The following is a 288,358-nucleotide window of genomic DNA, read 5'->3' as shown; positions in this document are numbered from 1 at the left end:
TCTTATAAAGTTCTCTTAAAGTCAACAAATTGACTTCAAAAGACAATTAATTTATAAATAATTTTTTCATGAGTGTACTGGGTGAAGAATATCTGAATATATGGAAAGGAGTATGTATGGAACCCACCTCTCTCAGACCTCAGCCACGGGTGTGTACACTTATTGGTGTACAGATCATCTCAACAGACACATCTCAACAGCTTGGATGCCATCTCTCTTTACTGTATGACAAGCACTGCTGTCATGTCAGAGTGAACAAATGGAAGACATGCAGGGAATAAAGGTGTTAGAGTAGCAGCTTTACTGAAGGAAAAGCTTGAAGAAAGGTTCAAGTCACTTTGTGTTCTCTACCTTCCTACAACCACAATATTCTAGTATGTTTGATCCTTATGTTTTCATTAAACAATGAGATTAAAACTTAACTACATTAAATGTGACCTTAAATGCTTCTGTTAGGAATATCTCTGCCTGCCTAAATAAGCTTTCTTAAAAACTCATCAGGCTGCTGTCAGTTAGCTGCGCCAGGTGATCCACAGCATTCCTTTCTGAGCTCCCTGAACCTGCTTCTGGAGACAGTTGCCAGTCGATTGGATTTCCATTTTTATCTTCTCTTTACCTTTCATCTCTACCAGATCTGAGACTAGACAGAATGATCCTTCCACCATTCTCTATTACTTGTGTGCAAAAAAATCATACTTGCCTGCTTTTGCAAATATGAGTATATAAATTTCTGTAATATTTAATTTGTTTTATGAAAACATAGCTCTTTTCCTTCCATTAAAAAAACTGAAAATTATGTGTATGTGTGAGAGTGTATGGGTTTCACTTACGTGCACATGTGTGTTTAGGTGAATATCCTGCCTGTGGACTCAGAGACCTCAGAAAAAGATTGCCTCTTACCAAGCACTGTGTTCTAAAGCAGCTACTATTGTTTAGTGATCTGTGAGAAGATGATGCAGACATTGAGAGAAGATATCAGATATATCTGCAGCAGTTGCCTATGATTAAAACATCCAAGTTCACTGTATAATACAGACATGTGTGTCCAATGATAATTGGAGAGTTGAAAACAAAGGACTTCTTTCTTTCATTTCCGTCTTTTCTTTTTCCTCTTCTTTATTTGGTTTCTTCCTATATTTGCATTTTCCCTTTAAACATTTATAATGAGAAGCTCTCTCACAATGGGTATTGGGTAGTATAAAAAATCACTATACTGTTGTAATCATTTTCAAAAGTAATTTTTTGAGAAACACACACTTCACTTTTGAGTAAGTGAAGATTTGACCATTTTTTCTTAGTTCATGTACATTCTTGTACACACACACACACACACACACACACACACACACACACACACACACACCCCTTAATGTCAAAGACCCAAATGGATGCATATTAGAACAATAGCTTCTTAATTCTATTAAATAATTGTGATTTATTCTTTTCTTATATAAATTAATACTTTAATACATAGAGTGGTGATGAATTATTCTCAGAAGTAGGACATAATAGTTATCTACAACACATCAAGAGAAGTTTAGAAATAGGACCTAAGATAATGAGAGGCAAGAGGGAATTTGGGAGAGTAGAGAATTTGACATATGGAAGTAATTATTATGGGTTTTAAATTATTTACTAAGTATAGCAATGTTGAGATGCCTTTGTTAGTCAACTTAGAAATTTTTCTTAAAAGAGAATATAAAAATGTAGAACAACTGCAGGTATTTTATATTCTGAAGAAAACCCCTCCAATTGTGTAAAGCTCTTGAGAAAACCCCAGCTTGCCTCTAGGTGGATGCACTGGTGTCTGTTTTCTTGTTTCTTGGTTCACTGGTTGTTGAAGAAAAAACTGTAAACCGTGTAACCTGGATGAAGTGGCATGTTTTGGTGTATAATCCTTTGACCAGTACTTCCCTTGTTTTCCTTAAAAAAGAAAAATATTCCTGTGCACTACTTACCATTTCAGCTCCTAAGACAGACAACCTTGACAATCATAACCTGTTTTTTATTTTTTAATCCCATTTCACCCAGACAAGTAAGCAGTCATCAATTACAGGATCTCACGTGAAACACAAATTTTAGCACCATAGAAATGAGAACTAAAGCAATTTGTACCTTTAGTATTCCAAAGGGAATCATTCTTGGTCTGTTCACTGTGAAATATTCCCTCTACTGTATCCTCTTCTACGTTATGTCAATGTCCTCGACCACATCCTGAATCATAATGAGTAGATGATACCCTCGCATGACTAGAACCATGTCATCATTATTAGATGACTTAGTTAGCATACGTGGTTAAAAATGCTATTGCCTTTTTATTTATTGACTTACTCAGAATGGCATAGGTCATATGATGACTGGGAGACTATTGTGTTCTAAGGAAATGGCATAGTGTTTTATTTTTTAACTCATATCTACTAACTGTACTGAGACATCCATACTTCTTTAAAATATTTCTTTACAAACCATATTTTTCTCTCTATGACTTTTATTATCAATAGCATTGGAAAATATACAAGCATGAGCAAAAAATGTGTGATAGAAATGTTTCCAAAGCATAGGCTGACATTAGGAAGAAGAATCTGAAATCAGAAAGGATGTCAGTGAGAGAAGAAAACCTGCTTCCTTGACCTACTAGAGGTGAAATGGGCACACAGTGTGCCTGCTTGCTTGCTGGCATTGTTGTCTGTGTAAGGTCACCAGGGGAGGGGTGCATAGCTGTGTATTCCCCAAGCAAGATTCCTGATAATCTGACAAGGTCAGAAATCTTGGTACCATTTCACCCTTTGCTTAAACGTCTAATGTATAAAGGAAGAAAGACACATTTGTCTTTAAAATGACGCGAGCGTTTACCCTTTCTCTGACTCTTCCTCTGCTAGCAATTTTGTTTACCATTCAGTCTTCACTTCCTGTCACTGAAGTTTCCCAAGCCCAAGTCTTCCTAGATTATGACTTCCTGCTCTCCAGGAATGACCAAAATACTTATTCTTTCACTTTCGGAGGAATATAGTGTCCTATCTCTGACTTCTCTGGATTTTTTTTTTCTTTTCAAATACTATTAAAATATATACTGTTAGCTAAGTATTCTTTGGAACTTACTGGGTCCAATAATTTTCTAAAGTGGTCTGAATTATTTTCCAGCATTAAAAAATAGAATAGATTTAAAGTTATGTAACATGCCCAAATAAGCAATAAAACATTTTTTTTTATAAAAATTGTCTTTGGATAGACAGCAATTAAATAATTGGATTTTGCAAGGAAACTGAGGCTTTCATTTCTAACAAAATATTTGTGTGTGATGGCCATCTACTGCTAGTCTTGGGTCCTGTCCTTAAGAGTTGTTTGCCCAGTGAGATTCTGTTGAAGAAGACTAATTTTTCATGTGTGAGTGGTTATCTATTGGAGATTGTTTATGGGTTGGGGATGGAGATGAGTCCACTTCTGTTAGCACTGACATTTCATCTGATCAAGATCTGTGTAGTCCCTGTGCATGTTGTGGGTGTGGATTTAGGTAGGCAGGAAGGTTGGGATACTTTGAGAAGAGGTGGGCGAGAGGAAACTGTGATCAGAACGTATTGTATAAAAAGAAAATCTATCTTAAATTAAAAAAATAAAATTTTGTTTTAGATTTAAAAATTATATTTTTACTTCATACATAGATAATTTTTTTTTGGTTTTTCGAGACAGGGTTTCTCTAAATTTTATGTTTATCAAATCCCTCCTCATCTCCCCAACTTCAAATTCTTAGTGCGTCTCTGCCACATCTTCCTCTGACATCACGTCCTTCCTTCCTATCTATAATTTATCTATCTATCTATCTATCTATCTATCTATCTATCTATCTATCTATCTATTATCTATTATCTATATATCTATCATCCATCAATCTATCATCTATCTACCTATCTCTTGTTTATCTAACCTTTCTTTCTTTATATAATCCATCATCTATTTATCTATTATCTCTCTATCATTCATCATGTATGTATGTATGTATATATGTATGTATCTCTCTATCATCCATCTTGTCTATCATCTATTATCTATCTATCTATCTATCATCTATTATCTATCTATCTATCATCCATCTTATGTTTCATCTATCTATTATCTATCAATCTATCTCTATCATCCATCTTTCTATCATCTATCTCTCTATCTCTCTATCTCTTTATCTCTCTATCTCTCTATCTATCTATCTATCATCTATTATCTATCTATCTATCATCCATCTTATGTTTCATCTATCATCTATCAATCTATCTCTATCATCCATCTTTTCTATCTATCTATCTCTCTATCTCTTTATCTATCTATCTATCTATCTATCTATCTATCTATCTATCTATCTATCTATGTACTATTATCTAACCTATCTATCCAGCTGTTGGAAGCTCATGAATCAAATTGTCTGTCATATCTAGAAGACATTGTCCCCCCAACCTCTGGTTCTTAAAACCTTCTATATTTTCTTTCATGATGTTTCTGAGCCTAGGGAAGAAGAATCTGTGATTTAGATATCCCATTTGGGGATCAAAATACCACAGTTACTTATTCTCTGTAGTCTGGTCATTCGTATTACCACATTTGATCATTCTGTGTTAACTCTGTCCACTGAAAAAAGAAACTTCTCTGATGTGAAGTGAGAGCTGGACTACTCTATGGGCATAAGAATAAGTATTTATAAGGCAGTTTAGACATTATATCAATTTAGCAAAATGATACTAGAAGGTTCTTCCATCGGGTCTATGACATTCTAAGCATGGGTTCTTAGTTTACAGTACTAGGCATGAGTTCATTCTTATTGAGTGGAATTTAAACTCAATCAGACAATTGCTGGTTATCTCCCCAAACAATCAAACCACTATTACACCAATAGAAATATGTTGCTGGGCACAGAGTTTACAACTGAATAAGACTGTTGATAATGGTTCCCTCCTTGCAGCTTACTTAACACTTTGTAGCATTATGGAATTTGGATGAAGGAGGATGCTCCTTGTTCAGTACCAGCTTGATTTCTCCAAGTCTTGTGGCCAATGTATGGTGTCCACAGGCAATAGGGTTTTAACCACAAGTTCTGGTGGAAAGTTCAGTATAATAGAAATGCCTGTATTGCTTTGGGCATCTCTCGAATCCTCCTGACCAGCAATTTGATGGGAGGCATCCCACTGTCTAGCACTGGGTTTTTTGTTTGATAGTCTACAGCTTCTGGGAGGGGGTGTTCTTTATGTAATACAAGGTCAGTGATTCTACACATTCATTTTATGACCTACCCAACAATTGTGGCAGATTAGTGCATGATGGTGATATAGTTGGAGACTTACCAGAAAACTTAGGGATAAATTGCTAACTGCTGTTAGTTAAGACATCTTCACACAGTTTGCATTTTCTTTACAGACCTAAACTGTAAGTAATAATAGCAAATGAGAGAATGTAAATATGTAGCATTTCTGAAGGTGAAAAACCAAAGCATCTACTGTAAGTTAAATTAATCCTACTTTTAGTTCCACTCTTCAGTTGAACAGAAATCTTTATCTACTGAACCACCACTTTCACACTGATACTTAATCTCTTAAGTGTTTCATTTAACCATTCATTTGTTCATTTGTTTGTTTGAGATATAGCTTCAATATGCAGGCCAGGTTGGCCTTGAACTCCATGTGTAGCTTAAGCTAACCTCAAAATTTCTGTCCTCCTGCCCCAGCCTCCCAAGTGTGGGAGTTATAGGCATGTGTAATGATGCTTGGCTTACAATTAAGCCTTAATAAAAATGCCAATAATTTATTTTATAATGGAAAACTAAATCTGCATGATATGACTTATGCTTGATCAGCAGTGATCAAGCAATTTTTTATTTCCCCTTCTTTCTAATATTTTCCCAGAATTCTTTGCTGTTGTTGTTAGAAAGAGCAGTAGTATTTGGGTCTGTGTTTGTCTTGCTTTATCCTAAATCAAAGACAAGCTGATTACAAACGTAATGATATAATTTTATTCACTGCTATGTGTTCTAACTACAGTATAATTTACTGTGAAGTTTTTCATGTCTGTTAGTCTTTGTTCTGTATTTCTTGCTGCCATTCTTGAGCACATGGTATAGTGAGTTGTAAAACTCTCCAAAGCAATTTTCATTGTACTATGCAGAAGTACTTGAAAATTTTCTTTTTAAAAAACATTTCATTTTTAAAATTAAAAAATAACTGCCTCACTTCCTCCCTTTACATCTTTGCCTCCAAACCCTCCCATGTCTCCTTTTTCCAATCCCTCTCATGTCTCCTACCTCTCAAATGAATGGCCTCTTTATTTTGTTACATATATATGTAAATACATAAACCTATAAATACAGCCTACTGAGTCTGTTTAGTATGGTTTTTGTGTGTATGATTTCAAGGCTAACTGCTTTTTATTGGATAACCATTTACTGGGCTCATGCCCAGTTGAGGCAAATTATTCCTCTCTCCACAGTCATTAGTTGTTTACAGTTCCTTGTTTAGGTGTGGAACCCTGTGGAATTTTCCTCTATTGTTTTAGTGTCTGTTCATACTGTAATTGTTCAGGTCTTCTTAGGAAGCTGTTTTGTTGCAGTATTGTGGAAGTAGCTTCCATATCATTTCTAGGAGACACAGTCTCACCAAGGACTTCCTGGTTTTCTGACTCTTACAATATTTCCACCCTCTATTCTGTGATTCTTCCTGAACTTTATGTCCAGGAGTTGTGTTGTAGATGTATTCATTGGGGCTAGGCTCCCAACAATCCATTGATCTCTGCATTATGACAGTTTTGGTTTTCTGAAATGGTCTCTATTATAAAGAGATGCTTCTTTGGTGAGAGCAGTGAGAGTTCTACCCATCTATGTACCAGTATAAGGATGTTTTAGAATGTAGTTCCTTAACTAACATTGTGCTGGCCTAGTAGAGTAGTCCTGTCTGGTTGGCTAGGTTTCTAGAACCAAGTATGATTTCTCTCTCATTGAATGAGACTAAAGTTCAATTAGATAGCTATTGGTTACCACCAATTTATGTGCACTACTATTTAACCTTTAGGGATATCATGCCATGCTGATTATTGTTAGGGTTTTTATTTGTCACAGACAGAAAGGACTATTGATTGATTCCTTCCATAGGCAGCTTTCATAATATTTTCTAGACTGTAAGAGGAAGGATTTCTTGTTATATCTAGCTTGAATCTTCTGAGTACTGTATCTGAAGGGTATGGTGTCTCTAGCAACAGGAAATTGTCTTTAATCTCTGAGAGGCATCGAATGGCAAGAGCAACAGCAGATATTATGGGTGAGTCTCTAGAGATACCTTCACCAATAGCCTGAATGGAGGTTTCTTGTGTATGGTACTGGAGATTTTGTTAGATTATCTATAATCTTGGGTGAACATTTTCAGCCCAAGTGGCATATCTTCATTTAAGACATACACATCTGCTGTCCGCATTCTTTAGTTGCCTGTAGTTCTTTGTGTAGGGTTGAGGTCTCTTGGGCTTTGCTATGTCCACTTTGGCATGCTTATTGCTATTGTCCTTCTTTAATTCATATTTTAATGTATTTTAATTCATATGTAAGCAGTCATATTGGTGAGATTTGATGAGTGTAGCTTCTGACATTCTGACCCAATTCACGGTAGAGTCTCTGTTCCTCTGACTCTTACAATTGTTCTTCCCTGTCTTCTACAATCATCCCTGAGTCTTAGGTGTGCGAGTTGTATTGTATATTTTGATTAGCTGTGGTTTCTGTACTGGTCTCTGTCTGTTCGTATAGAGAAGTTTTCTTGATGTTGGGTGGGGACTATATTATCTGGGGTATAAAGACACATATTTGGGATACAGTTAGGGCTTATGCTTGCTGAGTAAAGGGATGGTTATAAATTCTCCTCCAAGATATCCCTTAAATAAAGATTAGGTTTGTTTTTAACATTGTGAAGAATGTATTTGTATTTTAGATAAAATAAAATATATACATATTATAATTTTAGATAAATATGAAACAATGTGATTCCTTGAGGCTTTATCAAATATCCTTGCTGTTATTTGTCCCTCCTCCTTCCCTTTCCTTTTGCATTGACATTCATCTTTCCTCCTCAGTAAATCTCCTCTCCCTTCTTTTTTCCATTTCTCTCTTAATATCATTTGTATCCTGCTATTACTTCTCTAGCCCTCCCCCTTCATCATGGTCCCTTTTAAACTTTCCTTGTAGAAGTTACTCCAGGAAATTTCAAATCTGAAGATTTGGAGCTAGGAATCTCAGGTTAGAGAGAACATCTAATGTTTGTCTTTCTGAGTCTGGGTTATCTTACTCAATAATATTTCCCTGCCAATTCATTTTCCTTTATACCTGAAGAGTCCTCATTATGTAGACATACTACATTTCTATTATTCATTTATCTGTTAATGGACTTTTGGTTGTTTCTATTTCCTAGTTACTGTGAATAGAGCTGCAAGGAATGTTGCTGAGTAAGTATCTGTAGAGTTAGAATTTTGAGCCCTTTGGGCATATGTCAGCAAATGATAGAGCTGGGTGATGTGGTAGATTTAGCTTTATTTTTTTGGAGATTCTCTACATTGATTTCAAAAGTGACTGTACCAATTTACATTCCCAAGTAACAGCTATGACTTATTTTGTTGGTCTTAGCGATTATGACTTGAATGTGATGAAATCTGAAAGTTGTTTTCATTTGCATTTCTCTAAATATTAAGAAAACTTTTTGAGGTATTTTTAACCATTTTTATTTCTTCAATTAAAAGTTTTTTATTCAGATCCTTAGCCCATTTTTAAAGTCTATCATTTGCTTTCTGAATTTTTTGTTTTTTGAGTTTGATGCATATATGTTTAGGATAGTAAAGTCCTTGGTTATTTGCTCCCATTATTAGAATGAAATATCTTCTGATAAGTTTTAGTTCTAAGTCAACTAAGTCAGATATTAGGATAATAACAATGCCTTCTTGATTTCAGGTCCCATTTGATTCGGGTACCTATATTCGTTCTTTCACACTAACTTGCTGTGTATTTTTTTGTTTGTTTGTTGATGTTTTGTTTGCATAATGTAGTTTTCTTTTTAATAATTTTTGCTTTTGTTCACAGCATTTTATTTTATTTTGACAAAATATAATAAGATAAAGCAAAATCCATCGTGTTCAGTTTGGACAGGGAAACCCAACAGAAGGAAAAGGGCACCAAGAGCATGGCACAAAAGTCAGAGATGCACTTGTTCACACACTCAGAATTGCCATAAAAAATATTAAGCTGAAACATATAATACATATGTAGAGGAACTGGTGCAGACCTATGTAGACCCTGTCCTTACTTCTTTAGTCTGTGAGTTCATGTGAACCTTGCTTAGTTGATTCAGAGGGCCTTGTTCTTCTGTTGTCCTCCACCCCCTTTGGCTTCTTACATGCTTTCTGCCTCCTCTTTCCATGGGATTCTCTGATATCCAAGAGGCGGGATTTGATGAGGACATCCTATTTAGTTTTGTTTGTTCCAAGGACTCTCCGTTAGCATGTCTGGCTGTGGGTCTCTGCATCTGTTTTGATCTGCTGCAGGAAGAAAGCTTCTCTGATGATGACTGAATAAGTCTTTGAATATAGCAGAATACCATTAGAAGGCATTTTAGTGATACTTTAAAAAATACAAACTAGTAGTGTTTGGTTTTACCTTAGGTCTCTGGATTATCTAGTCTCTGTTTCTTGGTGACCATAGCAGTGTCAGGTATGGGTTCCATCTCATTAAGTGGACCTTAAGTCAAATCAGACACTGGTTGGCTATTCCCACAAATTCTGTGCCACCATTGTCCTAGCATACCTTGCAGACAAGACAGATTGTACATCAAAGTTTTATACGTGGGTTGGTGTTTATGTTTCCCCTTTTCATAGCCTACAGAGTAGTTCTCCATACCAAAGGCACTAGAAAATAAGGTAAAGACTCCATGTGAATACCAGCTTGACCTCTCTATGTTCAATGAGTTGTGTGGGTGTTTTCCTTGGCAATGGGGCTGTCAATTTGAGGAGAGCAATCTATTAGACTGTAGCCTAGTTTGTTTGCAGATTTCCACAGGACCTCCCTTGGCCAACAACTCAGTTTGAATACAATCCAGTCCTACTAATGGAAGCCTCATTTTGTGACTAGAGATAGCTAGTTGGGGACTCCATCTTTCCCAAATTTATTAGGAGACCTCGTTAAGATCAACTTTTAGGAAGTTTTCACTGTGTTAGGTTTCCTTACCATCCCTCAAATGCCCCTCAACTTCAGCTGTTTCTCTGCATTACCTTCCTCAACCCTATTTCCCCTCCCCCTAAATCCTCTTGTTCCCATCCCCACCCCATACCCCTACTCTACCCATTATACTAATGCTATTTCTCCCTCCTAGGGATATCCATCTGTCTCCCTAGTCCCTTCTTCCACACCTAACCTCTCAAGATGTACAGAGTATAGGTTGTTTATCATTTATTTAATTTCTAATATGTACAGATAAGCAAATACAAACCATACTTATCTTTCTGGGTCTGGTTTACCTCACTCAAGGTGTTTTTTTCTAGATCCATCCATTTTTCTGTAAATTTTATGATGCTATTTTTAATAGTTGAGTAATATTCCATTGTGGAATATTCCATTTCCTTTATCTAATCTTCTGTTGAGGGGCATATAGGTTATTTCAGTTTCTAGCTATTGTGTATAAAGAAGCAATGAATATGGTTGAGCAAGTGTCCTTGTGGTAGGATGAAGTGACATTTGGGTATATGCCCAAAAGTGATATAGTTGAGTCTTGAGGTAGATCAATTCTTGATTTTCTAAGGAACCACCATATTGATTTCATAATGTTTGTGCAAGTTAATACTCCCTCCCAGCAATGAATGAGCATTCCCCCTTGCTCCACAGTATTACTAGCATGAGCTATCACTTGTGTTATTGAACTTAGCCATTCTGACAGGTGTAAGATGATATCTCAAAGTAATTTTGATTTGCATTTCCCTGATGGCTAAGGATATTGAACATTTCTTTAAGTATTTCTCAGTCATTTGGGTTTCCTCTATTGAGAATTCTCTGTTTAGATCTGTACCCCATTTTAAAATTGGATTATTTATTTTCTTTCTTTCTTTTTTTTTTTTTTTTTTTTTTTTGGTTTTTCGAGACAGGGTTTCTCTGTGTAGCTTTGCGCCTTTCCTGGAACTCACTTGGTAGCCCAGGCTGGCCTCGAACTCACAGAGATCCGCCTGGCTCTGCCTCCCGAGTGCTAGGATTAAAAGCGTGCCCCATCACCGCCCGGCTTTTTTTGTTTTTTTGAGACAGGGTTTCTCTGTGTAGTTTTGCACCTTTCCTGTAACTCACTTTGTAGACCAGGCTGGCCTCAAACTCACAGAGATCCGCCTGCCTATGCCTCCTGAGTGCTGGGATTAAAGGTGTGTGCCACCACCTCCCAGCTATTTATTTTCTTGATATCTAGATTCTTAAGTTCTTTATCATGGAATATTTTTTTTCTCCATCTATGGTAGTGGTTCTCAACCTTCCTAATGCTGTGACCATTAATACAGTTCTTTATGTTGTGACCTCCAAACTATAAAATTATTTTATTGTCATTTCATAACTGTAATTTTGATACTGTTATGAATCACAATGTAATTTTTTTTGTAGATAGGGGTTTGCCAAAGGGCTCATGACTCATAGGTTGAGAACTACAGATCTAAGGTAATTATTAGTTTGAATGGACATAGTAGTCTGGGCTGGCATCTCTGGTCTTTTAGAGTCTGCAGCACTTGTGTCCAGGCTATTCTGGGTTTTCGAGTCCCCACTGGAAAAACAGGTATAATTCTAATAGGTCTGCCTTTATATGTTACGTGGTCTTTTTCCCTTGCAGCTTTTAATATCTTTCCTTGTTCTGTACATTTAGTGTTCTGATTATTATGTGTCCAGGGGACTTTCTCTTCTGATTCAATCTATTTGTTAATCTGCATGCTTCTTGTACATTTGTAGGCATCTCATTCTTTAGGTTAGGAGAATTTTCTCTTTTGATTTTGTTGAAAATATTTTCTGGGCCTTTGAGCTGGTATTCTTCTCCTTCCTTTATTCCTATTATTCTTAGGTTTGGTCTTTTCATAGTATCCTAGATTCCCTGGATGTTATGTGTCAGTATTGTTTTAGATTTAACATTTCCTTTGACTGATGTGTTTATTTCTTCTACTGTATCTTCAGTGGCTGAGATAGTGTCTTCCATCTCTTGTATTCTGTCTGTGAAGCATGCCTCTGTAGTTCCTGTTCAAAGGCCTAAATTTTTCATTTCCAGTATTCCCTCAATTTGGGTTTTCTTTATTGTTTCTATTTCCATTTTGGGGTCTTGAACAGTTTTATTTATTTCCTTCCTCTATTTACATTGTCTTGGGTTTCTTTATGGGATTTATTAATTTACTCTTTATGGACCTCTATCACATTCATAAGGTCTGTTTCAAGATCTTATTCTGTGCTTCAGCTGTGCTGGAATATTCAAGGCCTGCTGTAGTTAGGTTGCTGGATACTAGAGAAGACATTTTGTCCTCAATGTTACTGATTTTGTTTTTATGATATCATGTAAGCATCTGGGATTGGGATGACATAGATCTAGGTGCTAATTTCTGTATTTGTCTTTATTATGTGAATGTTTTGTCCATTGTTTTCTGTTTCCTTTCTTGAGTTTTGGAGAGTATGATGGCTATGTGTTGTCTGATAGGACATTTTCTTTGGACCTTATATTTGTGGCTACTGTGGGTTCCAAGAAAAGTGTGTTTCTGGGTATTGAGAATTGACACTTAGGGATGCAGATAGGTTAGGGTTCTGAAGAAGTTCAGAGGATGGAGGAGAGCAGAGTGTTCAACCAGGACTTCTGTATTTTTATCTTCTTGGCATGGAGGGAGATGGTAAAATGGAGTTACCCCAGAGGGTCTGCTATAGTACTGGGGATGAGACTGGTATGTGGGTTGGATCTAGAGGAACAAAAGGAGAGAGGATTGCAGATGGCATACCTACTTCCCTGGAAGGAATGGTCTGAGGCTTAGCAGGGAGTGCCTGCTGGAGTTGGGGGATGGGTATAGTAACAAGTAGGGAGGGAGGTTAGGAGGGGAAGATCTCTAGAAACCGTGGGAGATAGAGCAGAGGGTGAAGGACTGCTGCAGCAGGTGTTCTACTGCATAGATAGGGATGAGACTAGGGCATTGGTTTTACAGGAGAGGAGGGAGTGATGAAGGTTTTCCCTTAGCTTACTCATTTACCTGGCCTGCTCAGCTGGCATGTTCACAGGGAGTGGCTGCTGGTGTTGGACACTGGTATAGAGGTATGAGTTGGGGCAAGGAAGGCTGGGGAAGAAGATCTATGTGATCCATTGGGAATTCGGTCAGAGAGGAAAGGGAGGCCACAGCAGCTTTTCTGCTACAGAGCTGGGGATGGAACTGGGGGATTTGGTCTGGAGGAGCAGGAGAGGTGTGAATCTGCCCGTGGCCTACTTTTTGCCCTGGCAGGAGAGGCCTTTGAGTTAGTGTGATGTGCCTGCTAGGGTTGGGGGACAAGACAAAGAAAAGAGTGGGGGGTAGGCAGTATAGAAGGGACAATCTGTGGGATCCAGAGGAGATGGGAAAACAGGGCCTGGAAGACTGCCACGGGTATTCTGTTGCAGAGCTGGGGCTGGAGATTGGATCTGGAGGAATAGAGGGTGAAGAGATCTACCTATTTTGATCTTATTTATATTCCTCCAGGATCCACTTCACCCTGCCTCCATGTGCTGGCTAGTTTTATGTTAACTTGACACAAAGTAGAGTCATCAGAGAGGAGGGAGCCTCAATTGACCATCTGTAAGTTTGGGGTACAGGCAAGCATGTATAACAGTTTTTTAAATTAGTAATTAATGTGGGAGTGCCAAGCCCACTGTGGTTGGTGCCAATCCTAGGCTGGTCATCCTGGGTTCTATAAGAAAGCAGGCTGAGTAAAGCATGAACTGCAAACCAGTAAACAGCACTCTTCCATGGCCTCCTGCCTCCAGCTTCCTGCCCTGTTCCAGTTACTGTCCTGACTTCCCTCAGTGAAGAATAGTGAAGTGAAAATGTAAACCTAATGAACTCTTTCCTCCGCAAGTTGCTTTAGTTCATAGTATTTTATCTCAAAAATAATAAACTTAACTAGGACACCCTACAGTTTCATAGCCACTTTGTTTTTAAATAATCCATATTAAAGTATGAGCTGCCCCTATACTTCTAGTTGACCTGCTAGAGGTCACATCCCTAAAGAAAATTGACTCTTCTCCCAGAAACCATCAATAGCTAGCTGTGTAGATAGTGACTGCTACACTCCTCCATGCTAGATGTTGACAGGCTTGTAATTATATAGGTCTTGTGCAGGCACCCACAGTCACTACGAATCCTTGAGTACAAAGGTCCTGTCATGTCCAGATGATAGTTTCATTTTGTCCTTTCCTGACCTCTGTCTCTTAGACTCTTTCTGCCCCCTCTTCCACAGTCATCCCTGAGACTTGGGGTGAGTGGATGAGAAAATGTGCAATTTGTGGTTCACAGTTTTTTATGTTAAATATTTTCAAGTCATATATCTTGTCATGAGCCACAACTGATGCCATCTGAATCTTCCTGTCCAGTGACACAGATTTCTGAAATCCACAAGATGAGATAGAAGATTGCTCCTCATATACTCTTACATTAACCCTAGTGTAGATATTATCATTATATACCTTTTGTCAACAATTCTAAGTAAAAAAGTTTAGATAGAGGCATCAAAAGATGGTAAAATCATTATTTTATATGCATGTAAAAATTAGTAGTTCATTATTAAATCATAAGTCACATTCTTCTTTGGAGAGACAGGTTAGACACAATTCTTATCACACACAATGAAGTTTGACTCCTTTCCATAATTTTTTATTGTAGTAGATTATTGTAATAAAGGCCTCTGAAGATGCAGGGCATCTGTCTGTGTCCCTTTGCAATGTGATATTACTCCTTCTAGTTTTGAGGGAGTGAGTTTATCTCTTTGCCCTGTTGAGTCTGGATTGGTCTTGTGATTTACTTTGATCCACAGAGTTTAGCAGATGTGACAGGTGTATGGGTTTCAGCACTCCAAGATACTTTGAAGGTTCTTTCTTCACATTCTTGCCATTCTGTGGAAATCCTGGAATCATATGGTTGGAAGGTTTAGGTGTATCAGCTAAGAGCTTATACTATCTTCAAAAGAGGACACTAAGGCTTTTTTGTAATTTCCAACCCAGAGTAGTGACCACTTTGTTTCAGCTATCCAAATAAGTCCAGTCAAGACAGCAGAAAAGCCATACCAAAAGCCCATATATTGAAGAATATGACTCATGACAATGTTTTGATATAAGCTACTAAATAAATAAAATAAAATATTAACTATTGAATGAGCTTCCAACCAGAAACTCAGTGGAATATCTGTACTGCAGGTTTAACAGGTGCTCCATGTCCTACAGTAGGCACATCTGAGGACTCTATTGTGCCAACTAGTCCATTTTCTCAGTATCCTTCAAAAAATCATTTTCTATATCTTTTAGATAGTCTTTTCATCTGAAGCTTTTTCTTTAAATGTTTTCTTAAAGTTTTTTTTTTGTATTTTTTTTTAATCATTGCTTTAAATCTTTGAAGGTTCTTGGCATAAACTAGAGGACCCGATCTTAAAACAGTACACATGTTTCAGCAGATGGTAGAGAAATGAACAAAGTACCCAGGAAGTAGACAAAGGGAGAGCTATTGATTACAATATAGCAAGGCATCAAGTTTGCTATCTAGAAAAGAGAGAGGGCCACAGGGCTGGGGCACATCTCACTGTACCATGCTTGCTCACTGTACAAAAGGGCTTAAGTTTGATCACCAGGACTACAACAACAATGACAAAATTTCACTACTTTATTTACATCAAGGAAATGAAGGTTAAAACTGCTTTGAGATTCGGTCTCATTTCACTTAGAATGACTATCGTCAAGAACTCAACTGGTAGCCAATGTTGGAAAGAGTGTAGAAAAAGAGAAACCCTGGTCCACTGCTGGTAGAAATGTAAAATTGTACAGTCACTGTGAAAATCAATGTGGAGGTGTCTCAGAGAAGTAAAAATAGATACCCTTTGACTCAGCTAAATCACTCTTGGGTATATACCCAAAGACTCCAAGTTAGCATACCATGGGGTTTTCATAGTTGTGTTTATAACTATACTTCTCACAACAACTAATAAATATAACCAGGAAAGATATCTATCAACAGATGAATGAATAAAGAAAATGTGGTACATATACGTAATGGAGTTTTATTAAACATTAAAGAAAAATGAAACCATGAAAATGAAGGGACTCTAAGTTATTATCTTATATGCAACAAGCCAGATTCGGGAAGACAACACACTATATTTCTGTGGAAATAGCTTTAAAATTACACACGCACACACACACACACACACACACACACACACACACACACACACACAAACACAGCCATGCTCATTGCTCTGTGTGTGTGTGTGTGTGTGTGTGTGTGTGTGTGTGTGTGTGACAATACAAGGGAGGAGGTAATCTTAGGGAGGTGGTGAGAAAGAGCATCAGTGTGGGGAAGGTGTGATATCAACCAGATGAAGATGACAGAGAAGAGGAAAGTGGTAGAGGGAAACAAATGTGAAGAGAATATAATGACACATGTATGAAGCTACCAAAATGAAATCCATACTTTGTATGCTAGTATAAAATAAATAAATAGATACAGAAATAAACAGGAAATAAGTAAATAACAGAATGTTCCAAGTGGTGAGGAAAACAGATACTAAGCCACAGTTAGACATAGATTATATAGAAAATTGCAAGATGCTTCCTATAAGTGACTGGGCTTGATTTTTGCAGTCAAGGGTTTGATGGGCTATGAAACTTTGAGGCAGACTGCAATTAGACTGAAAAGAGACTTTCTATTTTAATGAGGAAGAAAAAAAGTGTTTGATAATCTTTTTGATGATCATGCAACAATAACTTGACCCCTGGGTATTTTATTGGATGCCTTTCTTTTTAGGAGAGTCTGCTTTATTATGCATAAGGTTCAGGTAATATATACGTAATTCATTGACATGAAATTATTTGTTGCTCAATTATATAAAATCATGATAGTAAGTATTCAAGAATTTGGCTTTTTAAAAACTGAAACTTGAACAGTTAGAATGATATATAACATAAGCAACAAATTAAAAAGTTGTAATGAATAGGTCTGACACTAGTGTTAATTAAGGACAATTATGAAACAGGGTGTCACTATTGAAATGAGGAACTGAGGTACCCCTATGAATAATTGACACTCAGCATCCTTGTTGACCTAAATTACCTGAAGGTTTGGGCTTTAATGATGTAATTAATTGTCTCTAAGCCCCGTTTTGCTTTGCCTGCATACCACTGCTCACCACCACCATCACCAAAAGGGGAATGCAGTTCTCAGCAAAGAGGACCAGAAATAATTTCAAAGTGTACCTAACAAACAAAAGAAACAATATCTACACAATGAATTCTTCCCCCCTCAAAAAACCCTTCCCTTAAGAGGGAGGCCAAGATAAAGGATTCTAAAGTCATCTTGAGTATATAGTGAATTCCAGGACAGTCTGAGCTATGTAAGGCCATAATTCAAACAAAAACAAACAAACAAACAAACAACCAAAAAAATGAAGAATAAATAAAACAGCACTTGGGTTTAAAATAAAAAACTGCTGTCAACTTAAGATAAAAATACTCTTTAAGAAAAAGTAACCATTTTAATTATGCTTAAATTGCTATAAAATTTTTAAATTGCTCCAAGCCAAATGAGAATATATTTCTTTGCCTTTTGTTTCCTAATATGACTCTGTGTAGGGGCATTATTCCTATGAAAATTGTTTTTGCTTAAAAAATAGGTTTCTGCTGCAGGTCCTAAAGGGGTCTTCTGTCCTTTGTGAAGTCTAGCCCTGATCACAGGAATCTTATCTAAATTCTTGTGCAAAACTGGGATGATTTAAAACAGCTTCAGATGTTTACCGTTTACAACAGACGTTATACACACATGTACACACTATGTATATCTGCATTCTAAAAGTAGGTATTAAGAAGTGTAGTAAAAGGAATACTCTTCCCATTTATTTTTCTCCTTGTTGCATCGAAGTTAAAAACTGCATCAATATTATTTCAGTGTGAGGTAGTGGTGACAGCAGGACACCAGCAGAGCAATTAAAAAGCTGAAGAGTTTGCTCGCTGAGATGTAACTCAGCCATAGTCAGTAGCCATTTTCTAGGAAATCTATTTACACCCAAGTGTCCTTAGGCATGTATGAGAAGTGTGAAATGATTGAGTTTTAGTTATTTTAGTATGTAGCAAATTTCAGTTATTAAGTTCTACTGTAAATTGTTACAGTTATATTATTCTATAGTTCTCCAAGTTTCAAAAATCGAGGGAAGGAACACTGCTGTTTTACTGATTTTGAAAGCGTCAGTTCATAGATTCCCCACCCCCAACCCCACAGTGATTGGAAGTTCCCTGATTTATCTCAGGATTCCTGCTGTTTCTGGAACTTAAGACAGGTGCCTGCTCAAGAAAGAACTTGTGGAAATCAACAATAAACTTTGGAAGATTTTTGATAGGGTGTACCCAGACTCTTCAGGCAGCTTTTCACCGATAATTTAATACCTAATGAGACCTTGCTACCTGCTCACAACTTTTATGATACACTTCAGAAAGACGTAGGTGTGCATAGAAGCACAGGAGTTGGAAATACGTTTCAGCTCCAGCGTCAATCCCAATAGACTGTTAGTGGCGTCCTGGTTGAGACGATCAGCAGGAAAAAGTGGCACAATTCATTAGCGCTGCCTTCCAAGCATGCCGGAGCTGAGGGGGCTGCAGCTATCCTTGCTGGCTCATTAGAACAGGCTTTTAGGAAAGCGTTTCAAAGTGAGGCTTGAGATTCGCATCATTTTGTCTTTCTTCTCGTCATCGGGAGCCAACTTCTCCTATTTTACCTACAACGCCTAGAATAATTCTTTGAAGATGGAGATATGTGGCAAGCACCGCTTTGATCACTTCAGAGTGTTAAAGTAGAAACAATATCCTCGCCATTGATTCGCCATAAGGGCCCCAGGCTCTGAATGAGTATTATCTGTAATGTTATATTAAATCCTTTAATTTCAGAATGTCTAGATTCTTAGGGCAAGGATGTTTGGACAGTTAAGTTGGTGGAAGAAAAAAAATGTTTTCTCAAGCATAAAGTACTGATAATCACATTTCATATTCTTATTTTCTTATTCAGTTGCATATACAAAGAAGAGTTTTTTAATCCACTCTCAGAACCTACTAAGTCATCTTGGAAATTTTATAATAATCTAATTTGCTTTACCACTTTTATCTAAAAAAATGGAAGTTAGTCCTCAGAGAGAAGGCCTTTGGGTTGGTTCCAGCTTAATGTCCAAAGTATGTAGTGTCTTCAGCATTAAGATATTACCTTCAAGTTCTGGGAGGGAAGCAGGGGCAATGGTGCCATAGCCTACATTGTTTTGGGAGTTTCTTGTCCACTCCTGATCAACAATTTGGAAGGGAATGCCCATGCTTGGCACAATTTTTGTTTTGTGTTCACCCCAAAATATGGAACTCAATCTAAATTATGTGTGTATATATGTATGTAATGCACATATATATTATATTTGTATATTTAAATAATCTTATAAAATATTATGTTTCCCTTTGGCTTTAGCAAGTATCTTCAATGTTATTTATTGCTCCTTCCTTTCTTCCTCTGTGTTACTCTCCCATCCCCCTCCACAATTAAACACATCCCCCTTTTCCCCCTCCCTCCCTCGTAACAAGTGTGTGTTACTGTTTTTCTATCTAGATTTCCTCTTCTTTCTAGCCCATGGTCCATTGTTATGCCCTATATACTAGGCTTCTGTAGCTACTTCAGGTCATACTTTCAAATCAAAACATTAGGAGCTAGGATCCACAAATAAGAAAGAACATTTGGCTTTTTCTTTCTGGATCTGGCTTAATCCGTATAATATTTTCCAATTCCTTCCATTTATCTGCAAATTTCATTATTTCATTTTTCTTTACATCTGAATATAACTCCCTGGGTATGTGTACTCCATTTTCTATTATACACTCATTGGTTGAATGACATTTAGGTTGTTTCCATTGCCTAGCTATTATGAATACAATAGCAGTGAGCATGGCTGAGCAAGTATTTGTGGAGCAGAACGTCAAGTCACTTGGGTATATGTCAAAAAGTAGTATAGATGGGTCACAAGGTAGATCTACTTTTATCTTTCAGGATCCCATACACTGATTTCCGGAGTGGCTGAACTGGCTTGCAGTCCCATCAGTGATGAATGAGGGTTACCTTTCCCTACATCTTCACCAACATGCGTTGTCAGTTTCTTTTCTCATTCTTAGGCATTGTGACTGGTGTAAGATAAAAACTCAAAGTAATATTAATTGGCATTTCCTTAATTGCTAAGAATGTCAAACACTTTTTTTTTTCTAGATAGATTTTCACTCTGTGGCCCTGGCTGGCCTGGAGCTTACTATGTATAACGGGCTGGCCTGAAACTCATCGAAATCCCTCTGCCTCAGCATTTCCAGTGCTGGAATTACAGGTGTGCCTCACGGCGCATGGCTTGAACACTTTGGAAGATTTGTTTTTAGCTTCGGGTCTCGATATATCAGCTCAGCGCTTCAGGGTACTTGTTATTCTCGCAGGTTTCATCCTCCACTCCACATAGTGACTTGCAATCACCCACAACGACAGTTCCTCGGATCTGAAGCCCTCTTCTGAATTCCATGGGCACCAGGCGTCCATATGGCACACACACTTACATGCAGGTGAAACACTCATCCACCTAAAATACATAATTTTTAAAAATTACAAAAGATATTTCTTAGTTATTTTTGTTTGTTTGTTTCTTTTTTGAGGACGGGGTTTCTCTGTTATGAGGTCATGTTTCAAGTCTCAATAGCTACAGACGGCTAACACGGACCTTGTGGGGCATTGTGAAGATACAGAATACTTTTTTCTCCCGGACTTTCTCATGGGGGTATCTATTTTAGATACCCTCTTAGTGAAATATGGAAGTGGTTTCATTCCTGCTCTATCCCCTCTCACATGCAGGACTGTCCACACTGCAGAGTTGAGGCCAGAGGCTAATTTTTCCCAGCTGGATCCAGCCTGCAGGCTTGTCTCTTCTCCACTTACAGATATTCTCAGGATCACCCTCGTATTTTAAGTCTGATTTTTGTCCTCTGTTTGTCTCACACTGTTGTTTGTATGTGACCAATGAAACTGGGCTAATTAAGACAAGGGGGGGCGTTTGACAGAAACATCGTAGTCTCCCTTATTCTCTTCCCTTCTCAGACTTGGTGACAAATTGTCACTTGTTGAATTGAACAACTTTTCCGACTACAAACCTGAAGTTCTATAGTAACATGACTATATCAAAGTTTAGTTTGTAACAGACTCCATGGTAAGCTATTAACAACTAACAATACAATGTACCAATCATTGCCTTAAACATTATGTGAATGTGGCCTCTCTCAAAATATTTTCTGTATGGTATTCACCTTTTATCTTGTGATATGAGATAAAACAATGCTTCTATGATGACAAGAAGTAAGACCAACAGTGGAAACTTTGTGAAATCATGATAGGCTACAGCATAAGAGTCCTTCAACACTGTCGTACCGTGGCAGTCAATCTCATGCCTGAGTACTTGAGTAACTAATATGCCTGTAGTGGATACAACATGGACACTTCAGACTAAAGGATGATTCAAAGCTTAGGCAGGACAGAGGGGGACAGGGAGAGATTACATCATGTTACTCACAATGGTGTGCAACTTAGGTTGAAGATGGTTAATAATAATGAACAGTATATTACAAAAAAATAAAAGAAAGCAATTTTATTTCCACCAAAACAAATGATAAATTATTAGGTGGATATTGTCATTTATACTGATTTGAAACACAGTATCTATGTGTATAGGGGACTCAAATGTTATACCATAAATATGCAATTTTTATGTGTCAATAAAGAAAAATTGGCATTTTTCTGGAGTTTTTTTCAGTTAACATATTCAGGTCAAGCTTGACTGTTTACTACTTTAGAGGCTCTGGGACCTGGGAGAATGGAGCTGGTAAATGAGGTGCACTAAAGTCTCATGCAATAACCAACTTTATTTAGAGCATCAGACAGTTTATACACTCAGGGCTAAGAGGAGTCACACGAGCAAAGTGAACAGTCACAAGGGCAAGTCACATGTGGTGGCTGGTTGCATGCAGCAAACATGTTTTTTTTTTTCCCTCAGAGTTGTATAAACAAATAACCATAGCCAGTTGAAATGAATAATCTGAAATAAACTCACTCTGATCCATGACACCTGGGGAGGCAAAGAAGCATAATCCAACAGCTTCATGATTTTAAAGAAACTGGTGTCACAAGACTCTTGTCTGGTTTTCTTGGGGTTTTCTCACAAGCATTCAGAAATTTCCCTTCATGACTACGTCTTGGACTGTGTTCAGACAGTTGACCATGAAACCAACTGCAAAACATAAGTCCTCAGATGAGGAGATATTACTATATTAAAAAGGTAGTAGCTTTAATAAACACACATACACACCATTGTGTGCATGTGTGTAGGCATTTGTGTATCCTAGTGTGTAGGAGGGCTTAGAGTATATACTCTGGTTTCCCACCTTGTCTCCTACTTACTAAAGGCAGTTTATCATTGTTGATTGTAACTGTGTGCACCAGGTCAGCAGGCCCTCAAGCATCTGGAGATCCTCCGGTATTCACCTCCCATCATTCTCTAGGAGTGCTGGAATTCTAGATGGCTGCTACTCCACCTAGATCTGAATTGGTTCTGGGGATCAGAATCTAGGTCCTTATGCCTGCATGGCAAGTGGTTTGCCTGAACCATCTCCCAAGCCCTTAAATGTTACATGTTTAAGGTGTAATAATGTGCTAGTACATATTATTGATAAGCCTCAGTATGAACATAAAGAATAAAAAATTTCTAAGGGATATTTTCTTATGTTTCATAGGATAAGGAATGCCTATAAATTTTTGCATGCCTTTTGGGTAACAAACCTGGGGAAAGAGTGAAATAAGGTCACCATATACACTGTAATTTTAGCATAAGTTGAACAACTTAACAGTGAAATGAGGGAGAGAGCAGAAGCAATTCTTCTAAGTGGTGGTGGTGGTGGTGGTGGTGGTGGTGGTGGTGGTGGTGTGTGTGTGTGTGTGTGTGTAAGTTTCTGTAACAAAAATCTAAAACAAAACAAAGCAAAACAAAAATCAAAAGATAAGAAAAAGGTTAAATTCATGAGAGACTGAAAAATATTTGTACCAGGAAACAATTGGTCAGTCACAACATGAAGGAAAACTATAAAAATGTTTTATCTGCAATTATTAATAGAATCATGGTTGTTTGTTATAGTCCATTCTGCATGTGGATCATCTTGGGCCCAAGGAGCTGACCCTGTGTGAAGAAGGCTAGAGCATGTCTTCCTTGTCTGGAGACTTCTGTGAGGTCCACTGATTAGCAGCGGCCAAGAAGTCAAGGGCCGAAAAGATGGTTGACTCAGTGCATAAAGTTCTGGACATTTTATTACCCCTGGCTTGGAGCATACGGAATCAGTTCTGTGGCTCCCAAAGGGGCGGAGAAAGAACCTTGCACAGCTTGGCATGGCCAGTCTGTGTGTGCTGAAGCAAAAAACAAATGGAACAAAGACATCTAAATTTATAGCTCCAGCTGAAGCGCTGAGTGAGGCTAATGCAGTATCCAGAAAGCTCAGTTCAAGTTGCTGCCCCGCTCCCGGGTAGTATATATCAGCATCTGCTTATTCCAGGGGTGTGAAAAGATTTAACATTGATTCTCCATCTCTGTGTCTACATCTATGAATCTATATATTTCTATCTTTACATCTGTATCTATATGTATCTAAAGTAATTCATTCTTTTTCCTCCAACTGCAGCTGGTCTCAACAAATTCTTTCTAAAAATATGGTTATAAATAAGTTAATTAACACGTTTTTTTAATAGACCCTTTAACATTTACATGATGCTTGTAAATAAAAATTGGTATTTGTTTTACGGCAAGCACTTTACTCTTACAAGAACATTGAGTTTTCAGTACTTAAATTGCCCCCAAACCGTCGCTATATCATACAAATGTGAAGTCACTGTCTCTTCCATACTTACAGTTTCTCTCCTTTGTCTCATACAATGTTATTTAGAAACAACAGAGACTACTGGGAAGTTGCTAAGGAACCTGGATAATTGTGAGGAATATTTGAATTTTGAAATTAAATTCCAGTGAGTTAAGTATTAAAGGGGGAGGTGGTACAAACAGCACTGATAAATGGGAGCTGTGGATCAAGACTGCTGGTATTTTTATTAGTGAAGAATGTCAACCAAAGGATTGAGCCTCAGCGCCCAGGTTCCTTTGAATGTAAACCTGGATAATGACATCATATGTTTGTGAGAGTTTCTGATACTGAGTTCATCTGTAAAACCTTTAGAACAGTGCTGGACATGGCATCATTTAAGCATTGGCTATTGTAATTACTACTGCAGGCTAAATGTTTTAAAAATCCTCATACCATTATAAAAACAGACATCACTGTATTTCAGGAAATGAATACTATCCTTCCCCCTCAGAAAAATTTGCCAGAATTCAGTTTGCTTTCTTAGAAAACACATAAGGGTTTTCCAAAAATTCTTCACCAAGAAAAAAAAAAGCCTCTAAAAGTTTTGATTAAATGGATATACTTGGTATATGGTGATTTAAAATGATGTACTTTTCTCACCTTTTCATTTTCTAAATGTGCATTATTTTAGATTTGTAAATAAAGTTTTGACAATTTTTATTTGAGTTTAATTTTATATTTTATGTAATATTTTTTAAAGTGTATAATATTCAGTGTTGTGAAAGGTTAACTACATTTAAATGCCTTTTCCTTTTAAATACACACATTCCATTTGACACATTTTTTCACATAACCTTTAGTTTGACTCTTGTTATATAACTGTTATTTGTTTATTGTGGAATCTTTGGAAAAATAAAGTTCAAAAAATGAAATGAAAATCACCTTCATGCCAGGCCCCAGAGATGACAATTTTTTGACTTTCAGTGTTTATTGCTACCTTTTGCTCCATAGATATGTGTGAATCAATATATGTGTCTCCTTGCTAAAAAAATAATAACTGTGGTATCATTGTACATCTTTCTAGGGGCATTGATACAGGGAGGCAAAGGTAGCCACAGAAGATGGTGGGAAGTCATCACCCTGTGCTCAGCTCTTGGCTCCCTAATCATTAATGGTCTGACCAAACAAATCACTGATCTCTCTCAGTGTCTTCTCCCTCATCTCACACAGGAACAATAACACAGAGCAGTTGTAAAGCTTACATATATTTCTTTAGCAATACATTTTAAAAATATTAAGCCATATGTGATGATTGCTCCTTTAATCCCAGCACTTAGGAGGAAGAGGCAGGCAGATTTCTGAGTTCAAGGCCACTTTGGTCTACAGATTGAGTTCCAGGACAACCAGAACTACACAGAGAAACTCTGCCTCAAAACGAAAACAACAACAAAATTTTTTTGGTGGTATGTCTTATATTATTAAATAATGTTTGAAACAGATATAAGGGAAGCACAGACATTTTAGGATTATGTTATAAATAATTTAACTATTTATTTCAGTTAGTTTGCTTTTGACTCTAGATGTCAAAAAAGCCAAGTGGTTTTAATAGGTATTCTTCACATACCCAGTAATCCAGAGGTGAGCTATCCCAGCATCTCCACTGTGGCTTCAGGGATGGGTGATGGTGTTGTCTGTCTTCTCTTTGTTCAGCATATAGACTTCCTGCATAGCTGTGATGTAAGGACTGTGCTTCTGGTGCCTGGCTGCTGCCTCCTTTCTGGATTTGCATGAGGGAACATGCATGCTGAAGAGAAGGTAGCAGAAAATCCCTGTCTACTATTCTTCGTAAGAACAAGGTAAACATTACAGGAAGTTGACTCGCCTTACTGGCCAGAAGGGTGTCAAAAGCTCATATGAAGCCACCAATAGAACTAGTATTAATCTGACAGGTTTCTTAAGTCCTTGCTAGACAGGGCTTATTCTCATTGAAGTTCTTTCTTTGAAGAACAAAGAAAGTCATAAATTAAAGTGCTTTTTCAAATGCATTGGTGGAAACAGCAGGTAGGTAGGTTACAGCAGAGAGGGACTTGCTATAGGTCTCAGCTGCTAAGGACAGTCTTAGCCTGCGGGTTGGTGGAAATCAGTGGTCTGTTAAGTGAATAAAAGCTTCAGGGTTTCACACGATAATCACAAGGACACTAGGCAGACTACAGGTGGACAGGATGGATATTAAAGGGGCCAGAAGTACACCCATGACATTCCAAGCTCTCCACAACTGTTGATGCCCTAATCAGTTAGCCTTTGTGGAAGGCTCAATATTGTGTGCCACTTCTTTCCAGGTGCTTTAGCTTGCATGTTTATCTACTTTCTTACATGCCAGATGACGGAGATATAAATGTCTTTGTCAGGTAAAAACGGATATTAATTATTTTTATTAGTCTGCATTGATGGCAAGTTCCCTTGCTGAACTCTGAATTCCTAATACCTTTGCTATAAATTTTAGAAACGGTTTCTATGTGGAGAACAATATATGATAATATGTTCCATTCTCTGTTCCCATTCTTTTCTCATTCAGATAATGCCCTTGTACATGTGGGCTAGTACCTCCAGGATAATGTTGAGAAAAGTGAGAATTACAGATATTTTTGTTTCATTCTTGACTTCTAAGGGAAATGTATCTAATGTTCAATGTTTGTAGGTTTTTTTTTCTTTTCAAAGCTTAATTACAAGAGAATTCTCAGTACTGTAGTAAAGATTTCCTATGGTTAAAATAAGGGGTTGAAATAGATCAGTTACCTCTATTGCACTCATTTGATGATTGAATGTGGTTTTATTTTATAGTATAATATAATGGTGAGTGATAGTTACCAATTTTCTAGTGGAGTTCCTGGGAAAATTCCATTTTTCACTATGTTGAATCACTATCCTTGTACTTCTTGCTACATGTAAGATGCTCTCTGTGTGTGCCTCACAGTAAGGGGAGAAAACCAAAGCATCTGGATTGTCCCTGTAGAGAGTGAGGTCAAGCCACAGATTAGAACTCCAATTTGTTGCTGAGGTTATGATCTTGAATGCATTCTCTTTGTAGGGTGGGGTGTGCACTGCAAAGCTGAGAAAAAAAAATTGAGGTTATGCTTTTCTTTTCATCATAAATAATATTTACTTTAACAAAATGTCTTAATTTTCACAAGACTCAGTTAGTTTTGTAAATATATGCCTCCTGCAGCAAATGTGGCAAAAAGAAGATATTATCTTAGTATTGGTAGCAATGCTAACTCTCTGAGCTCCAGGGGAACCCTATTACAGTAGACTGATCACCTATGCTCAGAGTTGAAGGGTCATTCCTCTCTCACACGAGGGCATTCCAATCCTAAATCAATGCGGTTTGAATAATACAATAATGAGAAAATGTCAATATAACGGTTTTACTCAAAGGCTAATTGGTAATTATTTCCTGAGATGACAGGCCAGTGTTTCTCTGCAGTGAAGGAGAGTGAGAAGGAAGAAAAGTCTGTTCGAGTACTGATTTGGGATAAAGATCGGCTAAAACAAAGGAGAAAGAATCGAGGAGGCACAATTAATATTCACCAAGTACCTATTATGCTTTAGGAAATTTGTCATATTTGATAAAAAATTATCATGTGATGATATCTTCATAGAGGAAGAAGCTGAAGCCCAAAGGAATGAAACATCATGCTAAAACTTGGTAGCTGCTAAGGGTTTGATTGGAATCATATGAAATTAAGTCATCTGTAACTAAAGTTTTCCTGCCTGGCCCACAGTCAGGACAAATCTCTGACACTTGCCAGTCCCACAGCCACTCAAACCCGACCAAGTAAACACAGAGACTTATATTGGTTACAAACTGTATGGCCGTGTCAGGCTTCTTGCTAACTGTTCTTACAGCTTAAATTAATCCATTTCTATTAATCTATACCTTGCCACATGGCTCATGGCTTACCGGCATCTTCACATGCTGTTTCTCATCATGGCGGCTGGCGGTGTCTCTCTGACTCAGCCTTCCACTTTCCAGTTTTTTCTCCTCCTTGTCCCGCCTATACTTCCTGCCTGGCCACTGACCAATCAGTGATTTATTTATTGACCAATCAGCAACACATTTGACATACAGAACATCCCACAGCAGTCATCCTTAAAACCTAGGACATTTTCCATCTTACCTACCTAGAGTGTGTAAAAGGAACACTCGAAAGTTACAGGTTTATGCCAATAGAAAGCATATGCCTAATGAAAAAGTACAGAAATTAACTTATGACATTCTCAGAAACTTTATACCTAGAAATTAATTCTCAAGGGATAATTATGAATATGACCAAATATATGGGCAAAAGGTATTCACTATAGTATTAATAAATTTAATACAACTTAAATAATGCAAAATAGAACATTAATATTAGCCAAGGAATATTATGGAATTGCTGAACAGAAGAATATTGGAGAGAATCTAAATGATATTTGTTGTGTTTGGCAATGAGGTTTTAGATACAAAACCAAATTGGCCATTCATGAAAAAAAAGAATGTATATTCTGGACCTAATTAAAATTATATGGAATGAGCAAATTGAATTTACACATTTAGAAATATATAAATTTCAGAATATATAAATGCAACCTGCTCAGTTGTGTTCAACTGCTCTTACACAAACACACACACACACACACACATACACACATATACACACACACACCCATCCATATGTAGCCAAGGAACACAAGGCTATGAATTTGAAGAGAGTAAGGTGGGGCACATGGCAGGGATTGCTGTGTAAAAGCTGTTGAGTTATGCCAAAATGTATATTTTAAAAGTACCTTGACTTCAAAATTTGGCTATAAGGATATGTTGCTTTGGAAAGGAGATTCTGCTTTTGTTCCCACATAAAGCCAGATGCTATGGATTTGTTCCAGATTAAGATACATCAGGTTTGACCATCCAAGACCCTGTGAAAGGTGACACCAAGGCCCAGATGATCCAACATCCAGAATGGTTTCAAGGCAACTGGCTCAGACGATACAGCCTCACGGACTACTCCATGATCCTAAAATTTTCTTTGTTTCCCCAGAAGATACAGCGCCCCCCTACAGCAGGAAGTAGTAAGAGAAGCTACGCCCAAATTCTCAAATATACCAAGCTGACTTTGGAGATGTGTAAAGGTTAAAACCTTCCTTTTTAAGAAAAGAAAAGGGGAAGTGCTGTGGGATGGTCTGTATGTCAAATGTGTTGCTGATTGGTCAATGAATAAATCACTGATTGGTCAGTGGCCAGGCAGGAAGTATAGGCGGGACTAAGATAGAGGAGAATGGAGAGAACAGGAAGCTGGGTGAGAGAGACACTGCCAGCCACCATCAGGACAAGGAAGATGTAAAGTACCGGTAAGCTACAAGCCACGTGGCAAGGTATAGATTAATAAAAATGGATTAATTTAAGCTGTAAGAACAGTTAGCAAGAAGCCTGCCACGGCCATACAGTTTGTAACCAATATAAGTCTCTGTGTTTACTTGGTCGGGTCTGAGCGGTTGTGGGACTGGCGGGTGGCAAAGATTTATCCTGACTGTGGGCCAGGCAGGAAAACTCTAGCTACATTGCTGGGAGGAAAGGAAATAGGAAATGAAGTGATTACATTATAATGTCAAAAACTGAAAGAAAATTTGGAGAGATGATGTTCCTCAGGGAGAAGCACATCAGCTGGTTTTTCAGTGCCACATGATCAGCCCTTTAAGTATCCGTACATGTCACATTATATGGTTTCAGTAAGTTATATTTCAGAATTTATATGTATAAGCATAAACATATATTCATACAATAACAAGTAACGAAAAAACAGGCCATGAATTTGAAGGAGAATTGGGAGGGTATATGGGAGGATTTGGAGGACTGAAGGGAAAGGAGAAACATTGTATTTAAATTACAACCTCAAAAATACAAAATACAAAAAAAGGAAGGATGAGGCCATCTTATTTTAAATGAGTAAATAAATAAATAAGCAAATAGTACACAGCTGAAGATAATCATATTAGGTGAATTAAGCCAGTCTTGCAAATATTGCATGCTTTATTTGTGGTTTTTATATTTCATGCAGATACATAAAATCATGTACGTGTGTATATTCACATGGAAAAGGGGGTCATGATGCATGAGTTGGGTGTGCTCAACATATAATGTATACATGAAAGAGATCTTAAATAAATAATAAAAATTAAATTATTTCTATGTAAAAATAATTTAAATGGAGCCATTATATAATGGCATAGAAAATGCCCCAACTAGATATCTTATGTCAGCAAGTAAAATTTCTAGTGCCAGGAATGGGTTGCCTCTTCTGAGTCACTGGCTAAAGGGATTTCATAGGCATCCCCAACCCACCAAGCACAAAAAAAACAGTATCAAAGCTTTTCATTACTCTCCATAGCCTGAAAGAAAGGCTCTATCGCTGAAGACATAGCTTATATCATTGAACATGTAGAAATCGAGTTGGTAACCAGCTAGAAGCTTCACCCCTACACAACAGTTTTCATCATGCTTTAAGCACTTTGAACACTACCAGAGGAGAAAAGTTGGCATCAATAATCCCAGCAAACACTATTGACTGCAACAGTGATTTGTTTACAAGATTTACTGCTGCAACAGTGGCACTAAAGTTATGGGAGCCACCAATCACTCTTTAAAAATTGATTTAAGGCCCACTACTTGAGATAGAACCCATACCGGACACTGCTGAAGTAGGCAAGAATTTGAGACTAGATAGGTTATGTGCTCTAAGGGAAAACTTACTAGTAACCTGATAAAGTAACATAGCATAATGGCATGTTGCTATATCCACAGGTCAGAGTGTCTCTTAACCTTTATCAGAGAAACTTCTTGCAGTAGACAGTAATTAACACAGAAATTCAGAAGTGGACAATGTGCAGGATGTGAATCACTTTGGAGCACCCAGCCCTTAATGGAATGTCTTTATCAAACTCCTCCCCTCAACGCTCAGTGGTCTATGTAGAAAAGGAAGCAGAAAGATTGTAAAAGTTGGAGGTGGTATATGACTTCAGGAAATAGTGTTTTCCAGACAAAACAGGGTTAATACACACATAAATTCACAAAGACTGTAACAGCATGCCTAAGATCTATTAGGTTCAAACCAGAAAAAAAAAAAATTCTAGTACCGAGAAGGGGAAGTTGACACAGTCTTACTCCTAACCACAAAGCTATTTGCAATTTGATACCTGCTGTAAATATTTCTTCAATGGAGTACCATTTGGCATATCAAACACACTCCAGGGTAGTAGGCTCCATGCTCAGAAAAAATTGACCAATTCACGTGTGTGTGTGTGTGTGTGTGTGTGTGTGTGTGTGTGTGTGTGTGTGTTTGGGGAGTGCACTTTTTTTTATAGTTTGTTTTGATTTTCATTATTTTGCTTTTTTTGAGAAAGAGAAAGAGAATGGGTAAATATGAAGTTGAGTATGTAGGGTATGGATGTGGGGAGGATCTATGGGGTGAAAGACTATGATTAAAATACATTGTATAAAACATTTAAATAAAAATTTAATTAATTAAAAAATAAAAATCTGTGCTATGCACAATAATGTTAAGAGAATGAAAAGAAACGACAGAGTGGAAGAAGTAATAGCCAAAGAGATTAGAGAACTAGAGAAGAGTCACAACTACCTTATCTTACTACCTTGCCACCACTGCTTCCCCAGAGAGAGCTTCTTCCTGTGTGACTTGTGTTTTTAATTGCCTTTCTGTTCTGCTTTCTTATTGGCGCTAAGCCCAGCCACATGACTTCCTCGTCACTGCCTGTCTATACAGACCTCCAGGTCTCTATGGTTGGTACTGAGATTAAAGGTTCACGTCTTCAAGCTTGGCTGTGTCCTTGACCACACAGAGACTCTGCCTGCCATGTGATCGGATTAAGGGCATGTGCTACCACCACCTGACTTCTGCTTATGGCTCACTATGTGACCTCTGATCTCCAGGCAAACTTTGTTTATTAACATACAAATAAAATCATATTTCAGCACAATTAAAATATCACCACACCTTCCAAATCTTATCTTTCTACATTCAAATTAGTATAGCTACCACTTCTCATCAAATAACATCTTTAAAGTTTTGACGGTTTTATACTCGGATATAACATACTGTGATTATACTCACAATGACCTTCTCTTAACCCTTCACTCCTGCTGATTCCCCCTCTTTCCAGCTAGTCTGCCTTCTACTTTCATGTTCTTTTCTTGAATTCAGGTTTTATGCAAGTACTATGGGCTCATGATCATAATCATCATGTCATATTCAAGAGAGATTATTTGAAAGCACCCCCAATCTTCCAGCTCTTTCAGATTTTGCAACCCTTCTGTGAAATCAAAACCTTTTCAAATCATTACTTATTATCTCATTAATCAAATACATATATTTGAAAATTGTCTGATAGCTCTATTGTCTAAGAATTAGGATTCATGTTACACATGAGTATACAAAGCTTTCCTTACTTAGCTTCATTTACCTTTTTATTATTTATTTCCTAGGATAGTCATGTTTCTCCCCAACATTCCCTACAAAAGATGACTTTTATTTTTACTACATATGTGTATGACTATCTGAACCACCACTCTGTACCTTAAACTTTCTTTGTAACTTGCTACTCCATTTTCAATGTCCATGGATCCTGAATTCCCATTTTCCTACAAGAATTTAATCAGTTTCTTGAAATGTTTTCTGTTTTATCTTATTTCCATGAAAATCCATCCATTTCCTTTTTGCTCCTCTAGAACAGTACTGAGACTTCATTACAGCACTCTTTATTATCTTTTTTGTATCCTGTTATATGAGTGATGGCTACATAAGTTTTAATCTGTATAGCAAAATATCCCTTAAGATATAGCCTATGCTTCTGTGTTCACCTAAAGTACACCAAGTGCAGTTCTTTGCACAAAGAATGACTGCTAAATTGAATTTATTTAAATTGTATTAGATGTTATTAGAAAATGCTAGGAAACTATCATAAGTAGTGAGCTGGAGAATGTCTTTCTGCATGCTGTGAATGTGTTGCTCTGATTGATTGATAAATAAAATGCTGATTGGCCAGTAGCCAGGCAGGAAGTATAGTATAGGCAGGATAAGCTGAGAGAATTCTGGGAAGAGGAAGGCTGAGTCAGGAGACACTGCCAGCCACCGATGCCATGAGAAGCAATGTTAAGATACCGGTAAGCCACGAGCCATGTGGCAACTTATAGATTGATAAAAATGGGTTAATTTAATATATAAGAACTAGATCACAAGAAGCCTGCCACAGCCATATAGTTTACAAGTAATATCAGTCTCTATGTGTTTACCTGGGTCTGAGTGGCTGCAAAAGCCAGGCGAACACAGGATAACTCCAGCTACAATGGTGTCTGTGTGAGATACTTGGAATTAAAATGTGTGGACAAATACATTAATGTCAATATGTTCTCAAATAAACATCACTTGCTCTGCAGTGAAGTTTATCAAGCATCACCTTCCTTGACTAAGGATTGTGATTAGACTACCTGAACCATAAATTAAGGGCAAATGTACATTTATTTTCATCAAGAGCAGAAGACAAAAATCATAAGATCAGTGTCACAAGAGATGTAATGGGCACACTTTTTAAGATGAAGTCACCTGGGATCATTTTATGTGAGAGAACATTTGTTTATTTCCACCATAAGGGGCTGAGAAAAAAGAAGAGGTGATGTATAACTTTTCTGCTTCTCACCTTGGAAGCCCAAACCAGAAGTCAGATGTTCTTTGGGGTGAAAAAATGCTCTAAAAGTGATTATTTGATCATGAAAATATGGAAGGACATATAAAATATGTTTTGACATTGCTTCAGGAAAAAATCATCTTAGTACCCCAAGGTTCTTTGTGGATTTATGAAGAATTTTTATAATGACTAATTTAAAATTCTTTAGTAATACAACAAACATCAAGGGAAGTTGCTTATGATGCATTTTTAAGAACCCACTATTATTTCTTATGAATGCATGTATTCCCACGTAAACCCAAGACACTGTCCATGGTCCTTATGCTCATATAACACCAAAGCTGCAAAAGCCTAGACAGGAAAGAGCCAGAAGAGGAATATTTTCCTAGGCAGCATCTTCTCATAATCATTTAATTGTCCACTCTATTCAAGAAGAAATAGTCTGCTTAATTTCTTATTTGTTCATTTATATATAAAGTTGTGGCCTATATAGACAGTAAATCAATGATCCCTTTTACACTGTTTAATGTCATATATATTTCATTCTAGTTTTATATTGTTGAAAAATAAGCTCTGTGTGATAGTAAAACAATGAAACAAATCATTAACTCCTTAGAAGAGCATAATAGCCTGACAAATATCTCATGTGTTTGTGTGTGTGTGTGTGTGTGTGTGTGTGTGTGTGTGTGTCCTTGTGTATGAGAAGGGGAAGGGAAAATGGCGGAAGGGAGGGAAAGAGTTATTTTTATGGATTCAGGCAGATTCTTACTCTGTTCTATATGGGGAGAGAGTGAATGAAATCTCAATAAAGGGCTTTTGCTTGGGACACACATGGAAATTTATTGGCTTCTTTAGACAGAAAAGTAGCTCGTTTTAGGATCCACAGGAAAACTGAAGTATTCCAATCTGTAATTACAAAGAAACATTGGCTCTGTTGACAGTGATACCATTAAGATCTGTGTTTTTTTTTTTTTTTTTTTTTTTTTTTTTTTTTTTTTTTTTTTTACTGTCATTGTAGAGTGAGTCTTGATAAAATTCCCCAACACAACGACAACTTCACAAGTAAAGAAAGTAATTGTAAACCCAGAGAGAGGACTCAGGACTTAATTTGTTTCTCTGTGATCTGATATTTAGGCTGAGATTGGACTAGACAGGTGACACCGTGCAGAAAGCTCTAAAATTTAGAGGCATGATAAGATCAGTGCTAAGTGTGCTACTTTAAGTTTGAACTGTTTCTATTTATCATCTTGTGTCACACCTGAAATACTACTCACATCCTGTGTGTATTTTGTATGTGTGGTAATCAAAGTTTATAGCAAATAGTCTATGATCCTCATTTACTATCAAGATGTAACACTGGTGATTAAATTACAGATGACACACCACATCAATTCTTATTAGAGTTGTGCAGGCAGTAAGTGTTTACATTTCACTAGATGATTTGCGTTACTCTCTCCCCCATTTCTCATTATTTTAAAGTTGACCAAGTTATATGTATATTTGGCATCTTATTTAGGTTAAGTTTTTATATATTTACATATTTACATGCTAGTCTTTTTTTTTTTTTTTTTCCGAGACAGGGTTTCTCTGTGTAGCTTTGTGCTTTTCCTGAAACTCACTCTAGCCCAGGCTGGCGTGGAACTCACTGAGATCCACCTGCCTCTGCCTCCCAAGTGCTGGGATTAAAGGTGTGTACCACCGCCGCCCGGCTCATGCTGGTATTTTTCTATATGTTTATAAATTATAAGAATATTAGAATCATTTGTATATTTTGAGGTCCTATAGAGTAAGATGGGACATTATATTTATGCAGCAAATACTTACTTAGCACTTGTTATGTTCTGACTGTTCTTATAGGTATTGGTGATAAGTTTATAGGAAAATATTCCTGTCTTCATGAAGCTTATAGTCTAGTGAGGGGAGGTAGAAAACTGAAACCCCAAAACCAAACCAAACCAAATAAAGAGGAAACAAAAAAGGTAATAGACTAAAACCTCTTAATGGTCAGTTCTACAGAGAAAAAGAATAAAAGATACTGTATAGAGAGTGCCAAGGGAAGATATCTAGAGAAAAAATTGAAAAGAAGTGAAGCCCTGGTGAGCATCTTACATTCAGACAAAGAATAAGTTCCGTGCTGGCAGTTGCATGTGTTTGAGGAGCATCTCAGTTATGATAGACTGCAGCAGTACGTATAAGGAGAAGAGCAAAAGGCAGAATGAGACAGTTAAGAGACCACAGAGGGCTTGGAATGGAGGCTGCAGACACAGAAGCATGCATCCTTGGGACTGCTACAGCTTTGGCCACTGCGATGTGGGAGCAGTGACATTGCCACTCTGAAGATTCTGTGTGTGCCTGGCCTTGATCTTCTTTACCCTGAACCCCAGTGGATGACGTTACAGTTGGTGGCTTCTACAACAGCCTAAGTCTTAAAGTGCTGAAGGTGAAATCATGTGGAAATGAGCACTTTTCTTATTTATATGAGAAAAGTGATGTTAATAAAAAGCATGTAAGTTGTTTAAGGTCACTGGGGTTTGGGCTCCATCTTCAGTGCAGGTTAATGGAGTCCTTGAGTTATACAGTAAGTTCCTGATGGTGTTTGAGTACAGGAGTCATACAGTCAGACTTTTTTAATAGGCAGGTTTTTCTAGTATGTGACAAATCAGTCAATCAAGGATAAGTAGAGATATAAGATAAGGGTAAGAGATGATTGCAGCTCTGGCCAAGGAAATTGTGGGTTTGTTGGACACAGGTTATGAAAAAAAAAGAACTTAGAACTTTCAGTTTAAACAATTGAAAGGATGGGGGGTATGCTACTTACTGAAATGAGAATGTCCATGAAATAAGTTTTGAGTGGAAGAATCTGAAGTTCAATTTACACTTTTTTTGGTTTAAAATGTGGGTTAGCTTTGTCACAGAAGGTGTAACAATGATGAAATGTGGATTACACATCTCATTGAAAATCTGAAGATGAAGAAATTTGCACTATGAATAAAAATCCAAGAGCAATCCACATGGACACTATTGTTTCCTAGACGTGACCCCTTCCTGCTACAAAGGCATAGTTTAAGACTTCTAGTTATCAGAGTTGAAAACGTTCCCAAAGTAAAATACAGAAAGAAATTGGGTCACTTCTAGAAATTTCTCAACTCTTGCAAGCTTTAATACCTTCAAGTTTTTGCTGCCTCAGCTGAATTCTTCTGTCATAAAACAATTAACTTCTGAATTATATTTGGTCTTCACAGTTGTTCATGATGTAAATATGCACAATCCCATTCATAAGTGGAATTGTTCAGATAATGTTTAAATATGGGACTGACCAAATAGCAAACAGAATAAATGAAATGTAAAGAGAAATGAGTACTGATACCTGGATCATTCTAAACTTGAAAGATATCTGTCAACGCTAAGAGAAGAAAACCATATGTTATTGAACTGTTTTTAAGATCATATCTTATAATTTCATTTCTATTATCTACTTGGTCATATTGTCAATATTTATGATTTGTATTTTCAAGAAGTTAACTTATTTGTTAATTTGGCTATGGAACAGAGTTGTTAAATCTTACTCTAGCATTCTAATAATTTCTCCTTTTTTCCACAGAGAAAACTTTAAGGTTAATTTATTGATACTATTTTTTTCATGGATTAAAGGCAAAACACTTTTAGTATGAGTAAAATTTAAAACTGAATAAAATAGCAAAAGCTTTAGAGACTAGTACATTCAATCTCTTAGAACTGTTTTAGCTACTGACGTAGGGGCCATGAGACAGGACAGTTGAATTGAGAAGGTCCAAGAAGTATTTAATGAGTAGACAGTTTATAAAAAGAAGATAGAGAAAACACAAAGAATGATGTTGTATTGGGAGGGATATCTGGTTCAGGTAAAAGGCTGGTGCTAGGCAATCTCCCAGGAATCTAAAATGATGACCCTGTAGCACAAATCTTAGAAGGTCTTATTAAAAACAAACAAACAAACAAAAAAACACCCAGTGCCAGTTATTGGGATGAATGCTGGAAGATCAGAGAAGCAGAACAAGCCACAGTCACCTCACCTCACCAATTCCTCAGCTGATCCTGTTTCTTCAAACTGGAAGCCTCTGTGTCCTCATCTGAATGGTTCTCAGCTGAACTGCTGCTCAAAAGCCTAAAAGCTTAACCAGGCTCTAGTTCCTGGTCCTCACACCTTATATACCTTTCTGCTCCCTGCCATCACTTCCTGGGATTAAAGGCGTGAGTCACCATGCCTGGCTGTTTCCAGGGTGGCTTTGAACTTGCAGAGATCCAGATGGATCTCTGCCTTTATAATGCTAGAATTAAAGGTGTGCCACCATTTTCTAGCCTCTATATCTAGTGGCTGTTCTGTTCTCTGACCCCAGATAAGTTTATTAGTGTTCACAATATGTTGGGGAACACAATATCTCCACATGACCCCAGCTAAGACTTCTAGCAATAGCAGGTATGTAGCCTGAACTGGCCATCTCCTGTGACCAGGCAAGACTTCAAGTGGAGGGAGTGGGAAACCAGCCAAGTCACATAATCTTTGACTTACAATCTGTCCTGCCTATGGGATGTGCTGAGATTGATGCCTCGCCCCTTAGTCATCAGAGAAGTTTCATCCAGCAACTGATAGAAACAGATGCAGACCCACAGCCAAACATTAGTCAGAGTTCAGAGAATCCTGCAGAAGAAGAGGAGAGTGTTGTAGGAGCCAGAGGGGTCAAGGACACCACAAGAAAACCCAGAGAATCAACTAACCTGGATTTATAGAGGCTCACAGAAACTGAAATGACAACAAGGGAGCCTGCATGAGACTGAGCTAGGCCCTGCACATATATGTTACACTTGTGTCACTTGGTCCTCTTGTGGGACTCCTAACAGTGGGAACAGGGTCTGTCTTTGACTCTTTTATTGGCTTTTGGGATCCTACTCATACTGGGTCACCTTGCCCAGACTTAATGCATGGGGAGGGTCTTAGTGTTATTGCAACTTGATATGCTGTGTTTTGTTCACACTCTTGGGAGACCTGTCCTTTCCTGAACAGAAATGGAGGATGAATGGATGGGGGTGGGGTGGAAACAGAGGGGGATCTTGGGAAGAGGTTGGAAGGAGAGGAAGGAGGGGAAACTATGGCTGGGGTGTTAAAAAAAAGAGAGCCAGGAAAGCAAAGCAAAAGCAAAAATAGAAAAACAAAAAACATGAGCTATCAATTGCCTTGGTGAGGCAAAGGGAGAGAGCGGTCAGAACTGGAAGATACTACCAGGGCCAAGTGTCAATGGTACCCACACTTATTCCCTAGGGAGGTAATGAACTCTCCCTTCAGTCTTTTTTTTTAAGAACTTCAAACATGAGTAATGCACATACTCTTTCCTCTACCCTTCTCAACTCTTCTTATGTCTCCCCTATCCTTCCTAAATTCATGACCTCTTCTTTTTGTAATTTTCATACACACACACACACAGACACACACACACACAGACACACACACACACACACACACACATACACACACATACACACACACACACACACGAACATAAAACCTACTGAGTCCATCTAATATTATTACTATGCATGAGTGCTCAGGGTTGATCACTTGGGATTGGTCAACCTATTTGGAAGCTAATCTCATATTGCCATGTCATCTGGTATTGTCATTATCAGGTCATGTTTAAGGCAACTATGTTGTTGAGATTTTATGGGCACGCTTTAGTATGTCTAGAAGATACTATCTTGCAACAGGTGCTTTGATCTTCCAGTTTCTGCAGTCTTTCTGCTCTTTATCTTGTAATTTCTCTGGAACTTGAGGTATAGAGGTTGAGTTGCAGATGTATTAATTTGGTTTGGGCACCCCACCGGCACTTATTCTCTGCGTTTTTAAAAATTGTGAATCTCTGTAACAATCTCTGTCTCCTGCCAAAAGAAGCTTCTTTGATGAAAGATGAAGCTATAATTATCTGTGGATATAGGAACAAGTATTTAGAATATAGTTAGAGATTACATTTATTTAAGAAAATGGCAGTACTGGGCTTTCCTCTAGTTTATAACCACTCCAGCCATGGGTGGTTGGGCATATTTATATTATAAAGCATGAATTCCCTCACATTGAGTGGGCATCAAATCCAATTAGATAGCTATTGGTTACTCCCAGGATAAAATTGCCACTATTTTATACTTCAAGGTATCTTGCCAGGCCAGTCATTGTTGCTCTTCATTGGTTCTACAGCTGTGTAGGATTATTGCTTCTTTCCCTTGGCAGCTTGCATAGCACCTTCTGATATCATGAGAGCTAGTCCTCAGGAAGTAAGCTTCTGGGTCAGATTCAGATATATCTTTCGACATTCTGTGTCTAAAATATGTGTAGTCTTTAGTAATAGAATATTATCTTCACATTCTTGGAGACAACCAAGGAGAAGCCTAATAGTCAATATTGTTAGGGATTCTTTTAGACTGCTATAGCTAACTACTCAAAAGAAGGTTTCCCATGACTCACACTTGAATTATTTGATCGTGTTTATGGTTGCTTTTTTCTAAATTTTGTTTTCTGGAGCCCATCTAGATAATTATTACTGAAGAACATTTATATAAAACTTGTATGTTTGGGGATACATACTATCTTGGCCTTTCATATTTTCTGTGTTTTTGCTATGTGACTTGTGTGCGTGGACTTTTTTTATTTTTTTATTTTATTTTATTTATTTTTTTTTTTTTGGTTTTTCGAGACAGGGTTTCTCTGTGTAGCTTTGTGCCTTTCCTGGAACTCACTTGGTAGCCCAGGCTGGCCTCGAACTCACAGAGATCCGCCTGGCTCTACCTCCCGAGTGCTGGGATTAAAGGCGTGCGCCACCACCGCCCGGCGACTTTTTTTATTGATTGTGTGTCTGATGTTAAATTCTAGACTGTCTTTGGTGAGTGGAAGTTTGTTTCTGTTTTTGTCATTCCTAAGCTTTGTTGAAGAGTTGGTGGGTCAGTCCTCCAGGATTTAATTTTTTTAGAGGGATAAAGACAAATCTAATTCATTGATAACCGTGTGTGTGTGTGTGTGTGTGTGTGTGTGTGTGTGTGTGTGTGTGTGTGTGTGTCTGTCTGTCTGTCTGTCTGTGTAGGCTGGTATGTAAATTGAGCTACCTGTGGTAGGCTTAGAAGTGTGAGAATCACATTGGTGAATTCAGGCTGTGCTATTGGAATTAGGCATGGGGGTTGTAGTGGTTGTAGTGGTATAGTTATGTGGATTTCTGGGTAACTCCTCTGCCTTAAATTTTTACTTTGGGCTTTCCAATGAATGGGAAGAGAGAAAGTAAGGTTATCTACCAAATTATTCTTAATGGCCACCTTGAGACACAATGTTGATCTTTCGCAGCCTAGCTCCAGGCTCATAATTGACGAATAGCTGTAGAGTGAACATGACCACCTACTTCTGAGACTAGGAAGAATATAGTGTGGCTTCAGTATTGCTTATAACTTTGTACATTCATTTAACAGAACTCTGATAGCAAAACTGACAAGACTTTAAAGATGCTAATTGACTTTAACAATGTACTTATAACATAATTTATATAGACTCCTAGCATTTCCCTATATAGACATTGTTCATGTTGTCAAAATATACCCTGACATGCAGCATACATACACAAAAGCATTTGGAACAGAAAGTTAAATGACAGAAAGCAATGTGCCAACTTGTTTAACTTCAGTCCCTGGGCTCAGGACCTGGGTTCTGTGTCTTCCTATCTAGAACTTCAAAGGCTAAATATTTTTCTCTTTGCTTTTTTTTTTTTTTTGGACATATGGTTTTAGCAGATATTAGTCTCAGTTGACCCTTCATATGCAATTGATGTTACAATTCTGATCAACTCAGAAGTTGTGCTAGATACATTAGTTTAGAGAAATAGCATGATTTCATAATTTATTTTGTAAACAATCCAAAGTCCTGACTTGCAGTGCTGCCTGGAATGCTTAGAATATTGGAGGGGTATGCAACTTAACTAACTTGCTGTCTTTGAAAGTACGCTTTTTCCTGGATTTGTTTCCTTATCAAGATGTTGTAATATGCAAGTTAGTTAGAGACAAAACATTGTAATAATGATATTTATTCAGTTGTTCATTTAATAATTATTTGTGGTATTCTGGAAGTAGAGACAAATAAGGCCATGGAGGTCTCATGAAGATTCTCAGTTTAGAAGATATGTGGTTAGAAAATACAGTGCTGTAAGATTTAGAACAGATCTTTGCTCTGACATTGTTCAATATCCAAAGAACACTGGATGTGTCAGTGTATTCCAGGCAGAGTATGCTCTGTCTGTCATATACAGACCACATGATTTGATCTCTGAAATATTTCATGGAACCCATCTTTCTTTTTATTATGACTGTATCTACTCTTGTTGGACACTTGTAATAGTGTTCTAACCTCTACTTCTTCTACTTACAATGCTCTCTAACAATTATTGCCACATTATTTCTTTATACTCCACCTAATACTTGACCTCTGCACTGCTCCTTAGCTCTGAGCTAAGCATTTCTTTTCTTTGTTTTGTCCTAGAGTGTTCTCCCTTGCCCATCCATGCTCCAAAATCTTGCCATTTCCCTGGGGGCCACTGGAGGTGAATACTCTTTTTAAATGATAGAACGGTTTTTGGAGTTTTCAATGTACTTATGATGATCTGCCTTGTTTCGTGTTTATACACTACCTATCTTGGTAGATTGTAAGTTTTCTGGGGCCTGGTCCATCAGTGGCTTGACACCTTTACAGATAAGGAAAAGAGGGAGTTCAAACATATTTTTAAAATTATGCAAACCATCTATAAATATGTTATCAACTAAACATAAAATCTAGCTGGATCTGGTATTAATAAGTGTGATGCTAGACTGAATATCACTGGAAAGGCATTGGGCTTCCTATTTAATATGTTCAGTGATTTAAGGCACATTGTGGTGAAAGAAACAGAAGTTACAAATTCATACACATTAAATAAATGTAACTAACATACCATTAAAATATTTAACAGTCTTATATGTTCCCAAATGCCTAATGAATTCTATACTATATTTGGACTTTTGAAGTCTAGATGTTGATTTTTGTAGTCTCAATGCAAGGTAATTTGCTTTTTAATTATTTGAAATTTAATAATTTTATTTTCATGTAAAATAATCATATGAAGTGTCTTTTAAAAGGCAAAGTCCTTACCTTACAAACAATCCATTTCTTCACTATGTTGAACTGTCAGCAAGAAGGAGAGATTTGGTAAACTGCATGTCACTATCAGCCATTGATAGCCAGTGATTTGTTCAGAATCTAAAGGCTAAACCAAACCTCATGCTGCTGTATGTCAGATACAATTGGTCCACAGTCAAAGTTTTACAGCTCAGACAGGGCACACTTTATCCTTCAGGCTGCTACTTAAGATAGCCGTGACCCTGAGGAGAACCAGTCAACAAAACAGACAGACAAGAGGATGTGATTTGTATGCATCCCTGAGCCAGTTCACATCACCCCTGACCTATTGGTCAGGCTGCAAATGACAGCAGGGTGCATGCACCTGATCAGACAGAATATTCTCATTATAAACCCTCGAAGAAGGAGAGAATCCTCTATGTTTACTCACGATCCAGATGCCATCTACTCAAGAAACAAGAAAGAAATCATCTTAACCCAATAAGAAAAATGACTGACACTAAAGTACTTTATAAAATTTTAAACCAAACCTTAATCCTGACAAATTCAGATGAACATGAAATGATTAAACAAAAGAAAGTTTGTCAAATGGAGAATCAGTTTCTTTAATCAAACAGTCCATTCAAATAAAATGAGCCCGAAATGAGTAATCTTTGCAGAACTATACTAGGGACACAATTCTAGATACATTATTTCAGAAAATAATTTGCTCAAGAATGATCCTGAGATAGGGTTCAATTTTATGAATGTTCTGTTTTTTAAAGTTTTAGAGAAAGTGAAAACTGTCACATTTTAGGAATAAATCTATAGTTAAAAATTTATGTATACTTATATGAAAATTACTGTGCAGTAGGTAGGCAAGATCGTTTAGTCTGTTTATTCTTAGAAGTAGGGGAGAGAATCTCTGAGTTGTATTATCAGAAGGAGATTTGCCTGATGCTAGCAGAAATACAAAGGCAACATTTCTAGGTCTCCACGAGAGAGCTTTGATTCTTTATTCTTAAACGTGACAAAGATTCATCACATAAAATTCCCTGATGTATATGGATTCTTTTACTAAAGAAATTGTAATGATAATTTCTTAAAATGTTTGTCATCACTGTGGATGGTCTTTAAATGTGTTTTCACTCTTCTTCTAAAGTACTTGAGTATGTACGTATTTACATGTTTATTATATACTACACATATACAAACATATTTTCATACTGTAGACTCTATTTATATCACATGTATTTCTTTATAAATATATATGTATACCTTTAGCTCTCTCCCTACTTATGTACTGTGAAGTTTATGTTTCTTTAGCAGCATTTAGTGGAAATGTTGACTAATTCAACTTTCCATCAAAAAAAATTGTCTTCCTCCAAGAACACATCAAAACAATTATCCACCATGATCAAGTAGGATTCATTCCAGGGATGCAAGGGTGGTTCAACATACGAAAGTCCGTCAATGTAATACACCATATAAACAAACTCAAAGAAAAAAACCATATGATCATCTCACTGGATGCAGAAAAGGCATTTGACAAAATCCAACACCCCTTCATGATAAAGGTATTGGAGCGATCAGGAATACAGGGAACATACCTAAACATAATAAAGGCAATTTACAGCAAGCCAACAGCCAACATCAAATTAAATGGAGAGAAACTCAAAGCAATTCCACTAAAATCAGGAATGAGGCAAGGCTGTCCACTCTCCCCATACTTATTCAATATAGTACTTGAAGTTCTAGCCAGAGCAATAAGACAACATAAGGAGATTAAGGGGATACAAATTGGAAAGGAAGAAGTCAAGCTTTCCCTATTTGCAGATGACATGATAGTATACTTGAGCGACCCCAAAGATTCCACCAAGGAACTGATACAGCTTATAAACACCTTCAGCAACATAGCAGGATACAAGATCAACTCAAAAAAATCAGTAGCCCTCCTATATACAATGGACAAAGAAGCGGAGAAGGAAATCAGAGATACATCACCCTTTACTATAGCCACAAATGACATAAAATACCTTGGGGTAACACTAACCAAGCAAGTGAAGGACCTATATGACAAGAACTTTAAGTCCCTGAAAAAAGAAATTGAAGAAGATGTCAGAAAATGGAAAGATCTCCCATGCTGATGGATAGGCAGGACTAACAGAGTAAAAATGGCAATCTTACCAAAAGCAATCTACAGATTCAATGCAATCCCCATCAAAATACCAACACAATTCTTCACAGACCTGGAAAGAATAATACTCAACTTCATATGGAAAAACAAAAAACCCAGGATAGCCAAAGGAATCCTGTGCAATAACACAACTTCTGGAGGCATCACAATCCCTGACTTCAAGCTCTACTATAGAGCTACAGTAATAAAAACAGCTTGGTACTGGCATAAAAACCGACATGTGGACCAATGGAATCGAATTGAAGACCCTGACATTAATCCGCACACCTATGAACATATAATTTTTGACAAAGAAGCCAAAAGTGCACAATGGAAAAAAGAAAGCATCTTCAACAAATGGTGCTGGCAAAACTGGATATCAACATGTAGAAGGCTGCAAATAGATCCATATCTATCACCGTGCACAAAACTTAAGTCCAAGTGGATCAAGGACCTCAACATAAATCCAGCTACTCTGAACCTGCTAGAAGAGAAAGTAGGAAGTAGTCTTGAACGCATTGGCATAGGAGACTACTTCCTAAATAGAACACCAGTAGCACAGACACTGAGAGAAACAATCAATCAATGGGACCTCTTGAAACTGAGAAGCTTTTGTAGAGCAAAGGATACGGTCAACAAGGCAAAGCGACAGCCTACAGAATGGGAAAAGATCTTCACCAACCCCACATCTGACAGAGGACTGATATCCAGAATATATAAGGAATTCAAGAAATTAGACATCAAAATGCCCAACAGTCCAATTAAGAAATGGGCTATAGAACTAAACAGAGAATTCTCAACAGAGGAAACTCAAATGGCCGAAAGACATTTAAGGAATTGCTCAACATCCCTAATCATCAGGGAAATGCAAATCAAAACAACTCTGAGATACCACCTTACGCCTGTCAGAATGGCTAAGATCAAAAACACTGAAGACACCTTATGCTGGAGAGGATGTGGAGCTAGGGGAACTCTCCTCCACTGCTGGTGGGAATGCAAGCTTGTACAACCACTTTGGAAATCAATATGGCGCTTTCTTAGAAAATTGGGAATCAATCTCCCCCAAGATCCAGCTATACCACTCTTGGGCATATACCCAAGAAATGCTCAACCACACCATAAGAGCACTTGTTCAGCTATGTTCATATCAGCATTGTTTGTAATAGCCAGAACATGGAAACAACCCAGATGCCCTTCAACTGAAGAATGGATAAACAAAATGTGGTACATATACACAATGGAATACTACTCAGCAGAGAAAAACAATGGCATCATGAGGTTTGCAGACAAATGGATGGATCTAGAAAAAAATCATCCTGATTGAGGTAACCCAGACTCAGAAAGACAAACATGGTATGTACTCACGCATAGCAGGATACTAGACATGAAACAAGGATGACTTGTCTGCTACTCACATCACCAGGGAGCCTACCTGGAAAACAGGACCCCAAGAAAGACACAGGGATCGCCCAATGACAGAGAAATGGAATGAGATCTACATGAACAGCCTGGACATGAGTGGGGGTAATGAAAGGCGAGGGTTGAGGGAAAGAGAGCTTGGGGGAGCGGGAGATCCCATCTGGATCAACAACAGAGAGGGAGAACAAGGAATAGGAGACCATGGTATATGAAGACCACATGAGAATAGGAAGAAGCAAAGTGCTAGAGAGGCCCACAGAAATCCACAAAGATACCCACACAACAGACTGCTGGCAATGGTCGAGAGACAGCCCTAACTGACCTACTCTGGTGATGGGATGGCCAAACACCCTAATTGTTGTGCTAGAAACCTCATCCAACTACTGAGGGATCTGGATGCAGAGATCCATGACTAGGCCCCGGGTGGATCTCTGGGAGTCCAATTAGCGAGAATGAGGAGGGTTTATATGAGTGAGAATTGTTGAGACCAAGGTTGGATAAAGCACAGGGACAAATAGCCAAATGAATGGAAACACATGAACTATGAACCAATGGCTGAGGGGTCCCCACTGGATCAGCCCCTCCGAATGGGTGAGACAGTTGATTGGCTTGATCTGTTTGGGAGGCATCCAGGCAGTGGGACCAGTTCTTGTGCTCATTGCATGAGTTGGCTGTTTGAAACCTGGGGCCTATGCAGGATTGTTTGGCTCGGCCTGGGAGGAGGGGACTAGACCTACCTGGACTGAGTCTACCAGGTTGACCTCAGTCTGTGGGGAAGGCTTTGCCCTGGAGGAGATGGGAATAGGGGGTGGGCTGTGGGGAAGGTGAGGGGGACGGGAGGGGGGGAACAAGGGAATCCGTGGCTGATATGTAGAACTGAATTGTATTGCAAAATAAATTAAAATAAATTAAAAAAAAAGTTAAACAAGAAAAAAAAATATTGTCGTCCTCTTAGACAGCATATTCACAGCTGGGCAATATTTTATATGCTTTGACACATTAAACATGTAGTTTAATGTCTGTTTACTCTGAAAAAGACCTAAAGTTGAAGGTATGCAAATGACACCTGGCCATATATATATATTTGGCAAAGTAAGTGGAATTTCTTTTCTTACCTTTAAAATTCAGTTTGAGTGCTGGAGAGATGGCTCATCACTTAAGGATGTGTGCTAAGCAATTGTAATGATGGGATTTTATATTCTAGCACCCATTTCATTAGGTAGATGTCCCATGAGTGTTTTCAACTCCAGCTCCAAGGGATGCAATGGCCTTCTCTGGTCTCTGAGCACAGACAGACACACACTGTACACATATGTGTACATATACTCATGCCCATACAGATAAACATTAAGAATAGTAAAGTAAAATAAAATTCAGTTTGGCCCCTTAAGTTTCTTCATGGCTAGATTCACCCTTGTGTTTATATTAAGTTTTAATTTCAGAGCTTAAGACATTGAGATCTATAGAAAGTTCATGAAGATAAAGAAAAATATACTTAAGTGAGAGTATGATTTAACATTAAAAATTATGGAAATATCATGAGTCATTTTTATAAAATTAGAAACAGAACATTAATTAGGCACATCTCATATAATTGAAGTATGTCTTAGATGAATTATATGGGAAATTATTTGTAAATATTAAATCTTTCTAAACATGAATTATGTTATTTACTTTTCTCTGCTTTTGGGATTATCAAAATATCAAGGTCTTAAACATGGTATGTACTCACTTAAGTGGATATTAGCTGTAAGTAAAGGATAACCATGATACAATCCACAGACCCAGAGAAGCTAGGTAACAAGAAGGGCTGAAGAGGGGACACATGGATCACCCTGAGAAGGGGAAATAGAAGATTTCATGAGTGGACTAGGGGTAGGTGGGGATGGGAACATGAGGAATCAGGTTGATTTCTTCTAGAGAATAAGAATGTTGGATGATCTCCTAGTTTTCTTCTGCCTGTAAAATATAGTGATGTATAACCCATGCTTTGTCTTTTTTAGAATTTTTTTTTTTTTTTTTTTGTTTTTCAAGACAGGGTTTCTCTGTGTAGCTTTGCGCCTTTCCTGGATCTCGCGCTGTAGACCAGGCTGGCCTCGAACTCACAGAGATCCGCCTGCCTCTGCCTCCCGAGTGCTGGGATTAAAGGCGTGCGCCACCACCGCCCGGCCTTTTTTAGAATTTTATAGAGCACTGTATTTACATTAATTTCCCTCTCCCTCTACTTCTTCCAGCTTCTCCTGGGTATACCCACCCACTCTTAAATTCATGATTTCTAATTCTATAATAATATTACTACTCATACACATTCATACATATAAATTTATGAATACAACCTGCTGAGTCTCTTCAGTTGTTTCTATACATATGTGTTAAAGGATGAAAACTTGGGTTGGGGAACTTACCAGGGACTCATCTTAGGAGAACTCCTGTGGGATGTTCTGTATGCTGTGAATGTGTTGCTCTGATTGGTTGATAAATAAAAAGCTGATTGACCAGTAGCCAGGCAGAAAGTATAGGTGGGATAAACAGACAAGGAGAATTCTGAGAAGAGGAAGGCTGAGTCAGCAGATGCCAGCCTGCCATCCAGGGAGCAGCATGTAATGGCACACATGTAAAGCCAAGGAAAACATGCCAACATATAGATCAACAGAAATGGGCTGATTTTAAATGTAAGAGCTAGTCAGTGGTAGGCCTGAGCTAATGGCCAAGAAGTTTTAATTAATATAAGCTTCTGAGTGATTATTTTATAAGTGCCTGTGGGGTCTGTGGGGCTGGGCAGGACTGTAGAAAACTTCACCTACAGAGAATCCTGCTTCTCCCACTCTTAGAAGCTACTAATTGCCTGTGACTCTTCATCTAGGGATAGGGCTGAGTGAGATTTCCCCCATTTATCTTGGCATGCCAACTGGTATTGTCAATTTTCAGTTCTTGTTTAGGCAACCGTATTGTTGAGATTTCCTGGGTATGGCTTCCCTGTCATCTACAGACTGTAGAACCTCACGGCAGATGTCCTGTGTGAGATGTCTGACTCTAACAGTCTTTCCACCCTTTCTTTATAATGTTGCCTGAGCCTTAGATACAGGGTTTGTTTTATAGAATAACAATTATGAAGAGATACAACCAGGTCAGTTCTTCTCTGTATTTTGAGCAGTTGTATATTTCTGTACTGATGTCTGTCTGATACAAAAGGAAGCATCTCTGATAAGAGGTAGGAATCACACTTATCTGTGGGTATAAGGATAAATATTTAGAATGAAGCTAAAAATTATACTGGTTAGGAAAGTGGTGGTAGTGGGCTCTCTGGTAGGATCTATGACCTCACCAGCCATGAGTAGTAGGCTAGGTTTACTCTAGCAGGCATAAACTCCTTCCTATTAAGTGGTCATTATGTCCAATTAGACAGCTGTTGGTTATGCATAGTACATAAGTGCTTTTTTTGGATATCTTGACATTCTGGTCATTTTGGGGTTTCATTGGCATTGTAGCTGTATAGGACTATAGGATTACTTTTCTCTCTTGGATCCTTGCATAACTTCTTATGGCACTGAAAGAGCTGGTCTTCATGGAGGAGGCTTCCCGGTCAATTCTGACTTGATTCCTTTAAGTCTTGAGTTTGAAGTTGGCAGCTTCTCCAGCAATAGAGTTTTACCTTCAATTTCTGGGAGGCAACCGGGAGCAATGAGAGAAGTCTATATTGCTTTGGGTGTCTCTTGTACTCCCCTGACCAAAAACTCAAAAGGAGCTTGAGTACTGGTATCAAACTTATATCTGGTACTTCGGTTTTTGTTACATAATCTATGGCTTGGTGGGGAAAGCATTTTCACCCCAAATAGTGAAAATTCATTTAGTAGTACAGTTTATTTAGACCATATACTTGCACATGTATACATTTATACATTTTACATGTAATTTTAAGTAAACATAAAATAATAAGATCTATGACTTTCTCAAACATCTTCAGTGTTATTGATCCCTCCTCCCTCCCTCTTATTCTGTCCTCTCCTCCTTCCTCCAATCCCTGTTAAAGTGTCTCTATCACTGTTTTTACAATTTCCCTTTTCATAGTAATGTGTCCAACTATTCCCCTATATAGAGTTCCCTCTCATGGTCCCTTCTTACATTGTTGATATCAGATATTACTCCAGGTTATATAATCACATCTAAATATTTGGAGCTAGGATCTACAAATAGGAGAGAACATGTTGTGTTTGTATTTCTGGGTCCAGATTGCTTCACTTAGCGTAATACGTTCTACTTCTATCAATTTACCTGCAAATTTTATGACTTCCTTTTTATTTACAGCTGAATAGTATTTCATAGTGTATATGTAACCTATTTTTGTTATCCGTTCATCTAGTGAAGAACATTTGTTTACATTTCTTAGCCACTGTGAATAGCACAACTATGAACATGACTGAGCAAGTGTCTGTGAAGTAAGATGTTGAGTCCTTCAGGCATATGAAAAGAAGTGGTTTAGCTGGGTCATATGATAGATCTAATTTTAGTTTTTGACAGTTTTCCACAATAATTTCCATAGTGACTACACTCTCTCCCACTAGCTGTCAATGAGTGTTCCCCCTTCCCCATACTCTTTACAGCACTTGATGTCAGTATTTTTCTCAATCTTAGCTAATTTTGACTGGGATAAGATAAAAATTTCCAAGTAGTTTTAATTTTCATTTCCCTGATTGCTAAAGGCATTGAACACATTTGATGTTATTTTTAGCAATTTTTATTTCATCTCTGAGAATGCTCTGTTCAGATTTAGAAAAAAAAAGTGGGTCAATTTTTTTCTTGAGTTTTTTGTTTATTTTGAATTCTAATCCTTTATCAGACTTTATTAGTTACATTTCCATTTATGTTATAAAACACCCTAAGACAACTTATAGAAGCAATTGTTTATTTGAGCATATGGTTTTAGAGGGTGAGAGTCCATGATGACAACAACAGCATGTCAGTAGATAGAAAGTATTCAAACCACAGTACAGACATATCGCTGGCAAAGACTCTCACTCTGTGGGCTTCTCCCACATTCAGTTTACCATTTTTTAAAATGTTGGTGTGGGTTGGAGAGATGGCTCAGCCGTTAAAGGCTAGGCTCACAACCAAAAATATAAAATGTTGGGGTGTGTGTGTGTGTGTGTGTGTGTGTGTGTGTGTGTGTGTGTGTCTGTGCAGGGAAATACATATAGCTTACTTTCATTCTTCTACTTGTGGGCATCCAGTTTTCCCAGCACAATTTGATACTATCTGTACCTAGAGTTTTCCTGCCTGGCCCACAGTCAGGACAAATCTCTCTCACCTGCCAGTCCCACAGCCGTTCAAACCCGACCAAGTAAACACAGAGACTTATTTTGGTTACAAACTGTATGGCCGTGGCAGGCTTCTTGCTAACTGTTCTTACAGCTTAAATTAATCCATTTCTACTAATCTATACCTTGCCACGTGGCTAGTGGCTTACCGGTACTTTACATCTTCCTTGTCCTGATGGTGGCTGGCAGTGTCTCTCTCACCCAGCTTCCTGTTCTCTCAATTCTCCTCTCTCTTAGTCCCGCCTATACTTCCTGCCTGGCCACTGACCAATCAGTGATTTATTCATTGACCAATCAGCAACACATTTGACATACAGACCATCCCACAGCAACTATCTTTTCTCTAGTGTGTATGTTTTGGCATCTGTCAAATATCACATGGCAAAAACCATGCCCATTCACGCTTAGTTCTTTTTGTTCCATTGATTTACATGTCTGTTTTTCAGCCAATTCCACATTACTTTTATCACAACAGCTTTATATTGTAGAATGCAGGACCAGCAGCTCATGGGCTTGGCTGTCCTCCATTGATCACTAAATGAGAAAATGCCTTACAATTGGATCTCAAAGAGTCATTTCCTTAGCTGAGGCTCCTTCCTTTGATTGACTCTAGCTTGTGCTGAGATGACACACAAAACAACCCAGTTTAGTTCCAATCTCCATCCCACCCCCAGTCCACCCACAAAATATTCTGTTTCCCCTTCCCAGGGAGATCTGGGTGTCTTCCTCCCCGCAAAAAACCCTTATTGTTATCTAGCTTCTCTTAGTCTGTGGATTGTAGTAAGGTTATCCTTTATTTTACAGCTAATATCTACTTATAAGTGAATGTATTCCATATTTGTCTTTCTAAGTCTGGGTTACCTCATTCAGCATGATTTTTGCTAGCACCATCCATTCACCTGCAAATTCCATGATTTCATTGTTTTTAACAGGCGAATAAGAAGCCATTATATAAATGTACCACATTTTCTTTATCCATTTTTCAGTTCAGGGGCATCCAGGTTGTTTCCAGGTTCTGGCTTTTATAAATAAAGCTGCTATGAACATAGTTGAGCAAGCATCCTTATGGTAGGATTGAGCATCCTCTAGGCCTATGCCTAAGACTGGTATAGCTGGGTCTTGAAGTAAATCAATTGATTTCCAATTTTCTGAGAAACCACCATATTGATTTCCATGGTGGCTACAAAAGTTTGCACTCCCACTAGTAATGGAGGAGTGTTCCCTTTGTTCCACATCATCTCCAGCATGAGTTGTCACTTGGACTTGAGTTTTTTACAGGGTAGTGGATATGGATCTATTTGTATTTTTCTACATGCTAACATTCAATTATACCAGCATCATTTGTTGATGTTTCTGTTTTCTTTTGTATAATTTTGACCTCTTTATTGAAAATAGATGTTAATAGGTATGTGGATTTGCATCTGGATCTTCAATTCCATTCCATTGATCCACCTGTCTGTTATTATGCCAATACCATGCTGTTTCTATTACTATATCTCTGTAGTAGAGCTTGAAATCAGGAATGGAGATACCTCTGGAAGCTCTTTTATTTGACAGGGTTGTTTAAACTATCCTGTTTTTTTTTTCCTTATAAAATTGAGTATTGTTCTTTCAGGGTCTGTAAAGGAATGTGTTAGGATTTGGGATTTTAGTGGGGATTGCATTGAATCTGTAGATTGCTTTTGTTTAGATGGCCATTTTTACTGTGTGATCCTACTGATCCATGAGCATGGGAGATCGGTCCATCTTCTGATGTCATCTCCAATTTCTTTCTTCAAAAACTTGACATTCTTGTCATATAGATCTTTCACTTGGTTGGTTGGAGTTACATCAAGATATTTTATATCACTTGTGTGTATTGTGAAGTGTGTTTTTTCCTTATTTTTCTCAGCCTGTTTATCATTTATATATAGGAGGACTACTGATTTTTTTGGGGGGATAATCTTGTATGCAACCACTTCACTAAAGGTGTTTATCAGCTATAAGAGTTCCCTGGTAGATTCTTAGTGATTGCTTATGCATACTATGATATCATCTGCAAATAATGATACTTTGACTTCTTCCTTTCCAATTTGTATCCCCTTGATCTCCTTTAGTTGTCTTATGGCTCTAGCTAGAACTTCAAGTACTATATTTAATAGATAGAGAGGGAGTAGACAGCCTTGTTTTGCTCCTAATTTTAATGGAATTGCTTTGAATTTCTCTGTATTTAATTTGATGCTGTCTGTTGACTTGCTGTATATTGCTTTTATCATATTTAGTTATGTTCCTTTTATTCCTGATCTCTCCAAGGCTTTTATCATGAAGGAGTGTTGGATTTTGTCAATGACTTTTTCAGCATCTAATGAGATGATCATGGGTTTTTTTCCTTTACATTTATTTATATGAAGGATTACATTGACAGATTTTCGTATGTTGAACCACCCATGAGTCTCTGGAATGAAGCCTGCTTCATCATTGTGGATGATCTTTTTGATGTGTTCTTGGATTTGATTTGCCAGTATTTTAGCATCAATGTTCATGAGGAATATTGGTCTGTAATTATCTTTTTTTCTTGAGTCATCATGTGCTTTGGGTATCAAGGTGACTGTGGCCTCATAAAAATAATTTGGCAAAGTTTCTTATATTTTGATTTTGTGGAATTACTTGAGGAGTTTTGGTATTACCTCTTCTTTGAAAATATGGTAGAATTCTGTGCTAAAACCATTTGCCCCTGGACTTTTTTGTTGTTGTTGTTGAGAGAATTTTAATGACTGCTTCCCATAGGTATATTTAAATTATTTATCTGATCTTGATTTAATTTTGGTAAGTGGTATATACCAAGAAATTTGTTCTTTTTTTTTTTTTTTTTTTAGATTTTCCAATTTTATCGAGTACAGGTTTTTGAAGTGTGACCTAATGATTCTCTGGATTTCCTCAATGTCTGTTGATTTGGTTAATTTGGATATTCTCTCTCTGCCTTTTAATTAGTTTGAATAAGGGTTTGTCTATCTTGTTGATTTTCTCAAAGAACCAACTCTTTGTTTTATTGATTCTTGTATTATTCTCTTTGTTTTAATTTTGTTGATTTCAGCCACAGTTTGATTATTTCATGCCATCTACTCCACTTAGGTGTTTTTGCCTTTTTTTGTTTTAGAGCTTTCAGGTGTGCTGTTATGTTGCTAGTATGAGATTTCTCCAAATTCTTTATGCAGGAACCTAGTGTTATGAACTTTTCTCTTAGTAAAGATCTTGCTGTTTCCCATAAGTTTGGGTATGTTGTACATTCATTTCAATGACTTCTAGGAAATTTTTAATTTATTTCTTTATTTCTTCTTTGACTCAATGGTAATTCAATAGAGAATTGTTCAGTTTTCATGAGTTTGTAGACTTTTTCTAATTTCTGCTGTTGTTGAAATCCAGCTTTAATCCATGATGGTTTGATAAGATACAGGGGGTATTTCAATGGTTTTGTTTCTGTTGAGACTTGCTATGTCACTGAGTATGTGGTCTACTTTGTAGAAGGTTCCACGAGGTCCTGAGAAGAAGGTATATACTTTTGTGTTTGGGTTAATTGTTCTGTAGATATCTATTAGGTCCATTTGAGTCATAACACCTCTTAGTTCTGTTATTTCTCAGCTTAGTTTCTATGTGGAAGACCTGTCCACTGATTTTAGTGGGATGTTGAAATTTCTATTATTAATGTGTTGAGTTCAAAGCTTTATTTAAGCTTTAGTAATTTTTCTTTTACAAATATGGGTGCCTGCTGTGGAATAATCCTTTAGTACATGGAAAATTTGTGGCTGTGATTGGTTTAATAAAGAAGCTGACTGGGCAATAGCTGAACAGGATAAAGATAGGTGGGAAAGCCAAATTGAGGATTTTGGGAAGGAGAAGGGTGGAGTCTGGAGTGGCCAGCCAGATGCGGAAGGAGCAGGAGATGAAAGTGCCATGCTAATAAAGGTACCACCATGTGACAAAGTGTAAATAAGGAATATGAGTTAACTTAAAATGTAAGAGCTAGTTAGTAATAATCCTGAGCTATTGGCTGAGCATTTATAATTTATATTAAGCCTCTCAGTCAATTATTTGGGAAGTGGCTGCTGAGTATTTGGAAACAGGTGGCCGGGAGAGAAACATCTGATTACAGGTGCCTTTGCATTGGGGGCATAGATGTTCCGAATTGAGACATCATCCTGGTGGATTTTTTCCTTTAATGAGTATGAAATGTCCTTCTTCATCTCTTATGATCAATTTTTGATTTGAAGATTATTTTGTTATACATTAGGATAGCTACACAAGCTTGCTTCTTAGGTCCACTTGCAAAATCTTTTTCTAGCCCTTTAATCTTAGGTAATGTCTGTCTTTGATGTTGAGGTGTGTTTCTTGCATGCAGCAAAAGGATAGATCCTGTTTCATATCCATTGTGTAAGCCTGTGTCTTTTCATTGGCAAGCTGTGTCCATTTATATTGACAGATATTAATGACCAGTGATTGTTAATTCCTTTTATTTCTTTTTTGTTTTTGGTAGTGGTAGTGTGTGTGTGTGTGTGTGTGTGTGTGTGTGTTTCACTTCTTTTGGTTTTACTGGTGTTAGATTATATATTACTTGTGCTTTCCTGGGTGTAAACTTCCTTGGATAAGGGTTTTATTTCTAGTACCTTTTGTAGGGCTGGGTTTGTGGATAGATATTATTTAAATTTGATTTTGTCTGAAAGATCTTGCTTTCTCCATTTATAGTAATTGAGTTTTGCTGGGTATGTTAGTCAAGACTGGCCACAGTGGTCTCTTAGAGTCTGCTTTCCAGGCACTCCTGGCTTTTAGGATCTCAATGTAAAAGTTGGATGTGTTTTTAATAGGCCTGCCTTTATCTGTTACTTGGCCTTTTTCACTTGCAGCTTTTAATATTCTTTCTTTGTTTTGTGTGCTTAGTGTTTTGATTATTATGTGGTGTAGTGAATTTCTTTCTGATTGAATCTATTTGGTGTTCTATAAGCTTCTTGTACCTTTATAGGCATGTCCTTCCTTAGGTTAGCAAATTTTTCTTCTATGATTTTGACCTGGGATTCTTCTCCTTCTAATCCTATTATTCTTAGGTTTGGTCTTTTCATAGTGTCCCAGATTTTCTGGATTTTTTTTTTTTAGATTTAACATTTTCTTGACTGATGAACCCATTTCCTGTATAGTATCTTCAACTCATGAAATTCTCTCTCCCATCTCTTGTATTCTGTTGGTGATGTATGCATCTGTAGTCCTTGTTAGCTTACTCAGATTTTCCATTTCCAGAATTTCCTTAGTTTGTGTTTTCTCTATTGCTTCTATTTCAACTTTCTAATCTTGAATAGTTTTCTTCACCTGTTTGCTTGTTTGGTTTTTTTGGCATTCTTTAAGAGGAGATACTGGCTTCCTACAATTTTTTGTTTGTCTTTTCCTCAATTTCTTTAAGGGAGTTTTTAATTTCCTTTTTAAGGAACTCTATCATCTTCACAAAATTGCTTTCAAGGTCTTTTTTGTTCTTCAGCTGCTTTGGAATATTCAGGTCTTGCTGTAGTAGGATAGCTGGGGTCTGGTGGTGCCATATTGCCCTTGCTGTTGTTATTGTGTTCTTACACTGGCATTAGGCATCTGGCTTTGGGATGATTATAGGTCTAGGTCCTGATTTCTGAGTTTGTCTTTATTGGATGGGTGTTTTGTTCCTTGGTTTCTCTTTCCATTTTTGTCTTCTAGTCTTTATGGCCTAGATTTCTAGTCACCTGTGTGACCTCTGATCTAGTAGACAGTCTTTGTCAAAGTTGGGATCTAGCCTTCTGGTGGTTAGCTTGGCCTATGGTGGAGCAAGGGGTCTCTGTTCTTCTGACTGGTGTGGGTCTGTTTTTCTGACTACTGTGGTCTGCATCTTTCTCCCTACTGGTGTGATCTGTACCTGAGCCACTGAAGTCAGGTCCTCAGACTAGTGTGGTCTGCACTGGAACAGTGGTATTCCACCATAGCTGGAGGCAGTCCTCAGCAGAGGTGCTGTTCTTCCTACTGGTGTGGGCTGTACCTGAGCTGATGAAGTCTGTTATGATGGGTGTGGACTGTACTTGAGCTGATGAAGTCTACCAGAGTTGGGAGAAGAGCTGGAAGTGGGGAGGATAATGAGGTAGGAGAGCTTAGGTGGCAGAATGGGTCTTGGGAGAATCAGATTCTAAGAAGTGGGGCAGTCCAGCTGGCAGGTGGGTCACTTACCTGCAACCCTTCTTTATCTCTTCTGATTAGTTTTAGTTTGGAATCTATTATGTTGGAAATTGCAATAGTGATATCTTCTTGCTTCCTGATTTCATTTGATTAGAATACATTTTCTCATCCTTTCAGTATAAGGTGGTACTTATTTTTAAAGGTTAGATGGGCTTCTTGTTTGCAATAAAGTGGATTTTATTTCTTAATCCATTCAAGTAACCTATGTTTTGATTGGGAAGATGAGGACATTGGTATTTAAAATTATTGTTGGTCTGTTTGTTGTTGCAATTTATTTCTGTGTTCTTAGTCTTATGTTTCTATAATTATAGCTTTTTTTCCTCCATGCTGTGGCTTCTTCATTTTGCTTATTTTTCTTTTCAGTCCAATGTATTGCTTCTATTATTCTCCATTGGAGTGGTTTGGTGGATATGAACTACTTTAGACTGTTTATACAATGGAAAGTTTTTCCTTCACTTTCAACTTTGATATAGTTTTTCTGGGTACAGTAGCCTATATTAGCATGTGTGGTCTTTGAAAGCTTGAAGAGCATTGCTCCAGGCCCCACTGAGTTTTAAATTTTCCTTATGGGAAATTAGATTTTATTCTGTTGAGTTTTCCTTTAAAAGTGTCTTGTGGCTTTTCTCTTACTGCTTTTAGTACCCTCTTTTTGTTCTTTATACATGATGTTCCAACTATACACATAACATTAGGAGCTGCATTTCTGTCCTTTTTTATTTGATGCTTTGTGGGCTTCTGGTATCTGTATGGGAGTGTCTTCCTTAATTTGAGTAAGTTTTCCTCTATTATTGTTGAATATGGTCTATGCCATTGACTTGAGATTCTCCTCCTTTATCTATGCCTATAATTTGAAGATTTTTGCCTTTTCTTGGTGTCCCACAGTTCTTGTACATTCCTATCTTGTTTATTTATTTTTTTCATGTGTATGTATGTTTGTGTGCCTGGGTGTATGTATTTGGACCACTTTTGTGAAGGTGTCTGAGGAGGCCAGAAGAGGGCATTGGATCGCCTTGATCGTGGCTTTACAGGTTGCTGTGCCTGATGTATGGGTTCTGGCAATTGAATCCAGGTCCTGTGTAAGAACAGCTGGCACTCTTTACCGCTGAGCCGTCTCTCTCAGCACTTGTTTTTATGTTTTGATATTCTTTTCTTGAGTAGTCTAATTCCTCTACTTTATCTTCACATTCTGTCATTCTAGCTTCTACTTGACCCCCTCTAATGGTAAGATTTTCCTGTGTTTTTGCTTAGGCTTTTGAGGTTTCCAGCTATGTCTTCATTTCTTCCTAAGTTCTCTTCAATATTTTTGTCATTAATGAATTCAATATTCAACTCCTGAATTACCTTCATCATCTCATTTAGTTTTGTGTCCATTGTGTTCGTGTTTTTCTGGCTGTCACTCAGGCATTTAAGTTGATTGAGCTGCTTTTCCATGTCTTCTTAAAAGTCCTTGAATTCTTTGATAAGGTTCATGATTGTTCTTTTAAATTCTGTGTCCTGAAGATCATCTAGGTCATTCTTATTGAAGAATATTTCTGTAGGACTAGATTTGTGAGGTGGGGGAGGGCCATAGTGTCTTGGTCTTTCATATTGTTTCTATTCTGTGAGGTGACCACGGTATGTAGACTCCTCTTTTTGGTTACACGTCTGTTGTGAAATTCTAGCCAGCCTCAGGTTCAGTTGGTATCAGAGCCCTGTGCTTGGGGTTGGGCCGGCAGTAGCTGGTACAGAATGTGCTCACTCAACTGGAACAAGGCTTGTAAGTATAGAGATAGTGCCATCGTGAGAAAGGTTCAGGGCGGCTCACTGGGCAATGATGGTGCAAAAGCTATGTCTGCAATGGGGCTTGCAAGTGGAGATCGTGCCAGCAACGATGAGATTCAGGTGAACTCAGCATGTGAAGGTCATGTGTTAATTGTGCATCACAAGGTAAGCTTGTGAGTGTGGAGATGGTACAGGGTGGGAGGATAACACAAACATCTATGAAATCAGAATAAATAAGAGCAACATAAATTATGATATTGACTTTATCTTCTAGGAATATTGTAAAGAACAAATCCAACACAACTTTTACAATGCTGAAATGACAAGTTAAGTGAAAGTAAATAGGACTTAATATCAGAACATTTGTAGAACTGTTACTGCACACAGTACAACTTTATACTAGTTCATATAGCAAACCTCCCAAACCACTGCACTTAGTAACCAGGTCTTCTTCTAGACTCCAACAGCAGAAAGCTGATGTAGTAAACCGAGGCTCTTGAGTGCCTTTGCTCACCTGGCCTGCTGTCACTCCTGACATTACTTCTGGTCTGCTTTGCTTTGAATGAAATTTCCTTAGTGCTTTGTAGTCTGTATGGACTCTGATTTCATTCTTGAGCTAAGGGGCCCAAATCTGGACATACCTGGCCCAAATTCTGGCCCCTGGTAACACCTAGAAATTATAATAATAATGAAAAACATTTTAATGTAGGTTCTAGGTAGCATTAAGCTTCCCTGTTTGAATTTTGTTCTTATATTGAACAGTCTTGAAAAACAAAAACAAAAACATCAGATTTTATTTAAATATGTGGCCATTGACTTTTTTTCTGCTATTTTATAATCTTGTCCTTCACTCTTGGTTAGTAACATCTTAGAATTCATATATAAATTTTTGTGATTATTGGTATGTGGCTTAATATTTTTCTCTCTCTTTAGGACCATTGTAACTTTTGATCAGGATCTTCCTAGTCTGAGAGCTTAGCTTCAAATGGCACTCTCTTCTCCCTCCCTGTCTCCCTACAGCAAAACTTTGTAGAATGAAACTTGACTCTTGAAAAGATACTGCAAACCTTTTGAATTTCAGCTGGAGATATGAGGAGTAAGGTAATTAAGACAATTGCCAGCAATTAAAACAAACACAAGCAACCCTGGAGTTACTTTCTGGCACAATGACAGCTACAGGGATGGTTTCTAGGCTTTGCAAAATTGTGCTTTTGGGTTTAAGGTTTCATCATTTCCTTTCATTCATCTGAAATGAGTGAATACATATGTAAATAAAACATCTACCAGAATTCTTATGTAAATAAAAATATAGCATTCAGGGAAAGAAAAGAGCAGTTGATAAAGGAGAGCCAGTGCTGTGGGGCTTTGTGAACAAGGGAGGGAAGGATTTCTTTGTGCCACAACAAAACATAACCCTGCTTGTGAAAGAAAGGAGACAGAAGGCTAGCGTTTGCTGAAAGCTGGGCTGCTTGTAACTGACCCAGTGGAGGAAATCCTGGTTCTATCTGGAGAGCTCGCTCGTTAGCTATACAACATGGATCCTGTGAGCATGCAGAATACCTGTGTCTGCTCTCCTGCTGCATCAAGGCTCAGTAGTGGGGTATGTTTTGAAAACAAAAGGAAAACCAATACCAGCCAGCAGGATTATATCTGAAGTTCTTCCGCACGAGTTCTGTTATTATTTAAAAATGAAGTGAGCCAAATAAACAAATCGAGGCTTTAACAAGCTCTTAGTCTTTGTTCTCATGCTTCTGGTTGCTAATCAGAGGAGCATGCATGTTCTCCTCTACCTTACCTGATTAGTGGATTAGGGTTTTAAATGCATACGTCTAGCTTCTGCCAAAGAGATGGACATTTTAAAGAGTGAACAAAACCAGGTCCACTTGAGCAAATACTTATCAATCACCTTTTGGAACTGCCAGCATCTCATAAAAATGTTTTAAGGGGGCATTACCTTACCTATGACAAGCCACACCCACATTAAACCCTGATCAATTAAATATAGGGAGTAAGAGTCTATTAACTATGCACAAGAATAAAGACAGTAATAGCAAGTCATGCATATTGATGGCTTGCTAGGGTGTCACAGTAGTGAAGATAGATAATCACTATCTTGTATATTTTATATAAAAATCGCAAGCTGAATAGGAATCTTAAGCATATTGCTTCCTTCCTCTATTTCTGCTTTGTTACTCAGTACACAACAACTGTTAGACTTCGGATTTCTGAGAGGAGATGCTTGTGTCAGAATTGTCAGCTACTTGGTAGAAAACACTATCCATATGTTTAATACTGTTTCTTCTCTTACCAGTGAGAGAAGATTTTTCATGACCCAAAAACTAAGCACATTTGCATAAACATTTTAATATTTTAAGCTTAGAAAAATAACTTTATAGAATTATATCTTCGTAGTAACTGTTCTGCAACTTTACTTGAGTGTTTTGTTTTTTTTAACCACAGTGAGGAGCAAGAAAACATGACACTTTTTATTTGATATGAAAAATCTGTCATTCGTCTCAAATTAATTAAGTAAAATGTTAGTGAAAATTAGTTGCTTTACCCAAAGTGGAAAAAGTAGGATAAAACAAATCCCACAAAGGGCCAGTGTGTTAGAGCTAGTTAGTACTCGGCTCACACAAAAGACTGAGTATTTCAAGGTGCTGTTGAGTCCTGCTCTATCTCTCTTGAACTTGCTGCCTGTGCTTTTTGAGGTGGGGGAAAAAATCCTACAGCAACTTTCAGTATGAATCCCGGTAACAGCTTTCATGTCTTCTAGCTGTAACTCAGTTAACAGAAAAGGCATCCTGCTTTCTAAACATCACACCTGCAGCCTGCTGCTCTTGGGAATCATTCAATTCATTGGTAAACACTGCCCACATACATCAAAAGTTTCCACTTTTCCCAGTTCTTTTTAACACCAAGGTCCCTCCCCTCTCCCCAGGCTCCTTGCAGCTATCTGGGGAATCTTTCACTTTTTGTCCTTTCCCGACCCTTCTGGACCACATTTTCTCTTCTTATTCAGGCCATCTGCTCTCAAGGAAGGTAAAACTTCTGTTAGGAAAACAATCAGCGTCCCTAGCAATTAATTGCTTTTGTGAAACACCCTTTCAGCCATTGCCTAGAAAGACACACATTGTGCAACCAAGATTCAAAGTATGATAGTAGTTTCAAAATAGTTAGCAATTGATACATTTCTGGCCACAGCCTCCCCCTTTGCTCTGCTAGTGGTACAATCTTCTTGTTCCCAACAGAAGTCTTTCTAAATGCCTGCTCAAGCCTCACTGAGCAGCTGTGAGTTAGGTCATTTTCCCAGGAGTTTTACATGTGGAAAACTGGGCATTAGTAAGGCCTCAAAAAGGACACCATCTGGCCCTAGTGAAAAAAGGGATCATGACACTTCCTGTGGTACCAACAGACCCTGATGAACCAGAAAGGAATTCAGCCCTGGACTGTGATCCAATAGAGACCGGCCCCACAATCACCTCCGTGACAGCCAACTCCATTCATCTTAGCAGTTATCTCATAGCACAATGGACTTTTGTGCCATGCTGTTTACTGAAGGCGGAGTAAAATCCATTTTGATTTTTGTGTTTAGTCTCAGCGCCTGTCCTCTTTCCTGGAACACACACCATATCAGGAGAGAGGGAGCCGCACAAAGAATGCTTCTTTCAGCTCCCATTCAAACTTCCCAGTGTCCCCTCCCACTGTACATGGGACACAAGAATAAAATGCTTCAGAGGCACCCTCAAAGACTCCCCCACTTCTCGACATGAAGAGCTGTAGTTCCCACCTTTGACAAAAAAAAATATTTTAAACTATTCAGACCAACAATGTTCCTTTTTTGTTTGGTTTTGGAGGATAAAATTGGAATTTAAATAGTAGGGGAAGTTTTCTCGTATGGCCTTTGGATTCTGTAGCTCTGTCAGTGTGTCAAAAGATTTTGCTAAAAACCGGAGAAAGTTTTAATACCAAAGCAACCCCCACCCCATAACAGAATTATATAACAAAAATCATCAGGAGTTTGATATTGTGGCAATTTCACATCATTTTATAGATCTCTGTCCCTCTTTTCCTATAGTTTTTATGTTTTTTACATCAGAATATTTAAGTGGACAAGTCTAACTCAAAAACAATCATTAATTCTTATTTTTATCTTTTCTTTGATCAAATACATTACCCAAATGAAGCATAGATGCATCTTAAGCAAATTGTCAGCATATGTCTGTGTGCTCTGTACATACAAAGTATAATTTCCAGTTTACTGAGGCTAGACATGGACCATTGTCACTGGGGATAAACCAGGACTCTCGAAAGCCTTTTCGCCCTTTGTAGGCAATGGGTGTGAGGGAAGGTGCTGTACGAGACCTGGAGCTCTCATCATTTTAACCAGATTGATTTTAATTATTTCCCTTCCATTTTTAAAAAATTCTTGTAATCTTTAGTTTGCTAAACCTCATCTTGCCTGCCACTTGGGGCCGTTATCTGTGCAGAGCTATTGAACCCTTCCTCACTCTTGGAACCTTCAACAGAAAGCCATATTGCTACACAAAGGGACTCTGGTGTTACAGATGATGACTAAGACACGGTGTTTTTCTCATTCTTAGAATTTAGCTTGCAAGGGTGGAGGGAGGGTGCCCTTATCAAAAACTAATCTTCTGCCTTTATTTTGAAGAATTAAAAGGCTAACGCAGGATAGCGGGATACACAGGATGAGCAGAATTTAATGAAGGAAAATATTTCTCTGAGTCTTAACTCTGATAAAAATGGGCAAGTTCTATTGTGGGAAGACATAACTCTTCCTCATTTATTAACAAGTGTGTTCAATACCTAATTTACATGTCTTCTTTTAGTGTATATTTGTCACTATTAGTGTGAGTCACAAAGCACTTGTTGAGAGAAGCTCAAACCACAATCTTTACCTCTACCATCAACAAATTGTTCCTAGTTTCGGTACTGATTGAGAGCATGTTATGATGACAAGGGAGAAGAAGGTTTAGTGTATCGGGCTGCCATGAAAATACCTGTGAGGAGTTGATGGACTAGGCTTGGTGAGGGGAAAAGGAAGGGAGGGAGGGAGGGAGGGGGAGATTTTGACTTGAAAAGCTGCAAAACAAAGTATGGAAGAGCTGGCCGTTCTTTGCTGTGATGTTTATAAACGTACTCCCACAGTTTGTCCTGCTTTCCCTTACACTTGTTCATGGAATACTTAACAATGGCTTCAATAAGAAAGTTATCAGGAAAACTTTGAGCCAAGGAGCAGCAGTAAGGGACACAGACAACAGGGTCTGATGCTGGCGATGAGGAGTAGGGAGCCTAACCAGAGGCTCAGGGAGGGCACAAGCTCCAGGTAACTGGAAGGTACATTTTATGGGGCAGAGGTCAATACAGAGAAGAGAAAAGAGGAGAAGCAAGATGAAGAGTGACTCCAGAATGCGAAGAGGAGGCAAGTGCTAAACATAAAAGCTCCTCTGCTGCTGAGAAGAGGGTGAGAAATCTGGACTGTGTCACACAAAAGTGTTTAATAATGTGGGACACAGATTCATTCTTTCCTTCACAAGCACTAAACCTCTGTGCAAGGGTAACAGAAAGCTTTATTTTTTTTCCTATTAAAACAAAAGAACAATTGAAAACTTGTGGGTCATAAAACAATTAATTTTACCTGTTATGTCCTCTCACACTTTTCTCAGCATCCATGTTGCAGCCTCAACATATTTACCCAGTATTAAATGACTTAAAGAATTAAAATATTAATTAAAAGATACAGGTGACAGACATCTCAGTGGCTGGGAAAGCCTTTGGAATATTGTTTCAACTGATGTCATGTGCATCTTATGGCCCCCTACATCACAAAAAAAGCTCTGTTTTGAGGCAACAGTGCTCTAAGAAGAAAATGATGATTTGCTCCTATCAGGGTTAGAGAACACTTATGTTGAAACCTAACACCTCACAGAAGTGGTGTTAGGTCCTTGAACATTCTAAAGATCATTGTTAATAGGATAGATTTTTGTGTATCATTCAACTAGATCATTCATAGACCTTAAGAACTGCATTTTAGTAGAGGGACAGAGAGATTATTGGGGTGGGGGATGGGGAGGTGAGGAAAAGCCCAGTAAATTCCATGTGATCAGCTCAGCTGCAATAATCTCTTTTCTCCTTCTTGACGAAGCCACACATGAGAGCACTCTGGTGTCTTTCATCATTCTTTGTCACTCTTTTGTGTGTAGCAACTTATATCCACAGCCATAGCAGCAATTAAAATGAAAAAGAATCAAACAGTATTCTTAGTGAATGCGCAGAGGCCAGTGCCACTGAGCACCGACCATCTATTGACTGTGGGCATCTAATGTTATTAACGTTCTGTAAGCATCTGGGAAAAAAACAAATAAATTGTTACACGCAGAATGTGGGGATGGCTTAGAAAGATAAAATTCCTTAATGCTTTCGTAGTAGATAGGGTGTCTGTAGCAGACTCTTCCTTCATGATGATATGGAAGACAACAGAGCAAACGACAGGGTTCAGACTCACTTGAAAGATCAAGAACATTGAATTTTGGCAGACAAGTAGTCAGAAATGAAAGTCAATCCAATGAGAATAAGTCCATCCTGTTTCTGTTGAAAAGTATTCTGAAAATAGCCGATTAGTATCTGATTATTAAGGTATTTATCTTGAACCTGAATGTGTCACTGCATTGTCAAGGAGTGAGCATTTAAATTCCTTTCCCTTAAAAAGAGCAAACTGAAGGAAAGTGATAATAAGCCAGATTGTTCCAGACCACACATAGAGGGGCTTGGGATTCATCTACACTTGGTAAGTGACCCCAAGGTTAGTTTAGGGTCATGTGCTCCAGAAAATGAGGACCCAATAAGTAGCTCCCCTCTTTCTATGTGGAAAATAATTTTATGTGATTTCCATCAGAAAAAATTGGAGCCACTATAATATTAACAGTTTTGAATGCATGCATTTGTTCTTCCACCCAGAGTGTAGGTTTTAGAAAATATTGCTGATAAAGTTCTTTGGGATACCAAGGATATACTTTGGAAGCATGAGATTGCAAACTATCAGTAAATATTTGTGCTATATTACAATTTTGTAGGGAAAAAGTTATTTTTCAAAAGGCAGTTGACATTTAATGTAGCATTCTGATGAAATTCTGAGGAGATATTTAATAATTTGAGCAGATGAAAAGAACATTCTGGAAGATGTCCTAATATTTAAAGGGAGAAAGCACTCTGGGAGATCAGAGGAGGAAGGTGCATTTGAAAAGGCATAAACTATAAAAATGTAGTAGGAACTTAACACAGGATATATTCACATATATGCAGCAACATCTAGAACATTCTTCATACTCCCATTGAAAATTTGATACTCAATAATATTGGTTGAAACCTGCTCTGGGGTGGAGCCTGGATTCTTGAATGGTGACTTTACTTTTATGTAGCAATGGCACTGAAGAGTTGTCAGTAGTTTAGGGTGATCTTTTTCTGACTTGTCAGGCAATGGTCATGTGCCTGAGTTCAGAGGAGGGCACATAGTGTAGTTCTATGTTATAGAGATAAGAATGATTGATAATCTCACCTGAGAGAGAAATTCCAGGAAGGGCTGTTCTCCCAGAGATCACAAATAATGCCTTAGGACCCCCTTGAACCCAGTATGTGGCTACAACCTGGGTGACAGGGCCTGACCAGGTTGTTGACCAGAAAAGCACTTTCATATAACACACTGAGAATTCTTTGTGATTGAGCAATACAGTAGAGAAATGATGTTTCTTCCTTTACCTAAGCTAGGATTTAGTAGCAATCTCGTTTTAACCCCTCAAGAATGGAAAACCCTGAGAATTGGAACCAGAATTTGACTGGATGAATGGCCTCTCCTACATAGCACTTTCCACTGTAATCTCATGAAGCAAGCAATGTGGCTATCCATGTTAGCTTTCACAAATCTCCTTAAAATAAATATACAATACCTTAGAAGGAAAACAAGAATTTCAGATGCAGCCCTATTAAGGTTCTCCCAAATGTCTTTGCTTCTGAGAATAGCAATAACAACAGCGAAGAATTTGAATAACTTACATAGCCAGCCTGGGTGGATCCAGGTAGTTTTGCTGCTGAATAATGATTGGGACTGTTTCTTTAAAGTGATCATATTTACTTGGTGTTATTTTTTGGTGAAATATGTGATGTCAGGCAATGACTGGCAATTTGGCTTTAAATTTTGTAAACTTTCTTGAATGCCCACTTGTTTGTTAAGATGTCAGCTGCAAGATTAGTGGAGCTGGCTGGGGGGAGAGTCATGCATTCACATTGGCCCTATGTCTATTTTCAGTGTGAAAGGAGCTGGCTGGAGAGTGTTGCAAACACTTGAAGCTATGCGTTCTGCATTATAATGAAATGTGCTGTATTGCACAATACCCGGGCCTTTCCCCATTTCCCTTTAAGGGCACCATAACCAGACCCACTGACAGTACTTCGAGAGCAACAAATGGCAAATATTAGGATATGCTAAGCATTAGAAAAATCACATGAAAATGGACTTCTTGAAGTCTGAATCTACTCAAATTTTACTTGATAAGTGGTGAGATCGAAAACTACACGCATTTAAAAAATGCAAAAAGGAAACTCTGTCAGAATTGAAACAACAGAAAGCCAACACATATCTTTACATCAAAAGCATACTGCCTGATGATACTGATCAGGTCAAATGTGCAAAGGTCTAGTGGTTTTAAGGTAGTGCCATTTAATTTATCTTGGACTTATGTAAGGGAAAACAATGCCATGACACATATTCTTTTTGGAATCTTCTAGTTAATGTAATATAGGACCATTTGGCTGTACTGCAGACACTTTTGAAAGGGTTGTAACACCTCATTTCTCAGTAAATCTATTTTTCAAACCCGAGCAAATATTATTATTTGAAGGACAAATAAAATAGATCAAAATTACTTAGCATTTTAGAAACAAATACACTTACACATGGGTTGTAAGTTAAAATTTCTGATACCATTTAGTGCTCGTTGAGAAAATGTAGTGATGATGTTAACATAGGTCCCTCTTCCAAATGATTTGATCTTAAATTCCAAATTGACCAGCAAATGTTTTTGCTCTCTGAAGTCATTTTAAAGAAGGGATGTAGAGTTGTTGAAACTTATATAGAGCAGATTTCAATGTCAATGGTGTTAGACTGTGTATTTCTTACTTAGCTCCTATGGTGTAAAAATCTCTTTTCTTCTGGGTTTCTGTAATACCTGTCCTAAGACAGTTGGTAATTATTACACTTTGTGTTACTTTGTTTTGGTTGTGTTTATAGGGAACTCTATCTTTTTGAGAAACACCTACACTGAGATTGTTAGCAAAATGTAGCTAGAGTTTTCCTGCCTGGCCCACAGTCAGGACAAATCTCTCTCACCTGCCAGTCCCACAGCCACTCAGACCCAACCAAGCAAACACAGAGACTTATATTGGTTACAAACTGTATGGCCATGGCAGGCTTCTTGCTAACTGTTCTTACAGCTTAAATTAATCCATTTCTATTAATCTATACCTTGCCATGTGGCTTGTGGCTTACCGGTACTTTACATCTTCCTTGTCCTGATGGCGGCTGGCAGTGTCTCTCTTACCCAGCTTCCTGTTCTCTCAATTCTCCTCTCTGTTAGTCCCGCCTATACTTCCTGCCTGGCCACTGACCAATCAGTGATTTATTCATTGACCAATCAGCAACACATTTGACATACAGAACATCCCACAGCAGCAAAATGCCCACCAAATTTATATAGGATAAAGGAATGAGTTTAAGGAGCTGCTAGACTATGGAGAATGGAGGAGATATGCCCTCTGCTATCTTGCTCTTGGTTTCTAGTAACCTTCTACAATGGAATTTGTACTGTAGTGATGGTACACACTTGGTAGGATTTGTACTGCAGTGATGGTGCACATCTGTACTTCAGTGATGGTACACATCTGTATTGCACTGATGGTACATATCTGTACTGCAATGATGGTGTACATCTGTACAGCAGTGGATGGTGCACGTCTGTACTTCAGTGATGGTGCACATCTGTACTGCAATGATGGTACACATCTGTACTGTGGTGATGGTGACTCTTGGGAGAGGTAATAGTTGCTATGAGAAGAAGTCTCTAGAGAGGAAACAAAAGAAAAGAGGTAGAAAAACCAACAGGAAAAGTTAGTGCAGAAAGCCAAACTCAGTTCCTTGCATTTCTCCCTTGTATTCCCCTAACTCCCCCCTTGTTTTCATAGAAAGGAAGATAGAAGGTGTGAAAAGTGGGAAATTCAACAAGCAGCAGAAATCACATTGTGAGTTTATCTGTGACAAGAATTTATAATTAAACACATGGGCTACTGACACATAACTCCCCAACTTATAGATAGTAATTTTGACCATAATTTTGTACTCTAAAATTATTGAGAAATTGGAATTTATTAGAAATAAGGAAGTTATCCCTAAACCTTGAAAAATTATAATTGTTTTTCCTAATGAACACAGTTAACAGGCCTCAAACTCTCAATGTGATACATTTGGCAAAGAATAGGCCCTGTCATGGAACCTCAGTGAGGTTTGCCCATTATCAATCTGCTGCCAGGGCAACTCTTTTGGGGCTTTAATGAATAGCCCTTAATTGGCTGAGGCTGGACCACTTACCCAGTAGCCATTCAACAAATTTATTTTTTCAAGACTTGACATTTCTCCTACATCTGCAATATAGGGGATTACCCTGTTCACACCAGGATGCATTCTCCAGCAGGCATAGTGACTTGTGTGAGTAATTACCCTCTAAAATTTTTAACTTATATGTGTTTGTCCTTATGTATCAAAACTAAATATGAATGGAAAGATTGATTATTGAATTTAAAATGAGCAGTTGGTAATAAATAGAATCTATATTCAAAACACAGTCATTGATTTTTAGAGCCTTGTTAACACAGAAAAAATAAATTCAGATGAGCTTAAAACTCAGAAAATTGCACTTTTGTCTTTCGTTGTTAAAAAAAAAAATGTAGAACTCAAGAAGGGTCGCTCTAGTTTCGTGTGTTTAGGGATGACACAGGGGTCAAGGAGATGATTCCTTGGTCCACCAGACACAGATATTTAAAGTTCCATTGGGGCCTGAATGGCTATTTCCCAGTGCCCTATCTCTGGAGCATCAGCAATGTCAAGAACACATTCAAGCCTCTCCCAGTACTGAGGTAGGTGATTGAGTGCAGCCTAAGAGAGGAGCTGAGGGTTGAAGAAAACACAAGAACATATTGCTTCTCACCACCACATTCAGCAGGCATCTGCTAAAGTCTCCTGTGCTCCTTTGTCCCCCTTCCAATACTATTCAGAGTCTTGCCAGAGCTACAATTATTTTACTATTTCTTTGGGTTTTTTTTGGGGGGGAGGGGCTTAATATTAAGAAAGTAATCTGCAGGTGAATGAATGGTCTATTTATGATAATGGCTATAGTTATTTGAGACTGATCTTTGGGAGAGGGAACATGACTTCATACTGTAATCAGTATAAGTAAAATGAAAATTCACTGCCTTGGCCTTAGTGACTTTTTCATGATCACACTTCTCTCTGGATATGAAGTGTCCCTCTATTGCAATGTTATTGTCTCCTAAATTCAACCCTGTTTGGAAGAAATCGCTGAATCTGAGGCAAATGGCCCTGCCTCAGAAGGAAGGCATCGGGATACACCTGGGTGAGAATTAGATTATGAGGTGCACGGTGGTGGGGGGATCAAAAGGATAAGAGAAAGGAAAGTAAAACAAAGAAAAGGCTAGATGACAGTAAGAGAGAATCCATTTAAATCAAGGCTGGGTCACATGACAACCTGACAATCCAGTGTTGTAAAAGATTTTACATACAAATAAGCCACATGCAATCATTCTGGTTAGAAAAGGGAAAAGATCAAAGGGATTTCCTCAAGCAGGGCAAGGTGGCATTAATATAGAAATAAAGTAAATATTGGCAAAGTGAGGATTTCATTCGACTTGCTAATGATTGAACCTGCATTCCTCTGACTCAGCTCCTGTATGGAGTTAATTGCAACCCTCGTAGACTCTGGGTGCTGGATTGACACTATTGGAACAACCACCAAGCTTTGGAACTTGAATGGGACACAATCATGTAACTGTTGACTGCCCCATACTGTTGTAAAAGTTTTAGAAAATACTCCTTCTCCTTTATAGATGTTTGTAGTTCAGGCAAATAGAAAAGGAAATAACCAGTGTCAGATGTCTATGTGTGAAGAGGAAACAGTGAGGAATTGAGAGGCAGCAGGGTGCAGGGGGGCTACTAATGAAGAAGAAGGGGCACAGAACAGTGTTCAGGAGTCAGGGACAACAGAAAAAGAAGACTCTTACAGCAAAACTTCATGACTACAGTAAAAATGGGAAGTAGGCTTTGCACCTGGCAGCTCACTACAGGCTTGTATGTTATTTTTCTTTCTCCTAAAATGTCACATCACTTTTACTATGTTTTAAGTCTTTGCCAATGGACAGATAATTGGCAGAGAAGACCGAGAACAGAAATTTTCTTAGAACATCCTGGTTCTGATTTGTAAGCTTCTGATCTTGTCTGTCATGGAGAACAGGAGCAAGGAAGTGCCCAGGTGGTGTCAATTATTCCTTCCTTTGCATTGAAATCTTCAGTATCCAGTCACCTCTAAAACATTCAGGAACAAAGTAACACAAAAATTAAGCTTGCTTCTAAGTATGATATTTGTAATATAATTAATAGTTTAATTAAAATTCACATTTCTAAGTAAGCCAAACTGTCACACTTTTGGATTTATTATATATAGATTCAAAATAGAAGATGATCAGCTTCCTTGTGAATTAGTTTAACTGATAATTTTCAATTGTATATGTGTAGGTATTCTGCTTGCATGTATGTCTGTGAACCACATGTCTACCTGATGCCAGCAGGTATCAGAAGAGATTGTCAGATTCCCTGGAATTGGTGTTACAGATGGTTCTTAGCCATCTTGTAGATGCTGGGAACTGAACCTGGTTCTCTGGAAGGAAATTCAATGATTTTAATCACTGAACAATCTCTCTATGCACCATTAATTCATTTTGAGACTTGCTTTCAGTCTATAGTACAATCTGACCTGAAAGTCACTTTTGTAGCCCTGCCACTTTGAAGTCATGGCAATCCTTGTGTCTTAGCCTCCCAACTGGTGAGATACAGGCTTGAGCTACCATGAACAGCTTTACTTTGTTATATTATGATTAAATGAAATGAGTATCAATTATAACATAAAGCAGTACCAAGGTAACATAATAAAAATTTTGTCAGTATTCTTCCATAGCATTTTTATTGTTATTTATTTTATTTTACCTTATTTATTTTACATCCAGATCATAGTTTCCCTTTCCTCATCTCCTCCTAGTCCCCCACCTCACCTCTGCCCCTCCCAATCCTTTCCTATTCCATTTCTATTCAGAAAAGGGCAGGCCTCCTGTGGATCTCAACAAAATATGCATTAAGTTGCCATAAAACTAAGCACCCCCGAACCCCCTGTATCAAGGCTGGAAAAGGCAACCCAATATGAGGAATAGGTTCCTGAAAGCCAGCAAAAGAGTCAAAAACAGCCCCTGCTTTCACTGTTAGGAGTCCCACAAGAAGTCCCTCAAGAAGCTACAGTGCTGTCACATATATGAAGAGGGCCCAGGTCTGTCCCATGCAGGCTCCCTGGTTGTTGGTTCAGTCTCTGTGAGCTCCTATGAGCCCAGTTTAGTTGCCTGCCTAAAACATCTGATTGGTCTAATAAAGAGCTGAACAGCCAAGAGCTACAGCAGGAGAGAGAAAAGGCGGGACTGGTGGGAAGTAGGAATAAATGGGAGGAGAAATCTAGGGAAGGGAGCAAGGAGAAGGAGAGGAGGATGGCAGCAATCTAGCCACCGAGTCACACATCCAGCCACGGAGTAGAAAGGAAAAAAAGATATACAGAATAAAGAAAGGTAAAAAGCCAAGAGGCAAAATGTAGTTAAAGAGACATGAGATAATTTAAGTTAGAAAAGTTGGGTAGAAACAAGCCAAGCTAAGGCTGGGCATTCATAAGTAATAATAAGTCTCTGTGTATTCATTTGGGAATTGGGTGGTGGGTCCCCAAAGAGGAAAAATAAATCAACTATATACACGCCATTCATAAAACCTGAATAAATAACATTTCACAGTTGGAGGGATCATCTATTAAACAATTTTCCAATTTATTTCTGTCCTTATGACAAATACACCCTCCCTTTCAACAAAAACAACAAAAATCTTAGAAGAAAGGTTTATTCTGGTTATTGCTTTCTGGAGTGCCAGTGTATCACAGTAGAGATGATGTGGCATAGCCCAGTGATTCACATCATGGCATCAGGGAAGTAGAATGTGAGAATGCCCATATTGGCAAGTTTTCCTGATTTTCCTCCCTTTTTTCTCTATCCAGGCCTCAGTCTATGGGTTGGTGTCTCCCAAATTCAACACAGGTCTTCATATCCTAGTTAATTCTCTCTAAATATTCTCACTGAGATACCCAGAGTATGTTTAATTAAACCCCTACCCATATCTCAATCTTGGTGAAAATCTTCATGTTGACAATCAGAATTAACTATCATGCTCTGGTATGAGTATTTAAAGATTTCAAAGCTTTCTACACAAGTGATATGTGAAACCTCTATAAATATTTTCAGATTTTTTTTCTGCTTCTTGTTGGACTGAAACAGAAAAGAACTACCACACATATGAACCTTATCTTGAAATCAAAATAACCTTAATAGATGCTCTAGTGGGAGTGTGTAAAGCAGGATGTTGGTTTTGAGGGTCTGTTGTACAATAAAGGGTAAACTGAAAATATTCGTTATTGAAGTATCATTTGTGGAAACATAAACCTACTGTATAAAATCTAGTAGGTAAGCAAGACATTGTGCTTTCATAGTTCAGTCTCACTAATAAAGCCAGGTGCGTTATAGCTAAACTAATTGTGATGGATTAGAAAGGAAGCTACTTGTTTATCACAGATAGTGGAGGAATGAAGAAGAGAAACCAAGTCTTCTTACAGAATAGAAAAGGCATGCACTTTGTTAGGGTCTGAATGTGAAACCTTTTCCCTGGGCTCATATGTTTGAACACGTAGTCCCAGCTGTTGGTAATATTTGGAGAGGCCGTGGAACCTTTGGAGTGGGCAATTAGCTAGAAGAAGTGGATCAGTAGCTGGACTGAGCCTTAGGGTTGTAGCCATGTCCTGGTTCTAAACCTGAGCTTCCTGCTTCTTGGTCTGCTAAGATGCAAGGTATCCCAGGCATAAGCTTTTGTAGCCGCAAGTGTTCCTTACCACCACGGACTACAGATTGTGAGCCCAAATACATCAACCCTCCTTTAAGATGCTTCGGTGACAAGAGAAGTAACTATTACACTCTTGTTGCTGAACATTCAAAGGGCCAAATTTTGAACAGAGGCAAAGGAAGACCCATGAGGTGATGATTCATTCATACCACGGGTTCTGTTTTTTTTTTTTTTTTTTTTTTTTTTTTTTTTTGTCTTAAAGGACCTCAGACTGAATACCCAAGAACATATACATAGGAAACCTTTCCAAAGCAAAGCCTCAAGAACCACTGCATATGGTCTAGAGACTTATTCCCAGACTTGATACCTCGGCACCCATGCACATTCAAAATGGCATTAAAGACAACTCGTCCCCTTAATACTCCAAGATGTCCTATAAGGAAAAAATGCCAAAAGTTAATTGGAAATGTGATTGACTTAGAGAACCAACTGAGGGTAAAGTGAGGTATGCATTTATTTTGTATTGCAGATCTGCTATGATAAAATATTGTGTTTCTGAAAAAGGAAAATTTCCCAAGTGATAAATTATTCATTGATAACATTAGTTGTTGACAATACTCAGTTAAACAGTCTAGGCTGGCCCACTCAGATTTCAATGTTGTCATCAGGTTGATAATCTTATTTCTACTATATTTTCTTCTCCCCCCCATCTTAATAAGTAGGAGTAGGTGGCATTTATTATCATCTCTCTTTCTGTGTCATGGTGAAGAAAAGTGATGACCAGTCTTACATATGGGAGTGGGACCGAGGTGGAAATTGGCTTGGATGGTTCCATACTCTATAACTTTGTATGCATATGACAGAAGAGCCAAGAAAAAAAGAATCAGAGATCTCCTGTGCGTCTTTGCTTTGCTCTTTGTCCACTCTGGCTTAGCCTGCCCTTGTCTCTCCAGACTCACTGGAATCTGAAGTTGAATTGGGGCTGATCCATGTGTGCAGGAGTGAAGAGCAAAGACCTAGGGAGTCATTCATTCACTGAGATCGTAATCTTAAATGCAGTTTGCTTCCAGCTTTCTTGCTACCATTCGTCCAGGGCCCTGCTGCTTTCCAAATTTCCCACAGTTGCACAGTGCTGTGCAGGAATCAAAACCAGTGACCTTTTTGATTTCTCTCTGTTCCCACTTGAACAGGATATTGTGCTGCTCCATAGACCTTATTCAACACACTTTTCATCAACAGTTGAGTCACTTTTCCTTCTCTTGGCTTCTCTTTCCATCACCTTTTTCACTCACTCATTTATCCAAAGTTCATGACTAGAATGTGCTACAAGATTGGTACTGAGCTGAGCACTGTGCATGGAGCATTAAAAACACTAGTATTTCTACATGTGAACCAAGCATAATGGAAGAGTTTTTTCTTAAACCATGTAGGTATTGCTTTTAAAAACCTATTTATCTGATATTTCTTTTCCTCCTCTACATAGCCTTTACTCTGATTGCCCATTTATGATTTCTCAAATGTGTCTAAAATATTTGGGAAAGCATGGTTCTGCCTTAGTCAAAGATCCCTATGTCTCCTCATTGAGGTCAGGTCAACGTTGCTAAGCCACATGGCTTGGTTCCATTCCTGGGTGAATGGTTTTTTAAGGTAAATGAGGCAATGCACACACATACAATTATAAGGCTAAAATAATCAAGTTTACATAATTTATTTTGTTTTTCTCTTTTTGGTATTAAGGGATAAGGTCATTCTAGATAGATATTTTTTGTTTTAATGATATTAATTAGAGAGAGTAAGAGGTGATGAAATTCTTTGTTTTTCCATGAAAATTATGGTTCTGTGAACTTTTACTGGAAATTCTCATTCTAAATCTACTGTTTTTGACAAGTTAAGTCATGGCCCTGAACCTCTGGCAGGAAAGCTTGGCTGCCGGTGGCCACTGTTTCTCCCGAGTTCCTCCTGCACTTTCCACCTCTGTCATCCATTCATTTATTCATTCTTCATTTATTGGAATGAAGCTCATAGCCAGAATTACTACAAGATGGGTACTAAGCTGAATACTGTGTGTATGGTAATGAAGAGAAAAAGTTAACTTTCTGTCCTCCAGAAATTTGAATTTTACTGGGAAAATACAACGACAGAATTGTAATTGGGAAAGTTAAAATAAGGAAATTTGCATAGAAATTTCTCAGATGGAAAAATGCTTTGAGGAAAAAATATTCTGAGAAAAAAATATAATAGATGAATTTTTTTTAATGTATTGAGTGACAGGTGGCTTTGGAGTCCTACATGATGAGAGTAGGTTGTTCATCAGAAGCATGGCTGTGTTAGAACTGGTAAGTGGGGCATAGCATATCCCAGTTAATAAATTACATGGATTTCAGGACCAGTCTGTGCTATATCCTGTTTACTATTATCAAAGGCAATTTTAAATGTCATTACATTCCAAAAAGAAGCTAAAATATCCATTGCAGGTTTTTAGTACAAGGGATTCTAGATATCTGGACAACATCTTCAGATAAGACATAATATACTTAGTGTTATTCTATATTATATATATATATATAATTTATAGTCTGGTAGGTGACCCATAAGAGACAAAAGTCTGTTATATTGTATAGTGATACAGACTATATTAACTCTAAGTAGACAGCCTTTCTTTTTCCAAGAAGGGGAGTGACATTTTATATAACTAATTAGTAAACCATTTAGGAGCCTGGATAGTTTTGAAAAAAAGAAAAAGGTTCTTTCAGGCAAAAGAGGTGTTAAAAATTTGTGTGCTTGAATAAATTGTGTATTATTTAAAATAAATTCAAGCAATGAGTAGGCAGTTGTAAGAATAGGGTGGTGGGGACGATGGAGAGTGAGCTGGGCATGTTACAGAGAGAAGGAACAGCATGCACAAAGATGTGGAGGTGAGAGAGATCAGATCTGTTGAAGAAGAATCTTTGATTATGACAATCTGCTGCTTGTTAGTACTTCCCAAATGCCTTAATACCAATACCTTATACGAAGATTCAGGGTACATGAGACAGAAGCATCAGTCTTAACTAGCTGTCTGAAATAGTGCATTGTGATCAGCTCACTCCAGAAGACGGCATACTGAATTGTCTTTCTGCTGAGTCATGTAGGGTTTTCATTGGCACTCTTAGACATAATACCCTCAACACATTTGCTATTCCACATTGCTTGTGTACAGTCTTTAAGCTATCAGGCATATGCATTGTTTGTATCCTGAAAATTGCAAGCTGCTAATTTTATAACAACAACACAAAATATGTAAATTCTGGGTGCTGGCAAAATGTCTCAGCAGGTAGATGTGTTTGCTGGCATGCTTGGCAATCTGGGTTAGGTCCCAGGACTCAAGAAATAGAGACAAGAAGTAACTCCTACAAGTTGTCCTCTGATCTCCACACAAGCCTTGTGGCATGCTGGCATGCATCCCTTCCCATGTATCAATAAATAGATAAGCAAATGTAATTCAACTGAAAAGGTAGACTACATTATTTTTAGCAGATTCCCAATTGAGTTTTCAATTGAAGGGAAAAGCTGGAGCAATAAATGGAAACAAAGAGAGACAGATAAAATAGGTATAGAAAATCCAGCTAACAAGTTAAGCATCCCACAGTAGAAGTGGTTGGAGTTCTAAGGTCTTCTCATAATGGAAGGGTGATAATATATCTTAAGAACTAGAAAACTGATTAGGCCACACTCATACTCATCAAATGTTCCATCATGAGGACAGAACACTATTAAAACTAAGAGATTTCTTATTATCAGATACTTAAGAAGTTTTTGAGTTTCCTTTGTCTTTAAAAAAAAAAGTAACAAACAAGATCCCACAATGTTAACAGGAAATAAAATAACATTATCTAAAGAGAATTTATTTGGACTCATAAAATGGACAGACTTAATAGTCATTAAGTATTCATTATACAGATTAGGCTAATGCTTTTGATTATTGCTCAAGTTGAAAAAGGTGAAATTAAAATTTTGCAAACTCACATATTAAATGTTCAGAGTTGAAAATATTCTTGATGATTTTAATAGTCTTGTTTTACAGTCAGGGACAGATGGTTCTCACATAGAACAGGACCATAGAGGAGATGAATTGTGACTAGATAGCCAGAAAGAATATGAGCAATACTTTAACAGAGAGGACACAGTGGTTACACTGCACACTATTTTTTTTTGTGGTAGGTAACTTCCATTGGGTAGAATAATCCAAGTCTTGAACAAGTTCCTTTGAAATTGAGTTTTTTAAAAATGAGAATCAACGTCTGTTTTCCATTTCTATGTGATTTATACATTCCATATTCAGGAAGAAGTCAATTTAAACTGGCAACTTGGGAGTGATAATAAACTTTACAGACATATTCAGTGAATTGGAATCTCATATTTGTTCCTAAAGGTTTTCAGAGTAGATTATAGATATTTTCATCCTTTTTTTTTCTGATAATAACAGCAAAAATAATTCATTGGACTTAGCTACTGTTTACTAGTCAAATGATTTTAAATCTTATTGTGTCTCTATGAAGAACAATAATTTTTTTCATTATGAGTTAACACTTAAAAATTACGAGTTATCTAAAAAGTTATACAAATTCTTTTTTGAGATTCTGAGTCCTAGAGCAGAAGAATTTTTGTAGTTGTAAGCAAAAAAGCAATGCTTAGATAAAGATAGGACACTTGGCTCCTTCATATGATATTTGTATTACCAGAAGCAGGAAGTCTGAGTACTTTGATCTTTATGTACAGAAAGCTTGCTTCTACGTATGTACGTATGTAAGTGTGTGTGTGTGTGTGTGTGTGTGTGTGTGTGTGTGTGTGTGTGTGTGTGTGTTTCTATGCCCACACATGCAAAAGTTTATCAAATATCATGTGAAGCAAGTGTCTAAGGTTGGGATACCAGTTGAAACTGCAGTGCTCTCAGAGAATCCCTACATGATCCTTACAGAGTCAGGTTTTGTGTTCGTTCTGTTTTTAATTGGCTCACTAGGGGCTTATTGACATTGCTACAGATGAGAATGTAGAAACTCAGAGCTTAAAGTCAAGATATTTATTTGCTAAGTTACCTAATTCACAGTAATATTTTTCTAATTTCTTAGTGGTCGTGAGTGTATATGCTCACATATGTGTGTTTATGTGTGCAAGTCTACGTTGGTTCTGCACTGGGGAAGTTTTCAAAAATTTCTAGCCAGGAAACTTCAGGAGATATTTTGCTCTCTGTGTCACTCAACTTGTTCTAAGAACACCTGCCATCTCTCTGCTCTCCAGAGAGAGTGCTGCTCTATCAACTCAGACATACAAAAAGCTATCTTGGCACAAAGTCTGTGAAGAATTTGAGCTTATCACTAGGCAAAAACACAGATTCTCAGCCCATACGTTTAAACAATTTCCTTTCTTCCACTGATAAAAGCAAATAAATTATCATTTAAGTCGATAACAAAAGAACTATCGCCTGTGTATCTGCCTTCACTTGAACATTTCCGAGATAAAGGAATAGATCCATGGTGTGGCCACATCTCTTTCCTTTTCTCATCATTCTTGCCTGCATTTGGCTTCTGCTGTGCAAACAGTTACTCAAATCTAAGATTTAAAGACTGTATCCTTTCTCAAAATGATTTCATGGTTTTGACAGAGGGGTTATGTGGGGAAGACCTTAATTTATTTCCCTTCTTCTAAAATTTCCTACTTATCAGCTGAACAAAGCTAGTGTCATTGTAGGTAGGAATAAGAAGGGAAAAAGAAAGAAAAGAAGAGAAGGAAGAGGAAGAGCAGGGTCAAGGAGCTACCTAGATAGAAGAGAATATAAATAATATTATAATAATACTCAAATCAGCAGAAAGGGTCCAGCATGAACTTTTGACGGCTAAGTCAGATCTCTTTCCACTTGTGTGAAGGTAAAATATAACCTTTGCTTCTCCTGTGTTTTGAGGGCCTTTTAAAGTGAAGCATATGCACACGTAAATACTGATAAATAGATGTGCAAATATGTGCACCTGGACTTGTCATGTGATGATTCACCAAGAGCTCTGGCTAGTTCAAATTGAGATGTACCATAATGTAGACCATGTGTAATATTTTGAACACTTAATACAAAAAAATAAAGTAGCTCATCAAATTTTTCATATTATAAAATAATATTGTAAACCCATTATATTAAATAAAACATGAAATTAATCTCAACCATTGTTTTTTACTATTTTAATGTAGTTTATAGATACTTAAGGTACATACAGGTTGGCTAACATTTTTATATTGGGAAGTGCTGGTTTAGAGATATAATATAAAAATGTTTTTTTCTTGTACTGATATAATTAGGAACAGTTCCTAGTGTTAACTGTAATTCATTTAGTTAGCTTTTTGTCATTCTCTTGATTTTTAGATCTTGTCAGTAGTGTACTTCAGACTAGTCTCTGAATCTGAAATTTTATTTATAATTTAAACTAGATTAAAATTTCAGGCATATAGATCTTCTTTCAATTACTTCCAATAAACAGAAGGTACACACATAATTTATTTTTCCTCTGCTCCCTGCTGGATCAATCAATGTTTAGTGAGATTGGAACAAAGTGAACTATGTGGTGATATATTGTGTACCCTAATAAACTTACCTGAGGATCAGAGGATAGAGCCAGCCACTAGATTAGACGTAGAGGTCAGACAGTGGTGGCACACACCTTTAATCCCAACAGTTGAGATCTCATGCCTTTGCTGGGAAGCATACATGTCTTTAATCCCAGGAAGTAAGATGGGAGGGCAGAGAAAGGTATATAAGGCATGAGGAAACAGGAACTCCCTCTCTTTAGGCTGAGGATTTTGTAGAGTGAAGAACTAGTGGCTGGCTGCTCTACTTCTCTGATCTTTCAGCTTTCACCTGATATCTAGCTCTGGGTTTTTTTTCTTTTATTAAAAGACCATCTAAGATTTGAACAACACTTAGAAATTTATCAATCCAATAACATTTATTCTATCATAAGTCCTTCACATAAAATAATTCAGTTCATTCTGTATATATCCCCAAAGTATTGCTACCTTCAGTTTAGGAATACTCTAAAGAGAATATTGGTAAGGCACTTGTTTAGAGATGGAATATAGGGCTGCTAGAACTCTAATGTAAGGACCAAAGTTTCCATTTTTCACCATGCTAAACACTTTCAAGGCAAAAGAGATTTATTAAAAGTCAACCTTATGATCATAATAAGATCAACTAATTATTTTTGATTTGCATGTTTATTGTGTATCGTATGAATGATGTATTTGGTATGTGGGTCAATAAAGGAAAAACTGACATCCCAAACCATCAAAATAAGGATGCCAAATGGTGTGTTTGGGTTCAAAGACAATAAAATATGAAAAACATCTCACATAATTTAGAACAACAATGGTTTTATAAACAATGAAATTAATTAAAAATCTTCAAAGTAAAATATACAGTTATGTTTATTAGCTTGCTTTTGAAGTTACCTTTTCTTAATTTTTTGAAATTATTGACTTAGTTGCCTCTTCCTTAAGACTCCCTTGGTCAAAATTTAATCCAATTTTTTGCTTGATCCATTTTCTAATATGCAAAAGATCCAATTTATTCATTGCATGAATTCTTAGAGTCTTCAGTAAAGCACTGGAATCTACTCTAGACTTTCAATTTTGTGTTGAGAAGATAGGTAAGGATGTGGCATGGTCACCAGCCTGCTATGTTTCACTGGGTAGTGAAAGATAAGAAGGGAAATAGGAATAGCAAATTGTGATGCATGCTATGGTAAGCACTGTCCTTTTATAACCATGGAGAGCTTTAGCAGGCAGAAATCCTTGAGGTTTTGAGGCTTCTATTTCCTGATGTAGATGCATGTTCAAGTTCCTACTTTTGAGCGTTGGCAGAACCAGTGCACATGGTGGACAGCCCTGACATCAATAAATCACTAATAAGTTGCATTTTAATTGAATGAAAATGCAGGTGATTCAGGTGAGGCTGTTCTGATTAGATGAATCAGAGGGCGTGGCTCCTTCCTGATATCTGAGAGGAGCTAGGTAGAAGACCAAGTATTTGTAACATGAATCTTAAAAGGTTGTATTAATAAAAATAAACCTGGAGCCAGGTATTGGGGTGAACGCTGAAAGATCAGAGAGACAGAACAGGCCACAGACAACCCCACCTCGCCAATTCCTCAGCTGATCTTGTTTCCTCAAACTGGAAGCCTCTGAGTCCTCATCCGGAATGAATCTCAGCTGAACCGCTGCTAAAAGCCTAAAAGCTTAACCAGGCTCTAGTTCCTTGTCCTCATGCCTTATATACCTTTCTGCTTCCTGTCATCACTTCCTGGGATTAAAGGTGTGTGTCACCATGCCTGGCTGTTTCCATTGTGGTTTTGAACCCACAGACATCCAGACTGATCTCTGTCTTCGGAATGCCACCATTTTCTGGCCTCTATATGTAGTGGCCGTTCTGTTCTCTGACTCCAGAAAAGTTTATTAGGGTGCACAATATATTGGGGAACACAATTATCACTACAAGTTCCTAGAGCATACACCTGAGATCAGCTTCCAGAGCTGGTAACAGTCCCATGGCCAACCAGTAAGACAAGGACTGTGGTCCTATAACGACAAGACATTGATTTCTGCCAAAAATCCAAAGAAGCTTTAAGTGGATCTCATCATAACTGAGATTATAGAAGAGGTAAGTGGTTGACAAGTTGATTCCATCCTAGTGTGAGATCCTCAGCAGAAGACCCATCCACGATGTGCTCAGACTTCTGTGCTACAGGGCTATTCTCTATATGCTGTTAAGTTGCTACGCTTGTGTAAACATGTTGTGCACAAATAAAAACAAAAGTCTATAAGATTTTGAACCTCTAAGCCCAGTGTGGAAGGCATGCTGGTTTAAGGCAGGCTAACAGGCAGAACATCAAGTGAGTGGTGTTTTACTGTCCGATCAGAGGTGAGAAAAAAGCAGGGAGCTGCAAAGTCCGATTTGTGAGCAGACTAGCTAGACCTTGAGAACTCACTGGAATTACTTGCAGTATTTAAACATAGCTGATACTCTCGTCCTCTTCTTAAGGCACTGATGTGATGATTCTGGCTTTTAGCCTGAGCATCAGGAATTTAAAATTTGTCCAAGAGATTCTAAAACATAGCCCGAGTTGAGAGGTATGTTTTACACAGAGAAACAGTAGCCCTTCAAGGGGCTGAGTCAAGCGCTGGGGCTGAGAAATGGAAGGTAGTTGAAATGTGCAACTGGTGAACAGCAACTGCCCATCTTGTACTCTGGGAAATTGAAACTTTCACGATCTTACTTCGCTTTTCTCAAGTCACAGCACTCCCCCACAACTAATCATATTCCTGTGGCTTTTATTGTTGTAATCATCAAGGCTGGGAGATGGTCCTTCATTTTCAATTCTACAAAGATGGTATGGCTAATAGTATCAACCACACAATTCTACGAAGTTGGTATGGCTAAGAGTACCAGCAACGCATAAGAATAGAAGCACAAATCTTTACTTACTTTAATAATTACGTAGGGTCCAGCTCAACAAACAGCCGTGTGGTACCATGGGTAGATTAGCTCAGAATGTATGAATGGTTGGCTTTAATTGTCAACTTTGCACAACCTAGAATCACTGGGAAGACAGTCTCAATGAGGGGTTATTGGTATTGGTTTGGCCTGTGGGCATGGCTGTGGCGGATGGTTTTAATTAAGTTAATTGATGCAGAGAGACCTAATGCACTGTTGGTGGTGGCACCATTTCCTACAACAGGGGGTTCTCAAACTGTAGGAAACTGGAGAAACAAAAGCTGAACAAGCAAGAACATGATCATGCTATTTCTTTCCTTCTACTCTTAACCATGGATGCAATGTGACCAGCTGTCTCCTGCTCCTTTTGCTATGACTTCCTCACAGTAATGAATGGTAAACTGGGATTATAAGATGAATAAACATTTTGTTCCTGTGCTTCTCAGTTTGGTTTGCTTGTTTGTTTTGTTTTGTTTTTGTCAACTTGACACAAGACAAGGCCATATGGGAAAAGGGAACCTTAGTTGAAAAAATTCCTCTATCAGATTTAGGCAAGTTTGTGAAACATTTTCTTGATTAATGATTGATGTTGGAGGGACCAGACACTGCAAGTAGTGTCATGCCTTGGCAAGTGGTTCTGGGTTTTATAAAAAAAAAAAAAAAAAAAAAAAAAAAAAAAAAAAAAAAGCAACATCAACAAACCGTTGAGAGCAAGCTGCTAAGGGGCACTTATCCACAGCCTCTGATGTAGTTCTCTACAACAGGTTCCAGCCTTGAGTTCCTTCCCTGAGTTCCCTTCATGATGGACTATGAACTAGAAGCCAAAATAAACCCTTTCTTCCCCAAGTTGCTTTTGGTCAGTGTTTTGTCACAGAAACCGGAAAGCAAACTAAGACGTTTCCTAAGTCAGTTTTTATCAGGGTATTTTATCAGCAACAGAATGAATTGAGAAAAGGAGATAAGGGCATTTGAGCAAATTGCAACTAGAGTGCTTGCAAGCCTTGAATGCAATGAATCACTCAATTTTTTCAAACTATTATGTACTTTACACTGTACCCATTCCTTAAATCGTGTTTTGCATTTATTATAACATCGTGCTTCATTTAACATTAAGTGAACTCATGAAGTTAGGGGTTAGGATCTCCATTTTTACATATGAAAATTAAATACCATTAGCAAGTTAGAGTGCAGAACTGGACTTTTGACTATGACATCTACTCTTGTTTTGAAAGATGAGGACAGAGGCTAAGGGGGCGCTGTGCTATTGTAAAACACATTTCATCTTCAGATTGATAGCATTGAACTAGGCTGGCAGAGGCATTAGTTAGCATGTGATGTATATACAGTAAGGCTGTACACATCAGTTAGGAATTACCAAGTCAATGTTTGATGGTACTCTTAAGTATTTAACTATTTCAGTATGTTTTTGTTTTAAACTTCTGGAATAGGAGTAAACATATTAGAATAAGCGTGTGAGATACATGACTCAAAAATCAAATTATTTGATCATAAGTTGTTAATTTTGCAATTCAGCTGCTGCATAAATGTCTTCATACACACAAAGGATCATCTGCTATTCAAATTAAACAACTCTCCTTTGTAAATCATAAAGAATATTTTCCATATATATTATTTTTAATATTCAGACTAGTAAGTTTGATCCTCTATTATTTAAGATGGAAAAAATAATAAAAATTGCTTTTGTATGGAAAAATTCACAATATGCTGATTCTGTCTTTTGCATAATGAACATTTAAGTCTTTGGGCCTTCCATGTGCTACTGTGCTAAAACGTCATGAAACAATGATTCATTGCTTAAAAAAATGAGAAGCTTTCAATATTGTTATAATATGTTTTCTATTTATATATAGGCTAAATTTTAGTTTGGATTTGCTATAAGCACACTTCTTTTAATTCACCAAAAGCTATGAAGTTTTGTTTTAAAATGACATGTGTCAATTGTGGAGAGGTGACTGGCAGAATATGATATTAACAGGTTATTGACGTGTTAGGTCTTAAGGAAGCAAAAGAAACATCCCGTGCCAGTTCTGTGATGCACTGGAGGTTTGTTTCATTGATTGGTCTGTTTAGCCCATCATCTCCAGGCGTTTAAACCATGATATACACTTGACAAACCTAATATTTCATTTTCTATCTAGGGACCATGCAGCAGAAGTTAAAGGGAAGAAAGACAAATGGACAGATGTACAAGCAGAAGACGATGATAAATGTGAGAAGGAAGGAAGGAAGGAAGGAAGGCACAAATACAGCACAGAAGAAAGTTTTCATCGATAAATTCCTGATCAGTAAATGTACAACCCAAGAGCAAACGACACTCCCAAGAGGTGACTAGGAGATAGAATTTCTTTTGTGAGTAAAACCAAGGTGTAGATACAGAACACCAGCAAACTAAATAAGATATCAAATGTATAATTATTGCTGGGAGAGAAAGGCATAGACAAAGGGAGGAAAAGAAAGAGAAATGAGAGACAAATGGGGAAAACAGGGGAAGAATAAGGGAGAGAGAGAGAAATTAAAAATGTGTGTAATTTTGAAAAAAGCTCATCTTGGTACTTTATTTTTCCTACTCTTTAATAATGCCTGAAGGAGATGTAGAGATATGAGAAATATCTCATCATTCTCTCTCTTTTTTTAAAGTTTTCATTTTTATATCATTCAAAAAATAGAATACTTCATAAAAATCTACCTAAGGTTACTTACCTCTATTTATGGCATGATAGAGAAGAGATTTAATAAACATAAATATTGCTAGGTGGTGCTGGTGGTGGCGCATGCCTTTAATCCTAGCACTCGGGAGGCAGAGCCAGGCGGATCTCTGTGAGTTCGTGTCCAGCCTGGTCTACAGAGTGAGATCCAGGACAGGCACTGAAACTACACAGAGAAACCTTGTCTCAAAAAGCAAAAACAAAAACAATAAAAAAAAACCCAAAATTAATAAACAAATAAATATAGACAGCAAAATTTTACTTGATTGGTTATTTATAGTATTTTGTTCTGATTAAAATTCTATTCTTATACATTGTGATTCAGGAATACAGCAGCCACCCACTGCCTTGTCTCAGGCACACAAAAAGTCTGGAAGGCTCAATCAGAATAGCCAACAACATATACACCTCACTTTATCTCCCAGGAGAGGCAGGGTATTGGGTGAGAAACAATCTGAGTGAGTATCAAGGGAGCCACATCCCCATTCACACACTTGGGTATCTGGAAGACTTCATCATAGGTGCTTCTTCAGATCTGTGTTCTGTTGAGAGTACACGGATTTAACTTACTTATGCTCATATTGGCTGTGAAGAAATTGTGTTATGTATTTAAACTTTAAAAACTTGAGTATTGTATTACATCATTTTCAACCCTTCCTTTACTACCTTATACTCCCTTAAACCTCTCTCTCTCTCTCTCTCTCTCTCTCTCTCTCTCTCTCTCTCTCTCTCTCACACACACACACACACACACACACACACACACACATACACACACACACACCACACACACATACATACAAACAGAGTCTTCTGAGTCTATTTGCTGTTTCTCGTATGTATATATGTATTTAGGCATAACCTACCATGGAGATTTCCTTGGAGAAGACTTGAAGACTTGTTTTCCTTTTTCTTAGCAGCCATGGATAGCTTGTAACTCTTCATATGGATAGAGTCTTTTGACATTTCCTCCAACCTCACTGGCATCTCAAACAGTATTTTCTTTATGCAGGACTTATTTAGGGAGCCACATTATTAGGATTTAATGGGGGCAGCTTTCCTGTCATATATAGAAGACACTGTCCAATAATGGACATCTTGGTCCTCTGGCTCTGAACAGTCTTTCTGACTCTCTTCTGTTATGTTTCCTGAGCCTCAGGTGTAGGGGTTGTATTGTGGATACATCATTTGTGGTTGGATGCCCCACAGTCAGTTATCCTTGTATTTTGACCACCGGTGGTTGGAAGGGTTTCTACCTCCTGCAAAAATAAGCTTCTTTGGTGAGAGGTGAGAGCCACACTTTCCTGTGGGCACAAAATGTGTTTAGAATGCAGTTAGGAATTATAGTGGTTGAGGAAAGTGGCGGTAGTGGGTTCTCCTCGAAGGTCCATGAAATCACCAGCCCTGGGTAGCTGGCTAGTTTACTGTACCAGTATTGAATTCATACCTATCAAGTAGGCTTTAAGTCCAGCTGCTTGTTGCCTTCAACATATAAGTGTCACTATTGTACTTCACTGGATATCTTGCCATGCTTGCAATAGTTGTGATTCATAGGCTTTATAGCTGGATATGACTATTGATTATTTTTCTTCCTAGGCAGATTTCAAAGCATCTGCAGAAACCATAAAACTCATTCTTTAGTGAACAGACTACCAGGTCAGTTTCCACTTGATTCCTCCGAGTCCTGTGTCTGAAAGTGTAAGGTGTCTTCAACAATGTGGATTTATGTTCAGTTTCTGAAGGCCACCAGGGGCAATGGCGATGGCTTATACTCTTTTGAGAGTTTCTTTGACTCTCCTGACAGACAACTAGAAGGGCGATTTCTTGTCCTTGGCAGTGGGGGTTTTGTTGCACAATCCACCATTGTCTCCCTCAGAGATGTAAGTTCATTCAACACACACACACACACACACACACACACACACACACACACACACACACACACACACATTATCAGTGTATTTTAACTAAGCTTATAAAATAATATTTTCCTTATGGCTTTTCTAAACATCTTTAATCTTATTTACCCTTCCTCTCCCCTTCCCTTTATATTGCCTTTTCTCTGCCTTTTCATGTTAAATCCTCCCCATTTTTTAAAAATTTTCCTCTTCATAGCACCTTTGTCCTACCATCCCCTTCTCTAAAGCTCCTTATTGCCACACAGGATCCCTTTTTCTGTGATTTTTTTCTAGGTTTTTAAATGTTATCCATTTTTCATCAGCTCTCCTATGAACTCCAGAAATAACATACTGACAACAAAGTCTACTATCTAGTATTCTGTATTTTGTAAGGTACAGAGTGTTAGTTAGGTAGACAAATAATGGCCACCAAAGCAATTAACTGAACTGAGCCAAGTTGGAGTCACCTTGCATGTGTAGGTTTTTCAAGATGTATAAGGAATCTTGTAGGAATGGGAAAATTTAAGGTAGGTTTTAAAAGAGAAAGCAATCAGAGATATTCTTGAAAAGTCAGAGTTTGGCTCTACTCTAAGATCTGGAAGTATTGCTCTCTGACAGATGTTGAGATTCAGGGTACTTCCAGTTAACTCTCTGCCTGAGTATCTGCACCATCATCTGTCCAATCCAGGAGAAGCTATCTGACCCCTTACCTTTTTGTTTGTTTGTTTGTTTGTTTTCCAAGACACAGTTTCTCTGTGTAGCCCTGGCTGTCTTAAAACTCGCTATATAGATCAGGTGGCCTTGAACTCAGAGATCCACCTATCTCTGCCTCCTGAGGGCTGAGATTATAAGTGTGCACCACCACTGCCCAGCTTACCCTTTATCTTTCTACTATAGATGTAGGCATCTAATGGTACCTTGATAAGCATTTGTTTCTATTGCCATAGGAATAAATGACCTTAAGGGAGAGAAGTAAAATATTATATGCAATTATTGTCACTAACTTTGTTGTTCATTTCTAAATAGCATAGAGGAAGTATCCAGAAAATAATTATCTCAGGCCATGAGATATCCCCAACAAACTTGAAATATTCTGTTTCCTCCATCTCACCCATTGCTTTAATTCTCTTTTTAACTTAAAAATGTTTTTCATACAATATATTCTGATCCTGGTTTCCCCTCCCCAACTCCTTCTAGATCCTTCCCACATCCCTACCTTCCCATCTCTACATCCTTTCTTTCTTTATCTCTTTAGAAAGTAAATTAACAGGCAAATAAACAAAAACCAAAACAATCCATAATAAAAAAAAAAACATTAGAAACACACACATTCGTGTACACACACACACACACACACACACACACACACACACACACATTCACAAACACACACCATACAAACACAAAATAGGAAACCATTCTGGTGAAAAATGACTAAGCAAAGAAATATGAGACAAAATGTCTACAAAAATATCATTTAGTTTGTTTTATTGACTATCTACTGCTAGGCATGGGACCTACCCTTAAGCTTGATTAATATACCCAATGATACTCTATTGGAGAAAGTGAATTTTTCTTTGCAAGCTACTGTCAGTTAAAGTTAGCCTCTTGGTTAAGGGTGGGAGCCCATGTCCATTTCCCATTTTCAGCACTTGCACCCCATCAATCTTGAACCTGTTCAGGCTTGAGCATATTGCCATAGCATCTGTGAACTCATACATCTATCAGTAATGTTATATCTGGAAGACATTGTTCCTTTGGGGTCATCCATATCCTCTGGCCTTTACAGTCTTTCCATCTCCTCATCTGCATAGGTACATAACTCTCTGTGCCCCAAGGGAGTCAGAACAGGGTCAAAAGAATGACCCATGGTGAACAATGCCTTGGGGAACCATGAGAGAGGCTCCAGGAAGAAGGCAGAAATCCTTTTACCTCAGGTGCATTTTGTTCCATGGATTATCTTGGATGTGATTTCATGCCTTTTGTGACAAAGACTTACATTCAACTCATAAGACATGTTTCTTCCTGTTGGATGTCAGAACACAGCTATAGAATCCAATTTGGTCAGAGTGCCCTGAATCTGGATATGGCCTTCTGCCTTGCTTTCCAGCTTTCCCAGATATAATTTATAAGACAATTGTGTATAAATTGGTCTGTCCTGAGAAAGTTCTGGGAAAGGGCTGCTCTGTTAATATTTAGTAGGTGCTTACTGATGCTTACTTACACATTTTTCTGATCATGTTTTTCTGCACTCAAGCAATTTTCCTTAGGTCATTCATTGCTTTCTTTGTTACATCCATGAATAAAGAACACTGAAACTGAAGTAAGGTTGTCCACAGCTTTTGACTGTAGTCTGCTCCTTTCTTTCAGGTCCTCAGACCCCAGGTCCAGCAGACAAGATTGCTCAGGTCGGCTGTAGCATGAATCTTAAGAGGTCTTATTAATAAAATCAAACCTGAGGCCAGTTATCGGGGTGAATGCTGAAAGATCAGAGAAGCAGAACAAGCCACAGCTTCCTCACCTCGCAATTCCTCAGCTGATCCTCTTTCCTTAGACTGGAAGCCTCTGTGTCCTTATCCAATTGGATCTCAGCTGAACTGCTTCTTGGAAGCCTCAAAGCTTAACCAGCTCTAGTTCCTCGTCCTCAAACCTTAAATACCTTTCTGCTTCCTGCCATCACTTCCTGGGATTAAAGGTTCTTGTTACCAAGCCTGGCTATTTCCAGTGTGGCCTTGAACTCACAGAGATCCAGGTGGATCTCTGCCTCTGGAATGCTAGGATTAAAGGTGTGTGTGCCACCATTTTCTGGCCTCTATATCTAGTGGCTGTTCTGTTCTCTGACCCCAGATAAGTTTATTAGGGTGCACAATACTTTGGGGAACATAGTATCATCGCAGTCGGCTGAAAAGTTGACATGAGGGAAAGAATTTGATGAAGGCATTCCATTTAGGACTGAGTTATCTACAACATCTCAGTCTCTGAACATTGCTAGTTATGGGCTCCTGTGTTTGTTCCCATCTGGCACAAGAGGGAAATTCTCTGATGGTGGCTGAGCAAGGCATTAATGTATGGATGTAGAAGAATGTCCTTAGAATGTCTTAGGGGATATTTCAAGATATTTCATTGTTATTTTACCTTAGAAGAACAATAGTATTTGAGTTTCTCCTAGGCCTATGGCCTATCTAGTTTAAGGTTCTTGGTTACTCGAGTAGTTTCAAACATGTGTTCCATATGTGGAGTGAGCCTTAAATTCAGTGAGAGAGTGGTTGTTTATTACCACAGAATTTGTGTCACTATTATACCAGAATATTGTATAGACAGGTCACCATCGTAGGATAGGTTTGTAGCTGGGTTGATGGTTACCCTTCTCCTCTGGTAACATGCAGAGTATATTCTAGTAACATGAACAGTAATTAGTAAGGATAAAAGCTCTTGTTAAGCACCAGCTCAGCTTCTCTGGGGTCAATGAGATATGTAAGTGTTGTCTTCAGCAATAGGGCCTCACCATCAGTTTGTAGAGAGAAATCAATAGCCTTGTCAATAGCTTAAGGCATTTGGGGGTTTCTATGGAACCCCTCCGGCCAACAACTCAACTTGGTGTAACCTATTCCTGGCACTGGAGGTTTCAATGGTTATAAAAGATGTCTACTTTGGGCATTATCTCCCGCATTATTTGGGAACCCCCTTTATATTTCTTTCACATGTGTTTGTATTAGGAAGCTTCTATAGTAGTAGGTTTCCATATGACCCGATCAAGTGGCCCTCAGTGTTGGTTGTCCCTCTCCACATCCCCTCTCTCACTGCTTTTATCCACCTGCATCCCTCTTTAATCCTCTGGCTCCAGCCCCTCCTTCTCTTACTATATATTCTATTTCCCCTTCCTTGGGGGAATCTTCCCTTTGCCCCAGCTCAATCCCTTACTTGATACCTAACCTCTGTGGCTATACTTATTTTAGCACACCTATTGAAGGAAAAACTGGGTTGGTTAGCCTGTCAGCTTTCTCTCATTAACACCATCAGGGCAAGCTCTATAGCATTTCCCTGGCTAGTTCACTCAGTGCACCAGGCAGCAAGGAGCAGGCCAGTTCTCCTGCTCTCATGCCCTTGGGGCCAGCTCAGCTGCATCCATAACACCCGGGCCAGTTCTGCTATTTTGCCCCTGTGAGATGCAGGGCCCACTCTCCTGAGTGCTGCAGTTGGTGAGGTGCAGGACCAGATCTCCTGCTCTTGAGCCCCTGAGGCTGGCTTTCCCACCTGCCACATGTGACAAGGGGTGGGGGAAGACGGTATCTTTCCCTCACCCATGCCATCACATCTTGCCTTACTTCTTAATGTTAGTTTTTCTTGACTATCAACTAGGTCATTTGATGGGTGTTGTTATTTAAATAGGTATACTCTTAAAGCCAAAATCACAGGGAGTCTCTATTAAAATTATAGTGCTTTGTACACTTCATTGTTATAGGAATCACAGTATAAGACATCTGTTTATTCTGTGTAGAAAATTGTCACAAATATTTGTTTGCTTAATGAAAACAAAATAGACAAATGTATTTGACTTTATTTGTAAGGAATGAATAGGGGTTTGTAAATGATGTAACTGTTCATTTACTTATTCATTTATTTAAAATACTTTCAAGCTCTTCCACACAGCCCATAAGTGCTTTTCTGACCTCTATGATATTTCAAATGAAACACACATATTGAGGGGGTGTAGCTAGAAGTTTCTCCAGTCCTGCCTGGGCCCTGCAGTCCCATGATCTACTTATAAAATAATCACACAGAGGCTTAATATTATTCATAACTGCTTGGCCATTAGCTCAGGCCTACAACTGACTGGTTCTTACATGTAAACTCAGCCCATTTCTGTTAATCTATATGTTGCCACATGTTCTGTAGCTTTACCTGTGTGCCATTACATGCCGTTCCCTGGTTGGTGGGCTGGTGTCTCCCCTTACTCAGCTTTCCTGCCTTCCCACAATTCTCTTTGTTTGCTTATCTCACCTATACCTCCTGCCTGGCTACTGGCCAATCAGCATTTTATTTATCAACCAATCAGAGCAACACATTCACAGCATACAGAACACCCCACAGCAAGGGGGAGATAAAATATTCTGGTATAAAGAACTGAAAGGGAATAATGAAACAGAAGTGTTAAATTAGGGAGAGGAGGTGATGGTAGAGGAGATAATAGAGGGAGAGTAGCCCTAAAGAAAAAGTCATACGGAAAACTTCTACTGTGGAAGTACATTCATACACACACACACACACACACACACACACACACTGAGAATTAAAATGGAGCTACTCTATAATAAGGCAATAATGCCCTACCAGATACCAAAGAATAAAAAGTAAAAAGCCCAGTTACAAGAGTGGGTTACTTCTTTTGGACTTGTTGGTCAGTAAGGTCTTGTAGACTCCCAAGCAATATAGGTTATTGTCAACACCAATGTTCTTGGTTACCCTCAAGAACTTGATGGCAAGACCCTATTGCTGAAAACACTACCTGGTTGGGTCATAGAAAATAGAGAAATCTAGCTGGTACTGACCAGGAAACATAGTGGATAGCTTTTATAGTACTGGATACATGCTACCAGAGGAGAAAAATAATCATCAGTCTTACTCAGATGTGAATCCATCAGCTATTACTATAATGATTGGCCTGGGAAGACATGATCACTTATGCAATAGAAGCATGGATATCACAGGGATAACTGAACACTTTCTGATAGACTATAAATCGTATTCCACCAAATTAAACCATTAGCTGGAACCATTATTGTGCTAACAACCTATGGCTAAATAGATCACAGGCTCTAGGGGAGAACCTACTAGTATTATTCTGCTAAATGGACACAATATTAAAACAACTCCCAGTGACTTATTGTTATACCCATAGATTAATGCATATCTCAACCCTTATCAGAAAAGCTTCTATTTGCAATAGATGATCATTAAAACTGAGTTGTACAACTGACCAAAGTGTAGAGAATAAGAGAATGCAGATTGCTAAGCCTTAAATAGAACATACTTACTGTACCCTTCCTCCCCAGGCTTAGGGATCACTGTGGAGGAAGGGGTAGAAAGAGTGTAAAGGCCAAAGGTGGTGGATGACTATAAGGAAACAGAATCTTCTGGATGCAGCAGTGTGTATAAAACCTATGCAAATCCAAGCCAAATCAAATCACAGCATAGAGAGGGGAGTTGGGCATGAAATCCCATTCCTAGCCATGAAACTACTGGCAGTTATTAGCTGCTGGGATAGAGAGACTTAGTTTCCTTTAGGAATGTGGTCTTTGGTAAGTCAACCACTATTCAGTGGATAGTCAGCTACTATCCACATATCCAAGAATATTTGGATAGCATAAGTTGGTATGAATGTATTTAAAAAATTCCCACAGAAAATAAAATAAAATCACCAAATTGAGTAAATGGGGAAGGAGATGAATCTGAGAAGAACTGAAAGAATCAGATGCATATAATCAAAGCACATTATATGAAATTATATTTACTAAGTTATACCCAGTCAAAATACAGTAAGATCATTTTTAAGTTACTGTACCAAGTTCTGAATATCTGAATGTCAACATGAAAATTCAATTAAAAGACACATTTTATTTTGTGTCTAAAATAACCACAAAATTATGGCTTTAAATAAATGTCTGAGTAAAGAGTTGAGATGATAAAGTTATATGCCAAAGGGTTGAAGTGGAGAAATTAGTAGCTTTCTTTGAACTCTGTCAGACAAATATATATTTTGCTTCAATTTCCAATTAAGATTTATACAGGCTTCAGTAGAATATCTGGCCAAATCTCATTGTGTAACAACGTCAATAATGATAGTAATATTGCAATAGAATATTTGACGCCTGGAACTAAGTAGTCAGATCATTGGTACTGAGGATAGAAATCAGGAGAATATTAAGACATAAGCTTCACCTAGCAGCTTTCATTAGAGTCAGAATGAAATTCTTCATTGAAATTTGCAACACTGCTAGTAGTTCATTTTATTACTTTTACAGAAGACAAACAGCCGTGTAATTAGAGTGTATTTGCAGTATTACACGCTTATTTGTATGCTGAAGACTAGATACCAATTGGATGTTATCATTTAATGGCAAATATAATTACCATGAAGCTTGTTCTCTGCATCTAAGTGTTTATATTTCAATGGTACTACAACAATACAATGTTTTCATTGGCTTACATTTGTATTATTATTTAATAATTATATGCATTCAATATGTAATAAGATCATTTCAAGCTGCTGTGAAAATGAATCAGTTACACATAGCACAAAATAAATATTTTAAAATATGGTACTTCCTACTTTTATCCTAATTTCCAATGCAAACTATCACAACCACATATCTGATTTATGGGAAACATGCACAAATATGACTTAAAGGATTTGACGTTTCCTTTAATAATAATATTATCTGCCATATGCACAATTTATTTACAAAGTGCCTTCACAGGGGTTGAACTTCATACAAACTTATGAGTTTAAGAAGAAGAGCAGCTAGGAGTCCCCTTCAACCAGAAGGGAATTTGGGACACAGAGGAGTTGGGCTCAGAACCTACAGAGAAAATCTACTTTCTTGTAACTCGTAAACAGTATCTTTTTTAGCTAGAGTTTTTCTCTCCGTGTCCTGCCAAGCCTTGGCAGTCCTGTAGCCCACTTATAAAATAAACATACAGATACTTATATTATTATATATTGGCCATTAGCTCAGGCCTATCATTGTCTAGCTCTTACTCTTATACTCAGCCCATTTCTGTTAATCTATATGTCACCATGTGTTCCGTGGCTTTATCTGTTGTCTTTACCTGCTGCTCCCTGGGTGGCAGGCTGGAGTCTCCTGACTCAGCCTTCCTGTTCCCACAATTCTCTTCTCTGCTTGTCCCGCCTATACTACCTGCCTGGCTAGTGGCCAATCAGCATTTTATTTATACAGAGTGATATATACAGCAATCTTTCTTTTTGAGATCTGTTATGGGAGTTAAATGACAACATGACCATCATTTGAAAGTCTTTTCTTTATCAATCATTAATTCACAAAGATATGCAATCCAGCTTAATCAGGATGGAAAAAATCTGGCCATACTGAGAAAGATGAAAATAAAGGCTAAAGTCACTTAGTGGTCTTTAAGTCAAAAGAAAGACAGATGAACCAGAAATACATGGGAGTCACCATGAAGACATGTCTGAAGCCAATGAGAAAAAGCACATGCTATGTTAGATGAGCCATTAGCCTTTGTAAGCTGATGCTGTTCTGGACAATATTTAACAACCAGCTTTATTCCCTAGGGGAATAAAGCCCATATTTGTGGCATTTGCTGATTTTCATGGTGTAAATTATCCTACTAGGGTTGATTTCAAGTTAACAAGTTGTGTCCCAGATTGTGCACTTTGGAAGAGAGAGGCAAAGTCATATCCTTCTGTATTATTTCTATCATGCAGACATGATAGATTTAAAATATATAACTATTAGATGATGATGAGTATTGACTATATTTCAATTGTATTACTTAATTATAAATCATAATTTCATCTTTAATAATGTCTTTGTTTATCCACTGAATCGCCCAATAACTGAAAATTTAAAAGTCAATTTTTCCCCATCTGAAACTAATTAGTGTGATATGCAAAGTCTCTGGAATGCCACTTCACAGAATACAACAAAATCGACATGCTAGGCCCTATTTTAATTTTCTGGGCTTCCCATAACAGAGCAGCACAGAGTAGGTGGCTTGGATAATGGAAATAAGTTTTCTGACTTTCCCGGAAAGGTGTTATTATGGTGGGTTCTTTAAAAAGCTGTGAGGACAAATATGTCCCATGCACTCTCTCAGTTTGTGGAGGTTTGCCTACAAATGGTTGGTGCCCCTTGGTTTTTGTGTTTATATGGGTATGGCAAAGCTGGTATGAGCTACCCGAATGACTTTATCTTAACTTATGGCACCTGTAATGACCTTTTTAAAAGTTACTTTCCAAGATATTGAGGGATGGACTTCAATGTTCATTGTTTTCCGGGGACATGACTAAGTTGCGCTCTGACAGTAAGCATTCCCTCCTCTCTTCATAGTATGTTACTTTACTCCTCATGAAAGAGACTAACAGTACGGACTGATTTTCCGGATCCATTGACTCTTCCACACAACCTCCGTGTTTTTGTTTCTTATCAACAGAATGTAGGTAATTTTCGGGGTTGTTTTTTGAGCTAAATGAGATCACATGTTAAGACTACAGCTTCACATCTGCTACAAACCACGTGCTCCCTCAAGGTCAGCTCCCTTGTTGCTGAGGATATTTCTGCTCTCCCTTGTGAGTGGTATGCTTATAATTCTGTGGACTGGTGAGTCTATGGATGTCCATTGGGTACTAATCACCTAGGAGCCAAAGGCTGACCTACCACTGATTCTTATCACTGGCAAATGGCTATTTCTCTGTGTTGAGTGGATGAAAGCACATGTTTTTAATGCTAATGTTTTGTGATTATGCAATGAAATACTGCCATGTGAGTCCTCAGCCTTTTAAAAATGCTTTTATTGTTTAGGAATATATATGCACATACATATACATATACATGTAACAATGTTTAATGAAAAAATGTAGTATAAATTTGAAAAAGAGCAAGGAGGCTTTGGGGAGAGGAAAGGTAATGAGTAAATGATGCAATTATAATTTCAAAAAAGAATTCCTTTGCAAAAGAAAAAACTACATTGTGTACATGTATAAAATTTTCAAGGAAAAAATAAAAATATTTTAAATGCTTCATTTTATTATTATTTGTTGAGAATTTCATATGAGCACTGTGTTTACATCATTTCCACTCATTCTTTTTTCTTTCCCAGCTCCTCCTTGGTCCTCTGCACTCCCTCTAAACTCTGCTGTCTTCCTCTTTAATTAATAGTTACATGTCCTTCTCCACTCCCTCTCAACTTCAGGATTTGTTCTTCTTTAATTATTACTATTTTACACACACACACACACGCACACACACACACACACACACACACACACACACACACACATTTTGCTGAGTTCATTTAGTGTTATTCACATTTCACATATGTTTAAGGAGACTACTGGATAGGACCTGTGAAATTTTTCCCACTCACATTGTGTAGTCAATTGGTACTGGTATTGTTTAGATTGACAGTGCTGTTAAGATTTCATGGGTGCAGCTCCTTGTTATATATGAAAGACATTATCTCACAACACATATCCTAGTTCTCTGGCTCTTATAACATTTCTGCTCACTCTTTCGTGTTGCTCCCTGAACCTAGGTGCAGAGATAGTGCTGTGGCGATATCACTTGGGGATGGGTACCCCACACTCAGTTGTTTTCTGTTCCTTATCATTAAAGCCACCAGTGGTCTGCCTGACTCATTCCACCATTCAGTGGTTTTGATGTTGGCTTTGTGTATAACTCCCAGTTTTAAAAATTGTGCTTAGCAGAGGAAAGACATAAAAGTATTTGTACTCTCTCTTCAAGTGCTTGTCCTATTTCAGACTTTCACAGGATTTCAGTTACATTTTCTGAGATTTGAAATACTGCCAAGTTTTATAAATAGATTTAAATTTTTTAAAAACACTACCATTCTTACTTTGGTTTTCATATGTAATGTTCCCACAAAAGAATGGATAATAACATGTGCTTCAAGTGTCTCAGGTTCTTAAATTTTACTTAAAAGGGAAAAACACAATCACTAATGTTACCAGGGACAAATAAAAAAGTGTATATTTTAAGTTTCTAGAGTAAAACACAGGATATATTTAACTAGGTAAATGTTTAGATAATAATATATGGCATTTTATCAGCAAAATGGTTAATAGCAAATGAAAATGTTGTATCGAATCAGTGAGGCACACTTCTGGGAGTATCTGTAAAGGTGTTTCCTGAATGGTGGCTTGGCTTTCATTCATACATTTCAACTATGCATCCTTCTAGGTATGGAAAAACGGGAGGGGCCAGTTATCAGCTTCTAAGTTTCAGGATTGCTTTTCAGTGTTTGCTCATTCCTAAAATGGAGTGAGGATTGTTTATAAGGATGGATAAAGATAGTGTAAATCTAGCTCCTAGCAATGTCTAACACACAGCAGTGACTCTAAAGCAGTAGAGCTTCCTCTTCAAAAAAAAATTAGGTGTTTATATATATTGATGATAATTCATTCTATCTTATATATCTTATATTCCTTATCATTTTAAAATAAAACATGCATTGTGGAAATACCAATGAAAATTGTTTGTTAAAAATTTAGAGATAGAAGTTTACCCTGTGCAGAAAAATAGCAAGCCTGAACCTCCCTATTTAAAAACAATTTTGTTACCATCAATGGGGGAAAGCTCATAAGACCTCAACCCTAGGCAAAGAAGTACAGGCAGCTTAGGAGTGCTCAGAATGAGAGAAATCCTATTCATCTAGAAGGAGAACCAATTGGTTGTCCAATACCAAATGGTCAACCCTAGAGACATATACATACAAATAACATTATACAGACCGAGAAGACTGGATTTATATAATTATATACACTCATACATACCAATATGATGATAATCTAAGTAATAACAATTAAAGGAAAAGAGGTCATGGATTTGAAAGAGAGAACAGGGGGAGGTACATAGAGTTTAGAGAAAAAAGAGAAGGGGCGATGATGTAAGTATATTATATCCTCAAAAATTAAAAAGTAATATTTGATTTTAGAAAGCTGTGATCAATAAATAAATGTCATAAATATGACTCATATTAAAAACAACAACTTTCTGGAATGTCTGTGGGGAGAAAATGAAAATGGACACCAAGTCCACTTGATAGGTAACTAGTGAGTAGGCTGCATGACAAAGTTGAAAACAAATCACACTAATGTTATTCCAATTCCCTTTTAAAACAATGGTAAAAATTCTTTACATTTGTGTACCGCTTTACAGTTGAAAAAGAGCTCTCACATACATTATCTCCTTTAAAAGAGACTAGAAGGCGCCTCCTGCCCTGATTGATGTTTATGAATGTTCTTCTTCCCCCTGGGCTGCAGTCATCAATAGTCAATGAGAAGCGAGCCGGCCTTTTTGGAAATGCGTTGCTGCCAGGTAACTGCATTAGCTCACTGCTGTTGAATAGAGCATGTATTAACTGTGCCACAGGACATCATCCATAGCAACTAATGAATATTTGAATTCCTGCTCCTTGTGGGGCAGTGTTTGAGACCCGTTCCTCTCTGCTTACCCAGCCCCCTCCCTTAGGATCTAAATCCTCAATAAGATTCTGAAGGACGGCTCTAGACATTTCAGAAAAAAATCCATATTGAATGGAATTTAAGTTCTAAAGAAAAAATGTGTAAGAAACATAAACAGGTAAAACGCTGTATGGAGCAAGGATTATACTGAGCGGAAGGCAGAACTGGCCCTATTTGTTGATGTCATGAAGGACACACATTTCCTATCTGTATAAAGATACTTTTATAGTAAGAATTGGCGTGCTAGTGAGATCCCAGTCTTAGGAAAGATTTTATCTGTCTATCTATCCATCCATCTATCTATCTATCTATCTATCTATCTATCTATCTATCTATCTTTCTATCTATTTATGTGTGCATCTGTATGGTGTATATATGTGTGTACTGTATGCATGTATATGTGTGTACATGTGTATAGGTACACTCACCTATGCATCTACATGTGGAGGCGAGAAGGTGACATTAGATGCCTTAAAATCTCATTTCCACCTTATTTTTAAAGACAAGTCTCTCATTGATTCTAGAACTCACAAACTTGTCTAGACTGAGCTGGCTATGAAAAGGTCTGTGTCCACATTCCCTAGCACTAGGGTTGCTGATATGTTGTTGTGCCTGGCTTTTAGCTGGGTGCTGAGGATCTGAATTCAGATCCCTATTCCTGCACATTAGCACTTTACTCACTGAGTCATCTTCCCAGCCCAGTCTGAGGAAATAGTTAACAGTACGGGATGAGACAGAAATCCCTTTAGAGGGCTTCCGATCCTGTTTGGGAATCCAGGACAGATGATTTCTAAAGTCTCATCACACACTAGATTGTGTTTTAGAGCCTCCAATTGGTCTTCTTAAAATTCCCTCCATATTGTTTTAAAGTTTGTTTTTAATTAAAATATTATATCATTTTCTTGTTTTCCTCCATCTCTGTTCTTCAATCCTCATGTCTCCTCCCAACACTCTCCTTCTAAAATATATGGCATTTTAAAATTAGTGTTACACACATGAAGATACTATATGCAAATAGAATTTGCTGAATCTGTTTTTTAATTATTACTTATTTTTTTTAGGAATGACTACTCCTATTGGATAATCAAACAATGGGTTCATATCTGGGGAAGACTAATTCTCCTTCTCTTAGAAGTCATTAATTGCTTAGTCTAAGGCTGGGGCTCCATGGTATTTTCCTCATGCACAATGGTTGTCAACTGGTGTCAAAATTGCATGGATATGTGTTACTATCTCCTCATCATAGAAGCTTCTTTTTGCAGCAGAAACCATTACAGAACCCCACTAGTGGTAATATTGCAGAGACTAATTGACTGTGAGGTGCCCAGTGAAAGTTGATTCATCAGCTAGCAACTCTACACCTAAGGCTTAAGGACCAGGAGGTGTCAAGAGGTGTGTCTTCTAGTTATGACAGGAAAGCCACACCATGAAATCTCAACAGTATGGCTGCTTACACTCACTATATTTTTCATGATGTCAAATAATGTTCATGGTGTGTACACTGAGAACAGGGACAAAACGAACAAATGAACAATCAAGCACTACATTAAGCTCTCTAGGAGAGTTTACAGGAGCAGGGGTAGAATTAATTTTGTGAACTGAACATCTATGAAGCAGAATGTCACAGCTATAAACCTTTATTTTGTGGTAACATATAATCATACATATTCAGTCTTGTCGATTATTTGTGATTTCTGGAAATAATGATGCTTATGACATTTTTCCATCTTAACTTCTAGGCTTCATCCTGAGTCTGTGATTCAGCAGACTTGTTCCAATTAGTGGCTCCAACACTTCTTAGAGGCACCAGTCAGCTCCCCATTTGAGGACAAAAATTCTTCATGCAACTTGGTGGAGTCCTCACTGCAGGGACTGTTACTCATATCACCAATTTCCAGTAGAACTACTCGTATCTCTTTTAGCTGCATATGGTAGAAACCATGTGCTAATATGCCAATATCTTAGTGAGCTGTGGATGATGATTAAGTGTCTCTAGTTTCAGGGAGAAATGAGAAAAGACGTTGATGCTTTGGAAGACAGTAAGGAATCGGGGCTTTGTACAGCGTCCTGAGGGCAAATACAAGAAATTCAGTGTATTGGAAAGAACAGATGGAAACATGTTGAGGCAAGACATGAAGCTAGAGAGACAGGCAAAGAGGGACTATTTAGTCTCCTATTCACTATGCCAGAGTCATCTGGGATAAGGGGAATCTCACTTGAAAAAATATCCTCAATAGGGTGGCCTGAGGCCAAGTAAACCCATGAGGCATTGTTTTTGATTATGGGCCCAGCTCACTGGAGGGAGTACTGTCCCTTGGCTGGTGGTCCTGGATTGTATAAGAATGCAGGTTGAACAAACCATGAGGAAGAAGATATTAAGCATTGTTCCTTCATGACCTCTGCATCAATTCCTACATCCAAGTTCTGGTCTTCAGTTCCTGCACTGACTTCCCAGAATAACATACTGTAAGCTGTAAGAAGAAACAAATCACTTCCTCTTCACATTGGTTTGTTCATGTGTTTCATCACAGCTGTGGAAACCCTAACTAAGACAAAACCTTATATACTACAACCTGGAAGCATAGTTACAAAGTGGCTACTGGGGGAAGGACATTAATTCTAAAACCCTGAGCGGTATGTGTTGCCTCCATCATGCTGAACTGATAAAATTAGGTTTGTTTTCCAGTGTCTTCTTTTCCTTCTTTTTTCTCAGCAACACTATTTTTCTCATGTTTTGATATTCTAAGGTGTAGATGTAACCAACGGTCTTATTAAATAAGAAACACAGAGCCAATTCAGAGAAGAAAGCCAAGAGGTCAGAGCTAAGAGCCTCACCCTTCCTGATTCAGGGATCCTCTTCAGCCAAGAGAGCTCTCCAAAAGGGACCTACTTCCTGTGTGTACATCTTTAAAATCTTCCTGTTCTGCCTTCTCATTGGTTGTAAACCCAAACATGTGACTGCCTCGTCACTGCCTGAATGTACCGCCCTCCAGGTCCTTAAAGGTGTGCGCCACCATCGCCATGCACTTGCTATGGCTCTAATAGCTCTGACCCCCAGACAACTTTATTTATTAACATACAATTAAAATCACATTTCAGTACAAGTAAAATACCACCACACTAAGGTGCATTTATTGGTATATTTATTTTCTTTGTGTCTGTCTTCTCTAATAGAGTATAAACTATAAGAGGGAAGGATCTTGTCCAATCAGTTAAAAGGATCTGTTCCATATTTAGCATGATATCTGAATGCAAGAGTGGTAGCTTAACACATTTTGATTGGAGCAGTTAGTGGTTAGCATTGGTAGTCTGCTATTTCCACACCAGCTGTGGATAGTACTTCAAGAAAGTCTACTGTAGAAGCTGTAAGAGAGTAACCTCCAATACTTGTCCCATTTCCCTAATTCACACAAAAAGGAGCCCTTTAGTACAAGTACCAGATACAAGAGAAGGATGGCCTCCTTTCTTTCTGACTCCTGGGTGCTCTGGGCCCCTGTTTGTGTGACATCAGGTGACAAGTCAAGGCTGGCTGGCTGCATGCCGAAGCAGAGAGATGTGAGAGTTTTGCATGTATTTCTGAGCACACAATCTCAAGTCCTCTTAGCTGGAAATGAAGAGGATTGAGTGTTGGAAGTCATAAACGAAGGAAGTATCGTCTTAATTCTTACTTAAACTCAAGCCCATTTGTCATAGAGTGTCATCTGTGAGCAGCTTTAGTTACACAAATGCAATGTGCAATTCAATTAGGCAGGCATTTGGAAATTATAAAAACTCCAGTTGGAAATTGTACTAAATCATCAGTCATCGGAGCTATGGTAAGGTTTGGTTCTGGTCTATCAATAGGAAATATCTTCCTGCTCCATCATAGTCAGTACACTGTTTTACACTTTAAAACTCGAAGACATATATGGAAGTTTTCCTCTTATATCCAACTTTGTAAATTGTGTTCAATTGACTTCAGTAGAGAAAAGGAACAAACAGGCATTCAACACACAGCTATTCCCCCTGCTCTGTGCACCTCACTTTGTGTAGAATATAACTCTTAAATTTGTTTTTACCTACATAAACTATCAATTTGACTAATAAATCAATTTAATTTCTCTTCCCTTCAGTGAAGAACTCTACTTTCAATAAAAACATTTACTATTGAAATATCAAATATGAGACAAAGTAAAAGATAAACTACTTAATAGAAGAGAATTGATATTCATTCAAGTAAAAAGCATTATGGCAGCCTTCTGTTCTTACATTATCATTGTTTTAGGCTTAGTACTTGAACATTAACAATGCCCTACTTTTACCCCTAAAACAAACAGAGCTCATTGTTTTGGGTACTTAAAACCAAACATTTAATACTAATTGTAAAATGTGCAAATGTGCATGTTGAGCAAAACCTTTAGATGAACATTTTATATCTGAACATGTTGATAGTCTCTTAACATTGTTTTAAGAGACGTTGCATAGATGCTTCTCTTAAGGAATTCTTTTTCAGAATTGACTATTAAAGATTTGAGTTTGGGCTGATGCTGTTTGGAACTAAAACAGCAAAAAAATCAATTATATTTGGAAATGCACATTTCTACATTTATTAGAACAATGCTAATATGTGCTTGCACAAAATTATGAAGAGAGCATTGTTGTCAGCACTCAGAAATCCAGGTGGAAGATTCCAGCTATGCAGCCTCCAGCAGGACCTGTGACTACTGTGAGGATTAAGCAACAGACAAAGTAATTACTTTATCAGGAAACTGAGTATTAGATGATATTTTACTCAGTGACAAGAATTAATGCAATTCCTTATAGAAGCAAGCTGAAAATTCATAGGAATTTGAGCATCCCAAAATGAAACTCCTTTAAGAGGAACCTTAAAAGGCACAGAATTTTCTATAGGAATTCCCAAACCATATGAGCATCTACAGAACTGAAATGATCCATCACTGCCATGGAAACTGCCATGGATTTTTTTCTGTTTTAGCTCCAACAACAACAACAACAATAAAAAAGATCAAAATATAGTGCAGTGGGGCTTATTTGAGAAGACAGTAAGACATCAGACACATCTCAAAGGAAATAAGTTAGCTAGTCCACAATTATTTTCCATACAATCTTAAAGTACTTTTCATACAATTTTACTTTATATTTCTCTTCTGAAAGGCGTAGTTAAAAAACTAACTATAGTTGTGAAGAATGAAAAAATTGGCCTGAGAGACTTGGGCTTTCTGGAGGAATAAATTGAAGAACCCTTGGGATATGCTTTATGAGAGTTTAAATGTGTGGCTGGAAGATCTTTCCTCCCACACATTTTGCACTCAACTGGGCATTTTTGTGGGTGGTAGGTCCGTTCCTTCTTTGGCAGATTATAACCCTTGGAGAAAAGCAGAAGGCAGTATCAGTGGGGGCAGGCGAGACTGTGAGGGGCACTTGGGGAGGGGAGATCAATTAACTCTCCCCAAGTGTAAGGAACTAGCTTCTCTTGATCTGGGTAGACTTCAGCCAGTGGCCAAGCTTCTTTTCAGTGAGTGAAATGGAGAGCCGTGCTGCTGTACCAAAGAGGAGACCCGCCCTGGTCTGGCATTCACAGAGAGAGAACTTTTGTAATGATGCTATGGATAAAGGACTGAGCTCCTTAGCAGCAGAGGGAAGTACAAATAGGGTGCCTCGAAGCTGATCTCTTGGAACCACTTCACCTCTGAGCAGGTTCGGAGCTTTCAAGCCCCTTGAAGTTTTTAAAAGGCACTGATTTCAGCATGAGATGTTTGCTGCACTGTGCTCAGCTGGAATGAAACGACGATGGGAGGAAAAGGAGCTGCTTTCTTGCATTCAGAAAGCAGAGACCAAATGAATGGATTCTACTCCAACTGATTGCGTTTGTAGTTTTTGAAAAGAAAAGAAAAAAAAAAAGCTAAGAAGTTTAAATCCTATTCACTAAGTTCACAAAAACAAAACCCAGTCACAGAAGGACTCTGAGAAGTGCACACATCCTTACAAGAGATGGACAATTTAAAACAAGCTTCATTAAATAAGTCCCTTTCAAACTGACTGCTTAGTAAAATTCAGTAGCACATACGGCTTTGCGTTATTTTAAAGGCTTTTTTTTTAAAAAAAAAAAAAACTGTGGACTAGTTTAAATGATTTTCTTCTGTATGATTTGGGAAGTTTACAAAAGTATATTGGTTCATTGAGTTAAAGACAAAAATGCTTTTACATTTCCTCTTTGAAGAATAGAAAAATCGATCTGCTAATTATCATCATGCTGCATAGCACAGAGCACCATAGATGTGTTGAAAAGTGAAATCTGGTTATTTTTTATTTGCTTGCTCACTCTGTGCATCTGACATCTCCAGTTGGTCAAATGCACAGGACATTGACAGAACTCCTGCTTGCTGCCTTCCCACTTCTCCTCTGGTCATGTAGAACCTTGGTCTTTTACCATCCACTTAATTCACACAACGATTTAAAGCTTATTCAGCTACTTGAACCTCCTTTGTATATGTCTGCTTTAGTATTCTTGGGCTTGGTCTGAGGGCCTCCAGAGGTCAGGAAATTGGACATTACTTCACTTTGTACAGGATCTGAGAGAGGACCATATCAGTTCTGTGTTTAACAAAAGCTTTTAGAAAATGATGACAGTGGTAAGCAGATGCTATTCCAGCTGCATATGAGGACCCTTGTAGAGAGTGGGTCAAATATGCAACACAATGTCTGTTAAAATTTGCATTTAAGGTGATGGATTGGCTGCTTTGCGATGTAAAATACCTGTTTGATTCTTAGGAACAGAGCTACATTTAATTAAGTAGTCTGAAACTGGCATTAGGCTACATCATTAATGCACAGAGAAGAATTACCACTTTTATCTTAGTTTTTAATGCATGAAAAATAAACCATACAGTGATTGGGACTTAATATTTGTCAATGAATGAGAAGTTAATTCAAGGTAACATTGAATAATTTTTATAGTCAGTACTTTGTTGTGTGTGAGTATGCAGCAATGGAGAGTTCCCATTGTAATATCCACACTAGAAGACATAAATAACTCCTAAGAAACTGGAATTGATTGTAAACATCCTGTGACAGAATTGCCCAAAGAGCTGAGAGGGGAGACCATAACTGGCATTCCACGAGCCCGAAGCTACCATTTAAATTACTGGATAGTAGCTATGGCACTTGATTGCCTTTATTTTCCATCTCCATCAGTGTGGGATCTCAGTGTGTTAGTAGGCACAAGCACTGAGACATCATGAAGAAAAGAATACAGCTCTTCATCAGCTGCGGTTCACGTGCTGTGGAATCTGTGTCCCTTGAATGATGCTACAGAAAATGCCATTTGGTGAGATGATGGATGACAAGTTAAAACCAGAGTTGGTACAATGCTTCTATTATTGAAAGCTGAGTAGTGGAAAGATAGGTACACACAGGGTGTGAACATGGACTAAATTGGCTTCCTGTTTTAGAAGTTTCTGATCAGTGTAGGCTGCTGCAGCTTCACCCCCTCTCATTTTTGTCCTCTTCATCCTTCCTTTTATTGTTACTGAGTGACTTGAGTTTACTAATGACTCAAACCTAGGTTTGAAAAGGAACTTTGGACATCTGCATCTCTAGATTTACCTTACCTTACTACTACCCAGAGCTTTTATTTGTCCTGTCAGGCACAGTGAATTATCTTTCCTTTAAAGAAAAGAGTGTCATGTGCCAAGTGGGCTTCTCTTACTTTCAATCATTTCTCTCCTGATGTAGAAACACTTCCGTTGACTAGGATAATTTACAGGTCTGATTGAAAATTTTTAACAAAGTAAAATCTGATACTAAACATTTTTTCTTAACTAGGTATTTAACTTGTCATTTTTGTTTCTGGCAGCAGAATACTCTCTCTCCTCTCCATCCTGTCCCTATTAAAGAGGTTTTATGCAGCACTTAGCTGTGCTTTCAGGGTAGATTAGGAATAGGGTAATATGAAAATATATTCATATTTGGTTTTGAAGATTAAGTCAGACTAATTTTTAAAAGCAAAACATGTAACAGCTTTTGAAAGGAGACCGATTAAGTAGGACCCATTAAGGTTTCTATCTGTTCCAATGACTCCCTTCTCCAGGGAAGGTAAATTATACCTAGGCTCCATTGAGCTGCTGGAAAAGAGATTGGACTTCTTTACCTCCGGGCCTATCTTCCCTTATTACTATCTACAATGAGAACATGGTAGGGTTTCCTCATCTTTCTATGAACTTGGAGTTTTCTGTTGGCCAGTTTAGGAAGCCAGGTAAAAAGTCAGTTCTGTGTAATGTGATACATTGATGAATACAAGGCACAAGACGGTAGCTGTGGTGTTGGTAAGGAAGACAATAGTTGGATTTCCATGCTAAACTGTCTTCCAAGCCAATCGGATTAGAAATATTTGATTGAATAATGATAACTGTGAAGGGAGTTCTGAGTATAATGATCAAACTGGATGGAAGAATATTCCTTTACAAAGAACAATGTTTGCTCAGGAAATCTGGGTACGCTGAAAGAACTATAGACAGGATTAATGACTAGAGATGATACATCATTTAGGGGTATTCCCACTAATAATATGTCAAAATGAAAAGAAAATTTCCCTTCCAATTGTGTTGTCTGTTCCTCAGGAATCACTTTGTACTTTGAGACACGTATCTCCATGTTCTCTTGTTGTTTCCTTGTAGGCTTGACTTACTTCATCAAATTGATCTTACTGTATCGTTTCTCACATAAACAGCTTCATATCAAGTCTCCTGTTCATCTGTATTCTAAACATAATTATATCAGGTTTTTTTGTTTAGTTTTGTTGTTATTGCTGTTGTTTTGCTTTTACTTGTTTGTTCCTTTGGTTGTTGGTTTTTTGAGACAGCGTTTCTTAATAAAAAAGAGACATGGAAAAACTAAAATAAAAGAAAAAAGAAGCTGTGATAAAAGACACGATATTTGAATCCATTTAAGTATCAAATCGAGACTAAACAACTTAGAAGGTTATTGCTATGGAAGAAAATATGGACACTATTAATCAGTAGATGGAAAGAAGATATTGTCATATTTCTAGGCAGCAATATACTGAGATTATTTAGTATGGAAATACATAAGAAAAACCACAGCATCTCTGATTCTAGATCCTTTGCAAATATGTTATATTTGTTAGCTTGATGTTTTTGTGAGACTTTTAACAGTGCTAATGGGGTGTCTCTGACTCTCTTGCCTATTCTTGGGACCCCTTTCCTCCTTCTGAATTGGCTCACCCCTCCATAGTCCTGATATGAGAGTATGTACCTTGTCTTATTATAACTTATTATGCCACGTTCAGTTGATATCTTTAGGATGTCTGCTCTTATATGAAGAGAAACTGAAGAGAAGTAATTCTGGGGGAGAGCAGAGGTGGAGGCTAATTGAAGGAGTAGAGAGAGGGGAATCTGCATTCAGGATGTATTGTATGAGAGAAATAAAAAAGAGAAGTCAGGTTGAATCTCAGGCATTAAAGACACAGTAGAAAGAATGGATATCTTGGTCAATGAAAATGTTAAATCTACAAAAATTGTCACACAAAACCTCTGGGAAGTCTGGGACATTATCAAAAGACCAGGTCTTAGAATAGGAATAGAGGGAGGAGGAGAGACCCAGGTCAAAGACACAGAAAATATTTTCAACAAAATCATTGAAGAAAATTTGCTGAATCTGAAGAAGGAGATACCTGTCAAGGTACAAGAAGCATACTTAATAACAAATAGAATTGACCAGAAAAGAAAGTCCCCATGCCACATAATAATAAAAACACTCAACTTATAAACCAAAGAAAGATATTAAAATATTCAAGGGAAAAGAACCAAGTAATATACAAAGGCAGACCTTTCAGAATAGCATCTTTGCTTTCAATGGAGACTCTAAAAGCCAGAAAGTCAAGGAGAGATGTTCTTCTGATTCTTAGAGACCACAGATGCCACCCAAACTATGATACTTAGCAAAACTTTAAATTGCCATTGGTGGAGAAAATAAGAAATTTCACAATAACAAAATATAAGCAATATTTATCTACAAATCCAAGCCTACAGAAGGTTTGAGAAGGAAAACTCCAACCTAAAGAAGTTCGCCATGCCCAAGAAAACATAAACAAAGATTAAATAATCTTAGACCAGGAAATCAAAAGTCAGGAAACACACACATGAACTATGCACACACACACACACACACACACACACACACACACACACACACACAGAGCTAGCAAAGTACAACAACAAAATAACAGGAATCAGCAACCACTGCTCAATGATATCTCTTAACATCAATGGTCTCAAACTTCCAATAAAAGGATTAACAACTTACATCTTTCATGCATTTAATTGAATTGCTAATTTCTTCTTCCATATTTTAAATATTCAAGATCTTCATACTCTCATATTTTCCTTTAAAATAACATCTGATTTATATTTGATAAAAGCATATTTATTCTTTTTAATTACATATGCTGAGTATAAATTTTGTTTTAAAGTGATAAACTACTTGTAATTGATTTCAGATAAAAACTACTAAAGGACGGTCAGTGATTAATCCTGTCCCTAATCCATTAGAACTACATCTTTCACAGTATTAGGGAAAACAACACATTATATCATTTTAGTACATTTGTGGGGTTGGTAAACAAATCTAGTCTTCTATATTTTGTAAGTTTTGTTTTACTCATCTATTTTATGTTTTTTCTCTTCCTCTTTTATCTCTGATTCTTTTGAGTTCTTGCTGTGGCTTCATTTGTACTTTTTTGTTTTATTTTATTTCTTTTAATTTGTAGGGTTTATCAAATGTTCCATGATTCATTCTGTAATACTAAAAAGCAAGGCTCAAAATCTTCTAAGAGACCCTGAATGTGTTAGTGAGCTTGTTTTTATTAAACATTGTGTAATTAGTTTATTTGAAGAAAATATGTGAAAGTCTTAAATTTGTAGACATTTTCCCTCCGTGATCTTTGGTTTCTGAGACACTAGTCCTTAGTGTATGGGTAGACAGTTACATACAAATCTACCAGCTGGTAGAGGGGTAGCAGGAAAGAGAAGGACAACAGCCCCTATTTGGGATACCTGCTTTCCGGCAGTTGTTTCTGATGTGACATTTTGTTCTGGGCTTCCACTCTACCTGGAATGTCTGATCCAGACCACCCCAGCTACAGTTTTTCAGGTAACATGTGTAAATTTCCCCACAGGGTAGAATCTCTTCTGCCCACCTCCCACCTCTAGACTATGTAATTACTCTTCATACAATTTCAGTCTCTCCCTTTATGTCCATTCTTCCTGGAGCTTTACATCCTCAGATTTTCTGGTTTTGTTCTTATTTCTCATTTCTCTCTCTCTCTCTCTCTCTTTCTTCTTTTTCTTTCTTTCTTTTTTATAGTTGCAAGTCAGTCAGCTCCTTTCTCTGGACTAAATCTTTTCTGCATTTTCCCCTATCTTTCTATCTTTGAACATCTACTAATAGATAAATTCACTGTTGCTTCATTTCATTTTCATTACTCACATGTTTAGTGAGGTTTTCTTTTTTGCACTGTTTCAGAAGTAATGTTTCAGAAGGCATGTATTAATTTATTATAAATATATTACCTACTTTCCACTAAATTTGAGGAACTTTACAGTTACAACCACAGTGCAAGAACAACCACAGTGCAAGAAGAGAGAAAACTTACTGTGTCAAAAATAAAGGCATCCTAAGAAATAGAAAGAAAATAAACTCAAAGACATGACTAAAAAAACCTGTAGCCATGAACCATACAACTGGGTTCCAGGCTGTCAGTGACCATCCTGAAAAGGAAAACGTCATCACCATTTGTACACATTTAATTGTACAAAGAACAGATGGATGTTTCGTGACAAAGGTAAAGCATTGTAGCCCCAAGATTTAATGTTTTTTTCCTATGCAATTCTTCCATTATTCTACTAGTATTGCTTTACTCCTACCAATCTGATTAAGCCATTCTTTTGTTTGAACCTTATGTGTGGATTTTATCATCTCCAGTGGGAAATGGAAGCAGCATGTGCAACCTGGACAGTCTTATGCCCATTTCACTAGCGTTATCTCCAGCTACTTTGATAGATGGATGCTACATATACGTTAGGGTCATAAATTTCTTAAGTCTCTCCTACCTCTGGACTCTCCAGCACAAACTTCCTGCTGATCTTGGAGGCTCAGTCAAATTTCTCATCTTTGTGGGCAGTGGCTCTCCTAGCCAGTCTGTGCGCATCTCCTTGTTGCCCTCATTCTACTGTTGAAAACTATGTCATGACACTAATGAAATTGTTCACTTATTCTTTTCTGTCCCACCCTTTTGTCCACAAACCAATTAAGTGTAGGGATTATTATTCATTTTAGGATTGTAGGGATTATTATTCACCTTAGGATCCATACTAATTATTGTTTTTTTTCTCCTAGTTATCTAGTAGGCATTGAGTACATATATCTGAATACCTGAATAATAAATACAATCTAACCATGTAGCTTTCTCCAGTATTTTATAAAATATTTCCTTTTTTTATTACGTGTATGTGTGTGGGGAATATGTGAGCATGCATGCAAGTGCTTTATGGGGCATCAGATCTCCTTGAGGTTCAAAGTGTTTGTGAGCTGCCCAGTGTTAGTACCATAAACAGAATTTTATAAGAACAGTATGCACTCTTAATTATTGAGCCATCTCTTCAGTTCTGCTTTCTTCGGTCTTGCTACATGAATAAAGCTTGGAAAGTCTTGAAGAGTTTACATGACATAGAGGAACACTGTATCATGTCTCAGCCGCCTCAGATAGACTTTGGAGAACAACTAAGCAGCAGGAAATTGCAGGCTGAGGTTACCAGTGAGAACCTGAAAAGAAGATATTTTATATCATTGGCTGAAAGCAGAGCCATCTGCCCAGGATGCCAGCTGATGCTTTAAGGTGGGAATGTGGGGCTCTCTCAGCTTCTGTGCTTGAATGAGGGCCACACTACCAATTCTTGCACAATTGCTCCTGGATCCTCTAGAATGTCTTGGCTGTAGAGTCCTCTGCTCCCCACCTCCCATCACATCCATCCCAGCATGGAACAGCAAAGCCTGGCTTTCTGCCGCCCGTTCCAAAGTCTTCTAATTCTCCCCTTTGATTGAACAGTGACATGTATTTGTCATGTTTGATTCCGGTATCCTTTATAAAGAAATAAAATGTTTCAGGTGTATCAGACATTCTGTTCTGTTCACAGCCGTCCAAGATCAAACCTCCCTCTTTTCTTCTTCACACCCAGGGGTCTATTCAAAATGATTGTAATACATTTACAGATCCACAAAGTACCAGGGAACAGGATGAAGGAAGGTTTCTGTTCAGTAGCACAAGACTGGGAAATAGGTGACTATCACTAAACTACTACTAGTTAAGATAGAATAGATTTATGAGTATGAATTTGTACCTTAGGCCTGTCATATTTTTTCACCTTTATGTTAGTTAATTGCAGAATAACATAAATTAACTTTGGAACACAAGCAAAAATGGGAACTTTATTTATGAATTTCTTGGATTTCTTTACCTCAAGCCAAACAACTAAATTGCTACTTAGCATAAATTATTTATGGGCCCTGGCTCAATAGCATCCAGCCCCAGCCCCTGGAGGTATGGGAGATATAAAAGATTTAAAGCATCTCTGCGACAGTGTTCGGGCCGCCACGGAGCCGTGTTTCTTTCCAGAAGGGTCCACTTTATTTTGTTGTAAATAAATAGAGGTTGGATTTCCAGGGAGAGAAGTTAGCTTCCAGCAGGATGGTAGGAGTGTTTTGCATATGTTAATTACACAACCCTTTTATGACAGATAGACATGGTGTTTGCACAGCTAGTTCTCAAAAGACCCATAGACCAAAATGGATCTTTTCATTTCCTGGAAGACAGTTGTTTCTCTCAGTTCAAAAGCTAAAGTTACCAAAGCACAAAGCACGCCTGCCCCTCCAGTTCACCAATGAAGCTCCTCCCTTCCCATGCAGGACTAGCAAAATCCAATGCACAGCTACATTCTTTAATATTCAAACTGTAATCCTCGCTGACACCTGTGACAAACGCATTCTCACTTTCTAGGATGCCTTTCCATGGCTCCAACCTCAGCATGTCACCTTTGCTCCAAAATACCTGTATATACTCTTTCACAGACACAGTCTGATTCTAAGACAAGGCCATTCCCTCTTCTTCAGACACATTTCAGTTGTTTCATAGGCTGTTTGAAATAAAAACCTTATATAAAAAAATATAAAATTTCAGTTTTTGTACAACTTCCAAAATTAGAAAGTCTAATAGACTCAGACTTTTCTTTGTATGGTAGCTGTTTTTGGTATAGAAAGGTTCTTGCCTTTCTCTGCTCTCTAGTTTGCCCAGTTCCTATTACTCCCTGGCATTACACCCAGCCTATGTTACCCTGTCATATGACCGCCCCCCCTTACTTGTAAAGGCCTTTAGATGATTTAGGCCATTACTTGACTGCCACATTGATAATTCCTTTTTGTCTTAAGTAACCACTATGTATTATATGTTACTAAATTCAAAATAAAATATTGTGGCAAGCTTGAAAATCTCTTTTTCAAGGTACAATTATACTAACACAGATTAGGCAATTTGGCTCATCAGTGTTTTGGAAAACATGGTGACTGAAACCAAAAACAGGAAATGACTCCAAATCATTAATTTATTTTAAACGTTTGATATGAATTTTGAAACACTACTTTGCTTTTTACTTTCTGGAATTCTTCTTTGTCTTCCTATATCATCCTAGCACAAAGACAGAAGCCATTTCCAGCTTTTGTGGCTCTATGGGGTACTTTTGAAATCGTGGCTATGGAAAGATACAAGGAAAACCCATATTCTTACAATTCAGTGTTCATATTTACTCAAACACCAGTAAGGTCAAGTGTTTCTTTTGGTCATTTCCTTGGCCTTGGCATGGTGTGCCATATCTATAAACAGAGAAACAACCACCTCTTTGAAACCTTCCATGTATGACTTCAGTTGTATATATTAAAGACATTTATTGATCTGCAGTATGGGGTTGTGTTATGGGACACAAATCCTTTCCTAAGTTACCATACCCTTCTTGTTTTTACTACTTTATGAAAATGAAGTCTTTGTGCATTTTTCATTTTATGATGAAAGGTCTTCTGTGGCCCCAAATGCCTTAACTTTGTCCTTTCCCAAATCTATCCTACGGTGTGTTATTTACCAAGGAAAACAAAAAATGAAGGTTCTACAGGATCTGGGCATAGTGGCATGTACCTTTTATCTCAGCACCCAGGAAACTGAGAGAGGAAGTTCTTGAGTTTGAAAACAGCTTGGGCTACATAATGAGACCCTGATTGAAAAACAAAGAAACAAGCAAATAATAGAAATAAAATAAAGCTGCAGATGTGGAGATGGTAAGGCTGGGTACAGGTCAAAGCAGAGGTCATTCTTCAAGAGCATGGAGACAATCCCCACAAGGACTAGGAAGTTCGTTTTCTCAGCCCCACCTAAGGGAGAATGAAATTGCTTGGGTGATCTAAGTTTTCCCAGATTGCCTATGTTTAAAATTGTGTGACATTGTGCAGATAACCAGAACGTGTTATGCTGGCTAATGCTTAAAAAAAAAAAAAAAAAATGAAAGGTTGCTTCTCTTTGTCCCACATATCTGTAGGGTTCTTTTTAATATTTAATGTTCCTAATAGTAATTTAAATCTCAAAGGTAAGGAGGTGTGTGGTATTAGAGACAGAATGTTAAACAAATGTTACTGGTATATTCTGAAATTTGTCTTCATATTCTCATATCACACAAGCATGATCATATAACCAATTCCCACATTCATAGCTTTATGAAGTACTTTTGAAATGGTTGTTATTAAAAGATATACAGGATATCCACACTCTTACAATTAATGTTCCTAAGTACATTTTAGTCTCTCCTCGCCCCCTGCCTCTCTTTCTGTTGGGACAAGTTCTCACTATGTAGCTCCGACTGGTCTGGAACTCACAGATCTGCCTGTCGCTTCCTCCTGAGTGTTGGCATGAAAGGAACGCTCCACTGCACTCCAAATCAGTAAGTTTAAACCCCTATCTTTTGCATGACTTTTCTTTTTTACTTTATATCATTTAAAAATATATGGTGAGAGGATGTTAACAACGTTGGCCTGTCGGTTACTGCTGAGAGAAGAATGTGTCCATTGGTCTGATCATTGAGGGGCTGCTATCTCTAATAGCTGGGGTGCTTGACAGTGCTTTGTCTAATGTGCTACATTGCCTGCCTGCCCTTGCTCTATGCAAGGCTATTCACTTGACTACTGTTGATTCCTCAGCAAAAGAAAGAGGATCCTGGTTAGCAAAGATTATGTCACTCAGGTTCTTTGTTTAAGTATCAGAAAAGATTTAATTATGATGTGTATGTTGGAATCTTTTGCATGTGAATGCATATGAGCATGTATGTGTAGAGATTCTGGATTGATGGCTGATTGGAAGATTGTCTCTTTCCTACTTTTCTTTTGTGTGTGATGCTGTGGATTTGATAAGAAAAATTTCCTGCTGAGATTCAGGGAGTGCTGGTGAGTGAGGAACAAGGGGAAGGAGAGGAAGTCAGAATAGAGAAAGAAAATAGAATAAACGATCCCTCTTGATGATGGATTGTCCTCTAGAGATGGTTAGAAATACCAAAGGAGTGACTGAATCTTTAAGCTTACAATATAGAATAGCCATGATTGCCCTCAGCTTGCATTAAAACACCATCCTCTCTTAGCCTGGAATCATATTGAGGTTGTTGTAATTGGCCCAAACTCAATTTTTGTGGGGCACTATGGGCAGGCACATGACAAACAGACACGGTTAAGGGAAGTTTTTTAAAAATGCATGTTTTATTGCTTAAAGAAGCAATTTGAAGAGTCCTGTTCCTTTTTCTCCCCTGAACTGGACTCAAAATATGTGAACTTTGCATTTAAACTTTGAATGTGCCTAACATACAGTACAGGAAGCTCCTCTGGGTAATTTGAGGAAATAAATGTATTAAAATGAAGTTATGAAAAATTGAAAATTGCTTTTGAACATCCATGTTTGTAAAGCCCATATACTGCAACTTTCTTACTATTTTACTATGAAATTTTTATATGAGAGTTAAGTAGCTTTGCCTTATAGCATTTGTGGAAGGATACATAATTTTTTCTGTATATACTTATTTTGAGTATGTCTATCAGTTCCTTTCATAATTTGTGTTTTAGCATCTTGTTATTTAAGGAGCATAACATATTAAATGCTTCTTAAAACATAACATTTAAAAATAGTGATTGTGATTATCAATTTCCAATGAAATCATGCACCCAATGGTTACGGAATTGAATATTCGGTGTGTGGTGGCTGTGAAACATAGTTTTTGCAACTATCTCCACTTGGGTTCAGCCTGATATGTGTCTACCTTTTTTTCACTGTGATCAAAGTTGCTATTGCATATGACCTTCATATTGGGTATTGTTCTTAAAGAGACATGTCCCCCATCTCCAGACCCATTTTCTCTTTTGTACAAAGAGAGACAGTCTAGGAACCTCTCTAGAAGATAATGTAAAATAGTGGGCTGGCAAAAATGGCTCAGGAGATAAAGGGCCTCGTTGCTAAGTCTGATGATATGACTTCCATCCCTGGTACCTACATAGTAGTGTTGTGTTGCCATCATTCTGAGGAGACATGAAGAAATGTCTACTCACTCTAGATAAGGAAGTAATATATTGACTACAACTTGGTGAACCAATGTGTTTTATTGCGGTTACTTACAAGCATATTAACAAGGGGTTGCTTACAGCTCAAAGACAGCTGCATCACCAAAGTCTACCCCAGCATAGGTGTCAGCTTGTGAAAGATGAAAACCTGGATTGCACTGTATGATAAGTTGGAGAATGTCCTTTCCAGGTGGCTCAGTTGGTCCAAGCCTCTTTCTGGTAGCTCAGCTGGTCTCTCTACTTCCGAATATTTTGGCTGGTCTCTCATTCTTACAGACCGTTTGGCTGATATGCCTCTTCTATGTCATTGAACTGCTCTGAGAGTGTCTCTCTACAGTATGTACTGGTTATATACCCTTGGGAGGGAGGGACTTGGTAAATCTGATCAGTTTCAGTAACTTCATGAAGCTTTTGAATTGTTTCCTGAGCTTAAAACCATCCTTGCATGGTGGAATGTTGAACCTCCCCTTAGAACATACCATTGTTTCACCACCTCCTCACATCCCCAATCCAATTTTAACATCCTGTGTCATAACAAGCTTCCTTCAGAGTGGAAGATTTTAACCCTTGAGGAAGCTTCTACAAAGCAGGTGATAGTAAAAATGGACACATACAGGTTGTCCCCTAATCTTTATGTGCAAATGTCATGATTTGCATATGCCCACATATATGTATACTTACCACATATATACCAACAAATAGAAATAAATAAAATTTGAGTTTTAAGAAGTAGGTTATAAAGGGTCCTGTGAGCTCAGGGGTGGGAGGTACTTTTGATATTGCCTTCTCTTCATCTATTCATGCAGTCTCTCTGCCTCTTCAGAGTTATTCGATAAAAATAAATAAATAAAATAAAATGTGTCAATTGCATTTTAACCATCTTAAATACTTTCCACTTCAGCTTTTCCCTAAATGTACAAGGGTATACCAGGGTATTGTATGCAAGATCTCTAAGCTATACGGGCCAACTTAAAAGTGAGTGTGAACATTCACAATTATTTTGATCTCTTTTACCTGAAAGAAGACGGGACACAAGAGTAGACACTAGAAGCCATCCAGGTCTCAGGTCTCCAGGCGCCTCCCTCAGCCCCGCCTTGTAGGCGTGACAGTTGCCGAAGTCTCAATGGGGGTTGGAACTTCCAGATCAAAGCTGGAATGGCTACCCACTACATCTTCCCCTTTTTGTCTAAATAAGAAGGTTCTAACCTAATACAAGACTATATACAAAGGAATGGTTATCAAATATTGTCCAGGAATAATGAGGGATAATGACCTAGATAAGATGGAACTACAACCAATGCAAACAATATCAAGCAAGAAACACATACTAAAATCCAGAGAAGTATAGAGCATAGGTAAATGGCATGTTACAAAGATCATTCCAAAAGGTGTCCTATCCTAAAGAACCTGAATCTAATACTTAATATGTTCTATCTACTAAGTTGTAACTATAACTGCTAGTCTTCAATCCCATCAAAGACCTGAGAAGGAATATAATGGTACCTGAGAAATGGTAGATGGATGCAAGCAACTTTTGGGAATCTTGCAAGAGTAGACCGAGACAGCTGGCAGCCTGGACAGTCACATAATGTTTCTCAGTATTGTTGGTGCATTCAAATTGACTACAGGCCTAAAGTATCCAACAGACCATTTTCTGAAGCAGGAATTCTGAAAGACCATCTTACCCTGTCTTGGCAGAGTACAGTGGTCGCTTTCCTTGTGTCCCGCTTGTCCAGAAAGGACAGCATTGCATTTGTACTGTCAGCCATCGAGGCAAGGGCAGTTCTTTGCCCAGTAGGCCATTTTGTGCCAAGAAGACAAACTTCCAAATGGAAATGTCTTAGAAGCCCAACATTCTCTCAGGATCAAATTGGTGCACCCAGGAGCAATTGTGTCTCACGTCAACAGAATTCTAAGTTATTTAAATGCCATTTTCTCTAGGTCTATGAAGTGTTTGAAGATTACCTGTCCATCTGATCTATGTATCTGTAAATCTGGGTAACCTAACTAACGTAACTATAGAGATGACAAGCATAGGTACTTCCAGATGAAAGCTGGAATGGCTACTCACTACAATGGAGAGGGTGAAAATCAGTGATTTTTCTATTTAAGGAAAATTAAAAGGTTCTCTGTAAGGGTGGTTGTCTGTGCCTTATCCTGAAGCATCACCCTTAGTGAGTCAGCGGGTAACTGCTAGGTACCTGCCTCCCCTGAGGAATGGCCTGGACAGGGACCCAAGTCCTGGGATGGCATACATGCTGACCCTCTCTTTGCTACCTCGTGATCATGGATGCTAGTGTGGATCAGGGCAGAGCTCTCCAGAAAACAGCACTGGACTGTGTCTCAATCCCTATTTCCTGTATTGTGAGTTAACTCCCCCCCCCCAATAAATTCCTATGATCATTAAGATATTTCCATGGATGGGTAGTGATTTCATCGCATTAGTTCTTGAAAAAAGAGCACTAGGGGAAAATGACAGGGTAACATAGGAGGAGCGACCTGGAGTCAGAGACAGAATAAAGACCCCCACACCTCCTCTTTCCCTTATTGGTGACATAACTGAGGATCACATACTTGTTTCCGATTCGGGGCTCCCCTGTCTCCCCACGAGGCAGACTTGTCTTCTAAGAGACTCTGCTGTGATTCCTAGAATAGGATGGTTAGCTCAAATGTGTGCCCATCTCAGCTGGGATCCCGTTGTGATCCCAACTGATTGAAGCCACAGTTGATTCCTGTCAGAGACTCAAGTTTTCCTGAAGCATCATCACATTTGCTCAGTTCATTCATGGAAACCTCTGTCCACATAACCCCTCCCTGTTTCATGGACCTTGCATTCTTGACACTGATGTTCATCAGTTGACACAAATGGCTCTCCCTAAATGGCTGTGTGTGTGTGTGTGTGTGTGTGTGTGTGTGTGTGTGTGTGTGTGTGTGTGTGTATGAAACAGAGGCACAATTCATCACTTGGAGAAAAGTATGGTATGTTCTTCATTTTCTAGGATTTGTTTCCATGTTATTACACCTCCACATATACAAAACCAACCCAGCACTGTAAGGTCTCTTGTATTTCCTCTGTCCAGTTGTTCTTAAACCTCTAGTTCTTCTAGTTGGTGGCACACCCACAACCTACCTGTCTGCGTATTTTTGTTCACTGGTGACTTTAGAAGCTGATTTATATCTGACTCCAGTTTTAATGTGGTCTTGCTGGATGGACAGGCTGGAAAGTCAGATTCTGTTTCTTCATTTAATTGATTCTAGTTTCTCTGTCTCCTTGATAATTCAGCCATTCATATCTCTTTGTTGACAATAACCTTTCCAGGAACTAATCTACAACCAAATTTTTAAATCCAGCATTCTAGCCATAAATCGCTTTGCTTTCTGTCACTTTCAGTGTGGATTGTCATTATTCCTCACAGTCACTTCCAAGTACCATAATCACAATTGTCTGCAGTGGGGCTCAAGACTAGGCCCAAGAGGAATGGAATTTCTACCTTAATCCAAAAGTGTGAAATGTTGTCAGTGCCTCATGAAGTCAGGGTAGTGATGTTTTCTTGGTTGGGGTGAAAAGGGGGAATAGAGAACTACATGTTCACAAGATGATTTCTGACAGAGTCAGAACCCAGAATCTGGCTCACTTGGTTTTGGTATTTATTGTTTGGCATTTTTTCTCTTTTGTTTTCCTTTCTTTTCTTTTTTTTGGTGTAACTTAATGCACAATGAATTTATTTGTGCTAAGTTAGGATATATTAATCTATTGGGAAGAGAGCATCAGCCTCTAAATCACAGAACAGTAAATCTGCTTTAACAGTCTGCCTTTTGATTATCTGTTAGAAAACAGGAGCCTCACTAAAGAGGGTAGATTTAGCAGGACTTAGGAAGAAGCACAGTCATATCTTTCTGATGATGACTGGACAGGCATCCAGTCTATACGTATAGCAGAATATCATTAGAAATCATTTTATTGTTTTAATTTCATTTTGTTTTGTTTGGCTCTTTTCTCTCTGTCTCTCTCTCTCCCTCCGTCTTTCTTTCTTTGTGCCAGTTATGTTTGGTTCTACACTAGGTCTCGGGGCTATCCTGTCTCCAGTTACTGACCATCCAGGCAGTCTAGGGCATGGGCTCCCTCTTGTTGCATGGGCCTCAACTTAAATGAAACATTGATTGGCCACTCCTACAAGTTCTGTGCCATGATTGGGATTGCCCCTGTGCGTCTTGCAGGTGGGAAAGATTGTAGGTCAAAGGTTTGGTGTCTGGGTTGGTGTTTGTGTTTCTCTTTTGGTAGCCTACAGAATATCTTCCTGCACCAAATAGACTACAACATAGGGGTGAAGACTCAATGCAGGCATCAGCTCAACCTCTCTATGTTTGCATTCCTCAGCAATGGATCCCAAATCTGTTTTATGAGAGTGACAGTCCTAGCATCAGCATATTTGTATGGGGATCTATATGGGACATCTTCAGTCAACAACTTGATCCAACACAACCTTGGCGCAACATTGCAGGCCTTGCCTGGCTACAAAAGATGGTCAGTTCAGACTCCATATCCTTCATTACTAGGGGGTCCTCACTAGGGTCATCTTCATTGATTCCCAGAAATTTCCACTGCAGTAGGTTTCCTTAAGGGTCCTCCTGATTCCAACTGTCTCTCCCTTCACTCTCTCCCCCCATAACGCCCCCAATCCTCCCCCACCCCTCCCATTCCCATCTGCCCCTGCTCCCATTCCATCCTCAAAATCTATTCAATTTCCCTTTCCCAGAGAAATCTATACATCTCCCCTAGAGTCCTCTTCTTTACCTAACCTCTTAGGGTCTGTGGATTGTAGCTTGGTTATCTTTTACTTAGCAGCCAGTATCCACTTATAGGTGAATACATACCATATTTGTCTTTCGCGATCTGGATAACCTCACTCAGGATGATTTTTTTTTCTAATTCTATTCATTTGTGTGCAAATTTCATGATATCTTTGTGTTGATATATTGTGTACCCTAATAAAGCTTGTTTGAGGATCAGAGGACAGAGACAGCCACTAGATTGGGCATAGAGGCCAGACAGTGGTGGCACATACCCTTAAACCTATCATTCGGGAGGCAGAGATCCCTCTGGATCTCTGTGAGTTCAAGCTAAACTGGAAACTAAGCCAGGCAGTGGTGGCACATATCTTTAATCCCAGTACTAGGAAGCAAACATGCCTATAATCCCAGGAAGTGATGGTAGGGTGGAGAAAGGTATATAAGGCATGAGGAAACAGGAACTAAGGCAGTTCAGCTGAGACCCTTTTGGGTGAAGACTTAGAGAATTTCAGTCAGAGGATTTGTGGAGTTGGTGAGGTAATAGGTGGTAGTTGTGGCTTGATCTGCTTTTCTGATCTTTCAGGTTTTACTCCAATATCTGGCTCTTTTTTTTTAAGGACCATATAAGATTCAAACAACATGTTTTTCTTTTTACCAGCTGAATAATACTCCATTGTGTACCACAATGTGTACCACTTTATTTTTTATCCATTCTTCTGTTAGCAGACATCTAGGTTGTTTCCAGTTTCTGGATATTATGAATAAAGGCACAATGAATATAGTTGAGCAAATGTATATTTCGTAGTATGGAGCATCCTTTGCATATATGTCCAAGAATAATATAACTGGACATATATAGTGGAGGTAGATCTATTTTCAATTTTCTGAAGAACTGCAGTATTTGTTTCCATAGTGCCTGTACAAGTTTGCACTCCCACAAGTAATGGAGGAGTGTTCCCCTTGCTCCACATCCCAGCCAGCAGGAGCTGTCACTTGTATTTTTGATTTTAGCTATTCTAACAGGAGAAGATAGAATCTCAAAGTCATTTTGATTTATATTTCCCTGATTCTAAGGATGTTGAACATTTTCCTAAGTGTTTCTCAGCCATTTGAGATTCCTTTATTGAGAATTCTCTGTTTAGATCTGTATCCCGTTTTTAAATTGGTTTATTTGTTTTTTTGATATCTAATTTCTTGAGTTCTTTATATACTTTAGATAGTAGTCCGCTATCAGATACGGAGTTAGTAAATCTTTTTCTATTCTATAGGCTGCTGCTTTGTCTGATTGACAATGTTCTTTGCCTTACAGAAGCTGTTCAGTTTCATGAGGTCCCATTTATTAATTGTTGATCTTAGAATCTGCACTATCCGTATTCGTTATGGAAATTGTCTCCTGTGCCAATGCATTCAAAGCAATTACTTAATTTTTCTTCTATCAGGTTCAGAGTATCTGTTTTTATGTGGAGGTCTTTGACTAACTTGGACTTGAGTTTTGTGCAGGGTGATAAATATGAATCTATTGTCATTGTTCTACATATAGACATCCAGTTTGACTAGCTCCCTTTGTTGAAGATTTTTTTTTTTTTTTGCCTCAGTGTGTATTTCTGGATACTTTATAAAAAATCAGTTGTCCATAGGTCTGTGCATTTATGTCTGGGTCTTCAATTCAATTCCATTGATCACCATGTCTTATTTTATGCCAACAGTATGTGGTTCCTATTATTACAGTGCTGTAGTACAGCTTAAAATCAGGGATGGTGATACCTCCAGCAGTTCTTTTATTATTCAGGATTGTTTTAGCTATCCTGATTTTTTTTTTTTGTTTTTCCATATGAAGTTGAGAATTTTCCTTTCCAGATCTGTGAACAATTGTGGTGAAATTGTGTTGGAAATGTGGGGATCATATTGAATCTGTAGACTGTTTTTTGTAGGATTGACTTTTTTGGTTTTTTTTTTTTGTTTTTTTTTTTTTTGGTTTTTCGAGACAGGGTTTCTCTGTGTAGCTTTGTGCCTTTCCTGGAACTCGCTTTGGAGACCAGGCTGGCCTCGAACTCACAAAGATCCGCCTGCCTCTGCCTCCGAGTGCTGGGATTAAAGGCGTGCGCCACCACCGCCCGGCTGACATTTTTACTATGTTAATCCTACTAATCCATGAGCATGTAAGGTCTTTGAATGTTCTGATATCTTCTTTAATTCCTTTCTTGAACAATGAAGTTTTTATCCTACAGGTGTTTCATTTGTTTGGCTAGAGGTATTTCAAGGTATTTTATATTATTTGAGGCTATTGTGAATGGTGCTGTTTCCCTGATTTCTTTTTCAATTCATTTATCATATTTATGTAAGAGAACTACTGATTTTTTAAGTTAATCTCATATCCAGGTTCTTTGCTGAAAGTGTTTAACAGCTATAGAAGTTCCAGCTAGAATTTTCAGGATCACTTATACATACTATCATATTATCTGCAAATAATGATACTTTGACTTCTTCCTTTCCAATTTGTATACCCTTGATCTCATTTAGTTGTCTCATTGCTCTAGCTAGAACTTCAATTACTGTATTGAATAGATATGGAGAGAGTGGATAGCCTTATCTTGTTCTTGATTTTAGTGGAATTGCTTTGAGTTTCTCTCCATTTAATTTGATGTTGGCTATTGGCGTGCTGTAAACTACCTTTATTAGCTTTAGGTATTTGTCCCTTGTATCCCAATATCTCCACTGCTTTTATCATGAAGAAGTATTGGATGTTTTTGTCAAAGGCTTTTTTGGCATCTTATGAGATGATCATGTGTTTTTGGTTTGTTTGTTTGGGTTTTTTTGTTTTTTGCTTTTTTTGTTTATTTATGTGGTGGATTACATTTACTGCTTTTTGTGTGTTAAATTCTCTCTGCATCTCTGAGAGGAAGCTTACTTGATCACAGCCAATAATCTTTTTGATGTATTCTTGTATTCAGTTGGCAAGTATTTTATTTGAGTATTCTTGCATTTATGTTCATAAGTAAAAATGGTCTGTAATTCTCTTTCTTTATTGAGTCTTATGTGATTTAGATCAAGGTAATTGTGGCCTCATAAAACGAGTGAGTATTTAGTAATGTTCTTCCTGTTTCTACTCAGTGGAATAATTTGAGGAATGATAGCTATTCTTCAAAAGTCTGGTAGAATTCTGCACCAAAACCATAGGGCCCTGGGATTTTATTTTTGGCTAGAGACTTTTAATGACTGCTTCTATTTCCTTGGAGGTTATAGTTCTATTTAAATTGTTTATTTGATTCTGATTTAACATTGGTAAGTGATATCTATAGAGAAAAATTGTCCATTCTTTAAGATTTTTCAATTTTGTAGAGTACTGCAGGTATTTAAAGTATGACCTAATGATTCTTTGGATTTCATTGGTGTCTGGTTATGTTCCCTTTTTCATTTCTGATTTTGTTAATTTGGATATTCTCTCTGTGTCTTTTAGTTAGATAGGATAAGGGATTGTCTATTTTGTTGGCTTTCTCAATGAACCAAACTTTTGTTTCATAGATTCTTTTTCACATGTTCTCCTTGTATTTTATTGATCCAGCTCTGAGTTTAATTACTTTTTGCCATCTACTCCTCTTGATTTTACTTCTTTTGTTCTAGAGCTTTCCCTTAACAAAGTTAGTGCTCTGAACTTTCCTCTTACCACAGCTTTCATTGTGTTCCATAAGTTTGGGTATGTTTTACATTCATTTTCATTGAATTGTAGGAAGTCTTTAATTTCTTTCTTTCCTTCTCCCTTCCTTCCATTCATCCAACCATCCTTCATTCCTTTCTTTATCCCTTCCTCCCATCCTTCATTCCTTTCTTTCTCCCTTCCTTCCATCCTTCATTCCTTTCTTTCTCCCTTCCTTCCTTCCTTCCTTCCTTCCTTCCTTCCTTCCTTCCTTCCTTCCTTCCTCCCTTCCTTCCTTCCTTTCATTTTTCTTTCTTTCTTCCTTTCATTTTTCTTTCTTTCTTTCTTTCTTTCTTTCTTTCTTTCTTTCTTTCTTTCTTTCTTTCTTTCTTTCTTTTCTTTCTCTCTTATTTCTTCCTTGACCCAGCAATCATTCAGAGGAGAATTTTTCAGTTTCCATGAGTTTGTAGGCTTTCTGTTGTTGAAAACCAGGTTTAATCTGTGATTGGGTGAAATATTCTGTAAATATTTGTTAGGCCCATTTGGTTTATAAGGTCTGTTAGTTCCAGCATTCTTATTTAGATTTTTTCTATATGTTCTGTCCATTGACAAGATTGGTATATTAAAGTCTCTCAGTATCACTGTGTGAGTCAATATGTGATTTGAGCTATAGTTGTGTTTCTTTTACAAAAGTGGGTGTTTGGGGTATAGATGTTAATAATTGAAATGTCATCTTGGTAGATTTTCCTTTTATGAGTATGTAGTGTCCTTCCCAGTCTCTTTTGATTAGTTTTGGTTTGAAGTCTATTTTGTTAGATATTAGGATAGCTATACCAGGTTGCTTCTTACTTCCATTTGCTTGTATTTTCTGTTTCTAACCCTTCACCTGAGGTAATGTCTATCCTTGATATACATTGCAGCTTTTAATATTCTTTGTTGTTTTTGTTCTTGTTTTATATGTTTAGTATTTCGATTATTATGTGGCAAGTTCTGGTTGGATCTATTTGGTGTTCTGTATGTTTCTTGTTCCTTAATAGGAATCTCCTTCTATGACTTTGATGGAAATAGTTTCAGGACCTTTCATCTGGGATTCTTCACTTTCTTCTTTTTCTATTCTTCTTAGGTTTGGTCTTGCCATGTGTGGCCCAGATTTCCTGGATGTTTTTCAGGAGTTTTTTAAATTTGCTGTTTTCATTGACTGAAGTGTCCATTCCATCTACTATGTCTTTGATGCCTGAAATTCCCCCTTCCATCTCTTTTATTCTGTTGGTCAAGCTTGACTCTGTAATTCCTGTTCACATTCCTAAATTCACCATTTCTGGAATTCCCTCAGTTTGTATTTTCTTTATTGCTTCTTTTTGTATATTCAGGTCTTGAACTGTTTTACTCATTTACTTCAACTGTCCCCCCAACCCTTGACTTTCACTTAGGGATTTATTCATTTCCTCTTTAAGGTTGTTTATTATCTTCATGCAGTTGGTTTTAAGGTCTTTTAATTGTGCTTCAGCTATGTTGAAATATTTAGGGCCTACATATTATCACAACCGGACTCAGGTGGAAACATATTGTCCTGGCTGTTATTGATTATGTTCTTGTACTGGCATCCATGCATCTGGTTTTGTCGTGATTGTACATTTTTGGGCTGATTTCCAGGTTTGTCTTTGTTGGGTGGGTGTTTTGTTCCTTGGCTTGTTTCCTTTCCAGATTTTTAGAGTTTGTGTTCACTCTGTGTTCCATGTTTAACTGGCATGCTCTGCTGGTAAGTTCAAGGGGAATACTTGTCAATATTGGAGGCTAGGGTAAGACGAGGCTGCTGGGATTGTCAGTGAGATCCACAGGAGGCATGGACAGTGGGAAAAGGAGACTATAGCTAGTGTTTTGTTGCAGCAGTAGGGATGACTTTGAGGATTGCGTCTGAGAGAACAGAGAGAATGGAGGAAATCTGTGGGCAGCCTATCTGGTCTTCTGCTGGGAGTGACGTCTATTCTAGGTCCTGTAATGTACACACACACACACACACATCCATGCATACACTCATAAACAAAAGCTTTTAAAGTAGTAGGTTTCAACTTGTCATTGTTGACATGTCTTTAGCTTTCCCTACCATACCTTCTCTCTCTTCTAGCCTTCATATCACCCATTCACATAGTTCCACAGGTATGGTGGGGCTTTATGAGTCCCTTCCCCATCCATACTGAGAAATGATCTATTTTTGACCGAGAATGTTTTCACAGTTTCAAGTGTTTCTTTTAAAAAATTGAGAAGCCTGTGTGATAGCACTACATGTGGTCCTTTGCAGAAAGGTTTTCTGGTTCCTGGTACAGAACTCATTCACTACAAAGCCATTCTTTACAAACCAGGAGTTAAGAAATCATTTTGTTTAATTTATATTTGAAAAAATCCCTTGTCATTTAAATATTTTTACAGTTTTACTGATACTTCCTAATACTATATTTACTATTTACTTTTACCTCATGGTGAAATTAGGGATATTATTTGTTTCTGAAGTTAAATCAATTAGATAGTGCAAGTATCAGTACAAGTGAGAATTAACTGACTGAGAATTTTGAGTATCACATTTTTCTACCTGTATAGCATTTGCTCCTTCATGGTCTTTCATTCACTTACTAAATATACACTTAGTGAGTATCAAATATGTACGTGGTGCTGGAATTAAGAAAATAAGAGGTAGCAGAAAGTCTGGATAGTGTGTATGACATGAGCAAATATATTCACTTCAAATGGGGTGATGACAGATCAAGAAATAATTCCACACACATCTAGCATAGTAAATCAGTGAGTTTATTAGGTTACTTACAGAAGCATGAAAAACTCAGAGGTAGCTACATCAATAAAAAGCCCATTCTATCCAGCATGGGTGCTGACTCACAAAAGTTGTATACTGGCATTATATTCTCCTTCCATGACTTATAAACAGCTTTATGGTTGAAAAATCTCCTCTCTCAAAAAACTAATATTGCTGTACAACCTTAGGGAGGGCCTTCTAATTTTTCTAAGTTTCAGGACTCTCTTAAGACTTGTAAGGTGTGTGTGTGTGTGTGTATGTGTGTGTTTATTTCTTGACTTTCAATGGTTCCCCTCTAGGATGGAATGTTTCAATTCAGTACAGAACAAAAAGTCAAAGAGGAAAGGAAAACAACATAAACCAGCTTAAAGACAGAAAATTAAACTTACCATTATGGTAGGTATGTTTTAAAAAGCATGATAGATGTAAACATGAACATATATAAATATGGATACCCAAGGAAGATGTAAAGCCTCTCTAGTAGACTTGAACTTTAAATGGACTTGAAATAAAGTCAAATTTATAACCAAGGCCAAAGTCACACCAAAGTGAAGCCACAATTTGTTGTGGAGAGAATCAAAACACTTCCATATGGCTGGAAGACAGAGATCCAAGTTCAATTCAAAAGTGAAGGTTAAGTCTGGAGGGGTTAGATGATGGGGGTCTAGAATAATGCATGAGAAATTATTCTAAATGTGATGAGAAGCAACTGAAATATTTTTACCATTTGAACAACATGATCTTTGATAAACATCTTCAAAAAGAACTTTTTTTGTCCCAAGTGTATGGTGACATAAAGGGGGAAAATAGCATTAAGTCACTGAACTTGGTGGGCAGGGGTGATAAAGATATTCTATTTAGGGCTGAGCACTCACCAACCTATTTTTTGCAATTTGACCAATTGTGTGTTTGTGGAAGAGTTATAAAATAGTCTTTTCTGGATGTGACAGGGTCATTACACACTTGAATTCACAGTATCTGTGACTGCATATACAAGAAGTGTACAAAATCAAGCTAGCCAGTGTTCCAGCATGGATGCAGGAGGTCTCATGAAATCCCACACAGCAGAAGAACCATTGGTAACTGGTGGCTGTTAGGGGACGAAGATTCAGTTTTCCTCAGGAATGCTGTTCTTTGTAGGTTGTCCATACTCCAGTGGATGGGTCTATACCCAATGTGGTGGTTTGAAAGAAAATGGCTCCCAAAGGGAGTGGTACTATTAGGAGGTGTGGCCTTGTTGTAGGAAGTGTGTCACTGTGTGGGTGGGTTTTGAGATCTCTTTTGCTTAAGCTTCCCTCCGTATGACAGTCAGTCAACTTCCTGTTGCCTGTAAGACATAACACTTTTAGTTACTTCTCTAGTACCACATCTGTGTGCCTGCTGCCATGCTCCTTGCCGTGATAATAGACTGAACTTCTGATATTGTAAGCTGCCACTTCAATTAAATATTTTCCTTATAAGAGTTCCCGTAGTCATAGTGTTTCTTCACAGCAGTAAAAACCCAACTAAGACTCCCATACACATGGTAGCAACAGTAAGTGGAATAAGTGGGTCGAAAGAAATACATGAAGTTGGAATAGAAAAGTATGGAGAGGTATATGATTCAGGGTATATTTGACAAAAGAACATTATATACATGTATGAGAGAGAAAAAGGAGAGAGAGAGAGAGAGAGAGAGAGAGAGAGAGAGAGAGAGAGAGAGAGAGACTGTTTGTGGTAATCCAGTGATCCATTGAGTTGAATAGTTGTGACAACAATTAAGTCATTTTATGTGACACAGAGAAGAATCACTTGTATGTAACAGTTATCATGAGCAACTAGATGTAAGTGGGAGGAATCTAGGGTAACATTGTATTTTCTATTGGAGAAACTAGGTATATGGGGTATCATTAATGTGCAGAAAATACAGAAGCAAGTAGATGGAGGAGGGAGGGACAAAGATGAGCACAGATGCATTGAACTCTAGACCTATTGAGTTTGGTACTAGAGGCACTGAATATATAGTTGTGGGGTGTGGTAAGCGGTTTGAATCACTTAACTGTTTCGAAATCTCTTTCATGCACAGGTGACAGTAGTTTACTTCTGAGTTTCTCTGAGTTTTCTAACTTTAATATTAAACTTAAGCCTGCAGTTTGCTTCTGGTTTCTACTTTACCCAGTGTATGCCCTCTGTGTTAGCAGTCATAGATCTGTAATCACCTTGTAAGCTCCTCAAAAGCAAGGACCTTGCTTTTAGTACTTGGTATCAGTATGAACAATTGGCACAAAGTGACTAATCAATAAATGATTGTCAAGTGAGTGGGTGACTGAATGGACAACTCAGTCATGCACAAATGCAATTATGATACTGCATGGAGGATGCTGTAGTAACAGTATTGACAAAGTCGGATGCTAAGAGGGAGCCTACCTGGGTAAGTTTGGAAAGCATGGCAGATTCATTTTGCTGGGGATTAAAAATACACTCCATAAACCAGAGGAGGAAAAGCACACCAGCATTGGGGCAAATGTATGTGCCGGCAAAGAGGAATGCAGGTACCTTCCAAAAACTGAATGTGACTGAAAAGCAGAAGTGGTGTCCATGCCTGGGAAGAGGAAGGACACTGTAGGGGGACAAGTTACGAGTGTTTTACATCTTTGGTTTATGAAAGAGCAGCCCAGATAAATGAAGGACTCAGCAGGGAAAGACGACACTCCAGCTACTCTAATGAATACCCTGGCCTTGTCTGTAGTATGTAATGGGCCTGATTAATCTAAGACAAAAAGTGGCATTCGTTTGGGGAACACTGGTTTCTAAACACTTTTAATTCTTTCAGAAGCCATTCATAAAATTTAACCCTTTCCCACCTTCAAATTCTAGTGGTTGTAAATGAAGGAAATAAAAATTAGAACTTAACTGGCACTTCAGGGAAAACCTCCCCATTTGTGTATAGACACACACATACTCATCTCTTTATATCTCTCTCATATATATAGACATGACTCATATATATATATTATATATATATATTATATTTGAGATACATATATGCATACATCATACACCTGTCTCTCATTATACAAAACAAGCATCTAGGAGCTAACAACTAAACATAAAAAAAAAATACAATAAGATAAAACAAAAACCATCCTATTGAAGTTAGACATGACAACCCAACAGAAAAATAAAAAAGCCCCAAGAAAAGGCACAAGAAAAAGAAGCACATTCCTTCACACATTCAGGAGTCCCATAAAAGTACTAAACTGAAAACTGTAGTATGTGTGCAGAAAACCTGGTGCAGACCTGTGCAGGCCCTGTACATACTGCTTCAGTCTTGTGAGTTCATGTGAGCTTTGCTCAGTTTTTTTAAATTTAAATTTTTTTTTTTTGTTTTTTGTTTTTTGAGACAGGGTTTCTCTGTGTAGCTTTGTGCCTTTCCTGGAACTCACTTGGTAGCCCAGGCTGGCCTCAAACTCACAGAGATCCGCCTGGCTCTGCCTCCCGAGTGCTGGGATTAAAGGCGTGCGCCACCACCGCCCGGCTTAAATTTAAATTTGTATTCTTCTCTCATCTAATACATTGCAGTATATATTATATACTGCAGTTTCCCCACCTCAGACAAGAGCATGCCTCCTAGGGACATAAACCAAACACAGCACAAGAACCTACAATAAAACCCGGCCCATATGATCACATCAAGGCTAGATGAGGCAACCCAGTAGGAGGGGCAGGGTCCCATAAGCAGGCAAAAGAGTTACAGATAGCTCTTGCTTCCACTGTTAGAAATCCCACAAAACAGTAAGTTACTCAATCATCACATGTATGCAGAAGACCCAGGTCAGAGTCCTATTGGCTCCCTGATCTCTGCAAGCTCCCATGAGTCTCAGTCAGTTAATTCTGTGGGCCTTGTTCTCCTGGTGTCCCTTTCCCCTCTGGTTCCTCTGATCCTTCCTTCCCTCCTCCGCAGGACTCCCTGATCTCTGCCTAATGTTTGGCTGTGGAATCCCTGCATCTGCTCCCGTCAATTGGTGGTTGAAGTCTCTTTGGGTCTGTCTGATGACAATTCTGCTAGGCTCTGGTCCTAGAACACTATGCAGGCCGGATAAACTGTAGGTAGAAGGTTTTGAGGCTGACTTGGTGTCCTCATCCCAACACTTGAGGCCTTGCCTGGTTACAGAAGATGGCCAGTTGAGGCTGTCTGTCTGCCATTACCAGCAGTCTTTGCTATGGTTACTCTCATAGATTTCCGGCCCTAGGTTTCCACCTTGCCCCCGAAATGCCCCTCCCGCCAATTCCAGTAATTTCTCCTTTTTTCCCCCCTCCTCTAACTGATCCCTCCTATTCCCAACCCGACCCACCCCTGAGTCCATTAGTGAAATATATTCTATTTCCCCTTCCCAGGCAGATCCTTGTGTCCCCCACCCACTCCCACTCCTTAAGCCCGCTGCTTTGTTACTTAGCCTTTCCGGGTCTGTGGTCCATAGCATGATTATTTTTTTTTCTTTATAGCTTATATCCACTTATAAGTAAGAGCATGCTATGCTCAGTTGTTTTTATAAGGCCTTATTCTGGGGTCCTCTTTCCCCCTCTGTCTTCGCAGCTCCTACCTTCTCATCCACTGGGTTCCCGTGAGCTCTGAGGAGAGGGATTTGGTGGAGACATCTGGTCCGGAGCTTTAGAAAACTGGCATTTTTAAAGTGTTAAATGACTTTTATAAACTTCCTATGATTTGAGGCAGATGAGAAAACCTGAGCACAGAGGCAGTGGAAGTTGAGTCCTGGGCAGAGACTCAAAATATGAGAAATTTATTGATCCTTTTTATAGCGTTTAAACCTCAAATTTTCAAACTTTGGGCAGATACTTCCTTGACCTGGATCTTAACTCCTTCAGGCATTCCTGTTAATTAACTGTTTCTCCAACTTCAATAGACATCCTGGTTCATAGAGAAGCTCAGTAAATGATTGTTAAACAGAATAAGACTTCATTTCATTTACAGAATGAAGCACATTAAAACAAGAGAATCATCAAGAAAAACTCTATCCTTCCCATTTTATTACTTCATGACTTTAATTTCTAATTTTTAGTAGTACCATCATATTCATAAAAGAGAAAGACATATTGCTTAACCATTTACAAAACAATTTTGTATATCTAAATTAAAAAAATAATCTAGTAACCCTGAGAGCTAAGTTCAACCACATGCACTTTAAGAAACAGAAGCTTAAGATAGGAGCCAATAAAGCAACAGAACCTGAATTTAAAATCTAATCTAACTTTGTAAACTGAGTATTTTCCCATTATTTTGAGAAGCAAATTTTTATATATGGTGTCTCTTTTGAATGAATCTCCCTGCCCCTTCAATATGACATTGGAATATAGCCTATTGTGCTGTTAAATTAACACAGCTTATTTGAAAACTCTAAGAGTCTACTAATAAAAACAAAATAGTTTTATTTTTAGTGACATTTTGAAAAGCTCAAGTGTTTCATTCTGATGGCGAATATACACTGACAAGGGTATGCCCTTCTACCTGAAAGACATGAAAAGTCTCTACCAAGTCACTTGCAGATGTCTCTGTCCTGAGTTTCTTGGCGAAGTTTACTCTTGAGAGTAGATCTGCTTTACTCACAAGAGACATTATGTGAGTTGAATATAAATGAAACCAGATTCTGAGAGATTACAGGAAAATTGAGTTTTAAACATTCCATTGGAATTCTTTGGGTAAAATCTCAATTACAGAAAACTAAGCATCTGACTAGCAAGGCTCAAAGAGTGAGCTGGCAAATACAATGTGCTCTTGTACAATTGCTCTGGGATATATAGATCAGCTTCTACTTCTGTTGGGAAAAAAACATTAGAGTGACATTTGTATGGGGCCTATCATTGTCCTGATAAGTTGATACTGAAACTGGTAATCAGTGGAATTAGAGGCATCCTATTTCCTGTTTGAATAGGAGTAAGTCAGAGACACAAAGAAAGACTCCATCTTGATGTGTCCTATATTTCCTTATTCAGGTTTTGCAAGCCAGTATCTCTTACTTGGTCATGGCATAGGTGTAGCTTCCAGGATAGGTCAGTAACACAGTATAACCTAAGAAGTAATTATAGGATACTGAGTTAGCTGACTTCCCCCTTATTAAAGCAGCCACATGCAGTAGTTCTTGTTGCATAAACAAATGGAAAATCTTTATGTGGGTCTCTGAAATCTGTCTTTGAGAACAGTGAGTTTTGTTTGTAGCAAGCCCAATATCTTTTCAATTACTAAACCTACAGGTCCTATGCAGCGTGAGAGTTTCTTGAAGAGAAAATCAAAGATGTTCAGAATTACATTAAATCCTTGATTTTGAACAGGAAAATGTTACTCTGCTCTCTTTGAGGAATCTGGATACACATAAGCTCATTTACAGAGGATTTTTGTTCCATTGCGAAGCAGATATGCTTTAGTTAGGAATGAGTTTTTGGAACCTTACTTTTACTGTTTTCGGTGACCCTCCAGTGAACATGTATTTCTGTGCATAGACCTGGGAATTTTGGAACGGAGACCAATGCTGCAATTAATTGTCTCCTACTCATACACACTGCTATTGTCTACTGAGTAAAGGCTCTACCCTGCCATTAATTCTTCCCCTACATTTCCTAGTTATTGCAAAGGGACTCCTACACCCAAATTAATGGCAGAGAATGTCCCTAGGTGCTAGGAAGTTTGCAAGTTGTGGCTCTCAAAACCATGAATTAGACAGTCACAATATATGGGTACAAGTGACATCCGAAGGCACTTTAACCCTCCATCTTCCAAAGTTATGGTCAAAGATGCCCCAATGTGGATATCATTTATTTTCTACTGAAATTTCTTATTCCCTGTAAGTTTGTGCTCTGAATTTAACACTGCGTGATTATGTTTCTCTGAGGATGTGCTGTATATACTGTTGAATAGCTATGAATATCATTGTGTAGCCTCTGATCAGACAATCATTTCTTTCTTGCCTGCAGGGTCTCACATACCACACGGCTAGTCAGGGGACTGGATGATTCTCTTTGTGTCTGAGTTTATTTGCAATATATTTATTCTGTAGTTTAGTTGTAAGTGTATTGGGAGCCTCAAGTATTCATGCCAGGTTTCAAAATATTTGGATAAAAATAATTCTTAATGCAAATGATAAATTTCTCACATTTATGTAGTTATTAAATCATTTTTATATTATGTCTTTCTTTGATCTTCACAGCAACAGTGAAAGTGAACTGACAGAATTACAAACCACTGGCCATGGATGGACAAAATATATTCTGATGACAATTCACACAGCTCCTCATTATATAACATCTTTTTTCTTAGGGAGTTTAAATTCTTGCTCCTCCATTCGATGGCAGTCAAAACAGTATAGCCCTCTGGTTTAAATAACTGGTGAAAAATGTACCCCCCCCCTACCTTTTTCTTTAAATTCAAAATAACTTTACTTACAGAAATTTCTCTCTGGCAGAAGATCTGTATTTCATCTTTTTAAAAGTTCAGAAATCTTTTTATGTAATTAACAATCTTTGTTCATCCCATGGTTTTTGAACGGCTGTTGTGAGAGCTGTTACTAAATTCTGCATTTTTAATTCATAATAATAAAATCCATACATGTTAATACAATGTTATTTAATGAAAAATATCTACATATTCAAATTAAAAAAACAAAATTCAAGCAAAGTATGTTTGTTCAGCTTCTTCTGTTTCTCAAATCTTTTCAAGGTCTAGGTTAACGGTAAATAAATGAATCTGCACACCTGTTTCTTCATGTGGTTCTTTTTGGGTTTTATTTGTTCATTTGTTTTTCAATCTGTGATTTAAAAAAAATCTACCGTTATCTTATTTTTTTAGTATTCAGTTTTCTTCTACTTTCCTGGTTTTTCTTTTTTGCCATCATAAATAATGCTGCAGTAAATAGCTTTGTATATATTTTTGAAAATATAAAGTAAGTTGTGGGTTAGGAAGGCAGGGGCAGGCTGCTGACTACTATCTTTCATCATTTTTATCTGGTAGACAGCTCTTGTTGCCTAGATCCAGGCCTTATTCACTTAGATAACACACCTGCTTCCTGAATTTGGGTCTTCTCTCTCTTACTGGAACCCATCAGCTGCCAGCTTCATGCCCACTCAAAGCTGTATGCTTTCCCTTTTGATCCCAGGGGTAGGTTCTCTCCAGCTGTGGCATCATGCCACGGAGCTGGAGAAATTGTTTTTTTCTTTAACACTAAATCCAGAGAGATCCCCACAGGGCAGCTCCCCATCATGAACTTGTGGTGATATATTTTCTCCTGATCTTAGATGGAGAATATATTGGCAGTTACTGAGAAATTCAAAATAGTGTATACTTCACGAAAATCACAATGACATTCCTGTGATGGTGACAAGGAAGCAAGACTTTGCCTTTCGTGGATGATGAAATCAGCTCAAAGAAATGTTAGGTAAATGCTCAAGATCACACAGGTAGTACATTCAGGCATGTGAGTAGGAAGAGATGTACAAATCAAAGTGCCACTAACATTCCTGGGGCCATTCCTTTCATCTGCCTTGGTGTTTGTGAAGGAGAGCGTGTCTCCGAAAGCACACTTTTATGTTCTGAGAGGTCTCAACATGCAGATTTGATGAACACTCTACTTTCCTACTACTCAGAAGTATTCTTGAAGTCTTCCAACTGAAATTTTGTTTGCATCATTTTATATTGTTTATGCCCTTCGAATGGGCTACAAAGAAGATTATGAGAGATCCATATATAATACCATTGCTAAAATGAGAACACAGCCTCAAGATATAATTCTAGTACACATTTAAGGAGAATTTTCCTTCCTAGCTTTCTGATTTCCTACCATTCCTTCTTGAAGAATTTGACACCAGAAATATTAACCAGGGTTGACCAAGATGGGCATCTGCTAATGGGAGTTAGCGGGCACAGTGGAAGCAGCACGTGGGACCTGGTTAGCATCTGCATTCGTTGACAAAGGAAGTCCCTGTGGGTGAGTGATAATGACACGGGGCGAAATGCTAGACCCTCTGGGAAGAGTTTAGACACAGGGCAGACTGGGCAACAAGCATAATAGATAGAATACGTTGTAAATTTCTACTTATTGAAGAAGACGTTTAATGTACGCAGAGGGGAATGTTGGGACCAATCATTTGATGGCTAATCTTCAATGACAACTTGCCTGGATTTAGAACCCCTCAGAAATAAACCTCTGTTTACATCTGTGAGAGTGATTTTTAAATAGATACAACTGAAGAGGGGGGACCCCCCCTAAATGTGATTGGCATCATTGCATGGGGTGAGCTCCCTGATTGTATGAAGAGGAAGAAGTGAGAGGAATGGCAGCATTTACTGCAGTCTTCCTTACTGCTGAAGGTGCAGCCAGCAGTCTTGTCCCTGCTGTGTCTCCCCCACCATGCTGTGCTGTGCTCGCATCCCATGACTCCACCTTCCTTAAGTTTCTTCTCTTAGCTATTTGGTCACTGATACAAGAAAAGTAATCAATCCACTCTGTGATAGGGTTAGATTTCCATATCAGGGTCTGGCAACAATGATACCTCAATAACACATGTAGTTCCTAGGTCTATAGTTTCTTTTTCTTGTTTAGACATATTTATTTCATTTTATAGCTATGAATATTTTCCTGCATGCATATATGTGTATCACATGAGTGCCTGGTGATTTTCCTGCATGCATGTGTGTGTACCAATGTGTGCCTGGTGCTTGCTAAAGCCAGAAGAGAACAGCAGATACTCTAGAATTGAAGTGACGGACAATTGTGTGTGGATATATGAGTGCTGGGAACTTAAACTAGGTCCTTTGAAAGTGCAGCAAGTGCTCTTGACCACTGAGCAATCTCCAGCCCTAGATCTTTAGCTCCTTCAGCACAATTCTTTTCTAGAGGGAACCAGATTTCCTTAGAAAGAAGCAAATGATAGCCTTTGAAGTTCTTGTTCCAGAAATGGAGGAATGTTCAGAGAACATAGTAGACACTGGAGATCAGAGAAAAGGAAGCACAGCAGAAGCCAGCTTGCAGAGTTCTGTCCAAACCTGGCATAATCCGAATCTCAAAAGGACAAACATTCCAGGTACACAGATGACACATCAGTGGTGAAAATCGAACACTTTGCCTAGACACCAGTGAGGGAGCATGGTTTTCCATGGGTTTCCTCCTAAACAATTACTAAATATAAGGAGAAAAGGAAGACCATTACAACAGAGAAACTTCATTAACTGTATCTTAATCAAATGGTAGAAAAATAACAATATAAATGTTGAAGCAGTTTAAAGCCAGATATGAGACAATAAGCAAAAGGAAAAAAAATAACATACTGTCTGCAACACTTTTCAGATAAATATGCAAAATTCCTAACTATAATCATAAAGAAACATGAGATAAACTGAAGTCAGGGATGTTATAAAAACTGGTTTTTATTGTTCAGTGCCAAGGTCATGCAAGACAAGCAAAAAATGAGGAGCATCTGAGGATGTAGGAGATGAGACAGACAACATCCAAGGTAACAGTGACTTGGAGTATCTTTTTGTCACTAATGACATTATAGGAACAAGTGGTGAAATTTGAGGGAAGTGTGTGGGTTTTATGATGCTAATGTATCAACATAACTTCCTGATTTTGATGGCTTTATTGAGGTTATGCAGGAGAATGTCTTTGAAAGAATTACTCTAAAATCTTCAGAGGTGGTGGGGAATCACATTGCAAACCTTAGAAATGGCTCACAGGAAAATGCTCCTCCTCCTCCTCTTCTTCTTTGTATTGTATTTGCAATTTTCCTGTGGTTTATAAATATTTAAAAGAATAAAGAAATAATGAAAAGACAAAGGGTAAACTGTACTAAAGTATCTTAGTTGAAAATGAATTGAATTCAGATTGAACAGTATAATTTATCTTTGAGTTTCTAATAATCAATGCATCAAGGTAAACATGAGTCCCTGAAGCAAATCTGTTTGCTGAGAGCATCCAATGTGTTTTGTAGTGGAGTCTGTTAGAAGAGGTATGAAATTTATACTGGGAACAGCCCATCAGCTCTGATCCTTCCACTCTATGGTTCAATTTGTATAAGCAGTTCCTTTCTATAACTATGTCTCATAAGTGATTTTCCTGCAAGTTTTAGTGTTAATCTAAGTAGTTTCTTCTCCAGATGAATATTTTCCACATTAGCTTCAACCACACATTCTATATGCTCTGTGTTTCCTGCCCTTCCACTCCCATTAATTCTGGAGAGGACTTTTGAGTCTAGAGAATAAGAGATATACCTTTTTAAAAATAAGAATATAAAACACAATAAGATAAAAAAATAATACATTGCGGTTGAACAAGACAAATCAACAGAAGGAAAGAGTCCAAGAGAAGGCCCAAAAAACAGAGGCCTACTTGTTTACACACTTAGGAATCACCTAAAAACACCAAACTGCCGGGCGGTGGTGGCGCACGCCTTTAATCCCAGCACTCGGGAGGCAGAGCCAGGCGGATCTCTGTGAGTTCGAGGCCAGCCTGGTTTCCAAAGCGAGTTCCAGGAAAGGCGCAAAGCTACACAGAGAAACCCTGTCTCGAAAAAAAAAAAAAAAAAAAAAAAAAAAAAAAAAAAAAAAAAAAAAAAACACCAAACTGGATGTCATATCCTAAAACACAGATATAGAGGGCCTTGTTTTTTTGGTGTCCTCCATTCCCTCTGGCTCTTACATTCTTAAGGGGAGAAATTTGAGGGAGACATCCCAGTTAGGGCAGAGTGTTCTAACATCTCTCATTCTCTTCATAATGACTGTCTGTGAGTCTCTATATTTGTTCCCACCTGCTGCAGGAGGAAGTTTCTCTGATGAAGGCTGAGCAAGACCCTGATCTATGAGTATAACAGAATGTCAGTAGGAGTAATTTTATTGCTACCTTTTTTTTTAGAACAGTGTTACATTTTTAAAAAAATGAATGAATGAAAACCTAGCCACTAGGGTAAATGTTAACAACTGAAATACCATTTATACCTGCTGGGAAACAGAAAACTAGCTATCTGCACTCGAGTGGGTATATCAACCACTCCATGATGGGCCTCATGTTCAGGGTAGTTGACCAACATATAATGGACTCCACGGCTTTTTGTGTGCTTTTGTTTGGTTACAATATTTTGTTGATGTTGTTGGGAGAGATGTTGTTGTATTTTGTTATTTTGATTCTGGGGAATTTATTTGTTTAGAGAAACGACTTAAAGTTGGGTGGGCATGGAGAGGGAGCTCTAGAAGGATTGGAGTGAAAGGAAAACTATGATCAAAATATATTTAAATTTAAAATTTTTTTAAATAATAATAAAAATTACTGAAAGGAAAAACAGAACAGTAGTATTTGGTTTTAAGGGGTATACATTTTGAATATCATTTTTAACATCTCATTTTTATCATATGTATGTGTGTGTTTTGCCTGCATGTATGTTTGTGTATCCCATATGTGTCCAGAACCTGCAGATGTCAGAAGAGAAAGCTGAGCATTAGGGAGATGTCTCAGAGTTTGAGTGCTTGCCGATCTTTCAAGGGACTGGGATTTGGTTCCCAGCACCCATATCAGGAGGCTTATAACACACACCCTATAACTTTTACAATCCCGAGCATGTAACTCCAGCTCCAAGGAATCTGATGGCCTTTATGGCCTGTACGGGCACAGGCAAATACATAGCATATAGTCAAACAAACACAAATAAATAAAAAAATAGAGAACTAAGTCTTTAAAAACAAAGAAAGAGAGAAAACTGGGAGTAGAAATATAGCTCTTCAGGTAAAATGCTTGCCCTGCCTGTGTAAATATGGGGACTGGAGTTCAGATATTTAATACCCAGGCAAGTGCCTGAGGGGCATGGTGTCCCACCAGAAACTTCTTGGAGCAAGCTGGCTAGCTAGACAGGTGAATCAGAAAGTTAAAGTTCAGAGAAACTCTGCCTTAATATATAAGGAAGACGATACTTATATCAACCTCTGGCCTCCACTTACAGGCAAAATCACTTGTACCACACATTAAGTAAAGATGAATTTGCATGTGTACAACATCTGATTCATATGCACTTGCAAAACCAACAACAGAAAAGAGAAAGAGGTCGCGGGATGGCCCCCACAGGCTTACACATCTAAATGCTTGATTGCCAGTTGAAATTCCTTGGGAAGGCTTAGGCGGTGCGGCCTTGTTGGAAGAGGTGTGTCATTGGCGGGTGCGCTATTTCAAAGCCCCACGCCATTCCCAGTTAGAGAGCAGCTAAGACAGCAGAGCTCACCAGCAGAGCTCACCAGGGCCCGTAGTGATCTGTCTAAGTGTGCATGCAGCTTTTAATGAATTTTGGTACAATTCCTGGCTAAGTGGCTCTGAAGATTTTCTTCTTCCTGTAGCATTTATTGTCTGTATAATAGTTTTATTTTATAAATTTAGGGGAAAATGAACCTTAAGATGCCTAATACAAAGCAGTGTTTAAGTACTTTTAAAAGTTAACATACAAAACGACGGGCTTCATTATACTCCGCCGTACATACTTTGATTGTACTCCTCCATTCTTCACTGTCTTCTCCCATTCTCCTGCACCTCTTATTTGGCCATCGTCCTCCTCACAAATCACCGAACTGAATCTTGCTTTCATGACACATGGATTAATCACTTTTCTTTCCCTTTTCTCTCCTTTAAGGTATTTTCTTTTCTCATGGTCCTTTATTTGATTTATTAGAGAGAGAGAGAGAGAGAGAGAGAGAGGGAGAGAGGGAGGGAGAGAGAGGTGGTGGTAGTATTTAAATTTATGATCATTTATATCCTCTAATTCTGAAAGTTTTATTATTCCTCTTTTTGGCTGAAATCTGTACTAGGCCCTCAATAGTCTAGATGCATTTGATTATTTTTTTCTTTTTCTTTTTTTAAAAAATTTGTTTGTATGGGTGTTTTGCCTGCATATATGTATTACATGCAATGCAATACCCTCAGAGGCGAGAAGAAGTCACTGAATTACTCCCTAGCACTAGAGATACAGAATGGTGTCAACAGTCTTCAGGGTGTATTGGATCTTACCAAGGTCCTCTGGAAGAGCAGCCAGTGCCTCTTAACTGCTGAACCATTGCTTTAGACCCCTGTATATGATTCATAGTGGGCTGTATTTTAGTCTTTACCTAGAATATGACACTAGTCTGGGATTCACATAGAAGCTTCCTCTGTGACAGAGAAAAGTGTCATATACTAATCCCAGGCTTTAGACCATTATGCTATCCTTGGCTTTATGGGGAACAGCTAGGACCTCAGGCTTATACTCAGGTGAATTTCTATCTTAATGCTAACCTGCACCTAAATAGTAGCATATTCATGTGTACACTTGTAGTTACTATTCTTACTTCATTAAGGAATAACAAAGAAAGGGAAATAGATGATGTGAGGCCACTGACTCTTTCAATACTTTCCTGAAATCTTCTCTTCAGCAGGATTCCCCCAGATGGGCCCAATGCTTGGCTGTGGGTCGCTGCATCTGTTTCCATCAGTTGATGGATGAAGCCTTTCTGGTAACAATTGGAATATCCACCAATCTATGAGTATAGCAGAATATCATTAGGAATCATTAGATTGCTCTTTTTTCCCTCCAACTGTGTTTGGTTCTATCCTAGATCCCTGGGCCCTCCAGCCTCTGGGTCTTGGCACTCCAGGCAATGTCAGGGGTGGACTCACTCTCGTGGTATGGGTCTGAGGCTGGACCACTCATTAGTTGGCCACTCCCACAATCTCCATGCCACCCTTACCCACCCACCCCCACACATCCCATAGGCAGGATGGCTGTAGGTAAAAGGTGGTGTGGCTGGGCCAGCGTTCCAATCCCTCCACCAGAAGTCTGGCTCAGTCCCAGGAGATGGCCAATTCAGGCGACACATCCATTACTGTTAGGCGTCTTTGCTGGGGTCATCTTTGTAGATTCCTGGGAGTTTCCTTTGCACCAGGTTTCTACCTGATTACCTGATCCTGAACTGCCTCCCCCCCACCTCCCCCATTTCTAGTCATCTCTTTCAGGTCTCTCCCTTTCCATCTACCCTCCAATCTGATCCCTCATGTTCCCATCTCTACCCTCCCCCAGTACACTCATGAGATCTCTTCTACTTCCCCTTCCCAGGGAGATCCATAGCAGGGACTCTAGGCAGAAACCTGGAAGCAGGAACAGAAGCAGAGACTGTCGAGAAATGCTGCTTGCTGGCAGCCTGTTTTTTTATGGCACCCAGGACAATCCGCCCAGGGATGGTACCAACTCCAGTAGGCTGGAGCCTCCCACATCAATCGTCAATCAACAGATGCACCATAGGTTTGTGTACAGGCCAAGCTGATAGAGCTATTTTCCCAAGTGAGGGTCCTCTTCTCAGATAATTCTAGCCTGTGTCAAACTGATAACTAACCAGGAGGACTAGGTATAATGCATTCTCTTTTATTTACTTTTGTTCCAAAATGTCAGTGGACATATCTTTCATAACAGGTTTAACTATCTGCATTGCTGCATCCAATCATAAACTAGACTGGACTTTTGCCTTTCAATTTGGGAATGTTGCCAACAGTGACATGATGTGCTGTTGATTCACTGGTGAGTTGATCTTCCTGTATTCATCATATAGATAACCTTGATCTTGATATTTGGTTTTGTAAAAATAATGTTTATCTATCAGCATGAGAAAAAGTACACATGAAGCATGTTTCTTTGTATAGGAAGAGTTATCTTAAATGTAAGGCTTAACCAGTGTTTGATTAATTGAAAAATTTTTAGTAATTTGAGAGTTGAAGTAAATTTTTAAAGATTCTGTCACTCCCCCTTTCTCTGTTGTCAGGATTCACTGATGATATTTGAACATATTCTATAGAGGAGTGATTTGAATTCATGACTAATCATAGCATTATAAAGTATTTTCATTACGAGAAACATTTCCTGTCCTCAATATTCATGGATCAGCATAAAATGATCCTGAGAGGCCATGGCATGGGTGGTTCAGTGGTAGAATTCTCACCTGCCACACGGGAGGCCCAGGTTCAATTCCTGGCCCATGCAGAGTCCAGTCCCTTTGCCAGGCAGTGGCACACAACTTTAATCCCAGAACTTGGGAGGCAGAGCTAGGTGGATCTCTGTGAGTTCGAGGCCAGCCTGGTCTACAGAGTGAGATCTAGGACAGGCACCAAAACTACACAGAGAAACCCTGTCTTGAAAAAAAGATATCCTGAGCCCCAAATCAACCAACCACTGGCTTGATCTGTGAACTAAGAACAAATTTCAATATTTTGAAAAAAATATCAAGAAAGTAGATGCCTTAAAATAACTTACAGTCTGTAAATCCTACACTGTTTTGTTTCCTAGTCGACCCTTTACTGGAAGATTTGCTGACCGTGTTTTAATTCATTTCCCCTGGCGTGGGGTGTGGTGGAGGAGATAGTGCAGACACACAATAACAGACAAAATGGAGACCCATGGACGTCCATGTTCTATGCAGGGCAGACCAGCTCAAGAGTTGCCATCTGAAGCATGAGTCTCTCTTTCTCAGTTGTCTACTCTCATGCACTTTTCCCAGACCTCCTGGACAGATACACTGAACAAGTGACTTGGCTATGTCCTTCTTGAAGAGCTTGTCTGTGACTAGTCCTTCCTGAATTGTTGACAGGGACTTTCCTGTGGCTCAGCTAACTCTTTCCAGTGCAGGAATTGCTTCTGAATAATGTAGTAGGTGCAGGATAACTAACATTTTGATTTTTAATCATATTATTTGGAAATCACTAGGAGGATGATATATTAGAAAAATTTCTAACTACTGAATGAATTCTCCAAGCCTGTCAATTTCAATTACTGAACAAAACCTTTTGTGAAATAAGTATATGATTTTGGCCCTCTGTTTTCTAAGCTATTGAAAAAATTTACCTATTAGTTTTGGATGTGTATGTATGTTCATGATGATGGGATTATGTGCCATAGACATGGATGTAGAGGATAGCTTGTGTAGAGACAGTTCCCTTATATTTCAAAAAAAAATTATTAGAGAATTTCATACATTTTTACCATTCCTCCCTTTCCATATTTGTGTGAGTTCTGAGAATCAAATTTAGTTTTTTAGGTTTTGTGGCAAGTGCTTTTACCCACTGAGACATCTTGCTGGCTTCTACAGTATTTGGAGCAAAGTATATTTCAAGAAAGGAATAATGACAATAACTTAGACTTGTTTTTTCAATTTCAATTTGTTCTACATTTAAATAAAATATTAAAAAAATTTACTACATAAATGTAGATGAATTTCTAAACAGTCTTATTAAATAAGAAACAGAGCCAAATACAGGTGTAATAACCAAAGAGATCAGAGAAATAGCAAAGAGCCACTGGCTAGCCTTAACACCACACTGTAGCTTCCCAAGAGAGAGCTTCTTCCTGCCTAACCTGTGCTTTTATTGTTTTCCTGTTCTGTCTTCTCATTGGCTCTAGGCCCAGCCACATAACTTCCTCATCACTGCCTGTCTATACAGACCTCTAGGTCTCTATTGTTGGTACTGGGATTAAAGGCATGTGTCATTACACTTGGCTGTGTCCTTGAACACACAGAGACTCTGCCTGCCATGTGATCAGATTAAGGGCATGTGCTACCACCACTTGACTTCTGTTTATGGCTCACTATGACCTCTGATCTCCAGGCAAAGTTTATTTATTAACATTCAAATAAAATATCACATTTCAGCACAAATAAAATACCACCACACATAAATGAACTTTGATTGTTAAAAGTTTCATTTATTTTATTTTTATTGTGTATGAGTACATTTCCTGCATGTATGCATGTGTATCACATGTGTGCTTAGTGCTCATGTAGGTCAAAAAAGGGTGTCAAATCCTCTGGAATTGGAGTAATTTATGGTTGTAGCTACTATGTCAGTGTAGGAATTAAACTCAGATTCTCTGCAAGAGCAACATGTGTTCTTAAACATGAAGCCATCTCTCCAGTCCTATGAATCACCTTTTCTTATAAAATTATAATATTAATATTTAGTTAGTTTATATTGCCCAGTATGTCTCCTAGCCATCATGTTTAAGTCTAGTTTTCAAATAGAACCATTATTAATTTAAAAGTTAAACCAATACTGGGTTCTTCCTAAGGGTCTATGACTTCTCTAGTCATGGATTTTTGACCAGTGCTATGGTATCAGTAATTCACTCCTGTAGATAAGGTCCCAAATCCAATAAGAAAGTTGTTAGTTATATGTCTTACCTAGGGTGACTATTACTATGATGAAACACCATGACCAAATCAACTTGGCCAGGAAAGGGTTTATTTGGATTACATTTCCACAGTATAGTCCATCACTGAAGGAAGTCAGGACAGGAGCTCCAAGAGTGCAGGAACCTGGAGGGAGGAACTGATACAGATGCCATGGAGGAGTGCTGCTTACTGGCTTATTCCCCATGACTTACTCAGCCTGCTTTCTTATAGATCTCAGGAACACCAGCTCAGAGGTGGCCCCACCCACAATGACTGGGCCCTCTTCCATCCATCAATCACTAATTATAAAAATGTTCTACAGGCTTTCTCAGCCCAATCTTATGGAGGAATTTTCTTAATTGAGGTTCTCTCCTCCCAAATGACTTTAGCTTATGTCAACTTGATATAAAACTGTCTAGCACATTACCCCAAACCATTTTACTTAGAGGCATATCTTGCACATTCCGTATTGTAGCATGTAGTGTCCAGATCTGGATAAGAACACTGATTCCTTTCTCCCAGCAGCTTGCATAACCCTTTCTGGCACAATGAAAACTATCCAGCAGGAAGATAGCTTCCCAGGTGGTTTGATATTACTCTCTCTATGTCCTGGAGCCAAAGTATGTGGTTCCTTCAGCAGTAGGGTCTTAAAATGTAGTTATTATGGATAATCAAAGCAGCAGCAATAGCCTGTGTTGTTTTGGAGACCCCTGAAACCTACCTGATCAATAACTTATAAGAAGATAACCCATAGTTTCTACTGAGACTTTCATTTAATAACCTGTGTCTTCCAGAAGCAACAGTGTTCACCCACACAGGATAATTTCATTGTAACTCTTTCTCATTTCTTTTTGAAGTGCATTTTGAAATTATCTTAGTAGTGGGTTTCCATAAGGATATTCATATATGCTTAGTTTTGGTTAACCTACTAACTACTCCCTCTTCTTCCCCATTCTACCTACTCTCTTCCTTGCTTGACCCTGTAATCACTAGCATTCCCATCTCTTCTTTTTTTTCAATATGCTCTACTATCATTCAACTGTTTTGTTGTTTTGTTTGTCAAATAGTAGGCTTCCCTATGGCTTTTCATACCCACTTCCTTTTGGAAGTTAGTCTGCCTCTTTGCCCCTTCATTTCCCCATGCTCTTACAATCCTCCATGCTTAAGCCTTTCCACACCTAGTGTTCCACCTCACTCCTTTTTACCTATACTCTACTGTATTCTGTCCCTTAATGTGCCTTTTCCCAAAGACTTCTTCTACTTTCCTGGCTTTTGCTTTTGTTCCAAGTTAAATACACAAACAAAAGACTTGAAGCAAGGGTCTACTTATGAGAGCAAACATAGAGCACTTGTCTTTCTGGCCCTGAGTTCCCCTCTCAGTATATGAACTTCCATTTCTGTCAATTTACCTCCTATTTCATGATCTTGTTTTTCTTTACAGTAGCATAATTTCTCCTTGTGTATATGTGCCACTGTTGTTATTTTGTCAAATGATCATGTGGTCAAATTGCTTCCTATATGCTTATAACCATATACCTGGGCTGTTCTCAATCTTGGTCAGAGAAGATTCTTTTTGGAGTGGGCAGCCATCAATGGAGACATGGAACACTGGATAAAGTGCAGAGAATAAGAGAGTGTGTGCTTAGATCTAACCAGGACACCCCCCAGCCCCCAACTCCTATATACACACTTACACGCTCACACACACACACACACACACACACACACACACAATACACACCACACTCACACACACACACACACACACACACACACACACACACACACACACACACACGACCCCCCCCCCCCCCCACACTGCCAAGGCTCTTATAACATTATGGAAGAGGAGATAGAAAGAATGTGAAAGCCAGAAGGTGGAAGGAGTACTATGAAAGGCTAACACAGTCATAAGCTCGTGGCAATTATATTTACCCACATAAGATTTACACATGATAGAGCCAGCTATAATCTGTTATAAATGGGATAGATGATCTCTAAGCCCAACAGCATACTGAGGAATTATTAGCAGTGGATAATTGCTGAGGAAAGGGAGGACCATTCTCTATCGAGAATGGCCATTGATAGCTTTCCCATATTCCACTAAATGCCCACACCCATGCACATTTGGGAAGCATTAACTAGACTTTGTGAGTTGTCAAAAAGTATATAGTCCGTGAAAATAGGAGGCAATGGGATGGGGAACATGGGTGAGTGAAATAGGGGGAAATATGTGATAGATAGGATTATATTTCTTTTATTTGCCTTTTCACTTTATTTTTATTTGCTAAATCTTATTTGAATGTTATTTTTGGAAGTTGAGTCTTTCTTTAACCTCTGCCATTGCAAACTGTATGTCTGCTTTGCATTATAAAGCAGATGTATACATCTCATCTTCACAGACAAGTGCCATTTTCCAGTGTGTTTCATTTCTTTCACTTTGAATATTATCTCTGGAAAACATCTGGAATCACAGCATAAACTCATATCCAATCCATCTCTGCTTAAGAATTTGATAGTTAATATTGCCCTCAAATGCTCAAAAGAATACCTGCTATATGTTTGCTTCCTTTCCTTACTTAAGTTCTATTTGTGTGGGTTTTTTTTGAGATGGTAATTTATTTATTTATTTATTTATTTTATAATTTTTTTTTTCGTTTTTCGAGACAGGGTTTCTCTGTGTAGCTTTGCGCCTTTCCTGCAACTCACTTGGTAGTCCAGGCTGGCCTCGAACTCACAGAGATCTGCCTGGCTCTGCCTCCCGAGTGCTGGGATTAAAGGCGTGCGCCGCCGCCACCACCACCCGGCTGAGATGGTAATTTAATTAAAGCATTTCTTCCTTCTCTTTCTGCTCTCTAAACCCTTTCATATATCTCTCCCTGATCTCCTTAAAATCCATGGCCTCCTTTTTCATCTCTCTCTCTCTCTCTCTCTCTCTCTCTCTCTCTCTCTCTCTCTCTCTCTCTTCTTTCTCTTTCTCTCACCTATCTATCTCTATAGATATGCATATGTATTCCTACATATAACCTGTTGAATCCATATAGTTTTATTTATATACATTTTTCAGGACTGATCCTTTGGCACTGGACAACAAATTAGTGCACTTTTCCTTAGTGTAAGAGGACCCCCAAATGTTAGTAGGCCCTGAGACCTTAGCACAACTGACTCCATGATGGAAATGCCATCCAGGCTGTAAAACTCAGCATGTCGATAGCACCACCTGCTACAACCAAAACAGAGAGGTCCATATAGTTCTGGGAAGGTCTCAAAATCTGCCTTTGGCAGATTAACTTGACATAGTAAGCACACATCCCTTGAAAGTGTGCCACATAAACTTTTCCCAGAGAGGAAGGTGTGTGCTTTCAGGGCTCAGTCAAAAACAAGATATGCTCAACCAGCATTCAAGCCTTGAATACTTGTTTCAGAGAATTCTCCCTTCCCAAAACCTTCTCTGGGAATACATAATCTTAATTAAGGAATGGTCTCTCATGAGTTGAGGCCAACTTCATAATGAGATGAACATTTACTTGGACTTAATCCATTTCAAAGCTACAAAAGTGAGGGCAAATATTTCACCTCCATGAAGTCAAGCAGTGCTCCATTTGTGGGGAAAACCATAAATGCATCAATCACAGGACCTTAAAGTATTTGGTGGTTGGGCATCCTTGGTACTTGTAACAGTTTCCCAAGATAAGGGCTTCATCCAGAGTCAAAGCCTTTCATTATTTTATTTTATTGGTTTATGTTATAACTTGTTGAAGGATATAATTTGTAGCCTGCTGGATATATTATCAATTATTAGCCACATGACTCAGGTTGGTCTTAGGCCTCTAAGGGTCAGACTACATTTTCCTTTGAGTGACAGCACTTGTTCTTACTGTCCTAGCATTAAAGTCCTATATAGTTACAGCATTGCCTAGACATGCGGGGCACTTATACTCTCTGTCCTATTTCCAAAATGTTTTAATTATACATTGGTTTCATCCCAACAACATATTAGGGATTTTTTTAAATAAGTAAGTCAAATATTTAAAATTTAAATTCTGAGTACTTTACAGTTGTATGCATTTATTGTCACAATGTAAACAATCTACTGTACATGATAACTCAGTGTTTCCCATTGATTTCCTATCACTATGATATTGTTATTGCCTATCACTTAGTTTTGCTCTTTATTATTTCCCAAAATATTAACTCTACTATTTTAAAGCATTTAATTCATTAATCTCACAGCAGAAAATTTGAGTCATGTTGTCATAATTCACTCCATGAAGTTTGTTTTATTTAAGACAACTGATGATGAATTTATCACATATGGAAAAAAAAACAGGTTCTCATTCACACAGTGAGCAGAACTTAGATTTATTATTATATGACATAGCCCCACGGTTGCCAAGGCTCTGTGCAAAGAGCTATCTATTGTCAAGCAGTAGAAGACAACTGTGAACATCCTCCTTAACCAATAAAACTCACAAGTTGCACATTGTAATTCAGTTTGCAATATTTTCCCCAATATTTTCTTAAAGCTTCATGTATGGAAAGTATCTTTGTTTTCACTCCATTTTGCATTTTGCCAAGAACAAGTGACAAAACAGTACTTATCATCTTCCTTCAAAACATATGGCATGTGCCCACAGAATATTAAACGATCTCTTACAATGACAACAAATGAGATATTTCATCTGAAACTCACAGAATGTAAGGCTTTTTGAAGCAGTCAAGAAAAGCAGAAAGATGGCTCAGGAGCATTGGTTTGTTGGTAGAGATGGCGATGAAAACATATGTTACTTGAAATCTGAAGGAGGACAGTGTTACATGCATGTATCAACAAGGTTGTTGAAAGCATTTTATTTAGACTCAGTTATTTTAAGTCAGATTCAACAGCCAAGTTATTGTCCGCTGGTTTGAAAGAGACAAGAAAATGAGAAAACATGCTAAAGTTGTTGTTCATTTTTTTTCTATATCTCTCACACACTAGGCAAATCAATGTTTTAACAATTCCAGGTAACTAAGAATAAGCCTTCCTGTGTTTTATCTTTCATAGTTTCCTCATCAAGTAATGAGAGCTGATTCGTTTGATCAGTGAGTTTGGGAGAAAGACCTGAGCTAATGGAATTTGTACTTCTCTTCCTGTGTCTTTCAACTTCTCTGGCTATAGCTTTACTGTTCTGCTTGTACCTCGAGAGGAACAGTACACTTTGGGTAAGTTCAACTCTGCCTTCTGCACAGCTCTCCAAGTTCAACCCTGTGTTCTTCATGGTGGGGACAGGGTATGGTGTGGGGGCGTTGCATAGAAATACCCTGTAGTGCTTCATCATGGCTGGCTTTCTAAAACACAGCTATCTGACTGATCCAAGCTCTTTCTTCCATGAGTTGTCCTAAGATCTACAGTATAGATGCAGATGGAATTGTGAGTAGAAAGCTACCTCAATTTGATCATGAGTTAAACCAAGTTCTGCCCTACAATTTTGCTTTGAACCAATACTCAAGCTGATAGTGCTCTTTCTCTCTCTGCCCAAATTCAGGACCATACTTTATATGGCCTGGAGCTCTATTGGTAAATATCTGAGGCTGTTTATTGTTCTGTGATCCTGACAGTCATGCTGAGGATTCGGTTATTATTTACTATTCACCCTCATAGACTCCTTGAGCTTCCAACAAGCAGATATAAAAGAAACAAGGATAAGAGGTTCTCTGAGAACAAATTGTCAGAGTATTTTCATAGTAACACATGCACCTTACAAAGGAAACTAATATGACCAATTAAATAATATATTTGTAAAGGAAAGTCTAGCTTTAAATATACTTTAAAATTGTGCCGGGCGGTGGTGGCGCAGCCGGGCGGTGGTGGCGCAGCCGGGCGGTGGTGGCGCACGCCTTTAATCCCAGCACTCGGGAGGCAGAGCCAGGCGGATCTCTGTGAGTTCAAGGCCAGCCTGGGCTACCAAGTGAGTTCCAGGAAAAGGCGCAAAGCTACACAGAGAAACCCTGTCTCGAAAAACCAAAAAAAAAAAAAAAAAAAAAAAAAATTGTAATGTATCTTTTAATCTTACCTCCTTACTTCTCTATTAAAAGGTATAAACTGGGAGATTTGTGATCATTAATGAATGATAGCTGAACAATTATGGTTTTCTAAAGTTATTAATAATCAAGATACTAATATTAATTTAAGTAATTACTCTAGAAATTAATACTTCCCAGAGAAACCAGGTGTGTGTGATACAGATATGCCTGGACTTCTGACTAATTCTGATTCTTTGGACTTAGACTATTTGTTGATAGGCAAATAATTAGAATAAAAATTGGCTTTACACATACACACACACACATATGGGGCTATATGTTCACATGAGTGCAGGTATTGGCAAAGGCCAGAAGGAGTTGAATATCATGCAGCTGCGGTTACAGGTGATTGTGGAACACCTGGCAGAGATGCTGGCAACGGAATTTAGATCCTCTGCAAGAGTAGTACCTATACCTTAACCACTGAGTCATCATCTCTCCAGCCCTCAAATTATTTTTTTCATTTTGTTTTTATGTAAATTTTTTAAAATTCATTTTACATACTAACCACAGATCCCCCTCCCTTCTCTCTTCCTGCTCCCCCCAGTCTCCCCCGATATCCCCCTCTCTCCTCCTCCAATAGGGTAGGGGCTCCCATGGGGAGTTAGCAAAGCCTGGTACATTCAGTTGAGGCAGGCAGGACCAAGCCCTTCCTTGCTGCATCAAGGCTGAGCATGGTGTCCTCCCATAGGTAATGGGATACAGAAAACCAGCTCATGCACCAGGGATGGATCCTGATCCCACTGCCAGGAGCCCTTCAAACAGACCAAAGTACACAACTGTCTCCCATATATAGAGAGCCTAGTCTGGTCACATGCAGGTTCCACAGCTGTCAGTCTAAAGTTTGTGAGTTCCTATAAGCTTTGTTCAGTAGTCTCTGTAGATTTCCCCATCATGATCTTGACCCCTCCCCTGCCTTGCTCTTATAATCCCTCTTCCCTCTCTTTGACTGGACTCCTGAAACTCAGTCTAGTGCTTGGCTGTGGATCTCTGTGTCTACTTCCATCATTTACTGGATGAAGGCTCTGTAATTACAGTTAGGGTATTCACTAATCTGATTACCAGGGTAGGGCTAGTTCAGGCACCTCTCCACTATTTCAAGTAGTCTAATCTAGGGTTGTCTTTGTGGATTCCTGGGAATTTCCCTAGCACCAGGTTTCTCCCTAACCCCATAATGACTCCTTCTGTCAAGATCTCTTTCATTGCTCTCCCACTCCATCCCTCACCTAGCTAGACCATCCCATTCCCTTATGTTCTCATCCTTCATGCTCTACCCTCTATTGCCTGCCCCAATCCCCAGTTTACTCATGGAGTCTCAACTGTTTCTCCTTCCCAAAGTGATCCATGCATCCCTCTTAGGGTCCTCCTTGTTCCCTAGCTTCTCTGGAGCTGTGGGTTGTAGTCTGATTATCCTTTGCTTTATATCTAGTATCCACTTATGAGTGAGTACATTCCATGTGTGTCTTTCCCAGTCTGGGTTACCTCACTCAGGATAATATTTTCTAGTTCCATCCATTTGCCTGCAAATTTCATGATATCATTTTTTTTATAGTTTAGTAATATATACACAATCAAGTACTACTCAAATTACTTTTTTGAAGAGACCTTTTCTGTGTTCACTGGATTTTGAGAAAGCATTTAGTGTCAAGCATTGTTCGAAATTCTTGGGGTACATCAGTGAAAATATAGGCCTGAATCAAAGGATATTTTCCCCAAGATAACTCATAATCTAATGATAGGGAATAGAGGGGGACAGATTATGAAGAGCAAATAATCATTTTTGAAAATGAGAATCTATCCCTGATACCTGAGCCCAGCTTTCTGGATCTCATTACCTCTGGTCAGATAACTTGCTCACCCCTGATAAAGTGGGGAAGGGCTTGATCCTGCCTCAACTGAGTGTACCAGGCTTAGCTGTCCCCCTATGGGAGAACTTACCCTGTTGGAGGAGGGGATGAGGAATTGGGGGGGTAGGTGGTAGGGGGAGGGATAAGAGGGAGATCTGTGATTGGTATGTAAAATGAATTTTACAAAATTAAAAAAAAAGAAAACTGGAAGTTTGGGAGAAGATAAAAAGAATTGAGCAAGGATGATTGAGTGTGAACTGTGATTTAAGTCACAGTGAGTTTCATTAAAAAGCTATTTGAACTAAGACATGAAATTAGGTGAGGAAGCCAGCAACATGGATATGAGAGAAGATCATTCCTAGTAGAGGGCTTTGCCATTGCAGAGGTCCTGGGGCAGGGCTCCATGTGTAGGTGTTTGAGGAACCAGAAGAAGGAAGTGTGGCCAAAGGAAGGTGAGGTGAGGAGAGAGGTGAGAGGGAGCGAGGGACGGTAGGAAATGGGATCAAAAAGAAACTGAAGGGCAACAGTGGTGCCTCACAGCCTTTAAGTGCATTCCTGGTGATGTTCCTAGCAACATCAATGCACTGGGAGAATTGAACAATACATGACTTTGTGTAAGAGTACCATTTTGGCTGTTAGGTTGGGAATAAAATTTTGGAAGATGAGAGTATACAATCTGCTTTCATCACTCATTTATTTGTTATTTAAAAGTAGGTATTTGATGCTGTTCTGCAGGCCTGGAAGTTAATTCTTTCTCCAGAGCCTGATGTAATCCTAAGGAGTTTCCACACTGGGAGAGTATGGCTCAAAATATCCATGTACACAAGGCTTTCTGAGTCAGCGCACTATTTAGAGAAGAGAGTGCTAAGCAGTCATTCCAATGGATACTGGAGACACTTGCATCTCGGCGTCTGACAAAGGAAAGGGTGAACTATCTTTAGAGCTCAGGTGAGATGAGTGCCTAGAAGGGAGAAGGCTTCTGCTGCTCTGCCCTGCAGTCAGGTCCTTTTGACACAGGTTGCAGGTCCAGAGTTAATGACTCCAGTTCTTACGCTGTCAGTATGACTTCCTCTGTGATTTACCCTCCTGGCACAGAGTCATGGAATATCATTACTCCTGAGAGTGGTCACTGCCACGAGCCTTGCAAATGCTTTAGGAGCTTTCAGGACCCATCAACAGAGAGTGCTAATTTTAAAAAATAAATGCATAAACAGAATTTTTCCAAACCTAAATGTGACATTAATTTTTCTTGAAGAAATGCCCCTGAAAACAGTCATAAAATATTCTCTGTTGCAGTCATTTTATTGTTCACAGAGACTTCACAAGCACGGCAGAGAGACAAGCATCGCACTCTTGTTTGATTCAGCGTCTGGCCCAGGTGGAGGTCAGTAACTTGAAAGGTACCTGATGGGTGACTCGGCTGGGACAGTGAGAAGAGACCTGGTGGCTGCAGATGTCCACACTGTGGCTTTCTTTCTGTCCTGCTTTCCTCAGCACCCTCCATATAAGGTTTGGTTCGTGGCCCTGAGCCGGAAAGACCCAGGCTTACGTGCTGACAGATTGGCCCTTCCCACTCCGCTCTCATCACATCCATTCTGTCCTTGATTTCGAGCTCTGGAGAGCTGGGGATCTGTTCTCCTGAGAGCAGTCTGGTAGGAACTTCTCTCCTTTACATGGGGGAGAGTGAAGGAGCCACAAATTCCATCTGTAAGGTGGCTAGACATCTGCTTTTACCAGCTCAAGGGGTGGAGGAGAAGAGAAGGGTGTTAATTCAGGAGACTGACCAACGTTTCTCTTTTTCAGCCCAATCGTTTAGTTTGTAGAGAAGTTAGGGAGCAATTTTTAGTTGAATCACTTTAACATTTTTTTCAAAGGCTTTATCCAGAATGTGGGAATCTTTGTGTCTTGGTTCTGTTGCTGAAATTTCCATTGTCATGGAATTCCATTTTCTTTGCAGACTACTGAGAAGTTGTACAAGAACTTAGGTTATCTACTTTATGTTCTACTTATGTTATGTTTGACTATGACTTTGTTGTGGATGACTTTGCCTTTCTGGGCACCCAGGTGCCCTTGGACCCTCTTGGGCAGCACTGCGAACAGAGCAACCTCTGAAATTGCCACCAAAAGAAAGGGGTGGTCTGACTTTAGAAAAACAAATCCAAAGCAAAACCAAACACCCACAACTAAAAGCCCCACACACTTGGTCTCTCCAGATCTCCCGTATATTTGCTGACATTGGGAAATCCTAACAAGTGGTGATATACATTCATACATGTATTGCTTTCCTCTTTTTTTCTATTTTATACTGGCTGCTCTTGCCACCAAGGTCTAATGCTTTGAAACCGACCCAAACACAATTGGAGCTGCTTGGTCAAATCTCTAGTCTGAAGACAGAGATACTTCTGTTCAAGAAGTAGCCCTTGGGACACAAGATATTTACTCTCTAAGTAGTGCAATTTTGTGATGGAGATTTCAGTTAAATGAGCCTGAGGCCCCGACTTGTTGCTCCTGAAGAACTCTTACCAACTTGCAGAACAAGGACCCACTGGAAGGAAAACCTGAGTGTTCTAATTAAGGCTGAATGCATATTGTATACTTGCCTCTTTGAGAAAGAGTACATGTGAACATCCCCACATAGAGTATGTGTTCAGATGCCTGCCAGCACCTTATTTCCTTGTGAGAGTACAATTTAAGATCATCTTCAGTACCTGTCATGTGGTTCAGATCACATCTTCTTGTCTTCTTTCTCTAGCTTACAACTACCTTCTGGTTGACTGAGGCTTCAAACTAGCCAGAACCTTTGCCTTCTGTTTTTGAGCAACTTGCTGTCTCTTCCCTAGATTGAACCAAGCCTAGACCCCTCCCTAGACTGACCTCAGTTTTCAACACAACTGAACTCCTCATGATGAAATGACCTGCCTTTCTGCTTATGTGTTTTCAACAATATTCAAACTAAAATCAAAGCTGTTTTCAGTAACCAAAATCTCATCAGATTGAGTTAATCTGTTTCACCAGCAGATCTGTAGAAGTTACTACAGCTCGGAATGCTGCTCCCCCTGTTTTCTACCTGAATCCTGTCAGTTTCCCATTGGAGTGCTTCTCATCCTGCTGCGTTGGGATACTAGGAGAGACTGATGTGATGATTATACTTCTGTCTCTCTCACCAGAATCCTGCACAGTCTCTAGCATTGAACATGCTTGACATCAAATGTTTCTTAACCGGAGGAAGACAATAGAACATTCTTTTTTGTGTTTTACTTATTGAATCAGTGTGTCTAGGCAGACACTTTGGGAGTGGTGGGTGGAACTGATCTTGGGGGTCCTATAGGAAGACTGAGCTCTTGGATGAGAGAAATGGCCCACAACCCATGTTACTCTTGGCTCAGTCTTCCTTTGCGCACCTTGTGTTTTATGCCTTTATAGGCTACCCTAGTTGTCCTTAGGGCTGAATTCAGAGATCAGAAACAAAGATGATGGAAGGAAAGACCATCTTAAAGAAGACAGAAGGAGAAGGGCATTTTCTGAGACAGCCTCCAAACGGCATGCCACGGCTCATGGCTGGGCACTCCTGCTTCACAAACATTTGCTCTGTATGAGATTATCTCCTCCCTTCTGCTCCTGTGTTTCCCTTAAACAAAGGCCCACAATTACCCTAAGCTAGGATAGATCTGAGATGTACACAAACTTTGACAACTGCCTCTTTGGGGGACTTTCAGTATTCCTCAAGTATTAACATTCAGAGCTTTTCTGAGCCTGGGAACTTTCCTAATCCAATGCATGCCAGTGGGTGGTCCTTAGTAGTCCCCCCTCCCACTCCTAGACACTGGGTTTTAGCAATCCTACTCTTAAGTAGGGGTAAAAGGTGGGACTAGAAGAATGAACAATGTACTTTGGCATCACTTATAAAAAAGTTTAAAAAAAAATCCTTAAGATCCTTTTTAAACGTTGAGATCATTTGAGACTTGTAAAAGTATTCACTTAAAAAGAAAGGATGAAAGCTTTACTTATATGCTTCAGTATTGTAAGAATTCCTATCATGCTTATAATTATAAAATTTTTAAAGAATTGACGGGACCTTTCAGAGCAAGTGATTCTGTATTTGAATTCCACATCCTTATGTATTATGTAACAATTAGTAAGGATGTGATGGATAATTTTCTTTGGAAAAGTTCCTGATTCCATTACTCAACTACTCAATCGACCAGTAATTATGAATCATATCTTTAATTAGCTGCTGCTCTTCAGAAACATATGAAAGCCAAGGGCATAAAGTAATTGGCATAAAAGTTTTCCTAATTAATTTATCTGTCGATGTGAGTAACCGGGGCTAGAGTCTGGGGATCATTTATAACTCCAGGAAGGCCAGCCCTAAAACTCACTGTCGAAGGAGATTTATATATGTGAATTATAAAAAGACAACAAGCCACAAAATTGCATTATCCTCCAACTCTAACAATACAGCCCATAATGTGCTGTTCAGAGATGAGCAAAAAGTTCCTATTGATCCAATTCATTTTCATCATATCCTCCAGTGAATCTTTCAAATCTCTCTTGCCTTTTCTTCATTCAACATTGTAACAGTAATCAAGCACATTAAGCAATTCATTAAACAACAGCCAGGCTGACCACAGGGAGCACTGCAGCTAACATTCATTAGGCAGCCAATAACTTTATTTAAGTAGTAAAAGGCTTGGGAGTAAGAGCTAACTCCTTTGTCTCTTTGTATGGAAATGCACATTTCAGCAGTGATCCAAGCACACACTTCTGACCCACAAGGTACTTTCAAACTCTCACTGCGTAAATCAAAATTAAAGTAGGGATGAGGTGTCTCATTTTTGTCCTCTCTCTTTGTCAAATTATAGATGAAGACTTAGCTCATTGTTGAGCATGGCCCTAGAAGATTTATGTCTAATGTGAAAAAAGGGGAATGTTCCAGTGTTGATACTCAGGTGCCAGATTTTCAGATCTGACTTTTGAAGTGCTAATGACAGGAGAGTTAGCATGGTTATTTGGCTTCAGAGAAACCTGGATGTGTGGTTAATAGAGTGATCAATGCATTTTCTTTCTTGACAAGAAAAAAAACCTAAAATAACAAAGCAAGGGGTACAAATTACATCTTTAAATAATAATTGAGGCCATCCTAAAAAATTCATATATGTGACTCCGAGGTCTAGGGGAGTCCTGGGCAGAATGACAGGGAGTGACATAGAAATGTGGCTTAGACTGTCCTTTCCAAAGAGGGCACTTTGTCATGGCCCTGGATGCTTGGGTGCTGACATTGCTAGTGAATGATTTTTTTTTTTGTTTTTTTGGTTCGTTTATTTGATTGTTCTTGGAACAGCTTGAGAATTTTTTGTGTTGTTTCATTCTTCATAAATAATACTATTTGTGGTTCAGAAAGGATTTCTTCCTCCCCTTGAGAAGAGCAAAGGATATCCCTTTTTACATGTATTATTTTACCACCTAAAGTATTTCAGAAGGAACCACGTAAGAGAATTTTATTTCTTTTTCTTTTGTCATTTCATACACATTTTATTTTGATTCGCTCTCCTCCCTTGGTATTTTTCTCCCACCCCCTAACTTGTATCTGATACCCCCAGTAGTTCCCTTTCCACTTTTACACCACCTGTGCTGTGTCAACCTTTCCCCTCTCCTTCAACCTTCTTTCCCTCGCTAATGGCCCCTCTCTACTTTCACGACTGGTATCTATGCCTACTACCACAGAAATACACATGTATAAAAAAGCATCGACATCTGAAGGAGAACATTCAATATTTGTTTTTCTGAATCTGATATAGCATTTTTCATATAATGATTTTAAGACATATACATATTTTTGTAAGGTTCCTAAATTAATTTTTCCAGTCCAAAAACAATTTCATATTTTATATGTACCTGATTGGCATTAGGTTGATGGAAATGTTGGTTGTTTTCATTTTCTTGTTATTATGCAAAAGGCAGCAGTGTTCACCTGTGCCCAAGTAGAATACATAGTCCTTTGGTATTTATTCATAAATGATTTAACTGGTCATAAGAGTGGTCTACTTTAGTCTTTTTTATTTATAAGCTTTATTATTAAAAAATTGTAAAAAAAAATAACATACCAACATTTCCTAGAACCAAAGCTTATACCTCTCAATGAACCTCCATACAGTTCTTGGAGTTATTTCCTGTGCTCCTGGAGTCCTTTTTAGAATGTTCCTACCTAGGACTATGACTGTATTTTGAAATATCTGACTTTCCTAGCACCATTTGCTGAATGGGCCATCCTTTTCTCTTTGTATTTTTTTTTTTTTAATTTTGACACTATTGCCCAAACTTAGGTATCTGTAACTGTGGGTTTCACTTCTAAGAGTTTCTGTCCCATCTCTAGATCATGGGCTATATGAAATTGCCCTTTAGGTAAGCTTTATAATAGTTTTAAAGTATAGAACTAACCGTTTTCTCTGAAGAACATTTTCCTGCCTAGATGATTGACTAGACCATTCTAAAGCCAGGAAACAAGGCTATCACAAAGCTTGAAACTGGACAGTAATTTTATGACCTTCTGGGGAGTTCAGGGTTTCATATCTTAGGACTAGAGATATAACTCAGATACCATTCCTGTGATTGGTCTTCTGAATCCAGCAGTTGAAGGTCCTAGTTCTACAAGCAGCTGATTATAACTTGAAACATGCTAGAATTTGATGGTATTTAACTAGCTACATACCAACTTCCCTTCAAGAGTTGAGACCTTAAAGTCATTTAGGAGATAGACATTGAGTTGATATGGCTACTTACAGCTAAAATTGGATGTAGAACTGTCTAGGGCCTTCTTCAGTCTTGCTGACTTTCAGGCCTTATGGGATGATTGAGGATCCAAGTTGAGAGAGTTTGGTAACTTTAGAACCAACTGTGGGTAGATAGATAATAAAACAGAAGAAGTAAGATTAAGATAGCCATTAAGTACACAAGGTTCAGAGAATTATAAAATCACCATTAAGATTATAATAGATACAAGCCATTTCCATCATGAAAACCTAAAGATCCCATTCCAAAGATATTTGCCAAAAGAGATGGTGGTATCTATCACAGTTTGAATCTGACTTGTTGATCATTTAAAGCAAATGAGATATTAGTGGAATTATCAGGAATTTATGTACATCATATAACCTTGATAATTACACAAATACCCCCTTTAATAGCCATAAGAATAAATATCTGAAGTCATATGGCTTTATATAAGTACATTATTAGTATTGGTATTACTTTCTAGACTTCAGAAATAAAAGAGAAATTCCATGGGTTTTGACATTTAAAGCCTTATGAATATAAAAATTATGCATATGTATTTGTGTTTTTATGTAGGGATATGCATGTAAGCACATATGACCACACAGGCCAGAAGTGTCAGATTCCTCTTGAGGTGCAGAATGGGTATACGTCTCTGAATGTAGGGACTGAGGACTGAGTTGGACTCCTCTTTAAGAGCATGACTCAGTCACAATCACTAAGTCATCTCTCCAACTTCAACTACAGATATTTAGAAAGAGCTTAACTATGCCAAGTGGTATTGTCTAGTCCTACAAACAGAATAAAAATGAAAACTAGATGGATGATAAAACTAATGGAAATCATATTGGCCCCAGGTAATTTAGCAGGATGAACTAGAGTTGTTACTTGCTTACTTATATTCAAGGAAATTCTAGAGTGCTTATGCTAATCTGTTCTGCTAATAACTGAGGCAGTTTAGCTACCATTTATCATATACCATGTAGTTTCTACAACCATTTAAAAAAAATAGGTTTTGGACTTGATTGAGCCTAGGGGAAAATTGGCTGAAATGTTGGGTTTGTCATTCCAGAACAGATCTGAATATAGAAAACGTGCCTATAAAGCTTTCCAAAGGGCTTAGGTCAGATGCTGAACACCAACTTTCATGGACTTCAAGGAGGGATACTGGTAATACCGCCGGCAAGTCAGGCTGAGTACCCTGGCACATTAGGAACTGGTTGGTACATTCTACTTTCCCAGAGGCCTGAGCTCTCCAAGAGGAATGGAGACATCATCTGATTCTCAGAGAGTTCACTACATACTGAGTGAACTGGGAAACAGAAGGTGGTCCACTGTTGCTTTGAAAAGATCTCAGGAGGAAAAAATTGAAGAGTCATTTTTTTTTTTTTAGGGCGAAAGCTGAAAGATCAGCAAAGCAGCACAGCCACTAAAGAATTCTTACCTCTATGAAATCTCAGATTGAAAGGAGGATCCTGTCTTTATGAATCCTCAGACTGAATGGCACAAGATCCTGTCTCTACCCACCTTATATTCCTATCTCCACCTCCCTAGTGCTGGGATTAAAGGAGTGCACCACCACTACCTGGCCAATGCCTCATTAGGTAACTGGCAGTGAGTTAAAAACCTATAGCATGGGACTTTACTGATTAGAGTTGAAGTAACCTTGGGCTTTAGGCTGGGGAAATTTTTTTTTTTTGTACTAGGAGTTCTTTCATTTCTCTGTAGCTGGGATGGCTGTGCTTGGCCTGCTTATTGTCAGTGGCTCTTAATTAGGGTTTAGTGTGGAGCCTTGTTAGAACTTTTTAAACCATAGAATTTAGCTCTTTCTGCTCTGTAGTGCTGATGGTTATTTCATCCTTTGAATATGTTTTTCTGCTGTGTGTTTAAGAACATGTTGGTGACCAAAAATGAATCTGTCAAGATCATTCGAGGTTTCTTTGTGGTTACTGCTGGGGTCTTGGGAGAAGACCCAGGGCTCTGTTAGCTTTTCTTCTCCAAGTTGTGCTACTTACAGAAATGTGGCAGAGCCTTGTTGACCATGTGGCTTCCTTGGGAGCATTGAGGGTATGACTATTTGATGATGCTCCTCTGCATATACACAAGTTATAGTCCAACTTCTGGGTCTCACAGCCCTTCTGACAAGAAGGCAAATGGTTTACTGGAATTCACTTACTTTATGTGTATGTGTGTTTTGCCAGCATGGATGTATGTGTAACATGGCTGTGCCTGGTGTTCTTGGAAGTCAGAAAAAGGTGTCAAATGAACCACTGTGTGTGTGTGCTGCAAACAGCAATGGAAGAGTCTTTATCTGAGACCTAGATGACTTGAGGTAGTGGCCAAAACACTGGCTGCTTCCTTAGCCTATCTTCATAGTTTTGGCCTCCAGGTTGGCGTTTGATGTCCAGAAGAACAATAAAGAATGAGTAGAGGCTTAAAATTTAACTGAATAACATTTAGATAAAGCTTGACAAAAGTAGAATTTTAGAGGAATCTTGACTTGTTGTGACTCAGTTTCCTAAGTAGTTAAAAGCCTGACCAACAGAAGAAAATATAAGCAATTACTTTTGGAAAATATTAAATCATTTTTATCTAAACCAGTTTTCTATAAATGTTACTGAAAGATCAAACTTTAAGAAAATCTTATCCTTTTAAATAAGTAATTTCATTTTAGTTTTACATGATTGTATTAAGTTTTTAACCTTAGGGATTTTTAGGAATCTTTAGTTACAGCCATGTCACCTTTCTTTCATTTTTAACTTCAAAATAACTTCTAAGGACACATTTTAATATTTTTTTATTCTTAACACTTTCTAGTTCCATTTTTGGAACAAACTTTTATTTGTATAACAAGACTAACTCACTATAGAGAGTGCCTTTTAATTAAAAATCATTTTCTTTTTTCTTTTCTTTTAACTAGAAATGAATTTCTATACACATAATCTTCTTTATCTCTTTCTCACATTTGCTGGCACCTTTCTGTCTTGCTTTTCTTTAAAATATTCTTGGTGTAACTTTCCTCTTGAAGACAGAAAAACCTCCAAAGAGATGCATCTGTCAGTTTTTATCTTTTGCAGAACACATCACTTAGAGCATGTACTCAAGTATAACTTTGCAGTCATTGCTCACACGTCTCTCACATCCAACTTAAACATCTGGCCACTGTTGGAGCTACTTGGAGTCTTTTTCTTTCCATTAATTGCCCAGTCAATTTACAAAAGAGGTCTAAAATTCAACTTGTCAGACTAGGTAAATGCTTTTCTTTTTAAGTTTTTGGTTATAAAAATGTCCAAATTATGAAGTGTACATCCAAGAGGCCAATCAATAGGAATAAAAATGGCAAAGAGGTCATTCAGAAGGCATTTCTCAAATGTCAATTCTACCAGTGAATGATGAGGGTGGATCCTTTACCAGTCTGGGGTCATATGGCCCACTCATTTCCCCCATTTTAGAGTTGCCTTGGCCACCGGAGACCAAGTTCTACAAGTGTCACCTTTTTTCTATATCTATATCTGTATCTTTTATCTCTACGTATGTATGTATGTATGTATTTATCTATCTATCTATTAATCTATCTATTTATTTGAGACAGGGTTTCTCTGTGTAGCCCTGGCTGTCCTGGAACTTGTTCTGTAGACCAGGCTGGCTTGGAACTCACAGAGATCTTCCTGCCTCTGCCTCCTGAGTGCTGGGATTAGAGATGTGTGCCACCACCCACTGACTGGCCCTTGATTTTTTAATACATAATGAAATAATGATTTTTTTCTATTTCAGATATATTATGAACTCCTTTTTATAAGGATAAAGAGAGATCCGGAGGAAGCCTCAAAAGAAAGCCTTAGCCTGGTCACAGTGAATTGGAGGTTACAAAGGACTATTTAGTTCCCTTCAAAACCCAATTGGTACATTATGAAAATTACATGGCCAAAAATAGAAGAATCTACTGTTTGCGGTCTGGTTTTACCTCCAACACATAGGAAACATACTGGTTTTATCATGGTGGCATCAAAAAAGTACCACATGTGCATAGTCACCAAGCTTTTCCAAAAGGCACCTGAGTTAGGTAAGCGTGGATTCAAAGGAGGCAGAACTATTAATTGATCAATAGCAAAAGGTGATACAGTTGTCAGGCAAAGTAATGCACACAGGGAAGGAAGTTGTAGGCTTGAAGGATCAGAAAATTCCTCAATCTCATCCTAAGGGTGGGAGTTTATACTTGATGTATATACTTGAAGGTATACTTCATTTATACCTTAATGAACACAGAGAAAATCCAATTGTAACTACTAAAACACCAAAATCTGTTACCAGGAACTTGTTCTACTCTCCACATGGCTTCTCAGTCATGGCTGTCTCTGCCAAAGGTATCCAGAGAAGACACAAGGAACATAACATGCAGTTTACTACAGAGCGAAATGGAGTATTCTCAAGGGGTGAAAGTGGGCAACAGCAGGAGACACTGTTAGCTGTATTTTGTCTTTGCTGCTTTCAGACAGATTCTCATGTAACCTGAGGTGACCTCAAACTCACTATGTAGCAGGAGGATTACAGACATGCATCACCACGCCTGGCTTGCAATTTGTCATCAGAGAGGAAGTTACAGCTAATTGAGAGCATAGATAAATTATGATTAGCTATAGATTTCTATAGCTCAGTAATAACTACAGGAAATTCACTTTTGATGTCTTATTTTTGCACTTGTTTGAAATTTTATATTACAAAACAAATACATAAACCATCAGGCCACAAAGGTATACCTAATACTATCAATCTAAAGCACAGCCCCCTGCCAAATCTGTGCTACAGCTTATTTAAGTTTCCATATTCTAAAATACTATAATAGAAACTTTAACAAATGAACATTAGTTTATTAGGGAGGGGGATGTGTGAATGGAGTGGTATGCATTTGGAAGTTAGAAGACAACTCTCAGGGGTCATTTCTCTCCTTCTATTATATTGGTTCTTTGGAGCAAACTCATGTTATCAGGCTTGGTGTAAGCACCTTTATCTACTGTTTATATTTTTCTTATTTAAAAAATTTAAATTTAAATATATTTCATCATATTCTTCCCCTCCCCCAAGTCCTTTCTGATCCTCTCCCATTCCATACCTACCCAACTTTTAGTTCTTTCTCAAAAACAACAAGAAAACCACAATATAGCCACAACTCATCCAAACCAAGAAAACATAATAAAAACATGACCCAAAAGAAAACAATACAAAAAATTCTCACAAAACTGTAGTTATTAAAGCACATACACACAAAAAAACTCCGTGGAGTCCATCATATGTTGGTCAACTACTCCTGAATGTGAGGCCTGTTCTGGAGTAGTTGATATTGGATAAAAGTGATTTTCCCTTTCCTGGAAGGTGTACTTGACAGTTCAGTTATTAACTTTTACTCCAGTGCCTAGCTTTTCATTCATTCATTCATTTTTTTTAAAAAAATATGCCTAAGCCGGGCGGTGGTGGCGCACGCCTTTAATCCCAGCACTCGGGAGGCAGAGCCAGGCGGATCTCTGTGAGTTCGAGGCCAGCCTGGGCTACCAAGTGAGTTCCAGGAAAGGCGCAAAGCTACACAGAGAAACCCTGTCTCGAAAAACCAAAAAAAAAAAAAAAAAAAAAAAAAAAAAAAATATGCCTATATATATATATATATATATATATATATATATATATATACTAATATAAAACAAAAACTATCACATTGAAGCTGAACAAGACAAATCAACAGAAGGAAAGGAACACAAGAGAAGGCACAGAACTCACGGACCTATTCAAGTGACACTCAGGAATCCCATAGAATCACTAAACTGGAAGCCATACTATAAGCATAGAGGACCTGGTGCAGACCCCTGCAGGCCCTGTGCATGCTGCTTCAGTCTCTGTGAGTTCATATAAGCATTGTTCATGTTCATTTACAACATCTTGTTTTCTTGATGTCCTCCATCCCTTCTGGCTTTTACACTTTCTGCCTCATTTTCCTGAGCTCTGGGGGGAGGGATTTGATGGAGACACTTCCATTCTCTGTGTAATGTTTGGCTTGGGTCTCTGTATTTGTTCCCATTTGCTGTAGGACTAAGCCTCTCTGATGATACCTAAACAACACGTTGATCTAAGAGTATCATTAGGAGTCATTTTATCACTATATACTTTTTTTCTTTTTGTAGAGCAGTATTATTTGCTTTTGCACAAAGTACCTAGGCTATCTAGTGTCCTGTTCCTGGGCACTAAAGCAGCAGTGTTGGATGTGGGTTCCATCTTGTAGAGAGGGCTTCAAAAGTCAAATCAGCTATCGGTTGGATACTCGCACAAGTTTTGTGGCACCATTGCCCTAGCATATATCACAGGTAGCACATCATTGTAGTTTAATGGTTTGTGGATGGTTTGGTGTTTATATTTCTCTCTTTTTTTTTTTTTTTTTGGTTTTTTGAGACAGGGTTTCTCTGTGTAGCTTTGCACCTTTTCCTGGAACTCACTTGGTAGCCCAGGCTGGCCTCGAACTCACAGAGATCCGCCTGGCTCTGCCTCCCGAGTGCTGGGATTAAAGGCATGCGCCACCACCGCCCAGCTATATTTCTCTTTTGAGAGCATGAAGAGTAACTTCCTGTACCAAGGATGTTGGGACATTGGAGTTAAGGAACTATGTAGGCTTGACATGTCCATTTTGTCTGAGTTGTGTTGGTGTTCTCTTCAGCAATGGGGTCTTGATGTCAGTTTGTACAAGGCATCCTGTACCCTTGGCAACAACCTGGGCTGTTTGGGGATTCCCATTGGGCTCCTTTGGCCAACAATTCAATTAGATGTAACTGAAACGCTGCCCTGGAAGCTTCATTTGGTGACATAACATGGCCAGTCAGGACTCCGCATCCCTCTTCATTTGGCAATTTTATTTAGATCACCTTCTTATATATACATACTTTAGAAGTTTGTACTATACTAGTTTCCATACTACTCCTCAAAACCCCCTCAGGTTTAGTTGTTTCTCCTATATTTCTTCCCACAACCCCCTCTAACCTCTCTCTCCTCACTTGATCTTCCCATTCCAAGCCCACATCTATCTATACCATCTGTTCTATTTCCATTTCCTAATGTGATCTCTCTATTCTTTTAGTCTATATCTACTCTCTTTGGTTCTATTGACTATAGATTGGTTATCATTGCTTTCACACCTAATAGCCACATATTACTGAATACATACCACACTTGTCTTTTAGAGTCTGGAATACCTCACTCAGGATGATTTTTTTCTAGTTCCATTAATTTGTACAAATTTCCCAATATTATTATTATTACTATTGTTATCATCACTATTATTATTATTTTAAATCTGAGTAATACTCCGTTGTATAAATGTATCACATATTCTTTATATATTCTTCTGTTGAGAGAAACCTAGGCTTTTTTCCAATTTTTTGGCTATTATCAATAGAGAGCAATGAAGTGTCTTTGTGATATGATGAAGAATATTTTGAGTATATGCTCAAGAGTGGTATTGCTAGAATTTGAGGAAGATAGAGTCTGACCTTCATGACACACTGGTCTCTATAGTGGCTACATGAATTTACACTCCTACCTGCAATGGATGAGTATTCCTTATTCCCTATTCTGGCCAGCATGAGCTGTCACTTGTTTTGTTGATCTTAGCTATCCTGACAGGTGTAAGATGAAATCTCAAAGTAGTTTTGATTTGCCTCTCTCTGATGGCTGAGGAGGTTGAGCATTTCTTAAGTGTTTCTCAGCCATTTGAGTTTCCTTTATTGAGAATTCTCTGTTTATAACTGTACCTCATTTTTAACTGGTTGTTTTCTTGATAGTTTTTTTTCCAGTTTCCAGAGTTCTTTATATATTTGGATATTGGATATTGATCCTTTATTGGATGTGGAGTTGGTGAAAATCTTTTCCTATTCTTTGGGCTATTGTTTTGTCCAAAAGACAGTGTCCTTCATCTTACAGAAGCTTCTCAGTTTCATAAGATCTCATTTATTAGTTGTTGATCTTATTGCCTGTGATAACGGTGCGTTGTTTAGAAACTCTACTCCTATGACAATGAGTTCAAGGCTAGTTCCCACTTTCTCTATTACCAGGTTCAGTGTATCTCATTGAAAGTTTAGGGCTATGATCCATTTGGAGTTGGGTTTTGTGCAGGGTGATAAGTATGGATCTATTTGCGTTCTGCTGAATGCAGGCATCCAATTTGAACAGCTCCATTTGTTGAGGATTCTGTCTTTTTCCAGTGAATATTTCTGGAATTTTTATACAAAAAGATCAAGTGTTTACAGGTGTGTGGATTTATGTTTGGACATTCAATTCATTCCATTGATCAAAATGTAGGGTTTTTTTTTATGTCAATATTGTGCTGTTTTTACTACTACAGTTCTGCAGTACAACATGAAATCAGGGAGGCTGACACCACCACTTTTTTATTGTCTGGGATTATTTTAGCTATTCAGGGTTCTTTTTTATGTATGAAACTGAAAATTGTCATTTTAAGATTCTTGAAGAATTATGTTGGAATTTTGATGAGAATTGCATTGAATCTGCCGATTGCTTTTGGTAGGATCGTCATTTTTATTATGTTAATCCAATCTATCCATGAACATGGCAGATCTTTCCATCTTCTAATATCTTCTTCAATGTCCTGAAGTTTATATCATCGAAGTTTTTCATGTGCTTGGTTAGAGATACACCAAGATATTTTTTTCATGGATGAGTATGTTGTATCCTTCACTATCTCTTCTAATTAGTTTTGGTTTGAAGTCTATTTTACTAGATATTAAAATGGCTATATCAGTTTGTTTTCAGGTCCATTTCCTTGTAATATCTTTTTCCAACCCTTTACTCTGAGGTGACGTTTATACATACTGTTACGGTATGTTTCCTGCACACAACAGAAGGACAGAATCTTTTTTTCACATCCGTTCTGTTAGTCTGTGTCTTTTTATTAGAGAACTGAGACCATTGGTGTGAGAGTTATCAATGAGCAGTAAGTTTTAGTTGATTCTTGTTATTCTGTTGTTCTCTCTCTCTCTCTCTCTCTCTCTCTCTCTCTCTCTCTCTCTCTCTCTCTCTCTCTCTCTGTGTGTGTGTGTGTGTGTGTGTGTGTGTGTGTGAGTGTGTATGTGTGTGTTTCCCTCCTTTTGAACTTGCTACTCTGGGATTATGTATTCCCTGTGTTTCTTTGGATACAGTTAACCTCTTTAGCTTGGCATCTACCTTCTATCACCTTCTGTAGTAGTAGATGTGTAGACAGATATTGCTTAAACTTGGTTTTATCATGGAATGTCTTATTTTCTGCATCTATAGTAACTGAAAGTTTTGCTGCATATAGTAGTCTGTGCTGGCATCGGTGTTTTCTTTTTGTCTGCAGCACATCTGTCCAGGCCCTACTGGCTTTAGAGTTTCCGCTGAGAAGTCAGGTGTAATTCTAATAAGTCTGCCTTTATATGTTATTAGGTCTTTTTCTCTTATTGCTTTTAATATTGCTTCTTTGTTCTATATGTTTAATGTTTTGATTATTGTGTCATGATTATTATGTCAATTTTCTTTTCTGGTCCAGTCTTTTGGTATTCTGTAAGTTTCTTGTACTTTGATAGGCCTCTTCTTCTTTACGTTAGGAAAATGTTCTTCTATGATTTTATATATACATATATATATGTATATATAAAACACACATATATATTATAATTAGCTTAATTTTACATGTCAGCCACAGATTCCCCTATCCTTTCTCCTCCCATCCCCCAGCCCTCCCCCCAATCTACCCCCCCCCCCATTCCCACCTCCTCCAAAGCAAGGGCTCCCCTGGGGAGTCAGCCCAGCCTGGTAGACTCAGCCTAGACAGGTCCAGTCCCCTCCTCCCTACACCAAGGCTGAGCAAAGTGTCCCAGCATAGGCCCCAGGCTCCAAAAAGCCAGGAAAAAAATCATCCTGAGTGAGGTAACCCAGACTCAGAAAGACAAACAAGGTATGTACTCACTCATAAGTGGATACTAGATGTGAAGCAAAGGATAACCAGACTACAACTCACAACTCCAGGGAGGCTACCTAGTATGATTTTATTAAAAGTATTTTCTGGGTCTTTTAGTTGGGATTCTTCTTCTTCCTCTATTTCTATTATTCCTAAATTTGGTATTTTCACAGTGTCCTAGATTTATGCCAGGAACTTTTTAGATTTTACATTTTCTTACACCAAGGTATCCATTTCACCTATCATTTCATCAATGACTGAGATTTTCTCTTCTATCCATTGTTTTCTGTTAGTGAAGCTTGCCTCTGTTGTTACTATTCAAGTTTCTAATCTTTTTATTTCCAGATTTTCTTCAGTTTGTGTTTTCTTTATTATTATGTTTCTACATTTAGGTTTTGAATTATGTTTTTTTCATTTTTTCCCACTGCTTCTGTTTCATAGATTTATCTAAGGGATTCATTCTTTTTTCCTTTAAGGACCTCTATCACATTTATAAAGGTTGTCTTAAGGTCTTTTATTTGTGCTTCAAATATGCTGGAATATTTAGGTCCTGCCATGATAGGGTTGCTGGGCTGGTGTATTTTTACACTGAGGTCTAGGTATTTGGGGTTAAGAAGATTTTAATTCTACTTGCTTGTATCTGGTCTTGTGTTTGTTGGGTGGGAGTTTTGTTCCTTGATTTCTTTTTATTTTCTGTTTCTTAGTATAGTGTGGTGGCTGTATGTTGCCTCTAGGAAAATCTCCTGAGATCCTGATAGGTATGGGCATTACAGGTCCCAGGTAAAATGTGTTTCTGGGTATTATTATCTGAGACTTAGAAATGGTGATGGGCTGGAGGCAGTTGAAGACTCATGAGAGGGAGAAATGCAGGGTGTTTCCCTGGAGAATGTAGGGGCTGCAACAGGTGTTCTGTTGCAGAGCTGAGTATGAGACTGGGGAATTAGATTTGGAGGAACAGAGGAGAGGTGAAGGTCTTCCGTTCGCCTACCTGCTTCCCTGGCTGGAGTGGCCTGTATGCTTGTAGGGGATTCAAAGTATTAATCAAACTGATCATATTTGCTTCCTTTTGTCAGTTTGATTCCTTAAATTCAGCCTCATTATAAAAAAGAAACAGTGAATTAAATATATTAAAGAAATATTTTAAAAATTTGTTTGTATAGCGTCTTTGATAGTTAGGATTACTGCATTAAGATGTGGATAGGCATTTTTGTCACCTCTCTTGAGATGCAGACATAGCACTGTTAATCAATGACAAAACTTTAAAGTCAACTGTCATCATCAACTGCCAAATAAGCTTCAAATCTGTCTCCCCAATACTATGATTTTCATTGTTGATGAATTTCTACTCTTCAAAAATATACAAATATGCAGATCTTTTTTTTTTTTGGTTTTTCGAGACAGGGTTTCTCTGTGTAGCTTTGTGCCTTTCCTGGATCTAGCTCTGTAGACCAGGCTGGCCTTGAACTCACAAAGATCCGCCTGCCTCTGCCTCCTGAGTGCTGGGATTAAAGGCATGCACCACCACCGCCCGGCTACAAATATGCAGATCTTAATGGATATTTTTTTCTTTGAAATTTAGTTATTTCATCTTAATTCACTCTAATTCTTCTCTTGCTTTGGCAACCTTGTATTTGAAGAGATCTAGCGACCCAAATTCTTTTCTCTCAGCTCACAGATGACTAGTCTTAGTCTTAACTGAATACTATCACCCTGCTTGGATTGCTAAAGCTAACTAAAAGGATGTCTTAACTTTAAGTGTGATACTGTAAATCAACTAATAAGTTTTGTGCTGTTTCGAAACTCCTTTGCCCTCATTTCTTCATGAGACTGTGGAATTTTCCATCCTTAGAATCTGGAATTGTGTGCATTGTTGTTATACCTTAAGATTATATATATATTCCTTTTGAAAGCATGCCGTCGACTTCTGTGACTTGTAAGAAAGAAACTACCTCATTCATCTTAAATTTGCTAACATTATCATTTTCTGTTAAGAGCCACTACTTACTTAGCACCTTTTCTGGGTCAGGCACTCTGCTGCAGGCTTTAAATACATTAACATTTATCATTCAGTTATTATGTCACTTTTTATGTAAAGAATTTAGGATTAGGCAGACAGAGATGAAGTAACTAAGTAGTAAATTGAGGGGGCACATTTTGGGGGCCGGTGTCTCCCTACTCTAAAGAACAGGCTAGTTCTTGTTTTAACACAGATGATCTCATTGTACGTTGCTCAGAGGGCTTCCTCAGCAACAGTTGCTGCTACACCATCACTCTGTCAGCAAGGATCAAATAGCAAAGCTTATTTAAAGTGAATCAGAAAAGAGTGTTTCCTTTATAGGTATAGCAGCTTCATAGTAGCCTTCAAATAGCAACTTTCTTCACCATAGCATGCAATTAAGTATCAGCATGGTAGCTTAATGTTTGGTGCAATGTTCAAACTAGATAACAAAATCAGCTTTAACCACATAGTTTCTGCCTTCAAGGTGTTTTAGGCACATGCACACAGAATGGCAGCATCTTCTTCCTTATCACCAATGTTAACCTCATGAGAGTTGCTTTCAATTTTTGGTACTGCTTTCCCTCAGAAGAAAAATTTCAAAGACAAAGGGAATGGCACTGGAGAATAGTTGAGATGAAGATTTTGAGCAGGTGTATTTTAGTTAGGATTGCTATTGCTGTGATGAAACAACATGACCTAAGCAACTTGAGGAAGAAAAGGTTTATTTGCCTTAACTTTCATATCACTGTTCATCATCAAGGGAAGTCAAGACAGGACAGGAACTCAAACAGGGCAGGAACCCAGAGACAGGAGCTGATGCAGAGGCTATGGAGGGGTGCTGCCTACTGGATTGCTCCTCATGGCTTCCTCAGTCTGCCCAGGGATTGCACCACTCATCATGAACTCCACCCTCCCACACCAATCGTTAATAAAAAAAAAAGTACCATACAGGCGAATCATATGGAAACATTTTCTCAACTGAGGTTTCCTCCTTTCAGATGCCTCTACCTTGTGTCAAGCTGACATAAAACTACCTAGGACAAGGTGAAAGCCTTAATGCTCATCCCTGTGTTGATGAGGTCATCTTCTGTGAAAATAATAATGGAGAACTGACAGCCTTTGTACAAAGAAGAATGTACATAAGGATGCAGCCAGCACACACATTTTTGTATAGGAGGAATTTCCTAACTGATGTGAGATACTTGGAAACTAGTTAATATCAGTTTGAAGCTTTGTAGTCCTTTTTTTTAAACTGTAGAATAAAAGTGTCTAAACCAGAGCTCGTCAGAAACAATTTTTATAGCCATCTAAAAGTTTACTTAGATGAAAGAATATAAGAGATGTACCTAAACAGTGTGGATTGAGGGATCTTCATTAAGAAGTAAGGTTTTAGTAAAAGTAAGTGTGACATTTGAAAACACTTGTGTAAGGAAGCAGAATGTGGGGGTCACTTGGGTACCCACCAAAGAAATCCATGTGTGCAGAACGGTAGTGATTCTAGCTCTGAGGGCTAGGGCATGATGATGAAAACAGAGAGAATTCAACCCGAGAGCAGCTGGGGATAAGGGAAATCTCAGCTTCCGCATGGAAGACAGAAGATATAGCCTTGAGCAGGTAGGTGGAGATGAAGCTTGGACAGTAAATCTGAAAGACTGAAGTGCTAGGTATTTCAAAATAAAGCATCTCATATTGGTTTATAGCTTGCTTTAAGATGGACTTTCTGGGTACAGAGCCTCAGGAGTGGCTGACTTGCCAAAATTGTTGTCTCATTCTACAGCACATAAAATGCTTTGTGTTCCTTCTCTCAATGAGGTTTGGGATTAAAGACCAATCAAACTGTCCAAGTGGAACAAGTATGGGGACTTTTTTTATTAGTGATAGTGAGAAAATATGATAAAAACATCTGGAATAAAACATGTTCAGTCGATTAGATCTATTCCCCTGACTGCCATATGCACAGAAATACATGAGTTACATGTGTATATAAAGCTGTGAATATATCTTGGCATATCTCCTGGAAGAGATGCCAAGTTTATATATCTATCCATCCACACACACACACATAGATATACATGTGCATGCATTATATAGAATTATATTAGATGACGTTGTGATGTTTGTTTAGTCCATTAGACACTAAAGAGTTGTTGAATTAGTAAAACCAGAAGACAGTGCCAATTGAACTATGTGCTTGCTAAGGCACATGTGTAGTCTTGCCTCAAGGCAAGAAGATAGATTCTTGCCCATACTAAGCTATGTACCCTGTGGTACTCTGTAAATACTAGCTTTTTGATCAACTATGTGGCTTTTCACCATTTTTTTCCAGCTTATCTGACACATGGCCAGGGTGAATTCTCATCCTTGAAATTTTGAGTAAAGTCTATAAACAATGTGTAGGTGACTGAAGATATATAAGGGAACTCACTCTCCCCAAATCACTAACTGGAGTTATGTAAAACCTAATACCCCTGTTTCTCTTTAATTTTTGGAAAAGGCTAAAGACCTCTGCTGTAAAATGATGGTCTGGATGACAAAGTTTTGTTGTGACAGGTGAGTTGAGAGCACACTCTCATGTTCAAGTGTGTAAACTGCGTTTATCCAGAGTTCTAAAAGCCAAGCCTAACGCAAAGGCAGTTTGAGAAACAGCCACTCCAGGAGAGGCACGCACCTTCTGCTCTCCCCAGCTAAACCTGCACTTGCTTCAGGACAGCAGCTTGAACTATATATTCTTTCTTTTTTCTGGTTTCTCGTTTAAATTCTGAGTGTATTCACTGGTTGTGAGACTACTTAGGAATATGTAAAAATTTCCAAATCTAATGTTTTTATTTCTTTCTGCTTCCACAGTTTTCTCACTTGTAATTAGGCCACTGATTTTTTAAGGGCTGTAGCTACCTAGTAGGGAAACATTCAATAACATCTTTCCTTCAGTCATTTACTTTTGTGCATTATTGGTGTCCTTAATTCTCTTTTTTTAAATTCCTAAATCAATTTACATAAAGTGCTTCCCCAAATTACATCTAGACTTTCCACTGCCTGTTTCATATTTGATGAGCGGTGTTCCTAAACAAAATGATGTGTTTCCCTTTTAGAAATCATAGGTAAATTATTGTTATACAGAATATATTTTTCTGCAGAGGATTTGCTATCCATAAATATCACTGAGAACACAGGGAAACTTTCTTACATTTCCGCTCTTTCTCAAAATATGATCATCAAATTATAGATGTTTTATAAATGTGAGTTAGTAAAACTTCAATAAATATGTCTGCACATGTGTTTCAAATTTTAAAATTTTATCTACTGTGTTTTTGTATATGGGATATATACATACATGGTGTATGTTCTTGTGGTGAATGTTTGCATATATGCTTAGGTATGCAAATCCAAGAACATGCAAAGGTTATAAGAAGACATCAGATGTCCTGTTCTTTGATTCTCTCTACCTTATCCCCTTGAGTCCAGGTATCTTACTAGAGCTAAACTGTGGTCAGCGAGCCTCAGAGTCTTTGCCTCTTCTAGTGCTGGAGTTGCTGGTCTATGTAGTCATTTCTAGCTTTTAAAGATTTATTTATTTATTATGTTTACAGTATTCTGCCTGCATGTATGCCTGCAAGTCAGAAGAGGGCACCAGATCTCATTATAGATGGTTGTAAGCCACCATGTGGTTGCTGGGAACCGAACTCAGGACCTCTGGAAGAACAGTCAGTGCTCTTAACCTCTGAGCCATCTCTCCAGCCCCATATTTCTAGCTTTTATACAGAAGCTGGGGACTCTAAACTCAGGTCATCGTGCTTGCACAGCAAGTGTTCTTGCCTACTGCACCATCTCCTCATCACTCCAGCTTTTAAAATAGGAATACATTTACAGATAAGAAACATACTTGTTACATTTATGACAGATATAACACAAAAGACATACTCTTCAATGTGTGTATGTATATATAATATATATTAAAATTTTGAGTAGTAACCTTTAATATAATATTATAGAGAAACTATTAGCATATTAGGAATAATTCTTGTAAGTGTCCTAAAAAATTTGACATGGTCTTTCAGATAAATTGTCATCAATAGCAACAAATCCTTGGTCCTTAGGGAAAGGTCCTTGTTTTAAGAATCAGAAGTAAGGTTTTGTATTCAATATATATGGTCCTGTTCAGAGTTCCTTGAGTTACTACTAAACTTAAGCAAATTTTTCATGGCTTATTTTTGTGAACACTTGAAGACTCACTTGTTCATATTACTCTGATTCATGAAGTGTCCAGAATTCTTGTAATAAGAAATGGAACAAATCTGGGTTCATTTTGATGAACAGATACAGAAAAAGTTTCAACATTGAGTCTTTTAGGGAGAAGTGAAGCTTGGAGTTGAGGTTGAGGAAAAGAGAATGTTAGGTTCTCACAGCTGGAATTTAATGGAGAGTGATGATGTCTTATCATGTGATCAAGGAACATGGACTCCATGCTTTCAACTCTTCTAGGTTTTTATACTAAATAATCAGGGCAACTATGAATGCTCATTATCTAAAATTCAGTTCATGAAAACAATTAGTGGAAATAATTCTCCAGTATTTCCTTGGATGTAAAATTCCTTTAAAATGGAGTCTTTTCATATCTTTATTTCAAAATCATGATGATTTTACTCCATTTCTTGAGTTTAAAACTTCAGAAAGATTGAATTCTACCATTACCTCAAGGTGAAATTAGGTAGGCTGTGGGAGTTTCTCATGATCCAGGGAATGGCTCAAGTACCAGAAAGCTCAATAATTGAACCACATAGGATTTATCATGTCCCCATGGAGAAACATTTAGAAAGAGAGGGTTCTTGTCTCTTTGAGGTAAAATTCCATGCATTTTTGAGTTATGCTTTTCTGCTTGCAACTTATTTAAAGGGGTTTTAATGATAGTTAAAAAGACACATGTATAATCTGGTTATTGTCCTTACTGAACACAAAACAGTGGTAATTAACTTTAATCTCTCTCTCTTTTTTTCTGACTCTTGCTATGTAACTCGGGTGTCATCTCCAATATGAAAATATCTTGCCTCTACCAAACAGCAATATCATTAGTTTTGGAGTCACACTCTTACAGTTGGGTCACATTTCAGTGCTTCTTTTTTTTGACCTGGTTTAAGTTATTAGATAAATATCTTGTAACACATGGATCAAGGAAAACAGAAAACAACATTTTAAAAATAATAATGTTGGAGAGAAAGACTCGCACAGAAACATGTCAGAATTCAGGTTATAATCCAGTAGTCTTTCCTGGCTATGAATGCTCGTCAGCTCTTTTACTCGCGTGGTAAAATCATGGAGATGTGTGTTTATTCACACTGTCTTTTGTTTCTTTTATACAGTTCTAGGTAAAAGCTTCTAATACTTTCTTCCAAACCTTATGTGTACTCAAGTTCCTACATCAAAACTCTGTTGACCCAAACTGTATAAAATCTTTGGCCTCCTACCAGAAGAGGCCGAAATGCAGAAAAGTAAGGATAAATTAAAGTGACAGGGTCTCAGCAGTGGAAATTAGTGCAACTCTTCTAATTGCATGTCTAGCCTGAATGATGGGATACTTAATTCTTACACATCCCAGACAATTGCTTTATACTAACATGAGCTCTGGGAAAAAGGCATATTCTACAGACATATGGAGAAGTAGATGAAGTGGAAAAATAAATCTGAGACTCTAGCCACTCTTCAAAAAAATGTTTTATCTATATCGTTAATAAAGGTATTTGGTCCTCTTGGTTCACAATTTTCATAAGAACTGAATGTTAAATAATTAAACAATAGGCATCCAACCTGCCTGTGTTAACTCCTGTGCTGCAAAACCACAACAAAAGCACCATGGGGAAAGGCATGTCCCTTTAGTAAAAGACAAGGACACAGCCTAAATATGAATCCCAAGGGACAAATGGATCAGGGACAACAGCATCCTCTTCTCTCTCCCCTAGAAGGACTGCTAATAAAAGCCTTCAAAACTAGCATGGGTTCTTATATCTATTTAACCTTTTGCCCCAAGAAGCAAAGAGCATCTGGTTAAGTGGAGAGGAAAAACGCAGCAACTTTTCATTATCAGAGCTCCCAGGCAGAGTGTGGGCAAGCCGGAGCTGCCAAGCCTGGGTTAAATGCTTGTTGCCTTCACTGCCTGAGGCCATCTAGCGTGTTTAGAAATGATTAAGTACTGCAGCCTAGAAAGGACCTGTCCTGAGCGTTCATCTCTGACTTCCAGCAGAAAGGAGAGGCTGGCAATGACAGAAGCAGATGGATGAGTCTCATTAGTATGGCGAGGCAGCGAACCAGACTGCCTTCACAGAGCTGTCCAAAAAGAGGGAGCAAATTAAAATAGGATCTGGGAAAAAACCAATGAGCAAGTGCTTTAACTCTCTGCTACCTGGTTTCCTCAGCTGGGATGCTCTATAGACAGAGCACGCGGCTTACTCTGAAATGCTCCTGCACCATGAAATGAGAATGGTTCTGTAAACTCAGTCGCACATAGTCTGCCGTTCTTCCCCCCACCTTTTTTTTTTTTTGCATCCTTGAAAATATGGTTCTTGCATTTCTTACAGTAGAATAGCACAGATGATTTCATTGTTAAGCATGTGTTACTGCTGCTGAGGAGAGTCGGGTGGGAGGAAGAGGGGAGAGACTTCGGCACGCAGAAGAGATGGGAAGCTTTGCCTTATGTAATGCCGAAAGCCTACTTGGAGGGTCTACACAAAAATCCGAGTTCTGCTCAGAAGTCAGGGTTTCATGAACCTTGGAAGAGGCTCTTATGGAATTTCAGAGACAAAAAGTGAATAAACACTAACCTAAAGGAGTTGCACCAGGGAAGAGGTAAGGGGTTGTTGGTGCTCATGAGTCAGTGAAATCTTAAGTATATACTGAGAAGACAAGTACAGGTGCAGCCTTTGCTGAGAGCCAGCAAACTAAAAGCTACAGATAATCCATTAAACAACGGGTTTTATTTTCTGAAGTCTGGATTTTTTCTCTTCTATTGCTCGCTTGAATTTTAGGCTTGGGAAGGGGATATGTGACATATATGTTGAGGTGTTACTCCTTAAGGTTTTGTAGTTGGATTTTTCTTTTGGGCTACCAGATCACAAATAATGACATGGAGGCTTATTAATTATGAAAGCTTGGCCATTAGCTTAGGCTTGTCCCACTACCTCTTATAACTTAAATTCGCCCATATTTTTATTAATATACATTCTACCATGTGGCTTTTCCTTCTCTTCCATTTTGTGTGTCAGTACTCTCTCCCTCTATCCACCCCCCCCATTTGATCCCTCAAGTTCCCATCCCCACACATCCCCAGTGCACTCATGAGATCTCTTCTTCTTCACCTTCCCAGGGAGATCCTGTGTCCCACCTTGGGTCCTTATTGTTACCTAGCCTCTCTGGGTCTATGGATTATAGTGTGGTTATACCCTTTATTTTATAGCTAATATTTGCTTATGAGTGGGTATATACCATATTTGTCTTTCTGGTTCTGGGTTACCTCACTCAGGTTGAGTTTTTTCTAATTCCATCTGTTTTTCTTCAAATTTCCTGATGAGATTTCATTGTTTTTAACAGCTGGATAATACTCCATTGTGTAAATGTACCACATTTTCTTTATCAATTCTTCAGTTGAGGGGATCGAGTTTGTTTCCAGGCTCTTGCTATTATGAATAAAGCAGTTGTGAACCTAGTGAGCAAGTATCCTTGTGGTATGATTGAGCATCCTTTGGGTATATGTACAAGAGTGGTATAGTTGGGTCTTGGGGTAGATTGATTTCGAATTTTCTAAGAAACTATCATAATGGTTTCCAAAATGGCTGTAAAAGTTTGCACCACCAGCAGTGGAGGAGTGTTCCCTTTGCTCCACATCCTCTCTAGAATAAGCTGTCATTAGTGTTTTTGATCTTAGCCATTCTGACAGGTGGAATCTCAGAGTCGTTTTGATTTGCATTTCTCTGATGGTTAAGGATGTTAAACATTTCTTTAAGTCTTTCTCAGGCATTTGAGATTCTTCTGTTGATAACTCTCTGTTTAAGTCTGTACTCCATTTTTAATTGGATTATTTGGTTTTTTGATGTCTTGTTTCTTGAGTTCTTTATATATTTTGGAATTGAGCCCTATGTCAGATGTGGGCCTGGTGAATATCTTTTTCCATTCTATAGTCTACCATTTTGTCCTATTGACAGTGTTCATTGACTTACAAAAGATTTTCAATTTCACCAGGTTCAATTTATTAATTGTTGACCTTAGTGTCTATGCTACTAGGGTTCTATTCAAGAAGTTGTCTCCTGTGCCAAAGCCTTCAAGGCTATTTCCCACTTTCTCTTCTACCAGGTTCAGTGGAGCTGGATTTATATTGAGGTCTTTGATCCATTTGGACTTGAGTTTTTCGAAGGGTGATAGATATGGATCTATTTGAGTTCTTCTACAGGCAGATATGCAGTTACACCAGCACCATTTGTTGAAGATACTTTCTTTGATCAGTTGTATAAATGTTGAAAAGATCATCCACTGTGATCAAGTGGACTTCATCCCACAGATGCAGGGATGTTTCAACATATAAAACTCTGTCAATGTAATCTACCATATAAACAAACTGAAAGGAAAAAGAAAACAAATGATCATATCGTTAGATACTGAAACAAAAAAACCTTTGGCAGAAGAAGTTCACAGCCAGTGCAGGCATCCAGGTGGTTGGGGATGATCTCACAGTAACCAACCCTAAGAGGATTGCCAAGGCTGTGAGTGAGAAGTCCTGCAACTGCCTCCTGCTCAAAGTGAACCAGATTGGCTCTGTGACCCAGTCTCTGCATGCGTGTAAGCTGGCCCAGTCCAATGGTTGGGGCATCATGGTGTCCCATCGCTCTGGGGAGACTGAGAATACTTTCATCGCTGACCTGGTGGTGGGACTCTGCACTGGGCAGATCAAGACTGGTGCCCCATGCCGATCTGAGCGCCTGGCCAAGTACAATCAGATCGTTAGAATCGAGGAAGAGCTGGGCTGCAAGACCAAGTTTGCCGGCAGGTGCTTCAGGAACCCCCTGGCCAAGTAAAGTGTGTGTGGAGATCCCTGGAGCCACTGGCTGCTTCGACCCTGCCCCTGACGTCAACGAGGCGGCTCAAAGCTGGCCCAGTGCTTGTCCCTCCCATGCCACCGCTTCCTTAGATGTCCTTAGACAGCCACTCCTGACCACCTGTAGCCTGCTGGAAACCCCAACTTTGTAATCATGTGATTGGTCTGAATCATTGTTTCTGTCACCTCACTTCCAAGCTAAGTGTCTGAAGCCCAGTGTAATCTTTAGGGTGGCCGCAGGTAAGATCCCTGCCCCAGCAGTTCTACATGCAAAATAAAAGCCTCAGTGACCCATTTAAAAAAAAAAAAAAAAAAAAAAACCTTTGGCAAAATCCAACACCCTTTTAGCATAAAAGTCTCAGAGAGTTTAGAGACACAAGGATCACACTTAAATATAATAAAAAGTAATATACAACAAGCTGACCACCAACATTAAATTAAATGGAGAAAAACTCAAAGCAATTACACTAAAATCAAGGACAAAACAAAACTGTCCATTCTCCATATTTTTCAATTTAATATTCAGATTTCAAGCTACAGCAATAACAAAATGAGATCAAGGGGATGCAATTTGGAAAAGAAGAAGTCAAAGTATCTCTATTTGCAAATGGTATGATAGGATGCATAAGTGACCCCCAAATTTCTACCAGGGAACTCCTACAGCTGATAAGCACCTTTAGCAAAGTGGATGGATAGAAGTTTAACTCATAAAAAAATCAGCAGCCCTTTTATATATAAACGATAAATGGGTTGAGAAAGATATTAGGGAAACAACACCCTTAACAATAGCTACAAACAATATAAAATATCATGGGGAAACTCTAACCAAGCTAGTGAAATAACTGAATGACAAGAACTTTAAGTTTTTCGAGAAAGAAACTGAAGAAGATGTCAGAAGATGGAAGGATCTCCCATGCTCATGTATCTGTAGGATTAACATAGTAAAAATGCCAAAAAGCAGTCTACAGATTCAATGAAATTTCCATCAAAATTACAACACAATTCTTTACAGATCTTGAAAGAACAATATTCAACTCCATATGGAAAAACAAAAAAAAACCGGGATAGCTAAAACAATCCCTACAATAAAAGACCTGCTGGAGGTATCACCATCCCTGATCTCAAGCTGTGCTACAGGGCTGTAATAATAAAAACTGAATGGTATTGGAATAAAACCAAACAGGTGCATCATTAGAATTATATCAAAAACCCAGACATAGGTCTACACACCTATGGACACTTGATTTTTGACAAGGAAGGAAAAAACATTTCATTTGTTTACTTGTTTCTTGGTAACCACTATTTTAACAATTCTGGAATTGAACTTAATAAATTTTTAAACACCAAAAAATAAAAAATAAACTAACATCACAACAGAATTGCTCCAAATTTTAGAAAATATAAGAATTACACATGGCATGAAAAGATTTCTATGGAAAACAACTCTTATTCTACACTTTACTAACTGAAATCCCCTTCCTTGACTAAATTCCCCAGCACAACAATAATTTAACGTAGGGTTAACACCTGCAAAAAGGGTCAGAGGAACTATTCTATTGTGGTATGCCTAACAGCTGAAGCGAGAGCTTTTTGCTAAGAAGAGCTTTCAGGAGCTAGAGCATTCTGACTTCCTGTAAGATAGACATAATACGTATGTGTCTTCTTCCTCCTGTCACTATTGCTATCCAGGGTTGCTTCCTGTGCACATGTCACATCTGTTGACAACACAGTCTAGTGGCTTAGTCACTTATCTTTGTATTTATACTTACTTACACTGAATATAAGCAAAAATCATTTCTCATATTTATCCTCATTTAAAATGTACATAGATAAATCATTTAACTAAATGTAAAGTGTCAGAAAATGACTCATACAAAGAAAATAATATTATGCAGGATAAACTTATATTAAATTGTAATGTAGCTGACACTGATTGAGGGAGATTAAGTCTAAGATTCTTTTTTTTTTCATGACATTTGTTCAAATAAATAATAAAGGTAATAGGAGGAAAAAGTTGATTCATTCTTCTCATTTTGTGTTTAAATTTTACCAGTTTTTTTTTTTTGCCACATTTATTCACAGTGTAGTATCACGGGTACATTAACTGCATCCTGGGTAATAGTGATAACTGTTAGTAAAATGAAGTAATAATTGACCTTTAGTCCTGAATAAAGGTTGGCTACTGAAAGATAAACTTTTGTGTTGAATTTAGAATGTGAAGAGAAGGATTGAGGCCATGGAAGGAGCACACTGAATAGAAATCTATGAATATTTCATATTGTTTAAGGGGTTGAAAACTTGGTGTGACATTACCCTAACCCTGTCCTACTATAGTTTCAAAGGAACATTCTGGATCGGCATCTGAGGATTTCAGGCAGGGAATATTTCTTAACAAGTAGAATAATTAAATTATAATACAGATGTCTTTACTTAAAGCTCTTACCTTGATTAACTGAACCAAATGCCCATGTTCTTGAATCATGAGGCTGACGCTCTACTAGTTCAAACATTTTTACTAGTCTATTATCTTCCTTGGGGTTTGGAATACTAGTTGCTCTCAGAGCATCTGTGTTGCCTAGAATCCAGGAAGAGGACTGAGAGGAGGCATGTGAACGCCAATCTTCAGCACAGAGTATTGATAACTACACAGTAGGCACTTGTCAAATTAACTGATTTGTTTTAAATGTGTTTCCTTTCTCTTCCAAGATGCCTGGGTTTTATAAAACCAGAAATTTAGTCAACAAACAGTAACTTATTGAAAAATGAAAAAAATATATCAAGCTACCCAAATGTCAAAAATGATATCAATAGGTACGACTTAATATCTGCTAGGATTTCCATTAAATTCCCCAAACATATTGTGCTAATTAAGTAGAGTCCATCATCATTCTTGCTATACCACTGAAGCAACTGGGATGCACAGATGCCCAGGCATTTCTGGGATCATACAGTTAATAGTCAATGGAAACCAGGGATGCCAACTTCCGCAATCCAGTGGAGAAGTCAATGATAGCAAGAAAAAAAATAGCTAAGATAGGGTATTTGTGTGGTGGAAATCACATATATAAAAGGAAAATAGGTAAATATGAAGCTTGGACCCTTCTGAAGAATTTAGAGAAGTGTAGCCTTTTGAACAGATAGGAAGAACAGATGCATTTGGGGCTACAGTGCAGCCAAGGGCAACAATGTCTTTGGAAAACACCAGATAAAGGGGAAAATTTGTTCAATTAACAGTTCTGAACAATTGTTGAACTTGCCTAGTGTGCACCATGTCATCCTTAAAAGACTATGTATTTTTGGAGTGATCTTGACAAATAGACACTAAACTTTTCTCTGCAACAATCTAAAAACTGGGTATTTATTTCAGCCTGGTACTCTCCTAGCCCTTTGAGCAGCCTGACCTGGCATTTATTGATGTTGGGAGCTTAAAAGTTTTTGGAGAGGGAAGCATCCTACTTGGCTTTGTGCACTGACTTCTGTGGGAATCACCAACTTCCTCTGACACTCAGAGAACCAAGAAAGGGTCAAATGAAGTCCCAGTGGAGTTAAGGAGGAGATTACGAGTATTGCAATTTAGTAACTATTTGGATTAACTAACTACAGCAACCAGAAGAGGAACCTAATCAAGAACCAGGTTTGGAAGGAAGACATTTTATACTTGTTACACAGTACAGCTGTTACTTTTAGCATGAAAAGCCAACAGAAGCAAGAACTGTGGACAAACGCAAGTGAAGGAAGTATATTCAATAGAAGAGTTAAGGAAACTTGTGATTCCTCTAGACGGTTTAACAATATCTTTAGGGTTATAACTGCAAAATTGGGCATTTCCAAGAAACCCATAAATATGCCCAAGGCTGCAGTTTTTCAGTTGGGCACACTTACAATTATTTGCTAACAGGTGTCTAGAAAGGAAGACTGAGTTTTATTTCTGCAATAGAGTGCCATATAATTTCAGAGCCAGTGATTTCACTTTGAAAAAAATCACTCTGTTCTATCACTATTAGTTTATAATAAAACAGAGCTTGACCTGCAAGTTAATAAAGAAAGCATGTTTACTAATTAGCTTTATTCTCCTTGTCCCATGTTAATTGCAAAAGATCCATCTATCTCACTTATGAATATGTTAATTTATGTCAGAGAGGCACAAGTTTTGAGTATGCAAACTCTCCCTTTAATTAGATCAAAGGAAGGTCCATCACAGTTTCACAAGATGGATTCTAATTTTTAATCAGTAAAATAAGTTTGCCTTCTCAACGACATCTTCCTTTGACAGTTGGAAAACACTAATTAACAGACATAACTGTATTAATTGCATTATCCCACTACATTCTTATCAGTTAGCTTATGTTCCAGTCTTGCTAATGCAAACAGTTGTGGCTTTGGTGGAGTCACCTCGTGAATATCTTTCTAGTGCTAACTAGCAATCAATGCATGTAAAATTTCTAATGTTTCTGTTGGGAATTCTACATAATAGATGTAGCCTCTCTTTTGAATCATGTCCTGCTCTTTAGTATAATTAGTCCTTAAATATGCACTATAAGAATATCAGCTTCCTGAGAGATAGGGAACACATTTATTCATTTAAGAACAAAGAACTAGAAGTTTCCTTTAGGAATCTTTCCATAATTTGCTAAATGGAAATCTGTAGCCTACTAAACAGTTTCAAATTCATAACAATTAAAATTTTATATCTTGAAAAAATGAAGCAGTTAAGACTTTAAAAGGCAGGGAATGTCTTGGTAAAGTTCTGTGCTCTTGGGCCAGAGATTTTCAAATATTTTATTATAAAACCACCAAGTCTGCAGGGAACTCACTTCCATATCATGCCTTCATTGATGCCATATGCCTGTTCAGCTTTCAATATTCAGCTCAGGCACCTGAGGAGAGAAGATATGTGTCCTCATAGCCTACTTCTTGAGCCTACAAGAAAAGACACCAATCTGTGATAACTTTGAATATACATTTGTGTATGGGGCATCTTTGTTTTTCCTTCAAGCCAACCTGAAAGCATTTCTTACTCAGCTCACATAGGTGATGAATGTCTCTTGAGATAACACATACCTCATTTTATTAGTGCTTTTAAGGCAAATTATTTCATGCGTTGTGGAACTTCTCTGCCTCAGAAACTTTAGGGTTAGCCTTAATTTGGGGGCAATGCTATCCAAAAAACGCTGCCAAGGAAAATGGAAAGACTGAGTTTGTCATAATGAGTGGTCTAGGACTCCAAGACTGGACGTAGGAAAGATCAGTCACACAGTCGGGAAGGTATCAAGGACAGCTGCAGCTGGCACACCTAGGGGGACTACTCAGGCAGAACTGTGGATCTTTTCAATTTACATGTAATCAAAACTGTCCAGTGCTTGGAGACATTAGCTCTGCAGTCTTGCTGTGTGCTAAGTGACCTAACTGTGTCTGTCCGGTTTATTTTCCTACAAACGTCTCTCAGACTCTAAAACCCTAAGAGTTCATAGCATAGAAAGAACTGACATTTATGAAAATACCACCCTTGCACTTTGGAGGTGCTGGAGACCACATGCACACAGTCCACATATTAATTGTACCAAGCACAAATGTCAGTTTCCAAAGTAGGCAACTTTTTACATAAACTCATTTATCATCATCCTGTATTATGCTAATTCAAAGGTAAACTTTCCACTCAGTCTTTCCCCTTGTGTCTGCTGTTTTTAACCATCCTTTTCTATACCACACCCCCAAGGAGAAAATATGAACAGCACAAATTCCTAGTGAGAGCTGAGAAAGACAATCCAAATGAATGAAGAAGGCCTGAGCCAGGTGAAAAGGGCAGCTGAGGGGCTTCTGACAAGCCACTTTCATTATCACAGTTATTTCCTTGTAGGCATTCATTAAAATGTCAGCTGTGTGAAGGAGGACCAATATGTTCCTCTCCTGATTCCACCTGGGACTTTCTCCCCAGATTCCAGAGCAAATAAAACCTATGTTTAGGTATTAATCTCTGCAGTCTTTCGGTTCACATTTGTCCATGGCCATGAACATCACTAAAATATAGTTTCAGACATCCCCACTCATGGAATTGCAGGGTATAAATAACAGTGTTTTCCATGAACTCTATCATGAATCTCCAGATGCTGCTACAGAACTAAAGAGTCTGGCTTCCTTGTGGCTTGAATAGCTGAGTGTAAAAAGTTACATTTGTTACTATAAATCAAATTTGGATTCTTTTTCTCTTAGTGGTTGTAAAGTCTTTACAACTGTTTATGAACTTTGTTTCATGAACACAACTTTTGTTTCTAGTTTACCTGGCATTGAGTAAATATCTAGAGATTTATTATTAACTAGTATCTTTATCTTTATTTTTGATGAGTAAATACATACATGAGTGCAGGAGAAAGAAAAAATTTAAACAGAAGCATAGCCTAGGACCCTACATGGATGGCCTGGCACTGGTTATCTGCTTGGATATGGCTGGACTTTCAGTTAGACTGAAGTGAGCACTGCTTTTCTAACAAATAGCACACTGTCATTGGTCAATTGTTAAGTTCATCTGCCATCCCAAGTCCAGAATCATGAGGTATGCTGGTCTTAGCTTAGTTTCTATTTTCTCTCATTTAGTTTCCTACTGTTGAGAAGGAAAATGATAGAGTGAGATCTATTCAGAGAACATATAGGCATCTGCTATGTAGGCACCAGCAGGTAGGTGGCTCTCAGGGTTACTGCACTTTTAAGCAACGAAGAGTGTTGGAATTAATGCTACTTCTCATTTTTTCCCTGCTTTCAAAATATTACCACATGACACCGGTACCTCAAAGACTTGCTTTTTTAATTTCTTACATCTATCTAGGTATCTATGTATGTATGTATCCTTCAATTAATCTATCTATCTATCTATTATCTATGTATCTAGTGTTTCTCTGTATGTGTACCATGGCACACATGTGGAAGTCAAAGGACAATTTACAGAAATCAATTCTCTCCTTCAACAATGTAGGGTGAAACTGAGGATATCAGGTTTGATGACAAGTTCCCTTCATGCCAAGACATCTCACAGTCCAAAGAGCCATCCCTCCAGACCATCAGAGATCAACTCAGGCATCCCATTGACAATGTCTGATTGACCTCTGCTTGCTTGCCTGCTAAAACACATACTAATTTCTATTGACTTTACGCCTGTTAGGAATCTTCTCGAGAAAATCTAGGTATCACTTTCATAATTTAGGGATTTAACTCAGTGTTATCCTTACTTTAGTTCTTTGTTTCTCTGTAGGATTTTTTTTTGGAATGCTCTATGTCAAATTATTATCAAGTGTCTATTGCTGAACTTAATAGACTTTTATTTCCATTTCCCCTTGAATGTTTGTGTCCTCCCTATCAGTAAGGAGTTAACTGTGGACTTCTTAGCATCACTTTATTTAAATAGAGAGTTGCTTGCTTATTTATTTATATATTTTCCTATTCATCTGCAAAAGGAGTCTGAGTAATTAGGCCATCTGTCATCTTATTTAGCAAACTTTAATTTGAAAATTTTCAAGTTAACAGCAAAATTTGTTTTTAAATAGGTAAAAATATCTCTTCCAGAATTTTAAAGTGACACTTTAAATGAATTTGTTAGTGAAGCCTGAAAATTGCTTCTTGTATTTTTAAGGTAAATTTTCAGTACCTGACCTCTTATATGCCACTGGGGTACATTTTGGATACAGGAGACAAGGTAAAGTCTTTATGCAACAGAGAATACATATGCTTTGGAGTCTTTCAGGTTTGAATTCCAATATACTCTAACCTCTGAAATTTGCTAGGCATAGAAACTAGCTTTATAATTTTTCATCATTGAAGAATAAACATTGCATGTAAAAGTTGTGGAAAATGTTTGAAAGATAGTGAGTTCTTCATTGAATGTATTGTCTATTTTTACCTCTGGCTGCTTCTAGGTTGTTCGGTCCCTGAAGGAGTGAAATCTGATGCAGTTATTGTAAGAGCAAAGAGAAGAGATCACAGGACTGTGGGATGATAACTTCATGTACATACATGAGCCGATCTTTGTCTGGGTACTCTATGGGTGATACAGAGGTTTGCCTAGTGCTTTTCTCATCTACCGGAGTGATGCCCTACAGACCACATAATGGGACTACTAGAGTGTGGAATCACTTAAAAGGAGACTAATGGAACCTAACAGGGGAAGCAGATGGCTCTTATTTCTCTAGAAAACCTCAAAGTGACTAAAAGGATTTGAATTCTAGAGCAAGAGAACCTGGATCACTCCCCAAAGTCCATTTGCGTATAAATTTCTATAAAGGGGTTATTCCAGGTACAGGCAATATATAAGATTGTCTGAAATACAAATGTCTGTGTAGTACTTGGTTATTTATTCAACAAATATAACATTTTTAGAGGACCTATTCCAGTGCCAGGCACTACCAAAGTATAACAATTAGTAAAGACAGCTTATATATACTGTCTCCCAGCTTATGAGAGAAAAGCAAATAATCATGCAAATAAAGGGAAATGTAAACCCTGATGAGAGCACAAGTGAGATACACTGTGAAGCATGAAATAAGATCTGACGCACTCAGGACATGGAAAGGGAGCCCATGGTCAGCAGCTTTCTAAAGACATTAAGTGAATAACATCGGCCTTGGCAAAAGGAAGATGAAAGAGCAGAGGCAAGGCCATGTTGATGGAAGAGGGTGAGTTTATCCCAGCGTCCATATGGAGATTCCACAGAGTTTTAGCATCAGAGTTGCAACATTACAGAGAAGCGGGTGAGAGCATTGGTTCTAAAGCCAGGATTTCAACTTGCTGTATGTCTTTCCAGATACGGGACACTGGGCACACCCCTCGCTCTTTCTGAAATCTTTGTATCTTCCATTTTATAAATGGGTTGAGCGTGATACTTCCTCATAGCTCTTTATGTGATTTTATCTGTATGTTAGTAAATAAAGTTGCCTGGCGATCAGAGCTAAAAGCAAGCCATTTAGCAGAAATCCGGTGGTGGTAGCACACGTCCTTAATCAGATCACATGCAGGCAGAGTCTCTGCATAGTCAAGGACACAGCCAAGCAGTGACCCTAACCTTTAATCCCAGTATGAACCATAGAGACCTGGAGGCCTGTATAGACAGGCAGTGACAAGGAAATCATGTGGTTGGGTTTAGAGCCAATGAGAAGGTAGAACAGAAAGGCAATAAAAAGACAGGTCACACAGGAGAAGGGCTATCTCTCAGGGGAAGAGATGGCAGTGACTGGTAAGCTAAAGGTAGTCTTGGGCTTTGCTAGTGCTCTGATCTCTTAGGCTTTAACTCTGTATTTGGCTCTGTGTTTCTTATTTACTAAGACTGTTTAGAATTTCATCTACAATAAAGTCCTAGGACAGTCTTAGAAACAGCAACTTCCATGTGCTGTCCACCTTTATTATTTTACTTTTCTTCTTAAAGGAGATAGGAGCCTTGTTTTATACGTGTTCAGAGGAGGGCAGGGTCAACCTCTCACTTCAAATTGTTTTGGCTCACAAGACTAATGCCATTTGTGATCCAATCAAAAGAACATAACTGAGTGTGAACTCCATGAGGCTTTCTAGGGAGGGCAGCATAAGCACCGAACTATCCCCAATGGCTTGATGTGTGTAGAGCTATGGCTTTACTTACAGTTAGAAAGAAAAGCTAATTGAAGTTTGACACCTACCAGTAGAGGCTGTGTGTTCACTTTTTCCATGAGCATCAGGGAAGAATGCTTGGGTTTTCTTATCAGCTTGGTTAGATGGGGAGTGAGAGAGGGTCAAGAGGAGATGGTTCATTATCATCAAAAGCAGTCAGACTAGCCCACTACCCTCGTGTTCTAAGAAGGGAGCTATCATGTTGATCAAGATAGAACTGGTACAAAAGTTTCTCCCGCCTCAGTAACATTTTTTTGCCTTGCATACTTGCTTTTAAAAAATGGAGGAGTTTTTAGTTCCAGACAACAAAGGGCTTCTACTCTGTTGACTTCATAGACCATTTTACCAGGGGGATTGTGTCTACATACAAATTTAGCCTTTGGTAATTTGAATTGCTTAAGTGAACAATATCCCACTAGGGAAACAGTTTTTAATAAACATTGGCAATCTGTCGCACTATTGATTGAGGTTTCTTCACAGTCTTTTTACACACTGACCATTTTTATACTTGTATTTGACATTATTTTCAAAATGACCCTAATAACAGATGCCCCATAATAGGATAAGCTACAATTTTAAATATTTAGTATTTTAGTATTTTTTCTCTTTTCTCTGCTTTTTTATGTATTAGCTCAACATGCCATTGAACTTAAAATTCACAAAAACACAGGTAGGAAGGGATGTCTAGGTTCTCTTTTGTTTGGCTCTTCATGGTCCTTTAGCGCCCCTTTCCATGTGACACTGGTTATGCTGGACTGAAACACTAAGTAAGCTCATGTTTTTTCTACTCCATTTTCATGTAAACAAAAGGAATATTCTTTGGCTTCATTCTAATGTTGGATTACATAGCTGGGAATGTAGCATAAGTTACATTGTGTTAAGTGTAACTCAACTTTTAAATTTATGTGTAGAACTGAACTCCATATCTTGCTTTGCCCTAAGTATTTCCTGTTCCTGATTTCCTTAGTAAACAGGAAGGCTCCATCCCCCAATTTTCAGTCAATGAGCTGTGCAGAGGCAGTCAACCTCTCACTCTGCTCTTTTTGTTGAAACTGCTGCCAAAATTTCTCAATTAGTTTTATTTTTAATTTACATTTTAATCAAAGTAATACATGAACATGCTTAAAACACTGATGGTTATGGTAGAATCTGTGACAAAATATGGCAGTTCCCAGTTCCTTCCCAACCTCACTATCTCTCTCTCTGTCCTCCACTTCCAATGACAACATTCGCAATTCTAAACAATATGTTTATGCTACTATTTCTCCCTTATCAACTTCAGATACTATTTGTGAGCCTGCATGGAAGGGTTGTATGTATCATGATCACGCATGCTATCTCTCCTTCCCATTTTCCCAAACATCATACTAAATTTAGTTACCTCACTAACTGACTCCAAAGCCGTGGTCACTCTGCTTAGGCCACTCTTTTCTCTTTTACCAGACAGGACAAATTTCTAGTCCCTTATATTGAGAGACAGGGACATTAGTACTCACAGATATTCAATTGCCTTTCCCCAACTGTATCTTCCTCACTGACAGCAAATTTGACAAAGTGAAAGTCAATAATGTTATGTTATCCTCACTTGTAACAGATCACTTTCTATGAGTTATAGTTAGTTCTAAAATCAAAACAAATGAACATCACGTATTATGACTTCATAGACACAAATTTGCAGAGTAAAATTCTGTCCTTTTTTATTATTATTATTTTGGGTTTGTAAGACAGTATCTTAAGTAGCCCAGGCTGGCCTCAAACTGCCTTGAACTCCTACTTCTACCTTCCCAGTGTTGGCGTAGCAGGAGTGCTCCACCATGCCTGGCTACTGTCTGTACTGAAATAGTGAGGTTGGGAAGAGACTGGGAACTGCCATATTTTGTCACAGATTCTATCATAACCAGTCCTATCTTTTGCTAATACCTAGCCAAAGTTTACTTAAAGGATCAGCTCAAATGTCTCCTTCATTCCAAAGCAATCTTTCTTGGAAATCTTGTATTATAACCTGGTTTCATATAATTTTTACTTTTATACCTATTGTACCCTTCTTAGACTGTCTGTGGGAGATTTGAAATTTACTATCTGATTCAACAGACTGGACACTAATCATACCCAATTATTTGAGAAAGAATTTGTTGCCTTGAACATATTTTGCTTTTTCCCTACACTCATAAGAATGTTGGCATGGCCAGGAAATTTTGTGTGTCTTTGTCTGTTGGACAGACTGGAAATTCAGGGAGAATTAGAAAACAGGCCTTTTGATTTGTAAATAATGGGCTCTTACTGGAAAGAAACATTATACAAGTAAAAATACTTTATCTTTAGAAAGTGATTAAGTATCTCTTCTTCTGTTGACTCTAGAAAGATGTAGCACTTTGGAATTCATGCCAGACATCTTCCTTTATACATGGATGACTAGCAAATGCCTCAGAAGCCAGTGTTAGGTATTTCTCCTCCATTCAATTTTTTGATGGTTCAGATGAAGCCTGTCTGGGATTTCATTTTGTTTCACAGATGTGAGCATAATGACTCTCTCAGCTTCCTGCAATATGCACTCTGTCTGTGACAGTTTGTCTGCAGGTGGGTATCCCTGCCATGTCCTAGCTGAATCTCCATGACCCCAGCTTCTGGACCTATATCTAACATGAGCTTTCCTCTTTTTATCTTGTATAAATGTAAGCAATTTTGCCAACCCTTTTATCCTTGAATTTTCTTTTCAGAAACTATTATTCAAGAGAATCTGTTATTTTTCAAAAATATGCATCTTTTATTTCAGTTTCCTGAGACTTATTTCCATTGCATAAAAAATAGCAGCTGGTCAAAGCAATAATGAACTTACCAGTATTTTTGTGGCTAGGCTATATAACTAGAATTTGTCACATTTTGTGGCTACTCAGATTTCTATCTAACTATGAATTGAATCAAATGATGAAAACAATTCTTTCCATAGAAAGAAGGATGCTAATCCATTAACTATGTGTGTGTCTGGTGTACTTGTCCTAAGGACTGGAAGTTTCCTACTCAGCTTCCATATATAAGGCAATCTCCTCTATAACTTACAACCTCTAGTAAAATGCTGAACACTTGCAGAGTGAGACACTGTGCTGTACAGGATACTGTGGTGTGCTCATAGCACATTCTGCGGTGCGCTTTGTGCACGTGCAACTCCTCTGACTTTTCCACAATGCTGCATGCATATTAGCTAGATATTGTTGATCAAGTTCGAAAACAGTAATAGTCATATTACCTACTTTATCTTGTTATTAGGATGATTAAGTGAGTTCACCTAAATCAGTTTAGGAAAATGTTTGATACAGACAAGGGTTGCCAACAACTTTTCAGTTTGTGTTAGGGTTCTTTGAGAAACATGTGATTTACAAAGAGAAACGGCTTCCATGATCATGAGTGTTTAGAACCGCTATGATGTGAAACACAGAAGCCTGGCAATACCAGCAGTGTAGTTCTGTCTAAGCTAAAGGCTTGTGACCCCAAAGGGACACTAGTTTAAGTCCCAGTCTAGGGCTGAATGCCCCAAATCCAGGTGTGTTGACATCTGAGGGAAGGAAAAAATTATGTTCTGGCTCAGGAAAGGGCAAATTCACCTTGCTCCTTCTTTTGGTTCTGATGGGCTTTTGACGAATTGAATTTGCCCACCCACATCTGTGCAGATGGATCACCTCTATTTAGTTTATTGATTCAAATGCTAATCTCTGCGGGAAACAGCCTCACAGAAATGGTATGTTACCAACTCTCCGGGTATCTAGTTGAGACATAAAAGCAACCAACAATATAATTATTTTCATTGCTTATTATTACTTGAAAGTGAAGGAGAAATTCTCTTGTGTTGATATGACAGCAAAACCAGCTGTATTTTCCTGTCCTCATGCATTCATTTGACACAATTTGTTATTTTACTTTTCCTGTTTGTATTATTAGCTTCCTTTTAAATACTGTGTGACTGCTCTGGTCTGCCGTAGACAGAATATGCCCATACTTGCGGGTACTACCCCTATTCTGCCTCCTTCCCTTCCATTTCTGTCCACATGCCTTCTTGTCACCCCTCTGCTTGCTTGCTGCTTCCTGGGCATCTTTCTTCCCTATTCCTTGGCCACTAGCTGAGTTCTCTGGAACTGAGTCAAGTCACGGGCATGTCTGTTATTCAGTGACAGTGGGTAGATGAGGCGGGGAGATCTTATTCCCATATAGGTTTTTACATATTAATGTTCTCTCTGATTGGGGAAGAAGTGCTAACCTGCTAGATTGCTATTTTGAAATTCATAATGAAGAGAAATTAGTTATCCCAGAGAGAATGTTAGGAGCAGATCCAACTGAAGCTGTAGTTAGATTTACAAGAACACAGAAAACTAAACTCTAGGCTGGCCAAATCCCGATTAACATGTTTTACTTAATGAAGTGGGGGAAGTGGTCAGGAAAAAAAATCCTGCTATCATATAAAATGGGCATTCATTTTTATTTTTACCCCTTGAGTTCACTCTTGAGTCATGAAAGGATTTATATATTCGTTTACCAGTTTTGTCAATCTTCACTGAGAATGAACCTTGTACTGTTTTCAGGAAGCATGATTCTTCTTAGTGGAGTGTGTGAGAGCCACCTGAGTTAGCACTTGAAGAATCTGGAAGGTAAGGGGATAGCCTGAAGTGCTGGCGGGCAGCTCATGCAGTCAGTGGTAGGGTAGACAGGACACACCAGTGCTTCTGGATAGAGGGCCTAGTGCCTCCTATAAAGAAAGACAGGGAAACACACTGTTCTCTATGGCTCTACAGCTTCTTTGTCAATGGGAGGTGGGGGGGCCCAGCTTCTGTCACATGCTCAGTATCATCAGAGGAGCACTGGTTTTCCTCCTGGAGGACACTGAGACTGCACTGACTTTATTGCTTTGTTTCTACACAATTCTAAGGATGCGAGCAGGGTGGTATGTATCAGTATTTGGTGGAGAGGAAGATCCTGGAAATTGACCTGACATTAGCAGTCATGTTCAGACTATTATATTCCAAGGCACACTGCCTTTTTAGGTGCTATGATAAACAGAGTTCAAAGATGACCCCAAGTTCCTTAGTTTGTCACCTGTTTCAAGTCTATTAGTGACTTTTCTGTTTAAGGAAGACTTATTTTGGCATGATGGAGGCATGTTAGCAAGAGACAAGCATGGCAGACAGAGCAGGAGCTGAGAGACCTTATCTTTCTCACAAACATAGCAAGGGACATGGGAGTAGGTCAGAGCTACAGAGTCTCAAAGCCTGCCCCCAGTGAAATAATTCCCAAGACAAGGCCACACTGCTTAGACTTCCTCAAACAATTCCACCAGAACCAAATGTTCAAATCCTGAGCTTAGTGCAGAGGATTCTCCTTCAAGCCACCATACAAAGTATTCAACCAGACATTTGGTGAGTCTCAGAAGAGATGTTGCAGATGGAATGTCCCAAATTACTTGACTTTAAGAAAGGAGGATTTCTCTGCTTGGCTTGACCTAAATCAGGTGAGTTCCTGAAAGGTACAGGACTTTTCCTCACAAAATTGTGTGAGGGAATCAATACAAAGGAGGCTCTTTATCACTGTCTTTGAAGATGGAAGGCATGTTTGAGAAGTGGGAGTTGACTCTCAGAGCTAAAACTATCCCTTGACATTGACCAGCAAGGAAACAGAGACTTTTATAACTGCAAGGAACAGTGTCAGAAAGCTATCGTAAGTTCCGTAAGAGAATGACCAACATATAGATTTCAGCCTATTTAAGGGCAGAGGACTCAGTTACACTGTTCCATGATACAAAGATAAATGGGTATCTTTATAAGGACTAAGTTGATGATCAATAAAGAACTAATATGGTGGTTGCAGTGCAGCTTGGGGCTTTGACATCAAATCAAATGTACATGTTTCCTTGATCAGAATCTAAAGTATGAACTATATTTTTACTACCTACCCCCAGGTTCTTCCATATTGGAAAGTAAGTACTGGTAAAATGAATGGAGAGCGTACTTTAAACTCAGACAGCGTGTGTGCGCACACTAACATTTCTAGGAATCACATAGAATGGTATACGTCTTTGATTTAAAAATCCTTAGAACCATACATAAAAACTCTGATCAAAATTCACTCAATCCCTATATGAAAATGCTGTGCCTAAGTGCCAAGCTACCCTGTGCTTCTGTGTTCCTAATTTTTCTGGGGAAGTAGCTAATTTTAGCTTTCTGGCAAGTTCCAGATGTTTTTTCACAATCCTGTGTTTAAACCTTCTCCTTTCTCTTAAATAATCCTTGTCAATAGAGTGTAGTTTTTACAGGCAACTGAATCACCGCTGCTAAACTTGTAGTATTAATGAAGAAGTCAGAGCTGTCCCTGTAGGGCTGTAAGAAAGAGCTTAGAGTGTCTGGTGAGAGCTCTGCCACTTGGCAAGAGAAATCATTGAACACAGTTTATTGGATCAGAACCCATTATCCAGGCTGAGTCTTGAGATTGTCAGCCTCCCATTTTTACTATATATGTCAACAAAGGGATGTCCTGAGGCCAAGTTTTGAATGTGGTTGACACAAATAAGGTCCCTTTGGCTATTCTGGTCCAAGAAGAGTGGTGTGGTATTGTACATATGGCTGAAAACATACATGATGCTTGTGTGATTTATTTTGGTCTGAAGTTCTAAATCTTAAGGACAATTAAAATCTTGTAATAGGTAAGTGCTGTGATCTCAGCACTTTGGGAAGCCGAGGCAGGTGGATGATTAATGTAAATATTAGGCCAACTTGGGCTACACAGCAAGAACTTGTCCCTAGAACAATAACAAAAGTGAATAAATATGTACAATCTTGTATACCACAGTAACGTGCTTTGTCTTATTTGTCACATGAATAACTATTTTGTTCTAAGCAAGCAGAAATCACTTTAAACTTTGTACTGTTGTCTCTGCACAACTGTCTTATATTTAAGTGACCACATGAAGTATTTTGTTCAGAGGTGCATCATTTTAAGAAAAAGAGACTCTTGTATGTTTATCTAAGTTTACAGAGACAGGAAGAGAAAAAGCATGGCCTCTCATCTGACTGCTGAGCCAAGTCAGCGTGGAGGCCAAGCAATTAGCACAACACAAAGACAGTCATTATTGTACCCAGCAAACCTCCATTGTCTCATTGCTCCCTGCAGTCTTGACAAGTTTTCTCATGGGCCCCAGCAACTGTGATTTGGAAAATAAACAACTTACATGCCACACATGGCTGGATCTATCTTTGAGGTATCTAGGTGCCGCTTATGATCACTGGCCTCAACCTTTGCCACAAGGTTGGTGAAAATCCTTGTCATGTTTCATGGGACTGAACTAAACTGACACTGAGAGGAGCAAGAATCTTGGTTTTTCATCGGTGTCATGTATCTGAGTGCTCAGAGTGAAGGTGGTAGAGGCTTTAGGACGGCAGTTGGCGAGAAATTTCCAGAAACAACTTTGCAGTCCGAACGGATCCTGGAGAAGTTGAATCAGATTCCCTAAGCACGGAGATGAGATGAGCAGCCTGTGTTGTGGGATCTTCTGCTCCTTACATGACAGTGAAATTCAACTACAACTTAGTGAACTCCTGCAGTGTTATCCTAAAACAGTCCTGGTATCCTGGTACCCAATAAAGGAGGGATAGGTACACTCTTAAGTTTGGATTACCAACATGGAAGCCAGGCAATTTTTAATCTTTCCTTTTATAAAGCTATATAGCAGCAGCATCCTTGAGAATAAAACTCTACAGGGAGGCAGGATTTACCTTATTACTATTACCAAGTGGAATTTCGTGACAAAATTGAACTGAAGCAGAAGTCTGCCTCTAAATATTCAAAAGTAGGTTAGAATTCTCCTTTGTAGGAATCCTGCTCTACTACAGATTTATCACAATTATTTAATTTAGAATAGCCATGTTGGTTTAACCCTCTTTTTTTCCCCCCAAAATTAGTTCATACTTGGCTAATGAAGATCACCAACTAAAAAGTCTTCCACGCAGGTATTCTAGAGAATCATCTCCTTCTTGTGTGATAACTTGAGAATATAGGAGCACTGGAGCTACTTGATTAATGGCATATGGGTCATTTGTAATGAGCTCTATGATGTTGAACAATTATTACTTAGATTAGTGCTGGTCACTGAATAAGATGCTGGGGAGAATTTCAGGCCATTGTACCTTGAATGTAGATGAGGACTATTGATATATTACACAGATCTGCTCTCACCCAGAAGTGACTGTAGGGATTTCTTGTTAAGGTTAGGCTGTGCCTTGTACAGGTTGTATTACAGGAGTGCCATATATTTCATTGAATGCTATTTTCCAAATAATAGCTATGATAACTTAGAACCTGATTGAATTTTAAATTACTGCATATCTAATGTGTGCATATTAATTCATATATTCAAATTTTAGCAGCTTTTCATTTCTTTATTTCTTCATCTCTTCTTCCTTAATAAATTTATAACAAATATACTACTCATACTCATTTAAAGAAAAAGTCTCAAAATTGTTTTACCTTTATTATTAAACTCCAATGGTACAGTAGATTATTGCTTCCAAAAGGATTTATTTTAATTAATTCCTTGGTAGAAGACAGCTTGGTTAGGAAAAGTCACCAGGGTTTATGACATCATGCCTCTGTGTGCTGCACTATAGCTGAGGCAGAAATGCAAGACCCAGGCCCAGACTGTATAATAGGAAAGATAATGCTACACACTTTGAAGTCAGAACTGTGAAATATTGTGTGCACTGTCCACTGGTTTGGTATTCCCTGTGATTTTCTCCGAGCTTTGGTTTCTAAATTTATAAAACTGGCATTCTGTAGCATACAATAATTGGCGTGAGGAGTAAGTGAAATAATGTATGTGAATCCTGGGGTGTACAGGGCATTGCAAGTTTTCAGAGACGGCCATTGTCAATAGTGACGGCAGAGCAAATGCATCTGTTTTCTAAGGTGGGAAGTCATCATTCTAAGGGTTACAGGAGAACCAATATTTGGACAATGACCTCCGCCTGCTCCTGCCAGTGTCTGAATGATGGTGACATCTATTTGGCAAGATTTGCCTCCAGCTTTTTACAGGTGTCCTATTTTAGATTCCCTTGAAACAGAGCAATGAGGAAACTGTTAACTTAGATGAGTCCCCCCTCCTCCCACACATAGCAACTTATGTTGTTTTAAGCAATGGTCCAAGTGAGCACTGAAAAATCACACAGAGAACTGATATCTAGGTACATAGTTCCCCACCTGACTCTCCCTTCTTAAAATGGTGATATTTCTACCCAATCCTGGTTCCAGGGGGCTTTGGCAAGTCCTAAAGCAGACAGCATGTAATGCTTTCTGAATCGTGGGATTTCCCACACTTTACTGCAGCTGTACGCAGGGAACTAAGAAAAAGAATTTTGTGAAAGGGGTGTTGGAAAGGATCTAAACATATCTTCATGGAACCATTTCAGTCAAGCATTTCACAAATATATTTGGCAAAAACATGTCACCAAGTCCTTGCCAGAACATCTGAACAGAACTTCTCAGTTTGTGGGAGAGTCCTAAGTTCTTTGATCTGCCATCATCCAAACTCTACTCCCTGTTGACCATTTTACTCTGATGCCTCAAAAAGAGGCAAAGAATAAGACCAAAAAAATGAACATTTTTTAAATGAAATAATTAATTAGTCAGAATTTCTCTTGCAACCATATGGGATGCTTTCTGAGAAGCCTCAGCACATACACTACTTACTGGTAACATTATTATCTTTTAAACTGGGATCAACACACAGAGCACATCTTCCATTTTTCCTGAGACTCATTCTCCACTGTGATCAAAAGACTAGGCAGCACACACGGGGAGCCTTCAGCACTTTCCATACATGCTGATGAGTGTTTACATTTGTCTCATACCATCATGAACACTGTAATTAAACATAAACAGAAATAATTCTGATCACAGTTCTGAGTCCAATTTGTATTCAAAAATTATAAAGTAAAATATAATGATATATCTTTATCAAACAAAATAAGCCAAACAAAACAAAACAAAACATAATCTCCATAAATAGCTATGTTGGGCTTTCTTTGAAAATTGTAGTCTTTGGCATGTTAGTTAGCTATCATGAAGAGATGTTATAGAAAAAGTACAGAAGATTAAGTTGCTTTATGGAGACTTAGTTTCACTTCTCTGAGGTTTTCCAAATAAAATGATTACCCACAGTGTTGTAATTTTAGCTTTCCCAATAGCTAAACAAATGAAGTCTTTTCTTCCCCTCTCTTTCTTTGTATGTGTGTACAGCATGTGCCATCTCCGCATCACATCTGCCTTCCAAATTACAAAAGACTTGAAAAAAATCTTCAAGAGTTTCATTTAGCTTTAATTGTTGTTCTGACAATCAAAGAAACAGATGCTTTACTAAAGAGATTTTTTTGTTTTTGTATGTAAAGTAATAAGTATGATTTAAGGCAATGATATTAATAAATGAGTTTGTAGGCTTTAGAATAGTTTTCCTGAGTTACTCTTTAAAGCTCTTACAAATCTTAGAGAAACAATTCATTCACACACTAGCATCTAGGAAATCACTTTTGTGATTTATTTCTGGGCATTTCAAAGTTGAGTTTAAATAAGTTCTGAGTTGAACTCAGGTAAAATTCTCAAATGTCATTGATCTGGTCCTTGTCAAATCATGTTATCTTATTATCTCAGTCTGTCTGTAAGAAAGAGGAGCAGCATGGTGATTCTTTTTGGGATTTTTTTTTTTGGCATACACATACAAATATTACTAAAATTTAGTTTGGATCTACAAAAAAATTTCCAGGTGATTGGATTAAATAATAGATGTTTTTTCTTTCTTAAAACACGAACAATAGGAAGTTAGAATTAGTTATTAGATGGCAACACTGAGAGACCATAACTTCATCAGAATGGTGTCTGGGAAATGTTTTGGAGGGTACCGGGAATGAAGCATTGTTAAGTTTCAATTTATGTGCATTCAGACTCTTTATAGTGGCTGTCAGCTCTCTTGTGGCTTTGTGCTCAGGGGGCACCAGGTCCCTTCAGGCCTGACCAGTGGCCAGAGCATCAGGTCTGAGAAACCTACTGCCAACACTCTTGTGATTCTTATGATGTCCATTCTGTGTGGACCTAAAGTCAGCTCTGTGAATTGTTTATTCATGGAAGTGCTACTACACTACCATCTATGTAGTATCTAGATGGCTGCAAGTGCAGTAGGTCCTTAATTCCTATAGTATGTATGGGAGTGGGTCTTATATACTTAGAAAGAAGAATTAGAAAATCCTCACAGCCGTGAGCTGAGAGATTTTTGATCTAACACTATAAAAGATGAATTTATAAAACAATGTTTGGAAAGAAAAGAATGAAATGTTTCTCTACAGCAATGCTTTTTGAGATAATATGCCCATTTCATCTATAGAGTTCTGTCTGGAAGGTGTCTGGATTTTCTGAGACACAGCGACAGCAACTAACACAGTTCAATGATCTGCTGCGTTACATAGTAGGGTGTGCAAGAAGGTCTCCTTGATGTTCTAATTGTACACTGGATTTCAAAAGTTCAGGTTTCCTCAAAGTTGAACTCCAATTAACTGGACTTTCAAATTCACCCAAAACAAAATTTGTAATTTATTTTCTCATTACCTTTTTATGAGGTCTTATAGCCACCATAATTCCTTTTGTGCTTTGAGATTTACAGGTTAGGTCCTGTAAAAGGTCACTGTGTGACCCTCTAGGCCAGCACTGTATCACTTGCCTTTCTATTTCTTGTCTACAAAAATTAATGAAGGCATATTTACATGATAGTGTCCTTTTAATGTCCACATGACTCAAGTACAGAAGCTTAACTAATTTTACCACTGCTGTTCCTGAATTTAGACATTATAATCAAGTGAACTAACATGGAAGACAGTATTGGCAAAGCTTATTGTCCTATGTGTTGGATTTCAAATAGAACTAGAATATTGATAAGACTCCATCTGAGATATTACCAAAAATGTGGTATCTTACTTTGAATATTATTTTTTGCAGCATTATTCAAAAGTTGAGTGCACTTGACTGCTACTGTGACTCCAAGAACACTCTTGGTTGACTAAGGGAGACTTCAGCTTCAGAGTCCTGTGCTATTCAGCAGAAGGAGGTTCCAGGGAGGGCATCATTTTGCCTGCCTGGAATAAATTTAAATAGCCCTATACTGCTAGTGCTTTTTAGATTTCTTAAAGTATTTTTAGCTAAAAACACACAGCATTCACAACAAAAATTTTATTCTTCTCCCATCTTTTATGTTTTACCTCCTAATTTACTACATAACATAAATAGCATTTCATGCCGTAACATTAAAAAAACATACTGTATACTGAATAATGTTTCTCCCCTTAAAGAATCCTTTAAACAATGATAACAATATTTGGCCTTCAACATAAAATATTACCTTTTTATCCATGATAATAATGACTATATGATAATAGATACACATATAAAGAGAGAAAAGAAAGAAACCCCAAACAAACCACACCATCCAGTTTCAGCCTAGCTGCCAAATCCTATTACAGATTCAATCCTATTAAAACGTTCCCAGGTTTAAGCCTGCTTTGGAGTTTTTCATAAGAGTGCATGACCCCTACCCAAACCCCTACATGTGTGGTCAGGGACCTCAGGATAATCGTAAACTGCCTGGACTCCCATTAATCTCGCACAGTCAGATATTAGTGCTTGTAAATCAGCACCCAAACAAGGACAATGGTTAAAGCCATCAATAGTCTTTTAATGAGGCAGATCAAAAACAAATGAAAGCAGCAGGACCCTAGGATTTGCCAAGAAGGGGAAGGGAAGGCCATAAGCTTTGTCTGATTTCTTACAGAAAAAAGTAGATGGATTTAGTCCAGGTCCTGTCTTGAAACTACTGCACCCACTGTTAAAGAAAATATAAAACAAGATTATTTCAAGGAATTCCCTTCATTTTCTTTGTTAGAGACATAGCAGCTGGCACTTTATCTCCCTTTCTCTTTATAGTCCCGCAAAACATATATTGGCATATGTACATTAAAGTGCATATATTTAAAAGAGGAGGCCATTGCAAATAATAACTGAAAGAAAATACATTAGGCAATGACCAGCTACACTTTGTCAAGAATTTTAATTACTTATCAGCGTACTTGCATGCATTTTATATGCTTTTGAAATTCCCGCAGATGGTTTTTGTCCATTAGAAAAGGGTAGAGGAATTACCTTGTTTTATAATTCCTTTTTTTAAAGAAAGAGAAAAATAAAGCAAGATAGAATTTATTATGTAGCACGCATGTGCAGCAGCATTATAATGGTTGCCAAGCAACCTAAAGGAGCCATATCATAGCGGGGGGGGGGGGGGGGGGGGGGGGGGGGGGGGGGTGCAAAGGAGTGAACAGATGCATGGGATTAAATAGAGAACAGGGAGACAGAAGTCAGCCCTGAAATGAACTCACCTTGGCATGGTACTTCTGCATGATGATTTCCTCCCATTTGAGTACATTTATCTTGAATATCTCTTTTTGATTCTTTTCTTGGGGGGGGGTACTTAGGTTTTTGCTACCTTTTTAGTTAACTACTTAAGTAAAAGACTCAAAAAGAAGAGGTTTGGAATGCTTATAAAATTCACTGCTGTAGTTACATTCTTACAAGACACTATTTTAAGGAGCAGGATGGATAAACAAACATTCTACTCTTGTTTAAAAATCACCTAACAAAAATGTGCATATTCAAAGACAGCATTTTGTTGAAGGTGCTCTCAAACTATGTTCAATTCAAGTTGACAACTACTAGCCACTTTCACTACTACCATATCAAAATATTTCTATATATATACCTATCCAATTTTATGTATATGCACATACAAAGTTTTAGTTGACAATCACACACACACACACACACACACACACACACACACACACACACACACTACAGGAACCTATGGTTAAAAAAATAAAATATTTCATCTTTATGTCATATAACAGATATTTGGTATAGACATGAAACCTTTAATGTTGGAAGGATAAAAACCAATGTTATAGTATTCATAAACCAATTTAAATGGTTGATTTAAAGACATCTATCCCTTTAAAATGATTTATTAAGTTTTATGTGTAAGTGTCTGCATGTATACATATGCAACATGTATGGACCTGGTGCCCATGGAGGTCAGAAGAGGCCTCAAATCCCCCGAAAGAAGGTGGTTGTAAGCTATTACATGGGTGCTGTGAACCCATCCTGGGTTCTCTGCATGAGTAGCACGTACTCTTAACTGTTAAACCATATCTTCAGGCCTTTCTGCCATTACATAATAGTACCCAAGCAATTTTTACATAGGAAAAGGGGAAAACTATAATGCTGTGCCTTCAATAGCAGGTATACACAGGTAATCTAACCACATGAAGAACCAGTCCTCTTCAGTGAATTGTAGGAGCCAGTACGACATCATCACAATCCTGAAACCTTGTGCAGTTTTATTCCCCCAAACTGGGTAGAGAAACAAAACAACAAGCTATTTTCAAGCTCACCTAAATTATTTAAGAAATAAAGAAGGCAGCTGGGCGGTGGTGGTGCATGCCTTTAATCCCAGGCAGGTGAATCTCTGTGAATTCAAGGCCAGTCTTGTCTACAAAGCGAGTTCCAGGAAAGGCGCAAAGCTACACAGAGAAACTCGGTCTCGAAAAACCAAAAAAAGAAAGAAAGAACAAAAAAAAGAAAGGAAGAAGACAGAAAATTAATACATACTCAAAAAGTGACTACCAATTAGAGAGCATTGAGCTAGAGAATGTTCCATGACTACTTGCAGAGAGGAGAGTTATGAACTGTTAGTCCTTCAGAACTATCCACCAAAGGTGAATGAAAGGTCTTCTTAACTCAATAGATCAGTGGCAGCAGAATTCACACAACCAAGGAAGTGCATTACTTTCTACTTTCTACTTTGCAGCAGCAAGATGTTGACTCTACTGAGGTAGCATTTGGGACTTGCCTTTTTGGGCTGTGTGATAAAACTGCACCTCATTCACTTTTACCAAGAAATGGCACTGGGTTTGCATTTTAATCACAGATTGACGTTAAAGCTATTGGGGAATTATTCTATGTCTACTAATGTGCATTCCACCTCCCCTGCCTGAATGAGATCACCTTACACTCACTGGCACTGATGCAAACGTTTCAAGCTGAGTGCTCAGAAGAGGCTGGAGTACAAACGCTACATAATTCATTATCCTGGGAAACACGATTTCAAAGCCACATAATGTGAGGTGCTCTCAAGTAGTTCCGAGGCAGGAGAGTGTACCACAGCTCCGGTGAAGAGACTGTTTACATCAACCTGATACCACTTGTTCCCTTCCACGGCCAACAAGTCCACTACTGTTTTATTGCAACCACTTCTGCAGACTGGATTCTGCAGATCAGTCACCAAAGCCAAAGGAACAAACCATTTGTTTCTAAAGACAGTTGTGTGAGGGAAAATGGTTCTTAAATGTTATCCTCTGCTTTAACTTACAAGGTCTTAAAAGCCCAGCCAATTCACACTTTAGAAAATAAACTTTAGTCTCTACCTCAGCACACCTCCTCCCACCTCGCTCTTGTCAATAACCAAAAGGTGGCAGTGTCTTACCCACCAAGCTTCCTGAAAGAGCTTTGCAATGCTACTTTCACATGCATTGTTGTTTTCTCTGGGACTAAATGGGGATTGATGGTCCTGTGGCATTTATTAACAGCAGCAACAAGGAAAATGCAATTTCAAAAAGCTCAGAAGTTTAATTATACAAATTACTATGTAAGCATCAGAATTCCTCTTTGATGAGGAAATTCGCACCAGTCAAAACCGCAGTCACTCCACAGAGCAATCAAGCTCTGCGAGCAGTATCAGAACCCAAACACCTAGTTCCTCCAGACATTCTGCTTTCCTGGCTACGGGCCACAAAAGGAGTCAGGACACTTGCGCATACAGATTAAGTCTAACGTGGAAAATTTTTTTAAAAGATCCTAATGAACACATCTGACAAAGGTTCTTATAAACCCAGAAGCCCAGACATGTCTCTTACTTCTTTCCAAAGCCTGTCCTAATAACAAGGGCAAGTCTAAGTATCTGAAAGAGAGGTTGCCAATCACTTGTACACCTGGCATTTGGAAATAGAGCAGCTTTTTATCCACAAGGATTTAGGGACACTCTTTCCCAAGATGCTTTTCAAAGCCCACTCTAGGCAACTGTCTCAATTATTTTATTCCCATCAAGACCAATGGTCTCATTTAAAAAACAAAACAAAAAAAAATTGTCCTCATTTTGAAAAACAAGAGGGCATAGATAGCTTTGCCACAGTTGTATGCAAAAGGAATTTGGTTCTATTTTTCTCATAAGTAGGATTTAATTCTAAAGTGTTAAGCTTCGTCATCTTCCTGCTCACTCAGTATAGTCTGTTCAACAAGGTTTTTCTTAGCCTTTTCTTACATTGTTGATCAGTGTTTTCATGATATAGTGAGAGGCCTCTTTCCATCCTAATCACCAGGTTCCCCAACTTTTAGGAAATGAGGTCAAATTCCTTTTATTTTAAAACAGATTCACGTTCAAATTTGATTGAAATGACAACAGAAAATACAGTTCAAAGATGGTTTGAATTGATAATGTTTGCTTAAAAATCAATTTTTCTACCATTACTTTTACTTTTGAACACAGCTTCTGTATATCAGAAAGATGGATTTTCCCCCCACATTTGTATATCACTAAAGAGTATATTCCTCACTCACATCTTTCTATTTAGAACCTAGGTCAATGTGTTAGAGTACAGCAAAAGAATAAATTTCATATAACATATTGGGTACCTCTAAGTAAAGTGATCAATATTCATCTAATAGATCTGAGTTGCAGAGTGGATTTTGTTTAATAACTTTTGTTTATTTCTTATGTAAGTTCTAGTATGTATGACTAAAAGTAAAATTCAGGTGAACTTAAATTTAAGGAAAATGTGAGAATATATTTGGTAGGGAATTATAACTTACTTTTAGTGTTAAAAAATGAATAAACCTATTCATAAAGAAATTTGAAGTAGAAACACACAGGGCTCACTGGGGTACAGTATGCTCTTGAAAGTAAAGTGAAACAACGGTTTGACTGTGACTGGATCTCGGAGTTGTAACCTTGAGCTATGGCATAGGAAAGTCATTAAAGACTGAGTCCTCGTCTATTGGATAGCTGTCCCACAGAACACCACAGAGTAGTAGAAACAGCTACGAAGCACTTGTTCACCATGCTCAGCAGAAATGTTGTAGAGCACTACCCATGGGGCATAGCAGCTGTAATGTTCACTAGATCGCCTGTGCCTGTTCGCAAGAGACCATCAAAAGCTCAGAAAAGGGCCTGGTGGTTGGCATCCCCTCAGAGAAAGCCTAAGTGTGAAGCACTGGATATTCACTTGCGATTCATTCAGGCCTTTACTCCTTGTACCTCCCAGACCTTTGATGCAGTCATGCCCCAATTGCACAGGGTCTTCTGGGCGTCTAGAGCATATAGAAGGTGAAAACTGAAGAGAAGGAGAGACTCCATCTGCTAAGATATGGTTGAGTTGTCACCCATGCAGGGGTAAGCCTTTCTTGTGATGCAGCTCTTTCAGTTCGTCTTCACTCCTGTAGTTATGCCTCACCCATATTCTGTCAGTAAGCTCAATAAACTCATTGATTCCCACATTAGACTTTGGTAGAAATGTGAGGATGTTTTGTTTTGAGTTTTGCTTTGTCTTTAGGGATTTAGAAGGAGAGGGTAAACGTTTCTTATACCTCCCCAGGGAAATGGATGTTATTATAATCTAGACCTGTATTAAAATTCATGAGAATATGTGACTCATTGTTGAGAAGTATAATTGCCCCAAATCCCTGAGTTGCAAGCTTGACCTCTGTGGTAGTGTGTTTTGATACTACTCCTGGAATAGTTTGTTATAACAGCTGAACATTTCTCCTTCAGTGTTGCACCTTTACATGCAATTCAGAAATCATTCTAAACATACCTCTGTTTCCTCAGACTTAATTCTTTCTGCCCTTTTTTATTCTATCAGTGAAATCAGCTTCAACACACACACACACACACACACACACACACACACACACACGTATATATTCTGAAAATATATTCATTCAAAGCGGTATGGCTCACCATTGTGCATTAATCATTATTCAGAGTGTTTTAAGGAGGGGAGATAGAACATTAGATTTTCTTCCCTTAAGAATATGCTTTATGCTTTTCGGGTTGTGCCTCGGAGGAGGCTACGGTGCAACTTTTTTCGGTCGTTCCGAATCCGGGTTCATCCAACACCAGCTGCCTCTACCGTGCTGCCCAAGTTCGACCCCAACGAGATCAAAGTCGTGTAATTGAGGTGCACCGGAGGTGAGGTCCGGGCCACATCTGCCTTGGCCCCCAAGATCGGCCCCCTGGGTCTGTCTCCAAAAAAAGTTGGCGATGACATTGCCAAGGCAACCGGTGACTGGAAAGGTCTGAGGATCACAGTGAAGCTGACCCTCCAGAACAGACAGGCCCAGATTGTGGTGCCTTCTGCCTCTGCCCTGATCATCAAAGCCCTCAAGGAGCCACCAAGAGACAGAAAGAAGCAGAAGAACACTGAACACAGTGGAAATATCATTTCGATGAGATCATCAACATTACCCAGCAGATGCAACACCAGTCTTTAGCCAGAGAACTTTCTGGAACTATTAAAGAGATCCAGGGCACAGTCTGTGGGCTGCAATGTGGACAGCCGCCATCCTCTTGACAACACCGATAGCATCAACAGTGGTGTGGTGGAATGCCCAGATAGTTAAGAAACAACAAGAGAGAATATTTCAATAAAAGACCATCTATCTGAAAACAACAACAACAAAACAATATGCTTTATGTGGATCGCCCTGGAAAGCAGAAATAGATGAGATCTCCTGAGTAAACTGGGGGCAAAGGAAGGCAATAAAAGGTAGGGGATGGGGGATGAGAACATGAGGGAACAGCATGGTCAAGCTGGAACAGGGACAGAGTGTAAGAGCAATGAAAGAGATATCTTGATAGAGAGAGACATCATGGGGATAGAGAGAAACCTAGTGCTAGGGAATTCCTAGGAACCTACAAGGATGACCCCAGTTTAGACTACTAGCAATAGTGGAGAGGGTGCCTGAGCTGGCCTACCCTGGTAATCAGATTGGTGAATACCATAACTGTGATCATAGAACCTTCATCTAATAACTTGTTGAAACAGATGCAGAGATCCACAGCAAAGCACCAGGCTGAGCTCTAGGAGTCCAGTTGAAGAAAGGGAAGAGGGATTCTATGAGCAAGGGGCATCAAGATCATGATGGGGAAATCTATAGAGACAAGTGAACCAAGCTAGTGGGAACTCATGAACTTTAGACCAACAGCTGTGGAGCCTCTGCATGGAACTGGACTAGGCCCTCTGCATAAGTGAGACAGTTGTGTAGCTTGGTCTGTTTAAGGTGGCCCTGGTTGTGGGATCAAGATCTATCCCTGGTGCACGAGCTGGCCTTATGGAGCCCATTGCCTATGGTGGGACACCTTGCACAGCCTTCATGCAGGTGGGAGGGGCTTGGACCTGCCTCAACTGAATGTATCAGGCTTTGCTGACTCCCCCATGGGGGTGGAGGGGCTTACCTTTTTAATGGAGGGGATGGGTGGGTAGGGAAGGGAAGGCTGGGGGGGGAGCTGGAGGAGGGATGAGAGGGGATCTGTGGTTGTTATGTAAAATGAATAAAAAAATTCTTAATTAAAAAATAGAATGTGCTTTATGTGGAGAAATGACACATGGTCTGAGTTAATGAGAGAGCATCCTAAGACTGGACTTGGGGTTTGCAAGTCCATGACTGACCTCAACACAAATATTTGGATTAATTTATCCCTGCTAAGATTTTGCACTCAATTGCTTCTATTACATTACCATTTACAATGATTGTACTACATATACCTACTGCCTCATTAGAAAGCCTTGTGACCACTTCCTAGTTTATGCTGAAATTGTCCATGTTTCTTTTAGCACATTTTCCAATACTGCATCGACTTTTGTCTGCTAATACAAAAACATTTTATCTAGTACCCTGTATTCCATTCTTAGTTCTTTATAATGTCCTCTTTTCTCAGTAATCCCTGTGTCTATGGTGTTGATAAGTTTATCTTTTAAATGTGTCAAGCAAGTTCTGCTTTGTGATCTTAAAAAAATTATTATTGATCTATTTATGCATTTATTTATGTGTGTGTGTGTGTGTGTGTGTGTGTGTGTGTGTGTGTGTGTGTACTAGCATGTACAGATGTGTATGTGTGGTTATTTGCTTGTGAAGGTCAGAGGACAACTCTACAGTGTAGGTTCTCTCCTGCCACCTTGTGGGACCTGGGGATTGAACTCAGGTCATCTGTCCTGCACACAAACTCCTCTACCTCCCAAGTCACCCCTCAGGCAAAGTCTTTGTAAAACACTTTTCCTACAATACTCTTTCCCCTTCAATCTATCCACTTCAATCTGTCATCAATTCCTCCTTCAGTCTATCCTCCAACTCTAAGGTTTAGCATCATTCTCTTTCCTCTGCATGTTAGACATAAAGTCACTCTATCACATTATCTTCTTATAATTATTGGCATAATATTGATGACTATTAATTGTATTTTCCTGATATATTTTTGAATGCTCACTGTCTTGCCCACCATAATGTAAGCTATCTGAGAGTAGTTATATCTCTATTATTTATTGTTATATTCTCAGAGCCTAGAACAATGTCTAGCACATAATAGAATGTTCACAAATATTGTTAAATAACAAATGGCTGATGATGGCTATGCATTCATAACTCTGGTATTAGTACCCCAATTCTTTCATTTTTGATTTACTAGTACTAAGAATAAAATGATGACCCAAAAAACTAGATATTTGGAAATGAATAAATCAAGAAATAATTTCTTGTTGGAATGATTCTGAAAGGCTTCATGAAGAAGGCATTTTTGCTAAAGCTGAGTGGGTAACAAAAGGTAATTTCCAGCAATGAGCGTTACATGAGAAAAAGTTTCAAATGAAAAGATTTAATGAATTCCTACAAACAACAATGACTGCTCACGTAATTAAACTAGAGTGTATGAAAGCAAATAATATAGCTTAAATTTGGCAGAGACATATGTCTTAAGTACTGTTCTATTGCTATAAAGAGACACCATGACCAAGGCTATTTATAAAAGAAGACATTTAATTGGGGCCTTGCTTACAGTTTTAGGGGATTATTCTATAATCATTATGGTGGATGTTAGAGCAATAGCTAAGAGCTTACATGATCCACAAGCAGAAGGCAGAGGGAGAGAGAAGACTGGGTCTGGTGTGGGCTTTTGAAACCTCAAAGCCTGTGACACAGTGATATGTTCCCTCCAATAAAGCCATACTTCTGAATTGTCCAAAAACTGTCCACCAACTGGGAACCAAATACAGAATTATGTGAGTCAATGAGGCACATTCTCATTCAAACTACCACAAGGTTGGAGACAGGAATGATTAACTCTAAATCCTGGAAAGAGATATAAAGCATGTATGTATTTAATTCAATAGCTAATTGGGAAGAGTAACAGGTTCATACTTATGTTCTAAGAAGTGTAAACAACAGGTTTATATAGCATAAGTCATCAAGATGATGAATAAAAGATCAGTTTAGAGGCTAGTATAAAAGTTTAGAATAATATACCCAAGCAAAATCAGAAGGATGGCAAACACGAAAAGAAATACAAGACAAAGAAAAAATCACAGAAAGAGAGAGAGAGAGACAGAGAGAGACAGAGAGAGACAGAGAGAGAGACAGAGACAGATAGGGGGAATAATTTACTTCTTATTGTCAGACATTCAGAAAACCACATTTGAGTTCCTAAAGGTAGTTGATTGAAAGAATGGAGGATGTGTTAAGAAGAACAGAGAAACCAGAAGGAAACTAAGATTTGACTCAACAATGATGAAATTCATGTTAATTTTGGCAAGAAACTTTTAATGTGGACAAAAGTGAGCATACTTTTTTGTAGGTGTCAAGATATATCTAACTCCAGTGGTTTTGGTAGGTAAAGTGGGTTTGGAGTCTTTCCTGCCTAAACATTTCCATAGGTGAAATGGATCAGGGAATTTCTGTTTGGAGGCCATCGTGGAAGAGAATATTACTGCAAAGATAAGACAGGACAAACTTCCCAGTGAAGGGTTTCCACAATCATGAAATCATCTGGACTATTGTTTTCTGCATCTAACTTTGGGATAACATCATGGATGCTATTACTGCTGTACTGCCTGGTAGGGTGGCCCCTAGCACATAAAGAGTATTTGAAAGATGACTAGTACAAGCTAACATGTGGTGAAGAGTGTGGAACATCAGATTTCGAAAGCTTAGCATGAAAAGAGATATGTGAATACATATAAAAAGTTACATGTTGAAATATTGAGTAAAAAAAACACACCTTTTCAAATAAAATATATCTATCACTGACTTGTTTCTGTCCCATGTAAAGATGATCCAACGAAGCTCTATCCCAAAGTTTGACTAGAGATGGAGCTACTAAAGAGAAAATTAAGGCTAAATGGGGCCATTAAAGTGCAGTGGCAACCAGTAGAACTGGTGGCTTACAAGAAGCAGCAAAGACTCAGAGAAACATGCATAGAGAAAGGTGATATGAAGACTAGCATAGAGGGGCTATGGACAGACCAGTGAAACCAGCCTCAGCAGATACTATATTTCAAGTGCCTTGACCTTGAGTTCCTGTCTCCATGACTGTCTGTTGGATTTTGCAAAGGTAGCCTGAGAACACTAATGTATTAACATTTTAATTTCATAAGACATGGCTACTAATACCTTTAAAATGGTAGATACAGTGTATATCTAAAACTTACAAATTAATTTCACAAGATAACATTGTTTTTAGGTCTAGGGCTAATGTGTCAATGGTTTCCTAGAGGGCAAGATGAGCTCATGAACAGCAGAGAAACAGAATGGTGCTGGGTTTTGACTGAGGAAAGATGTGGCAATCAGTACCTATATTTCTGGGTTGTCTTCTGTAAAATCCAGGAAATCCTAATTAACTTGCTTTCTCTTCTCTCTATCAGAAGTGGGTCCCAAAGCATCATTTACAGCTTTTTCATTGCCTTAAAGTAGGATATGAAGAAATTATTTGAGCTAACCCTAAGCCATGTTATGCCACGTTTAGTGCAAGTTTTAAGAAATATTATGGAGGCAAGAAGAAAACCTGGTGATATGGACTATGATCCAGTTTGTAATAACTGGGGTGACAAAGATGTAACTAAGAAATTTGCCAGACTAAGATATTTGCAATAGCTACAAGCAGTTTGATAACTGTAGTATTTGAAAAATGGAAGAGGGGAGGTGCTGAAAGGACTGTGGAGTGCACTCATGAGACAATTTGATTTAGTTTGTGTATCCCTGGGAATTAGAGGATGTAATGAGTTACACTTATCAGTACAGCACTATAATATTGTCCTATTTTCCATTCCTCCTCCAACCCCAAGACCTATCTGGTTTTATGCATTCATGTTACTAGATATGCAGATTTTTACACTGTGGTGCTTTCTAAAGTAGGTGAGTATTTTGGACAAATTAGTCACTGATATGTGGTAGAGATACTTGTACTGGATTATTGTAACATCAGAATCAATAGGAAGCTTTTCAGTTTTGGAGGTCCTACTAATTTATGACTGAAATCCACCTCAAAACAACCTACTAGTAGGATCTCTTGAAAGCAGAAGTTAAATATGAACTACATGTTAACTATAACTACAAATTCTGTCCTTCCACACTGTATCACTCAAGTGTTATCTTCTTTACTTTGTGACAGGGCCAGAAAAATCATATGTTTTGTACTACCAAGACATATGTATGCCACTTCAAATTTCCTGGCTACCTTTGCCAGTTTGCCTTCTTAAGTTGGAGTTAATACAGGAACGGCTTTTGGACCCTTCCTTTTACAGCTTATGAAAATGATGTTAACAATGAATTGACTAGGGTATAAAACAACAATCCACATTAAATTAGAGAAGCTAAGACACTTCAGTAGATATTATATTTGCCCTAGTTAGGGTTTCTTCTGCTGTCATAAACACCAGGACAAAAGCAACTTGGGAGTGAAAGGGTTTGTTTTGCTTACATATTCCTGGCCATAGTTCATTGAGGAAAACTGGCAGAAACTTAAAGCAGGAACCTAGACAGGAACTGAAGCAGAGGTCATGGAAGATGCTGATTACTGCCTTGCTTCTTTTTGCTTGGTTTGTTTTCTTATACACCCTAGAACCACATGTCCAGGGGTGGCACCGCCCATAGTGGGCTGGGCCCTCTCATCAGTTGAGAAAATTCTCCACAGTCTTGCTTTTAAGCCAATCTGATGGGACATTATTTTAAATTGAGGTTTCTTTTTTTATTCCCCTGGTTTTTTGAGACAGGGTTTCTCTGTGTCGTGTTGGAGCCTGTCCTGGAACTCACTCTGTAGACCAGGCTGGCCTCAAACTCATGCCTGCCTCTGCCTCCTGAGTGCTGGGATTAAAAGTGTGCGCCACCACCGCCTGGCGAGGTTTCTTCTTAGACAATTCCCACTTGTGTTAACTTTACAAAAACTGACCACAATACTTAATTATTTATATCCATGAATATAAATATAATTATATTTAATGTTTTATTCACATTGCTTTCTCCCTGAAAATATCAGGGGAAGACTCTCTTGTTTCATATTTTCTACTAGTCCTCAAAAATCATGTGCTAAAATGATAGGACTGGAAATGAAAGGATCCCTTCCTTGTTGACACAGTCTGAAAAGTTAGCCCTCTGGGCTTGAGTAGATCCTTGAAGACTGAACCCTCACATTCCTTCAGAGGGAACTTCCAGTTCAAACTCTCAGAGATGCACAACATTTTCACCAAGTGGTAATAAACATGCAGATAGCTTCTACAGGTCAATTGGCTGCCTTGATTTGGTGTCTCACATAGAAGCAACAGAAGTTAAACATCCTTGGACACCAATAGAAAATGCTACCGAAAGCCACCTATTCCTGACTCCCATAATTCATGTTTGGAGTATACTCAACAGAAATCAGATAGTGTGTTTACAGTAAGCTGAACTGGATTTTTCTTTGGTATTTAGAGCAAAAGACCTTGGTAATTACAGAATCACAAAGAAATTGATAACATTATATGTTAATTACAGCTTTTGGTTTTGAGGAAATCAAGAATCAATCATTTAATTTCATTTTTATATTTTTGGATAAAAGGTCATTAAACCAGTGTGGTGTAAGCCTCAATATGTTTCTTCTGTTGATCTGGTGGTTAGATAAGGGAAAGTCAAAATGGGTTTTTAACAAGCATTTCTTTTGTATTTTGACCCCTGTGAAAATTAATATTATTCAACATATTTGTATCTTTGGGTATAAACATGGTTTTAAATTATTTCTTATTAACCAAAAGATTAATACAAATATGAGTATTCTTGGGGCTGGAAAGATAATTCAGTGGTTAAGTGCACATTTTGCTCTTGTAGGGGATCCACGTTCAGTTACCAGCATCTATTGGTGGTACACAGTCATCAGTAACTGCAGTTCCTGGGTTTAACACCATCTTCTGACCTCCAAGGCACAATACATATGTGGTGCGCATGCATACAAGGCTAAACACACACATAAAGGTAAAAATAAATAAACCTATAAATTATTAAAATAAGAGTGTCACCTACCCCTTTTATAGAAATGTACTACAAAATTAAGGTGAATATTATACTATTTGAGAAGTATGCTTACTGGTCACATAACCTGAATTTTAGTTAAATTCCTGTTAGCTGAACTGTAAGAAATTAAAGATCCAAGATAAAGTGTGCTCTCATGCTTCAAATCTGACCAATTCCATTACGTGCACTATTGAAGTATGAAAATTTTCTCCTCGATCAAAATGCTGCTGAGAATTTAGACCGTTATTTTTCCTTTTAAAACAACAACAACAGTAAAACATGAACACTCCGGTTATGAAAAAAGAATATAAAGGCCAAATGAAAGATTGAAATAATCAGCTATAAAGTGACTTTTTACATTTTTAAGTAGGTCACAGTAAGGTATATTATTCTTTCTGCAAACGTCAGGTTAAGTTTCTCAATTAGGAAAAGATGCATTTATAGAGTTCTTCGAATTTTATTGATTTTTGATGTTATTTTAAAAGTGATGAATAACCATAATGTGGGAAGCTGAACTCAAGGAACATTTCTTTCCCATCTTTAGCTGTTGTCAAAAAAATCACCATTCTGGCTCTCACAGGATTGTGGAATTCTGCCTGGTAGAGCAGCTGGGATGATAGGCCATGAGGAAGGGTCATTCTCTTTGACATTTATGAATTTCTGAATGTCCTTGTCCTGGGACTCTGATGTACACCTGAACATAGCCCATGCTTCAGACAAAAGCAAGGTCTCTCACTTGGAACAAGGATAATCTGCTTAAAAATCTAAATCTCTTATAAATGGCTGACGTGTGCAAGAATACCATAGTACATAGCTCTTTGTAAGGCAATTTTAAAAGAAAATGATACACATTTTGCCCAGCCAAGCAATCTGAAAGTTCAAAAGGTAAGAAGCACTTCTCAGCATGAAACTGTCAAACATATTTGAAAAGAAAGTTAATTACAATTGGCATGTCCAGGCCTTCTGCTGTCCATGACTATCTTACTGAAAGGTGACATTGGTGTATCCATTCTATAGAAGCTGAGAAATAAAGAATAGTCAAAAATGGAAGCTCCACATTTCTGTAATATAGAATGAACAACCCCAGACCCTTGTCATTTTTTGTAGACACTTTTAAAACTTGGTGCATGTGAAGAGATTGAAACTGAGCATAAACCAGAGTCAGTGAAAGCAGGAGGGTTCCCAAAGGGGTCAGCTGCAGTGTCCTTCCCATGAGAAAGATTCTTGTTTGCTTTACGTCTATGTGAGTTCCTGAGTAGGTTAAGACCTCTATCCTGTGACATCTTGTTTACTCTTGTGGGAGAGAGAGAGAAAAAGAGAAAGATAGACAGACACACACACACACACACACACACACACACACACACACAGAGAGAGAGAGAGAGAGACAGACAGACAGACAGACAGACAGACAACAGAGACAGAGAGAGGAGTTGTTTAATAAGACACCTATCAGTCAATTGATCTGGGTTTTGATTAGCATCCCAAAGGAATATAAAAGTAGAATTTGTTTTTATTCTTAGTGTGCTTCTCAGATGACAAAGACATTAAACACTGCATGGGTTTTGAAAGGCCATTCACTAAATAGAATTTAGTTTCTTATCAATGTATTTTTATGTTGCCATCACTACTTCAGACAGGAAAGTTTGTCTATGCTGGTAAGTGCTACGCCTTTGGAGAATATAAAAAGCTAAAAGAAAAAAGGTGGGCCCTTCCTAGGACATTAAACTAAATGTATGCTGCAGATATAGAATGCAAACAGTCACATCCACATTTCAGAAAGAAATACTGATTCATTTAGGAGACTTTTTCCGATTGTAGAGTGCTGAGAAGATTGTATATTCTCCTAACAAAATCCATATTACAGTTTATGTACAAACTTAGTCCCTGTTTTTAGGAGCAAAGGAATACACACTGGGGACAGTTTCAAGTAGACAGATGCTAAAGACATAGTAGATTACTCTGGGGGATCTGGAGAAAAAAAAAACATAATATAGCAAGTCCTAAGATCCAGAGAAGTATAGGAGCTGTCTAGCTATTTAAGAGAAAAAAATAACTTCAACAGCCAAGTTATTGAAAGCACCAACCACAGTATATAAAAAAAAAGTCTGTAGTTTTACACTACTCTCATAGGGTTAAATTAATACAATGATCTTCATTTCAGTAAGGAACTAATGATGTGGTAACATTGTGGTGACATATGTAGAATAATTGTTTAATATATGCCACTATATTGTTAACCAACCAGATAGAGACAAGAGTATTGAATTTTAGTGGGACTCTAACCATAGCTGCTAACAATACTTTTGATGTGTTGTCACATTTGAGTAATATGCTCAAAGTAACAAGTGGAATATTCTCATTTTCTTTCTTTCTTCTTTTAGCCTTTGCTTCCTCTCTCCCACATTTCCTTTCTCTCTCATTCCCCCATCTCTCTCCCTTTCTTCCTTCCTCCATCCTTTTCTCTCTTTTGTCTATAAGATAGGGTCTAACTAAGCTGCAACTGAGGTAATCTTGAACTGACTTTGTAGACCTGGTTGGCTTTGAACTCATGATCCTCCTGATATGTTCACTATACTTAGCTTAGAGTGCTATAAACTTCAAATAGACTTTGGAGTTTGTTTAACATTAAATATAGGTTCCTGTGTTTGAATTTTCATATGTAAGTACAAAATATATTGCTGGAATGATAATTTCAAAGATCCATTTTGTACAGTTTGCCTAGTTGTCCTGGTGTGGAGATACAGCTTAATACATAATTTCAAATGTTCTGTTTTGAGTAGTTATACATCTATGGATTCTTCCAAATGGTACAGGATTTTGTTGATGTAAAAATTCTCTAGTAGAACATAATGACAAAATCTGTAAAATAAAACTTAAAAAGTTGTATTGTGAGTTTAATAATTATATTAAAAATCTGGTAAATGATAAAATCATACACATTTTACAGACCCAATATACCATACTATTTTGATACCCAACTTTAAATAAAATTTATTCATTGAATTTAATGAAGATTTTATGACTTAGGATCTTATACACTTTTTCACAGACTAGGTCAAATGCTAACTATGACTTGCTTGGTAAAGAGAATTGGTTGAAACAATAACTGAAATATCAAAGGTGAGTTTAATTGTTTTAGTGCTAAATGAGACAATGACAAAATATTCTGAGACAAAATATTATCAAAGCAAACATGTTTTTCAAGGGATGTGTTGGTTGAAGAAGTACCTAGCAAATTATATCTTAGAAAGTTGGAATAGAACTCACTGGCTTGGGATGCTGATCCACAGAAGTTAAGTTAGGTTCAGAAAGTGATCAAAACATTCATTAATTCATTCACTCATTCACTGGGTCAATAAATGTCAAGAAAACACTTACCATGGTCTAGTCACTTGTGTAGACCCTGTGGATAATGCAGGGGGAATAAAACAGCAGATGAATTCCTTGCTCTGACAGAGTGTACCTTACAGTGAGGGACAGTCAATAAGTAAAGAAAATCAGAAAGTACCCATTTACCACATCATGATGTTTGCTCTTTTAATTCTGATCCCACTAAACATTTGAAAGCACCACACTTGTTATTGGTAAAATCTAATTCTTAAGGTCCTCAGGAAAATTTTAAGTCAGAAAGCCCTATTACAGTTAGAGAGCATTTTGCAAAGAAGGACAAAAGTATACTCTAAAAAGTTATATTTTTATTCCAGGAACAATTAAAAATATTTTTATGTTATTTTAAATATTACATAGATTCATTTGTTTTAGAATGAAATGTCATACAGACTATACTCTCTAACTGATGCCTAATATAATTAAAATATTCAAGTTCAAATTACAACTTTAATTATGTTCATAATGTATTAGGCAAAATTTTGATAAACCTCTAATTCTTACATTTAGTATTTAATATTTTGATTTATGTTTGTTTTTCCTTCACTTTGAAGAATTTTTATGATGTGAAAATAAAGATAAAACTTCCTTCTTTGCTACTGCTTGAACAATTATCATCATTTTTGGTGGCACATAAAGCTTTGATTCAAACCATCAAGTAGCCATCACAGATGACCAGTTTTGGACTTGAGAGCTGCTGACTTCAGCCAACAATTGCCCCTTATGAGTCTAGCAGATTTCTGTTCTTCGGACCACTGGGAACCTTATGAAGCAGTTCCTTCTGCCTCCTTCTTATGACAAAATGCCAGTATTGTCATCTTCTAAGAAATGCAGTACCAGAGTCACTTGCTAATGCAATGAGCTTGTCTTTAGAGAAATAAGAAACTCAGAAAAATGCAGTCTGAAAAATTAAAATAAAATGATTGTTCCAGCCAAAAGGTAGACTCCCCCCACCTCTTCCTCTCCCTCCTCCCCCCTGCCACCCTATGCCACAGGTTGGGAGTTTATTTCTTTCTCATAGGCATTCTTTGTATTTTAGAATGGGAAAAAAATTAAAACCTTTTCTGTCAATGTGATTGTTTGGCTGTGATCTGAAGGTTAAAGAATAGTAGAGCTGCTCTATACTTACAAAACCTTGAATTTTTTATTAGGCTGTCTTTGATATAGCTAGTTTCAAAATATATTTTCATTTATTTATTAGATATGATGATTTACTAAAATGGCTCAATTAAAAGATTATCATTTCCATTAAGGATAGACTTACCCTGATCCCCCTATATATTCATTATTTTATCTGTAGTAGCAAACACAGTGACTGGGTATAAGCACTATTCAAACATGTACAGAAGAATCAAGTTGGTTCAATTTATGCATTAGTGTGTGGGATACAGTTAACCCATTCTCTATTTTGCCAAAGCTGAGCCAGACACACATGTAAATTGTACTGGGAAAAATAATTGAATTTAACATTAATAAATACTGAGTGGGAGAGCTAATGTTAAAAAACCAATTGGTTATTCAGAATTTGGTTGAGTTTTAAAAAACGTTCAAAATCTAGTGGAAAATTTAATTCAAACAAATAGTCATTAAACTGAAAATAATCATAGAAACAATCAAAATATATCTAGATTTAGAGTTTTAGAGCTATAGCACATGTATAATCTTCTCTTGCACACATAATGTTTTCATAAGGTAAGGACCAAAAGTTTATTTTCAATTTTAAAACAGAAGTCTAAAATCCAGGGAAGTCAAGCCACTTATGTCAAATTAAGGAAATCAAAGACTCAGGGGAGGAGGGAGGAGGGAGGAGGAAAGGTGTGGTCTCACTGTAAGTTCAATTCTGTTTCCATTTAGAGCATGCTGCTTCTGGCTTAGTTTAAGCAAAATAATAAAGTCAGTCAATAGGCCACTAGCTGAACTTTAAACACCATTTTAGGCAGACCAAAGAAAGTGCATAATCATCTCTGTTTTTGACAGTTTTCACAAATAGGAAGAAATTCAAAGCTTTAGGTCCATTGATACTCAAAACAGAACTGTTTAAGGTCGAAGTTTAGTCACTGAGCAATAGAAGTATAATTGAAACAGGGACTGACTCTGGAAAGCCCACAGAAAAGATCCTGATCTCACTGGAATCAGATGTAAGTGTCCTCATAATGAGAGAGCAGTCCTGGCAGAAGGTGGACTTTTGGTGTTAGTCATGCACAGAGCCTCGTCTGGAAACAACCTGGGACTAGGTGAGACTCCTGAAATCAGCCTTTGAACTTTCACAATTAGTTCATTCTTAACATCATGAATCACAGAAAAGCATTTTTTTTTTGCTCTAATACACAGGGTTGAAATACAGTCCCCTTTCTTAGTTGCTATCCAGAAATTCCCATGAAAAGAACTTTGAAGACAATCGTCCAGCAAACATGATTGTTTTTTTTTTTTCTGTGTGTGAGGCTTTTCTCCTCAAAAGCAGGAATTTTCTTTGTGTTTTCCTCAGAAAGGACTACTACATTTCTTTACCCCTATTCTGCAACCCGAGTGCCCTCCTCACTCCCACACCCCCACACAAAGACACTCCTTAATTGTATTACTGTTAGGTTGACCTCCAACCCCAACTAAAATGAGGACAAGGCTAGTTTTGTGTTTCGTGGGATAACAATTTATGAGCAATTAAAAATGAAGGGACACAAAGCATTCATCACAGTCCCAGCCAGACAGGCAGCTGAGGTCAAAGGCTCTAGCAATGAAGTGTGCACAATATATTTTTATTTCTGTTTTCACTAAGAAGGAAACGGGTTAGCTAAAAATTATGGCGTGCAGCCTCCAGTTCAAAATAGGTGCACTTAATCTTTGGAGACAGTTCATGCTTGGACAGATAGGTTATGACAGTGCATGCAAAGACACACACATGCACAGCTGCACACACACACACACACACACACACACACACACACACACACACACGCACACACACACTTACGGGAGGAGGAGAGGTGAGAGGGATAGAGAGACAGCCTAAGTACCATATAATGTGATGTGGGAAAATGAAAGATTTTACTAGTGCAATCTAGTGCAATTCACACACAATTTCAAACAGAGAAATGTGTTGAATAAATATCCATTATAATTTTATGGCCAAATACATAATATTTCTTTCTTCTTGCCCTTATTATGGAAAACAAAATAGAAGATTTTAGGGTATAATTCCTCTTGACACATTTCTCAATCTGTTTGAAGTAACATGAGAGTTTTATCATTTTATTTTCCCAGATCATCCGTGGTATATTATGTGAAAGTTGAAATTAATGTCTGGTGTGTTGAGCTTCAGCTGGGGCTACACATCAGTGCACCCCACCACATGCTGCTCAGTGGAATGAACATGCTTTGTAAGTTTTGCTTTTTTTCTTGAAATTTAACACTGGTTTTTTGATTTGAGGTGCAGGACTCACAGGGGTAAGAAGTATTGGTGAATTTATTGGTGGTAAGCTATAAATGTTACTGTTGTATTTTAATATGTTTAATTTTTTATAGAAAAAGAAGCCTATAATAAGCACTATGTGTTTTTATTCCATTACATCAGCATAAATAAGAACTAAATAGTGATGACTGAAAAATTCTTCACAAGAATAACAGATTCACTACTACAGATTAAGAGGGACTCATCTCAGTAATTTGCTACTTAGGAAAGCAGAACACATGTAAAGGAGGAATTCAATCTGTACCCAGACTATATCAATTTGCTAGAAAATATAGGTTAAAAGCTACCAATAGTTAACCAAGAGTAACATAGCTTTTTTCCACCATGAGATACTTGGTCTTTTCCTTAGCAACATTCTGATAGCAGTTAAGTGTTTAAAGTAGTATTTTTTCATAAGTTTTTCTAATTTTATTATTTAAAATTAAATCTAACCTAATTACCTACATTTTGACTGTTGAAAATATTTGTACTGTTATATATTAATTTGCAAGTTTTCTTTGGCTTTGATAAAACATGTGAATGATTTCTTGAATGAAGTATATTCTTAAGTAGGATAAGGCTAGATGAAAAGCAAGGAAAGAAAAAAAGAAATAGAGCTCTGTTAATCAGGAAGTGGTAAGAAGTCAGGATTTGGCTGTGGGAAATAGCTAATTTGCACCTTCTGTGAAACATACTCTGGGGAGAGGAGAGTTTGTCTTAGCTTAGGTTTCGGTTGCTGTGATAGAACACCACCACCGAAGCAGCTAATGGAGAAAAGAGTTTATTTGGCTTTTAATTGTCAAAGTCCATTAAGAGAAGCTGAGGCAGGAACTCAAACAGGGAAGGAACCTGGAGGTAGGAGCCCATTCAGAGATAGATGATAGATAGATAGATAGATAGATAGATAGATAGATAGATAGATAGATAGATAGATGTAGTTTGAGTTTTTTCTGACTGGCCCACAGTCAGGATAAATCTCTGCCACCCGCCAGTCCCACAACCGCTCAGACCCAACCAAGTAAACACAGAGACTTATATTGGTTACAAACTGTATGGCCGTGGCAGGCTTCTTGCTAACTGTTCTTACAGCTTAAATTAATCCATTTCTATTAACCTATACCTTGCCACGTGGCTTGTGGCTTACCGGTACTTTACATCTTCCTTATCCTGATGGCGGCTGGCAGTGTCTCCCTCACCCAGCTTCCTGTTCTCTCAATTCTCCTCTCTGTTAGTCCCGCCTATACTTCCTGCCTGGCCACTGACCAATCAGTGATTTATTCATTGACCAATCAGCAACACATTTGACATACAGACCATCCCACAGCAGATAGATAAATGATAGACAGATAGATATAGAGATATATAGAGATAGAGATAGATAGATCACTATGACTCTTAATTATTTTCTGCAACACTCATAAGTGAGTACTTTGCTTAGTCCTTATCAGAGAAGCTTCCTCCTGCAGTAGATTGGAACAAATCCAGAGACCCACAGCCAAATTTCAAACACAGAGTGAGAAATAATGTTACACACACACCTAAATAGAATATCTCCACCAAATCCCCCACCTCAAAACTCAGGGAACCCTATGGAAGAAGAGGCTGAAAGATTGTAATAGCCAAAGGGCATGGAGGACACCAATAAAACAGTCCTTTAAATCAACATGATTGATACACATATGAACACTCAGAGACTGAGTCAGCATGCACAGGACCTTCACAAGTCTGCACCAGTTGGTGTCCTAGAGATGAAAGGAGAAGTGGACACATGCCCCCATCCCTAATCCATTCATCATTAATCTAATCTTCTTCAACTTTTTACTTTTCTTTTTGACTGATGTCCACAATTCTCTTTACATTAATTTTTTTTTGCTTTTAAGTTTTTAGTAGAAGTTGATATTGATTTAAAGTTATCCAACTCACTGTAGCCAAATAATATAGTGACCTAAGTAAAGTAAATCCTGTATCAGATAGAAAATATCTATATTCAAAAGATAGAAATGCAAGGAACAGTGAGACAATTAAACTTGTGACTCACTTGTTTCCTTGGAGATTCCTTTGGTCCCCCCCCCCCAAAAAAAAAACAACAAATAGGTTTTCAAGAAAGTCACATGAGGCAGCTTGAGTTGGGGAGAGAAGCCCCCCACCCACCCATCAACAACGGAGGCACGTGGGAGAACCGACCCTGAAGTCAGAAGGGCAGGAGAGCTTCCCATGTCCCCTACCAGCTGCAACACTTGGGAGAGCAGACCCTTCACCTTGTGTGAGTAGTGCAATAGAGCTCACCCCATTGGTGGAGGTGTGGGTGAGTCAGGCCCAAAGTTGTGAACACAGGAGATCTGTCCCTATTACTTATCTGTCATGTGGCAGCATGGGTTGGGGAAAGGTGCCCTTCCCCCACCCATCAAAGCCTAAGGCAGGTGGGAGAGCTGCCTCTGCCCACCACCAGCTCCAACACTTGGAAGAGCAGGCCCTGCACCTCTCTTGGGTAGCACAATAGAGCTTACCCCATTGGCAGAGGTGTGGGTGAGCCAGGAGAACTGGTCCTGCCCCTCATCAGCTGCAGCACTCAGGAGATTGACCCCTATGCCATGCCTGGGCAACACAGTAGAGCTGGTCCTGAAGGTGTACGTATGGGAAATCCAACCCTGAGGACATGTGTCCAGGGACCAGTGTTGGGGTTCAGCCACAACCTATCAAAGGGTCCCTTGAAGGGGGAACGAGGAACTGGGAAATGCTAGATAGGAAATATAAAAGTAGACAAAGAAAAAAGATAAACACAGGATAGCTTCAGGACCTGGGTCAATATGCAGCAGCCTCGAATTTCTTTCTCTCTTCCTTCCTTTCTTTTTTTTTTAAGACAGGGTTTCTCTGTGTAGCTTTGGTTCCTTATGGTGATATTTTATTTGTACTAAAATGTTATTTGTATGTTAATAAATAAAGTTGCCCAGGGGTCAGAGCTATTAGCAAGCCATAGGAAAGCTGGGCGGTAGTGGTGCATGCCTTTAATCCCAGCACTTCATAGGCAGAGCTAGGTAGATCTCTGTGTGTTCAAGGATACAGCCAGCATTGGAGACACATGCCTTTAATCTCAGTACCAACCATAGAAGACCTGAAGGTCTGTACAGACAGGCAGTAACTAGGAGGTCATGTGGTTGGGTTTACAACCAATGAGAAGGCAGAACAGAAACTATAAAAAAAAAAGACAGACACAGGAAGTAGGTCTCTTTTGGAGAGGTAGGACCACCGCGAGAGGAAGGGTAAGGTTTTTAGCTCTTGCTCTGACCTCTTGGCTTTCTTCTTTGCATTGGTTCTGTGTTTCTTATTGAATAAGACGGTTACTTTTACAGTTCCTGTCCTGGATCTTGCTCTGTAGACCAGACTGGCCTCGAACTCACAGAAATCCACCTGGCTCTGCCTCTGAGTGCTGGATTAAAGGTGTGGGCCACCACTGCCCACCTTTGAGTTTATTTCTAATAGGCTTTTTATACACTAGCAAGGGAGAGGCAAAAGACCCTCCCTTTCAAGATCAAAGCACAATGTACAACCCAGTGTAGACCCTTTCAAACATGCCTTTGGCCATATCATCCTATTATGAAGCCCTGCTGGGTAAGGCAAGCTCAGACTTTATGATCTTGAGTAAGGACTTACTAGGGAGCCTCTGTGGGCCCCTAAAGACATAAAAACAGGAGAAGTGGCCCTGCCCCTTGTTCATCTCTGCAAGGGGCATACTTGACAGGGCAATGCTTGGTGAGGACAAGAGAGAGATGGCAGGCTGATCAACACTGCAACTTCCCAGGCCCAGAAGTAGGGTTAGCCCACCCCAACATCCACCCCATCTGTGATCTACTGGAGCACACAAGGGACTAGCCCTGCAGAAACAAAGCTGCAGGATCTCCACAACACAGGGCAACAGAAGGATAACCAAGAGGAGTCCCAGTGACGGCCCAGAATTGATAGTGTAGCAGAAACCAGAGGCCTCGAACCAGACCAATGACTCTTTGCAATGAACAATTGCAAGTAAAGATATATGGATTAAAGAGTTTAATGTGTGACTCGGTGTACTATACTACAGCTTCCATGAAGAGACTAATTTTTTTCCTTCTCTCTCTCTTTTTCTGTTAAATTTTATTTTGTGTGTATGTGTGTGGGGGTTTACAAGGGCAGAGGGTAGATACAAAGGGGAAATTAATGGGGTGGAGATGCATGATGTGAAAGACACAAATAAACAAAAAGAAGGAAAGAAAAAAGAAAGTCACATGAAAATGGGTCTGTTCCACGAAGCATTAACTAAGGACCTCATCTATTTTACAGAATGAGAATCTAAACTCCCACTTCTATATTAGCTACTTTTGGTTGCTGTGATAAGCACCAAAACCAAAAAACAGCTTACAGGAAGAAGAGTTTATTTTGGTTTATAGTTCCACACAGGGAGTTTCTAAAGACAGAGGAGGCATGGCAGCAGGCTACCAAAGCAGGCAACTGAGAGAGCACATCTTCACCAGCAAATGCAATGCAGAGAGCAGTATTTGGAACTGGTGAGAGCCTACAAACCCTTAAAGCCTTCTCTCTCCCAGGGATGCACTTCCCTAGCAAGGATCCACCTCTTAAATGTTCCACAACTTCCCATGCATCACCAACAGGGGACCATGTGTTCAAGATGTGAGCCTATGTGGTAGTTTCTCACTCAAAACTAAATTTCTGTCCCTGGCCTCCATCATCTCATGGCCACACTGTAATACAAAATGCATTTAGTTCAACTTTAAAAGTCCCCAAAGCACTGCAGACAGCTTATGTTGGAGAGGATGTGGAACAAGGGGAACACTCCTCTACTGTTGATGGGAGTGCAAACTGGTACAGCCACTTCGGAAATCAGTATGGTGGTTTCTCAGAAAATTGGGAATCAACCTACCCAGCTATACCACTCTTGGGCATATACCCAAGTAATACTCAATCATACCACAAGGGTACCTGCTCGACTATATTCATAGCAGCATTATTCATAATAGCAAGAACAACCTACATGCCCCTTAACTGAAGAATGGATTAAGAAAATGTGGTACATAAACACGATGGAGTACTACTCAACAGAGAAGAACAATGACATCATGAAATTTGCAGGCAAATGAATGGAACTAGAAAATATCATCCTGAGTGAGGTAACCCAGACTCAGAAGGACAAACATGATATGTACCCACTCATAGGTGGATACTAGATAAGGGTTATCAGGCAACAACCCACAACTCCAGAGAAGCTAACTATCAGGAAAGAACCAAAGAGGGATGCATGGACCGCCCTGGGAAGGGGCAATAGATGAGATATACATGAGTAAACTGGGGAGGAGAGATGGGCAATGGAGGTTAGGGGATAGGGGATGAGAAGATAAGGGAATGGGATGGTTGAGCTGGAACAGGGAGGGAGGGGGAATGTAATGAAAGAGATATCATGATAGAGGGAGACATCATGGGGATAGAGAAAAACCTGGTGCTAGGGAAGTTGCCAGGAATCCCCAAGAATGACCCCAGCCTGGGCTACTAACAATAGTGGAAAGGGTGCCTGAACTGAACTGACTTGCTCCAGAGATCAGACCTGTGAGTACCCTAACTGTCCTCACAGAACTTTTCTCCAATAACTGATGGAAGCAGATGCAGAGATCCACAGCCAATCACTAGACAGAGCTCAAGGAGTCCAGTCAAAGAGAGAGAAGAGGGATTCTATGAGCAAGTACATCAGGATCATGATGGAGAAACATGAAGGAACGACCGAACCAAACTAGAGGGAACTCATGAAAATTGGATCAATGACTGTGGAGCCTACATGGGAATGGACTAGGCCCTTTGCATGGTGAGACAGTTGTGTAGCTTGATCTGCATGGGAGGGCAGCCTGGCAGTAGGATCAGAATCCATCTCTGGTGCATGAGCAGGCTTTTTGGAGCCCACTACTTATGATGGGACAACTCATGCAGCCTTGAGGTAGGGGAAAGGGCTTGGACTTGCCTCTACTGGATGTGCCTCCCCATAGGAGGCCTTGCCTTCTTGTTGGTGGGTGTGGGGGATGGGTTGGAAGGTTGAAGCTGGGGGTGAGTGGGAAGAGGGAAGAGAGAGATCTTATATTGTGTAAAATGAATAAAAAAATTTCTTAATAAAAAAAATAGAAAACGGAAAAAAAAAGTCCCCAGAGTCATTCACAGTCCCAACACTGTTTCAAGACCCAAGTGTCTTCTGAGACTCAAAGAAATCTCTTAACTTGGCCCCCTGTAAATTAAAAAGCAAACCACATGCTTCTAGCACATAATGTGACAGAGAATAAATTTGGTTCCAAAGGAGAGGAATAGGGACATAGTTAGGAAATAATAGATCAAAGTAAAACTGAAGCTTAGCAAGGCATATACCAACTCTCTCAGTTCCATACCATGTGTGTGGGACTTTAGTTTTATGGGGCTTTGATAGCTCTGCTGTCTCCAGCTTTGCAGTCTGAAACACACATTTCTTAAGTTTGGTTCTCATCCCTGTATGAAGAGCTTCTTAGGAGATGTATCATGTCTCTCTGGCATCTCTAGTATCTTGGGGTCTCCATTACAACCTAATCTTTACCTTCACAATTTCACACAACTGCTCCCAAACCTTCCTGATCTCTTAGGGCCTTCACACAGGGACTCCCCCTGTCACATGTTTTCAGGCTTCATAAGCTCTCTGAAAATTTGAAGGAAGAATCCAGGACCCTAAAACTTTTACATCTTTCAAGCCATGTAGATGACACTATCAAGTTTAGGTGCCAGTTTGAGATGGACCCACAACCCCTCTAGCCTCATTATCAGCAGCTTTTTCTGAAATAATTGATTTCTAGGAGCAAGAAACCATTTAGGTTTTCTCCTTTCACAAGTCTGAAGCTTAGCAGAGCAGGCAATGCTCAGAAGACTGCTCAAAGGACTTCTTCCTCCTCCACTTCTACCATTTCACACGTCATTGTTATATACAATCATTTTCACATTCACACCTCATAGTCCTCAGTTACTAGAATTTTAATTCTGCTGCTTCATTAGTCTCAAGAGTTTTATCTGAGTGCCAGTTAAAACTGGCTTTTAATTTAGGGATATTTATTTGTCCCTTGAGAGTTCATTGCTTTTTTCTATTTACTATTTTCTTTATATAACTTAGTAAACTCAATTTGATATTCTTTTCTGACATTCTTAAGGGAAGCCAGACCTCTAATTACTCCCCTTTCTTCTTTGACACAGGTAATGAATATTATATTTTTTACAAGCAACATTTAGACTGTGTTCCATTTATTTTGTTATGCTGTGCTCTAATTATTACACATCTCAAAATATTTTTTAAAAATTTCCTCATGGTTTCTTCTTTTATTAATTTAGAAATATTTCACTTGTTACTCAACCAGTAGAGAACAGATCCCAATGTGATTGAAGTGATTTCATATTTTCATGAGACTAACTGTATAGTACCACATATGATCTAACTAAGTGAATATTTATACATATTTGCAAAAAAAAAACCCTACAATTTGCAGTTTTGAGGACAGTGTTTTAAAGTTTCAGTTGGGTCAAATTAGTTGATAGTTTCTCAGATCCTTTATATTTCAATGTGGTTTTTGTTGTTGTTTTGTTTTTTTATTTCCTCTATCACTAACTGAGAAAGAATGCAAAATACTTACTTTTGACTTATTCATGATCTTTTTAGTTTTGTCATTTTTTTCACATAGTCCATGATCATCTACTGATATAGAGGTATCTAGAATTACTATGTATTCATAAGGAAATGAACCTATTACGATTATAATGTACTCTAACTCTATAAATTAATATTATATATAAGTCTATAAATTAAACATTAAACCTTAAGTTTTAATTTTGTTTGCTCCTCATTTCTGCTCTTACTTCACATGCAACTTCCATGCATTTTATTGATGCAACAGTCAAAGCTCTATTAACAAATCCATGCTGTGATAATAAGCTATGATAATTTATGTGTTAATTTACTAGTTGATTGTGAATTGCTTCAATTTTTTGCTGTTATTAATAAAGTTACAATCATAGCAATATTTCTTTTGAGGGTATATATGCTTTCACTTATATAAAACCTTACACACAGAAGTGTTTGAGCACACAGTAAGTTTTTGATTAGCTGTCTGTAAACCTCTCAGGAAATTTCTCAAAAGTGTAACCTTTTGATTTTTTACTATTAACACAAAAGGGCTAAAATTGCTTCAGACAGTTGTGTATATTTGGTATCTTACAGCCTTTTAATTTTACATATGTTAGTTGGAGCAAAGTATTATCACATTATAGTTTTAATATATATTACCTAATGACATAATGTTTGCTTTTTTGCTTATATACGAGCCTAATTTTGAGGGGGATAATGAGAGATCTAGGCTTCTCTTAAGAATATAGGAAAAGAATATTAAATTGAGTTTTCAAGTTTTTTCACTCTGTTTTTTTTCCATGAAGCAAGAACAGTTTTTGGGTGCAAGTCCCTTAACAGAAGTATATCTAAGAGTATTCTCTTCAAGTTTCATAACTGTGTCTTTCTGGATACAAGTTTTAAATGTTGATAACTGGTAATAAGTAATTTTTCAAACAGCTGTGCTCCTCATATTTTACATAAGGAATATTTGTCTACTGCACAGCAATGAAAATAATCAACTGAAAGGAGAGACAGCCTACACAAGAAAGATGTCTTCTCTAGCTATACATTTGAAAAGGGGTCAATATCCAGAATAAATAATTAGTAAAACTAAAAACAAGAAATCAAGTAACCCAATCAATAAATGAGCTAATGAAAAGAACAGTTCTGAAACAATGAAATAAAAACCTCCAGCAAACATTTGAAGAATATTCTACCTCACTTACAATTAGAGAAATGTGTATTAAAACTTTGAGATTCTATCTCAACTCAGCCAAAATGGCAATAACTAAGAAAACATACACTCTAGCTTCTAGTTAAGTGTTTTATGGGACCCCGAATGTGTGAATGAGGGGCTCTCTGACTTTTGTGCCTTCTCTTTATCTCTTTTCCTTCTGTTGGTTCACGTTGTCCAAATTTGATATGATAGCTTTTATTTTATCTTATATTTTACTTCATTATACTTTATTATTGTCTCTTAGAAGCCTATTCTTATCTAATGAGAGACAGAAAGGGAGTAATCTAGATGGGAGGGAAGGTGGGTAGGAACTGGGAGTTGTAAAGGGAGAGGAAACTGTAAGCAGGATATATTATATGAGAAAATCTATTTTCAATGATAGAAAAAAGAAAATAAATAACAATCAACTCTGCCAAGAAGAGAATGTGAACAAAAGGGACCCCCTCTACCATACTGGTGGGAGTGGGAACATCAATATGGAAGTGGTTCAGAAAACTAAAATTAGAACTATATGTGGTTTGCCTCTGTTTTTGCTGAGAAAATACTCAAAGAACTCCCTAAGTGTCAGCAATGTTCTATAATTTTGACAAGAAGGTTTCTATAGTGTCTTGTAAGCTTATGCTTATGTATTTTGTGTGTTTTAGTTATCTACAGGTTAAAATAGTGTATTTGATCTTCAGTTTAATTTTTTTGTTAATTTGTAGAATTAAAATTGATCCTAATTTTGGATTCTGTCATCTTGGTAAAATCATTTATTAGTTTAAGTAGCTTCTTTTTACATTCGTTAAGACACTTTATGTATTTAACTATATGTATCTGCTAACTACATTGAAATGTTTGTAAATATATACCAAAAGATTCAAGCAGATGTCTTTCCAAACTGAAAACCTGTTAGGGATGGAGGGAAATTTTGGACAAATTCTTCCTTTTCACAGTATCACAGATCTGATATAATAACCAAACTGAAATCTGGAAGCTTAAATTTGAACATTTGGGATAAAACATGCAGATACAATGGGTCCTTTATTTGTCCGTTCATTCATTTTTCTTGAAAACTGTTTTTTTTTATACCAGGCAGTAATTTTGCCTCTATGCCGTACTCTCTACCATTGCTGAGACAGAATGCCTTTAGGTATCCTCTGTAATATTTTCTAGTGATCTTTCTGCTTTGGGTATAGAAATGTGAAACACCAGACTTCCAAGCCCAATTTTCAAGGGCTCATATGAATTGTATTCCTATACTATGAAACACCTACAGGTTTGTTTTCACATTGAGTATAACATGAGTGTCTAATGGTGTCCTGGATGCAAGCCCAACTTTAAAATATATATATGTTACTTCATAGCTGCAGTTTCCCCTCCCTCCTCTCCTCCCAGTCTCTCCCCTTCACCTTCCTTCTGCCGCTTTCAACCACTCCTCCTCCATTTCTATTCAGAAAAGGAAGGCCGCCCAGGATTGTGTTTTGTCACAATAAAATAAAACAAAAATCTGCAATAAAGGAAACAGGTAAGGAACAACCACAATGAAAGGCATGTACTTGACTCATCACATGAGATTTCTAGGTAAAATTCTGAAATCTGGCTTCAAATTCCAGTGTATCATTCATTTATATCATTAATTCATCTGTGAGTGGTATGGAACTTCACTATTATATATATTTATATGTATGTATATGTATAGATACATACATATATGTATACACACTCAAATATATATAATGACATGATAGCACATATACAGGATGTTCACACTTCTACTTTCATTTGATATTATTTATAGCAGTCAAAATATAGAAATAATGTAAATGTTCATTTGAAAATGAGTGTGTCTATGTGTATATACATAAAAATAACATTGTATAAAATGTTATATGGGACAAGATATTTTCTACTATTTCCTCTATCTTTGAAGTTTCTAACTCTTAGTCAAGTTCCTGTGCTGCCTGAAGTCTTTTCAGATGCTCTTGGTACAGTGATATGCTGAGCTAGACCAAATACCTGATGTAGCTAGGAGGAAAAGGTTGCTTATTAAGACACACAGCAGGAGGGAGATACAGACTTGTAGGGAAAGTGCTATTGTTCTTTCTATATTTCCCCAGCAATTTGTATGTCTTCAAATTATATTCAGTTATCTCCTGATGTCCCTAATGGTCCTTTAAAGCTGAGGCCCTGATACATTATTTCTGGGACTGTTGGCATCTGTCAGTATCTGTGACATGATGGGGATAGTAGACTTCAGCACAAGAGCATTAGTCAGGGGAAGAATTCTATTTAGAAGTAAATTGGTATAGGCTGTTCAATGGGTCTATGTAGATTTTTCTACTTGTGTTCACAAATAATGGTACATTTGCCCTTTATGCTGATGCATTAACAAAAGCTTCTTTTTGGCCAAGAATCAGGATGTGGATGGAGGGAGAGAATATGGGAAATATGATGAATGAATTGATTTATGTAGCAATGGACTTTTTAACCTCACCTCATGCACTGTATAGCATTTATGAAAGGGACAACAGAAACAACAACAACAAAAAGATGCTCCTCTTTGAAATGTTTAGTAAGGTACCTAGAAATGTCCTGTCAAGTAAGAAAGGACAATAAAAGGAATGGAATCAAGATGGTATGTTTAGAAATTCTGTCTTTTCTATTTTACAAATATCTTATTCATGTGATCACCTACTGCTGCTTCCACAGCCTCACCTAAGATGTTCTCCTTTATTGACTGGCATTTGCTGTGGTTTGGCCTGTTCTCTTCTGTTGCATCCTAGTGGCCTTCTCACTGGCTTGATTTTGGCTACCCTTGTTCCATATAGTCACTTTCAATTTCATGGTAATTATTTTGTTGACATATGTATCAAATCAGGGGTCATCTCTGTTCAAATATATCAAACTATATGTCTCTTTCAGAAAAATAAAGAAACAACAAAACCACTACAAACCCACACATTACAGTGTCCTGACTAATACCTCCTGGTATTTGTTTTCTGCCCCTCATCATTTTTCTCTCCTTGGCTATTGTTTCTCCACTAAAAGCCAAAGGTCTCAGCTCAGTGATGCATGATCTCTCAGCAAAAAATTAGAGATTTTGAAGATAATGGAAAATTCAGGGCTCGAAATTGCTCAGAATCTGTCACTGGTATTGTGCCCACATGCATGAGTATATCTCATCTATGCATGGACTGGAGGCAGTCACAGGAGTGGAAGCCCTGTTACATCACTTTTTAGAACATCATCTACTTACAGATAGCTCTGTGCCTTCATTTATTTCTTGCACATTGTGAATAAATCACACTGCCTCTGAAGTTCTCTGTCTTAACTGAGATCGTGACTATTAAAATAGCCTAACCCAACTTTTGCTACATAGCAGGTACACAATTGTTAGTCACTTTCAACTTTGTGTCAGGATAGGTCAACTATTATGCAAAAAGAGGGCCAGGGCAAGAAGCTCAATGCAGATTTATTAACATAGCAACTTTAATCAGAAAAAAAAGGCCAGGCCTGAGGGAGGTAAGCTGGAAAGGAGTGGGTTAAAGTAGTTAACAGGCTGCCCAGCTGGACCAGTTCTCAATCAAGGGCCTGCATAAAAAGCCAGCAGGAACAGAAGTGGGGGCTGGCCATGCTGAGAGTGCCTTCTGAGGCCAGCAGCTGAGAAGTTGCTCATCTTTTGGTTCAGCCTGTTGTGAAACCCTGGAGTGGGGGTTGGAGGCTGGTAGACTGGATGGCCTTTGTTAAAACCCTGGGAGAGGAGAGGGAGCAAGCAGTGTTTTATCTGGAGGCTGACAAATAAAAGACCAACCTGAACCATCTGCTTCTGCAACATATGGGAAACACAGATCTCTATTGTAAAAGACCAAAATATTAGTCTACTGAATCTTAAGGCATTTGACTATAAGGAAGAGTTTGAATAATAGACGACACAGCTCTTAGGATGGTGACACTCATAAGAGTGGTGGAAGTTAAGGCTTAAGATGTGAATGATTGCTGACTTTGCTACAATGCATTTCATTGCAGGAGTTCTGCTTATTAAGAAATACTAACCTACCAGTTCTTAGTATTGCTGGGTAGAAGGGATAATTGCTTCCATAGAGGGGAGAATTCAGGAGACTGCAGGTCCAAGCAGGATGGAGCAGACCTGACAGTAAGATGCTGCCTCTTGTTCCAAGGTTTATAATCTGCCTTTGAGTCATAGGGAAGCAACAGTTAAACACTATACTAAAGCCTGCTTTTTAATCATCTGCAAAGAAGAGCTCTCAGAATTCTGGCCTTCCAGAGTAGACACACACATACACACACACACACACACACACACACACACACACACACACACACACAAAAAAAAAAAAAAAAAAAATTTATAAGACTTTAGTTTTTAAGGTTGTTTTTCTTTTCTTTTTTGTTTGAACCAATTTCTTCAACTTTTAACAAAAGAATGAAAAAACATTATTGCATAATTCAGCTAAGAAAGCAGCTACTGGCAGATGTTATAAATTTCTGCTGTAAGTTTAACATTGTACAAAGTGACAAAGTGTAAAACTGAAAAAAAAAAAAAACCATAACAATGATGGAAGGGTGCAGTGCATATTGCAGATAGATCAGATTTGTAAACTCTTAAAATCCTTCAACCTAAGGAAACTTGTGTTGGGCAGGTTTGAGAGAAAAACAATACTTTCTTAAGCTGATGTCTGAGTGATGGGGTGAATTCTAACCTGTCTAAGAGTAAAAAGTGAGGTGGTATAGAAAGGGGCAAAAAATGTATATTAGGTGTTGCTTAATTGTGTCGTGAATATAGAAAGAATGCTAAGTGACATCTGCAAAGACAGCAGGGTGACAAGTGCCAATATTAACCAAGTGTTTAAATAAAGAGCCCCGGAATAACCAGGAATATTAGCAAGAAGTTAATGGGCAACAGCTTGCAAAAGTAAAAATACATTTGTGAGGGTGCACTGAGGCTGCAGATGTTCGACCTGTGTAGACTTCGTCATGACAGGGAGCAGTGGAGTAGATAATAATAATGTCTGGTATTCATAAAGCATCTGTCTTTGGGGATTTCAAAGAGCTTTGGGTGTGTATTACTTCATTCAGTACTGCCCCTTTTATCTGGAGTGATCTGGATAGTAGCGATGGGGGATGTGGCCAGCATGCCGTCTGGGGGCTCTGTCATGCATTTAATGACATGAAGGCAAAGGGTCTGGGGCAAAGGGCGTTTGGGGTAGCAAAGAAGCTCATTGATTTTGTGCTCTGAAATTTCAGCTGGAAACCAGCTATGACTACTCTCAGCATGATCTTTGCATATGAGTTTGAAAAGTGATGAGGAGGCAGGAGAGATTAGAAGGCTAGGAAGAAGGATTGTTTTGATGTAACTGAGGTGGCACAGATGCAGCGGCCTTCAAATTCGTACTGTGTTTTGAGAAAGGGGAATTGGCTTCCTTATGCATCGCTTCTGGGCTTTCAGGTTTCTGCAGAGTAATATTCTTTACTGTTGACATGGCAGAGCAGGGGGTCATGGAATTTAGGCAGTGGAAGAGAAAAGGCAGTACATCAGTTCAGTTTTGGCAGCTTCCCTGAACATTGTCAGTAGAATTTGAATGCCTTCTTAACAAGAAGAAACAGAGTTAGAGTCAGAACAAGGCAGGAAGGAACAGTTCATGAGGAAGTGAGCAGGTGCCAGGAAGTGGTACATCTAAAGGTTGAGGCAAATTTGTTGAGAGTGGACATTAGAATTTTCTGGGAATAAGGAGATGCAATAAGGAAAAGAGCATTTTCCTTCAAAATGAGTCTTTTAGATAGCTAATAAGATATCTCTTACTAAATAAACAGCATGTATTTGACTGAAAATACTATTTTATGTATAATAAGGCCTGTCTCCGCTCTTGCTAGTGGGGCATATCTTGCACACTCTAATCATGATATGATCTACACTCATTTCGAAAAAGATGTGCTCATTGGTCCTTGCTATACAGAAGCTGATGATAATCAGGAAAGTTTAAGCTCTACGTAATTCTTGTAGGTAAATATAGTCCTGAGATTTATAGCTGATGCTTTCTACTGAAATAATAAGATTTCCAAAAGCCCATGATCACTCTCTGTTCAGTACAGAGCCAAACTGTAGCAATTTAATTTTGTATCTTCCCCTAAGCTCCTGTGTGAAGGACCAATCCTGTAGAGGAAAATGGAACTGCACTGATGCTTTCCAAAGTTGAAAATTGTTGCCTTAAAATCATATAGCCATCAGTGCCTACATTCAGAAGGGCTAGTGAGAAAAACTTGCCAACGCTGTATCTTTGATCCCTTCAGAAGTGGAAGCTGTAGCCAGTATAGACCATTTCCTGTGTTATTCTGCCGCAATCCTGAATAGATTCTGCATCTTTGTACTCATAGTAAAACCACTGATTAGAGTCAGGGCCACGTCAAACAGCCATAGTCTGCAGAGAATGCACATAGACAATTAATGAAAAGTGAGCAGTCTTGACATTTTTCATATTGCAAGTGGAAACGTGTGGGATCTTATCACTTCATCAGCTCTCCAGCACAAGGACAGTTCTGAGCACAGTGCTAATCACTGTTCCAGAGCACACATACTTCTCCTTTTCCAGATTTTTTTTAAACACATACAAAAATGCCTGCAGACAACAAGCAGAGCTGCTCACATGCCAAATCCCATTAATAACATGCCACAATGGCTGATTCTTTCCACCACTGACCTTGCAAATTTTATCCAAAGTACATTGACCTCACAGTGTCATGCCAGGGAGTCCCTGCTCAATTTCTAAGTATCAACAGGGCTGCTCAGACATAAAATCACTGGGTTCAAAGAATAAAGCCAGTGCCTGGTGATTTGAAAAGAAGTGGGTTCTATGGTATGAGGATTTTTAAAAAAAAATTAGGATTATGATTTGATCTAAATAAATAAATAAATAAATGAGCAAGTAATAACATGAAGCTATCTTTTCAACTTTCTTGTGCAGTTCAGCTCGGATGAGTTGGCAGTCTGTATATGCTGGCATGGACTTAAACAATCATAGACTTCACAACTAATAAGGAAGCAGAATAGTATAGAACTTGCAGAATTTGGCAGCTACTGCTAAACATAAGAGTTTAAAACTATCTGTTATGAGAATGACTTGTAAGTTCCAAGGAACAGTACAGGAGAGCAATCAGCCATGCACCCAGCTTCCATTTTTATACCTTTTCTTCATTTCTCATGCCAATTCATAGGGAAGCTACATGGCTTTCTGTGCCAAAACAATGCCACCCACACTTGGTCTAATTTACAGAATAAATGCATCACTGCCTTTATTATTTCCATGATAAAAGCAGCTTTTAAATGTGTTGAAAGTTCTGAGGTTAAAACATTATTATAGTTGTCTTTAAATATTCCATTGTGATACTGAAGGTTTTTTCTTCTATAGAACTGCTGATGTTTTAACACAGTTTCTAAAAGAAAAGATTCACCTCAAATAAGAACTTTAAAGCAGCAGTTAATACACTGATGAAAATGCACACCTATTAATTTATGCTTGGGGAGTAAATTGATAAATACAGCCAGACATAAGTGAAATGTCACAATTGCCACCAGAAGATAGCACGGTCTTAGAAAGTGTAGTGACTTCCTTGAAGCTCCAGTAATATGTTTTCACATGATCAAATCTGCTAAGGGAATCAATTGTTCTTTGTGCTTTGTTGTCCATATACAACTTAGGATATCAAAGTCTTATACAACACAGGCAATGGAGGCCTAGGCCTGGATAGGAAGGTGTAAATGATTATAAATTGATATTTTCAATTCTCATAGCAAACAGTTTAATCATTGAATAAATAGAAATATCACACTGTTGTTTGAAAGGAAGTCTTGGCACAGCTTGACTGTACCAAGAGGGAACCTCAGTTGAGAAATTATTTCTGTAAGATTGCCTGTAGAGCATTTTCTTGAATACTGATTGTTGTGAGATGTCCCAGTCCAACATGGGAAGTTCAGGGTGATATAAACCAAAACCAAAACAAAACAAAACAAAAACACAATAAGAAATATTCCACAAACACTGAACGAGACACGAGGAACAAGTCAAAAGCAGCATTCCTCCATGGTTTCGGCTTTAAGGTTCCTCTTCTAGGTTCTTCCCTTAAGTTTCTGCTTTGGCTTTCCACAATGGACTCTTACCTGGGTTATGTAAGCCAAATAAACTCTTTCCTCCACAGGTTGGTTTTGGTCATGGTTTTCATCAAAGCAATAGGAACCAAACACAGACACATATGTTCCCAGGATTGGGCTATGCTAGAGCTCGGAGCATGGATACTCAAATAGATATATAGCACCATTCCTTTCTCCTGAGTACTTAGTGCAATTATACGGGCAAACAGAAATATGTATTAAATCATGGAACATTTTGGACTTAGCCCTTAAGCAAAATAGCTGGTAGCTAACTTTTTTTTTTTTAATTTTACAATACAATTCGGTTCTATATATAGGCCACTGATTCCCTTGTTCTCCCCCCTCCCGACCCTCTCCCCTTCCCCCCAGCACACTCTCCATTCCCACCTCCTCTAGGGCAAAGCCTTCCCTGAGGACTGAGATCAACCTGGTAGACTCAGTCCAAGCAGGTCCAGTCCCCTCCTCCCAGGCCGAGCCAAGCGACCCTGCATAAGCCCCAGGTTTCAAACAGCCAACCCATGCAATGAGCACAGGACCTGGTCCCACTGCCTGGATGCCTCCCAAACAGATCAAGCCAATCAACTGTCTCACCCATTCAGAGGGCCTGATCCAATTGGGGACTCCTCAGCCATTGGTTCATAGTTTATGTGTTTCCATTCATTTGGCTATTTGTCCCTGTGCTTTATCCAACCTTGGTCTCAACAATTCTCACTCATATAAACCCTCCTCTTTCTCACTAACTGGACTCCTGGAGCTCCACCTGGGGCGTAGCCGTGGATCTCTGCACCCAGTTCCCTCAGTTGTTGGATGGGGTTTCTAGCACAACAATTAGGGTGTTTGGCCATCCCATCACTAGAGTAGGTCAGTTCAGGCTGTCTCTTGACCATTGCCAGAAGTCTATTGTGGGGGTATCTTTGTGGATTTCTGTGGGCCTCTCTAGCACTTTGCTTCTTCCTATTCTCATGTGGTCTTCATTTACCATGGTCTCCTATTCCTTGTTCTCCCTCTCTGTTCTTGATCCAGCTGGGATCTCCCGCTCCCCCAAGCTCTCTTCCGCTCGACCCTCGCCCTCCATTACCCTGACTCAAGTCCAGGCTGTTCATGTAGATCTCATCCATTTCTCCATCATTGGGTGATCCCCGTGTCTTTCTTGGGGTCCTGTTTTCCAGGTAGCCTCCCTGGTGATGTGAGAAAAAAAAACACATGATCATCTCACTAGATGCAGAAAAGGCATTTGACAAAATCCAACACCCCTTCATGATAAAAGGTCTTGGAGTGATCAGGAATACAGGGAACATATCTAAACATAATAAAGGCAATTTACAGCAAGCCCATAGCCAACATCAAATTAAATGGAGAGAAACTCAAAGCAATTCCACTAAAATCAGTAATGAGGCAAGGCTGTCCGCTCTCCCCATACTTATTCAATATAGTACTTGAAGTTCTATAGTACTTGAAGAGCAATAAGACAACATAAGGAGATTAAGGGGATACAAATTGGAAAGGAAGAAGTCAAGCTTTCCCTATTTGCAGATGACATGATAGTATACTTGAGTGACCCCAAAGATTCCACCAAGGAACTGATACAGCTTATAAACACCTTCAGCAACATAGCAGGATACAAGATCAACTCAAAAAAATCAGTAGCCCTCCTATATACAATGGACAAAGAAGCTGAGAAGGAAATCAGAGATACATCATCCTTTACAATAGCCACAAATGACATAAAATACCTTGGGGTAACACTAACCAAGCAAGTGAAGGACCTATATGACAAGAACTTTAAGTCCCTGAAAAAAGAAATTGAAGAAGATGTCAGAAAATGGAAAGATCTACCATGCTCATGGATAGGCAGGACTAACAGAGTAAAAATGGCAATCTTACCAAAAGCAATCTACAGATTCAATGCAATCCCCATCAAAATACCAACACAATTCTTCACAGACCTGGAAAGAATAATACTCAACTTCATATGCAAAAACAAAAAAACCAGGATAGCCAAAAGAATCCTGTACAATAAAACAACCTCTGTAGGCATCACAATCCCTGACTTCAAGCTCTACTATAGAGCTACAGTAAAAAAAACTGGTAGCTAACTTAAGAAACAGTACTCATAAGACAAGGTGGCTTGTCAGGTAAAGGTTCTTGCTGCGTAAGCCTGGACATTTTAGTTTGATCCCTGGAACTAATGTAAAAATGGGAGGAGAGAAACTACTTCACAAAGTTGTCATCTAATTTCTATACCCATATCATTATTCATGCATATACCCCCAAATTAAAATAATTAATGGAAATAATAATAATGAAGACAATAATAATAGTAATAATAGAAAACAGTACTCAGCACAAAAAACACAAAAGGAAGCTTGATGGAAATTTGAGAATGGATGTGGTTTTAGTTGACTTTAAGGGTATATTTCTACAAGCCATTATAAGTAAACACAGAAGTCATGCAATTTTAGCACATGCTTTTAATCCTATCACTTGTGAGGCAGGGTCTGGATCTATGTGAGTTCAAGGCCACACTGGAAACAGAGTCAGGTGTGGTGGCACATGCCTTAAATTCCAACACTAGTTAACCCTGGAGGTCTGTACAGACAGACAGGAAATGACAGAGTTGGGCAGGAAGAGGAAGTGATGTAGCTGGACACAGAGAGCAAATCAGATGACAGAACAGCAAGACATATAGGTGTGGGTAGACAGGAAGTAACTTGCATTTTGGAAGCTGCAGATTTGGTGAGGTGAGGTTGGCTGGTGGCTCTTTCTATTCCTCTGATCTCTCGTAGGCTTTAACCACAATTTCTGGCTCTATGTTTTTTATTTAATAAGACCGTTTAGAAATACATCTACACATATACTTATCTGTTTATCTCACCTGGTATATCTATTTATCTCTGACTCTGTTTTGGGCATGTGCTTTGCAGGATCTGGCTATGCTAGGTGTGAGTGAAACCTTATAATTTGAAGGTCATACAGATATTGAAACAAAGGTGTCATTATATGAATATACCCTTTCACTTCATCTTGTTTTCCCTTTCACATTCTCATTTTGTTTTTGCTTCTTCATTTGTTTTGTACAGCTGGACATAGAATCTGGGATGTCACACATACCATGCAAGTCCTGTCACATTTTCTTTCTCACTTTAAGGACTCCAAATCAATGTGCCTTTTCTACCATTCTTTTCTTTTCTTTTTTCAAACCCTTACACTGTTTCTTTCATGCTGAACATTCACTCCCCCTGAGATAGTGAAGGTCTTAAAGTTAAGTAGATGTTAGTCCTCGAGTCTTTATGAAGCACTTGACTTGCACCCTCTCAGTACCTGCACATCCAAACCCATCTTTCTGCCTTTACATCCTTTTATGGCTGCTTCTCCTTTGACATCTTCCAATGCTTCTTTTCCTTATTCTGTTCTCTTCCAGTCTCAGCCTCATTATAACCTGTTAGCTGATGACCAGCCATCATCTTTGCTGAGACCTTTCTTTGAAATTCTAGGTCCACATACTTAAGAGGTCATTGGACATTGCCACCCAAATATTTCATGGTCATTTTCCATTACGTTTATTTAAAGTTTCTTCTCTCTCCCACAACTCTTGTTTTTATCTTCTTTTTAATTCTAATTCTCCTTAATGATTCTTTTCTCTAGTTGGTTATCCCAGAAAGAAATTATCTTACTATTCCTCTTTTATCCCTCCTATCTATCTCAGTGCTTGTTAAGTTCTGAAAATGCACCCATGAGCTGCTCTTAGATCTGCCTGTCCTTGTTGCTGGTGACTTGCTCCATATCCTCATTATCTCTCTTGTAGACTCTTGCTATGAGTTTCTTCAGGCTCCCTTCTGTCAAGACTGCTTGCTTGTAATCAGCCTTTACCTTGTTGGCCATTTTCAAACTTCGTACTTGATCATTTTATTCTCCCCTTTAGAATTTCACAGTGCTCCTCTTTTGACCAATGATAAGTTTTTATACTGTTCCTAGACTATATAAGTCTTCTGGCCTAACCTCTTCATGGCTCTCTAATTTCACCTGACAGCCTTTGCATTTCAGGCTCTACTCACATTTAATATTAGCAGTTGGTTTTTTAATCCCCTCCCCATTTTTTTCTCATTTGTTAATTTTTTTTCTAGCCACCCATTATATAATACTTTAAGCTTATAGTTCCTCATTACATATCCTCAATAAAACATGCCAATCACTTCAAAAGAGCAACACATACTCTATCATCCATGTTCTGTGTGCTTACATAATATACACCTCATATTTAGTATGTTCTAAAATAGTCATCTCAAACACTACTTCCTTTCACATCCTCCCACATACCAAAGTATAACAACTTTGTTTCTGTTTGTTCAGTGAAAAACTCTGGAGTAATCCTTGATGCACCTTGTTCTTTTATTTCACATTAGAATTAATAAGCAAATCTTGCCAACTGTGTCATTAACATACTTCTACATACATGATACAGCTTACAAACTTAGCTCACACTCTGCCACACAAGTTTTATTATCATATATTAATTATACATGATATGGGTTTCATTATCACTTTTTCACATATGTATATAATTTATTTTATTCGTATTTATTACACCATTTATCTACCCCTCATTGGTCACTTGATTTCTCAGCTAGTTCCAGTTCTACTTTCATGTTTTTCACTCTTTTTGGTGAACTAATGATTGCTTTAAATTTTTTTTGGGGGGGTGTTTTGTTAGCTTTCTTTTTGACAGTTTCATAATTGTGTCAAATGCACTGTGGTAACATTTCATTCATATACAGCCCCTGTCATGTCCCCCTTGTTCCTACTGACCTTGTTTCAAAGTAGCCTCCCCTCCTAACATAATTTTTCTTTTCTTTCTTTTTGTTTTTTCTTTTATTTCTGTTTTTTAATTACTTATGCAAGTGATCAAAGCTGCTGTATGCTCATTATGATACTGGCCATATCATATCCTGAATGTGGTGGTTCACTCCTAATCTTCTGGCTCCCACACTCATCCCTTTTCTGCAGTTTTCTCTGGGTCTTGGACAGATGTCCTCTTTAGGGTAAATCACTCAGTGTCTGCTTTTTTTCAGTACCTTGACAGTTCTGACTCTCCACTTTGATCATTGCCCACTGCCACATAAGATTTTTCTGACAAAACCTGAGAACTTCACCACAGTTTCTCTATAACAAACAGAAGCTGAGTTGTTATATCTTGGCATGTGAAAAGATGTGTGTCCTGACACAAGCTAGAGTCATCCGAAAAGAGGGAACCTCAATTTAGAGAGAATACCTCCATAAGATCCAGCAGATGGGCATTTTCATAATTAGTGATTGATGGGGAAAAAGTCCAGTCCATTGTGGGTGGTGCCATGTCTGGGCTGGTGGTCCTGGGTTACATAAGAAAGCAAGCTGAGCAAGCTAGTAAGCAGCACCCCTCCATGGCCTGCCTCCAGGTTCCTTCCCTGCTTGAGTACCTGTCTTCACGACTTTTGAGAGTTAACTGTTATATGGAACTGTTAGTAGAATAATCCCTTTGCTCCCAAACTTGCTTTTTTAGTCATTATGTTTCATAACAGCAAGGGTAAGCCTGACTAAGACAAGTTGATATCAAGTTAGTTGGCATTGCTGTGACAGACATGACCATGTTGTTTTTTGGAGGATTATGGAAAGACTTCGGAACTTGGGATTAGAAAAGTCACTAAGTGTCAAGAGCTCAGTAAGATGTTCTGTAGGAACTTGGAAGATAGGTGTGTTGAGAGCAGTGCCGTTTGTGTGGCAAATTTTTTGTCTGGTCATCTGGAGCTGAAGAATCAGTTGTGACTAAAAAGAGACCAGCACCACTGAAGTGAAATTGTTGGCCTACTGGGACAGTTGATGCTGGCTAGCTGAAGCTGAGAAATTAATGGTGATTAAGAAGAGACCAGCATCTTTAAAGTGGAATATTCTGGGAACTGTTTCTTTACAGTCAACACATAGAAGCTGTGTTCCAGAGATAGCTAAGGCTGTACATCGCACTGGCAGGTGAACTTGATAAAGTCACTAAGTGATACTGGTCTTGAAGGCTTGAAGGGGTTATGGAAGAGCAGCTGAGGCTTGGCAGTGTGGAAGGACACAAGAGGTCATTGGTGAAGGCACAGTTGAAGGCTCAGGATTGAAGGGGTCATTCAGAAAAGGTGAGGCTTGGCACCAAGAAGAAAGCCTATGAGAGGCTAGAAAGTACAGCTCTGTGGTGATATTGTGTTCCTTGAAATATTGTGCATGCTAATAAACTTATCTGGGGTCACAGAACAGAACAGCCTCAATATTAAACATAGAGGTTAGACAGTGGTAGCACACACCTTCCTTTAATCCTAGCATTCCAGAGGCAGAAATCCCTCTGGATCTCTGTGAGTTCAAGGCCACATTGGAAACAGCCAGGCATGGTGACTCATGCCTTTAATCCCAGAAAGTGAGTCTTTAATCCCAGGGAGTGATGGCAGAAAGCAGAAAGGTATATAAGGCGTGAGGACCAGACACCAGAAGCTTTTGGCTGGTTAAGCATTCAGGCTTTGAGTAGCACAGTTCAGCTGAGAGGCATCCAGGATCAGCTGAGGAATTGGCGAGGTGAGGAAGCTGTGGCTTATTCTGCTTCTCTGATCTTCCAGCATTCACCACAATAACTGGCTCCAGGTTTGTTTTTATCAATAAGAACTTTTAAGATTCATGCTACACAGCTCAGTTGCATTTGAGGACTCCAGCATTTTGGAGATGCTGGTACCATGGGATGAGCACCAAGAACAGTAGCAGCAGTGAAGTGGAGCCTACCCAAGCTCAGAGGAAAAGCCATGTATGCTGCAGAAGATGGAGGCAGAGAACTGACCTAAGCCTCTTAGAGGTGTCCAGAAGAATGTAAAATGAATCCTAGATATCGGATGTTAAGTTATTTACACTTTTGGAGTTCAGTTTTGCTTTGATTTGATTGTGACTATTCTCTGGATCTTCTTTTTTAAAGTAAGAAAGTATTTAATTTTTTTTATTATTATTCTCCAAGAGCCCACAGTTGAGAGACTGAATTTTTAAAGAGATTTTAGGTTTTAAGAGATTTTGGATTTTTAAAGAGACTGAATTTTAAGGTGTTTGAATTTGTAAAGACTGTGAGACTTTTAAAATTTGTAAAATGTTTTCCTTGTGATTTGGATGATAATGTGTGATCGTGGGGATGAACAAGAAGGGAAAGGTTATGGTTAACAGTGATAGGTTTGTGTGTCAAATTGACAAGGGGTCAATGGTACTGAATTTTTTTTTAACCTTTTATTGATTCTTTGTGGATTTCACATTATGCAACCTTATCCCAATCATCTCCCTGTTCCTTTGCATCTGTCCTCTGCCCCTACAACCCTCCTCCAAAAAATATATAAAATTTAAAAGAAAATAAAAAATATCTGGTCATGCAAGCTGAAGTGTGACACAGTGCATCACAAAGTGTACCCTTTCATCCATATATCTTTACTTATAATTGTTCACTGCAAGGAGTCATTGGTCTGGTTTGAGGGCTTTGGCTTCTGCTGGACCCTCATTGGGACTCTCCTTGGACATCTTGCTGTTGTCCTGTGTCATTGAGCTTCTGCAGCTTTGGATCTGCTGTACTTGCTCCTTCACATTCTCCAGTAGATCATAGATGGGATAATGTTGGGGTGGACCAACTCATAGCCCTGGTTGGGCCTGGATGTTAGTTGGGTTGGTCAGCCCACCACCTCTCCCTCATCCATATTACCAGGGTAAACTCTCCAGCACTGCCCCAGCTAGCTCACACTTTGCAGCCAGCAGCAAGAGGCAGGGCCATTTCTCTTGCTGTCACGACCTCGTGCCTGACTCACCTGCACCTACACCACTAGGACCAGATCTACTGTGATGTCCAGGGGAGGTGTAGGACCCACTCTCCCAAATGCTGCAGTTGGTGAGAGGCAGTGCTTTCTCCTACTCTTATGCCCCTGAAGCAAGCTCTCCTGTCTGCCCCAGGAGGTAAGGGGAGAGGTGTGGGGGGAGGGCATCTTTCCCTTGTCCATGCAGATGAGGGGTGGGGTCAGAACTTTGGCTCTCATGCCTTTAAAGCTGGCTTGCCTGCACTCCCACCAACAGGATCAACTCTACTGTGCTGCCCTGGTGAGTTGCAAGGCCTGCTTTCCCAAGTGCTTCCTTCACTTGATGAGGGAGGGGCCAGCTCCCCTACCTGCTGCAAGTGGTGAGGGGTAAGGGTTAGGGGGTTCATCTCTTTCTTGCCCACACCTATGGTGGTATTTTATTTGTACTGAAATGTGATTTTAATTGTATGTTAATAAGTAAAGTTGCCCAGGGGTCAGAGCTATTAGAGCCATAGCAAAAGCTGGGCATTGGTGGTGTATGCCTTTAATCCCAGCACTTGGTAGGCAGAGCTAGGTAAATCTGTTTGTTCAAGGATATAGCCAGCACTGGAGACACACGCCTTTAATCTCAATACCATAGAAGACCTGGAGGTCTATACAGACAGGCAGTGACAAGGCAGTCATGCAGTTGGTTTTACAACCAATGAGAAGGCAGAACAGAAAGTCTATATAAAGACAAACAGACAGGAAGTAGCTCTCTTTCAGAGAGGTCCCTTGGCTGAAGAAGCTAGCTACAGCAGGCAAGTAAGGTTCTTAGCTCTGATCTCTTGGCTTTCGTCTTTGCATTGGCTCTGTGTTTCTTATTTAATAAGATGGTTGGTTACATCTACATTTGGCACCCAACATGACAAGAATCCATTAAAAACTGCTTAGCTTGGCTTGGCTTGGTGGCAGGTCTGGTTTCCGGCCTGAGCAGCCCGACTCCCTAGCTCGGGCCCAGCTCTGGCCCAGGTCGGCTTGGCCTCAGGCCAGACTGACTGTAGCCCCAAGCAGTTGCACACAGTTGGAGCTACTTGCTTCAAGCTGGTGCTACAAACAACTCAGGCCTGCCCTGCTGAACAGGGCCCCTGCCTGTAAAGCCAACACACGTGGTCAGAGCTTAAGGAAGCCAGAGCCAAGCCTTGACTTGGCTCAAGTGGGAACATGTGACTGGATAGCCAGAACTTGTGACTACGCTTTCTTGCCCTCTCCCCCCTCTCTCTTTGGATTCACACCTCAGACACTAGGTGGCTGTTTTGAAATTCCCTCGGATTTCTACTGTTCTACACAGACTTGGTAAGTCAAATAAGATATCAAATATTTTAAAGGAAACTATTTAAAAGAGAATTTTTTCCACATTTAAAAAAATGGGTTTTATGTGTACATTGGAAGAAAATTGGGCTTTGTTTGAAATTTTAGGCAGTCTGACAATGGAACAACTATATGAGAAGATTAATATTGATAGAATTATACAATTTATTACTTTTCTTATCCTCATTTTACTGTTCAAAAAGATAGTTAATTTAAGTGCCAGGATAACAGTTTTAGAAAAACCTGTTAAACCTGTAAAAATGAATTATAGAGAAATTCAAATTCAGACAGAAGAAATTAACAGTGAAGTTTCAAAATTGGATCATAAGGTTACAGAAAAAAGCCTGTTTTCACACAATCACCCTTAATTTATCTGGTAGCTGTAGAACAGCTACCTGGTGAAGAGAATAGACAAACTACTTGGATTCCAATTGAAATGTTAGACTTACAAAGATTTAAGGAGACAATAGCATCTTATGCCATGCATTCCCCATATGTAAAGCAAATGTTAAGCACCTGGTCAACTTATAATAGGAATCTACCACAGGACTGGCAGGAGCTGGTGCAGGCTGTTCTAGAACCTGGACAAAATCTCCAGTGGAAAATGCGGTTCAAGAATGAGGCTAAAAATATAGAAAAACAATGGAGGAATAAAGGAACACAAGTCTGCCAGGATCAGTTTATTGGAGAAGGCCAATATGCTTCAGTACAAACACGATGTTTATATGATGTCCAAACCCTAATTCTATGTCGAACGGCAGCCTTGAATGCATGGGACAGAGTTGAGGAACCAGGAAAAAAACAGTCATTTACAAAGGATATACAGGGCCCAAAGAATCTTCCACAGATTTCTTACAAAGATTGACTTCAGCAGTAAAGAGAATGGTCCCGAATTCAGAAGCCAGTCAAATAATAATCGACTCTTTGGCTTTTGAGAATGCAAATGCAGCATGCAAGAGAATAATCAGGCCATTAAAGGCAAGATCTGCACCCTTGGAAGATTGGATTAGAGAGACAGTTAATGTTGAGACTCATGAACATGATGCTATGTGGGTAGGAGAAGCAATTTCAAAAGGTTTGAGGAATGTTAGACGTTTTGGATGTGGAAAGCAAAGACATTTGAAAAGGGACTGTAGACAGGTCATTTCTAGAAACAATATTTCTTCAAGGAACACTGGTAACAGAATGCCCCTTCCTTCTGGAGTATGCAGAAGATGTGGTAAGGGAAAACACTGGACCAACAAATGTAGATCAATAAGGAACAGACAAGGTAACCCTTTGCCTTGGGCTTCGGGAAACTCCCAGAGGGGCCTCAGGCAGGCCCATACAGTAAATCCAGTTCAAACCTTTCCTGCAGTTGTAGAGGAAACCCCTACTCAGAGCAATTAAATAACCAAATGCCTATTGGAATAAATCATGCTGGTCAGGATGATGAAACAGAGAGAATAGAAAATTCAGGAAAAAACATAAAGAAAATTTTTTGGCAAACTTCTATTAATGAACAAAGATCAAAATTAACAATAAAAATAAATGATGTTTTGTTGTCTGGTCTGGTAGACACAGGTACGGATGTTACCATGATTGCACCAGAATTTTGGCATCCAACTTGGCCTCTTTAGGAGGTAAACATTCAACTGTTAGGAATTGGGACATTATCTCGAGTGAAACAGAGTACAAGATGGCTCGAATGTATAGGTCCAGAAGGACAGAGAGGAAAATTAAAACCATATATGGCTAACATAGCTATGAACCTGTGGGGTCAAGACTTGTTGCAACAATGGAATACTCAGATTAACATCCCTCCAATCTCAGAAACAAATCATAAACTAGCACATGTTTCTGAGAGAAATATTAGAAGGCATTATTCTGAGTGGTCACCAGCCATCCATATTATACAAGAACAGGGCACAACAACTGATGATCTTCCAAGGACACCAACAGCTCTACCTTTAAAATGGTTAACAGACAAGCCTGTATGGGTCCAGCAATGGCCTTTAACAACAGAGAAACTCCAGGCTTTAGAAGAGCTGGTAGAAGAACAGTTAAATGCTCAGCATATTGAAGAATCAACCAGCCCTTGGAATTCTCCTGTATTTGTTATTAAAAAGAAATCTGGTAAATGGAGAATGGTAACAGAACTTAGAGCAATTAACAAAGTAATTCAACGAATGGTCTCTCTACAATCTGGAATTCCTTTTCCTACTCTGTTACCAAAAGGATGGCCTCTCATAGTTATTGATTTAAAAGACTGTTTCTTTTCAATACCCTTACAAGAAAAAGACAGAGAAAGATTTGCTTTCACAGTGCCTACATATAATAATTCTCAACTGGTTAAAAGATTTTAATGGAGGGTCCTACAGGGAATGTTGAAAAGCCCAACTCTGTGCCAATATTTTGTACAATAGCCATTGGAAGTGATATGTAAAAAATTTCCTAAATCTATAATTTATCATTACATGGCTGATATTTTACTAGCTGACACAAATGCAGATACTCTAGAAAGAATGTTTGAAGAAGTAAAAAAATTTTTGCCTTGCTGGGGATTACAAATTGCTCCCGAAAAGATACAAAGAGGAGATTCTATTAATTATTTAGGATATAAAATAGAGCTACAAAAAATTAGACCCCAAAAGGTGCAAATTAGGAGAGATAGACTACAGACACTTAATGACTTTCAAAGATTATTTGGAGACATTTCTCATCTACGAACTATTGTTGGGGTAAAAAATGATGAACTGAATAATCTGTTCAAAACCTTAGAAGGTGACAAGGACTTAAATAGTCCAAGGGAATTATCACCTGAAGCTGAGAAAGAATTGGCCTTTTTAGAAAAGAAAGTACATGAAGGGCACGTGGATCGTATTGATCCAAAGCTGGATTGCATTTTGGTTATTTTACCTTCTAGGCATTCTCCAACAAGAATATTAATGCAGAGGGAAGATATTATATTGGAATGGATATTTTTACCAAATAAACCAAGTAAAAAATTAAAAACTTATGTGGAAAAAATCTCTGACTTGATTTAGAAAGGAAAATTGAGACTTCGTCAATTAGCAGGAATAGACCCAGCAGAAATTTTCATACCTTTAACTAAGGAGGACATTGAAAAATTATGGACAGAAAGTGAACCTTGGCAAAGAGCTTGCAGTAATTTTTTGGCAGAAATTAACAGCAAATATCCCAAAAGTGATAGATTCGATCTTGCCTCAAATTGTATGGGAAAAACCCATATCTGGAGTTCGTACATTTTATACAGATGCCAACAAACAAGGAAAGGCAGGTTAAAAATCAGAAAACTTAAGTAATGTGGTTCCAAGTCCTTATAATTCAGTTCAAAAATCAGAATCATATGCTATTCTGTTGGTATTAATGGATTTTTCAGAACCTCTCAATATAGTAACTGACTCTCAGTATGCTGAAAGAGTAGTATTACATATTGAGACTGCAGAAGTTATCCCTGATGCTTCAGAATTAACTTCACTATTTATTCAATTACAAGATACAATCAGGAAAAGGAGTCATCCTTTATATATAACTCACATTTAATCCCATACTGGTCTGCCAGGCCCTCTAGCACAAGGCAATGATCAGATTGATAAATTATTGATAGGAAATGAGCTGGAGGCCTCAGAATTTCATAAAAAAAATCATGTCAATAGTAAAGGTTCAAAAAAGGATTTTTCCATAACCTGGCAACAAGCCAAAGAAATAGTAAAGAAATGTCCTACTTGTTCCTTCTACAATCAAACAGCATTACCACCAGGATGTAACCCAAAGGGTACTCAGAGGAATGAAATCTGGCAGATGGATGTGTTTCACTTTGCAGAATTTGGAAAATTGAAATATGTACACCATACCATCGATACTTATTCAGGATTTCAATGGGAAACTGCTTTGAGTTCTGAAAAAGCTGATTCTGTAATCACTCATTTGTTAGAAGTTATGGCCATCATGGGTATACCTGCACAAATCAAAACTGAATGCTCCATCATATGTCTCTGTTAAAATGAAACAGTTTTTTGCTTATTACAATATAAAGCATATTACAGGTATACCACATAATCCTACAGGTCAAGCAGTTATAGAAAGATCAAACAGAACTCTAAAAGATATGCTAAATAAACAGAGAGGGGTAACAAAATCCCCCAGAAATAGACTGCATAATGCTCTATTAACTTTGAATTTTCTCAATGCCAATGAGAAAGGAACAACAGCTGCAGAGAGACATTGGATAATAGAAAAAACTACAGAATTAAATCAGCCTATATACTTTAAGGATGTGCTGACCTCAGAATGGAAACCAGGATAGGTGTTACGTTGTGGACAAGGTTTTACTTTTGTTTCTACAGGAGAAGATAAGCTGTGGGTACCATCAAAATTGATAAAGGTTTGATTTGAACAAGAGAGACCTCTTAATTAGAGGAGGTGATAGTTCATCAACCAGCATGAATGTCCAATTTAAACTAACTTATACCAGTAACACATGCCTTTTCATTTAATCAGATAATAACTTGCCAAAAAGGATCATCCCCAAAATTAGTCTTGGGGAAAGGTCTTTGTTTTTGTCTTTTAGGAGAATGAAGGCTAAGGAATCTGAAGAACTGGACAAATGATACAACTGAGGAAAAAGGACAAATCATCTATCCCAAGAAACAGAGTAAAATGGCCTATTGGTATATCATCTATAAAATTTTGTAAGTCTTCCAAAATGTTTGTTTCTGCTCTTCTCTAAAAATTTAACACTATTGGTCTTCTAATAGTCCCAGTTCAATTAAAATTTAAAGCTGACTTTGGAGTTGGAGAATGTCTCTCTCCTTTAAACTCAAGCATGTTGTTAAAAAGAAATACAAACTCCCTGTATCATGCCAGAAGAAAAGTGCCATCTTCTGCTAAGGGACAGGAGAAAAGCCAAATTAATTAAGGGACTATTCTATTACTAATCTCAACTCTTTGATTCTATTCTGATTCTTTAAACTTTTCTTAAAGTATGAATTTTATATCAAAATTTACAAGATTAATATACATATATAGAGATATATACATTTTAAACTTTATGAATGGTCATATAGAGTACTAACTAATTCTAGAAAGAAAAAAGGCTTCAATTAGCTGCATATATATGTCTTTATGTTCGAGTCTCTTATCAGTTTTCTGCAGGAAATCACGGCCAGGCCTTAAATCAACTGAAGTCTCCAGGAAGAAGATGGGGCCCCACAACAACAACAATTCCACATGGACAATAATAATATTATTAAGCTGACAAACATCATCTACAGATCAGCTTTGGACTACAAAGTGCTCAGAGAAATTTTGAGATGGCTAGCTGAGATGATCCAGTTTCAAAGACTACTTGAATAAGGACTTGAGATAAACCCTGAACTTTGACATTATACACAGACTGGATAATGAAGGATATAGTTATCTTTCCTAGAATTTGACAATTAACCTAAAATTTTTCTTTTCAGGATAAAGATACCTTTGCCCATACCCAGCAGGAAGCAATTTTAAGAATACGATGCCCACATTCCCAAAGAGGTGGTGTGGCGTGGGTAGTTTTTTGGTCTTTTTAATGGGTTTTGGGTCTGGGATAATTTTCATTGTTTAGGGGGGTTGGTTACAAGTTGTTGTCAAGGCTTAGGAAAAAGTCTAAGCAAAGGAGATTAGATTTAAGGTTCTTGTTTAAAAAAAAAAAAAGAAAAGAAGAAAAAAGAAAAAGACCACCCATGACAAAATAGTGGGTCGAGCTTTTCCATGCTCACATTTTCAGGGCTAGCTCACCTGTGCCCCCTCCAACAGTCAGCTCTACTGTGCTGTCCTGGCGAAATTCAGGACCTCTCTCCCTAGTGCTGCAGTCAGTGAGGAGTAGGGCCAGCTCTCCCACTCTCTTGACCCCAGGGCCAACTTTCCTGTCTGCATCAGGTAGCATGGGGTGAGGAGCAAGGGGCAAAGGGCGAGGAGGGGCATCTCTTCCTCACCCATGGGACCACATGACTTTCAAGAAGTGAGGCCAGCTTTCCCATGTCACATTTTTGGGGCCAGCTCACCTTTTGACAGGGTCAGCTCTGCTGTGCTGGCCAGGCTAGATGCAGGGCCCACTCTCCAGAGTGCTGCAGCCAGTGAGGGGTGGGGCCAACTCGGTGTAGTCCTGTCCTCACTACCTTCAGTGATAACAGAAGCTAAGGACTTCACAGGCTATGACTGTGGCAGGGCCACAGACCCAGACATAGCCCTTGACAGCAGCTCAGGCCCAGACAACATCATGGGCCCAGGTGGCAAGCAGGCAGGCTCCCCACCACAGCTGCCTACTCACAGCCTTCACCTCTTCAGATCTGTCTCTCTCCACAGGACATGAGCCATTCTGCCTTCCTCTCCCATATCATACTGTGTATTTGATCACCATAATGACATAGGATGACCCAGGGAAGGCCTGTGTTCTCTCCTCTCTGCCTGTGGGAGGCCCACTCCCACTTTTTCTCCAAGGTACTCTTGAGGAGAGAGGAATGAGAAATATTTAGATAGAAAGAAGGGAGAGAAGACAGACAGAAACACAGAATAGCCTCAAGAGGGCCTGGATCAACATCCACTGGTCCCCTCTGTCTCTTCAAAAGGGCTTTTTATAGGAATGCCAAGGGGCGGGGCAAAAGACCTCCCCCTAGCTCAGCCAAGTGCAGACCCTTTACAATTACCTGATAACCACACATGAGGTCAAGCCAACTCTTAATGCAGCCCTGCTGGGAAAGAAAGCTCAGCTCTTACTAGGACCATGGCAGACAGGCCCAGACAGGCATGTGGATCTTCTCTCGCTCAGTGCTTATTGTCCTGGATAGTTTAATGTCAACTAGACATAACTTGAGGGAAACCTGAAGTTAGAAAGGAGGGGACCTCAAGTTAGAGAAAACACCTCCATAAGATCTGGTGTTAGGGCACTTTCATATTTAGTGATTAATGGGGGCAGCCCATTATAGGTGGCATTATTCCTGGGATGGTGGTCCTGGGTTACAGAAGAAAGCAGGCTGAATAAGTCTTGATGTGCAAGCCCATGGGCAGCACCCATCTATGGCCTCTATATTAGCTCCTTTCTCCAGGAACCTGCTCTGATTGAGTTCTTGTTCTCCTGCTTTTGATAATGAACTGTTATAAGAAGTTGAGAATGAAATTATCCTTTCCTCTTGCTTTTAAAAAGGTCATGGTGTTTCATCACGACGATAGTAACACTAACTAAGACACAGTATGAGAAAGTGTTGGAAATGATTGTTTCAGAACATGTTAAATCTTAGATGTATATTAGGTAAGCACAACAAAAGACTAAGTATGATAAAGAACAGTGTTGCTCGTCTATATGTATAATCATAAACATTTGTAAGGAAATTTAGCTACATGTCCTTTTGTCAATACATCAGTAGTATATTCCCAAGCAGGCCTGGGACCTCCCTTGACATAGGCTTTTGACCAGGTTTATAATAGTAGTCCCGGTATGAGAACTTCAAATCCAACCAGGAAGTAGTTGGTTACCCTTGGAACACTTGTGCCACTGTTGCACCCTTGGGCGCATCTTGCCAAGGAGTTCAATTTATTATTATTATTATTATTATTATTATTATTATTATTATTATTATTATTGTTATTATTATTATTATTATTATTTATTATTATTATTTAGTGTCTGCAGCTGGGAAAGATTGTTGATGACCTGTCTACCCCAATATCCTGTGTCGTGTCTTCCTGCACTATGAGTGCTATCTAGAAGAGAAGCTTCTATTTTGATTCCAACTTGATTTTCTGTTCTCTAGGTCCTATGTCCAAAGTGTTCTACTGTAATCTTTTGCTAGCTTTTCTTTTACTTGCAGAGTATTCTTCGATACAAGTTCTGATTATTCTTTGGTCTATTCTTAACAAAGCAATAGGATTTTTTCTTTTACTGGTATTTAATCGACCAAACTCCTTATTTAAGTCTATAAAATTGAGAGTTATTTTTAATTGCTTTTCTTCTTTCATGCAATATCTGTTTGCCTAATGCTCATTGGAAGGTTTGTGTCTTAGTATTAAGTAGACTGCTATCCATTCCAGTCTTCCAAACTTTGTAGCACCTAACTAATTTATCATTTGTGCTATTTTTGTTACATATTGTTTCATAGAGCAAACACTATCATTTAACTTTTAATGGGATTCCCTATAACTGAATTGTACAATACAGGGAATGGAGGAGTATATCTTATATATATTTTCAGTTCTTTACAGCTTCATCTATAATATGAAGTCCAGAAATGTTTATTCAAATCACTGATTATATTAACAAAAAGTGTTGGTAAGTCATAGAATTGTAAAAGTATGTTAAAGTACATATTTTGGCTCCCAGTGATCCTATATATCTTTTCCTGTCCCTCATGATCCTATATCTTGTTATTAATCTGTGAAAAAGAAATATCTCAGCACGCATTTTATTAACTATAACCATAAAGCTGGCCTTGAAGAACTAAGAGTAAAATCAGTCTCTTCTGTCAATACTTTGTCAGAAGCCCTGCAAATATTTCTGATTTGTGGCCACATAAATTACATATCTCCTGGAAATTAGTTAGATACACCACTCATATTGTCTGACCCTTAGAGAGTTTACTTTTGGTTCTTAACCTTTCAAATGTCATTAACTGTTAAAGATTTTTTGAGAGCACAGACCCTCCTCTACAAATTTCCACAGAAAGAGACACTTCTGCTTTTATTATTTGAGGGCTCAAATTTCCAGAATATCGTCCATGGATTGTCCAGGATGACTTAGATCCCAGGTTAAAGACCATGGACCTCAGGTTAGAACATTTTTTTTCTCTTACTCTTCTAAATGATTGTGCAATATTTGGTAAACCGTGTACCGTATTTCTTTATGACCCAATTTTTCACTCTACAAAGAGAACAAGGTCTACTACTGCAAATTCAGGAAATAGAAGGTGGGCTGACCAAATCCCATGGGCACTGTTCAAATTGAACATATTATCAGAGGAGAAAGTAGGGATTCTCATAATTGTAGCTCACCTTGATAAGTAGACATGGTAAACTCAGTTCATCTAGATGTAAGAGAATATCACAAAAAGTACAATGATATCTCTGAGTAAATGCTTCCTTTGAAAATAAATAACTGGTTTTAGAGCCAGTCAGTACTCTGTTCTTCCTAATCTGTGAAAGCACTCTTAGCATCAATCTTTCTTTATCCTATGATTAATTAAGCAATCATCTCTTTTAAAGATTTATTTCTCCTTTTGTAAAAACTGATGGCATGTTTTTAATGAAATTGTAAAATCTGATCAATGTCCTCCACTCACACACAAAAAGAATACAGCACTACATACACAATAATGATTTTAAAGTCAGGCCATGGTTTTTTTTTTTTTTAATTTTTAAAAATCCATTTTCCCTCAATGACATAAAATAGATTTTAGCAAAATCATTTGTTTTAATTGTAGTTCCTCTTGGTACTCTGGCATTCTAGAGTTCTAAGGGATGGCAATGTGGCTCTTGGCATGGCTTACCCATCCTTCTTGAGAAAGTGTCTTCTCACCATTCTGTATATCTCTGTCAAAATGAGACATACTCATTAACTAAGCCCATCTTTCTGTCTCACTCCCTCATTTCTGCCTCCTCCTCTGCTTCTGCCTTTCCTTTTCACAATCCCTGACTACTATTTAATGAACTCCTAAAAGGAGTCAAGCTTGTGCTATTTTTCTTCCAATAGCTTTGTTGAATGCATTAATGATCACTAAAAATTGTATATATTTAAAATGTAAAGTTTTGTTATGTATGCACATTGTGAAATTATTGTAACAATCAAATTAATTAAAACAATTATTTACTTATATAAATGCCATATTGTCTGTATTTTTGCTAAGAAAACCTGACATATGTTTTTATCAAATTTCAAGAGCACATCATTGTTAAATAGAGCTACTGTATTGCACATTAGCTGTCCAGAACCCACTAACAGTGTCCCTGAATGCCAGACACAGAATCCACTCACTTTTTTTCTCAATACTGGTACCCTTTTGCTATTATCTCTTCATGTTCTCTCAAATTCCACCTCTGGTAAAAGCCATTCTATCTATTCTATTACTCCTACCATTTTAGATTTTGCATATAAAAATGAACAAAGTTTTTACCTTTTATTGTCTGACTTATTTCATATAACATCTCCCAGTTTCATAGTGTTCTATTGTGTAGCATATGTATAAAGCCACATATAGACCACATATAACACAGCTAGGTTTATGAGTATATAATTATATAACATAAAATTTATATTTAAATAAGGTATATTTATTGCTTAGTTTATATTTCTTTAACCATATTTTATCTATCTAGTTGTCCTTTGGCTGAGACTTTGTTCTGCTCTCTGTCTTAGGTGCTGTGAAGGATGCTGTAATAGTCATGGGAATGTAATTTCTGCAAAATACTGATCTCTTTCCTTTTGACCTATATTCAGGAGTAGATTCTTAAGCATGTGATTGTCCTGTAAGATTTTGAATAGGTCTTGACTGTTTCTTATGAAGCCAGGTGTACTTATATTCCCACCACTGTTCTTCCACATTCGTATGCTTTATATCTTCATTGGGACTTTTCATCTCTTGTCTTCACAGTAGTAACATTTTAAAAGTTTGAAGCAATGTTTCTCATTACAGGCTTGATTCATAGGCCCTTCCTGATTAGTAATGGTTGGTACTTTTATGTCTTTACTAGCAAAATGCTTGTTTCAATTCTTTGCCAAATTTACATTTGGGCCAATCTTTACTTTGTAATATTTTTGTTATTTGGTATGAGTTACTCATGTATTTTGTTTTTGTTTTTTTCATAGATTTACTTTTTATTCAATGCTAATGTTACAGAGTTCTTACACTGCCGAACCATGCCCAAGAACCCAAAGAAAGAAATGGTGCAATAGACAACCTCATCCACCCAGACAGTGTATTAATTCATGTGCATTTTGATAGTTCAGTGAATGAGCACAGCAGTGCGGGAAGCAGGAGGAGGTGTAGGTCAGTGTTTTCTGACCAGGCTGCATGCCATTCTGGGCAATAATGTTGGTGTGATCTGAGCTAGAGCCAGGATCACATTGGGGTGATTAGAAGTTTGAGATTCTTGGTCAAACTGAAGACTTATTTGGGCACCAGAAACCTTAACAAGTAATCTCTCACCTTGAGCCACATACTTCACTTAAAGTATGCTTTACTCCCTCATCTACCACCCACCCCAAAATCTGTTTGGGGTTAGGGTTTGAGGAGTTACTCCTGTATTTTGGATATTAATATTTCATCAGATATATGGTTTACAATTACTTTCTGTCATTCCACAGGCTGTGCTTTAATTTTGTTGATGGTGTCCTTTGCTGTATAGATGATCTTCAGTTTGATGTAATCTTTCTTTCTTTCCTTTTTACTTTTGCATTTGTTACCAACACTTTCAGGAAGATATCGAATAATCATACTGAATATCAACATAAAAAAATTTCCCCTTTGTTTTTGTCATTTTTTGGGGGGGTTTTCAAGGCAGGGTTTCTCTGTGTAGCTTTGAAGCCTGTTCTGGAACTTACTCTGTAGACTAGGCTGGCCTCAAACTCACAGAGATCTGCCTGCCTCTGCCTCCCAAGTGCTAGGATTAAAGGTGTGTGCCACCACTGTCCAGCTATTTTTGTGCATTTTAAACTAATATTTAATTATTGTATTCATATTTAGAATATTGTGTAATAAGACAAGGATTTGATTGAATTCTTTTGCGTGTATATAGCCAACATTACCACATGATTTTGGTGCATTTACTAAAGATTATATTTGTGTCAGTTTCTTTCTGGGCAGTGTATTTGCTCCATTGGTCCATGTGTCAATTATATGTCAGCCTGGTACTATTCTAATTGTTACAGCATTAATATAGAGTCTGAAATCAGAGGACATGATCACATAGTTTTGTTTCCCTTACTCAAGATTGTTTTTGTTACTTGGGAACTTTTTGCCCTATGAATTCAAAATTTCATTGATTATTTTTCCAATATCTGTGAAAATGACATTGGAATTTTTGACAGAAACTACACTGAGTCTCTAAAATTTTTTAGTAAAGCATTATTTTCATTATATTAATGATTTCAAATCATGAACATAAACTGTATTTCCTTTTGTTTTTATGTTCCACCTTTTCATTAGTGTTTAGCATATCCAGTGTCTTTATCCTTTACTTTGATAAAGCTTATTCCTAATCAATTTTTTGAGTGCTATGACTAATGGATTATGTTCATAGTTTCTTAAATAGAATTTATTTAAGTATTGTAAAGATGTCTCTGTGCTGATTTGAGGTCTGTAACTTAAATTAATTTATTATGTCTACATAGTTGGTGAAATCATTAAGGTAATCTATGTATCAGGTAATATGGTATGAGTCTTCATGTTAGGATTTGTCATTGAAGCATCTTTGTGATATTTTTCTGTTCTGTTAATGTATTCTTTACCTTCAAGATTTCTGTTTAATTCAGCTCAATATTTTCATTTCTTTATTAAAACAAATTTCATGCTTTGTCTGATGTATTTAGGTGGTCTGTGCTTCTCACTGAGCTTATTTAAGATGATTAATTAGAATTTTCCAGAAAATCCATGAGTCTCTGGGATGGGGGATGATAGGTACTCACCAGTATAGCTGGTATTTGGCATTTTCACCTGGGTTCAGCAGGCCTTATACCAGATGCACTTATGAATGTCACTTCCATATGTCCTTGGGAGGGCTTAAGTAGTTTACTGCCCAGAGTACTGGGTGGGCAGAACTGGCCTTGGAGGACCGTGGAGAGAAGCTTGACCCAAGTTATAGGTTTCCAGATTTTCAGCCAAACCATTAGTGGGTCTTTCTCTATTGAATCACACAGGGTATCTTTTGTCAGGTTCTTGAGTAGTGAGAATGTCCCTGGCCTATGGGAAGTAGAGCAGGAATATGAGTCTACTTCATAATCCACAGCTGTGCTGGATTTAATAGGCATTATTTGAGGATACAGTCAAGCATGGTTTTGGCTAGACACTTAAGTGATGAGGATGACTCTCAATTCACAGCTGAGAGGACATAAAGGCAGGTCTCAGGCCACTTCAGAATGTACAACTGGGATGAAAGTAGGCAGAAAATACCCGAGGAATGGATGGGCAGCTATGGTTGTGCCCATCCTAGGGGCAGAAATAAGCCTAAATAGGGCTGTATCTGAGCCCACAGATGGGCTGGTTCTAGGTCTGTAGGCAGGACTACACCTTGCACTTACAAAGAGACTAGTCCTTCATACACTTGTACCTCCTACCCAAATCATGAATCACACAATTCCCAGATCAGGACTTTTTTTCTCTGAACATGGTCACCAAACTATTATTGCTGTATGTATTGTAAGCACGAAAAGTTGGTATTCTATTGTTTCTGGTATCTCTCCTTACTTATCTTCTGTATCGTTGGATTGTTAAGACAACATTGAAAAATGGCTTTTATTAATCTAATGGTACATGTGAGGAAATGGAGGCTCAAAGGAGTCAAGCAAGTTTTTCCGTGGTCTTTAAGAATATTGTCTTCCATGGATTTAAGTTAAAGGGAAGCTTAGCAAAAAACAATAACAAATAGAAAAGTGAGAGGAAGGGTATGATAAAATGGAGTTTTCTGTGAAGATAGAGTAAGATACAGTTTGATTTAAAGGGTAATAGACATAAAAATGTTCATTGACCCTATTGGAGTAGCACAGCTAACAGCACTGTTTCTGCTTGTTCTCTGTCATCATAAAGGGCTGAGTAGTTCTTACCATCCCATCAGATCATTTCATCACTTACTGATGAACACAGAGAGGGCACTGAAGTAAGACGACTGGTGGAAGGAATCAGCCGTCCCACCATTGACAGTGTAATTTTTATTCCATATTGCATTTCCAACCCCACAAAATTTCCTTGTATGTAACTGAACAACTGTGCTGATAGCCTCCTGCTTTCATGGATCACATGCTTTTAGAAGGAGACCCTACCCAAGTCATTCAGTTTGATTCATATCATTTTAATGATGTGTTGGCTTTCACAGGTCAATCTGAAGACCTGCCAGGAGTTTAATCTTTTTCTGTACTCAGGTAAGGCAAAGATTCATTTCACAATTATTTATTTTTGTATCATTGTCCTTGTGATGGTTTCTAGGTATATAACAGCAAACAAAATAATTATTGTTCCTTCACTTTTATACATACAGAACCAAGGGAGAAAAAGAAAAAGCTAAGTATTCATTATCTTTGGTTTCTTCATACCCTTTCTACATTGAAGAAAGTAATAAGGTCATATCATAAAAACACTGTGACATTTAATTACTGATCTTATCACATAATCTAAACTGTTTAGCTTTCTCAATCTCAACAACAATAATAAATAGTAGCTGTGATAGTTCTCTCCTTAATTCATCTTTCTAGAGTGGAGTGTATATAGCCTACCTGCTTACCAGAGACAATGATAACAAGTCTCTCTTCCCCACATTGCTTGAATGAAAACCGTTCTTGAGTCCCTAGGGCTCAGGGGAGTTCAATGGGCTAATAGGCAATCCCAGCTGAACCTTGGCAGACCTTCCTACCAAACCTCAGGGGTTACAGTATTTGTAATTCAACCCCAAAGGCATTTATGAACAGCAATAGTGAAAGTGCTTGCCTGTGGCATATTGCCAAGACCCTATTAGAAGTCTCTCAGAAGTGCCTGGCAACAGATATAAAGGCTGCAAAAGGACGATTACAGTCTGTCAATTGAATAATCTACACATGGAGTATGCATTTAGTTTTCTTGATTTCAGATGTAAATTCAAATGACCCTAAATATAGACTCTCTGGCAAATACCATCTATGTATTGAGATAAATGCTGAAAAGATACTGGGGGTGCTTATAATCATCTCAACTCTTCTGGTCTACAAGTATTAGTTACACATAGAAGACTATTTCTGCAAGGAGGCATAAGAAACCTTCCATTGAACTGGAAACTAATACTTCCCCTGGTCATTTTGATCTACTGATAATTTTAAGTCAACTAGGTTAGAAAGAATAAACAGTGATGATTGACTTAGAATGCCCAGTAGTGGCGGTAACTGGAATGCTCCTCCAGAGTGAGGGTGAGCAACAGTTTGTCTGGAGTGCTGGAGAAAATATAACTATCTCTTGGTGTTACTCTGTGCTGTGATTAGGGTCAACAGAAAAATAACAAGAACCCAATCCAAGCAAAATGGACATGCCCCAGACCATCCACGAATAAAGATTTTCCACTAACGGACAAAGATCTGTGAAAGTGCTTGGAGAGTGTGAAATAGTATATATATGGAATGTGTAGAAGAAGGTATTTATAAATACTACAAGCTGCAGAATACCACTACAGTTGCAGAAATGAGAATTGTAATTCATGATACAACTTAATGTTGTTAAGGGTATGTTTGTGCATGTACAAACATATATTAAACACATATTTATGATTTTCCCTCTATTTCTTCTCTGAAAGATTTATTATTGCTATTTATTTAAGTTTACTTATGTGACTTTGTGTGTGTACATGTGTTTGCAGATATCTCTGGAGGCCAAAAAGGATGCTGGATACCTTGCAGCTGGAGTTCCAGGAAGTTGTGAGCTGCCCAACATGTGTTTTGTGAACTGAACTCTAGTCTTCTGAAAGAGTAGTTCTCTGAATTGCTGAGTTTTCTCCAGTTTCCTCTTTATTTCTTTACCATGCAATATATTTTCATTGAGATAATATAAGTGACTAATTTTTTAAAAATGTATATTATCATGTTTAAGTTATTTAAGACTAAGCATTCCTTAATGGAATTGGCCATTTGTTTTGGACGGACTGTAGTGCATTTTTGGTTGTATGAAGGGTTGTAGGTAGGGTTATATTACTTTGTTATTGTTTTCATCTGGAAATTATGCATGAAATAATTACTGTTGTGTGTCAAATTGAGTGGGTGCAGTTGTGATGGGTTATTTTGGACATAACAAATAATTGTATAATACTACATTGACACACTGGAATAGACTTTTTTCTTTTTCTTTTTTTTTTTTTTTTTTTTTTTTTTTTGGTTTTTCGAGACAGCTTTGCACCTCTCCTGGAACTCACTTGGTAGCCCAGACTGGCCTTGAACTCACAGAGATCCGCCTGGCTCTGCCTCCCGAGTGCTGGGATTAAAGGCGTGCGCCAACACCGCCCAGAGACTTTTTTCTTAACAGCTTGTGGGAACTTCTCTAGAACAAACCACATACTAGGCTAAAATTGTAACAACATATTAAATTTTATCACAGTAGAATGGAATAAAACTAGAAATCTAGAAATCAGAAATAAGGGAAACTGAAGAAATATCCAGAGAATAAACAGTACATCCCTTTAAAGTCATTCTTAAAATTTATTCTTTAAGAATTTCATAAGGAAACAGGATGGTCAAACTGGAACAGGGATGGAGTGGGAGAGCAATGAAAGAGATAACATGATATAGATAGACATCATGGGGATAGAGAGAAACTGGGTGCTAAGAAAATTCCCAGAAATTCCCAAGGGTAGCCTCAGCCTGGACTACTAGAAATAGTGGAGAGAATTCCTGAACTGAACTGGCTTACCCCAGTGACCAGTTTGGTGAATACTCTAACTGCCATCATAAAGCCTTTCTCCAGTAGCTGAGGAAGCAGATGCAGAGATCCACAGCCAAACACTAGGCTGAGCTCCAAGAGCCCAGTGGAAGAGAGAGAAGTGGGATTCTATGAACAAGGGCAACAAGATCATGACAGGGAAACCTGCCGAGATGACCAAACCAAACTAATGGGAAGTCATTAAGTTTGGATCAACAGCTATGGATCCTGCATGGGACTGGACTAGGCCCTCTGCACAGTGAGACAGTTGTATAGCTTGATCTGCTTAGGGGCCTCCCTGGCAGTAGGCTCAGAATCCATCCCTGGTGCATGAGCAGTCTTTTTGGAGCCCACTACCTATAATGGGACAACTCATACTGTTTTGAGGCGGGGTGGGGGTTTCAGGGTGGTTGGGGGTCTTGGACTTGCCTCTACTAAATGTCCTCCCCATGGGAGGCCTTACCTTCTTGTAGGAAGGAATGGGAGGGTTGGGAGGGGGAGGCTGGAGGGGTAGGAGGAGGGAAGAGGGTGATCTTTGAGTGGAATGTAAAATGAATAAAATTTTTTTCTTAATTAAAAAAGAAAGATAAAAATATTAAAAAGAATTTCATACTCTCTTTTTATTATATTTTTTCTCATCTTCAAATCTATCTGCCCATTCTCTAAAATAGATACCAAAGACTTGAAAGGAAGGGTGCAATAAAGGCATCCTATTCAGGAATGAGCAGTTCAAAATCTCTCACTCTCTGCATATGGTCTCGTTGCAGGTCTATGTGTTAATTTCATCTATTGCAAGAAGAAGCTTTTCTTTGGAGAGGTGAATGAAGCAATGATATATGGGTATAGCACTATGTCATTAAGAACCCTTTTATTAATATGTTTATTCAGTAAAAAAATAGTAGATCTGCCCATATGTATGTACACAATAGAAATAAAACACAATAGAAATCAAAGAAAAATAGCCCATAGATTTGAGAGACATAAATAAGATTCTGGTCAGGGAGACAGGGAAGTAAGAGAAGGGATAAGAACAAGGAGATGAGAAATACAAGAGAACACCAGAGGGGTTGGAAGGTGAAAGGAAAAGGGAGAAATTATGCAATTATTTCTTTTTCAACAGAATAAAATATAATAAGATAAAACAAAAAAATCACATCAAAGTAGGACAAGGCAAGCAAGCAGGAGGAAAACACCCCAAGAGAAAATATGAAAATCAGAGAACCAGTCATTCATACACTCAGGAGTCCCATGAAAGTATTAAACTGAAAGTTAAAATGTATATGCAGAAAACCTGATGGGTATATATATGATTTGCTCAATTGATTGGGAGGGCCTTGTTCTCCATGCCCTCTTACTGTAGAATATTATTTTAAGATGTATTATATTTGTTTATGCTATGGAACATTTGTTTAATGATTCAAAGATGTGTTGTATTTTTTTATGTTGCATTTGTTTAACTCTGTGAAGCTGTGTTACTTTGCCTATGTGAAACATCCAATGGTCTAATGAAGAGCTGAATGGTCAATAGTGAGGCAGGAGAAAGGATAGGCAGGGTCAGCAGGCAGAGAGAATAAACAAGAGGAAGAATCTTGGAGGAGAAGGTTTAGGAGAGAGGAAAGGAGGAGGACCTCAGGGCCAGCCAACCAGCTACACAGCAAGCCACGGAGTAAGAGTGAAAGTAAGATTACAGAAGTAAGAGAAAGGTAAAAGCCCAGAGGCAAAAGGTAGACAGAGAAAGTTAAGAAAAGCAGTCAAGAAACAAAACAAGCTAAGGCCTGGCATTTATAATTAAGAATAAGCCTCTATGTGTGATTTATTTGGGAGCTGGGTGGCAGGCCCCCCAAAAGAGCCAAAAAAGAATAAAAAACAACCAACTACACACTCTGGCTCCCACATCATTTCTGCCTCCTCTTCCACAAAGTTCCCTGAGCTCTGAGTGGTGAGATTTGATGAAGACATCCCACTTAAAGCTGTGTGTTCCAAAGTAAAGTCAGTCTCTCTCTCCTCTCTCTCTCTCTCTCTCTCTCTCTCTCTCTCTCTCTCTCTCTCTCTCTCTCTCTCTCTCTCTCTCTCTCTCTCTGTCTCTCTCTCTGTCTCTCTCTCTCATACACACACACACACACACACACACACACACACACACACACACACACACACACACACACAACTGGTGTGGGTCTCTGTATTTATTTCCCGCTGCTTCAAGAAGAAACCTCTCTGATGATGGCAGACAAGACCCTGATCTGTGAATATAGCAGAATATCTTTAGGAGTCATTTTATTGTTACTTTTTTTTAGACCAGGAGTATTTGGTTGTACTCTAGGTCTCTGAACTATTTAATTTATGATTCTTGCTTACCTAAGCAATGTTGTGGTATAGGTTCCATCTCCTGGAGTGGACCCTAAGTCAATCAGACATTAGTTAGTTACTTCCCCAAAAGCTTTGTGCCACCATTGCGCTGGCATATTTTGCAGGCAGGTTAGCATTGTGGATCAAAGATTTGCTTGAAGATCAGAGAACAGAAAAAGCCACTAGATTAAACATAGATGCCAGGCAGTGGTGGTACACACCTTTAATTCCAGTACTTGGGAATCCCACACCTTTAAACCCAGCACTTGAGAGCTCATGCCTTTGCTTGGGAAGCACACACACCTTTAATCCCAGAAAGTGATGGCTGGGCAGAGAAAGGTATATAAGGCGTGAGGAGATAGGAAGTAACGGCTTTTCAGTAGAAGTGTCCCTTTCTGCTAGAGGCTTATTCAGCTGAAGACTTTTGGGGGAGGACTCGGAGGATTTCAGTCAGAGGATTCGTGGAATTGGTGAAGTGAGATGTGGCAGTGGCTTATTTCTTTGTCTCTCTGATCTCTCAGCATTTATCCCAATATCTAGATCTGGGTTTTTATTATAAGACCATTTTAAGATTCGTGTTACAGAGTACCTTGCTATAACAAAGATAGCTAGAACATGTCTGTGAGGTTCTATGTGGGCATCAGCTTAACCTCTCCATATTCAATCATTTGTTTGGATGTTGTCTTCAGCAAGGAGCCTTGCTGTCAGTTTGTGGAGAGCAACCTACAGCCAGGGCAACAAACTGGGTTGTTTGGGGGATTTCCATTGGACCCCTTTAGCCAACAACTTAATTAGATGTAACCCATTCCCAGTATTAAAAGCTTCCTTTGGTGACAAGAGATGGCCAGTTGGGACTCTATCTCTCTCATTATTTGGAGACTTCATTAGGATCATCTTCATATATTTCAAGAAGGTTCCATGGTACTAGGTTTCCATAGCACCCATCAAATGCCATCAATTCAGGCTGTCTCGCCCCACATTTCCTTCCTTAACCCCATCTTCCCTCCTACTCCTCATCTGACCCTTCTATTCTCGGCTTTCATGCCCCCAGTCCTTTCCCCTAAAATATAATCTATCTCTCTTCCTAGCAAGATCCATGTGTCTGTCCCTCCTGCTCCATTCCTCTATAGTTAGCCTCTCTGAGTCTACTGCTTGTAGCTTAGTTATCATTTATTTAATAAATAACATCCACATATAAGTGAATGCATACCATTTTTATCTTTCTAGATCTGTGTTACCTCACTTAGGGTGATTTTTTTTTTAGTTTTATCCAATTGTCTGCAAATTTCATGAGGCCATTTTTTTTAAAGCTGAGTAACACTCCATTGTATAAATGTACCACATTTTTTAATCCATTCTTCTGTTGAAGGACATCTAGGTTGTTTCTAATTTCTGGATAGTCTGAAGAAAGCAGTACTGAACATGTTTGAGTAAGTGTCCTCCTGGTAGGATGAAGCATCCTTTATATGTATACGCCCAAGAATAGTGTAGCTGGATCTTGAGGTAAATTAACTCCCATCTTTCTGAGGAACTGCCAAACTGATTTCCATAGTGCCTATTCAAGTTTGCACTCCCACCGGCCATGGATGGATGTTCCCCTTGCTCACTAGCATGAGGTGTCACTTGTGTTACTGATTTTAGCCATTCAACAGGTGTAAGATAGGATCTCAAAGTAATTGTAATCTACATTTTCCTGATGGCTAAGGATGTTGAACACTTCTTTAAGTGTTTCTTGGTCACTTGAATTTCTTCTTTTGAAAATTCTGTTTAGATCTGTACCCTATTTTTAAATCAAATTATTTAAATTGAATTATTTGGCTTTTTGATATCTAGTTTCTTGTGCTCATTATATATTTGGATAGTGGTCATCTATTAGATGTCAAGTTGGTTAAAAATCTTTTCCCATTCTGTAGGCTTCCTCTTTGTCAGGATGATGGTGTCCTTCAATTTATAGAAACTTTTCAGTTTCATGAGGTCCCAATTATTGTTTATTGATCTTAGTGTCTGTGAAAGTGGTGTTCTGTTCAGAAAGTATTCTCCTATATCAATGATTTCAAGACTTTCTCTTCCATTAGGTTTAGTGTATCTGCTTTTATGTTGAGGTCTTTAATCCATTTGGGGTTGAGTGTTCTTTGGGGTGATAAGTATGGATCTATTTGCATTCTACATGCAGCCATCCAGTTTGATCAGCATCATTTTTGAAGATGCTGTCTTTTTCTCCAGTGTATATTTCAGGTTTCTTTATCAAAGTTCAGGTGTCCATATGCCTGTGAATGTATGTCTGGATCTTCAGTTCTGTTACATTGATCAACATGTCTGCTTTTATGCCAATACCAATTTGGTTTTTATTACTATAGCTTTGTAATAGAACTTGAAATCAGGAATGGTGAGACCTCCAGCAGTTCTTTTATTGTTCAAGATAGTTTTAGCTATCTTGGGTGTTTTTTGTGTTTCTATATGAAGCTGAGAGTTATACTTTTAAGATCAGTGAAGAATTGTTTTAGAATTTTGATGGGGATTTCATTGAATCTGTAGATTGCTTTTGGTTAGATGTTTATTTTTTTAAAAAAAACCTAATTATTTACTGATTCTTTGGGAATTCAACTTCATGCACCCCAATCCTGCTCACCTCCCAGTCCCTCCATATCTACCCTTCACCCCTTCTGTATGCCCTCAAAAATTAATTAAAAACAAAACAAAACAAATAAGCAAACAAACATACAAAAAAATCATACCTGCTTCTCTACATTCCAACATCTCCTCATTCATCCCAGTGGCATCGGGAGCTGTGGTGTGTCAGTCAGTACACCTTCTTGTCCAATCAACCCCGCACACAAAATCTTAACTGCAATGAGTCGTTGGTCTGGTTTAAGGCCTCTGGCACACCATCATCAGTGGATCTTCACTGAGACTCCTCTTGGATATCCTGCTGTTGCCCCAAGTCATGGAGATCCTGTGGTTATTGTTCTGCAGGATCAGTCCCCTCACATATTCCAGTAGGTCATAGATGGGGAAGATGCTAGGGTGAGCCAACCCAAGGCCCAGCATGTATGCCTGGGTGGTAGTGGCAGTCTGGCCACTTTTAATGTTTTCTAATGAGTGCTTCTATTTCACTAAGGTCTGTTTAAATTGTTTAGCTGGTCTTGGTTTAACTTTGGCAAGTGATATGCATTGAGAAAATTACAATTTTGTTGTAGATTTTCCAGTTTGGTTGAGTATAGGTTTATGGGTATTTCCTCATGATTCTCTGGATTTCCTTGGTATCTGTTGTTATGCCCCACTTTTTGTTTCTGATTTTGTTAATTTGGATAATTTTCCATCCCCCTTTTACTTAATTTGTATAAGGGTGTGTCAATCTTATTGATTTTCTTAAAGAATCATCTCTTTGTTTCACTGATTCTTTATATTGTTTCTATTTCATTGATTTAAGGCCTGAATTTTATTTTTTTCTTGACATTTACTCCTTCTAGGTATTATTTCTGTAGACAAACTTCCTCGTTAGGATTGTCAGCTCCCAAAAAATTACACAGAGACTTATTAATTATGAAAGCTTGGCCTTAGTTTAGGTTTGTCCTACTAGCTCTTACAACTTAAATTAACCCATTTATTTTAATCTATGTGCTGTCACATGGCTAATGGCCTTTCCCTCTTCTCCTACATGTCCTGCTTCTTCTGCATCTGGCTGGTGACCCTCCTTCTTCTCTGAGTTCTCTCTGTTCCAAGAAGTCCCACCTAACTTCTTCCTGCCTAGCTATTGGTCTTTCAGCTCTTTATTAAATAAATCACAGTGACACATCTTCATACAGTGTAAAGGAATATTCCACAACATTTTCTTCTTTTTGTTCTAGAACTTTCAGGTGTGCTCTCAAGTTGCTAATATGAGATCTCTTCAGTTTTTTTTTTAATGTAAGTGATTAGTGCTATGAACTTGCGTCTTAGAATCACTTCCATTGTGTCTCATAAGTTTTGTTATGGTATGTATTCATTTTCATTAAATTATATAAAATATTTAATTTCTTTTCTTATTTCTGTCTTGATCAATTTTTTATTCAGTAGATGGATATTCAGTTTGCATGAGGTTGGAAACTTACTGTTGTTTCTGTTTTTGTTGATATCCAGCTTTAATTCATAAGAGTCACCTACTGTGCAGGATGTTATTTTTATTTTCTTGTATCTGCTGAAACTTGCTTAGTGTCTGAGTATGTGATCAATTTTGGCGGCGGTTCTATGAGATGCAAGAAAGACAGTGTATTCTTTTGTGTTTGGGTGAAATATTCTGTACATCTCTGTTAGACAACTTTGGTTTATAATATCCGTTAGCTTTAGGATTTTACTGTTTAGTTTTTGTCTAGATGACCTGTCCATAGTTGAGAGTGAGTAATGAAGTCTCCCACTAAAAGTATGTGAGGGTCAGTATGTGATTTAAGCTGTAGTAGTGTCTCTTTTATAAATTTTGGTCCCCTTTTGTTTGGAGCATAGAGTAATTGCAACGCACTCTTGTTGGATTTTTTTCTTTGATGAATACATTATGCCTCCCCTATCACTTTTGAATAATTTTTGAATTGAAGTCTATTTTGTTAGCCACTAAAATAGCTACACTATATTATTTCTTAGATTCGTTTGTTTGGTATATCTTTTTTTTTTCAGCTCTTTACCCAGAGGTAATGTCTATCCTTGATGTTGAAGTAGTTTCTTAGGTGTATCAGAAGGGCAGATCCTGTTTTCAATTCCATTTTGTTAGTCTGTGTGTGTGGCGCCCACAGAGTGTCCCTAGTAAGGCTGTACCCAAGGTCAGAAAGTCTGAGCATGCTTTGCCCAGCAGGGCTACTTAATGGAATAATTTGGCCAAGGGTGTGGTTGCCAGGTGTTTTGAAGGGTCTACACTTGTTGATACTCTGTACCTCAACTTTGCGGGGGAGGAGGTCTTTTGCTCCTCCCCTTGCTGAAGTATAAAAAGCCCATCATGTTTAAACTCTGGGTGTCTGGGTATTTACCTAGGGCCCTCTTGAAGCTATCCTGTGTCTCTGTCTTTCTTGTCATCTCCATCTATATTTCTATCTAATACTTCCTCATTCGTATCTCCTCCCTCCAAAAACCCTTAGACAGATTGGAGCTGGCCTCCAATATCTGTGTCCTTTTACTGGGGACTTGAGAACATTGAAAATGAGAGATATGGATGAGCAATTAATCTTGATTCTTGTCATTTTCTTTAGGGGTTATTATTGTTGTTGTGATAGTGGTGGTGGTGGTGGTGGTTTGTGTGTATGTTTCCATTCTTTTGGTTTTGTTGGTGTGAGATTTATTTATTTACTGTGCTTTCATAATGTGGTTAACCAACTTGAGTTGGAATTTTTCTTCTTGTACCTTCTGTCGGATGAATTTGTAGATTCAATATTGTTTAAATTTGGATTTTTCATTGGATATTTTATTTTCTTTATCTATGGTGATTGAAAGTTTTGGTGGTTATAGTAGCCTGGTCTGAATATTGTGATCTCTCTTAGAATTTGCAGCACGTATATCTGGGACCTTCTGGCTTTTAGAGTCTCCACTGAGAAGTCAGATGCAATTCCTAAAGGTTTTCTTTTTCTGTTACTTGTTCTGTTATTCCTGCAGCTTTTAATAATCTTTCTTTGTTCTGTTCAGTTATTTTTGTTGTTGATTTGATGATTATATGCCATGGGGACTTTCTTTTCTGGTCCAATCTCTTAAGTATACTTCTTGTATCTTTATAGGCATCTCCTTCCCTAGATTAGGATAATTCTCTTCTATGATTTTATTGAAAATATTTTCCACACCTTTAACCTTTGTTTCTTTTTCTTCCTCTGTTCCTATTATTTTTAGATATGGTCTTTCCATAGTATTCCAGAGTTCTTGGATTTTTTTGTACTAGTTTTTACATTTGACATTTTCTTTGAACAATTATTATGCATTCATTTCTTCTGCTTTGTCTTCAATCCCTGAGATTTTCTCCTTCATCTCTGACATTCTGCTGGTGAAGCTTGCCTGTGTGGTAACTTTTCAAGGCCCTATATATTTCATTTTCAAAGTTTTCTTAGTTTTGGTGTTCTTTTTAAATTCTCTTTCCATTTACAGGTCTTGAACAGTTTTATTCATTTCCTTAACTGTTGTTTGTGTTTTCCTGGATTTCTTTAAGAGATTTATTAATTTCCTATTTAAAGACTCCTATAATCTGCATACAGGGTATTTTAAGGTCTTCTCTTGGGCTTCAGTTCTGTTGAAATACTCAGTTCCTGCTGTGGTAGGTTTGCTGGGCTTTAGTGGAGATATGTTGTCCTGACTGCTATTGTTTGTGTTTCTACACTGGTGTCTGAGTTGGGATGATAATAAGTCTAGGTGCAGATATCTAGTTTTGTCTTCGTTGGGTAGGTGTTTTGTTCCTTGGTTTGTTTCCTCTTTCAATATTAGGAGGGTGTCATGTATTGCCTGATAGGAAATTTTCTGAGGACCTCTCTCCTTGGCCTACTCAGCTAGTGTGTTCCCAGGGAGAGCCCACTGGTGATGAAGGCTGAGATAATGTGATGAATTTGAAGGGAGGGGTTGATAGGATTTTCATGATCTCTTGGTGATGGGGTCAGAGAGGAAGACCACAGCAGCTGGCCTGCTATAGAACTTGGGATTGGATGTAGAGGAACAGAAGGAGAGGTGAAGATCTGCTGTCAGCTTACCTGCTTCTTATGTAATTATGTCTTAATTAAAGTTTCAAAAATGAGAAAAAAAGCAAAAAGGAAATATGCTGCCAAATGCATTTAATGGCAAGAAATAGTAAAGATTAGGATAGCTGACATAATCCTATACTTAGAATGTGGTGATATATTGTATATCAAATAAAGCTTGCCTGAGGATCAGAGGACAGAACCAGCCACTAAGTTAAACATAGAGGCCAGGCAGTGGTGGCATACACTTTTAATCCTAGCACTCTGGAGGCAGAGTTCAAAGCCATCCTGGACTATATGAGATTGATTCAATCTAGGAGAGAAAAAGAGCCAGGCAGTGGTGGCAAACACCTTTAATCCCAGCACTTAAGTATCACATGCTTTTAATCCTGGCATTTGAGACCTCATGCCTTTGCTACCAGTATTTGTGAAGCACACACACTATTAATCCCAGCACTAGGAAGGAAGTAAAGTGGCTGGGTGGACAAAGGCATATAAGGCATGAGGAGACAAGAACTAGAGCTGTTTCAGCTGAGGACTCAGGAGCATTCAGTCAGAGGATTTGTGGAGTTGTCAAGGTATGAAGTAGCTGTGGCTCATTTCTTTGTCTCTCTGATCTTTCAGCATTTAGCCCAATTTCTGGCTCTGGGCTTTTATTAAGACCATTTAGGATTTGTGCAACATTAGAGGATCCTAGCTTGTAACAGAAAACTCTTAGATATGATAAATACTCTCAGCAAATTGAAATAAAAAAATGAAGATAAACCATTAATAGCTTTTCTATACACTAACAATTAACTTTCCCAAAAGGGGAGTGTACAAACTACTCCATTTTATAACACATTTAAAAGCATAAAATACCTAGTAATATACTTAACAATTGAAAAATTTAGTTCTATAGCCCATTTCTTAATTGGACTGTTGGTCATTTTGATGTCTAATTTCTTGAGTTCCTTATATATTCTGGATATCAGCTGTCTGTCAGATGTGGGGTTGGTGAAGATATTTTCCCATTCTGTAGGCTGTCGTTTTGCCTTGTTGACCGTATCCTTTGCTCTACAAAAGCTTCTCAGTTTCAAGAGGTCCCATTGATTGATTGTTTCTCTCAGTGTCTGTGCTACTGGTGTTATATTTAGGAAGTGATCTCCTATGCCAATGCGTTCAAGACTACTTCCTACTTTCTCTTCTAGCAGGTTCAGAGTAGCTGGATTTATGTTGAGGTCCTTGATCTACTTGGACTTAAGTTTTGTGCACGGTGATAGATATGGATCTACTTGCAGCCTTCTACATGTTGATATCCAGTTATGCCAGCACCATTTGTTGAAGATGCTTTCTTTTTTCCATTGTGCACTTTTGGCTTCTTTGTCAAAAATTATATGTTCATAGGTGTGCAGATTAATGTCAGGGTCTTCAATTTGATTCCATTGGTCCACATGTCAGTTTTTATGCCAGTACCAAGCTGTTTTTATTACTGTAGCTCTATAATAGAGCTTGAAGTCAGGGATCGTGATGCCTCCAGAGGTTGTGTTATTGTACAGGATTCTTTTGGCTATCCTGGGTTTTTCGATATCCATATGAAGTTGAGTATTATTCTTTCCAGGTCTGTGAAGAATTGTGTTGGTATTTTGATGGGGATTGCATTGAATCTGTAGACTGCTTTTGGTAAGATTGCCATTTTTACTCTGTTAGTCCTGCCTATCCATGAGCATGGGAGATCTTTCCATTTTCTGACATCTTCAATTTCTTTTTTCAGGGACTTAAAGTTCTTGTCATATAGGTCCTTCACTTGCTTGGTTAGTGTTACCCCAAGGTATTTTATGTCATTTGTGGCTATAGTAAAGGGTGATGTATCTCTGATTTCCTTCTCCGCTTCTTTGTCCATTGTATATAGGAGGGCTACTGATTTTTTTGAGTTGATCTTGTATCCTGCTATGTTGCTGAAGGTGTTTTTAAGCTGTATCAGTTCCTTGGTGGAATCTTAGGGGTCACTCAAGTATACTATCATGGTCATTTGCAAATAGGGAAAGCTTGACTTCTTCCTTTCCAATTTGTATCCCCTTAATCTCCTTATGTTGTCTTATTGCTCTGGCTAGATCTTCAAGTACTATATTGAATAAGTATGGGGAGAGCGGACAGCCTTGCCTCGTTCCTGATTTTAGTGGAATTGCTTTGAGTTTCTCTCCATTTAATTTGATGTTGGCTGTTGGCTTGCTGTAAATTGCCTTTATTATGTTTATGTATGTTCCCTGTATTCCTGATCGCTCCAATACCTTTATCATGAAGGGGTGTTGGATTTTGTCAAATGTCTTTCTGCATCTAGTGAGATGATCATGTGGTTTTTTTTCTTTGAGTTTGTTTATATGGTGTATTACATTGACGGACTTTCGTATGTTAAACCACCCTTGCATCCCTGGAATGAAGCCTACTTGATCATGGTGGATAATTGTTTTGATGTGTTCTTGGAGTCTGTTTGCCAGTATTTTATTTAGTATTTTTGCATCAATGTTCATGAGGGAGATTGGTCTGTAGTTCTCTTTCTTTGTTGTATCCTTGTTTGGTTTAGGAATCAGGGTAATTGTAGCCTCATAGAAGGAGTTTGGTAATGTTCCTTCTGTTTCTATTGTGTGGAACATTTTAGAGAGTATTTGTATTAACTCTTCTTTGAAGATCTGGTAGAATTCTGCACTGAAACCATTTGGTCCTGGGCTTTTTTTGGTTGGGAGACTTTTAATGACTGTTTCTATTTTGTTAGGGGTTATTGGACTATTTGAATAGTTTATCTGGTCTTGATTTAACTTAGGTATGTGGTACCTATCCAGAAAGTTATCCATTTCTTTTAGGTTTTCCAGTTTTGTGGAATAGAGGTTTTTGAAGTATGACCTGTTGATTCTCTGGATTTCCTCAATGTCTGTTGTTATGTCCCCATTTTCATTTCTGATTTTGTTGATTTGGATGCTCTCTCTCTGTCTTTTGGTTAGTTTGGATAAGGGCTTGTCTATCTTGTTGATTTTCTCAAAGAACCAACTCTTTGATTCATTAATTTTTGTATTGTTCTCTTTGTTTCTATTTTATTAATTTCAGCTCTCACTTTGATAATTTCCTGGTATCTATTTTTCCTGGGAGACTTTGCTTCTTCTAGAGCTTTCAGGTGTGCTGTTAAGTCACTAGTGTGAGATTTCTACAACTTATTTATGTGGGCATTTAGTGCTATTAATTTCCCTCTTAGCACTGCTTTCATAGTGTCCCATAGGTTTGGGTATGTGGTGTCTTCATTTTCGTTGATCTTTAGGAAGTCTTTAATTTCTTTCTTTATTTCTTCCTTAACCCATTGGTGATTCAGTTGAGTATTATTCAGTTTCCATGAGATTTTAGGTTTTCTGTAGTTTTTGTTGTTGTTGAAATCTAACTTTAGACCATGGTGGTCTGATAGAACACAGGAGGTTATTCCAATTGTTTTGTATCTGTTGAGATTTGTTTTGTGGCCAAGTACATGGTCGATTTTAGAGAAGGTTCCATGGGGTGCTGAGAAGAGGTATATTCTTTTTTGTTAGGATAGAATGTTCTGTAGATATCGATTAAGTCCATTTCAGTTATGACATCAGTTAAGTCCTTTATTTCTCTGTTGTTTCGATTTGGGAGATCTGTCCAGTGGTGAAAGTGGGGTGTTGAGGTCTCCCACTATTAATGTGTGGGGTTTTATATGTGGTTTAAGCTTTAGTAATGTTTCTTTTACATATGTGGGTGCCCTTGTGTTTGGGGCATAAATGTTCAGAATTGAAACTTCATCTTGGTGGATCTTTCCTGTGAGGAGTATGTAATGCCCTTCTTGATCTCTTTTGATTGATTTTAGTTTGATGTCTATTTTGCTGGATATCAGGATGGCTACACCCACTTGTTTCTTAAGACCATTTGATTGGAAAGTCTTTTCCCAGCCTTTTATGTGTAGGTAGTGTCTATCTTTGAATTTGAGATGTGTTTCTTTATGCAGCAGAAAGATGGGTCCTGCTTTCGTATCCATTCTATAAGCCTATGTCTTTTTATAGGTGAGTTAAATCCATTGATATTGAGGGTTATTAATGACCAGTGATTGTTCATTCCTGTTATTTTTTTGGTGGTAATGTGTGTGTACTTCTCTTCGTTGAGATTTACTGCTGTGGCTTTATCTATTGCCTGTGTTTTCGAGGGTGTATCTGACTTCCTTAGGTTGGAATTTTCCTTCTAGTGCTTTCTGTAGGGCTGGGTTTGTGGATAAGTATTGTTTAAATCTGGCTTTGTCTTGAATGTCTTGTTCACTCCATCTATGATGACTGAAAGTTTTGACTAGTATATTAGTCTAGGCTGACCAGGTCCTTCTGGCTTTCAAAGTCTCCATTGAGAAATCGGGTGTTATTCTGATGGGTTTGCCTTTATAAGTCACTTGGCCTTTTTCCTTTGCTGTTCTTAATATTCTTTCTTTATTCTGTACGTTTAGTTGTTTAATTAATATGTGGCAAGGGGACGTTTTTTGGGAGTCTAGTCTGTTTGGTGTTCTATAGGCTTCTTGTATCTTCATAGGCATTTCATTCTTTAAGTTGGGAAAGTTTCCTTCTATGATCTTGTTGAATATATTTTCTGTGCCCTTGAGTTGGTATTCTTCTACTTCTTCTACCCCTATTATTCGTAGGTTTGGTCTTTTCATGGTGTCCCAAATTTTTTGGACATTTTGGTTCATGACTTTGTTGGCTTTAGTGTTTTCTTTGACTGATGAATCTATTTCTTCTACTGTATCTTCAATGCCAGAGATCCTCTCTTACATCTCTTGCATTCTGTTGGTTATACTTGCATCTGAAGTTCCCGATCGTTTACTCAGATTTTCTCTTTCCAGCATTCCCTCTGTTTGTGTCTTCTTCATTTTTTCTATTTCCCTTTTCAGGTCTTGGACTGATTCTTTCATTTGTTTCATTGCTTTTTCTTGATTTTCTTTCAGTACTTTATTGTTTTCTTCCAGGACTTTATTGTTTTCTTCTAATTTCTTTGCCCTTTCCTCTAATTGTTTACAGGGTTCTTCCCATTTTTTTTGTCTTTTCTGCTACACAAGCCTCTACCTTCTTCATGATGTCATTCATAAGGCTGTTTTCTTCTGCTTCTTCCAATTTTTGATGTTCAGGTCTAGATGTTGGAGGAGGGCTGGGTTCTGGTGATGCTGTATTGCTCTTCATTTTGTTGTATGTATTTCTGCCTTGACATCTGCCCATCTCCTTGTAGTTTGTTCTTGGTCTTATCAGCACTCTTGGTTCAGACAGAGCTGACGGATTCTGGAAGTCTCTTTCTCTTGTCCAGATGGGAGCTCTCTTGTCCAAATGGGAACTCCGGGGAAGGATGGGAGGTCTTGTCCAGACAGGAAATCCGGGGCAGGATGGGTGCTCTTGTCCAGAAGGGAAGTCTGGGGCAGGATGGGAGCTCTTGTCTCTCTCTCTCTCTCTCTCTCTCTCTCTCTCTCTCTCTCTCTCTCTCTCTCTCTCTCTCTGTCCTGAAGGGAAGTCCCAGGCAGGATGGGAGCTGGGGGTCGGCCTCTAAATCTCAGGAAGTGGCTGGGGTCTTGGGCAGATGGGCGTGGGGGCAGGGCGTGGAGATTGCAGGGTCTGCCAGGGGTCTTGGAGAAGGGGATCTTTCCCGGTGGGGCTAAAAGGGAACCTGCCGAGTGGCCAGAACCTGGGGCCAAGTTGGGCAGGTCTTCCCCAGAGTGGCTGGTGCCCAGGGATCGGGTCCGGGCTGAGCCAGGACACTCACCTCTGGTCCAGAAGGGAAGTCCGGGGCAGGATCACAATTGAAAAATTTAAAAAGTAGAGAAAAAAATGAAGAAGACATTAGAAAAATGGCAAAATCTTTCATGCTTTTCGATTGACAGAATTAATATTATACAAATAGATATATTGCCAAAAGCAATCTACAGATTCAATTCATTCTTCATCTATATTAGAAAAAAAATCTAAAATTTATATGAAAATATGAAGAAACCCAAATATCTGAAGCAATCTTTAGTAGCACCACAATACCCACTCTAAAACTGAAGTGCAGATCCATGACAAAAACTGTGTGGAACTGGCACAAAATAGACATGTGGACCAATGAAACATGATGGAGAACCCAGAGATGTTTTCTCACCAGCCAATCAGAGCAACACATATTCACAGCATATAAAAAGACATTTCCCCATCAGTCTTCAGCCACCAAGGAAACAAAATGTCAAGAAAAAATTTGACAACAAAAGTTAGTGTGGGAAAGAGAACCCTTCATTGCTGTGGGATAATGTTTTTGTATACTGGTTTAATGAAACGCTGATTGTCCAGTAGCTAGGCAGGAACTATAGGCAGGACAAGCAGACAAGGAGAATTCTGAGGAGAGAAAGGCTGAGTCAAGTGATGCCAGCCCACCGTCCAGGGAGCAGCACGAAATGGCACACAGATAAAGCCACAGAACATGTGGTGACATATATATAATCAGAAATGGGCTGAGTTTAAGTGTAAGAGCTAGTCAGTAGTTAGTCTGAGCTAATGGCCAAGCAGTTTTAATTAATATAAGCCTCTGTGTGTTTACTTAGGTCTGAGCAGCTGCAGACTAGACAGGACACAGGAAAACTTCAGCTACACTTCATCAACAGCAACAGAGAATCTGAACATGTGCAACGACTGTGCAAATCTATTTTCAGGTTTCTCAAGATGCTGAAAGCATAATTAACACATGACTTTGTCATACTCTCTTGACTAAATTAATGCAGGCTCCACATCAATGTGTCACAGAGGTTATTTGCACAGTTTATTGCTGCAGCACTGATAATAGTTAGAAAATGGCAACAATTTAGATATCCATTGAAAGACAAAAATTAAAGCATGAAACATACACAGAATGGAATTGTGTTTGGAAGGAGCATTAGCAGATAAATGTACGTACGGCATTTGGAATCATGTATAGTGAAACAAGTCAGACCCAGAAAGACAAGCATCATGTTTTCTCTTGTATGTAACATGTAGATTTAGTTTTACAATATAGAGAAGATCTCTCTCTCTCTCTCTCTCTCTCTCTCTCTCTCTCTCTCTCTCTCAAGGAGGTCATGATGTAGGCACACAAATACCTTAGAGAGGAGCGAGGAAGGAAAAAGAGAAGGCATTATCATACATGTGACAAAAACAGAAGAAACTCTATAAGGGCAAGGGGGTTAGTAGGAGGGGCAGGGGGACAGGAGAGGGCAGTGGGGGGAAGGAAGCAAATTAAAATGAAGTATTCTGGTGTGTGTACAGGAAAATACCATAATGAAATCAACCACTTTCAATACTTACTTAAAATTTAATAAAAATGAAAATAGGCTTCTGATCCTGCTGTCTGTTTTCAGTGGTACATACTGCTTGATCTTCATCTAGTTTTGTTTTTGTATCTTTTTATGCCCCCAAATCAAACTTATTCATTCTATCATATACATGACAGTTATTTGTAACTTACTGTAAGTTACAAGGTAGGCTCTGGGATCTTAACTTTTATTCTAAGAGAAACTAATTTTGGGAGTGTGGGAGGCAGTAAACCCACTGTGTCCCAGGTACAAGTTTTCTTTGGTCACTATCACAAGGTAATTCCCTGTGGATATGGGGAGCTTTCATTTCTCATCTTGCTTGGTGCCGTCTTCATCCATTGCCTAGCCTCTCTTGCTCTCCTTGGATTTCTTTCTGGAATTTCCTTTGCATGGAAAACAAACCCCCGTGGAGCATTCATTTCTCCAGCAGATAACCTGTATAATTTTGGTTTAATTAATCTTTATTTTTGGCCTACAGTATTACCTTTCCAGGAGCATGAATGAGAAAAGTTATCCTCTGGGACCAGGAGGTTGGAACTAATGATGCCAAGGCAGTATCTGGGTCCTGTAAGCTCTCCTTCATTGAGGTTTACTGGGGTTAAAGCTGTTTTACCATGCACTTGTATTCTGTTCTATATAATTTCTACTAGTTACTAATACTTGCTCACTATAAACCTTATCCTTAGCTTTCCTTTATTTCCTGTGAATTGTCAACTATGTAGGTTACTGCTCTGTTGAGGCCTATACCTCTTGGTTCTTCAAAACTAAGGTTTTTATATTGTTTCTCAAGGATCTATTAAACATAGACATTCATTTTAGAGAGGCATTAGGTTCATAAAATTGAACAGAAAGTATAGAGATTTTTCACATAGCATCAACCCTAGACATGCACAGCTTCCGTCATTATCAGCCTTCTCCCAACAGTGATCCTCTTTTCATAACTGATGAACTCTCATGGAATCATTGCCAGCACCTAGCCCACAGTTTATCTAAGGGCTCATTCTTGGCATTGTGTTTCAAAACCTTTTAATGGTGTCTCTTCTTGAGCTCACCATCCATCTCTATGGCCACCTCCATACTGTACATACTCTGATCTGCCTCTTATCACAGAGCTCCCAAACTGTACATACTCTGTCCTGCCTCTTATCACAGCTTTGGCTATTGTGCTGTACTGCTCATCATTCCTTATATATTTATGTTTGAAATTTTCACTATTGATGCACAGTCTCTTTAATCTCAAAGGCTCTTACACCCAGCCCTTCATTTTCTTCCCCTGCTTCTCTAGATATCCAGAAACTTTGCTGATTATTTTCTCTATTCTTTCTGAATTCTTCAATTCTACAGCCTCTTTTCTAAAGCAGTTGGAGCAGATGCCATGCCAAGTAGATTGATGACCTTACAGATCCTGCTTTCAGGTTCAACTTAACTCCGTGTTCTTGTTAGCACTGCATGTAATTGTTCATGCTTGAGATTCTCAGTTAAATACTTGTGTTTCTACATGGATCCAGTCTCACTCAGCTTGTTGACTTCTGTTCTCTACAAATGAAGCCATTTGATTCACTTTGCAATTTCTTTCTTTCTCCTATATTGCTGTTTAATTCCCTTTCATCAATTTCAGAACACGTGTTTAGTTGTTAACTTCTTCTTCTTTGACCATCAATAACCTAAAATTTTATTTCCCCTAAAGCTAAAAAAATGTACGAATTCAGATACACTAAAATGCACTGTGATGTGTATATAAAAACATTAATACATGAAAACTGATGCAGAGCTGTACATGGGAAATGATGTCAGCTTTAGAAAAAAATAATTACATAGTACAATGTCTGAAAGGAACCACACCAGAGTTTAAATGTCATAATCTCTGGGTGACAGAATTCAGGTGATTTAATTTTGTTCTTTGCTTTCCTTCAGATATTCTACAAGTCACATATGTTATCTTCTTAGTTTTCTGAAAGATATGTCTTGTCTAAAAACACATTTCAATGGCATAATAGTTTTATGCTTTTCCTTAGCTTTATTTTTATTGATTTAATGTTGTATTGCTAAGCAAATGTCAATAGCTTATATCTCTTCGGTTTCTAGTCATTCCACTTGCTAGTCTTTGGATCCACTCTCCAGCTTGCACAAAAGACTTTCTAGAGTCTCAATGATCTTCACTATTGCCACAGGAAAGGACTATAAACCTTATCATTTGGACTTTCATGGTACTTTCCAGTCTAGTTATCTCCCTTGCCTATAGTATCCCTTCTTCATTTTCTTTCACACCTTTGTTTTTATTTCCAGCATGCCATATTCTCCCTCCTCTCATTCTATAAACAATGTTTCTATTTTCATGGGTTTTATATTGAGTCATTAGCCTGCCTCTGTTTTTCTCATTTGGCCCTCTGAGGCCTATAACATCCATTAACCAAACACAGATTGGCCATTCTAAAAACCTCCAGCTTTTTTTCTGACCTAAATTGTTTTAAAGTTTAAAAGACATTAATACTACTCCTGTCCAGTGCACAGAAGGCAATAGCCATTTAATACATAGTCACTAGATTTCCCAATGTAGAATATGTTATGTTTGGGCATGTTTTCATTATAGG

The 288,358-nt window shown here is 38.3% G+C and overlaps 2 long non-coding RNA genes, 1 other non-coding gene and 1 pseudogene across 3 annotated transcripts; 2 read left to right on the top strand and 2 right to left on the bottom strand.

Annotated features, from left to right (window-relative positions):
- Positions 1-134,963: 134,963 nt before the first annotated feature.
- Positions 134,964-145,205, bottom strand: LOC128097754 (uncharacterized). Its single transcript, XR_008213973.1, has 4 exons — positions 144,917-145,205; positions 144,026-144,195; positions 141,227-141,295; positions 134,964-140,687 (listed from the first exon to the last, which is right to left on the bottom strand). It is a non-coding gene; the product is annotated as an uncharacterized LOC128097754 (long non-coding RNA).
- Positions 145,206-146,476: 1,271 nt separating this feature from the next.
- Trnag-gcc (transfer RNA glycine (anticodon GCC)) lies at positions 146,477-146,547 on the top strand. Its single transcript has one exon. It is a non-coding gene; the product is annotated as a tRNA-Gly (tRNA).
- A 10,233-nt stretch (positions 146,548-156,780) lies between these two features.
- LOC128097694 (uncharacterized) lies at positions 156,781-244,821 on the bottom strand. Its single transcript, XR_008213944.1, has 3 exons — positions 244,719-244,821; positions 163,420-163,531; positions 156,781-158,376 (listed from the first exon to the last, which is right to left on the bottom strand). It is a non-coding gene; the product is annotated as an uncharacterized LOC128097694 (long non-coding RNA).
- LOC128097693 (60S ribosomal protein L12-like) lies at positions 212,205-213,670 on the top strand (annotated as a pseudogene).
- Positions 244,822-288,358: the final 43,537 nt, after the last annotated feature.

Source organism: Peromyscus californicus, unplaced genomic scaffold, assembly GCF_007827085.1.
Source record: "Peromyscus californicus insignis strain IS unplaced genomic scaffold, ASM782708v3 Scaffold_5__1_contigs__length_169319896, whole genome shotgun sequence".
Lineage (NCBI taxonomy): Eukaryota > Metazoa > Chordata > Mammalia > Rodentia > Cricetidae > Peromyscus > Peromyscus californicus.
Note: the sequence above shows the minus strand (reverse complement) of the source record. Positions and strands in the feature narration are given on the sequence as shown.